The sequence below is a fragment of the Pelophylax lessonae genome (assembly GCF_965119305.1).
Source record: "Pelophylax lessonae genome assembly, chromosome: 1".
Taxonomy (NCBI): Eukaryota; Metazoa; Chordata; class Amphibia; order Anura; family Ranidae; genus Pelophylax; species Pelophylax lessonae.
The window spans coordinates 618,849,199-619,137,556 of record NC_138768.1 but is presented as its reverse complement, the minus strand read 5'-3'; the positions used below and the strand labels follow the sequence as shown (position 1 = coordinate 619,137,556).

The following is a 288,358-nucleotide window of genomic DNA, read 5'->3' as shown; positions in this document are numbered from 1 at the left end:
TGAGTCCCCCCCTCCCCAGGCCCCTACCACCTCCTCCGACCCATCCCTCCCCAACCCCCCTGAGTCGGAGGTGACCTCACCTGCCCCTGCCCCTCCCCCCTCCCAGCCCCCCCCCGCCCTGTCCTCCATGGAGGACTTCCCCACCCTGCCCACCGCCCCCCCCACCCCACCCCCCACCAGCAAAGGCCGAAAACGGAACCTAGACAGCCCGACAACTGAAGAACCCACCAAGCGGCCCACCGTGGCCCAGCAAGATGACATCGCTGGACTGGACCCAGTGGTGGAGGACCTCGAGGACCTTGAGTCTGCGGGGGAAGATGAAGGAGAAATGCAGGAAGGTAAGGATCTGGCTCCCCCAGAGACTGACCTCACCCAGGACCTGATGGACAGCATCCTCGAGGAAAACGGCCTGAACCAGGACACTGGACAGGCACAAGAGGCAGTGGAAGAACCACCCCCCCCTCAGGGGAGGTAAGTTCAGCCCACCTGCTAACTAGCCCCTTCATCTCCTTTACATGATGGCAGAGATCTCCATCTTTTCCATTAATGTTAGGAGCATCAAGGATGCGTCTAGAAGACAGGTGGCGCTGACTTTTCTTTCCACTCAGCAGAGTGATGTCTACATGCTCCAGGAGTGTGCCCTACCCTTCTCGAGGAGGTACACTCATCTGTCCTCCCAGTGGACCCATGGTCCCTCCTACTGGTCCGGGGGTGTCGATTGTAAGTCTGCAGGGGTAGCCATTCTTGTCAGGGGTGGTCGTTTCACGGTTGACTCCGTCCAGGAGCTCGTCTGTGGCCGTCTTTTGGTCGTAGACGGCTCATGGGCGGGAGAGCCAGTTAGGCTCATCAACGTGTACGCCTCCCCAGATAAGAATGAGCGACTGGAGCTTTTCCAGACCCTGCGGACCCAACTCGTCACCACCAGGGCAGTAGTAATCGGCGGTGATTTTAACTGTCCGATTGAGGAGGATGGGCGCAGCTCCAGCATGTACGCAAAGCTCGACACCACGTCTAGGCTGCTCAAGGAGATGATTGCGGAGGCTTCCTTGAAGGACGCCGTGGGATCCATAGGGAAAGGTTCCGTGAACTATTCGTGGTGCCGTCCTGATGGATCTGTGCGTTCTAGGATAGACTTCGTGCTCACCTCCAAGACAGTCAGACATCGCGGGTTCTCCAAGGTCCCCTGCTTTTTCTCTGACCACAGGGCCATTCACTTTCGGGGTGACCTGGGCGAGGGCTTTGCCCCTGGTCCGGGCTCCTGGAAGCTGAATGGTACCCTGCTGGAAAATGAGGAACTGCTGGAGGAACTCAGGGAGGCCTACATTACCTGGAAGGAGGACAAGAGGTTCTTCGGAAAGGTAAGCGACTACTGGGAGTTTGTGAAAGTCAAGCTACGCAGCTTCTTTCAGGCAAGGGGACGCCAGCAAGTGTGTGCCAGGAAGGGGGAACTCAGGAGACTGCAACGCCAGATGCAGTCCCTGCAGGACCTTCACCACTGCGGCTGGGACGTTAGGCAGGACCTGGAGGACACCAAGAAGAGCCTGAAAGGACACTTCGAGGAAGAATCCAGGCACCTCGTCTTCCGTTCCAAGGTGGAGAATCTTGAGAAAGGTGAGAAATGTAACTCTTTCTTTTTCAGGAAACTCCACTCAGGACACACTCCCTTGTCTGAGCTGCGGGACGAGACCGGAACACTCCAGAAGGGGAAGGAGGCTGTGATGCAAGTGGTCAGCGACTACTACACCAACCTCTACTCCCCGAAAGAAACAGATACGGCTGAGGCCGACAGGTTCTTGTCAGGTATCACTAACCAAATTGATCCTGCAGGTATGTCGGCAATCAACGCCCCCTTGGCGCTGGAGGAACTGCACTCTGCCGTCAGATCCTTTAGGCAAGGCAGGACCCCGGGCTGCGACGGTCTCCCAGCGGAGCTCTATGTAGCGCTGTGGGATCTCGTTGGCCCGGACCTGCTCGAGCTGTACGAGGAGATGGTGGTGGAGGGCACAATGCCTCCGTCGCTGAGGGAGGGGATGATCACGATTTTGTATAAGCGTAAGGGGGAGAGAGGGGATCTGAAAAATTGGCGTCCCATCTCTCTCTTGAACGTGGACTACAAAATCCTCGCCAAGGTTCTGGCCAACAGGCTGAAATCTGTCATCGGACAGATCATCCACCCGGATCAGACTTGCGGCATTCCTGGTCGCAGGATTGCGGACAGCCTTGCGCTTGTCCGGGACACGGTCCAGTACATTCGAGGCCGCCGTGTGCACGCGGCCCTGGTCAGTCTTGACCAGGAAAAGGCCTTTGACCGTGTCTCCCATGAGTTTATGTGCAGAGCTCTGCGCAGGTTTGGTCTTGGGGAAATGTTTTGTTCGTATGTGAATGTGATGTACAATGACATTTGTAGTACGGTGTTGGTGAATGGCTGGAAAACTGACCCTTTCCCTGTTCTCTCTGGGGTCAGACAAGGCTGCCCTCTCTCACCTCTGCTTTTTGTTTGCTGTATAGAGCTCTTTGCCGAATGCATCCGACAGAACCCAGAGATCAGAGGGATCACCGCACCGGGACCGGACAGAAGGGTTGTCAAGTGCTCACTCTACATGGACGACGTAACGGTGTTCTGTGCTGACCAGCGCTCCATCGACTCGCTCGTCCAGACCTGTGAGGACTTCGGCAAAGCTTCAGGGGCAAAAGTCAACTGCGGGAAGTCAGAGATCATGCTCTTCGGAAAGTGGTTCCTGCCATCTTCTGCATCCATCCCTTTCAGCGTCAGGGCGGACTTCATCAAAATTCTTGGAGTTTGGTTTGGAGCTGAGGGCGCAGCCCTGAAGTCTTGGGAGGAGAGACTGTCCAAGATGAGACAAAAGTTTGGACTATGGAGCCTCAGAGAACTCACCATCGAAGGGAAAACACTGGTACTCCGCAGCGAGATCCTCCCTGTGTTGCAGTACCTCGCCCAGGCCTGGCCCCCCCGGGTCAACACCTGCAAGGCCATCACCAGGGCGGTGTTCCACTTCATCTGGGGCTCCAAGATGGACAGAGTGAAGCGAGCAGTCATGTTCAAGGAACCCCTCAAGGGCGGTAAGGGCGTGCCCGACATCGCAACGTTACTGGGGGTGTTTTTTGCCTGCAACTGCATCCGCAGAACTTTGATTGACAGAACTTCGGCCTCTGGAGGCAACTCCATGTCCCGTTTTTTCCTCCTGCCTCTCTGGAGGTCCCTTGGATGGGACAAATGGGACAGCTCCATCCCCTACAACTGGGACACTCCTTGGTACTACTTGGACACTTTCAAGTTCATCAAGGAGCTGGGGCTGCATGGAGTTAAGCCCGACTTGTGGAAGCCAAAAACTATCTACAAGTTGATCAGAGCATCGGACATTGCTGAGACTGTTCCAGGCCTCCCTTCAGCCACTTGCAAAGTGGTCTGGAGGAATGTTTCTTCAAAGAGACTCACCAACAGGCATAAAGATCTGGCGTGGATGGCTGTCCAGGGAGGGCTGCCACTCAGGACATTTATGCATGCCAGAAACTTGTGCAGATACAGGCACTGCCCCTTTTGTATCATCCACGAGGAAACGTCCTTTCACGTTTTCTGGGAGTGCTCATTTGCACAGAGCCTGTTGAGGGCCTTGGAACCTGAACTTAAAGACTTTGTTTCACAGACTGCCATCACACATTTTGCTGTGCTGAATGGACTTTTTCATGGTACTTTTACACAGGAGGACATTGACAACGCCTGGCGGGTGTTGTGTTGCTTTAAGGACGCTTTATGGTGCGCCAGAAAGCGCCTTATCCACCAGAGGGAGAGGATGTCCATTGAGGACTGTCGCAGACTGGTTCACAGTCTGCTCAGAGACTATAACCTGATGGATCTCATGGAGGAAGAGGAGGTCTGAAGATTTCCCCTTCCCCCACTCTCCCTTGTGTGTCTTTGTCCATTCAATAAAGCTTCGGGCCTGTGATTTCATTCCCCTCCCCTTACCCCTCTCTCCCACCCCCCCATCACACCTGTTGCTTTTTTGAAATGTTACAGTATTGATTCAGTTTGAGTAACATAACGTATAGACAATGTTATTTAGTTTCATGCTTCAGGGGTATTGCGGCGTCATGCATGATGTGATGGCTCGGGGTACCCTTACTCCGCACAACACATCAGGCATCATACCGCAGAATGAATGTATGTGATTGAATGTATTTATTAGTATGACCGGAAATGTATTGTAATGTAGTGTATTTATGCGCTGCGTCGCAGTACAGGGGAGAATGTACCCCGACAAAAGTATTGTTTTTTGTATATCTTTTATGCAAATAAAGATTACATTTTCAACCAAAAAAACAATAAATACTAATAAATAAATAAATATTCATCAATGGTAAAAAAAAGTGCCATGGTGCTGGATAAAAAATACACCAAGTGCTGAAAAAGTGATGCCCTTCCTTAGCCTCTAGAGGGAGTGGTGTGCACAAATAAATATGCAAGATGCAAATGTGAAATAAATAAATAGGTGATTTTGTAAAGTGCCAATGTGCTATTAAATGGAATACCTCTATGATCAATTATCCAACAGGCATAATTAAAGGTGCTTATATAGATGAAAATGAATAAATAAAACCAATACAATACACTTGAGGTGACGCCAATCAAATAAATAGTGCTGGTTCGGGATAGTGTTTTAACAGTCCACAGCCCATACAATGGTAATCCTGTGTAAATTGCAGCTATTTCCGAATAGCTTAAAAAAGTGCTTGTGCTTCTTTAATCCTTATATAAGTGTTCAAAATCAATGGGGAGCCTTCCCTGTGATCCTGTGCTGTGAAATTAATCCAAATTTATGGTGATTGTGCTTTCTTCCTCCTTAGTGCATCAAAGCTCGTGCAGGTGCTTATCCCCTATGGTAATGCACTCACCACAGATCCTTACCCCTGCAGGGGTATGTAGCCTTTATTGCAGTAAGACTGTATCCCTGGACTTCCCAGCTTTCCTACTTACTTCCTATGTTGCCATCGCTCACATATGGAGAAAATATAGCGATACGCCCATAGTATCATATGTTAAAATAATTTATTTATTACAAGAAAAATATCCACTCACAGTTAGGCTGTAAAAGATGTGGTTTCAGCAGACATCAGGGTCCCTGCATTCCACAGCCCTCAATATCCTCTAGCAGAAGTGACACAATTGGGTAGAAGATCCCGCTCTACGTATGTTTCGTTTGAACAACGTCTTACTCTTACTTCCATTTTGATAGCACCCAGAAACATGAGAAAGGTAAGTTCGTTATATGTACTTTAGCCATGTTTTGCCTAGCTCTCTGCTCACATGTCTGCATCATCGCAACAGTCTTTGCTGCATACAACTGAGCCAGCCATGCAATATCTCCCACTATGTTCAGCCACATGTTTTTTCTTGTTGTTATGCTGCCTGTACTGTTGTGAAACTGCACATGTTGCAGACATGTGCCAGCTATGTAGCCTCCCACTATGTTCAGCCTAAGCGTCCCTTTTTTTTCTTTCCATTTTGCAAACTTATCCCACCTTTTGCAGCCATATAACAGTGCTGTTGCTATGTGGGGGGGGGGGGATTTAACTGCACTAGAGGACTCAGAATCTGGTGACTCTGTGCATGGTAGCCAATGAGCTTTGATTTTAATAAGCTGATTGGTTTCTGTGCAGAGCTGCACCACAATTTGCACACTCCGTTGTTGTTAAATACCCCCCCGTGGTGTCAGTTGTAGTAATGACGCAAACCCCCCACCAGTTCGGTTTGCACCAGAACACCGCGAACAGAGGAAAAGTTTGTTCGAAGAAACAAACCCCATTGAAGTCAATGGGACTGGAACCTCATATGGGGGTCCGGGTCCTGACCTGGGGAACATGTAGCAATGAAAAAATGAAAATTTTTTTTTTTAAAAACGATCGTTTTTAAAGGAGCACTGATTTACTGATTTTAATGAGGCTTAAAGTAAAACTATAAAAATTCCTTCAAATATTGTGCCTGGGGGGGTCCCCTGAATGTGCCTGTAAAGTAGTGCATCTCTATGATGTATGTAGTCTACTGCAGCAATACTGACATTTCTAAAGCAAAAAATGGCATATACAAATATACATACAAATTTCAAATCGCATGTACTTGTTTTACTGGTGCAGAAAAATTGGGCCTTGTTTCTTGGTGGTGCCTGAACACCGTAACCCCTCACAGTTACTGGGCGCAGGTATGGGCCCTGCTGCTAAAAAATCCATACAAATTTGAAATTGCATGTACTTGTCATACAGGTGCCAAAAATTGGGCCTTTGCTGTTGGTGGTGCCTGAACACCGTAACCAAGGCTTCGCAGTTACTCTTGCTGGGTGCAGGAATGGGACCTGCTGGTAAGAATTCCATACAAATTTGAAATTGCATGTGCTATACAAGTGCCACAAAATTGGGCCTTTGCTGTAGGTGGTGCCTGAACACCGTAACCAAGGCCTTACAGTTACTCTTGCTGGGTGCAGGAACAGGACCTGTAGGTAAGAATTCCATGCAAATTTTAAATTGCATGTACTACACAGGTGCCAAAAAGTGGGCCTTTGGTGTTGGTGGTGCCTGAACTCCATAACCCCTAACAGTTAGCAGGGCACAGGGACAGGGCCTGCAGTTAAAAATGACATACGACATTTCAATTTTATGTACCTGTCATACAAGTGCAGAAAAATTAGGCCTTGGGGGTTGGTAGTGACCTAAACCAAAAACATTGTTCGAAGCTAGCAGAATAAAGGTAGAGGAATGGATAGGCAGCATATGCAGTCTTCAAGGGATGGTAGACCCCTAGCAAATTCAATCAGTTACATCAGCATCAGGGGCCTGATAGCTTTTATTGATCCAGGACTGGTTAATTTTGATAAAAGTCAGCTGGTCAACAGAATCTGTGGATAGATGCACTCTTTTGTCCGTCACAAAACCTCCAGCAGCACTGAACGTCAGTCCGGAAAGCACGCGGGAAGCAGGACAGGCCAGTAGCTCCATTGCATATTGAGCAAGTTCTGGCCAGTGGTCCATCCTCTAGACCCAGTAAGCCAGTGGATGCTCAGCTGGAAAGGTCTCCAAGTCTGCTCTTGTGCCTAGATAATCATGCACCATATGATGGAGACTAGGGATGATCGAACGGTTCGGGTCGACCATCGGTTTGACCCGAACATTGGGTGTTAGAAATTCGGCCGAATTCCGAACTTTTTGCTGAAAAAGTTCGGAATTCGGCAACCAGAACCGACCAAAATGCAATGGGACAGGAAATGGGCTTTAAAAGCCCGTGATTGGACCAGAACCATCAGTAATAGCCAACTGAGGGGGCAGGAGAATGCTAGGAATGTGATTGGAGTGACTAGGGGGTCCAGAGGCCAATCATTAGTGAATACACCCCCCAGTATATAAGATAGCCCCGCCAAATTCCTAGCATTGTAATACAGGGCTGTGGAAGAGAGTGGAAGCAGTTCTGTTACTTCTGCTCTCAAAGTGTTATTTAGCAATTATTAGTGTGAGGAAAGGGATATCTAGTGTAGTTAGGGTGCTATTTTCCACTTTAGTTAGAATCAAAAATCTAGTTTCTGTAGGGAAAGTGTTAAGTGCCAGGGTGACTGTAGTGTAGTGTAGGGTTAACTGACTCTGACTGCTATGGCAGGGTGACAAAACCCTTCCATGTCAGGGTGACCGCTATAGAGAAAAGATTGTTTCTCTTAGGTCACTTATAGAACAGCGTTATGGCTTCTCGCCTGTCACCCTGCTTTTTGCTGCAGGCATTTATAGGGCTTTTTTGAGGACATGTTTGGAGTCAGGCATGACATCTGAACTTCTGTATAGGGGTATATATATACACACATGTATGTATATATATACACATATATAGGTGTGAAAGTAGCAGAACACTATGCTTGCGCTAATGAAATAATTAACAGGCATATGTCTCCGCTCCTATAACACCTATATATGTGTATGTGTATAAATACATATAAGTGTGTGTGTATATATACCCCTATACAGAAGTTCAGATGTTTTGCCTGCCTCCAAAGACCCACAAAAAATGCCCAAAAAAACGCCTGCGCCAAAAAAAAACGCCCAGGTGTGTTATTGCAGGCGTTTTTTTGGGGAATTTTTTGTGGGTCTTTGGAGGCAGGCAAAACATCTGAACTTCTGTATAGGGGTATATATACACACACACTTATATGTATTTATACACTGTAAGCTGGGGAACAGGTAGCGGGTGCAAAACCCCCTGGGATGAGCAGTCTTTAAGGCACAGATACCAAATCCTCTGATGTAGTGACAAACAGTGCGGTGTTTATTGGTGCTATATACAAGTTTATAAACAGGTGCTGTACAGTGCTTTAAGGAAAACAAACAGGAATACTAATAATAAACTAAATCCTAGCCGTGTCCCGGCGCTTACTACACACAATGTAGTCCCTAACTAACCCAGACTGAGCAAGCCTACAGCTTGTCAGCTTCCAAAGACAGACACAGGTAGTTTTTACTGACCTTCCGCTCTCATAGACAAAACGTTGTCTTGTGTTCCCAGGCTGAGAGAGCCCTGCTGTTTGTCTCAGGTGAGATTAAATTGGCCTGGTGAAGAGGGCCAAGATCCGAACTGGATCATGGCTCAGAGATCCCTAAAGGTATAGGAGAGATGCCTGGGTGATGTATAAACCCCGAACAGGACTTTTCCTGGTTCTCTCTGGGACACTCTGCTACAACACATACACACATATAGGTGTGAAAATAGCAGAACACTATGCTTGCGCTAATGAAATAATTAACAGGCATATGTCTCCGCTCCTATAACACCTATATATGTGTATGTGTATAAATACATATAAGTGTGTGTGTGTATATATACCCCTATACAGAAGTTCAGATGTTTTGCCTGCCTCCAAAGACCCCAAAAAAATGCCCATAAAAAACGCCTGCAATAACACACCTGGGCGTTTTTTTTTTTTTTGGCACAGGCGTTTTTTTGGGCATTTTTTTGGGGTCTTTGGAGGCAGGCAAAACATCTGAACTTCTGTATAGGGGTATATATACACACACACATATGTATTTATACACATACACATATATAGGTGTTATAGGAGCGGAGACATATGCCTGTTAATTATTTCATTAGCGCAAGCATAGTGTTCTGCTATTTTCACACCTATATGTGTGTATGTGTATAAATACATATAAGTGTGTGTGTATATATACCCCTATACAGAAGTTCAGATGTTTTGCCTGCCTCCAAAGACCCACAAAAAATGCCCAAAAAAACTCCTGCCCCAAAAAAAACGCCCAGGTGTGTTATTGCAGGCGTTTTTTTTGGGCATTTTTTGTGGGTCTTTGGAGGCAGGCAAAACATCTGAACTTCTGTATAGGGGTATATATATACACACACACTTATATGTATTCATACACATACACACATATAGGTGTGATAGCAGAGAAGCCATATGGGTGTTAATTATTTCATTAGCGCAAGTATAGTGTTCTGCTACTTTCACACCTATATATGTGTATGTGTATATATACATATAAGTGTGTGTATATATACCCCTACACAGAAGTTCTGATGTTATGTCTGCCTCCAATAACCCCCAAAAAATGCCCAAAAAAACGCTTGCTACAAAACCGGCAAGGTGTGAAAATAGCGGAGCCATATCCCTGTTCTATATTAATTCTAATACAAACAAACTTTTTTTTTTCTGGTTCTGGACATGCTACAGAGCTGAAACTTAACAGGTACACGTTTTAGACCCCCCAGATACCAAATCCAAAGAAATCTCATTTTTTTTTCCAATCATTTTTTCAATAATTGGCTCTCTATCAAAAATGACAATTTTTAAGAACTTTTTTTTGTGTGATTAATAGTCCCTGGGGCATGACCCAGAACCCTAGGCACTTTTTAGGGGCATTTATTGGGTTTTAGGGCTTCTAAATTGTGTTTTTTGATTACCGAAGTTCTGGTCCCATTGATTTCAATGGGGTTCTGAAATCCGGGCCGAACTTTCGGGAAGTTCGGGTGTTCTGGTCGAACCGAACTTTTGAAAAGTTCGATCATCCCTAATGGAGACACTGCCGATGGTTGTTTAAACCTAACAGCCCTGGCTGCTGTTGAGGACAAAAGAACTGTTTAAAGGCATCGGTCAGCCGGCCGCTTCGCCACCGCTCCTCCTTTGGCTGAACGATGCCTCAGAAACACATCCAGAGAATGTTGACCTCCAAGTGTCTGGAAAGGCGGTACACAAATTTTTTTTAAGGCCTCCTCAAGATTTTTCATCCTCTGCTCCCTCTGCGAAGGCAGGGTGAGCTCTGCAACTTTACCCTTGTAACGTGGTTCAAGAAGGGTTGCCAACCTTGGAGGGGCGTGGCTGCCAGCACGGAAGATGGCTGCATGCTAGGCTAGCTCCGCACGGCCACCCGGGACAAACTCCAACACAAGGGCTTCCACAGCCTCTCGGAACGCCGGATCAGCTCAGTGATCCACCGGAGCACCGCAGCGATGACCCGAAGGAAGAAGGACACTGGGCAATCGAGTAAACTGACGGGCTTCTTCATATCACAAGCCCCCGGACTCCGCCAAAATGGCGGCGGGGATCCGAAAGGCGGGCAGCGCGGGAAGCAAGGACCTGCTCCGATGAACAAACTACCGCACCTCCCGTCCACACCGCGACAACGCCGCATAATAGGCAACCCAGACAGTGGTCAATCATCGGGCTCTCCATCCCCACCTTCTCCGACCTCTAGGAGTCCAGCAAAGAACAGGCAGCGCAGAGACTCTCCTCCTCCTCTCATGCAGGAACCAGGTATGGACATCGCATATCCCACACTTGCATCTGCAGCCCCTAATCCTCTCCCTGTGGATCCATTCTCTACATACCCCTCTGGAGGGAACCCAATTTCAGAATCCTCCATGAAAATCATGTTGTACTCCCTAAGAGCTTCTATGCAAGCTGACATGCAGTTGCAGACCAAACAGATCACCGCTGAGATCTCCTCCCTGGGCTCTAGAATAGACCAGGTGGAACACTCTGTCTCCACGCATGCTGATTCCATCAATCTCATTATTGATAGAACAAACACACAAACCGATGAGATCGCCTGGCTAAAAAATAAAGTTGCTGACCTAGAGGATCGATCCCGTCGCAACAACATTAAGGTGCGGGGGGTTCCGGAATCGGTCTCCCCTACACAACTACTGCAACATGTTACTACCCTGTTTAAATTATTGGTCCCTTCTCTACCGGAATCAGAGCTTCTGATCGACAGAATTCACCGACTGCCTAAACCCTCCTTTCTGGCAGGAGAAGTACCTAGGGACATATTGATGAGGGTTCATTTTTTCCACGCAAAGGACCGCATAATGCTAGCCTCTAGGCAACTCAATCAGCTTCTGGATCCTTATGGTGGGGTGCAATTGCTACCGGACTTGTCCAAGCACACATTGCAAGCCAGGCGCAATCTGTCTACGGTTACCAAGGCCTTGCGTAACCACCAGGTGCAGCACAAATGGCGCTATCCTGCGACCCTTCTGGTCACACACGAAGGAACTACTGTGCCTATCAGATCACTGGAGGAAGGCCTCTCTGTGCTTCGTAGATGGAACATACTACCGGCCGAACAGGCCCCATCTCCTCTCTCTACGCCTCTACGCCCCATGGACAGTGAATGGCAAGTGGCGTCCCACAAGAGGTCCTCCAGGTCAAACTCTGCCCATTCTAGCCCTAATCACATCTGATGTAACACAATTCTTGTCCTAGGCCACTGATAGTGAATCTATCTGGCCCCTCACCGCCTTTTTTGCGGACAGTTCCGCTCTCGGACTGCCGAGACAGTCCTTTTTTTAAGTTTTTTGTCCCCTTCACCCTTGTTCCCCTATCCCTCTCTCACATCGTATTTGGACAGTAAGGATGGCACACTACCCATGGACATATACCTTGATCTCTGCTCAGGATTCTCAGTGCAACAGAACTATGTGAATTACCATGACCATTAAGTTGATTTCCATTAATGCCAATGGACTGAACCATCCCACGAAGAGACGTTCCCTGTGGAAGGAAGCAATCTCCCGTAGGGCCGATGTCTTGGCTGTGCAGGAGACGCATTTTCAGGAAGGTAATCAGCCTCGATGCACCCACAGGAACTTTCCCCAAACCCTATTCGCTTCCTGCACGGAAAAGAAGAGGGGCGTGATGCTGGCATTCAGGGACTCTTTGGCACTCACCCTCCACAAAACCGTTTTGGACCCGGAGGGCAGATTTATAATTGTAACGTGCGATATCAACGGACTGCCGATGACTCTTTGTGTCCTCTACGCACCGAATACGCACCAACTCCGCTTTTTGAAGAGAACTCTTAAGCAAGTATATAATATTAAGCATGGTCATGTGTTGCTTTGTGGAGACTTCAACGCTGTTGTCGACCCCGGGTTGGATTCTTCGGCGTCCCCCCGGGACAACAGTCACTGGGGGCCCTCCTCCACTGTGAAAGGTTGTTTGATGTGTGGCGGTGTCAACATGCCGCGGAGAGGGACTATTCTTTCTTTTCACCAAGACACCAGTCATACTCCAGGATAGACATGTTTATTGTAGATATGTACCTGCTGAACAAAGCGACTTCCTCTGTGGTTGCAGACATCACCTGGTCTGATCATGCGGTGGTGGAGATAACCATAGAGGAATCCGCTAGATCCTCCCAAGCACATGTCTGGCGTTGTGATTCACGCATACTGCAGAATGACGAGTGCCGCACCCGACTGACTAGGGAAATACTGGAGTTTCTTAAAATCAACGAACCATCTGTCTCCGACCCGTGGGTGCTGTGGGGTGCACTTAAGGCCTTCATCAGAGGGGTGTGCATCCAGCAGCAGTCGCGGCTTCGGAGACAGCGGCGGGACAAGGTTGCCTCGCTGACTGACGACATTCATAAACTGGAAGCTACTAACAAAATCCAACCCAACGACACTGACTCGCGTGCCCTAATCAAACTGCGACAGGAATTACGACTCCTACTTATGGAACAATCCGATAAACACCTCCAATATCTCAAGCAACAGCACTACTTTCAGGCAAACAAGGCAGGGAAGTTCCTGGCGAACCAAGTTAAGCACAAGCAGGCTAAATCCAGGATCTCCCACTTATTTCATTCTCTAACTAAAGCTAAAATAACACACCCACAGGATATTGCAGACGAGTTCGCTAATTTCTATAGTGCTCTATACAACCTCCAAAATGACCCGACCGAACACCAACCTACTACGGCAGACATTGATCAATTTCTCAATGCTGTCTCCCTACCATCACTCACTGAAGCCCAACTACACTCACTGAACTCTCCGATAACGTTAGACGAAGTCCAATCTAGTATCTCTACCCTACCCAAAGGTAAATCGCCTGGGCCGGATGGATTCTCTAACGAATTCTACCAAATCACATCGTCCCTCATAAATCCCTCTCTAACGGCGGTATTCAATAAAGCTATGGAAGTATCCTCGCTTCCACCGGACATATTGGGGCTCATATTGTCACTTTGCCCAAGCCGGGCAAGGACCCCACTACCCCCGCAAACTTTCGCCCCATATCGTTATTGAACTCGGACGCCAAAATTTATGCGCGTATTCTGGCCAAACGTCTCCAAGGTATACTACCCTCCCTTATACACAGGGACCAAATGGGGTTCACATCAGGCAGGCAAACTTCAGACGCCACTAGGAGGATTCTAGGGATCATGCATCTTGCCCATACATCTAAGACCCCATCAGTGCTGCTCACTCTGGATGCCGAAAAGGCATTTGACAGGGTCCACTGGGGGTACATGCAAGCCACGCTGCTAAAATTCGGATTTCAGGGCCCTATACTATCTGCAATTACGACATTATACTCGTCCCCATCAGCGCAAGTGTATACATCGGGTACATTATCCAAACAATTCCACATAACAAACGGCACTAGACAGGGATGCCCCCTCTCGCCATCCATTTTTAATTTGATCATAGAACCCCTGGCAGAAACCATTCGTTCCAATACTAAAGTCACAGGCTTCCAGCTCCCATCATACCATCACAAAATAAACCTATTCGCGGATGACATTATTTTAATGCTTACACAACCGCAGACCTCCCTTCCTGCTGCATACGCCACGCTTCAAACGTATAGTAAGGTCTCTTATTACAAATTAAATGTGTCAAAATCCATGGTCCTAAACATGGGAGTCCCCAACAACGCTCAGGAGACCCTCTCGGAGGCTATCCCTATTCCCTGGTCCACGGACAGCATTCACTACCTCGGCATAGATCTTCCTGCTAATCCGGCTCGAATATTATCCACCAACATGTCCAGAATCCTTACAAAGATAAACGCGGATATCTCCCGGATGCGCCCCCTGTGGCTCTCCTGGAGCGGCAGGGTGGCAGCATATAAAATGTTTATTTTGCCCCAATTACTGTACCTATTTAGGGCACTCCCTATACATTTTCCCATGACACATCTTCACAAACTGTCTAGATCACTGATGTCATACATTTGGGAGGGCAAACATCCACCTTGTGCCTTCTCAACCCTGGTTCGGAAGAAGCAATTTGGGGGAGCCTCCATCCCAGATATTCCATCATACTATTGGGCCACTATACTGGCACAATTGCGTCACTGGACCCACACATCAGAGCCCCCAATTTGGGTGGACCTGGAGAGGGATGTTGCACCCACGTCGGATCTTAAAACCCTACTTCTAAGCGACAAGTGGAAGGCCTGGAGCCTACCAGCCCTCTCTCCTACTATGCAAGCTTCTCTACGGGTGTGGCGTCGCTCTCCTGCCCCACTCAATGAAAGGGACATTCTACCTGAGATAACTTTGCCAATATGCGCTCTCCAGCCACACGTACCTGACATCCCCATTCATCTTCTACGCCATTGGGGTATTGTCTCCATTAACTCCTTTTACAGTGGTGACGTTCTTGTCCCGGTCTCTGATCTAATCCGCAAATATGGCCTTCCGTATCATTCCTTTTACCACATACTTAGAATAACACACTTCCTTATGTCTAATCCTCTGAACAAAATACTAGTCGACGGAAAAATATGGGATCTACTTACAACGCTCATGCCGAAACCCCCCAAACTCTCGTATTACTACAATATCTTGCTAGACAACATGGCATTCCATAAGACTATGCACATGTTCAAGTGGGATAGAGATCTAGCCACCGCATTCACCATCACCAAGTGGAGGAGAGCGCTAAGCACGATACACAAATACTCCCACTGCGCCAGTCATTGGGAAATGACCCTCAAGATAACAAATAGGTGGTACTACACTCCCTTCCGCCTGGCAGGCTCATCTCCAAAGTACTCCCAATTGTGCTGGAGGAATTGCTCACAGGTGGGCACTTTGCTGCACATGCTGTGGTCTTGTCCTTCACTATGTAGTTTCTGGAACCAGGTAGTCTCCTATATGTCTTCTCACACAGGGTGCCTGATGACACCATCCCCAGCTTTAGCGTTACTACACCTAGGAATAGATGACATGCCAGTCACGTACAGACCATGGATCACACATGTCCTACTTGCAGCTAGAACGGTTGTTCTACGCAAGTGGAAGAACCCTGATACCCCGAACCTGTCAGACGTTGTCAACCTACTAAAGATAAACTACCAATTCGAGAAGGCTATTGCAATTAACCGACTGACACTGCAGTCATTCAATGCACATTGGAACTTTTGGGCTCTCTCTTAACCAGGACTTACTGTATTGTTATTATATTATGTATACATGCTAACCCGTACTTGATCTGAACCATATCCTGACATTGATATTTGTGCCATGTCCATATCTTCCCTTTCCTGACCTTGCCCTATCCCTTACCCTTCCTACTCCCCCATCCTAGGTTATGTTTAACCTGCATCTTCTGTACTAATGTTGATCCTGCACATTGTTCATGTACTAAAGTTTTGTACGTTTGTGAGCTTACATTGTATGTATTTCATTTCAATAAAAATTATTTACAAAAAAAAAAAAAGAAGGGTTGCCAACCTTAATTATCCCTCTCCTTGATAGCACGAATCCTCGGGTCCTTTCGCAGGCTTTGCAGAATCAGGGAGCCCATGCAACGTAAGTTGGAGGAGGCATGAGCTTCTGAGTCCTCTGGGTCACTAAGGATGACATTGTCAGCAGGAGCAACCTCTCCCCAAACACGTCCAAGTCCTGGGGTTTCTGGGGAATCAAAATCATCCCTTGAAGACTGCCGTATGCTATCCTCTACATCCATGCTGCTGAAATCCTCATCCTCCTCCTCTTCCTCCTTGTGGCCATGCAGGAATGATATCTGCATAAAGGGGGCCATGTGAGGAAAGAAAGCCCTCCTCTTCCTGCCGCTGTTCTGCCTCAAGTGCCCTGTCCATGATTCTATGCAGCGTATGCTCCAGCAGGTAGACTAGCGGGATAGTGTCACTGATGCATACATCGTCCCGGCTCACCATCCTTTTGGCCTCCTCAAATAGTGAAGGACGATGCATGCATCCTTAATCAAAGCCACTGGCGTGGCGAAAAAAAGCCAAGCTCCCCTGACCCTGTCCTTGTGCCATACTGACACAGGTACTGATTGATGGCCCTCTGCTGTGTGTGTGCAGCTGCTGCAGCATTGCCAACATTGAGTTCCACTTGGTGGGCATGTCACAAATGAGGCGGTTGGTGGCCAGGTTGAATTCCCCTTGAATGTCAGATAAGCGAGCACTGGCATTGAAAGAATGGCGGAAATGGCCATAGACTTTTCTGGCCTGCCTCAGGAGATCTTGGAAGCCCAGGTATCTGCTCAAGATACACTGCACCACCAGATTCAGAACATGTGCCAAGCATGGAACATGTGTCAAGTGTCCCTGTCGGAGGGCGGAGAGAAGGTTGGTGCCATTGTCGCATACAACCATTTCTGGCTAAAGCTGTTGTGGCGTCAACCATCTCTGAGCCTGCGCCTGCAGAGCTGACAGAATCTCTGCACCAGTGTGACTCCTATCCCCTAGACAGACCAACTGTAGCACAGCATGGCATCTTTTTGCCTGACTGCTTGCGTAGCCCCTTAAACGCTTAGGGATCACTTTTGCTTCAGAGGACAATTGAGCAGAAGAAGACATGGAGGAGGAGGATGTGGTGGAGTAGCCAGATGTGGCAGAACCAGCACCAGCTTTTTGGAGGCGTGGTGGCAAAACAAGCTGCAACACCCAACCCTGTCCTGCATCCTTCCCAGCTGCCAGCAGAGTTACCCAGTGCACCGTGAAAGAAATGTAACATCCCTGTCCATTCCTGCTGGGCCAAGAGTCAGCAGTAATGTGCACCTTCCTGCTGAACACTTTGTCCAACGAGGCCAAAACACTACCTTCCACATGACGGTAGAGACCCGGAATGGCCTTATGCAAAAAGAAATGCCTTTTTGGGACCTGCCACTGTGGGGCAGCACATTCCACAAATTTGCAAAAGGGAGCTGAGTCTACCAGATGAAAAGGCAGCAACTGTAATGCTTGCAATTTGGCCAAGCCAGCATTAAGACTCTGAGCATGTGGATTGCTGGGACAGTATTTCTTTCTACGGTTCAAATACTGGGGTAGTGAAATTTGCCTGCTACTCAAATCAAGCGGTGGTGTACTGCTAGCCGATTGGGTGAAAGTCTCTGTGCCACTCATTGCTATACCATCATCCCTCTCAATGCTGGTATTTGAGAAGGCATAAGGTATAGTAGGATTAGAGATCGCAAATGAGGAGCAAGGTGATGTATGCTTGTTTTGATCTGGTGCCTCTTTCAGGTGCTGTTGCCAGCAGACTGCATGGCAGGTTGTCATATGCCTTGTCAAGCATGTGGTGCCCAAGCGGCTGGTGTTCTGGCCATGCTTGATCCACTTCAGACAGATGTTGCAACATGTGCAGAAAAAAGCTCACACTAATGAACTTTTGTGAGTCCGCGGGGAGTTTGCAGGACCCTGCACCTGTGGAGCTCTGTGCTGTGATGAAATAGGTTGGCTACTGCTATGGTGGCCCCTGGAGCAAATCCTGCCTCGTTGGAGTTGTGCCTCCTCCTCCTCCCCCTCACTTTCCTCCTCTATCTGGTCAGGCACCCAAGTACAGTCAGTGACCTCATCATACCCTCCCTCCTTGTCACTGGAGCAAACTTGTCAATACGATTTAGCTGTGGCAACATGACTGCTGGTTTCTTGTCCGTCATTGTCACCCCCTCTCTCTAGGCTCACGTTATTCCCTTCATCAACCTGGGAACCAACATCACAGCTTTCAAATTGCTGCGCATCCTCCAGCAGCATGTCACTGACACTATGATCGAATAGTTCAGGTGACTCCTCCATGCATGATGTTGGGGCAACAGAAGAAGTAACTGTGGAGAAGGAGCCTGTGGAAGGGGCCACTTTGGCAGCTGCAGTGGAAGGCAAACTACTGTGAGCGTGGGTGTCAGAGGACGAGGAGGATGTGGACGGCCTTTTGATCCACTCCACCATCTCTTCCACATGTCATGGCTGAATAGCATGGGCAGCACCAGAAATAAAGGACCGGTGTGTCCCGCCTGCAGAGGATGCACTGTGTCGACTGTGACCAACTCTTTTCACAATGGCTGCTTGCCCTCTTTTCATGGCATGTGAGCATCGGCCTCTCCTTGTCGGCCTTTCGGACGTGATGTTGATACAGGTCAATATACGGTATACACAACTGACCAAAACATACTCAATGACCTGATATGATGTAATCAATAGCCCTATAGATGAGCTGTGCTACTTATAGGATGTACGCAAGTGACCAATTAACAATACTTTCACTGATATGTAATCAATAGCCCTATAGATAAGGAAAAATGTAATGGGTATACAGTATACGCAATGACCTGATATGATGTAATTGATAGTCCTATATATAGAGGTCTATGGTATGCACTACTGAATTTACTTCTCACTATCTGATCTCTGAACTTATAAAAAACACAAATCTCTCTTCCTCCCTACACTGCTTGGAAAGTAAGAATGTCTCACTCCACTGTCTGACAAACTGCAAAGAAACAATTCTCTCCCTGCCTCAAACACGTTCCTGTGCCTCCCTACCCTGCTAGGAATGTCTCTCTGCACTGTCTGACAAACTCCAAAAAAGCTATTCTCGCCATGCCTCACATGCATTCCTCTCCCTGTCTCCTCGCACTACACGCTGCGGCTGCGCGGGCAGCCTTTATGTAGTGTGGGGCATGTACTTGGCCCTTGAGCCATGATTGGCTAAAAGCAGCCTGCCTTTAGTCCAGTCATGGCAGAGATCATTTGATTGGCCAAAGCATGAGGTTAGGGTGCATGTTTTGGGCAATCACATAACGTGATGCACACGCGGCACGTGCACAGTGCATTATGGGATCTCAAATTTCCCGTGAAGAAGCACATTTATTTGTCATTCGACAAACGATCAAACGACTGATGTTCGAGTCGAAGATAGCTTTGACTCGAACTTGAAGCTCATCCCTAGTGGTGATTTAGGAGGCTGCTTCTGTTCCCTGTCTCCCCCTTTCTGTTTCCTTCTATCTACTCACATTGTAGCACGGAGCAAAGGAGCCCTGAAACTCCGCCTCAGCTACAGTTCTAATAGTTCTCCAATCGGCTGAGTTAAAAAAGAAAAAGCCCGCACATACCATATAGAAAAAAATATATCATATAGAAAAAAAAGAGGGAGGGGGGGCTTTACAGGGACTAAATTAGTGCAGAGAGGAGAACTGTGAAAGCATGTGTGCGTGCGTGTGTGTGTGTGGAGGGGGGGGGGGGTAGAGATTGTGCAGAGAGAATTGTGGAAGTATGTGTGGGGGGTTTTAGCAGAGAGAAGAGCTGGGGGGATTAGTACAGAGAGGAGACCTGGGGGGGGGGGTGATTAGTACAGAGAGGAGACCTGGCGGGGGGGGGGGATTTGTACAGTGAGGAGAGCTAAGGGGGGATTTCTGCAGAGAGGAAACTTTAAAAGTGGGGCAGAGATTTTAGCAGAGAGGAGAGCTGTGGGGTATTTGTGCAGAGAGGAGAATGGGGGGATTGTGTAGAGAGAGAAATTGGGGAATTAATGCATAGAGGCGAGCTTGGGGGAGAATTTTTGCAGAGAAATGAGCTTGACAAGTTGGGGGGATTTGTGCAGGGAGGAAAGCATACTATATTACCAAAAGTATTATGACGCCTACCTTTACAAGCACATGAGTTTTAATGGCGTCCCACTCTTAGTCCGTGTGTGTGTGTTGGTGGTGTTGTGTGTGTGTTGTGTGGTGTGTGTGTGTTGTGTGGTGTGCTGCGTGTTTTGTGTGTGGTGTGTGTTGTGTGTGTGTGCTGTGTGTGTTGTATCTGTGTGTGTTGTGAGTGTGTTTTCTGTGTGTGTTGTGGGTGTGTGTGTTGTGTGTGTGGGTGTTGTGTGTTTGTGTGTGTGGTGTGTGCGTTGTGTGCTTTGTGTGGTGTGCTTTGTGAGAGCAGAAGGTCAGTAAACTTATCAGATTGTGTCTTTGGGAGCTGACAAGCTGTAGGCTTGTTCAGCCTGTTAGTGAGGGCCTGCATTTTGTATAGTAAGTGCCGGTGTAACGTTAGAAAACCATACCTCGTTAGAATTCCATACCCTCGTCACTTCCGGTCTGAAACAGCTGAGCAGCGCAGCAGTGCGCATGCTCAGAGCCCCGGATACGTCATTGCACAGCAGAGAAGTGCACAAGTACGCATGCTCGGAGGGAATGAAATTATCACAGCACTGTGTGTAATGTTACACTTGCGGAGGTTACATTAAAACAGTTTGGCTGCAACATGAGTCATCTCCGCTCCTATGATCTCGGCTAATAAATATAAAAGCGGCAGCGGGTGTATGAAATGTAAATGACGGCGATCTCGGCTCCGTGATCCGCTTTTATATTTATTACCCGAGATGAGGGAAGTGACAGGGATAGGAGCGGAGATGACTGATGTTGCAGAGGAGCTGTTTTAATGTAATCGCAGCAAGTATAACATTACACATACTACTGTGAGAAATCCATACCCTCCGTAGGTGCACCGGAAGTGACGAGGATATGGTTTTCTCACGGGTATGGTTTTTTCACGGAACACCGGGACACGGCTAGGTTTTTGTTTATTTATTATTTCTCCTGCTTGATTTTTTCTTAAAGCACTGTACAGCACCTGTATATAGACTTGTATATAGCACCAATAAACACCGCACTGTTTGCCGCTACCTCACTGGATTTGGTATCTGTGCCTGAAAGACTGCTCATCCCAGGGAGCTTTGCACCTGCTACCTGTTCCCCAGCTTACATATGGTGGAGGCCTGCGGGCACTGATAGTAAGTTACTACTTAAAGGGCCAGTACCTGGAGTGACTAAACATGGAGGAAATCCTTAAACAGTTGGTGTTCTCCAACGCTGCACAGCAGCAAGCAAAAGCTGCACAACAGCAAGCAAACTCTTTGTTTAAACAACAGATTGGTGTTGTACAAGAACAAACGCAGCAAGCAAACTCTTTGATTCAACAACAGATTGGTGCTGTAAAAAATCAAACCCAGTTGATGTTTGAAAAACTGGCAAGTGCTGCAGAAGCAGACAGAAAGGTGCTGGTTGAGGTGGTGCAGACACTTGCACAGCAGTCTGCTGTAAAAACAGAAACAGTTAGAGACCGCTCCTCAGCCATCCATGTTGGTCGCTTCCTGTCCAAGATGACTGCTGATGATGACCCAGAGGCTTTTCTGGCTATGTTTGAGAGAGCCGCTCAGAGGGAAGGCTGGCCCAAAACCCAGTGGGCAGGATTGATCTCTCCCTTATTTACTGGGGAATCGCAGAAGGCCTATTATGATTTTGAGTCCGTGGATGCAGGAGAGTATGAGAAAGTCAAGCAGGAAATCCTGGCACGTCTCAGTGTCAACTTGGCCGTTCAAGCCCAGAGGGTCAACAGCTGGTCCTTCCGAGATGAGAGCCCCCAAGATCACAGATGTTTGACCTAATCCACCTGGCGCGAAAATGGCTACAGCCGGAGTCATTGTCTGGGCCACAAATTGTGGAGCGTGTGGTCATGGACCGGTTCCTGAGGTCATTACCAAATCCTCTGCAGAAGTGGGTGAGTCAAGGAGATCCCAAGTCAGCGGACAACCTGGTGGAGCTCGTTGAGAGGTACTATGCTGCAGAGAGCCTGGTCACCACCCCTACAGTCGCACGGACTTTCCACCCAAAGCCACGGTCTCCCCAGGCAACCGGTAAGACTGTTCCAGGGGAAGTGGGTGGTCAGCATGGCAAGGAGACAGGGGGGAGGACTTTTGGTGCCAGAGCTGAAGTTTGGCGTCCCAAACAAGGGAAGACACTGCCTGTCAAGAAACCTAACTGGGGTACCATCAGGTGTTTCCGTTGCCAGGAACTGGGACATGTTGCAGCAAACTGTCCATTGACAGATGAACCCATGCAGTGTGACATGTCTCTTAGAAGGCAGTCTATGTTTGCTGCTGTTTCATGTGCTGCTGCGCCAGGTGTAGGAAAACACATATGCCAAATGACTGTTAATGATAAGCCTATTGCAGCCTTGCTGGACTTAGGAAGTCTGGTGACTTTAGTTAAAGCAGAAATGGTTGAAAATGTGAATTTAAATGCAAAAAAAGTTGCTGTGATCTGTGTACATGGTGATACTCGGGAGTATCCTATAGCTGCTGTTCGCTTTGAAACTGATTTAGGTACGGTGACCCATCCGGTCGTACTTGTGCCCCACTTAGTGCATGAGGCCATCATTGGTAGAGACTTCCCTAAGTTTTGGGAAATGTGGGACCGTCCGGACTCGGTCACAGTAACTGACTCAGTGGCGGAGCCAGAACTCCTGGCCAGCACCGACCATATGGGTTCAAGGGATTCCTCTCACAGTTCCCTGGATTTTCCTTTCTCTGTTATGGCAGGAGAACTGGAGGGGCCTGAGGAAGTCCCCACAGCCAGTCAAGGTGGACAACCTTCTGCTGACCCTGAGGGTACATTGGAGTTTGCTGATCTTAATGTGCGCAAGGAAAACTTTGGTACCGAGCAGAGAAAAGACCCTACCCTTGTCAGGGCCTGGGAGAATGTAGTAATGGTTAATGATGTACCTGTCAAACCAGGGGACAGGCCCTGTTTTCCTTTTTTCAGCAGCAATGAGGATTTATTGTATCGTGTATATAAAAAGAACGATAAAATTGTTGAAAAGTTGGTGGTCCCTAAGCCTTACAGACGAGTGGTGCTGGAATTGGCTCATGGATACTTACTAGGAGGTCATTTAGGGGTTGAAAAAAACACTGAAAGGGTGTTACGCAGGTTTTACTGGCCTGGGATACAGAAAGATATTGACAATTATTGTCAATCTTGTCCTGTATGTCAGATGTCAGCCCCACTACCCCACTTCCGAAGTCCTTTAGTGCCCTTACCCATTATTGAAGTGCCCTTTGAGAGGATCGCCATGGACCTCGTAGGTCCACTCCCCAGGTCATCAACACATTCTTGTAATCATGGATTATGCTACCCGTTACCCCGAGGCAGTTCCCTTACGCACTGCATCTGCTAAGAACATTGCTAAAGAGTTGTTCATGGTGTTCAGTCGCGTTGGGATCCCTAAGGAGGTCCTTTCGGACCAGGGCACCCCATTTATGTCACGAATAACTAAAGAATTGTGCAAGTTATTTAAGGTGACCCAGTTGCGAACCTCCGTATACCACCCTCAAACTGATGGCCTTGTAGAACGCTTCAATAAAACATTAAAGAGTATGTTAAAAAAGGTTGTGGACAAGGATGGAAAAAACTGGGACTTCTTGATTCCGTACTTGATGTTCGCCATCAGGGAAGTACCCCAGTCATCTACGGGATACTCTCCATTCAAATTACTTTATGGGAGACACCATCGGGGACACTTAGACATAGCCAAGGAAACCTGGGAGGGGGAGCAGACACCCCACAAAAGTGTCATTGAGCATATCGCAGTGATCATGCCTATGGTAAAGGAACACTTACTGCAGGCCCAGGCAGCGCAACAGAGAATATACAACAAGTTTCTCACCTGGTGACAGGGTCTTGGTGTTAGTTCCCACTGTTGAGAGCAAGTTCCTGGCTAAGTGGCAGGGTCCCTTTGAAGTATTGGAAAGAGTTGGGGAGGTCAATTATAAAGTGCATCAACCAGGAAAAAGGAAGCCAGAGCAGATTTACCATATACATTTGTTAAAGCCCTGGAAGGATGGGCTGGCCTTGACTGCAAGGTCCGTCCCTGTAACATCTAGGGGTACTGAATCCCCTCTGGTCCCTGAGGTCACGATTCCAGACACCCTGTCTTATTCCCAAAAACAAGAAGCTAGAGAGTTCCTGATAAGGAATAGAAAGAAATTTTCAGAGTTACCTGATACGACTTCCACGGTTCAGCATGATATTTTTACTGAACCTGGGGTCCGTGTCAAGCTAAAACCATACCGAATTCCCGAAGCTAGGAGAAAGGACATTAGTGACGAAGTAAAAAGGATGCTTGAGCTAGATGTCATTGAGGAATCCAATAGTGACTGGTCAAGCCCCATCGTTTTAGTCCCAAAACCGGATGGTACTTGGAGGTTTTGTAACGACTTCAGAAAACTCAATGCAGTGACAAAGTTTGAAACGTACCCAATGCCCAGGGTGGACTACCTTATAGACAGACTTGGCAAAGCCCGCTACCTAACTACTTTAGACTTGACCAAAGGATATTGGCAAATACCCCTGACTGGTAGTGCCAAATAAGGATGATCGAACTTTTGAAAAGTTCGGTTCGGCCAGAACATCCGAACTTCCCGAAAGTTCGGCCCGGATTTCAGAACCCCATTGAAATCAATGGGACCCGAACTTCGGTAATAAAAAAACACAATTTTTAAGCCCTAAAACCCAATAAATGCCCCTAAAAAGTGCCTAGGGTTCTGGGTCATGCCCCATTAACTATTAATCACACAAAAAAAGTTCTTAAAAATTGTCATTTTTGATAAAAAATCCAATTATTGAAAAAATTAAAAAAAAAAAGAGAGAGATTTTTTGATTTTGACTTTGGATTTAGTATCTGGGGGGTCTAAAAGGTGTGCATGTGAAGTTTCAGCTCTGTAGCATGTCCAGAACCATGAAAAAAAAAAGATAATTTTTCAGTAGAACAGGGATGTGGGTCGGGACCCTCCTTTAACTTTAACACCTATATGATCTTTTTTTCTGGTTCTGGACATGCTACAAAGCTGAAACTTCACAGGTACACCTTTTAGACCCCCCAGACACAAAATCACACAAATGAGGTTCTTAAAAATTGTCATTTTTGATAAAAAAAAAAGCCAATTATTGAAAGAAAAAAAAATTAAATAAAAAAAAAAAAAAGAGATTTTTTGATTTTTAGGATTTCAGATCTAGGGGGTCTAAAAAGTGTACATGTGAAGTTTCAGCTCTGTAGCATGTCCAGAACCAGAAAAAAAAGATTGTTTGTATTAGAAAACTTTTAGTTCAGGGGGTTGGCTTCGCTGCTGTAACACCTTGCCGGTTTAATAGAAGGCATTTTTTTGGGATCTTTGCAGTCAGGAAAAACATCTGAACTTGTGTATAGTGGTACTGTGCACAAGTTCTGATGTTTTGCCTGCATCCAAAACCCCCCAAAAAATGCCAGCAAAAACACACCTGGGCATTTTTTTTTTTACGCTAGCGTTTTTTTTTTGGCATTTTTTGGGGTTCTTTTGAGGCAGGCAAAACATCTGAACTTGTGTATAGTGGTATATATATACACATACATATATTTATATACACACCTAGACATATATAGGTGTGATAGTAGCAGAAATATATTACTGTAAATGATTTCATTAGCGCAAGCATATATTTCTGCTACTATCACACCTATATATGTCTAGGTGTGTATATAAATATATGGATGTGTGTATATACACCACTATACACAAGTTCAGATGTTTTGCCTGGGTTCTTTTGAGGCAGGCAAAACATCTGAACTTGTGTATAGTGGTGTATATACACACATCCATATATTTATATACACACCTAGACATATATAGGTGTGATAGTAGCAGAAATATATGCTTGTGCTAATTAAATCATTTACAGTAATATATTTCTGCTACTATCACACCTATATATGTCTAGGTGTGTATATAAATATATGTATGTGTGTATATATACCACTATACACAAGTTCAGATGTTTTGCCTGCCTCAAAAGAACCCCAAAAAATGCCAAAAAAACGCTAGCGTCAAAAAAAAATGCCCAGGGGTGTTTTTGCTGGCATTTTTTGGGGGTTTTGGAGGCAGGCAAAACATCAGAACTTGTGCACAGTACCACTATACACAAGTTCAGATGTTTTTCCTGACTGCAAAGAACCCAAAAAAATGCCTTCTATTAAACCGGCAAGGTGTTACAGCAGCGGAGCCAACCCCCTGAACTAAAAGTTTTCTAATACAAACGATCTTTTTTTCTGGTTCTGGACATGCTACAGAGCTGAAACTAAACATGTACACTTTTTAGACCCCCCAGATCTGAAATCCAAAGTAAAAATCAAAAAATCTCTTTTTTTATTTTTTTTTTTATTTTTTTCAATAATTGGCTTTTTTATCAAACATGACAATTTGTAAGAACTTTTTTTGTGTGATTTTGTGTCTGGGGGGGTCTAAAAGGTGTACCTGTGAAGTTTCAGCTCTGTAGCATGTCCAGAACCAGAAAAAAAAAGGATTGTATGTATTAGAAAACTTTCAGCACAGGAATATGGCTTCTCTGCTGTAACACCTTGCCGGTTTCAAAGCAGGCATTTTTTTTGGGTTCTTTGCAGTCAGGAAAAACATCTGAACTTGTGTATAGTGGTACTGTGCACAAGTTCAACCTGCCTCCAAAACCCCCCAAAAAATGCCAGCAAAAACACACCTGGGCATTTTTTTTTTTTTGACGCTAGCGTTTTTTTGGCATTTTTTTGGGTTCTTTTAAGGCAGGCAAAACATCTGAACATGTGTATAGGGGGTATATATACACATATATGTCTGAATATATACCCCTAGACATATATAGGTGTGATAGTAGCAGAAATATATTACTGTAAATGATTTCATTAGCGCAAGCATTTATTTCAGCTACTATCACACCTATATATGTCTAGGGGTATATATTCAGACATATATGTCTATATATACTCCCTATACACATGTTCAGATGTCATGTCTGACATCAAACATGTCCTCAAAAAAGCACTGGCAGTGGCAGCCCCTGCAGCATAAAAAATGCTTGGCTGGTGAGAAGCCATATGGGTGTCCCGAAGCTATTCAGAGAAATGATCATTTCTCTATAGCGGTCACCCTGCTATGGAAGGGTTTTGTCACCCTGCCATAGCAGTCACTGCCAGTTAACCCTACACTATACTGCGGTCCCCTGACACTTAACACTTTCCCTACAGAAACTAAATTTTTGAAGCTAACTAAAGTGTAAAGGAGCACTCTAACTACACTAGATATCCCTTTCCTCACACTAATAAATGCTAAATGACACTTTTAAAGTAAAATTAACAGAACTGCTTCCACTCTCTTCCATGTCCAGTATAACAATGCTAGGAATATGGCGGGGCGATCTTATATACTGGGGGGCGTATTCACTAACGATTGGTCTAGGGACCCCCTAGTCACTCCAATCACATTCCTAGCATTCTCCTGCCCCCTCAATTGGCTTTTGCTAATGGTTCTGGTCCAATCACGGGCTTTTAAAGCCCATTTCCTGAAGCATTGCATTTTGGTCGGTTCTGGTTGCCGAATTCCGAACTTTTTGGGCAAAAAGTTCTAAATTCGGCCGAACCTCGAACACCCAATGTTCATGCCGAACCGATGGTGGACCCGAACCGTTCGATCATCCCTAGTGCCAAAGAAAAGACTGCGTTTGTTATCCCAGAGGGTTTGTTTCAGTACAAAAAAATGGCTTTTGGGTTGCAAAATGCCCCTGCGACATTTCAGAGGGCCATGGACAGGACCCTAAGACTTCACGGACAGTATGCAGCTGCCTATCTGGACGATATAGTGGTACATAGCACTGATTGGGAGTCTCACTTGCCCCGTGTACAGGCTGTTCTGGATTCCCTCTTCAAGAAAGGTTTTACAGCAAACCCATAAAAATGCGCCATTGGTTTAGAGGAGGCCAGGTATTTGGGCTACACTATTGGTCGTGGAGTCTTTAAACCTCAGTTAAACAAAGTAGAAGCCATCCAAGAATGGCCACGTCCTGCAAACAAGAAGCAGGTCAGAGCCTTTTCGGGATTGCAAGGTACTATAGGAGGTTTATCCCGAATTTTGCAACTCTTGCTGCCCCACTGACCGACCTTACAAAAGGGAAAGAATCAGTAATGGTGAAATGGTCCCCAATAGCAGAGGAGTCTTTCCAAGTCTTAAAGAAGGCTCTTTGTGCACAGCCAGTGTTGTACTCCCCTGATTTCTCAAAGGATTTCTTGGTTCAGACGGATGCGTCTGATGTAGGTATTGGGGCCGTATTGTCACAGGTACACAATGGGGAAGAACACCCTGTGGTGTACCTGAGCAGAAAGCTTAATGAACACGAGAGAAAGTATACAGTCATTGAAAAGGAATGTTTAGCCATAAAGTGGGCCTTGGATGCGCTAAGGTACTATCTTTTAGGGTGCCAGTTTCATTTGATAACTGACCATGCTCCTCTGAAATGGATGGCCCAAAAGAAGGAGACTAATAGACAGGTGAACCGGTGGTTTTCGGCTCTACAAGATTACTCCTTCACTGTAAAACACAGGCCAGGTGTTGAGATGAGGAATGTAGATACCCTGTCCCGTGTTCACTCCTGTTAGGCCACAGGTGTTCCAACCCTGGGGTTGAAACCAGGGAGGGGGGGATATGTAGCAGAGCGTCCCAGAGAGAGACAGAAAAAGTCCTGTTCGGGGTTCATACATCCCCCAGGCATCTCTCGTATACCTTTAGGGATCTCTAATCCATGATCCAGTTCGGGTCTTGGTCCTCTTCCCCAGGCCAATTTAATCTCACCTGAGAAAGACCGCAGTGCTCTCTCAGCCTGGGAAATCAGACAACGTTTGTCTATAAGAGCAGAAGATCAGTAAACTTATCAGATTGTGTCTTTGGGAGCTGACAAGCTGTAGGCTTGTTCAGCCTGTTAGTGAGGGCCTGCATTTTGTATAGTAAGTGCCGGGACATGGCTAGGTTTTTGTTTAGTTATTATTTCTCCTGCTTGTTTTTTTCTTAAAGCACTGTACAGCACCTGTATATAGACTTGTATATAGCACCAATAAACACTGCACTGTTTGTCACTACCTCACTGGATTTGGTATCTGTGCCTGAAAGACTGCTTATCCCAGGGAGCTTTGCACTTGCTACCTGTTCCCCAGCTTACTATATATATATATATATATATATATATATATATATATATATATACGTGTGTGTATCCGATATTGCAGTCCCTCCTGACTGTCTAGAGCACACAAGAGAAAATAGTTTGGGGGAGAATGTTAGCAGTGAAATGAGAATGAGCTTAGAAAGTTGGGGGGATTTATGCGTGTGTGGGTGGTGCATGTGTGGTGTGTGTATGTGTGTGGTGTGCTGCATGTTTTGTGTGGGTGTGTGTATGTATGTGTGTGTGTTGTATCTGTGTGTTGTGGGTGGGTGTTGTGTGGTGTGCTTTGTGTGGGTGTGTTTTGAATGTTGTGTGGGTGGGTGTATTATGTGGGTGTGTGTGTGTCTGTGTGTTGTGTGGGTGCTGTGGAGTGTGTACAGATGTGAGGTGGGCTGAGTGTGTACAGGAGTGAAGTGGGCTGAGTGTGTACAGGTGTGAGGGGGGCTGAGTGTGTACAGGTGTGAGGGGGGGCTGAGTGTGTACAGGTGTGGAGGGGGGGTTTAGTGTGTACAGGTGTGAGGGAAGGCTGAGTGTGTACAGATATGAGGGGGGTGAGTGTGTACAGGTGTGGAGGGGGGCTGAGTGTGTACAGGTGTGGAGGGAGGGTTGAGTGTGTACAGGTATGAGGGGGGCTAAGCATGTACAGGTGTGAGAGGGGCTGCCTACAGGACTGTAGGATAGGTGAATTTGGTGGGATGGCCAGTGGGTTGGCCCTGGGTAATGTTGGTGGTCAGGCCTGAAGGGGGCAGGCCTAAAGCTGTGTAAGGGACCACACAATTTCCAATGGTTGCCTTGTGTGATACGCAGTTCTAAGCCTTCACTTATTACAATTATTTGGCACCACTGTACTTCTCTCCTCTAAGGAAGGTGTGGCTGGGGGTGGGGTTTGGGCATGGTTGGAGGTGGGGAGTTGGGTGGGGAAGGTGTGGTCCTGCACCTATTTTCTGGGAATAAGCCCTGTGTATGTATGTGTATGTATGTGTGTGTATATATATGTGTATATATATATATATATATATATATATATATATATATATATATATATATATACACACACATGTGTGTATCTGATATTGCAGTCCCTCCTGACTGTCTAGAGCACACAAGAGAAAATAGTAAATGAGAAATCCACTAAAGGCCAACAGAACTGACAAACAGTATGCTGCAAATGTTTGGTTGTGTGCTGTTCACTTAGAGCAATACCATGGAACTTGGTAAACTGCCATTTGAACAAACCAGTTGGAACATCTATAAGTATAAAGCACAATTTATCTTTTGCTGTATTCAAGTGCCTTCTGTAGAGAAATCACATGAAATAACACAGGTGACCAGGACCCACTGCCTTAGTAATCACTCTGTAAGGGAGTGTTACATTTATATCATCCATTACATCACACAGTTGTAATGATTGCAGTAACAAAAGTTTCAGATGTTACTGAGAAAACAGAGACAACTGTGAGCCAGTTACTAAGTGGAGAGATAATCCTGAAGAATTGGATCACATATCAGTTTTATTCCTCAAAAGTCAAGCAGGTGAGAGGTATCATTCTGATTACTGCAACTTATCTGCTTGGTTTGCCTTTTCAAGCAATATGATACTGTCAGTTCTCTGAAAGGGCCTTTCTTTTTACCAGGGAGCAGCTATATCCTCTCTTTGTGCTTTTCTTCTTTGTATTTATATTAAGAATAAAACATATGAATGTGATATATTATACTGTATGTACAACAAATAAACTACTACTCCTGTGCTTCCTCCTTATTGACTGTATCTGGCATTTTGACAAATGAAATGCATAGTTCCCATGCTGCTGTGGTCTATTACATTTGTGATATTCATACACTGCCTGGCCAAAAATAAGAGTTGCCACCAAAAATAAAGGTCACACGCTCTAATATTTCGTTGGCTTTGATTACGGCATGCATTCGCTGTGGCATTGTTTCGATAAGCTTCTGCAATGTCACAAGATTTATTTCCGTCCAGTGTTGTCTTCATTTTTTACCAAGATCTTGTTTTGAGGATGGGACAGTTGGACCACTGTGCAAACCCTTCTCCAGCACATCCCAAATATTCTCAATGGGGTTAAGTTATGGACTCTATGGTGACCAATCCATGTGTGAAAGTTTAAGGTGTGTCTGAAATGTTATAAGACAATACCTGAAAAATACAAACTAGTACCAACATCCCAGACCTCATAAGAGTGTTACTCAGGTTATCCCGAGCAGCCACCGTAGTGGCCAAAAAATAGAGGGCTTAGAAAGAAAGGGGGACTTTAAGGGTCCATGTACACGGGACGTTGTTAAAAGTCCCTTTGAATGCTGGAATTTTTAGGACGTTTGAAACGTCCGTTCGGTCGCGTTTGTACCTGCGTTTAGCGGGCGTTTGCGGGCGTTTGCGTTTAGAACCGTTCCTAGAGGTCAAAAAAATGTATCCCTCTTTAAAATGGAAAAACGCGAAACGCCAAATGCGGGTCATCGCGTTCGGTCGCGTTCGGACGCGTTTTTGCGTTTGAAACGCCGGGAAACAAATAATTTCCCTGAAAGCAACTGCCCGCGAACAACCGCAAACGACCTAGTGTACATGGACAGATAAGATAAAATGTAGATGGGTTCAGGGGCTTCTAAAAAAAACGCCCAACTGCTCCTGAACGGCCATTTCCAGCGTCCCGTGTACATGGAGCCTAAGGGTACCAAATTGATATCAATAATAATCAATCAACTATAAAAATATTCAAATTTTATTTAAATAAGAATAAAATCAACAAAAAATATTAAAGAAAAAGGACAAGACATACAGGAATACTGGATAAGGATATTCAAGAAACCATTGATATGTTATGTCATAGGTAGCTCTAAATGACTAAACCGGATAAACCACCGGTTTCTATCCACAAAACAGCACCCAACATGTTTTGCCGATGCTTCCTCAGGGGCATGTAGCTGCAGCGGAGATGGTCATAGAGGTACTACATTAAAACATAAAGACATGTTACGTACAGTATATAATTTTAACACAGAAATCCTTATGCGAGTAGTTTACCAGATAGACCCAACACCACCACACCAGCTAAGGTCACCACTCTATGGTCCCAACACCGTGAGGTACCTATAAGGTCCAGAGTGGAGGTTATAAATGAATATCCATCCTGACTTTCAACATCTTCATAAATGTTGACATCTTCATGAGCTACCTAGGAGAGTGCTAGTTTAGAATTAAAACTTTTTACAAAGTTTTACAAACTGCCAGGGATTTTACTATTACTCTTATACTCACACCAAGTTATGCAGAGCATCAACCCCTCAGCATAACCTTTGTTAGTTAATCAAAGCATGGCTGAGCTTTTCTACACTCTGTATAACCACTTCTACATAAGATCTCCCACAACTGTCTTGCTGGTAGCTCCAACTTCATCTAGAACTAAACACAAAACACTCTGCTCCAGATTTGATCAATTAAAGCAGCAGTGAAAGTGACCCATGCCCTGGTCTGGCCATGTTTCAGTGCTATCTATCACTTGATCCACTGTTCCCATGTGAGCTCAGCACTATGCTTACTGTATAACCTATATCCCAGCACACATCCACCCTACCACCTCACCACAGTGTCCTTCGGTGCTGTCAATCACTAGCCCACTGCGCACTCCCTTTCAGAGGGCAGGTGCAGCGCCGCATACACAAATCCCCTTTGAGATGCAGGCATAATTGACAAATGTGGCTGCAGCAGAAAGGACAACATTGCAGTGAAAACTGCTTCCCAAATCAAACCCCTTATGTGTGTAGTAAGTGTACAGTGGGCCCTCATGCTGTCACCTGATTTCCTGAGCTGCCAGCACATCTTCTGGCCTGAGGACCACTGCACTCCTGCTCCCTGGACTCTTCCTGCTCTCTCCTGGGCTGAACAGTGGGTGAAGAGCTATTAGTGCTGCTATTTGCCAAGGCTGCCAACCCGCCACTCTCCCTCCTGGTCCTGTTGCCTTTGTTTCACTAAGTTGGCAGTTCTGTCCCACCAAATTGGTGGTCCTCTCCACTTCCCTCTGCCATATTTTTAGAACCAAAGGTTCTGTGCATACTTCTTCCTCATCACTAACTCTCCAGAACTGCTGCTACATCTCCCGGCACAGGGGTCTCTGTACTGTGATCCTCCAGATTCCTCTCACTCCTCACTCCTCCAGGATTAAAGCTACCTCTAGAGAAAAAAAATGATAAATGCACCTATTTTTTCAGAAAAAGTAAATGTATTATTTTTTCCAGCAGGAGCCTGGAAAGCATTGCACCCACAATCGGTAGATCATGGGTGCAATGTGGGCTCCTGAGACATGTCCTGCGACTTTCAGCATGTACTTCTCTTTGAAAGCAGGAAGACATGTCTGGAATAGGAGAGAGCTCCTCAGTCCCCCGCAGCCCGTTTATACCTTTGAGTCCATCTGCCGCAGTGGTATATGGTACTTGTAGTGTGTTCATTCACAGGAATCCAGCACAGTCGCTCTCTTTTCAGAAAAGTGACAGCGGGGGGGCTGGGAGAAGAACCCCTGCCTGCTGTCACAGGGAGCAGGGCAGAACCTGGAACATGGGTTAGAACATGTAACATGCTCCGAAGATGAACTGAGCCTTTAAGCAGTGGGAGAAAAAAAATCACTGCCACTCCTTGCTTATCTAAGGCTGCAGCCTGGCACTCTCCTTCCTGGTCCTGCCACCCTTTAATTGATATAGTTGTGATCTCTCCTTCTCTTCCCCACTTACCTTTTCAGAAGCCAAGGTCCCTCGCCCACTCCTCCACCCTCTACCAGGGGAGGACTGGCAGCCTTGGGCCTGGGGGGCAAGTCCAGTCAAGTGGCCCATTGAACCACCGAGCTCACCATCTATGCCCACCTGGTTTATAACGGATATTGATGTTATAAAGCAAGACAAATATGATACAATGTGGTAACATAATTTAATGTTAATAGCAACAAAGGAGGTTTAACAAAAATAATGCATCAATGCAGCCTCACCAGTGCCCATCAGTCCAGCCTCATCAGTGCCCATTAATGCAGCCTCACCAGTGCCCATCAGTCCAGCCTCATCAGTGCCCATTAATGCAGCCTCACCAGTGCCCATCAGTCCAGCCTCATCAGTGCCCATTAATGCAGCCTCACCTGTGCCCATCAAGGCATCCTGATCATTGCCCATCAATGCAACCTGACCAGTGCCCATCAATGCAACCTGACCAGTGCCCATCAATGCAGCCTGATCAGTGCCCATCAATGCAACCTGACCAGTGCCCATCAATTCAGCCTCACCAGTGTCCATCAATGCAGCCTCTCTAGTGCCCATAAATGCAGCCTCACCAGTGCAGCCTTATCAGTTCCCATCAATGCAGCCTGATCAGTAACCATCAATGCAGCCTCACCAGTGCCCATCAATGCAACCTGATCAGTGTCCATCAGCTCAGCCTCATCAGTGAAAGAAGATTATTGGTGAACCCAACAAAAACTGCGCAAAATGAATGTGATGTATAAATAAATAAACACTACTCATATCTATAAATGTGTTTAGGGTGAAATTGCTTCCACTCTGCGAGCTGCAAAATCAACGTGAATAACGTGACAAATGAAAAAGTGAAAAAATGTGGCGCTCAACAGTTTGATAAAACACAAAGTAAATTATTCCAATGTGCAAACGTTCGTGCAAAAAAACTGTTTCTAGTGTCCAAAAAAAAAAAGGGTTAAGCAAACAGTCAATGATGGAAACACAGACTTGATAGGAGTGAATCTCAAAAAAGCCTCCACCTCCACACGATCACCCAGTGAAATGTATAGGTACCGCTTACCAGAACCACTGGACCCCTTAGTTATAGGGGTCAAACATGCTTATTGATCCATATCAGATCCGACCTTGCACATCCCCCTCTCACACAGGCGAGATAGGAGCCGCCGCTCCACGCCTGCGTTCCTTAGACCCTTAGATTGGGAACGTGAGACCGTAAACTTCCGGGTCTAAGGAACGCAGGCGTGGAGCTGGGTCTCCTATCCACAGCAAACTGAAAATGATCCTTTGATGAGTAATACTGCACCATGAGAGCCTGTTTGTCATTTCTCTCCATCTATGACTTGGTTCTTTAATGCTCCATCGATTTGGCTAGACACTGTCGCCTGTGTGAGAGGGGGATGTGCAAGGTCGGATCTGATGTGGATTAATAAGCATGTTTGACCCCTATAACTAAGGGGTCCAGTGGTTCTGGTAAGTGGTACCTATACATTTCACTGGGTGATCGTGTGGAGGTGGAGGCTTTTTTGAGATTCACTCCTATCAAGTCTGTGTTTCCATCATTGGCTGTTTGCTTAACCCTTTTTTTTTTTTTGGACACTAGAAACTGTTTTTTTGCACGAACGTTTGCACATTGGAATAATTTATTTTGTGTTTTATCAAGTTGTTGAGAGCCACATTTTTTCACTTTTTCAGCCTCATCAGTGTCCACCAGTGCAGCCTCATCAGTTTCCATCCATGCAGCCTCATCAGTCCCCATCAACGCAGCACCACCAGTGTCCATCAGTGCAGCCTCATCAGTGCAGCCTGATCCTTGCCCATCAATGCAGCCTCACCAGTGCATATAAGCTCAGCCTCATCAGTGCAGCTTGATCAGTGCCACCTATCAGTGTCCATCATTGCCACCTACTAGTGCTGCATATCAATCCAGCTTATTTATTGCTCCTGATCAGTGCTTACCATTGCCGCCACATTCTCTGCCCTGCTGACCCCGTCCTATGTACCACTGACCCCCATCCTCTGCCCTCATGTCCCAGGGTCTGATAAGGAAGCCGCAGCCATTCATTGTGAACAGCTGTGGCTTCCTCATCAGACCCTGAGACAAGAACAGTATACTGTGGCTGGGGTGGGATACATTTAGATGGGGGTGCCCGATTTAAATCTTGCCTAGGGTAGCACAAAAATAAAATACACCACTGGACACGGATGCAGTAGTGACTAGTGGCAGTCATTAACCCCTTTGTGCTGCATTAGTTGTACCAGTGCCAGTGTTTATTAACCATTTCATGCTGCACAATACAGGGGTTAATTAACACTGACACTGGTGCCACTGTCACTAATGCAGCACAAAGGGGTTAATTAACTGTCACTGGTCACTAATGCATTAGTGGCCATTGGCAGTACATTAACCCCCTCCATGCTGCATTTTACAAACAGCATTGTAAATTAACTCCTCGCCTCAATGAGTTAATCACTTGAGCCATTTCACACATCTACAACACTGACATAACATTGCCTTATGTAAGGTGTATTATCAGCCTGAGCAGCCTCTGAAAACTCACTATTCCACAGGGCTTCACTCAGTTCCTTGCAGAAGCACTCTCCTCCGTCCTTTCTTCCCGCCTCCTGGCCTCTGAATGACATCATACTCGGCCGGGACTAGAAAGCATCTGTCGGGTGGAGATCACTCCGCCTGACAGGGAAGTGACTGGACTCACCAGTCAAAAAGGCCACTCGCTCCGCACCGATTCCACCCCTGCAGACAGGCATGACACCCGCCGGCCGCCGCTACATTATAGTATACTTGCAGAGCTGCAGCAGAGCAGTGATGCTCCGCAAGTATAACACAATGTAGCGGCGGCCGGCGGGTGTCATGCCTGTCTGCAGGGGTGGAATCGGTGCGGAGCGAGTGGCCTTTTTAGGAAGCATCAGAGCGGCCTGGAGGGCAATCGCCTCCCTGCCTCCCGGCCCAGTCCGCCTCTGCCCTCTACCCCAGCCATTAAGCTCATTCTCCCATCACTACACTACATACAGTCTTGACACAGGCAGCAGAGCTCCACCTCTACATACTATACATAGCTGAGATAACATTCCCTTACACACAGCTATGATCCGCACAGTGTGTAGCTGGCTACTGCAGCTGTACTGCTGTTCCAACTAGGGAGCTTCACAGGTCAGAACTGCAACATAACATCCAGCTACACATTGTGCAGTTTGTTACTGTGTGTAGGGAAATGCAATATCAGCTGTGTGGTGTGTAGAGGAGGAACATTGCTGTCTGTGCCCAGACCTTGTGCAGTACAGGGATGGGAGAAGCTCTGCAATATGTCCTGCCAGCAAGGACCCCTGTCCTCTGCCCTGCCAACTTTGACCCCTTTCCTCTGCCCTGCCAGCAATGACCCTGTCCTCTTCCCAGCCAGCATTGCCCTCTGTCCTCCCGCCTGCTGACTCCTGTCCCCAGCCAGCAGATACATGTTCTTAGCTCAGCTAACTATTATCCTCGGCTCTGCTGACACCTGCCCTTTGCCCTGATAACCTCTTTATACTGCCCTACTGATTTCCTGCACACTGCCATACTGATTCCTATACACTCCCTTGTAGACCTCCCATCCTTTGCCCTGCTGACCCCCTGCACACTGCCCTGTTGACTCCAGTCCTCTGCCCTGTTGACCTTGTACACTGCCCTTGCAAACTAATAGCCTCTGTACTGCCGTACAAACTGATAACCTTATCCTCTGCCCTGCTGAGTCCCTGTACACTGCCCTGCTGACCTCCTATCCTCTGCCCCACTCACATTTTTTACTGCACCTCCACATCAGGCAGGCTAGATTTGGCCCTGTTTCCTATTCAAGGCTTTGCAAATAAAGACATCCCCTAGACTGAGTCTGTGTTGTTGGTGTGCATGGAACTGTGTCTGTGGCAAGGAGTGTCTGTACTAAGAACAAGAAAAAACAGAGGGCGCACCGGCCTAGCGCATTACCTCAAATAAAATGGCTTTATTAAAAATAAGTGCAAATTAGTACAAATGGAGATTTGACAAAGACATATCAACACAATTGTTGCAGCATCTGGATTGTCGCATCACAAGTATGAAGTCCTTACCGCGACTGGCTAGCGCATTTCAAGGACCTACCTCTTCCTCAGAGCCTTTTTTCTTGTTCCTAGTATATCCTGACATCCCCAGTCTTGGGAGGGAAGCTGGGTGAGTGCTATCTTTGTTGACTAGCATTTGAGTCCTGAAAGTCTCTTTACGTGAGGACCACCTTCAAGCGCAGGAGAGTGGATTGTTGTTTTGGAGAGCATCTGTACTAACACAGGAGACCTGTGTCAATCCATAGTGGCCCCTTTGTGGGAGAGCACTGCATAAACTCCAGTTATTGTCACATTTACTACTTTTTAAATATGTCCCTAAGCAGCTGCTCAAGCAAGACATCTTATGATAGTAACTACTAACTGACGGTTCATGTGTACCTGGATTAAGGTTAAAATGTGTCAAATGGCACCATACCCTGCTTAAAATCAGGGCAGACATCATACTTGAATATTTAACATAGCTGACATTATCTAAAGTGTGCAGTATGGCAATTGAGCCCATTCATTTTATAATTTTTACCAGAACATAACTAAAAATTGTTTATTTCCTGGTCAGTTTTTAATAACTCCTAAATAGTGTTGAGCGAACACGGACTGTATTATTCGTGTTCGTACCGAATAATTGGATTTTTTTTACCCGAACACGGACACGGACACTTTACTGTATGTTCGGGTAAAAATCCGTGTTCGGTCGTTTTATTTCCGGGTTTTGCATGCTTTGGCGCTCTTTTCATGGCGGGCTTTCAACAGCCAATCAACAATCGTTTAACTGGTGTGCCTTAAGCCATCCCAGCCATGCCTGCAAATGTCTTAGTAGCTGTGATTGGCCGTCTGAAGCATGTGACCAAGTCTTTATAAGTTCGAGGCAGCCGCCGCAGCAGCGTCATTCTGCTGCTTAGCTAAGGGACAGAGCACACATCAATGTGCTGGCTGCTGATTAGGGAAAGATAGGCAGGAAAAAACCATTTGTGTCCGGATAGAATTGAGGGACAGGTCGGAGTGTTTAGGCAGGGCGAGTTGTAGGCATTTTAGGGATAGAGTCTGCTGAATTATAGGGTCAGTGTCTTCTACAAACTACAATCGATATTGCTGTGTGGGGGGTGGGGTGAATCTGCACTCAATCCTGATCTACGATCTCTTCTCAATCCTGTTAGGGACAGAGTCTGCTGAATTTTAGGGAAACTGTGTTCTACAAACTACAATCGATATTGCTGTGTGGTGTGGGATTGGAGATAGGCAGGTGTCAGTGATCCACATCCATTTTTCTGTGTGTGAGCTGCAGTGAACACAATCTTTTTGGGCTGCAGTGAACACAATCTTTTTGGGGTGCAGTGAACAAAATCCTTTTTGGGGTGCAGTGAACAACATCCTTTTTGGGGTGCAGTGAACACAATCTTTTTGGGGTGCAGTGAACAAAATCCTTTGTGGGGTGCAGTGAACACAATCTTTTTGGGGTGCAGTGAACACAATCTTTTTGGGGTGGAGTGAACAACATCCTTTTTGGGGTGCAGTGAACAAAATCCTTTTTGGGGTGCAGTGAACAAAATCATTTTTGGGGTGCAGTGAACACAATCTTTTTGGGGTGCAGTGAACACAATCTTTGTGGGGTGCAGTGAACACAATCTTTTTGGGGTGGAGTGAACAACATCCTTTTTGGGGTGCAGTGAACAACATCCTTTTTGGGGTGCAGTGAACACAATCTTTTTGGGGTGCAGTGAACACAATCTTTGTGGGGTACAGTGAACAGAATCTTTGTGGGGTGCAGTGAACACAATCTTTGGGGGGTACAGTGAACACAATCTTTTTGGGGTGCAGTGAACACAATCTTTGTGGGGTGCAGTGAACACAATCTTTTTGGGGTGGAGTGAACAAAATCATTTTTGGGGTGCAGTGAACAACATCCTTTTTGGGGTGCAGTGATCAAAATCCTTTTTGGGGTGCAGTGAACACAATCTTTTTGGGGTGCAGTGAACAAAATCCTTTGTGGGGTGCAGTGAACAGAATCTTTGTGGGGTGCAGTGAACACAATCTTTGGGGGGGGTACAGTGAACACAATCTTTTTGGGGTGCAGTGAACACAATCTTTGTGGGGTACAGTGAACAGAATCTTTGTGGGGTGCAGTGAACACAATCTTTGGGGGGTACAGTGAACACAATCTTTTTGGGGTGCAGTGAACACAATCTTTGGGGGGTACAGTGAACACAATCTTTTTGGGGTGCAGTGAACACAATCTTTGTGGGGTGCAGTGAACACAATCTTTGGGGGGGTACAGTGAACACAATCTTTTTGGGGTGCAGTGAACAACATCCTTTTAGGGTGCAGTGAACACAATCTTTGTGGGGTGCAGTGAACAACATCCTTTTAGGGTGCAGTGAACACAATCTTTGTGGGGTACAGTGAACAGAATCTTTGTGGGGTGCAGTGAACACAATCTTTGGGGGGTACAGTGAACACAATCTTTGTGAGGTGCAGTGAACACAATCTTTGTGGGGTGCAGTGAACACAATCATTGTGGGGTGCAGTGAACTCAATCTTTGTGGGGTACAGTGAACACAATCTCATACTTCTGAAGATTTGAGGGTGCTGCCTGTTCCATACTCCCCCTACTCCTCATCTAGCCTTTTAGGGGTACAAACAATAGTAATTGGGGCCTAGTGTGGTTGTGTACGTGTGATATACATACACTTTTTTTGGATCATATTTTCTATTCCGCTATTTAATCAAAAACCTTTGGGGATCAGTTAAATTGGGGGATAGTCTGTGTTGGTACGTGTGAGAGAGATCCACCTTTCCAAGTTGTTGGGGTTCATCTCATACTTCTGAAGGTTTGAGGGTGCTGCCTGTTCCATACCCCCCCTACTCCTCATCTAGCCTTTTAGGGGTACAAACAATAGTAATTGGGGCCTAGTGTGGTTGTGTACGTGTGATATACATACACTTTTTTTGGATCATATTTTCTATTCCGCTATTTAATCAAAAACCTTTGGGGATCAGTTAAATTGGGGGATAGTCTGTGTTGGTACGTGTGAGAGAGATCCACCTTTCCAAGTTGTTGGGGTTCATCTCATACTTCTGAAGGTTTGAGGGTGCTGCCTGTTCCATACCCCCCCTACTCCTCATCTAGCCTTTTAGGGGTACAAACAATAGTAATTGGGGCCTAGTGTGGTTGTGTACGTGTGATATACATACACTTTTTTTGGATCATATTTTCTATTCCGCTATTTAATCAAAAACCTTTGGGGATCAGTTAAATTGGGGGATAGTCTGTGTTGGTACGTGTGAGAGAGATCCACCTTTCCAAGTTGTTGGGGTTCATCTCATACTTTTGAAGGTTTGAGGGTGCTGCCTGTTCCATACTCCCCCTACTCCTCATCTAGCCTTTTAGGGGTACAAACAATAGTAATTGGGGCCTAGTGTGGTTGTGTACGTGTGATATACATACACTTTTTTTGGATCATATTTTCTATTCCGCTATTTAATCAAAAACCTTTGGGGATCAGTTAAATTGGGGGATAGTCTGTGTTGGTACGTGTGAGAGAGATCCACCTTTCCAAGTTGTTGGGGTTCATCTCATACTTCTGAAGGTTTGAGGGTGCTGCCTGTTCCATACCCCCCCTACTCCTCATCTAGCCTTTTAGGGGTACAAACAATAGTAATTGGGGCCTAGTGTGGTTGTGTACGTGTGATATACATACACTTTTTTTGGATCATATTTTCTATTCCGTAATTTAATCAAAAACCTTTGGGGATCAGTTAAATTGGGGGATAGTCTGTGTTGGTACGTGTGAGAGAGATCCACCTTTCCAAGTTGTTGGGGTTCATCTCATACTTCTGAAGGTTTGAGGGTGCTGCCTGTTCCATACCCCCCCTACTCCTCATCTAGCCTTTTAGGGGTACAAACAATAGTAATTGGGGCCTAGTGTGGTTGTGTACGTGTGATATACATACACTTTTTTTGGATCATATTTTCTATTCCGCTATTTAATCAAAAACCTTTGGGGATCAGTTAAATTGGGGGATAGTCTGTGTTGGTACGTGTGAGAGAGATCCACCTTTCCAAGTTGTTGGGGTTCATCTCATACTTCTGAAGGTTTGAGGGTGCTGCCTGTTCCATACTCCCCCTACTCCTCATCTAGCCTTTTAGGGGTACAAACAATAGTAATTGGGGCCTAGTGTGGTTGTGTACGTGTGATATACATACACTTTTTTTGGATCATATTTTCTATTCCGCTATTTAATCAAAAACCTTTGGGGATCAGTTAAATTGGGGGATAGTCTGTGTTGGTACGTGTGAGAGAGATCCACCTTTCCAAGTTGTTGGGGTTCATCTCATACTTCTGAAGGTTTGAGGGTGCTGCCTGTTCCATACTCCCCCTACTCCTAGCCTTTTAGGGGTACAAACAATAGTAATTGGGGCCTAGTGTGGTTGTGTACGTGTGATATACATACACTTTTTTTGGATCATATTTTCTATTCCGCTATTTAATCAAAAACCTTTGGGGATCAGTTAAATTGGGGGATAGTCTGTGTTGGTACGTGTGAGAGAGATCCACCTTTCCAAGTTGTTGGGGTTCATCTCATACTTCTGAAGGTTTGAGGGTGCTGCCTGTTCCATACTCCCCCTACTCCTAGCATTTTAGGGGTACAAACAATAGTAATTGGGGCCTAGTGTGGTTGTGTACGTGTGATATACATACACTTTTTTTGGATCATATTTTCTATTCCGCTATTTAATCAAAAACCTTTGGGGATCAGTTAAATTGGGGGATAGTCTGTGTTGGTACGTGTGAGAGAGATCCACCTTTCCAAGTTGTTGGGGTTCATCTCATACTTCTGAAGGTTTGAGGGTGCTGCCTGTTCCATACCCCCCCTACTCCTCATCTAGCCTTTTAGGGGTACAAACAATAGTAATTGGGGCCTAGTGTGGTTGTGTACGTGTGATATACATACACTTTTTTTGGATCATATTTTCTATTCCGCTATTTAATCAAAAACCTTTGGGGATCAGTTAAATTGGGGGATAGTCTGTGTTGGTACGTGTGAGAGAGATCCACCTTTCCAAGTTGTTGGGGTTCATCTCATACTTCTGAAGGTTTGAGGGTGCTGCCTGTTCCATACCCCCCCTACTCCTCATCTAGCCTTTTAGGGGTACAAACAATAGTAATTGGGGCCTAGTGTGGTTATGTACGTGCAGACTTGTATAAAGTACTCGAAATTTCTACTTGAGTAAAAGTACAAGTGCTCGATCAAAAAATTACTTGAGTAGAAGTGGAAGTGCTCGCAGAAAAAGTTACTTAAGTAGAAGTACTAAAGTATTCAACATTTTTTTTACTTAAGTATTGCAAGTAGTTTTTTCAAAAAATTTGCTACTTAAGTACTAAAAGTAAAAAGTACCAGTAGTTTTGAAAAAAAAATTCTACTCAAGTACTGAAAGTAGAAGTACAAGTACTGTGTTATGTAGTTATTAAAGAAATAAGTCAAAAGTTTGAACATCATATTGTTTTTTATTATTTCAAATGATTTATTCAAATGATTAACCTGTGTTTGTTAGTAGTTTCTTGATGCACTTTAAGCGCTGTAGCACCATTTATTTGTTTGTTTCATATTTTCTTTTTATTGGAAAGATTTGGTATAGCAGCTTTTATTATACACAGCCTTTATTTTCGTATGCGCTGATTTACAAATGACATTATACACATTTTTTTGAGCTTTATGCAACCTGCCATCTACTGTTCTGGCAGTGGTAATTTTTTTAAAAGTAACGAGTAACTATGCAGCACAAAAAAAAAATACTTGAGTAGAAGTATCGAAATCATCGAAAAAATGTAGTGAAGTAAAAGTAGAAGTAGGAGAAAAAAATTCTACTCTAGGAAAGTACAGATACCGCATTTCGGTACTTAAGTACAGTACTTAAGTAGTTCTACTTAGTTACTATACATCTCTGTGTACGTGTGATATACATACACTTTTTTTGGATCATATTTTCTATTCCGCTATTTAATCAAAAACCTTTGGGGATCAGTTAAATTGGGGGATAGTCTGTGTTGGTACGTGTGAGAGAGATCCACCTTTCCAAGTTGTTGGGGTTCATCTCATACTTCTGAAGGTTTGAGGGTGCTGCCTGTTCCATACCCCCCCTACTCCTCATCTAGCCTTTTAGGGGTACAAACAATTGTAATTGGGGCCTAGTGTGGTTGTGTACGTGTGATATACATACACTTTTTTTGGATCATATTTTCTATTCCGCTATTTAATCAAAAACCTTTGGGGATCAGTTAAATTGGGGGATAGTCTGTGTTGGTACGTGTGAGAGAGATCCACCTTTCCAAGTTGTTGGGGTTCATCTCATACTTCTGAAGGTTTGAGGGTGCTGCCTGTTCCATACTCCCCCTACTCCTCATCTAGCCTTTTAGGGGTACAAACAATAGTAATTGGGGCCTAGTGTGGTTGTGTACGTGTGATATACATACACTTTTTTTGGATCATATTTTCTATTCCGCTATTTAATCAAAAACCTTTGGGGATCAGTTAAATTGGGGGATAGTCTGTGTTGGTACGTGTGAGAGAGATCCACCTTTCCAAGTTGTTGGGGTTCATCTCATACTTCTGAAGGTTTGAGGGTGCTGCCTGTTCCATACTCCCCCTACTCCTAGCCTTTTAGGGGTACAAACAATAGTAATTGGGGCCTAGTGTGGTTGTGTACGTGTGATATACATACACTTTTTTTGGATCATATTTTCTATTCCGCTATTTAATCAAAAACCTTTGGGGATCAGTTAAATTGGGGGATAGTCTGTGTTGGTACGTGTGAGAGAGATCCACCTTTCCAAGTTGTTGGGGTTCATCTCATACTTCTGAAGGTTTGAGGGTGCTGCCTGTTCCATACTCCCCCTACTCCTAGCCTTTTAGGGGTACAAACAATAGTAATTGGGGCCTAGTGTGGTTGTGTACGTGTGATATACATACACTTTTTTTGGATCATATTTTCTATTCCGCTATTTAATCAAAAACCTTTGGGGATCAGTTAAATTGGGGGATAGTCTGTGTTGGTACGTGTGAGAGAGATCCACCTTTCCAAGTTGTTGGGGTTCATCTCATACTTCTGAAGGTTTGAGGGTGCTGCCTGTTCCATACTCCCCCTACTCCTAGCCTTTTAGGGGTACAAACAATAGTAATTGGGGCCTAGTGTGGTTGTGTACGTGTGATATACATACACTTTTTTTGGATCATATTTTCTATTCCGCTATTTAATCAAAAACCTTTGGGGATCAGTTAAATTGGGGGATAGTCTGTGTTGGTACGTGTGAGAGAGATCCACCTTTCCAAGTTGTTGGGGTTCATCTCATACTTCTGAAGGTTTGAGGGTGCTGCCTGTTCCATACCCCCCCTACTCCTCATCTAGCCTTTTAGGGGTACAAACAATAGTAATTGGGGCCTAGTGTGGTTGTGTACGTGTGATATACATACACTTTTTTTGGATCATATTTTCTATTCCGCTATTTAATCAAAAACCTTTGGGGATCAGTTAAATTGGGGGATAGTCTGTGTTGGTACGTGTGAGAGAGATCCACCTTTCCAAGTTGTTGGGGTTCATCTCATACTTCTGAAGGTTTGAGGGTGCTGCCTGTTCCATACTCCCCCTACTCCTCATCTAGCCTTTTAGGGGTACAAACAATAGTAATTGGGGCCTAGTGTGGTTGTGTACGTGTGATATACATACACTTTTTTTGGATCATATTTTCTATTCCGCTATTTAATCAAAAACCTTTGGGGATCAGTTAAATTGGGGGATAGTCTGTGTTGGTACGTGTGAGAGAGATCCACCTTTCCAAGTTGTTGGGGTTCATCTCATACTTCTGAAGGTTTGAGGGTGCTGCCTGTTCCATACCCCCCCTACTCCTCATCTAGCCTTTTAGGGGTACAAACAATAGTAATTGGGGCCTAGTGTGGTTGTGTACGTGTGATATACATACACTTTTTTTGGATCATATTTTCTATTCCGCTATTTAATCAAAAACCTTTGGGGATCAGTTAAATTGGGGGATAGTCTGTGTTGGTACGTGTGAGAGAGATCCACCTTTCCAAGTTGTTGGGGTTCATCTCATACTTCTGAAGGTTTGAGGGTGCTGCCTGTTCCATACCCCCCCTACTCCTCATCTAGCCTTTTAGGGGTACAAACAATAGTAATTGGGGCCTAGTGTGGTTGTGTACGTGTGATATACATACACTTTTTTTGGATCATATTTTCTATTCCGCTATTTAATCAAAAACCTTTGGGGATCAGTTAAATTGGGGGATAGTCTGTGTTGGTACGTGTGAGAGAGATCCACCTTTCCAAGTTGTTGGGGTTCATCTCATACTTCTGAAGGTTTGAGGGTGCTGCCTGTTCCATACTCCCCCTACTCCTCATCTAGCCTTTTAGGGGTACAAACAATAGTAATTGGGGCCTAGTGTGGTTGTGTACGTGTGATATACATACACTTTTTTTGGATCATATTTTCTATTCCGCTATTTAATCAAAAACCTTTGGGGATCAGTTAAATTGGGGGATAGTCTGTGTTGGTACGTGTGAGAGAGATCCACCTTTCCAAGTTGTTGGGGTTCATCTCATACTTCTGAAGGTTTGAGGGTGCTGCCTGTTCCATACCCCCCCTACTCCTCATCTAGCCTTTTAGGGGTACAAACAATAGTAATTGGGGCCTAGTGTGGTTGTGTACGTGTGATATACATACACTTTTTTTGGATCATATTTTCTATTCCGCTATTTAATCAAAAACCTTTGGGGATCAGTTAAATTGGGGGATAGTCTGTGTTGGTACGTGTGAGAGAGATCCACCTTTCCAAGTTGTTGGGGTTCATCTCATACTTCTGAAGGTTTGAGGGTGCTGCCTGTTCCATACCCCCCCTACTCCTCATCTAGCCTTTTAGGGGTACAAACAATAGTAATTGGGGCCTAGTGTGGTTGTGTACGTGTGATATACATACACTTTTTTTGGATCATATTTTCTATTCCGCTATTTAATCAAAAACCTTTGGGGATCAGTTAAATTGGGGGATAGTCTGTGTTGGTACGTGTGAGAGAGATCCACCTTTCCAAGTTGTTGGGGTTCATCTCATACTTTTGAAGGTTTGAGGGTGCTGCCTGTTCCATACTCCCCCTACTCCTCATCTAGCCTTTTAGGGGTACAAACAATAGTAATTGGGGCCTAGTGTGGTTGTGTACGTGTGATATACATACACTTTTTTTGGATCATATTTTCTATTCCGCTATTTAATCAAAAACCTTTGGGGATCAGTTAAATTGGGGGATAGTCTGTGTTGGTACGTGTGAGAGAGATCCACCTTTCCAAGTTGTTGGGGTTCATCTCATACTTCTGAAGGTTTGAGGGTGCTGCCTGTTCCATACTCCCCCTACTCCTCATCTAGCCTTTTAGGGGTACAAACAATAGTAATTGGGGCCTAGTGTGGTTGTGTACGTGTGATATACATACACTTTTTTTGGATCATATTTTCTATTCCGCTATTTAATCAAAAACCTTTGGGGATCAGTTAAATTGGGGGATAGTCTGTGTTGGTACGTGTGAGAGAGATCCACCTTTCCAAGTTGTTGGGGTTCATCTCATACTTCTGAAGGTTTGAGGGTGCTGCCTGTTCCATACTCCCCCTACTCCTCATCTAGCCTTTTAGGGGTACAAACAATAGTAATTGGGGCCTAGTGTGGTTGTGTACGTGTGATATACATACACTTTTTTTGGATCATATTTTCTATTCCGCTATTTAATCAAAAACCTTTGGGGATCAGTTAAATTGGGGGATAGTCTGTGTTGGTACGTGTGAGAGAGATCCACCTTTCCAAGTTGTTGGGGTTCATCTCATACTTCTGAAGGTTTGAGGGTGCTGCCTGTTCCATACCCCCCCTACTCCTCATCTAGCCTTTTAGGGGTACAAACAATAGTAATTGGGGCCTAGTGTGGTTGTGTACGTGTGATATACATACACTTTTTTTGGATCATATTTTCTATTCCGCTATTTAATCAAAAACCTTTGGGGATCAGTTAAATTGGGGGATAGTCTGTGTTGGTACGTGTGAGAGAGATCCACCTTTCCAAGTTGTTGGGGTTCATCTCATACTTCTGAAGGTTTGAGGGTGCTGCCTGTTCCATACTCCCCCTACTCCTCATCTAGCCTTTTAGGGGTACAAACAATAGTAATTGGGGCCTAGTGTGGTTGTGTACGTGTGATATACATACACTTTTTTTGGATCATATTTTCTATTCCGCTATTTAATCAAAAACCTTTGGGGATCAGTTAAATTGGGGGATAGTCTGTGTTGGTACGTGTGAGAGAGATCCACCTTTCCAAGTTGTTGGGGTTCATCTCATACTTCTGAAGGTTTGAGGGTGCTGCCTGTTCCATACTCCCCCCTACTCCTCATCTAGCCTTTTAGGGGTACAAACAATAGTAATTGGGGCCTAGTGTGGTTGTGTACGTGTGATATACATACACTTTTTTTGGATCATATTTTCTATTCCGCTATTTAATCAAAAACCTTTGGGGATCAGTTAAATTGGGGGATAGTCTGTGTTGGTACGTGTGAGAGAGATCCACCTTTCCAAGTTTTTGGGGTTCATCTCATACTACTGAAGATTTGAGGGTGCTGCCTGTTCCATACTCCTCCTCCTACTGCTCAACCATCCTTTTAGGGGTACAAACAATAGTAGTTGGGGCCTAGTGTGGTGGTGTACGTGCGAGATACATACACTTTCTTTTTGATCATATTTTCTATTCCGCTATTCAATTAAAACCTTTGGGGATCAATTCAATTGCGAGATAGTCTGTGTCGGTACGTGTGAGATCCACCTTTCCAAGTTGTTGGGGTTCATCTCATACTTCTGAAGATTTGAGGGTGCTGCCTGTTCCATACTCCTGCTCCTACTGCTCAACCATCCTTTTAGGGGTACAAACAATAGTAATTGGGGCCTAGTGTGGTTGTGTACGTGCGAGATACATACACTTTTTTTGATCATATTTCCTATTCCGCTATTCAATAAAAACCTTTGAGGATCAATTGAATTGCGGGATAGTCTGTGTCGGTACGTGTGAGATCCACCTTTCCAAGTTTTTGGGGTTCATCTCATACTTCTGAAGATTTGAGGGTGCTGCCTGTTCCATACTCCTCCTCCTACTCCTCATCCATCCTTTTAGGGGTACAAACAATAGTAATTGGGGCCTAGTGTGGTTGTGTACGTGCGAGATACATACACTTTTTTTGATCATATTTCCTATTCCGCTATTCAATAAAAACCTTTCTAGGGCAAGATCTTAAATTACAGAAATATGAGGAGACCGTCAAATAAGGGCCGTGGCCTGGGTCGTGGTGCTGCTGGTAGAGCTCCTGTTGCAAGGAGAGGACGTGGTCGATCTGTGCCAGCTACACGCACAAGTGAAACACCTTCCTCAAGTGTGAGTAGGCGACAGAACCTGCATCAGTATTTGGTAGGGCATCAAACGCCCCTAGAAGTGATGAGGCCAGAACAAGTTGAGGCGATAGTAGATTGGTTTGCTGCTGACAGTGCCTCCAGTTCCTTCACATTGTCTCCCACCCAGTCTACTGCAGAAAGGTCAGAGTTGGCACCTGCAGCCAATGTCCAACCGTCTTTCACCTCACCCCCTTGCAAATCAGGCCAGCAGTCTGAGCCCCAAGCCATACAGCAGTCTCTTATTCTTTTTGAGGACTCTGTCAGCAGGGTTTCCCAGGGCCATCCACCTAGCCCTGCCCCAGAAGTGGAAGAGATTGAGTGCAGCGATGCCCAACCACTTATTTCTCAAGATGAGTACATGCAAGGATCATCGCAGCACGTCTCCGATGATGACGAAACGCAGGTGCCAACTGCTGCGGCGTTCAGCATTGTGGAGACCGACAAGGAGGGCAGGGGTGAAGACTGGGTGGAAGATGATGTGGAGGACGATGAGGTCCTCGACCCCACATGGAATGAACGTCATGCAGGTGACCTGAGTAGTTTGGAGGAAGAGGCGGTGGTCGCACAGAGCCACCAGCACAGCAGAAGAGGGAGCAGGGTGCAGAAGCGGAGCGGCCGTGCCCTAGACACTACGCCCGCTACTGCCCAACGCAGCAAGGGAACGAGCGCACCAAAGTCAGCTCAAAGGAGTTCTCTAGCGTGGAAGTTCTTTAGAAAATGTGCTGATGACAGGACACGAGTGGTTTGCACCCTGTGCAATCAGAGCTTGAAGCGAGGCATAAACCTTCTCAACCTGAGCACAACCTGCATGATCAGGCATCTAAGTGCAAAGCACGAGCTGCAGTGGAGTACACACCTTCAAAACCAAGAAACGTCTCTGGCTCATCCTGCTTCCTCTTCTGCTGCAGTCTCGGCCGCTCCAGCCACATCTGTAGTGATACCGGCACCTGCCACCCCGCAAACAGACGATCTGTCAGCAACACCACCACCTGGGTCACCAACAACCATCTCCACAATGTCCCGTGGAAGCGTTCAGCTTTCCATCTCCCAAACACTTGAGAGGAAGAGGAAGTATCCCCCTACCCACCCGCGATCCCTGGCCCTGAATGCCAGCATTTCAAAATTATTGGCCTTTGAAATGCTGTCATTCCGTCTGGTGGAGACGCACAGTTTTAAAAACCTTATGTCGGTGGCTGTCCCACAGTACGTCGTGCCCAGCCGCCACTACTTTTCCAGGCAAGCCATCCCTTCCCTGCACAACCAAGTGGGGGAAAATATCAGGTGTGCACTGCGCAACGCCATCTGTGCCAAGGTCCACCTAACTACGGATACGTGGACCAGTAAGCACGGTCAGGGGCGTTATATCTCCCTAACGGCACACTGGGTAAATGCAGTGGCGGATGGGCCTGAGGCGGATAGCAATTTGGCGCATGTCCTTCCACCACCGAGGATTGCAGGGCGCTTCAGTTTGCCTCCTGTTCCTAACTCCTCCTACTCCGCTTCCTCATCCTCTACCGCCTCCTCATCCGGACAGCGTAACACCTTCACCACCAACTTCAGCACGGCCAGGGGTAAACGACAGCAGGCAGTTTTACAACTTGCCTGTTTGGGGAACAAACCACACACCGCGCAGGAGTTGTGGAGGAGCATGGAACAGCAGACAAATGAGTGGTTGCTGCCAGCGAGCCTCAAGCCCGGCCTGGTGGTGTGCGATAACGGGCGAAATCTCATAGCAGCTCTGGGCCTAGCCGGTTTGACGCACATCCCTTGCCTGGCGCATGTGCTGAATTTGGTGGTGCAGAGGTTCCTTAAAAACTACCCCGATATGTCAGAGCTGCTGCAGAAAGTGCGGGCCGTTTGTGCGCACTTTCGGCGTTCTCACCCTGCTGCTGCTCGCCTGGCAGCGCTGCAGCGTAACTTCGGCCTTCCCGCTCACCGCCTCATATGTGACGTGCCCACAAGGTGGAACTCCACCTTGCACATGCTGGAAAGACTGTGCGAGCAGCAGCAGGCCATAGTGGAGTTTCAGCTGCAGCACGCACGCGCGAGTCGCTCTGCGGAACAGCACCACTTCACCACCAATAACTGGGCCTCCATGCGAGACCTGTGTGCCTTGTTGCGCTGTTTTGAGTACTCCACCAACATGGCCAGTGGCAATGACGCCGTTCTCAGCTTAACTATCCCACTTCTATGCCTCCTTGAAAAAACAATTCGGGCGATGATGGAAGAGGATGTGGCACAGGATGAGGAGGAGGAGGAGGATGAAGAGGTAACATTTCCAAGGCTTTCAGGGCAGTCATTCGCAAGGGGCTCCGAGGGTGGGTTCCTGCACACGCAAACGCCAGGGACGCAATTGTCCAGCAGGGGCACAGTTCTGGAGGATGAGGAGGATGAGGAGGAGGAGGAGCTGGAGGAGGAGATGGAACCATGTTCACAGCAGGGTGGCACCCAGGCCAGCTCATGGCCATCACTGGTGCGTGGCTGGGGGGATACAGAGGACACGGACGATACACCTCCCACAGAGGACAGCCTTTCGTTGCCTCTGGGCAGCCTGGCACACATGAGCGATTACATGCTGCAGTGTCTCCACAACGACCGCCGAGTTGCCCACATTCTAACTTGTGCTGATTACTGGGTGGCCACGCTGCTGGATCCCCGTTACAAGGACAACGTACCGTCCTTAATTCACTCACTGGAGCGCGATCGCAAGATGCGCGAGTACAAGCGCACGCTGGTAGACGCCATGCTGCTGGCATTCCCATCTGACAGCGGGGCCACAGTGGAAGCACAAGGCAGAGGAGGAGGAGGAGGAGGTCGCCAACGCAACCAGGGCACCGCCAGCACCTCAGAAGGCAGGGTTAGCATGGCCGAAATGTGGAAAAGCTTTGTCAGCACGCCACAACAAACAGCAGCACCAGCAGCTCAGATGGAACGTCTTAGCAGGAGGCAGCATTTTACCAACATGGTGGAGCAGTATGTGTGCACACGCCTACATGTAGTGAATGACGGGTCTGCCCCCTTCAACTTCTGGGTCTCCAAATTGGGCACATGGCCTGAGCTTGCCCTTTACGCCTTGGAGGTGCTGGCGTGCCCTGCAGCCAGTGTATTATCTGAACGGGTATTTAGCACGGCTGGGGGCGTTATAACAGACAAGCGCAGCCGCCTGTCCAGAGACAATGTGGACAAGCTCACGTTCATTAAAATGAACCAGGCATGGATCCCACGGGACTTTTCCGTACCTTATGCAGAATAGCAATGGATACCGACCTTACCCACCCATTGTTCCATTTTTGCTCTTTCTCACTCTTTTGGGGTGTACCCTCATTTAAAATTTTTGAAAAGAAGCAGTGTTGGCTACCTCGTCCTCCTCCTCAGGGCCAGATTAATGTAGGGGCTATTGGAGCTGCAGCTCCAGGCCCCTACCTTTTATATAGGCCCCGGGTTGGCCATATTCACTGTTACCGCTCTTCTGTCACTTGTAAACACAGAAGTCTGGCTTCTATGCTCGCTTCCCCAGGCAGCACCCTCAGAACCTCCCCACACAGCGTGAAGGCCGGACAAGGAGGGACAGTTGGCGATGCATGGATGTGTTTATGGGCTTCAGAGACAGCATCCCATGTTGAATTAGGCATGCATGGCTGCACCCTTCCTCCTCTGGGTGCATGGCAAGGCACGGCCCTTAAGGCCCTTCAAAATCCTCAGCACCAAGCCCATGATGCTGTTAATCCGGCCCTGGTCCTCCTCCACCGCCGCTTCCACCTACACCGCCCATAGGTGTGCGCAGCCTATTGCATTAAGGTGTGCACCCCAAAGTTGAAATACACATGCATGTGTTTGCCAGCAGGGAGAGTAATGTATCGGGGCCATGTACCTGTAGGCAAGGAGAAATAGAGCAGAGCAGGTCCCAGGGAGATCTTTCCCATCTCCTCACTGGCAATGCTATGTGCCCTAGGTGATTAGGGTGTGCCCAGGCACACCCAGCACACCCTGTGCGCACGCCTATGTCACCGCCACATCCACCACCACCTCAACCTCCCTCCTACTCCATATGGGCCTCGTCCTTCAGAGATGAAGAAGAACATTGTTTTATTTTTCTGTTTTTTTTTGTTGCTTTAAGTTATTTCCCTATCCACATTTGTTTGCAGAGCACTTGCCATGCTCTTAATTACGTTTTGCTGCCATTTGCAGCACTCTAGCCCTTTCCTTTGGTGTTTTAGAGCCATTTTAGTGCCTTAAAGTTCGGGTCCCCATTGACTTCAATGGGGTTCGGTGTCCGGGAAAAGTTCGGTAAAAGTCCGGGACACGGACCCGGACTTTTTTTTAAAGTTCGGCCGAACCCGTCGAACACGGACATCTAGGTGTCCGCTCAACCCTACTCCTAAACCCTTTTTTTCACAATACAGGTTTATTAAAATGTGAAAACAGTACATACTGTAACAGTAACCCCTTAATAATAGTCTATGCCAGAAATCGAATGTAGCCAAACTGAAATAAGTTTTGTTTTGCTCCTTTACATGGCATTCTAGTGAAAACAGTAGTAATAGTGATAAACATTTGTAAGATTCTTTTTTTTACTTTCACGCTTACCGACAGTCATTATTCTTGATGATCTCTTTTTAGTACGATACTGTATGTTGGCCTTATTAATAAAATGATAGTTCATTTATCATCTAAAGAAATCATGTCAATGGAATAGTTTATTGTTTCACTGGCAATCCCAGTGGCATATATTTAGGCAAGATTTATAAGTAGGCACTGCAATAACGCACATTAAAGGATGTTGTTGTGTGTTAATGTGCATTGCTGTAAGGCAGCTCATTAATTTTGATTGGCCCACCAACTGATCCAGAGCTGTCTTTAACACAGGGCAAAAAGGGCAACTGCCTCAAGCCCAGTCATTGCTGTGGGGCCCAAAGCAGCTGCCCCTTGAGCCCACACGGCCCTCAAATAGTTTATAAGTGGATTCAGGAGGGCCAAAGAAAATGTTTGCCCAGGGTCCAATCAAAGATAAAGATGGCCCTGAACTGATCACAACTGGAAAATTAACATGCTGACTTGCCCCTTTTTTGTATCAACACAGCACAACGCATGACTTACTTTTCACAATTTCTTTGCAATGTTATATGCAGATGGTCCATTCTGGTGCCTAAAGTGCCATTTAAAATTAATGATCCCTTAATACATCATGGTTGGTGTTTTTGCTGCAACACAAATACATGAATCTGACTTTAAGTAATTTTCCTTTAACTCTTATCTTGTTAGATACCTATTGGAACCTATAGGTTCCAACAGGTTCAATAAACATCTGAACATTGAACAACCAGTTGTTCAAAGTCAAACAACTGCATATAAACTGTATACATGGTCTCTGCATGACTGCAAATAATCTCTCTGTCATCTGGGCATTTTTTTAACACTAAACGTACAGTGCATCCGGAAGGTATTCACGGCGCTTAACTTTTTCCACAATTTGTTATGTTACAGTCTTTTTTTCAAAATGGATGCAATTCATTATTTTCCTCAAAATTCTCCAAACAATACCCTATAACGACAACATGAAAAAAGTTTGTTTGAAAAAAATCACATGCCCATAAATATTCACAGCCTTTGCTCAATACTGTGTTGAAGCACCTTTAGCACCAATCACAGCCTCAAATCTTTTTGAGTATGATGCTCCAAGCTTGACACATTGATTTTTGGGAAGTTCCTCCCATTCTTCTTTGCAGGACCTCTCAAGCTCCATCAGGTTGAATAGGGAACCTCAGTGCACAGCCAATTTCAGATCTCTCCAGAGATTGTTCAGTCGGGTTCAAGTCTGGGCTCTGGCTGGGCCACTCAAGAACATTCACAGAGTTGTCTTGTAGCCACTCCTTTGTTATCTTGGCTGTGTGCTTAGGGTTGTTGTCCTGTTGGAAGATGAATCTTCACCCCACTCTGAGGTCCATGGTGCTCTGGAGCAGGTTTTCATCAAGAATGTCTCTGTACGTTGCTGCATTCATCTTTCCCTCGATCCTGACTAGTCTCCCAATTCCTGCCACTGAAGAACATCCCCACAGCATGATGCTGCCACCATCATGCTTCGCTGTAGGAATGGTATTGGGCAAGTGATAAGTAGTGCCTGGTTTCCTTTAGACATGACGCTTGCTATTGAGGCCAAAGAGTGCTTTGTGGGCAATAGGGCCAATATAAAGTTATAGCTGTGAGGCTATAAGATAATTCCCCAATATTGTATGTACATAGCAATAAGTATTGCTTGTGTTAAAGGGGAAAACACTTCTTTCAGATCATTTTTGGGGGGCGGGACAATTTTGCTGTTCTGCTAATGAGGCACTGTTGTGGCTATAAAAAAAATAATAAACACCAATGTATATACAACACACAGCACACACAAAAAAGAGCCACCATAAATTATTTTCTGCTTTCAAATCTTTGCTATTAAAGCTGTATTTCAAAAGAAGTACAGCAGCCTAAGAGTTGGAAATTACAATTAACTGGATCAACAGATTCCTTTGAAAAATAATTTCCTACCATCTATCTGAACATGGTATTCTTTTTAAGCACTTAAAATATATATTTGTTGACTGCCCACAGTACATTTACATTGTGACTTTGACATCCAATACTATGGTTAAGGCAGCAGCTAACCCTGGTAACATTTTGTTCAGTGGGTGATTTGGCATCAGATAAAAGTGATTCCGGCAGTGGATTGGCCACAGGATCACTTTTAGAGACAGGAGGAGAGGTCTCCTCTCTCCCCTACTGCCGCTTTCTGGTCGTTTCCGGGTTTAGCGGAGCCATTAGTAAACCCAGAAGTGATCCAATCCATTGGATCAATAAGCAGTAGTTAAGAGAGGGCAAGATAGCCCCCCACTTGGCTCTATGCCCTTGGAGGAGCAGAGGGACCTCCAACGTGACTTTCAGCTCTCAGGCTTAAAGAGATATGTTTGGGTTTTTTTTAAAGGCCAAGTGTCAAAAAATATTTTTTTTTCTATTGCTTTTAAAGGTAAATGAGAGATATGGGGTATTTTTGACCCCAGATCTCTCAATAAAGAGGACCTATCATGCTTATTTCTGTTACAAAGAATGTTTCATTTTAATCTGAATAAAAGTGATAAAAAAAAAGGAACAGTGTAAAAATATAAAGTAAAATACATAATAATAATAAAAAAATAAAAATGAAGCGCCCTATCTCTCCGTGCTCATGTGTAGAAGCGAAAACACATACATAAGTCGTGCCCGCATAGGTAAATGGTGTTATGGTGTTCAAACCACACATGTGAGATATCACCATGATTGTTAGAGCAAGAGCAATCATTATAGCACTAGACCTTCTCTGTAACTCTAAACAGGTAACCTGTAAAAATTTTTAAATCATCGCCTATAGAGATTTTTAAGTACTGTAATTTGTCTCCATTTCACGAGCGTGCGCCTTTTTAAAGCATGACATGTGAGGTATCTATTTACTTAAAAAATTGTGCTAACTTTAATGTTTTTTTTTTTTTTTTAATTCATTAAAGTGTATCTTTTCCAAACAAATTGGGTTTTAAAGACCTCTGCACAAATACAGTGTGAAATACAATATTGCAACAATCACCATTTTATTCTCTAGGGTCTCTGCTAAAAATTAAATATATAATGTTTGAGGGTTCTAAGTAATTTTCTAGCAAACAATACTAATTTAAACTTGTAAACAAAAAGTTCCAGAAAAGGCCTAGTCAAAAGGTATGGGCACACATTCATGGACAACTGACCATCACACTTTTTATGAGCTTGTTTGTCATACCAATCCAAAACTGTGGGTAAATGAAGTTCACCACCCACTTTTGTGGCTATAGCAATCTTCACTCTTCTAGGAAGGCTTTCCACAAGCTTTTACAGCATGTTTGTGATAATTTGTGTCCATTCAGTCAAAAGAACATTTGTTAAGCTGGCTATACACTAGCAGATTTTAGAACAAACGTTCAAAAGAATATTCTTTGTACATCTGATGACTTAGACCCCGTTCAGACAGGGGAGACACGACTTGGTGGAGCGGCCTGTGAAGTCGCCTCCAAAGTAGTACAGGACCCTTTTTCTAAGTTGGAGCGACTTGTGTCGCTCCTATTAGAATGGGTCCTGTGCTAATCAATGGCGAGCGACCCGCCGCGACTTGTCAGGCGACCAAGTCACCTGACAAGTCGCGCTAGTGTGAATGGGGGCTAAAGGAATGTCATTTGAAAATACTTCAAAATTGTATTTGCATTCAACATTAAATTTTAGAATGTATGTGATTTCCCAAACAAAAACACACTGTTAGAAATTATTTTGTTTGCAAACTTTTTTCCATCACACTCCTTCAAATTTCCTCCTCACTGTGATTCAAAACAAATGTCAATTTGATTCCACTAATGATTAAAAAACGAAATAAATGTTCTTAATGTGAGAAAATCCCAACGGAAATTCTACTAGTGTAAAGCTAGGTTAAGCTGGGCTACTGATGGTGAGAAGACCCAGCTCGCAGTCGACTTCACAATTCATTACAAAGATATTCAGTAGGGTTGAGGGTATGGCATTGTGCATTTTACTCCTTTTACATCAAACACATCAAACCATGTCTTTATGGAACTGGCTTTTGGCACAGGATCACAATCCCTCCCAAACTGTTAACTCAAGGTTGGAAGTGTACAATTGTCTCAAATGTCTTTGTATGCTGTAGCAATAATGGTACTCTTCACTGGAAACTCCCGAACGCAATATTTGAAGAGATATCAACAACTTTAGGCCATATATTGGGTATGATGGTCAGGAGTCTACACACCTTTGGCCATTTATTGTACATGTATACCAATTGACCTCCTCTTAATGTGTTCAGATTAAAAAAGAAGAGAAAACAAAGAAAAAGTTTATTTGTAGAAAGAAAATGGAGAAGGTGCAGTCCAAAAAAATGACACTATGGATTCTCAAAATGTAACATGTTTTATTTCTATTACTACATGAGCACAAACATAATGCATATTTCTTCTGAAATTAGAAAATAGTATTACTTTCTTACAATTTACCTGTGTTTCTTGTAAAAATTGTAGAGTAGATATTAGAATAAACAAGTTGGAGTTTTCTTTATTGTGGTTACAATACATTTTTTTACTTTACCATTCAATTCTAATGTAGGAATTGTATCCTTGAATAGTGGTTCTCTTTCGGATCAATTTAAGATGGAATACATGTGCATAGTTAATATTGCCTTGTTAGTTTTTGCAAGAAATTGTATGCAGTTAGAAACAATGAACAGTTTGAAATGAATACATCTTTAGCTTTAAGCTCTACATTTACTCAACAGTGAAATAACTGTATACTTAAAAAATATATATATATAAAAAGAGTTTAATAATGAGTGATGATTTAAGACTTTACTTATATCATTATATCTCAAGTGCTGATATTAATTTTACAAAAACTATCTATTAAATAAATGGGTGAGACTATAGTTTAGAGCATTTGAGACCATACACATCATAAAAGCCATAGGTGTTTATTGACAACATTGTTTCTAAAAGACATATGGACAGCCGTCCACTCCAAATACTAAAATATTTTTTTTTGTAAATTAGAAAACAAAATACAATTACAGACCACATAACACCAACACCATATTTTTATGCATTCTGTGGACAATGTCCATATTTTCAATCAAGAAGTCAGCAAGAGAGTTTTTCCTTTTTCACTGAATTTGCTGTTTGATTTACATCTCCAAGTATCTGTACAGGTTACTGTGTATAAACAATTCCCGAATGTGCACAGAGCAAAGTTGAATTATCTTGCAGACATTTGCTTCTTCAGAACCAAGTAGTAAGCAAGATGACTCTTCTTTTTCACGAATGACTGAAGAGCATAATGACTCTTCTTTTTGCAGCTCAAGTTGAAGCTCCATGTATCTGCACTAGTTATGGGGATGGTGATCTTTATTCTTTTGGGGAACAGAGATTTCCTTTATTTTACTTTGCTTGCATTGAAAGGATAATTTAAAGTGGAACTAAACCTTCCTACGGTTTTTAGCCAAGGAAGCCATGATGGTGCTATAATGGTGCACATATGATCAATTAAGACACCAGCCATTTAAAGGTTTGACAGTTTGGTTGAGAGCCCAATCAAATGGGACATTTACAGTCCTGGCATGTGCCGGAATGTAACTGTTTTTGAAACTGGTAATTTGATGGATTTAGTTCCGCTTTACCAAAATCTACTACCTTTATATATGCAAATATAAGTCTGTGACCATTGTATATGCTTATGTCACTTGTTAATAATCATGGACAAATGACTACAAACATAAAAATTGCTGACTACCTGGTCATGAAGATGCAGATGTTGTCTGCAAAATTGGGCATCATTGCTCTGCGCATATTCTCAAATTTTATAACCAGTTAAATAATACCTCCTTATTACAAGGCCATTTTTTTCAGTTTCCAGTGCCTTAATTCCTTTAATAACAACTACTCCATAATGCATCATGAATTTTAAAACTATTTTTGAAGACAGATATAGCTAATTTTGGTGGTATTATAAAAAATCATTGGGATTTTATTTTTTACTATATAAAGGTAAAAATATCAAACATTTTGGAAAGAAAAAGTGATTTCCCTTACATTCTATTAATAAATGAATTCCAATACACTGCACATAACTGAAAATGGTCCTTTTTGAAAAGTAGACTTCCAAAATGATCTTATTTTTGGACACGGGAAACTTGGAGGTATTGAGGGGGTTAAAACATAGAACTTAATAATGATGCACGAGATACAGGTCATATGTAGAGGAAGGAGCACATAAAGGGGATAATGTACAGTTCACAAACCATGGGAGAATTTGAAGAGGTTAAAGTGCTGATATGAAGGAGAAGGTAGGTAGAAAGTAAAATATGCAGATCACATAGAGAGACCATGTAAAGATCAGATGTGTATGTGCTGCCATGATGAGTACAGTGCTCGGATACTAATGTAATTCATTTGTTTTTTCCTTTTTTCCTCCACTTCCTCTTGTAAAAGGAAGGGGGAGGTTTTTAAATGTAAACACACACTGTTTTCTTTATGTAATCACTGTGATTGACCTCTATGACCAACCACAGTAAACTGAAGGTACAGAGACACACAGATCAGCTCTGTACATAGTGCCTTTAACCGCTTGCCGACTGCTCACAGTATATTTACTGCGGCAGTCGGCCCCTCACAGGCAGAGTGACGTAGGTCTACGTCGCTCGCCTGTGAGGCTCTGGGGAGCGAGCGCGCGCCCGCGGAGGCCCGCTCCCGCTCCCGCGCGGTCACGGACCCCCCCGCGCCACTTAAGGACAGCTCAGTTCACTGGCATTAATGAGCAAAAGGGTCCCTCGACACTTTATCCAGTGCAATATGGTACAAAAGTCATTTAACACAATTTAAACATGTTAGCTGATGTAGTTATCAATTGTATATTGTTTGTTGATGTGCAAAACAACTATTTTACCAATTAAGTGGACAGCTGTCCATATGTCCTTTAGAAACAGTGTTGTTAATAATCACTTATGACTTGATGTGTATGATCTCAATGCTGAAAATTGATAAAAAGCCCCACCCATTTATTCAACATATACATCTAAAAAAAAAAAAAAAATATATATATATATATATATTCCACCCATCATTGCTTCAAATGCTTTCTTAGTTATTTGGAAGTTGAAAAAACTTCAGTCCATGGAGCTCCTGGTGGAGGACAAGGTGAAAATTGTAAAACGGTATTTTGTTAAAAAGTAAAGAATGGTCCGCTATGTACAGTACATACACATAAGAATTATGTGCAGTTTGCATTCAAAGTAAACACATTGGGATACTGATGTTATTATCTACAGTGCTTTCATACCATGTAAGAGAATACTTTCATAATAAATATTCCTCTAACATATGCTCAGTCTCAATATCAATACTCCTTAAGAAATATGAAATCATAAACCAAGCAAGATCTATTTAAAAAAAAAGGAATAGTTCATAAAAACTTGTCTTGAAAGGGGGCTGCATAGTCTATGTATTGGTTAGACCACTGCTTAAGCACCCTTGTAAGCAAATCTTACTGATGTAATGATTAGTTTTAGGGTAGCTATACATGGCTCAACCACAGCCTGCTTCAAACACTGCTAGCAATGGTCAAGTGAGGATCATACCATGTAGGACTTCCCTAGGGGTGATTTGTAGTGCTTCTGACTCTCAGAAATGTTAATTATTGCATGTTTTCCTATTTGTGGAAACATTTTGAATCATTTGCTTTTCTATAGATTCAAGGAAATGTGCCACAGTTACTAATCAGGTGTGTTGCACAGAAAACCACAAAAGGGTTCAAGCATTAGCAGATGCCCATCATTCACAGTGAAATATTTGCCTTACTATCTTTACTACAATACACAGGTGTAACCCTCTTTGTAAATTAGGTTTAGCTTTCAAACAGGTAAAAACACTAAACTTCAGATAGAATTGGGAACGTTTTGCCATACTATATTTATTAACATGCTTTTTCTTTTTAATATGTGGAGTTCAGCTGATTGTGTTGAATCTCTATTATAGTAACTTTTCACATAAAAAAGAAAGCTACCAGCAGATGTAAACTGCAGGCACCTAGATGTTCTTGAACATAACTGCAACACCTCTCATTTCCCTTTGTTCTGCCAAGATGTTTTGAATAGGAATAGTTCTGATACTTCTCAGTAATGACCCAGCTCGCATATCCCTCCTATCTTATATACAGGTTTGTTTTACCAACAACGTAGCCCATCATAGCGCCATCTGGAATGTGTGGGCAATCAGGTGTCAAATATTTGCTTATTAGGAATGGCACAGCATGGAAAAAGAGGGCAGTTTAAACGAATGTATGTATGTGCAATCACTTCTAGAAGCTTTTGTATGTGCAATCACTTCTAGAAGCTTTTGTATGAGCAATCATTTCTAGAAGCTTTTTGTTTTAAGTTTAGTGACAGTTATTTCAAGCTTTTATTTTTTCTTAAAATAGCTAGTCTGTATTGGACAGGTCTGATTTCCTCAACCTACTTTAAGTAGCTTTGATTCACTGCTCACAAACACAGTTTGAGATATATCTGCCCCTTGACCATTCAGTAATACAGGCTGAGTGGACCATATCATAACCTACCACCTTAAACATTTTACCTTAAACTTACCACCCTGTGACGGGAGTCACTTTGGGCATGGGGGCTGTGGACCCCAAATTCCTTTAGAGAGGTTGGGGGGCACCATGCCCAGCCTTATGGGGCTCTCTTATGTTTAAATCACCCTGCATCTGTTATGGATGCAGGGTGACCAGGAGGGTGGTGAACACCGAAAATATGGTTTGGACTACTACAAATGGGACAGTAATATTCAGGAATAATGTCACCCTTGTAACATGAAGACTTTTGTTCCCTTTGCCATGAGGTTTCTGAGCAGGAAGCCCACTCCTAATATGGTCATCCCAGGAAGTTCTGAGGAGCCGGACTGTCTAAGGTGGCTCCCCATTCAGCTATTGTCAGGTGTGCTAATGACCGCACCTGTTGTCTGCTAAGGGAGGTATTGACACAGAGTAATGTGTATTGAGGGCTCGTTAGGGAACCATTGTTCTGTGTCTGACTATTATGTACATTGATTGCCCCCTGGGGCTTCTGTCTTCTTGCATTGGTCAAAGCTATCTGACCAATCCCTGTGGACTCATTTTCAAGTCCTCATTTGCATTTCCTGGTCAAGCTATCTGACCAATCACTACTGACTCATTTTCAAGTCCTCATTTGCATGTCTGGAGAGGACCTGAATGGAAACTGCAGGTACTTTACAATTGACCAATAGGAAAGCGGTTGTTGGGGGCAGGATGTTCCAAATTCTGTATAAAAGTGTGCCGTGTTCTTCCAATAAAGGGTCTTCCTGTTTGAACTTACATACAGCCTGCTTGGTGTTTGTTCTAATGGATTCCGAACGGCACATAGCTGTAGTTCGGATCCCGGATCCTTGGTTGACCAAACCATCAGACGATGCGATCTGCAAGCTGACTGACTAGAAACAGAGGAGTGTCGGGAGAGCGGACAGAGCGAGCAAGGGTCTCGTCACACACCCTAAAACATTCTAGCTGCTGCTACTGAGTTTGCAGCATGCTCTTCTCTGGCTTCTTTAATCCAGTCTTATAATAAACATACACCCCAGCCTGATAAACAAATCCCATAAAATAAAAAAGAGTTTTTAAAAAATCATTCTAACACTTACCTAAACCACCTCCAATGGCCCTCTGATCCACCCGTCCAACAAAAACGTCCAACCTCCCTACTAAATACTGATGTGATCAGATGCATTTTAACAGTTTATTGGAGATTAACAAAACATTTCCTGCATAGAATTTTAACTGCTATTAGGGAAAATAGGATAGGTAAATAAGGTTTGAACTTTAGAGGTCTACTTTAATGGCAATTTGAATATCTGCTGCTGTTTTTGTACATATGAAAAGCAATTCTGCAACTTGTACCCATTCCCATGACTTTTCCTGTTTCAAAACAGGCAGCATATTTTGGTAGAAGTACTCCTGGCACTGCAACTAATGGTCAAAATTAACAAACAGAGGTGAGCGAATTGATGCACATTTTTTCTAAGGATCTAACAAATGTTATGAATTACATGCTTTGCAAACTGCAACCCCCAAACTTTCCAAAAAAAAAAAAAAATATGATTCACCTGATCAGTTATAATACAATCTATCTGCAGTGGACTAATAAATATATTTACTCATCTCTAGAGAGTCAAAAAGACTGAATCAACACATCTGTAGGAAAGAATGTGCCCAGACTATGGACATTAGCTTTTTTACACACTCTTAACATGCAGTAAACAAGTTTTAAATCAAGCCATCACTAACCTGTATAGCTGCTTGTATTGTGAAGCCATTTATCTTCAAAATCATAAAAGAGCCTCCGAAGTCGAGTTTTAGCCAGTTTCTATCAGCTTTGAAACACTTGCTGTCTGTTTATATTAGAATGCTGGCAGACTGCCAAGATTCTGCTCCCCATACAAAATAAGGGGAAAAGAGCTGTGATTTAAGACCCGGTTCACACTACTCCGACTTGGGATGCGACAAGTCACTTGTCATTACAAATTCAATGTAAATGAATGAGAGCCATCTTAATATGCACTACTGAAGTTGCTCCCACTTCAGAAAAGGTTCCTGTACTACTTCAAGGCAACCTCTATCTGACTTGTGCACATAGACTTCAATGGTAGTCGCCTCTAAGTCGGATCCTTATCTATTTTCAAGCAACTGTGATCAGACTTTCCAGGAAGAAGAAAAAGATTACCCAGGCATTCCCCACAGACAAAGTTGCCTATCATTTAAGTCTCTTCAAAAGTCTCTTCAAAGTCACGCTAAAGTCACGCTAAAGTCGCTCTAAAAAGTCACTCCTTCATGGGGCGACTTTCTGGTCGCGGTAGTGTGAACCAGCTCTAAATGCTTCTGTTGTGAAATTTGAAGATGAATTTCTCCACAATGCCTACAGCTGCAGAGGTGAATGAGGTTTTTTTTTTTTTTTAAAGTGCTTGTGCTGCTGAATCAGAATATGTAAATGCTTTATTATGCATGGTCTGGGAAAAGGTTCAGTATAAATGCTTCAAAATCAATGGATGAACCGCAGTAACCCAAAGCAACCAGTCATGTGTTACTTTATTGTATTTGGATCAATTAGAATATAATTTCCTGTTAACTGCTATTCTGAAGTTAACTGTTAACTGCTTAATTCTGAAAGGGGTGTTTTGGTATAAATCATTTAGATGTATTTTCTTTATGTAAGATACAAAACTGCTTTTTAGCAACTGTATATTATACTAAAAGATTTTGGAGTAAAGGTAGCTAATAAATATGAATTTGATGTGTTGAGATATGGCAAGTGAAACATTCACACATGTTCACAGACATATACCGTATCCTAATGTTCAATTAAATAGAACTAGCATTTGGGTGACATCAAATTAATGAATCAATTATACATTTATGTAAACCTAAAATATAATTATAGCAGAATGGCAATAAAACTGTTTATGAGTTGTAATGACAGAACTAATTTGATCTGCTTAGATAAACTATTCGTTTTTTCTCAATTTCTACTGCTGTGAGGACAGCTAATATGCAAAAGTAGCCAATTATTTATTGCCTAAAACCTGAACTGCTTTAAGATCTTTGGAAGACAAAGAAGACATTCTAGGTATTACCTGTACCACTGACAGCTCTTTACATACCAGGGAGGAGAGGTCACCAATTTGTTTAAATTCTTCATTATATTACAGTATAGGACTGTTAAATGCACAGGAGCCCGGTAAGTGGTAAGTGTTTCTCCAAAGTATTATTGCTTTTCTTAAATCACATTGAGGTTATGCTATGTAGTCAGTTTAGATGCAAATAAAAAAAAAAAAAATACTATACTGAGTTCTTCTTTAAACAAGGCTGAAATGTGATAGCATTGCTGATGATACTTATAGAGGTGGTTTAAGAGTGTTAATAGTGATAACCTCTTCCAGTGCAGAGAAAGGCTCAAAATGGGAAAAGAATAAGCAAGCATTATAATAAATAAAGGTTTAAATGAATGGCCTTAAGTTCCTTACTGCTCAGGCCTTTAATGCTGATGTAATCCATGATGCAGTGCAGAATCCAGTATTATGGAGAGAAACTTAGAATTGGTGCAGCGGCTCCTTTAAAACTATAAATTTGAATCCCATAGTTCATTTCACTTTTTCCTTATGCTTGATGTGCCCATTTTTCTTGTGCCTGCCATTTGCTAAACCATTATGGCAGACTCCATTGGCGGCACTGTGTTCTGCACTTCTGCTCCTTCGCATGTATTTTACAATTTTGTAAAGTGCATACCAGGCAAAAATAGCAACGACAACTGTAACTAACACAATATCAACCAAAAAGTACTGAAAAGTAGGGATGTCATAGGTAGCAGCACGAAGATGCTTGGCTCCATTGTGGCGAAGAATGTAGTCAATCCAGTAAGTGGCTCTACTGACAGGATGGCCGGGCTGATCTTTGTGAATACTAGATAGCTTCATGGCTTGTTGTCGATAACTAAGTTAACAAAATAAAATAATTAGCAGAGAGCAATCCAAATATTTTTACTAGCTTGTAATGGCAGAAACATTTAGATCACTGAACATAAGCTATAATAAAATAGTGGTCTCAGTTTCTGAGGTGTGAGGGGTGCTAATATACAAATTAATTGATCTCTTAGGCTCTGTTCACATACTGGCGCATCGGATCGTGGGCTGAATCAATTCTGCCCGCAATCCTGAATCCTTACAAATTGTGGGATGGCCGTATGAGTCCCATGAGTTGCAATGACACCCGAACGTGGCGCAATTTCGGTGCAATTGTTGCCCGATGAATCGCAGTAAAATCACGCAAACAGAATCGCGGGATGCCTGTTGCCCAAAATAAGTGTGGCATTTGCTGGGCCATTGCAAGTCACGGTAATCGCATGGAAATCCTGTGATTTGCAATGATTCGGAATTTGCAGGCAGAATCACTGCGTTTCTGCCCGCGATCCGATACGCCAGTATGTGAGCGGAGCCTGAAACTAGACAAACCAAATTTGTTGCCTGTACCTTTCTTGCATAGAAGAAGCCCTTTCCATTGATAATTAAAAAAAAGTGCTGCCAATTAGTGATGGGCCAAACACTCGAACAGGGAAAAAGTTCTAGAGAACATGCAAACCCAATTAAAGTCTATGGGGACATGAACATGAAAAATCAAAGGTCCTCATTTTAAAGGCTTATATGCAAGTTATTGCCACAAAAAGTGTATGGGGACCTACGTGCTGCCCAAGGGGACATGTAAGAATGCAAAAAAAATTTTTTTAAACAATTGTTTTTACAGGAGCAGTGATTTTAATGATGTTTGGGGGGGTCCCCTAAATGTGCCTGTAAATTGGTGCATCTGTACAATGTATGGAGCCTGCTGCAGCAATACTGACATTTCCAAAGGAAAAAATGTAATTTAAACTTGCTCGCGGCTGTAATATATTGTCAGCTCAAGGCAATACAGATACATTTTTTTTTTTTAAACGGCGTAGGATCCCCCCCAAAATCCATACCAGACCCTTATCAGAGCATGCAGCCTGGCAGGCCAGGAAATGAGGCGGTGAGTGAGGGCCCCCCCTAAACCATAACAGCCTGCTTGCCCTCAACATAGGGGGTGCTTTAGGGTGCCCCCTCAAAGCACCTTGTCCCCATGTTGATGGGGACAAGGGCCTCTTTCCAACAACCCTGGGCTGTGGTTGTGGGGGTCTGCGGGTGGGGGCTTATCGGAATCTGGAAGCCCCCCTTTAACAAGGAGGACCCCAGATCCCCCCCCCCCCCGGAATTTAATGGGTATTGGGTACATTGTACTGCCAATAACTCTCAATATGTAAATCAGTGTTAAACATAGTGACTTCTGGTACCGAACAACCTTCTCAACATGCAGTCAGTGCAGGCTACAAACCATAAGAGCTTTTTCTGTAAAAATACTATACATTAAAGCCTAATTTCATTAAGACATTTTTTTTAGTTTATTAGCACAAGAGATAGTACTTACAACCAGCGCTAAGTGCCCCTTTTGCTGCTTGCTGCTGCTTTAGTTGAAACTCAAAGTCCTCTGTGGGCCACCATACCCCCACAGCAGCATTCATCCATTGCTGCAGAAGTTAATAGAGCCAAGGAACCTGTAACATGCAATTATCAAGAGTATCTAATATGCCTGTATTTTCCGACCCCCCCTCCTTTCAATCATAGAAGTTATAGTATAGCTTCCATGAATGAAAAAAGATCTATCAATAGAGGAGGTAGATTCATTTGCCCATCCTCCATTATTAGAGCATTTTTCATTCATAGTCAGGCATAGTTGACACTCTTGATGAGTGCCTGTCACAGGTCCCTCAACAACACCAAACGCACCGGTAAAAGGGTGGAGGGTCCAGAGGACTTTGGATTTCAAACAAAGCAACAGCCAGCAGAAAGGATACTTCTCATTTAAAAAAAGGTTGGCTACATTTAGGCTTTAAACACAATGTTAAATTGCAATACATATAAAAAAAATGCGTTTCACCAGTGTCCTATTTGTGTCTAAATAGTACAGCCAAATATATTTTACAAGTTACACAATGTACTCTAACACATTTGACATGTCTGCTATTTGATCCTATCTGTCTCTGTCCTTTTAGCGGGCATTTTATTATAATTGAGAGGAATATGATGGATAACAGAACATCTGCTAGGCAATGAGAAAAAGATATAGGGGAAGCATATTTACCACCTGATAGGAGGCTTTGAAGAAGAAGATAAAGGCTTGTTAAAAATGTCCCCAGGCCTAGCAAAATATTGTTCCACCGAGTCAGTAAATCTAAGTATTGATGCATTTAAAGCCATCTGTCATACTGGAGATTATTTACTAAAACTGGATAGTGCACAATCATGTACAGCTCTGCACATAAACCAATACATTTCCAGGTTTTATAAAGCCTAATTAAACAAGAAGACTTTAGAAGCTGATTGGCTACCATGCATAGCTGCACCAGATTCTGTGTGCACCAGTTTTAGTAAATGTCTCCCACTGTATATTACAGACCTGCAGTATTCTAATAATCATGTTAATAAATTGTGGAAAAGGGGGGGGGGGTCTTTAAATTACCAGAGCATTGGTAATCATTAGTAAGACCTTACCTGGAATATACAGTTCTGTTTTGGGCACCTGTTCACAAAAAAGGATATCGGCAAACTGGAGAAAGTACAGAGAAAGGCAACCAAAGTGATAAGAGGCATGGAAGAGCTCAGATATGAGGAAAAATGAATTGAACCTGAATTTATTCTCTCTTTAAAGGAGATGATTAAGGGGGGATATGATCAACATAAATACATACGTGGCCCATATAGTTGAAAAAGTGTAGAGCTATTCACTTTCAGGTCATTACAGAGGACAAGGAGGCACTCTTGGGGGCATCATGAGTAAATTCTAAACTTTACACAAGTGATTTGGCAGTTTCAGGGCTAATTATCAATTTGCCTGGAGTCAGCATATATAAGCCAATGCCTTTGTTTAAAATAGATTAATTTGCTTACCTGTGGTTATAAATAACATCTGAAAGAGCTTTAAACAGGTTATCCTTTGTCATTCTTTTCCACTCCAGGAGAATGCCCATGCCCTTAGCCTGCACCCTGGTCATGGTATCATAATGGTCCCCAAACAATGGTATTCCTACTACAGGCACTCCATGGTACATGGCTTCAAAAATACCATTTAGTCCTCCATGGCTGAGAAAAGTCTTGATTTTTGGATGTCCTATAATGTAATTAAATCCCTTTATGAAATAAATGTTTGCCATAATACAATACTTTTCTTCACATCTGTGGTATTTGAAAATAGACATTAGCTATCACATGAAATATGTTTTCAGTGTATCGAATGCTATTCAGAATAACTGCAAAATGTCATTTTTCATTTGCACTTTAAACAATTGTAGCTGATAATATGCATGGCGCACATGGCGGGAAATTTGTCTGAAGAAAGTTTTGGGGAACCGTTTTATATATTCTCATAATCTGGCTGGATGCAAATTGTGGTGAACATGAAATCTGACGGGAAATTAGCAGACTATATACACAGTTCTATATTTTTCCCCCCAATATGTTGATAGTATACACAGTTCTATAGGTTTCCTCTATACTTTAATATTTTTAAATATTATGGCTCAATTCACAAAGCTTTACACAAGGATCTTGCTTTGACTTCAAATCTTCATTTTTAAGACCAATATATAGGATTGAATATAGGCCAGCAAAACTTACTAACTAAAGTCATTGCACCAGTAATACTAGTTGGTATTTCTTTTTATAACCACATTCCACATTTCAGACAGTGTGCTGGAGAGGCAGGCTTAGGAACAGTTTAATTATTGCCATCATTTTTGCATATGAGGCTTATCAACAGAATTAGTCTGGCAGTCAGCCGGTTGCATTGCTTAATTCCATTTGACAATATGTATCTATATTGTTACTGTTTATAACAATAGCAAAGTAAGAGCAGTCCTTTCCGATGAGTTATTGAAACTTTGTTGCAATACAATTGAATTACATATTTAATAGTAAATAACAGAGCCTTATGGCCCCATTTGAAATATTTTTTTGTTATTTTTGTCCTTTACAGTAAGATAAAAATCTCCCGAAGAAGCCTTCTTCTGGAGAAACATATTGAGCAATTATCGCTCTACCATATACCAGGTTTACAGAGTCTAAACTTGGCCATAGACAGAGCGATTTTCCAAAAATCGCTCCATTCCCCCATCAACACAGTCAGTGTTTGTGTTACTATGGCTATGTTGGTGATTTTAAGTTATAATAAAGCTTCCCCTAGCGATAGACAATTTAACCTGTTGGACTAGTTTTTGAGATCAGCACATAGAGCTACAGGATATGATGTAGGAGAAAATAGGGGGAGGGGAATAGGACATTGAACAGGCCATGTGCTCAGAAAAAGGCACACTTGTTCTGGAGACAGAACATAGGAGGTGAGGGGAAATCTCCGAACTAGCAAAGCAGATAGTAATCTCAACCTGAGAAAGAGGTTCTAACCTTTCTGCCCTCTAGCCACAACTAAAGCTGGGCTTTGACAGATGCACAAAGATGAACATACAGTGCAGGGAAGGGCAAAAAGGAAAATACATTTTAAAACAACTTGAGTTCTGGAAGATTTTACCCCCTTCATGACCAGGCCATTTTTTGCTATTTGGCACTGTGATAAATTAACTGGTTAACTGAAGTCATGCAAGGCTGTACCTAAAAGAAATTTATATAATTTTTTTTCACACAAATAGAGCTTTCTTTTGGTGGTAGTTCATCACTTCTTTATTTATTTTGCGTTATAAACAAAAAAGACAGAAAGTTTAGCAAACAAAAAAAAACAATATTTTTTACTTTCTGCTATAAAACCTATCTAATTAAAAAAAAAATAATAATTTCTTCATAAATGTTGGCCAAAAAGTATTTTGCCACCTGTTTTTGATAAAAATTATATTATATTAATTGGTTTGCGTGAAAGTTTTAGTGCCTACAAACTATGGTGTATACTGAATTTTTAAATTTGTTTTATACTACTAATGGCGACGATCAGCGACTTATAATGGGTCTGCGATAGTTTGGCGGGGAATTCTGACACTAACTGACCCTGTGGAAACTGACTAACTGCCAGTGACATCACCATTGACATTAATACAGTGAACAGTGATAATACTATACACTGTCACTGTACTAATGACACTGGATGAGAAAGGGTTACAATCTAGGGTGATCAATGGGTTAAATGTGCCTCACCATCTGTAATGTGCATAGAGTGTGCTGCTCTAACTCTGTACAGTAGACAGAAGTCTGGGCTGTGTTTGCACACAGCCGATCAGCAGGTCCTGGCTGTAAATCGTTGGCTGGGACTTGTTGACAGGCTACTGCTGTGTACAATTACACTTGGTGGTAGACGGGGGGCGCGCATGCACCTGCCCTAAACCTAGAAGTAGGTAGTGATGTAGGGGGTGTACAACACTTTGCCTACAGTGGCCGCACGTCTGCATCACGTTGCCGATGGGTGATTGCCAAGTGGTTAGGAAATTATATAAAGGAAACCTAGAAATTGCTGTTGCTGACCACTCCTTATGAAAATGCTAGTTGTCTGGCTTTTAGGTGAAACCTTGGGCTTCAATATTTTGATCTGCTTGCTTGTTCCATCTGAGTAATTCATAAAATATTAAAAACAAGCAGGTTGGTATAACAGCCAGACAACTAGCATTTTCGAAAGGAGGTCAGTATTAACAGCTTCTGTAAATTATAACAGATTTACCTTAAAAGTTAAATGACCTTTTTTTTTTTTTTCATTAACTTGCATTATAATTTACAAATACGTAAAAATACTGCTGTTTATTATTTACTCACCAAGTAAATCATTTTGAGGTAGCCATTCTACAAGCTTTGTGTTGTTACCTAGATTCTTAGGCGTGGGTCCAGAAAACCTTAAAGCAAAACATATAATAATGAGAATAATAATAGAAATATAACAACACTACAGAAAATAACAGGACATTAAAAGGAGTAAAACAAATTGGTGTGCTGCTCATCAGAGCTTACAATCAAAAGGAAATAGGGAATGATACAAAGATGTATTAGATCTTAAAGAGAAAAAACAACCTTACAATGCACATTATATACAATAATGTAATAGAAATGTATGTGCTTCGGTGGCTGAGAATAGATGATAAAACAATAGAAATAAAAAACATGATCACCAATACTAATAATTATGACAGAATATATAACCAGCCCTTTGTGACACAAAAGAAACCAAAAATCTTTCTACTAGCACTGTAAAGAACAGCAAAGACATATTCAACAGAAGCTATTTGTGTCAATCCCTTCCAATGCAGATCCAAAAAACAGTGGGTTTATTCATCATTTTAAAATAGAAGGTAGAGCCTGAAACATAATTCCTTCTAGGGTTTGTGAAAAAAAAAAAGTGCATTTAAAGCAGTAGTATACTCATTCCTTAAACTTTACATTATTTAAATTATATCTGTGCATATAATATAGGTAGATTTCTCTTTTGTCACTTACCTCATCCCTTCCTTAGATATCTCTGTTTTTATCGATGATTGCGTCACCTGCGCATGCTCAGTTTACCCTCATTTTCCGGCAAGCTTCTGCTGCTGCCAGAATAATGCAGGGTCTATGCCAGGGCTGCGTCATTTCCTTTGCTGGACCTCAGCCCCGTGCTCACGCGAGACTCAGTCCCCATTCTCAAATTCCTCCACTACCCCATATGACTTGCTACGTCACAGGGGTGTGCTAGTGGAGAGAGGGAGATAGGGAGAAGGGAGATAGTGGACAGCCTCCTATTGACTGTCAAACTGGTTAATGAACCAAAATGAGGCTTGGTTTCGGCAGCTACCCCGCATGCGCGGGATTTCGGAACAGAACACAGAATGATGGTGGAAATACTGCCCAGAGCCTGACACAGAAACCACAATAAGAATGGTGGCACTAAAGATGGGGAAAAATGCCGAAGAAAGGAACAAAATACAGAAGTTCCTTACATTTGTATCATATCATTTACGGGCTATGTGATTTATAATAAAATATTACAGACTTACAATTGAAATTGAGAGAACTAAGGGAGTACAACATTTCACTCCCTCCTTTCCTCCATTGGTTTCACATGGCAACTTTACTCTCACTGGTATTCTGTGGTCTTACTCCACCTATTCACATATTTCCCACATTTCGGTCTCAATGTCTCTTTCCTGCACCCCATTTGAACCTTTTTTCTTTATTTTTTCTTTATTATTTCACAGTCATTCTCACACACAAACCCACTCACACCCATTCATTATATGCTAGCTAGTCTTTACTTCTCTATGATTACACACATATTTTTTATTATTATATTTTCTCTCTGATATAGATACTCTACACCTATTACCATTTCATAGATCCAATTTTTCCTTCCCTCCATAGCTTACAAGTCATACAATGGTATATACATCTACATACCTACTATCTACTTTTGTTGTATACATTTACATATAATTTATATATAATCTACTATTACTTATTTGATTAGATACAATACCATCAACATTCAGACTACTCTTCTATTCAATGCCTTTCTGTGTGTGGTGCTTCTTGCCGATGCCGCTGACCCTATGCGTCCTCAGCTCCCGGGTGAGGCACCTGAGCCCATGCCCCTACCTCCATTGCCAGCTTTTGCCAGGACTAACATGTAAGTTCTTGGAACTGTGGGGTCAATCCTCCCCCTTTCCTTCCTTTATCAGCTTCCATCAATCACCAGCTCATGCAATGTTCTTATACGCATTTTTTATTGTAGATATGAATCATACATCGACTCTGAAGAAGTGGCATATTAAGTCCACGAAACGCGTCAGTCAATGGATGCTATGATCAAACCCACTACGATTTAATCTATTACTCATTTAGATCGTGTATTTTTGCCATGCTGGCTTGCTCCGAAGCTGTTTTAGGAATTTACTTCTTCCTTTTTGCCAATTCAGTCATTTGCCATTATGCATCATGTCATATTGTGTTCATCATGTCTGTATTTTATGCTACATCATTTAATATGAATTTTCAACTGTGCAAGCCTTGTCACTGCCATGTCTCTCATTTAAAGTCCCGACCCTTTTTTTCTTTTGTGTAATTGAAGTTAGGGATGGAGACGCGCGGTCAATCCCACCGTGCGCCTCATTTAAAGTCCCGCCCTCCCCCCCTCTTCTTAAAGGGCTGAGGATACTACCGCTTTAAATATTTTTTTATAACAAAGACATCAACTAACAATTTCAAGCCATTTATTTCAACGTGGAAACAGCTGTTTTAGGCTGTTTGGTCAATGTGAAGGCATGGTTAAAAAAAAATGTTTTTTTTTAATAGGGTAGGGTAAATACCAAGCATCATTATTATATAACCTTTTTATTTTATTTTATTCCATTTGAAAACATAAGTATTATATGAAAGACGCTGTTCATATTTTTTAACTGCTGCATAACACTGAAAACAGAGGTGTTTTTTTTTTCAACAATGTCTAAAATTCAATGATACCTAATAATATTATAAATTTGAGGCTACAAACCTTCCTTAGTAAATTGACCCAAAAAAAGAAGTAATAATAACAATAAAAAAGAAACTATGCCACAAAGGTATGCAGGCTGGTGCTCCCAAAGCAAGAGAGCTGCAAGTATTTTAGGCCCCTTCCACACGGGTGTCCTGATTTACTGATGTTTACTCAGGAATTTGTGACGCCCATGTGCAAGGGGCCAAAAACTGTGTGCAAAGACCTGAGTTAAGTATAGGCAAGTGTAGGCAAGTAACGGTGTGCAAGCGTATAGACAATAAAAATTCTTCATTGCCAGTATTGTAATATGTTCACTTATATTCCAGTGTTGCCAACCCCCCGATGTGAAATTTACTGACAGGACCCCAAAAATTACAAAAAGCACCAATTTTTTACTGACAAAAATCATGAAATTTACTGATGAAGCCACATTTTTTGTGACACTGCAAAAAAAAAGGGCCATTTCCACAAAAAACAGTGCAAATGTCAATGTTTAAACTATAAACATGTAGCTAGTGCTATGCTATTAGCAATGTTTTTAAGTTAAAACAAAAGTCAAAACCATAAAACCATATTTCTCCATTTACATGTAGGTCAGGGAAATATAACCCAGCCAGCACAGAGTTCCCCTATACATCAGAGTCTGCAGGATTCCCCCTTACAGTGCAAGATAAACTCTGATGTAAAGCGGAATGCTGCAGATCATGATCTAAGGGGTAAATCTGAAGTAAGAGGGGGCTCTTGTGACCAGAGACCACCTTATAGTCCACTGCATTCCCCTTTACATCAGAGTTATCACTTACATTAGGGTCTGCAGCATTGTCCTTTACATCAGAATTCTCCTTTACATCCGGGTCCGCAGAGTCCTCCCTTGCACTGTAAGGGGGAATCCTGCGGACTCTGATGTAAATAGGAAAGCGGGAAACTCTGATGTGGGGGTGGGGCTCTGTAGACCAAAGGCCACCTTCTGCAGAGTGAATACACTATGGCAAGGGGGAGGGGGGGGGGGGTTACTGATATAAGGGGAAACCTTATATCAGTGCCCCCTTACATTATTGTATTCACTCCCACCTTACACTGGCTTTGAGGTGCTGTCAATGACCTCCTTTGAGGTGCACCATGCAGGGCTCGGTTAGGTGGTCCTCCCTGGGCTCCATCATGGGGGCTCTAGTTTTATCCTATAGTCTCCTCCCCACAGTCCACACACATCTGACTCCTCCCGTGACCCCCATCCCAGGGTGCTCCCACTCTTGACTCCTCTCCAGGCTGCACTCAGAGACTGTAGACATGATATAAGACAAAAGATGGTCAGGGATTGCAGACATGATACAAGAGATGGTTAGAGGTTGTGGACATGAAACAAGGGGATTTTAAGAGATTCCAGACATGATACAAGTAATGGTTCAAGGCTGTGGACATGATACAGGAGGTGTTAAGAGGCTGCAGACATGATACAGGAGGTGGTAAGAGGCTGCAGACATGATACAGGAGGTGGTAAGAGGCTGAAGACATGATACGGGAGGCTGTAAGAGGCTGTGGACATGGTACAGGAGGTGGTAAGAGGCTGTGTACATGGTACGGGAGGTGGTTAGAGAATGCGGACAGGATACGGAAGGGGGGTTAAAGGCTGCAAACAGGATACTGAAGGTAGCCAGAGATAGTGGACATCTGTGATTCTTTCAATTCTCTCACCAGGCACTGCGGCTCTTGTCTGGTAGCTGCTTTCTATGCAGTAAATCCAGGGACTCTCCCAACCTACCCATGCCAGTACCTTTCAGCTGCAGCTCAGCTTGTCTGAAATGTTTCACACTGATCCAATAGGGAGGTATATTGGACAGTGGAAGGAAATCTGACAAGTGAGGGCACAGGCATTGTTACAGCCCTGGTGATTGGCAGAGGAAAGTGCCTAGGTGCATGCTTGGTAACTGTATAAATGCCAAGGGCACAAGTGCTTGGGGTCTTCGGCTGAAGAGCGGGGTCCCGGAGGGAGGGAGCAGCTGCCCCTGCTCTGTAGAAGCTGCCATGCAGCCTCAGATAGTCGACCTGAGGGCCTAAAAATCAGATAGGAGCTAAACCCAGAGGTCCTGCAGTGCTGACTGGAAGGGAGAAAGTGGAAAGGATCTGATTCGGCCTACAGTGAGTACAGATCTGTGTCATGGGGCCTGTCATTTGAGGGCCATCCCTTCAGTAGAAGAGTCAGTGGATTGGTGTCAGTCAAGGGGATGCTGGAGAGTAAGCTGAAGGTAAAGTAGTTGCTTCAAGTCTGCTGCTAGAGAGAGTAAGAAGACTTACTTTTTTCATACAAGTGGCAGTATGGTTAAAGCAGCGTGTCTGCTTCCACAAGTAACTCGGTGAGGCCCAAGAAGTCATCACACATCAAGCCCTATGGCAGGGGTGGGGAACCTATGGCCTGCGGGCCGTATGCGGCCGCCGAAGCCATCTGATCTGGCCCTGCCATTTGGGCTGCCTCCGGAGGGGAAGGGGAGGGGGAGCGCCTCCTGATTACACACAGAACGGGTTCCTCTGCTTACCCGGCGCGGCCGCTGTCATACAAAGTCACGCCTCCTACCTATGATAGACAGCACAGTGGTGACGTCTATCATAGGAGTCGGTCCAGGAGGTGTGACCTCGTATGAGAGCACCAGCGCCGTGTAAGTAGAAGAACCCTGCTCTGTATGTAATCAGGAGGCGCTCTAAACCCCATGCACTCTGCATTGATGGGGGGCACTAATCACTCTGCATTGATGGGGGCACTAATCACTCTGCATTGATTGGAGTACTAATCACTCTGCATTGATTGGGGCAAAAATCACTCTGCATTGATTGGGGCAATAATCACTCTGCATTGATGGGGGCACTAATAACTCTGCATTAAGGGGGGCACTAATCACTCTGCATCAAGGGGGGCACTTATCACTCTGCATCAAGGGGGGCACTAATCACTCTGCATTGATGGGGGCACTCATCACTCTGCATTGATGGGGGAAAACCTGGAAAACCAGTTGCCAGTAGCAACATCATCAATACCAGCTAACATCACACACCTCACCAAAGAGAAGCAGTTGCAGCCATCACATTAGGGGTGAGTTAATTAAATGTTTGACCAAATATAACCTGCACATTTTTAAGTTGATGATTTTGTAGAGCCCCCAAATGATTTTAAAAATACCCAAATGGCCCTCGGCAGAAAAAAGGTTCCCACCCCTGCCCTATGGGGACAGTACTACACACGTCTGAGCAGCAGCAAAGACTCACACTCACACACTCACAACAGGGCTTCAGCTTCTCTGTTCCGCCCGCTTGCCTCCTGGCGCGGTGTGGGGGGAATGCGCCATGACATCATCACTCATCATCACTCATCAGTAGGCTCCATTGCAAAGCCTCTGCCAGACCCACCCCTGGCCCCACATGCCCCGGCCCCACCTGCGGGTACTGGACGAATACAGGATCAAACTGGATCAGCTTGGGCATCTCCAGGAACTGCGCATGCGCAGTTCCGGGATGGTCACAGCCCTTTTTTAGTAACACTTTTGTCCTGCTATGGGCATTTACAGGCAGGAGAAAAAGTGCCCTGTTTTTACAGGTTGCCCATAAAAAAACAGGTGGTTGGCAACACTGTTATATTCGAGTAAACATTAAACCAGTAAACATACGTGTAAATTACTGCACTCAAATGTAAAATTTTCTATTTTTGTACTGCTCTGTAATCAACACTTTATTACTGATCTTTACTGTGTGTGCAATGTCCCTTAGACAACAATGCATCTCATTTCAGATCAGTAAAAAAAGGATTTTTTACTCCTGTGTGCAACAGTCCTAACACTTCTGCTATATGAAAATCAGTGTGTGTCGTGCCCAAAAGATTGCATGGTCCCTATAAGAACAGAGTACAAATATATTTACTTATTTCACTTAATAATAAACCTTTTGCAACAGCCTGTTAGAATATTTTTTTATGAAATAACAACATGGGAATTGGAGAGGGGAAACATTTCTCAATTCCATGGTCTGGTCACTATAATGAATCTCTATAGAAATAATTTATGCGGGGACTGGAAGTCTAGAAGGAAACAGTAATCTTAAACCCTAGATGGCATTACTTTATGAACAGGTGAAATCCAGACAATATAAAAAAGAACCCTTTTATGTGACCCTTTATGTAAAAAATGTTGAACTGGAAAGGTTTTGTTTTTATTTTTTTTACAATAATGGCATGTCCATTATTTTTGTTTACGTAGATCTTACTTTTTTAAGTGAACAGGATTGGGATTATGGTTTCCACATAGCAGGAGAAGAACTTTCCTTTCTCTAAATTGCAAATAACCCTCCCCCCAAGGTTCCCACATATTTTACCACTCTCTTCTCACTGTTCCTATCAAAATTAGTCTTAATCAGTTTGCTAAAAACGAGATAATTGAAACATCAATGTTCTTTATAAAGTGCCACTTATATCACATGTATTTGGCATTTTCTATTTAATATATATCAGACAGATAAATCTTAAACACATACAAAATCTATGTGCAGTTATTTGTTAGTCATTAATGCTTAACCTCCCTGGCGGTATGATTCTTTCCGATTTTAGGTGCTGAAAGTGGTACCATTATTTTGCATGTAATTCTTAAGAACATGCAGCCCAAACCAACTATTTACATATGATTTTTTTTTTTTACTGTGCGTTCTTCTTTATAACATCTCGGGTATGATAAAGTTTGAAAAACAAAATCATAAATTATAATATAATAAATAACTATAAATAAGTTAAAGTATGTATGTATATATATATATATATATATATATATATATATATATATATATATATATATATATACACTGTACATATACATATACAGTGCCTTGCGAAAGTATTCGGCCCCCTTGAAATTTTCGACCTTTTGCCACATTTCAGGCTTCAAACATATAGATGTAAAACTGTAATTATTTGTGAAGAATCAACAATAAGTGGGACACAATCATGAAGTGGTACAAAATTTATTGGATATTTCAAACCTTGTTAACAAATAAAAAACTGAAAAATTGGGCGTGCAAAATTATTCAGCCCCTTTACTTTCAGTGCAGCAAACTCTCTCCAGAAGTTCAGTGAGGATCTCTGAATGATCCAATGTTGACCTAAATGACTAATGATGATAAATAGAATCCACCTGTGTGTAATCAAGTCTCTGTATAAATGCACCTGCACTTTGATAGTCTCAGAGGTCCGTTTAAAGTGCAGAAAGCATCATGAAGAACAAGGAACACATCAGGCAGGTCCGAGATACTGTTGTGGAGAAGTTTATAGCTGGATTTGGATACAAAAATATTTCCCAAGCTTTAAACATCCCAAGGAGCACTGTGCAAGCGATACTATTGAAATGGAAGGAGTATCAGACCACTGCAAATCTACGAAGACCTGGCCGTCCCTCTAAACTTTCAGCTCATATAAGGAGAAGACTGATCAGAGATGCAGCCAAGAGGCCCATGATCACTCTGGATGAACTGCAGAGATCTACAGCTGAGGTGGGAGACTCTGTCCATAGAACAACAATCAGTCGTATACTGCACAAATCTGGCCTTTATGGAAGAGTGGCAAGAAGAAAGCCATTTCTTAAAGATATCCATAAAAAGTGTTGTTTAACGTTTGCCACAAGCCACCTGGGAGACACACCAAACATGTGGAAGAAGGTGCTCTGGTCAGATGAAACCAAAATCAAACTTTTTGGCAACAATGCAAAACGTTATGTTTGGAGTAAAAGCAACACAGCTCATCATCCTGAACACACCATCTCCACTGTCAAACATGGTGGTGGCAGCATCACGGTTTGGGCCTGCTTTTCTTCAGCAGGGACAGGGAAGATGGTTAACATTGATGGGAAGATGGATGGAGCCAGATACAGGACCATTCTGGAAGAAAACCTGATGGAGTCTGCAAAAGACCTGAGACTGGGACGGAGATTTGTCTTCCAACAAGACAATGATCAAAAACATAAAGCAAAATCTACAATGGAATGGTTCACAAATAAATATGTCCAGGTGTTAGAATGGCCAAGTCAAAGTCCAGACCTGAATCCAATCGAGAATCTGTGGAAAGAACTGAAAACTGCTTTTCACAAACGCTCTTCATCCAACCTCACTGGGCTCGAGCTGTTTTGCAAGGAGGAATGGGCAAAAATTTCAGTCTCTCGATGTGCAAAACTGATAGAGACATACCCCAAGCGACTTACAGCTGTAATCGCAGCAAAAGGTGGCGCTACAAAGTATTAACTTAAGGGGGCTGAATAATTTTGCATGCCCAATTTTTCAGTTTTTTATTTGTTAAAAAAGTTTGAAATATCCAATAAATTTTGTTCCTCTTCATGATTGTGTCCCACTTGTTGTTGATTCTTCACAAACAATTCCAGTTTTATATCTTTATGTTTGAAGCCTGAAATGTGGCAAAAGTTTGCAAAGTTCAAGGGGGCTGAATACTTTCGCAAGGCACTGTACATAAAAAGTACAGCAAAACTGCAGGAAAGGGCAATGGGGGGGGGGGAGACAAGCTAATGTGAATTTATTTTATTTTGTAATATATCAGTGTGTTTGGTGTGTTATACTGTTTGAATTTGCCGCCGGCTCCACCCCCTGAGAGCGTCACGTCGCAGGAGATGGAAGCCGGGGCACAGAGCATCGGGAGGAAGATCCGGCCGCTGCACACTGCCGGGATAAATCTCTGGATCCCTGGGACAAGGTAAATAACCTCTCTTTCAGGATCCAGCGATCTCCCTAGCGGTACCCCGAGTGTGGCTCGGGGTTACCGCTTTTGGCACTGAAATTTAACCCCGAGCCACACTCGGGAATCCCACTAGGGAGGTTAAAAGAGAAGAATGACCAAAGCTTTTTTGGTCATACTTCTCTTACTTTTGCTCTCCTATGACTCAAAGTCATCTAATAGCGGGCCAGTGACCTTATAGTGCCACTCCAGGCTCTGGAAGGACCCCAACTATATTGTTGCAATTCACCCAGCTGGCTGATTGACAGCTGAAAGCCAAAGCCAGCTGCGCTCTCCTGGCCAACGCTCTAGTGAACGCTGGAGGGGCAGAGCGGAAAGCAGGTAACTGACATTAATCATTCTCCACTTCCAACAGACTGAGAACTGAGTGATCAGCAGTCATGTGATCGCTCCATACTTAGTCTTAGAGCCATTGTTTGGCAGCATAGTGGTGAGTATGTGTACTTGTTTTTTTAAGCACCCCAAACTTATATCTGAAGCCAAAACTTGTACTTTTTCCATTTTGCATATAATAGTTCAAGCCCTGTCAGTTTTTTCCATAAGTGTCCTGTTTAATAGACATTGCTTCACTTCCTGATGTGATGACAACCAGTATTTACAAGTTCGAATAGAGGGAAATAATCGTTTCAATGGAAATGCAGACAAGAATAAAAACCGTGTAGGCAGGGGCCTATTATGTACATTTTATTATGTCTTGCCAAGTTATTGCTTTTGTGTTTTTTGACAAAAAACCTATAGTGGCGCTAGAGGGATGCTAGCATAAAAACCATATAATACTAATCATAAAAGCATGACAACTTGAACAAAAAAGTCCATCAATTAAAAGTCCATTCGTTTTAGATGATGTTTTTAACAGCACAAGCGGCAGCCCCCTTAGAGTGCAGCAAGCAGCTCTGTAGGTACACAAGAAAAACAGAGAGAGGCATCAGACTAAGTGCAGTATTAATATACTCAAATGTATTAAAGATAAGACAAAGGGCAAAGATCAAATAAGCATGTATAGAGTTGTTCCAATCAGTCTTTGGGCTCTCACAAGTGGTCCCGATGGGGTAGCGGTCATAACTCTACCTCCATGTGTGTGATTTATTGCCTCTCTTGCCCATGTGGAATGTTGTACGTAGGCCTTACCATCAGGAACCTACAAAAAAGATTAGGAGAGCATTGCAGATTTGAAGAAGATGGCAACCAAGCAAAGTGTGCCCCGTCACTTTTTAGAATACCATAAAAAATCCTCTAAAGATCTTAAGGTATGGGTCCTTGAATCCATACCAGACACAGTTTCTCCAGCAGAATGTTTCCAGTGGTTATGTCAACAAGAAACATATGGGGTTTTTACTCCTGACACTTTGGTACCCAAAGGCTTGAATGAAGAAATCAAAAATTAACACTGTTATTTAATAACATAATTTTATTGTTAGAATCTCTGAATATTATTTTGCCCCATACTTTTATTAGCAATAAATCTTTCTACTATGATTTTAATTATCCATTTATTAATTAATTCCTCTTATTACTAGCAATTCTATCCATTATTTAGGAATAGTGATGGACGAACATCTGCCGGGGCGGTTCGCGAACGTTGGCCGCAAACTTTCTTAAATGTCCGCGAACTGCAAGTTTGCGGTGGGTCCCATTGACTTTAATGGCAGGCGAATTTTAAAAACTTTTAGGTCATATTTGCAGCCACAAAAGACTTACTAGCTGTGCACAAATAGTCCCACCACATGGACAATGTCATAACAGAAGTATAGCATTGGAAAAGTTGACCTAAACCTTTTTTTTTTCCAGCAAAAATGTTTTTTTTTTTTTCCCTAAATCAGCCAAAACTGACAGCAGCCGGAAAATACATGTCAAACACATATAGGGTCCATTCATACATCTGTAAAATGGGTCCGCATCCATTCCACAATTTGGTGGATCGTTTACAGACCCATTGATTTTCAATTCCAGTCTGAAAAATTAGGCATTCACAGGATAAAGAAGTAAGTGTCGGCCATTCCAGACCCCAAAAATTAGCCCACATGCGTTTACCTGACAGCTAAGAACGTTGTATTCTGTGGCTGAAGGAACATTAGGCATTCACAGGATAAATAAGTAAGTGTCAGCCATAAAAGGCCCCAAAAAAATTAGCCCACATGGGTTTACCTGACAGCTAAGAACGTTGTATTCTGTGGCTGAAGGTACATTAGGCATTCACAGGATAAATAAGTAAGTGTCGGCCATAAAAGGCCCCAAAAATTAGCCAACATGGGTTTACCTGACAGCTAAGAACGTTGTATTCTGTGGCTGAAGGTACATTAGGCATTCACAGGATAAAAAAGTAAGTGTCGGCCATAAAAGGCCCCAAAAATTATGTTTACCTGACAGCTAAGAACGTTGTATTCTGTGGCTGAAGGTACATTAGGCATTCACAGGATACAGAAGTGTCGGCCATAAAAGGCCCCAAAAATTAGCCCACATGGGTTCACCTGACAGCTAAGAACGTTGTATTCTGTGGCTGAAAGTACATTAGGCATTCACAGGATAAATAAGTAAGTGTCGGCCATAAAAGGCCCAAACATTAGCCCACATAGGTTTACCTGACAGCTAAGAATGTTGTATTCTGTGGCTGGAGGTACATTAGGCATTGACAGAAAAATAATTGTCGGCCATGAAAGGCCCCAAAAATTAGGCATTCAATGGACATGAAATGCCTTTTATGCCGCTGTATTTACTGAAGACAAGGACCATGAATTGGTTTGGGTGGATGGCAGTCTGGCGGATATTTGTGGCCTGTCATGAGGAATTTAAATGAAACATGGTCTACTGGTCATATCTGTCCTCAGAGATCCATGCCTCATTCATTTTTATAATTGTAAGGTAGTCAACACTGTCATGAGCTAGGCGAGTGCGCTTATCGGTCACGATCCCCCCCTGCTGCGCTGAATGTCCTTTTTGGACAGGACACTGGACGGGGGGCAAGCCAACAGTTCCATTGCAAATTATGCAAGCTCTGGCCAGAGGTCAAGCCTGCCCACCCAGTAGTCCACATCGGTCGTTAACCCGATGTAGTTGGACACCTGATGGTCTAGGCGTTCCCTGATGCTGGATCCGGAGTACAGCTGTCGATGGGTCTGCTGAAAGAAGGATCTCATATCTGAAGTGACCAACACATCTTCAAACTGCCCTCTTCTTGCAGGCGCTGTTGGATTGCTACCCGCAACTATTTCTCTGTGAGTGGAAATTCCTCTGCCAGCGCACGCAAAAGCAGGTCTGGAAGTGCTGCATTCTGACCGCCCTCTGTGATGGTGGTAACATTTGCACCATTTTTTGTTTGTACCGGGGGTCTAAGTACTTTGCCACCCAGTACCTGTCCTTGCCCTTTATGCTTTTTATATGGGGATCCCCCTTAAAACACTGGAGCATGAAGGCCCCCATTGGCACTAAATCCTCCTCTGACTCCTCTTCAGACTCCTGTTGTTGACCTGTCTCACATGGAGTAGCACCCCCTGGGAATTCATCCAACATTGCGACTTCCTCATCTTCCTGCTTCTCGACGGCTTGATCAATGACACGACACAATGCGCGCTCCAGAAAGAAGGCATAAGGTACGATGTCACTGATGGCGCCCTGGCCGTGACTGACCAGTTTGGTGATCTCATTAAATGGCCGCAGAAGTCTGCATGCATCGCGCATGAGCAGCCACTGGTGAGGTGAAAAAAAACCTAAGCTCCCCAGAACCTGTCCTGCCGCAGAGTTTGTACAGGTAGTTATTAACTGCATGTTTCTGCTGGAGCAGCCTATCAAGCATATGAAACGTTGAGTTCCATTGCGTCGGGCAGTCACAAATAAGACGCCTGACGGGCAGGTTGTGTCACTGCTGAATGTCAGCAAGGCGAGCCATGGCTGTGTAAGATCTTCTGAAATGGCCTGAGATTTTCCTGGCCTGCCGCAAGACGTCCTGGACCCCAGGGTATTTGGCAACAAATCGCTGCACGACCAAGTTCAGGACGTGTGCCATGCATGTCACATGTGTAATTTTACCCTGTTTCAGCGCGCTCAGCAGATTGGCACCGTTGTCGCACACCACTTTACCAACTGTCAAATTGAGCAGTGTCAGCCACTGACCTGCCTGTGAACGCAAAGCTGAAAGGAGTGCAGGACCAGTGTGGGTCTTGGCTTCCAGGCACAACAGACACAGCACAGCATGGCAACGTCTCACCTGGCATGTGGACTAGGTTCTGGGGATCTGGGGAGCAGAAGAGACCGTAGCAGCGGAAAAGGAGGAGTCAGCCGAGGAGGAGAGAGAGGATGGAGTGGGAGGAGGAGAAGAAGAGGCAGGCCTGCATGCAATCCGTGGCTGTACAACCAAATCTACACGGGTGCCATGGTTTACATGCTTGACGGCCGTCAGAAAGTTCACCCAGTGGGCAGTAAAAGTAGTATACCTTCCCTGCCCGTGTTTGCTAGACCATGTGTCTGTGGTCAGATGTATCTTGGCACCGACACTGTGTGCCAGAGATACATTCTCTTGCCACTAAACATGGCCATACAGCTCTGGAAAGCCCTTCTGCAAGAAATATTTCCTGCCTGGGACCTTCCATTGTGGTGTACCAATGGCCACAAAATTCTCAAAGGCCTCCGAGTCCACCAGTTGATATGGCAGTAGTTGGCGGGCTATCAGTTCCGACAAGCCAGCAGTCAAACAATGGGCAAGAGGGTTATCCGGCGTCATCATTTTCTTCCGCTACAACATTTGGCCCACGGAAGCCTGCCTTTTTCCAGAATAACGTGAGGATGGCATGATGGAAGGTGAAGTGGAGGACAATTGTGAGGAGAGAGGAGAAGGTGAAGAGGCTGGACGGTGAGAGCCTGGAGTGTGGCTTTGTGGGTTCTCACGGCGTTGCTCCCACTGGGCTCGGTGATGAGAGTTCAGGTGCCTTCTTAAGGCGGTCGTCCTTAGGTGAGTGTTGAGCTTACCGCGACTTATGCATTGACTGCAAAGGCTGCAGATGGCAACACTGTTGTCAGCAGTGGACACATTAAAAAAAGCCCACACATTAAAAAAAGCCCACACAACGCCATATGTGACTGTACATGGTTGATGGCTCGCTGCTGATACATTTGCAGTCTGCTTTGTCCCTCCTGTGCAATGCAAGTTCCGCCTGCTTCTCCTCCCTATCTCCTGGTCCGTCTCCCTCTGAACTCCCCTCCTCTTCCTCTCTTGTGGCCACCCATGTGACGTCCATAGACACGTCACCATCCACGTCACCTTCCCCACCACTAACATTCAAGATCTCAGAGTAGGCAGCAACAGCGGGGACCAATCTCCTTGGGCTGATCTGGGTACTGTCGTCAGACTACTGAGTGGCGGCTGTTGCTACATCCTCTTCCTGATCCGATGCCAAGAATGGTTGCGCATCGCAAATGTCTTGTGATGGATCGGAAAATAATTCCAGTGACTCAAGCGGAGGGTATATGGTGGTGGGGGTGGTGTTGGTGGTGGTGTCTTTGGGGTGCACACAGCAGAGAGTGAAGAGGGTGCAGATAGAGTGGATGAGGAGGGTGCAGATGAGGAAGACTGAGTGAGTCACTCAACCAAGTCTGATGCGTCCTTTGAGGTAATCGAACGCACCTTATGAAACTTCACACTTTGGCTCCGTCCTACTGCTCCTGCCCTACCCCTACCACCCCTGCATAAGGGCCTGCCTCTTCCTCTGCCTGTCATTTTTTAAATTACCCTGTGCCAAAAGTCTCTAGAGAAGTGCAGTATATGTGGAACAAGGTAAATAACACCCCACTTCAATATGTGGTATTGGGGGGCCACTGGTTTAATCACACCAGTTCTACAAAAAATTGGCCAGTAACTGTTGTCACTGTGTGTAGCACAGTTAACGCAGCAAAATAGGCCACATTTTTGCAGGACTAAAATACACTGTTATAAAAGTATACCGTTAAATAACACCACACTTCAATATGTGGTATTGGGGGGCTACTGGTCTATCACACCAGTTGTACAAAAAATTGGCAAGTAAGTTTGGCACTGTGTGTAGCAGTTAGCACAGCAAAAGAGGCAATAGTGTTGCAGGATACAAATACACTTATAAAAATATACTCAGATAACACCCCATTTCAATAGGTGGTATTGGAGGGCCACTGTCTATCACACCAGTTGTACAAAAAATTGGCCAGTGAGTTTGGCACTGTGTGAAGCAGAGTTAACGCAGCAAAAGAGGCAATATTGTTGTAGGACACAAATACCCTTATAAAAGCATACTCGGATAACACCCCACTTCAATATGTGGTATTGGGGGGCCACTGGTCTATCACACCAGTTCTACAAAAAATTGGCCAGTAACTGTTGTCACTGTGTGTAGCACAGTTAACGCAGAAAAAGAGGCCAAATTTTTGCAGGACTAAAATACACTGTTATAAAAGTATACTGGTAAATAACACCCCACTTCAATATGTGGTATTGGGGAGCCACTGGTCTATCACACCAGTTGTACAAACAAATTGGCCAGTAAGTTTGGCACTGTGTGTTAGCAGAGTTAACGCAGCAAAATAGGCAATATTGTTGCAGGATACAAATACACTTATAAAAGTATACTCAGATAACTACCCACTTTAATATGTGGTATTTGGGGGCCACTGGTCTATCACACCAGTTGTGCAAAAAAATTGGCCAGTAAGTTTGGCACTGTGTGTAGCAGAGTTAACGCAGCAAAAGAGGCAATATTGTTGCAGGACACAATACACTTAAAAAAGTATACGCAGATAACACCCCATTTCAATATGTGGTATTGGGGGGCTGCTGGTCTATCACACCAGTTCTACAAAAAATTGGCCAGTAACTGTTGTTACTGTGTGTAGCAGAGTTAACACAGCAAAAAGAGGCAATATTGTTGCAGGACACAAATACACTTATAAAAGTATACTCAGATAACACCCCACTTCAATATGTGGTATTGGGGGGCCACTGGTCTATCACACCAGTTATAATACTTTTTTAAAAGTGCCTTTGTCAATGTTTGTAGTATTGCTGCAGAAACGCTCAACACACAAGTCACAATGCTGCACAGTGCACAATACAAATCCACTATAATATGCTTTCTATATTAGAAAGTATATTATAAGTGTATTACACCCCTATATAGTGCACTGCACACCAATGAATAGTACACCTATACCAAATACCAGTCCTTAAAAGGACTTTTGTGGACCTTATCAGAGCGGTTTGTGTCACTGACGATCTCTCCCTGGTGCACACAGCAAACCTCTCCCTACACTGACAAAAGAGACAGTACACCTATACCAAATACCAGCCCTTAAAAGGACTTTTGTGGACCTTATCAGAGCGATTTGTGTCACTGACAATCTGTCCCTGGTGCACACAGCCAACCTCTCCCTTCACTGACAAAAAGCAGAATGTGAAATGGCCGCCAGGTCAGGTCTATTTATAAGGTAGGGGGTAGGTCCATGTCCTGAAATGTTTCAATTGGCTGTCCCGTTCCACCTGATGGCTGTGTCATGGGTCAAAGTTCTCCCCAATGTAAACTAATATGGCTGCCGCGAACAACGCCATATGTTCGCAAAATCGGCAGACTGCAAACGAGCAAAGTTCGCCGCAAACCGACCGCCGGGCGAACCGCAAGGCCATCCCTGTTTAGGAATCCCTCTAAGTTGGTACCATCATTAATAAAGATCTTCAATTGTCATGATGCTGCACATGTGATCAGTTATGACACCAGCCATTGGATGGTTTGACAGTTTGCTTGAGAGCACAACGAATGTGACAGTTACATTTCCGAAACATGTCGGAAATGTAACTGCTTTTTGAAACTATTAAATTGATAGGTTTACTTCCACTTTAATTCTGCACTTAGTCTGATGCACTTCTGTATTTTTCTTGCATTTATGGTTTGATGTTTCCTTAAATATCTGGCTGACTGCTGCAAGGGTTGTGTTGTGTGTGACTTCTCTCTCTGCAGATGTGTCACATCCTGTATGTATTAGTTGTGTATATATACAGGTGCATCTCATAAAATTAGAATTTCATCAAAAAGGTAATTTATTTCAAAAAGTGAAACTGATATATTTTATGAAGATGCGTTATACACAGAGTGATAGATTTCAAGCCTTTCTTTTTTTTAATTTTAATGATTATGGCTTACAACCAGTGAAAACCCAAAATTCAGTTTCTCAGAAAATTGGAATATTACATAAGACAAATAAAAAAAGGATTTTTTTATACAGAAATGTTTGCTTACAGAAAAGTATGTCCATGTACAGTATGGTATGCACTTAATACTATGTCAGGGCTCCTTTTACATGAACTTCTGCATCAATGCAGTGTAGCATGGAACAATCAGCCTGTGGCACTGCTGAAGTGTTGTGGAAGCCTGGGTTTGTTTGATAGTGGCTTTCAGCTCATCTGCGTTGTTGGGTCTGGTGTATCTCATCTTCCTCCTGACAATACCCCACAGATTCTCTATGGGGTTTAGGTCAGGAGAGTTTGCTAGCCAAACAAGCACAGTGACACTATGATTATTAAATTAGGTATTGGTTGTTTTGGCAGTTTGAGAACGTGCCAAGTCCTGGTAGAAAATTAAATCAGTATCTCCATACAGCTGGTCAGCAGAGGGAGGCATGAAGTGCTCTGGAATTTCACGGTAGAGGGCTGCAGTGACTTTGGACTTAATAAAAACACAGTGGACCAACACCAGCAGATGACATGGCTCCTCAAATCATTACTGACAATTGAAACTTCACACTAGACCTCATGCAACTTGGATTCTGTGCTTCTCCACTCTTCCCCCAGACTCTGGGACCTTGTTTTCCAAATAAAATGCAACATGTTCCACAGTCCATGATGATTTAGAGAGCAATGTCAGCTGCTGATGTTGGTCCACTGTGTTATATCGAGTCCAAAGTCAGTTCAGTCCTCTACCAAGAAATTCTAGAGCACGTCATGCTTCCCTTTGCTGACCAGCTTTATGGAGATGCTGATTTAATTTTCCAGCAGGACTTGGCACCTGCCAACACTGCCAAAAGTCCCAATACCTGGTTTAATGATCATGGTATAACTGTGCTTGATTGACCAACAAACTCGCCTGACCTAAACCCCATAGAGAATCTGTGGGGTATTGTCAAAAGGAACATGAGAGACACCAGACCCAACAATGCAGATGAGCTAAAAGCCACTATCAAAAAAACCTGGGATTCCATAACACCTCAGCAGTGCCACAGGCTGATCGCTTCCATGCCAAGCCGCATTATCAATTATTAAGTGCATACTATACTATACATGGACATACTTTTCAGTGAGCCAACATTTCTGTATTGAAAATCCTTTTTTTTATTGGTCTTACGTAATATTCAAATTTTCGGACATACTGAATTTTGGGTTTTCACTAGCTATAAGCCATGATTATCAAAATAAAAGAAAGAGATGCTTAAAATGTATCACTCTGCGTGTAACACATCTATATAAAAAATATGAAATTCACTTTTTGAATTGAATCACTGAAATAAATTAACTTTTTATTGATATTCTAATTTTATGAGATGCGCCTGTACATCTACAGAGGACCAGCCTGGGGCCTGTGTGCTATGGGAGTTCATCTGTCAGGTCATGCTATAGCTATGTGATTTCATCTTTGCTGCCGCTACCCCTCAAAATGGGCCATTTTCAGGAACTCCAGTGGCTATGAAATTTGTTGCTATGGACATTATACATCCCAGGTATGGGCCGCACAATGATACTTTGCACCTTATCTTCTGAGAAAACCGTTAGGGACAGTGTCATGTTCAGTAGCACTGCTAATTCTACCTCTGTTAAATTATATGAACTGATCACACATGTATGTGAAGATTGATAAGAGATGTATCTGTACTTCTCAATTGCCTCAGTAAGTGTAACCTTAGCATATTTGAAGAATTTGATAGTGGGAGTTAAAGCCATTTAGCCCTCCGAGTTATGCAGCCTTGAGCAAGTTTAACCCACTGTAAGGTACATGTGCATAGGAGCACATTTTAACTTTCAGTGCTGGGTCACAATTCAAATGGTGGCGGCCAGTTGGTGGAGGAAACAGGTAATTGTGGCAGGTGATGGTGGTTATGTTCAGTGGGTGGACAGGGACACTTACTATACCTCACCTTGTGGTGTGGTTCTCCCCTGCTGATGCACAGTGTCTTTGTTATGGGTCCGGCTCGGAGACCAGTAGCTGCAGCAGTAGAGAAGCTCCCATCAATCAGCATGATAAGTACACAAGCAGGCCGACCTTGCGGATGGCATGGCTCACCCGAGGAGTGAGGTCTAAGCACTAACCGTTATTCATCAGAGCTCCTGATAGTGGATATGGGTTTTGCTGCATGTTAGTACCAGGTCACTGACCTCCGCATCACTCAACTAGGAGATGAGCTAGCCGGGATCCAGTAGCAGATATAGCAGGTAGGGATTAAGCAGATGCGTAGTAAGGAAACAAGCCAGAGGTCGGTAGAAAGTGGTTGCAGGTTGGGATCAAGCAGAAGCATAGTTGAGGAACAAGCCAAGTGGTTGATAACAAATGGTTGCAGGTTGGGATCAAGCGGAAACATAATTTAGAAAGGAGCCAAGGGTTAAAAATATATGGTAGTGAAGATAAGGACAGCTGCAGGTACAGAAAGGAGCTATATATCGACTGGAGAGAGAGCACAATAATCTGGCAAACAGGAAGTGCAGAGACATAGCTTAAATCAGGAAGCTCATGGGAGGAGCAAAGAGTTCAAGGTTCACCAAAAACAAGAGAGAAGGCAAGATTGTCCTGACAGGGAACTGTTCAGTATCTCAGGTGGCACAGTGAGAAGAGCCCAGCCAGACACCACAGAGATCGCAGGTTCAGATCCAGAATCTGACACAAAGGGTTGACCTATGGACCCGGCCTGGGTAGTCACAGGAACAAGGCCTTGTATAACTTCTAAGCAGTGGCTTTCTACAAAGTGCATTTAAATAGTGAACTGCATTCTGAACGAACATATCAATGGTAACTAAGGGTTGTGTCCTGGAGAGACTGGTGAGGCATGGGACATGTTCTGTAACCCCATCCTGTAATGGTGTCTTACTGGAGGAGAGAGATGTTTCACTGCTGGTTCCAGATGTAAAGGGGTCAAACACATGCAACCAATGTGTGAAGAAAAACAAAATGGCTTGCGGTTTCAAGCCTTTAGATATCCTTTATGATAACATTTTAAATGTCTTACCTCCAAATAACTTTCTGATGTAATTTTGCCAGTGCACCTGCCAGTTTTTGGGCTATATCGTCAGACAAATATTTTACCCCAGCTCCAAAAGAGACTAGAACAAATCCATTTTCATCTACACCATCCACCCAGATCTGAAGATCCTACATTGAAAACAAAGACAAACCTGTAAACATGTGCTTAGCACAGCACATTAGCACATACTGTATAAAAAATATTGTTTACCTTGTCAATTTTTCACTAGATGGAATCTTACAGCCATATAGTCTGGTCAAGGCACTGTATATGTAAAATACCATGAATCCACAACAGAATCTATATAACGTTTTTTTTTTTGGCGTGTTTTCAGCATACATTCTAATTTATTGTTGTACAATTTACCAGAAAGTATTTGATATTTTGGCCTTGTGATGTAAGTCTCAATTCAGTGCCTTAAAGCTGAAGTTTGTCTATAAAACAAAAAATACTACAGCTTTAGTCACATCACTTACCTGTAGAAAATTATGTCCTAGGTTGTGTAGGCAACTGGATCCTGGAGAAAACTTCACTGCAGGTATGCCTGTCCTCTTCCTGTCTCTTAACTTGTCTCCCATGCTGTGATAGTTAATTACTTTGGATCTTCAGGCAGAACAGCAGTACAGATGGTTTGGCAGGGAAACACACTCTCCTCCCCCTTCTCCACATTAGCAAAATGTATTTCACTGATTGCCCTGCTTGTGTCATGATTTGTCAAAGCTGTCAACCACTGGAGCACCAGAAATTCAGAGAGGACAGGCATCCCTGCAATAAAGATTTATCCAGCTGCCTGCACAATGTAGGTCATAATTCATTACAGATAAGTTATGTGACTAAAGCTGTAGGGATTTTTCAGCTTTAAAATATATGTGAACCCTTACTTTGTAAAACAACCCATTCACTTTAAAATAGAAACAAAAGGCAAAACATTTGTGTGTATATTCTTCCAGCACAGCCAGAAAACTTAACATATTCTTTAACCGATCCCCTCTGGCCATAGTACATAGTACATAAAGGCTGATGCAGCCCCAATGCAGCCCCAATGTTGGTGGACATACCCATACACCCCCCCCCCCCCCCCATCCACCAGTTGGATGCACTCCCTGGGAGCATGCAGTGGCAACAGTGATCAGTGTACCGGGCTGCTGGAAGCGGCCCTGGTACTATATGATCGCTGTAGTCAATCAGCGATCACATGGACAGTAGGAAACAATTTATTATTTCCTGGCATCATTGTTTACTACTGTGCGATCTTTGTGATTTGTCACAGATATCACATAGTACAGGGCCATTCACAGCAGCCCTGTACCATGTGATAACTGAAGCCAATCACAACTATCATTGTATTTTCTGAATTGCTGGAATGTAGCCAGAGAGAGTGAGAAATTATTGCTTTTACAACCATTATGGCAATCACAGTGTAACAAAAAAATCCTGATCACCCTCACAGAGTAGTACAATGTCTGTATGGTGACACTGTAATGCTAGGGTGACAAAATGTAAAAAAAAAATGTAAAAAATAAATAAATGAATATCATATTTTTTCTTTTTAAAGAGGAAGTAAACCCTCCTCAGGAAGTTGTACCTATAGGTAAGCCTATATTAAGGCTTACCTATAGGTACTGTAAATATCTCCTAAACATGCACCGTTTAGGAGATATTTACCTTTAATGCAGCCAGTGACGTCACTGGCGCATGCGCTCTGAAGGAACGGCAGATCGTGCCGTTCCTTCAGAGCCCGTGCCGTGACCGTCGGCTCCCGCGCGCGTGCGCGGGAGTGACGTCACCGCGGCTCCGGCCAATCAGATGGCCGGATGCCGCGATCCCGGAAGACGGGCGACTATACATGTCGCCCGTCATACAGGTAAGCGGACGGCACGGCGGGGGCTCGTTCTAAGGTAAGTATTTCATAATGAGCTACTATGCGATGCATACTAGCTCATTATGGGTTTCTCTTTCAGGATGTAAAGAAGAGAAAATTTTTTTTTCTCGGTGTACAACCTCTTTAACTTACTATCACCAGTCAGAGTCCTTAATCACCGCCACCCAGTCAGAGTCCTTATCGCCGCTACCCACTCAAAGTGTCCCTGATTACCGCCACACCAGTTACAGTGTCCATGATCACCGCCACACCATATACAGTGTCTGTGATCACTTCCACACCAGTTACAGTGTCTGTGCTAACTGCCACTCCACTCACATTGTTCCTGATCACTGTTACCCACTCACAGGGGTTTATTTACTAAAAATGGTGAATGCAGAAGCTGGTGCAGGTGTTCATGATAGCCAATCAGATTATAACTTCAGCTTTTCTCAATTAGGCTTTGACAAAAAAAAAACTGGAAGCTGATTGGTTTCTATGTAGAACTGCACCAGATTTTGCACTCTCCAGTTTTATTAAAATAAACCCCACAGTGTAACTAATCACTGCCGCACCACTCACAATGTCCATGATCATGGCAACACCAGTCATATTGTCCCACATCATTGCCACACTAATCATATTGTCCCTGATTACCACCACATCAGTCATATTGTCCGTTATCAGCGCCACACCAATTATATTGTCCCTGATCACAGCCACACCAGTCCCAATGTCCCTTATCTTTTGCTCCTTGGATTTTGGGCCCATCTGTGTATTTAGATTGTGAAAAAGTCTCACACGCTCGCTTACATTTGGTGTCACACAACTGGTATGACTGAGTTAACTGGTATGAGAAGCTTAATAACTCCTCCTGATGTATATGTTAGCTAGTTTTAATTTGTGTACTGCCTCCTGACATGGATAAAGAGCATACTGCACACACTATTTACTTATGTCCATCTAGTTGCCATATATTCATTCCTGTGGAATGTCCATTGTTAAGGCATTTTTTTCTTCTTGTTCCCTTTCATGATTTGTATGATTTTGTATGATCACCTAAACTTTTCAATAAACACAATTGAAATGAAAAAGTCCCACACACTTGGTACCCCTATACTCAGGAGGCACAGCAGAATGTGTTTTTGGGTAAAAGTGTAAATATCCGGATGATGTGTATGAGAAATTACTTGTTAAAATGACAACTTTGTGAAAAAAAAAAAGATTACATTTCTTCATTTTCAATATAATTGTGACAAAAATTACTACTTCAAAAAACCCACCATGCCTCTTACTAAATACACAGTGCTGTCTACTTTCCAAAAAGGGTTAATTTTGGGGGTATTTGTACTGTCCTTGCATTTTAGGGCCTTATGAAATGAGCTAGGCAGTCAGTACATCAGGACTGATCCATTATCAAATATACTGTATATATACCATAGTTTGTAGACTCTATAACTTTTACGCAGACTAAATAATATACACTGATATGGGTTATTTTAAGCAAAGAAATGTAGTAGAATATATTTTGGCCTAAATTTTTGAAGAAAGATTATTTTATTTGCAAAATTGTATAACAGAACCTAAGAAAAACATGTTTTCTTCAGAAATGTTGGTCTATTTGTTTATGGTGGGGGTGATTAAATACCACCAAAAGAAAGCTCTATTTGTCTCAAAAAATTATAAACAATCAATTAATTTTAGTAGAGTGTTACATGACTGAGTGTAACGGATCAACTGGCACACCGACTGGGTACCTCAGTTGACGGATGCTCCTAGTGCTTCTCAATGGGCTCCAAGCACTCCACCAGACACCATAACCACCTCAGACCCCACAAACTGCCGTAGCTTGGTTGGGGTCTCGCCGTCTCCTACCCACCCTGGACCTACAACAAGGCTCCAGGTTCCAGTGGGTGAACCTCTCTTTCCCCAGAGAGTGAAGCCGGAACAAGCTCTTACAAGAAATGAGTGATTATTCAAGGTAGTATGAAGAGCATAGCAATCCCTTGTAGCAGATTCCTCCAATGAGAGACAGGACTCTAGACTGAGGGTAAGCAGGAACTCAAACTGTTTATTCAAACACATGCACAAAGAGATATACACTGGGGGACAATTCTCCCTCCCCCTTAGCAGCCAATCCACATACACATATACATCCTATAATAAGTTTATCTTAGGGCAGACAGAAACAATAGAACAATGGAATACAGGCACTTACCAATAACAAACCCCACCCCATCTCACTATCCAGCAAGGGTCTATGAGACACTCCTGCAATATTCTAGAAATCTGAAAAGTAAAGCCATTCATCTCTTCCTGAGAGATATTGCTGACAAATATTACTGTCCCATCTGAAGCCATCCAAACCATTCTCTCAGCATCCCCCAAGTATCTGCCCCTCGCTCCCAGTGACAGTAAACACCATCACACTGAGTAATTGTCATTCAAAGCTGAAAACTGAAAATAGCCTGGAGTGGAAGGGGGTGAAAGTGTCCGGACTTGAGGTGGTTAAGAGGCAGTGGGAGAAAGATAAAGTATATGTTTTATATAAAGAGATACCCCATGGAATGGATTTTTTTAAAACAATCTCTCAATCTCTCAATCCAATCTATCAATCCAATCTCTCAATCGGACCCACAGCTCACATGTGATGGTATATACTAAAAACTTAGTATTACAATTAATAAATGAGTGAAATCCAAAGTCTTTGTTGGTGGCAGTGGAAGGATAGTATCCCCCACATGATCCTTTTTTTATTGGTCTTATGTAATATCCTAATTTTCAGAGATACTGAATTTTGGGTTTTCACTAGCTGTAAGCTATAATCATCAAAATTAAAAGAAAGAAATTATTGAACTATATCACTTTTTTATGATATTCCAATTTTTTTTAAGAAGCACCTGTACTTTCTTTTTTTTTTATACATATATCAAAGAACTTTATTAAACATTGTGCACAAACAGTACAGAATTCCAGAGCATATGCACATCCACTTTTCAAAATAAACAGTATAACATTTAAAGTAATATTGGAACATCAGCTATTCTAAGTGTTCATTCAGCACCTGTACTTAGCTGCTTGTTTGGAGTTCAGCTTCAAATCACCTTGCTAAAGGTAGTAGAGGTTATGAGTCATAGCATTATATAAGGGCGCTTGCACTGTGCTTAAAGGGCTAACCCTTATGAGTGGGTGTTAATTTGGTTTAGGATGACAACATTTTTTTTTACAATATTTTCTAAAAAAAAAAAAAAAAAAATTGAAGAAAAGATGTGGCAGACAAAATACTGGCAGATGAACAAATTCAAACTTGACAATCCAGTTTGTGGGAGTAGACCTTCTTAAGGAAGGGATATGAATGGTTCTATGTACTGTAAAAGACTGCTGTTGTTAAATATTAAATGAGTCTGGAGGTGAAGAAAACCACAATCATTTGGAAATCTTACAGAAAAATATTAAGAATAAAAATAAGTCCAGTATTTAATCATACAGCCTCTTGCACAACGGAGTAAAAACACAGCTGCATTGTTGTCTATGGAACAGTTCACACAGCTGCATAAAAATCAGTAATACAACGATGAGTACAGAATTGTAAAATAAAAATAGAAAATTTTACATTTGAGCGCAGTAATTTACACACATATGCATGTATACACGTACTGTATATTGCAACACTATCAACTAGAAGAGGATAAAAAAGAATGTTACCCATGTATACACATATGCGTGTTTACGTGCCTATAGATTTGTATACACAAGGTCTTTATGCAGCACAAAGCGTGCTGCAGCGTAATAAATAGGTATGGCCAGACTTTACATTGGAAGGGGCTTAACGACATGGTAAACAAAACCCAGGCTTCAGGTAAGTGCTGGGCTGTTGCTTTGGGAGGTAGATGGCTTATGCTAGAATGTGGGGTAGAATGGGGACAGATATATACTGGGGGGTGCTTTGGGAGGGGAGAGGACTTGTGCTAGAAGGCAGGGTGGGGGGTTAGATAAGTGCTTGGGGGAACTTTGGAAGGGGAGAGGACTTGTGCTAGAAGGTGGGGCAGAGGATGGGATCGATAAGAGCTGGGGGGGGGGGCACTTTGTAAAGGTGTGAACTTGTGCTGGGGGGGTCAGATACATACTGGGGGGGCACACATTTTTTAAAAACAGTAAAAGTAAACCATTTTATACCAATACTTGCTGTCTGTTTCCATCCAGGGGGTGCAGAAGGGAAAGGAGTCAGTCCTGCTCCAGCCGATGATCCCGGTACCACCTCCTCCATGCTTGCCCCAACCTGAAAGACTTCCATAACCCACCAGCACAGCCAGGAACCCCCCTTTCAGCCCCCAGGACTGCAAAGTGCAAGCAGGAGGTAGTTATGTAAGACTCATCCTATAGCGTTACCAGCCTGCGCATAGCAAATAAAAATAATCAGCTCCTGAAAAGGGATCTAGTGACCCTGTAAGTTTTATCAGAGGCTGGGACACCCCCATCAGAGAAAGGGGAGGCATGCACCCTCCTCCCTTCCCATACCCTGTCCCTGATAGAAGTGCTCCTTTCCCTGGTCAATGCAGAGTGATGTCACTTAACAATTGACCTGTCAGAACCAGAGAATAGATCAGCAGGTTGCTTACCATGAGCAGACCCCATCCAGGGGAAGCAGGGCAGTCAGCATCCATGCATAGTGTCTCACCAGGGTCCCAGCTTTCTATAGATCACTGCGCAGGCAGCACACACTGACAGCTCCCTTCCCATTCTCTGCTGTGTGTGCGTAGGAAGTGGAGCTTGAAGGCGTGGCTGCCTGCGCTCAGCCAACCCACTCCCAGGAACCCAGCTTGCTGACAGCTTCCTGCTGTCACTCAGGGAAGGGAGAAGTAACAACGGCTAGGGTACAGCACTGTGGCTCAGGAGCAGCACTGCAGCTGACAAAGAGAGGCATCAGAGAGAAGGTACATGGGGAGGGGCCTGGGAGAGGAGAAGATAGTTGAAGCAACCAGGGGGGATACACTGTGTATCTGATACCACATACCGTGATCCAGTCTCTGTATTACAATTGACATCTCTCTGCCAGCTGCCTGTCACAGTAATGACAGGCAGCCCGCAGGGAGATGTCAGCTGCAAGACTGAGACTGGATCGTGGTATGTGGTATCATATACTGTACATTCCACACAAGCTATGGGGCAGAGGAAACCAGGTTGCCCCCACCAGGCAAGTTAGTGGAGCTAAGTGCCGGAACATTTTGCAGCACTGGGCTCCACTCAGCCTCCTCAAGGGCGTTATCAAATGATCGTTATCAAGTTATCTTTGATAACGCCCTGGAGGAGGGTGAAACGCGTTGACACAATTTCCGGCTCACGTTTGAAGCTTACGTCACTTCCGGTCTCGGTGGAACGCTAGCCGGGACCAGCGCAACCCATGCAGTCACCGCAAGTCCATAAGTCCTTTCTGCATAGGAGATTGTATCTTCACTGAAGGCTTGTTGTCACTCCTGAAATGTGAGTTTTTTTCTGCATTATTTAATTAAGCTTATAAAACGGGATTACACTATCTTGAGTTTTTCCCTCCTATGGTCCCACATTCTTCGGCTTATTGAGGAAAGATTGGGTATTGGAGTCCACAAGACTAGTCTCAAAGGAAAAGAAAAGACCCACACCGGACTAAGTGCGTTTGACCCACATGCAATATTGCGAAGGGGTCCTGGCAGTCTGGTAAGTGGAAGTATCCACGGGGAGTGGACCCCTCACCATTGCACCTTATCTTTTTGGCACGGATTGTCACCATTTTGTATAATAAAGAGTACTTAAGCACATTGCACCTTCACTGGCTACTTGCTTAACCACTTAAGCCCCGGAGGATTTGGCTGCTCAAAGACCAGGGCCTATTTTGCGATTCGGCACTGCGTGACTTTAACAGACAATTGCGCGGTCGTGCGGGGCTGCACCCAAATGAAATTGACGTCCTTTTTTTACCACAAACAGAGCTTTCTTTTGGTGGTATTAGATCACCTGTGCGATTTTTTGATCATGCGCTATAAACAAAAAAAGAGCGAAAATTTTGCAAAAATAACAATATTTTTCAAATTTTTTTATATGAAATTCCCGAAAAAAAAATGTAAAAATCAAAATTTTTTAACATTTTAGGCCAATTTGTTTTCTGCTACATATGTTTGGTAAAAAGAAAATCACAATAAGCATATTTGGATTGGTTTGCGCAAAAGTTATTGCGTCTACTAACTACGGAAATCATTTATGTCATTTGTATTGTTTTTTTTATTACTAGTAATGGCGGCGATCTGCGATTTTTTTTGCGGGACTGCGACATTGCAGCGGACAGATCGGACCCTTGACTGACATTTTTGACACTTTTGGGGGTATCATGACATTACTACAGTAATCAGTGCTATAAATATGCACTGTTACTGTAAAAATGACACTGGCAGTATCCCTAGGGGCGTGATTCTAGCTGTGGGGGGCGTGGCTTGTGATGTAACCACAGAGACATACGATCCTACATAGCAGGATCGTATGATCTCTGCAGTTACACCAGGGAGAATGACAGGCGGCTTTGTTTACATCAGCCGCCTGCCTTTCCCCCTCTCCAGCAGGAGATCGCAAGTGACCGGCGGACATCGGAGCCGCCGGTCACTCGCCCGGGTGTAGGTGAACGAGCGGGGGTGGGAGCGCGCCTCCGGTGGCGCGCGCTAGCCCCCTCGAGTCTCGTAGGCGAGTGACGTAGCCCTACGTCGGTTTGCCTGTAGGGGGCTGACTGCCGCAGTAAATAGTCGTGCGGCGGTCGGCAAGCGGTTAAGGACGTTTTTGGGACTTTTTTGGAACTTTATTTATTTATTTATTCATTTATTCATATTTAAATTATTTATGCACCATTTTATGGTATATTGATTTGCCTTCTATCACGCATATGTATTTGCACTTGATTTTACAGCACTGTATGATTCAGATTAGGATGAATTATTTAATTTATTAATTTACTATTCATTTATTTATTTGCAATATTGCACAGTTTTCACCCACCTACACAAGAATTTTGGCACCAGTCACTTTATATATTCCAATTTGCGCTGTGTGTCCTTTTTTGTCAGGTAAGTATAACATGTTTGTTATTTTTAAAGAAACAAAATTGAGACTTTAGTATCACTGTAAGGCCCCGTTCACACTGGGGCGATCCGACTTCCCGGGGCGACCTCAGAGGTCGCGGTGCGAGCAGCGCGCCGTGACCTCGGAGCGGCCGGCACGGACTTCATAACATTGAAGTCTATGACGGTCGCTCCGGGTCGCCCCAAAGAAGCTCCGGACCCTTTTTCTAAGTCGGAGCGACTTGTGTCGCTTCTATTAGAACGGGTCCGCAGCTTCCCTATGGAAGGCGACCTACGGCGACCTGTGAGGCAACCAGGTTGCCTCACAGGTCACCCTAGTGTGAACGGGGACTAAGGATGTTATGGATAATATTTACTTCAATTATCCCATTATGTAAAAAAACAAATTCCTGTTTACATTTTTTTTCTTCACATGATTGGATAACTGAAAACATTATTGGCTAAATTCTTGAGTACACATTTACAACTCCCTCATTAAGGCCTCATTCCCACAAATGCATCGACCCCAACATTTGTGTAAAGGTTTGTGTGTATGTGCCCAGGGAGTGACAGGTGCAGCTAGCAGCCAGCCTGAGTGACAGACAGAGACGCTGCACCTGTATAAATCCTGGCACTTGGTCCCGTTCTCATCCATGCTGTGGTTTTGCACTGTTTATTTCTGTTTATGCTGGCTGCAGCTCCACCCCAGGCTGTGTGATCAATGTGCTATCTGCTACTAAACATCCACCACACTGTTGGCAGATCCTTTGCACAGTCCTGCCAGTACTGACAGATCCTTTATTATTGTAAAGGAAACAGCAGGATTCTTGAGACAAGCGGCAGCACAAAGTGTGGCTTAGCACCAGAGGCCCATGTATGCAAGGAGTTGTTTTCTTACTTAGAAGGAAAGTTTGTGCAGGTATTAGTGAGCTGCTGGTAGGTTAGCTACAGGCATGGCCGGGACAAGGGGTGGGCAGGAGGGACGGTTGCCCTGGGCGTAATAGTTTATTGCAGGGATGGGGGGCGCCTTGATCCTAACCTTAAGGGAGGGGGGGGGGCAGTTTGGCATCCTTGCCCTGGGCGCTGGATGACCTTGTCCCGGCACTGGCTACAGGGACTGTTGAGGAGTCTGGAATGTGGGAGGGAGAGAGGTGCTATATAGTGATGATCATACTATTTTAAGTGTGGGGAAATGTTTACTAGCAGCCAGCATTTCCTCTTGTAAGTCTTTTGTTGTGATTTCTGCAGCATGCATGGCAACATTTTCTAACAGCCGGTGTAACGTGAGAATTACCTACCCCGTGAGAAAAACCTACCCTCGTCACTTCCGGCCAGGAACAGCTGAGCAGCGCAGCAGTGCGCATGCTCACAGCCCCGGATACCTAATGAAAGAGCTGAGAACGTGACTAGTGCGCATGCGCACTAGTAGGAAATTGTCACGGTGTCCGTGAAAAAAACCTACCCACGCCACGCTTACATAAAAACAGCTGTGCTGCAATATAATTCATCTCCGTTCCTGTCCCTGTCACTCCCCTGCTCTCGGCTAGTAAATATAAAATCGGGTCTCGGCTCCGTGATTTATGTTCTCATACACCCGCCGCCGCTTTTATATTTACTAGCCGAGATGAGGGAAGTGACAGGGACAGGAGCGGAGATCACTCGTATTGCAGCACAGCTGTTTTAATGTAAACGCCGAATGACATACAGTGCCGTGCAACCGGATGTGACGAGGGTAGGTTTTTCTCACGGGTAGGTAATTCTCACGGAACACCGGCATTAATGCCTAATTTACATGGGACATGATATTGTGTATGCCATGCAGGGGCCATGTTTACTTGCATGTCCTATGCATCCCCGTGCAGATGACAGACAGACGCTGCTTCCAATATGACATCCATGCGGCTGCACTGCCCCAAAAGCATGCTGTCTGACATCAATAGGACTGCCTGCATGGAGTTGCATGGAACACCTGTGCATCCCGTAAACACAGTGGTCATGCAGAAGTGTGCTTTATTACACTATGTGTGAATGAGCCTTACTACTGTAAGTGTTTTGCTGTAACCCATGCAGAGTACAAGGAAACTTTTTCTAGCAGCTGGCATTAACTTTTGTAAGTGTAGTGCTGTGTCATGCTGGGTGGTGATTAGCACAGCTGATTTATAGTCCGTTTGTTCATTTGGTTTTTCCCTAAACTCAGTGTAGCTGTGGTTTCTCCTTGCCTCCAGCAAAGTTAAATTAGCTACCTAGTAGGAGGTATATGGCCACTGGAGCATCCTGGGGGAGAGTATAAATATTTTAGGGAGGGCCAGGTGGTCTCGCTCTTCCCACTAGGAGGGTGTATGAGGAGCAGCTGAGGCATGTGTTTGGAGTCCTGGGAGTAGAAGGAGCCTGCCTGTCTAGTATGTTCATGTTGCTTGAGACCCAGGGCTCAGAGAGTCTTGCAAAGTCTTTCAGGGGTCAGGGAAGGTAAAGAGATGCCTTGGAGTGGAGTACCAGAGGTGGCTCTGCCACCTGAAGTCCTATAGAGGAGGAAATCATGGTGAGGCTGAAAATCATCGGGAGGATCACAAAGGCTGTTGATGCTAATGAAAATCTGGTTGCTATTGGAGACTGCTGCTACATCTAAGAAGATACAGGTGCTGGATTCAGCTTAACCACTTTGCAACCGCTCACGTTAATACTACTGCGGCAGAGTGGCTCGTTCCCGTCCAGCCACGTAGTATTAACGTGACTGGACTCCTCCCCTTCTGGGCGGCGCTTGCGCGCCGCCGGAGGCTCGCTCCCGCTGTTTTCATTCACAGCGGGAGTCGGGCCAGGGGAGGAGCAGCGGCGATCGCCGCTGCTCTTACCCGATCGTCGGGGATCGAGTCTGGAGATCCGCCCGCTGTGTGTAAACACAGCGGGCGGATCTCCATAGTGACAGGGAGTGACAGATCGGACTGTTCAGCATAGCTGGACATCCGATCTGTCCATGAATCACATAGTCACCTCCCCCCCTACACGTCAGTAAGCACCAGGCATACATTAACCCCTCCCTCTCCAATAAAATTAACCCCTTCCCTGCCAGTGTCATTTTTACAGTAACAGTGCATATATATAGCACTGATTACTGCAGTAATGTCACTGGTACCCCCAAAAGTGTCAAAAATGTCAGTCAGGGGTCCGGTCTGTCCGCCGCAATGTCGCAGTCCCGCAAAAAAAATCGCAGATCGCCGCCATTACGCGTTAAAAAAAAAACACCAAAAATGACAGAAATCTTTCCCTTTGTTAGTAAACGCAATAACTTTTGCGCAAACCAATAAAAATACCCTTATTGCGATTTTTTTTACCAAACATATGTAGCATAAAACAAATTGGCCAAAAACTTTTAAAAAAATTGGTTTTTACATCTTTTTTGGGGGGAATTTCATATAAAAAAATGTGAAAAATATTGTTATTTTTTCAAAATAAACGCTCTTTTTTTGTTTATAGCGCAAAAAGTAAAAATCGCACAGGTGATCAAATACCACCAAAAGAAAGCTCTGTTTGTGGGAAAAAAAGGACGTAAATTTCGTTTGGGTACGGCGTAGCACGACCGCGCAATTGTCAGTTGAAGTCGCACAGCGCCGAATCGCAAAAAGTGGCCTGGACGGAAGACAGCAAAATCCTCCGGTTGTAAAGTGGTTAAAGGACCCTTTCTTGCACTGGAGTCTACGGCTACCAATCAATAATGGAACCAAGAGCTGTCTTTCACCTTTCTTATTATCCCCTCCCTACTCCCCTCTCCTTTTCTCCCTTCTTGTACACTTAAAGTGGAACTTTACCCATAAAAACTTAATAAAAAAATAATGTTCTTTAGCAAGGAACATACATTTCACATTAATAATTATGGTACCAAAATTAGTTTGTGCTGCAAATTGCCTCCAGCACTGTTCCAGTTTTTTCTTGCCCAAAGCCCCAGCAGAAAATCATAAAGCAGACCTAAACTCATCAAATTATCGGTTTAAAAAAACAGCTACATTCCAGGAATACCGTGATTGCTAACTGTCACATTTGATTGTGTCCTCAAACAAACTGTCAAACCATCAAATGGATGGTGTCATCATTGATCACATGTGCAGCACTATGGCCATTGCAATTAAAACAGAAGCAGCTTCCTTTACTGTAAAGGATAGGAGGGAATAATTCCGCTTTAGGCTATCAGCAGATCGACCTCTACAAACTCGGCAGTGCCTAAAAATGCCTAAAAATGGAGAGAAACCGAACATGTGAAGAGCAGGGTGGGACAGCATATTACTGGATTTTAAACAGTATAGGCACTTATTTTTAATGTTTTACATATCTAAACCTGCAAAAGGGGCCTGTGTGGAGTGATCTAGCAGAACTTAATTTTCTGTCTAAAAATTCAACTTCAACTCAATTGGATAATCTCTGAACAATCTTATCTCTGTATCACTAAGGTGTGCAGAATCAAGTACATTGGAGCTCTCATCCTTGCATGTAATACATTTTTTCTGCTTCCTTGTAAATTTTGTTAAATATTTGCTAACCTATTTAACCAACCCTTGTATGAGATGTTGTTTTTTTTACCATAGCTTTAACTATTTATTTGTAGAAGATTTGTCTTAACCTCCCTGGCGGTATTCCCGAGTGTGGCTCAGGGTTAATTTTCAGTACCAAAAGCGGTAACCCTGAGCCACACTCGGGATTACCCCGCAATATTACTCACCTTCCCTGCGATCCCCCGTCGTCCTCCCCGGCATTCTCACTATCTCTCCTGATTGCCGGCACTTGCCTTCCGGTTCCCTCCATGTGAGCATTGTGACGCAAGGGGGTGGAACCGGGGTGGAACCGGCAGCAAATTCAAAACTGTAAATACACAAATGACATGATATAAAGCTGTAATCCTAATGGATTACACTGTATCATACCATTTCAGCACAGGATTGTACCTGGATACTTTTCCAGTGCCCTGCCTGTGCTTTTCCAGTGCTTTGTACCTGGAAAATTTTGAACGACCGTGACGTCCAAAAAGCATTTTTTTTGCGCTTTAGACGAACTGGAAAACAGCAACAGCAAAACTGAGTTACTTGAAGAGCTGAGCGATAGCGATTCATTGGAAAATTCGTCATCAGGTACGGAAAGTGACGACAGCGACGATTCTGATGTCTCTTTCTGGCACATAGCTCCGTTGGAAATTCTGAAGAATCATTTGATATACTTCCCAATTTCCACAAGCTATGTGCCAGAAAGAGACATCAGAATTGTCGCTGTCGTCACTTTCCGTACCTGATGACAAATTTTCCCACGAATCAATATCGCTCAGTTTCGCTGTCGCTGTTTTCCAGTTCGTCTAAAAGCGCTTTTGCGCAAAAAGAAAGCTTTTTGAACGCCATGGTGGTTCTCAATTTTCCAGGCATAAAAACTGGAAAAGCACAGGCAGGGCACTGGAAAAGTCACCAGGTGAAATCCTGTGCTGAAATGGCATGATACAGTGTAATCCGTTAGGATCACAGCTTTCTATCATGTCATTTAGTGTATTTACATTTTTGAAATCGCCACCGGTTCCACCCCCCCTGCGTCGCAACGCTCGCAGGGAAGGCAACCGGAAGGCAAGTGCTCACAGGAAAGGGAACTGGAAGGCAAGTGCCGGCAGCGGCCGAGCACACAGCGGGAGGACAGTGGGAGGACTGCGGGGTAGGATGGCAGGGGATCACACGGGAAAGTGAGTTTTAAAATGTAAAACAACAGATTTCCGTGCAAAACAATGTACCGCATTTAGCACAGAAATCTGGACATAATCATACCGCCAGGGAGGTTAATTGAACTTTCTGTGATGTCCGTTCATATATATGAGCAGTATTATTTTTGTTATGTTTCATTGTAAACATTATTTAAAAAAAAATAATAATAAAATTAGGAATGTTTAAAAAAAAAAAAAAAAGAGCTGTCTTTCACAGCTCGGTCTCTGTGCTGGGAGTGTGTAGTAAGCATGCTCTCAGCAAAGAAACATTAACCATTTAGTGATTCATATTTGGGGCATGTGGGCATTACACTCCACCCTTTTGCTGCCGCAAATATGTGTTATGAAGGCGTCTAGGGGTTAAAGTTTAAGTTCTATTCAGTGATAAACCTGTCTCTGAACTTTGCAAATCTGTTTTACTTGGATTACAGGCACAGAGTTAAAAATACACAGAAAAATCAAGGCACAGACTTAGAGAAATGAATGGCAGCCTTAACTGCCTTTAATTTTTCACTATTTGCATGATGAATGTTCCTTTATGTGGTGCGCTGCATTGCTGAAAAGAAGTGCTTGTGCATTTTTTTGCTGTTGAACTGACTAAAGTGCATTAAGATAAAAAAAAACCTTCTGTGTGCAGCAGCCCCCCTAATACTCACCTGAGCCAATCTTAACCCAGCGATGTTACAGGAGTGTCTCTGCTGCCCGGGACTCCCCTCCTCATTGGCTGAGAGAGCAGCGTGGTGCGATTTGCTCCCACTGCTGCCAATCAAAGTCAGTCAGCCAATCTGAGAGGAGGGGGCAGGGCCGAGTCCTGGCTCTATGTCTGAATGGACAAAGAGAGCTGTGACTCGGCTTGGTGCCCCCACAGCAAGCAACTCAACAGGAGGAAGGGGCCAGGAGCACAGAAGAGGGACCCTGGAAGAGGAGGATCCAGACTATTCTGTGCAAAACAAACTGCAGAGGGCAGATAAGTATAACATGTTTGTTATTATTTATTCATTTTTTTTAAAAAGGCGACTTTACAATCACTTGGGCTTGCTGAAATATGAATGATGACTTCAATCTCTGTTTTAGCTGTATATACAGTAGAACTGTTATCAATCCCCTTTAAAAAGTAAAAAAAAAAAATGTACCATACAATGCTTTGCCTGAATTCAAACAGGATTCTGGAGCAGGATCCGCAAACTTATTATCCTGCCCTGAGAAAGCCGTAACTGTTTACATATGAAGATGCTCTTCTAAGTCACACAGCTCCGAGGCATATACAGTACACCTAAGGCTGAAAAGATCATAAATCTGTCTCAGTGACTGTATTTATTTGGAGCACTTCCATTTACAGGTAGAAAGTAAATAAATAAACCTCCCAAGAATGCTATAACTAAACATAAAACTGTTTCAAGGGGTCCTGAACCATTTAGTTACCCAGTCATTGTTGGGAACGGTACTTCCTGTTAATGTAAATACCGTGCAGTCTATTAGGACCGGGAGCTTCAGCAACTGAGATAAGTTGCAAAACAAAAAGGATTGAGGTTCCACACAGTAGAGCCCTTGAAGAAAAGTTGCAATTAAAGCTCAACACCGGAATTAATGCAAAACACTCTTTATTGAAAAACAAGACTAGCAAATGAATTCCAGCCGCTAAAAAGTAGAACCCCCCCCCCCCCAAAACACTCAGCGCTATACAAATCTTGACACAGTCACTCACAACAACACACGTAAAATGGGCCCCATGCATTCAACCTTGCATTCTGTAAATGAACTGCCCCTAATGGTCCTCATTGGCTAACAGTGCACTAAATTTTGAATTGATGGTCTCAGTTCAAAGATAACCAATATTCCATGGAATATAACAAGAAATGAGGGAATGGAAACAGTTCAAAGCCTTCTCAGTGCTCCGGCACAGAATTGTCAGACCTCCAGGTGTAAACCTTGCACAAGCAAGTGGGTGACAAAATCAGGTGTGAACTGCGCAACGCCATCTGTGGCAAGGTCCACCTAACTACTAATACGTGGACCAGTAAGCACGGTCAGGAACATTATATCTCCCTAACAGCACACTGGGTAAATGCAGTGGCGGCTGGGCCTGAGGCGGATAGCAGTTTGGCGCATGTCCTTCAACCACCGAGGATTGCAGGGTGCTTCAGTTTGCCTCCTGTCCTAACTCCTCCTACTCCGCTTCCTCATCCTCTACCGCCTCCCCTTCCGGTCAGCGTAACACCTTCACCACAAACTTCAGCACAGCCATGGGTAAACAACAGGCTGTTTTAAAACTTGCCTGTTTGGGTGAAAAACCACACACCGCGCAGGAGTTGTGGAGGGGCATTGAACTGCAGACCGATGAGTGGTTGCTGCCAGTGAGCCTCAAGCCCGGCCTGGTGGTGTCCGATAACGGGCGAAATCTCGTAGCAGCTGTGGGCCTAGCCGGTTTGACACACATACCTTGCCTGGCGCATGTGCTGAATTTGGTGGTGCAGAGGTTCCTTAGAAATTACCCTGATATGTCAGAGCTGCTGCAGAAAGTGCGGGCCGTCTGTGCGCACTTTCGGCGTTCTCACCCTGCTGCTGCTCGCCTGTCAGCGCTGCAGTGTAACTTCGGCCTTCCCGCTCACCGCCTCATATGTGACGTGCCCACAAGGTGGAACTCCACCTTGCACATGCTGGCCAGACTGTGCGAGCAGCAGCAGGCCATAGTGGAGTTTCAGCTGCAGCACGCACGCGTTAGTCACTCTGCGGAACAGCACCACTTCACCACCAATAACTGGGCCACCATTCGAGGCCTGTGTGTTTCAAGTACTCCACCAACATGGCCAGTGCCGATGACACCGTTCTCAGCTTAACTATTCCACTTCTATGCCTTCTTGCAAAAACACTTCGGGCGATGATGGAAGAGGATGTGGCACAGGATGAGGAGGCGGAGGAGGAAGAGGAGGATGAAGAGGTAACATTTCCAAGGCTTTTAGGGCAGTCATTCGCAAGTGGCTCCGAGGTTGGGTTCCTGCACCCACAAACGCCAGGGACAAAATTGTCCAGCAGGGGCACAGTTCTGGAGGATGATGAGGAGGAGGAGGAGATGGAGGAGGATATGGAACCATGTTCACAGCAGGGTGGCACCCAGGCCAGCTCATGGCCATCACTGGTGCGTGGCTGGGGGGATACGGAGGACACAGAAAAGGACAGCTTTTCGTTGCCTCTGGGCAGCCTGGCACACATGAGCGATTACATGCTGCAGTGTCTCCGCAACGACCGCCGAGTTTCCCACATAGTAACTTGTGCTGATTACAGGGTGGCCATCCTGCTGGATCCCCATTACAAGGACAACGTACCGTCCTTAATTCATTCACTGGAGCATGATCGGAAGATGCGCGAGTACAAGACGTGCTGCTGGTGGCATTCCCACCTGGCAGCGGGGGCACAGTGGAAGCACAAGGCCAAGGCAGGGGAGGAGGAGGAAGAGGTCGTCAACGCTGCCAGGACACCGCTAGCACCTCAGAAGGCAGGGTTAGCATGGCCGAAATGTGGAAAAGATTTGTCAGCTCACCACAACAAGCAGCAGCACCAGCAGCTGATATGGAACGTCTTAGCAGGAGGCAGCATTTAACTAACATGGTGGAGCAGTATGTGTGCACACGCCTAGGCGTACTGAATGACGGGTCTGCCCCCTTCAACTTCTGGGTCTCCAAGTTGGGCACATGGCCTGAGCTTGCCCTTTACGCCTTGGAGGTGCTGGCCTGCCCTGCAGCCAGTGTATTATCTGAATGGGTATTTAGCAAGGCTGGGGGCGTTATCACAGACAAGTGCAGCCGCCTGTCCAGAGCCAATGTGGACAAGCTCACGTTCATTAAAATGAACCAGGCATGGATCCCACAGGACTTGTCCGTACCTTGTGCAGAATAGACATGTATACCGGCCTTACCCAGCCATTGTTGGATTTGATCTTTCTTACTCTTTTGGGGTGTACTCGAATTTAAAAAATTTTTTCATTAAAAACCAAAACCAGTGTTGGCTACCTCAAGCTAAGTAGAGTCCTGCGAGCTACCCCCCTAAACCTAGATTTTTAGGCTGCTGCAAACACTTCACTCCTCAAAAAGTGCACAGTGCTAATAGTTAAATAAATATTGTTGCGCAAGAATAAAAATCTCTATTTATATGTTATTTCAACAATGTTGGTGGCAATCCCGAATTGTGCTGTATATAGTGTAACTAAGATCCCATTGTTTAAAACAAGAATAATGTGATATATACCATATTTTAAAAAATCCAAAACAATAATTGATATAAATTCAGTGCTATGTAAATAAATAAATAAATGGCGTCAATAGTAAATCAATACATCAAATTATAAAGTGCTAAGTGCTGGTTCGATACTAATATATCGATATACCTTAAATATTACAAAAGGTGCTTGCTATGTTTGCTATCAGTTTTCCCCCAGCCCCTCTAAATACCCAATCTCGATCCAGAACTGTGTCTCTCTCCAGACAGAACAGGAGACAGGACAGGGAGGCCACAGGGGGAGCCATCGGCTCCTTCTGCTGTCAATCAAGTCCTGTGACATGGGAGCAGGGGACAGAGTCAGGCTGCACTATCTGTGTCTTTGGACTAAGGCAGTGTGGCTTGGGATCAAGCCCACACGAGTGCTCCCATAGGAAGTAGCTTTCCATTGGCACACTCACTGCCAGGAGCACTGGCGAGGAAACCCAGAAGGGGACGTTCAGCACTGCTCTGTGCAAAACTATGGCACAGCACAGATAAGTATGGCTTGCGTATTATTTTTATTTTTTTTTTTTTTTTTTAAAGACGGATGAGAATCACTTTAACCATTCTCGAGAATGATACCTAACTGACTAATGTGACAAGTCTCACTCCTGTTTAAAGCTGTTTACTATTTTTGCTGCCATGTAAATTTAGTCATTTTCTCTAGGGAGGGTGGCACCAGCCTGCTCCATGCACAAATCTGTCAGTTCACAGCCTATGATTCGAGCATATCTAGCTTTTAGGCCCACTCCAGCCCCCATTGTTTTGCTCTTCCCTTAGCATCTTACTTAAAGCCATCCATTTAATTATTTTACATTGTATAGGTACACAGCAGACATAACATGATCCATTACCCATGCACAATGTATCCAAAGACTGGGTCTAGTCTACATTTATGGAACAAACATTCATGTACCCATAAACTAAAGTTTTGATCAGCTTGCCTCCAAACATCCTTATGAAATCATGTAAACCAAGCCTTCACCTGCTCAGACCTAGTACCACCAACCTTCAACTGTTGCTACTGAGTATCTGAATATGCAGCCTTGCTGCCCATGATAGAAGTTTCTACAGTCACAGCCCTGCCCCACACCACGAATAGTGTAGTTTCCTTGTATTTTGCAATCCATATCTATTGCCAGGCAGAGCTCAGGAATATCTGAGCTTCATGCACATACTTTGCTTGGTCTTGAAGTTTCACAGACTATACAGCTTGACTCTGCTGCCAGATTACTGTTCTTCTACTGTAGAGAACCGGCACGGTGACTGCTGAGGTCCTTCAATCACATTTAATTTCAAAGGTCTTGCGCCCAAATTGTGAAGCGAATATAGTTTATCCTGACTCTCTTGTCCCTCGTGTCCATGTCTTTGGACCTGTTGCCTTTTCTTTTTTGGCCTATGGGCCTGGGGTCACACCTGCCCTGTCTTTTCACAGTCTATGCTACTTTCTTAAAAATTTGCCCCACCCGATCTCCAGCATATCACTTTCAAAGACGTTATTCAGTCTTAGGTCATGTCTCTCTTGTAAGTACCTTGTAAGTACTTGCTCTGCTTGGCAGACTCTCTAGGTGTCAATAGTTTCCTAGTTCAACCTAGTAACAGGCATATCTTAAAATGCCCTGTTGACAGCAGGACATGTAGTCACCTCTGAACCAATGTGACCTGCTGCCACCCTGATCTAGTACACTCCAGCTGCTACTATAACCTAGTGTGGCCATTTTCCACAGTCACCCAGCATGCCCTATGGACATCAGTAACCCAAAAGGCTCCATTGCCAGCCATAATGGCTAGATATCGGTAGGACTGCAAATCAGCATCAAAGAAACTCTTATGTGCAAGGAACAACATGCTTTGGACTACTTACAGGGAAAATAGAGGGGTTTTGATATTTTTCCCCAAATACTTTGGATCTTACTAAGTTCATCTTTAGGTTTCAGTTTGGCCGATTTTGCCAGACATAATTTTAGATTGTATTTGTTACATTTTTAGGGGCATTTCTTTCTGTAGGTTCTAAATGTGTTGTCCATACCTTTGTAAGCTTGTTATAAAAGGGTGGGCCTTGGTGATGTTTGGTAAAATGACATAGTAGACCAGTTGGTGTTCATTTTTATAACACTATTGTTTTCTGATTAAAGATATTACAAGATTTTGTGTCCATCCACCAAAAAGATATGACAGATGGTAGACAGCTCCATGCAGATATTTGGAATGGTCTTATGTATTTGTATAATGGAATGAGTCTGATTAGATTTGTTTATTATTCTTGAACATTATTCACTTTACTATTAGCAGATAGCTTGTATAATTTCTTATCTCTTGCCTTTTTCTATTATTAACTTAACTATTCCCCCAGAATTTACTTCCTTCCATCTTAAACAGTTCTATGACCTGGTCACTTGGTCTAGGTCTATCTGGACCTTCTGCCTGTCTTTCACAGACTGAACTCAATTGTTCTCTATCTTTTGTCTGTGTCTGTGTAAACCCTTACATATACCCAGTGAAGTAATTGGTACAGAGATGAAGCAAATCCTCCTACATAAATTGTACTTGTTTATTTGCAGTGTTCTCTTCTCTAAAGCCGTTCAAAGTGTAGAGTTTATACAGCTTGTCTGGGCCTCAGAAGGCATGGGGCAGGGAGCTTAAACTACCCTCTGTAGAGCTTAGTGAGGAGAGCTCTGAGAGCTGATTGGAGGAAGGGACACACCCCCTTCACACAGCACACAAGAACAGAGCTGAGGCTGTTCATCACAAGTATGCTGGAGATCCCTCCCCTGTCACCTTTTTTCTGTTGGTACCAGGAAAACATGTCAGAAGTGATAGAAGTGGAATGAGGCAGCAGAGAGAAATTATACTTAGTGCTCTGGATTTAGACAAGTACACACTATAGTGGTTAATGCTTTATTCATATTTCATGTCTGAGGTTTACAACCACTTTCAGGCTGTTGTGTTTTCAGTCTTAACCCTACCCTTTTCTGTTTGCTTTCATCATAAGCATATTCATTATTTTTTGCAAAGCAAAAATACTTAAGAGCGATAAATATGACACTAATATTTACTAAAGACCCCACATTGCCGACATTCTTTTGCAGATGATGCATGGCATATTGCTGGAAAACCTAGGCCTCTTATCCTAACCAAGAGTGATGCAACAGCATTCAAGTACAATGGCATCACTTAACTGAGATTTCAGGTAGTAATAATTAACCCAGTTCTATGAACGCCTGATAAAAAATGCTACAGGTTGAGAGTTGTCCTCATTATTCATGCTGCATTTGCAAGTAATGTGTTTCACTAGAGCTTTGTATCTTTTTTTAATGTAATACTACATAGAATAGACTAGCAAACCATACACGTTCATTTGGCCATATACATAGCATTTTATGTTTAAGAATATCCAGGTTTCTATGTTTAATAAATGCTTAAAAACTGTTAAGAGCTATGGACCCGTTCTAATAGGAGCGACAAAAGAAAAACACCAAAGGCGTGTTCAGAAAAGGAGCTGAAGAAATAATGCTGAACGTGCCTAAATGCATGTAAACATGTCTAAATGCTAGATGCCTCTAGCGTTTGAGCATTAATCTATTCCAATGGCCAGAATAAATTATATATATTTCATATAATTTAGCTTGATGCGCCAAACACGCTTGAACACGTGTGCAATATGCAGCTTTTACAGCATTTGTGAAACAGCTTTTCTCCCGCCAGGAGTTCCGATATTCAGAGGGACTAAACAGACACCCTGGTGGAGATTTACTAGAACTGGTGCACACAGAATATAGTGCAGCTGGGAGAAGTAACCAATCAGCTTCTAGGTTTTCTTGTCAAACCTTAATTGAACAAGCTGAAGTTAAAAGCTGATTGGTTAATATAAACAGCTGCTCAAGATTCTGTGTGCTCTAGTTTTAGTAACCACCCCCCCAGTGTGCATGAGGCATTAACTACCAGTTCCGAAAGTCTGCATTTCAAAAAACAATGACATTGTTTCACTATTCAACCCTAATATGTGAGGAATGGTACTTCCTGATAATATGTACACCATATGGTTAATTGCAAACCGGGAAGCCCTCGCAACTGGCAACTGTACAAGTTACATCAAACAAAGAAACAACAAGGGAACAAAGATTGTTACCCTTGTAAAGTAGTTGCAAAGAGGCTCAACACTGGAGTAAATACAAAAAATGCATAAATGATTGGCGAACAACATCCAGTTGCGAAAAATATGCAGCAGACCAAGAAAAAAACCTCTTGCACATGGGACTATAAAAATGTACCACATTCACTCGCACACATACAAGGGCCCCATTCATACACCCAGCACAGCATTGCAAACCACCCCCACACAGTCCTAATAGATGCCCAGTGTACTATCAAAATACATTTACACAAATCATCAAACAGGACTACACTGTATGTGCACAATTTGCAAGAATGTAGGGCAGTTTAAAATCAAGCCTTCTAAATACTCCGACCTACAAACCCATGTAGCTCCAGGTGTTGATACTTATCAAGGGAGAGGCATTGCTGAAAAACAAGTTCTTCACAAGCAAGCATCCAGTTATTCCTCTAAAGCAAGATGTTACCTCCCTTGATTATTAGAAACCACAGATCGGGAGGTGGCTATGTCTTATATACCCAGTTCTGATGATTGTGACAGGGAGGATGAATACCCCTTGTATAAGGAATGTATTGACTGCACGGGGAACAATCAGTCCAGTTCAAATTCATTCCCTAGAAGCTAGGTCCATCAGGGTATACAAAAAGGACAAATGCAAAATATTGCAGTGGATGACTTAACAGTTTAATGCAGGTATAGGAGACAGTACATGTTTGTCTAAGCCATAAGATTAGGGGGCAGTCCATATATGTCGGTGTACACCAGTCGAAGACTCCCAGGGGTAGAGGTAAATACAGGTGCAATATGAGCTCAGTCTATTAGGTATGGCCAAACGGGCCTGATATACCGCTTACCCCACTGCACTGGATGCACGCATGCGAAACACATTGACGTCATCACTCGTTGGGCCCTGCACTGCACCTATGCACTCCAAAGCCATCCTCTGACCAGCTCTGGGTTACTTCCGGGTAACGGAACACCATGTGATGGGCAGCGTCTGTGGACGCAGAGACAGTGGATGTCTTGAAACGCCATGCCCAGCCTCTAAAGGCTGTGGAACACTTTGAAGACAAGTGGAAACATCATCCTCCATCGGTGACAGCTTCAAACTGATCCAGTGTGGTGGGGTAAGAGATATATCAGGCCCAGTCGGCCATACCTAATAGACTGAGCTCATATTGCATCTGTGTTTACCTCTACCCCTGGGAGACCTCGACTGGTGTACACTGACATATATAAACTGCCCCCTAATCTTATGGCCAAACATGAACTGTCTCCTATACCTGCATTAAACTGTTAAGTCATCCACCGCAATATTTGGCATTTGTCCTTTTTGTATACCCTGATGGACCTAGCTTCTAGGGAATGAATTTGAACTGGACTGATTGTTCCCCATGCAGTCAATACATATATACCTTATACATGGGGTATTCATCCTCCCTTTCACAATCATCAGAACTGGGTATGTGTTAGAAAACGCTAATTGGCTAATACGCATGCGCGAATTAGCGCCTGGCTAATACGCATTAGCCAATGCGCATGCGCATTCGCTAACGTGCGTGACCCCACGCACATTATGCGTTCTCACACGTTGACCCGGACGTTTGGCGTCAAAGGAGGCCTATTTAAAGGCAGCTGGTGCATTTGCACTTTGCTGTGTTGTCTTCAGCTCTCCTGTGTTCCGAACCTGCTTCCTGTTGATTCCTGTCTGATACCTGTTGACCTTTGGCTCGCCCCTGACCTCGCTTGTTTGCTGCCCATCCTGATCCCGGCTCATTTTGACTACTCTTCCAGATTCTCCTTGTCGGCTCATCCATTTTTGGACCTTGACCGGTTACCCTCTGGTGGGGCGACCCTGGGGACCGCGACCTGGTATCCACCTGCAGCCAAATCCATCCTCACCATCAGAGGCTCTGGTGAAGACCTGTGGATGCTTAGACCCCGCACCTCAGGCTAGCCTGTGCTACTCACCTTGGGGTTTCCATCCAAGCTCCGCCCACCAGCAACTGTAAGCCTTCTCTGCAAGACAGGCTTCAACCTGCCTCATAACAGTATGTAAGACATAGCCACCTCCCGATCTGTGGTTTCTAATAATCAAGAGAGGTAACAGGTAACAGCTTGCTTTAGAGGAATACCTGGATGCTTGCTTGTTAAGAACTTTTTTTTTCCCAATGCCTCTCCCTTGATAAGTATCAACACCTGGAGCTACATGAGTTTGTAGGTCGGAGAATTTAGAAGGCTTGATTTTAAACTGCCCTCCATTCTTGCAAATTGTGCACATACAGTGCAGTCCTGTTTGATGATTCATGTAAATGTATTTTGATCGTACGCTGGGCATCTATTAGGACTGTTTGGAGGTGGTTTGCAATGCAGTGCTGGGTGTATGAATGGGGCCCTTGTATGTGTGTGTGTGTGAGTGAATGTGGTACATTTTTATAGTCCCATGTGCAACAGGTTTTTTCTTGGTCTGCTGCATATTTTTAGCGACTTGATATTGTTCGCCAGTTATTTATGCATTTTTTCAATAAAGACGTTTTTGTGTTTACGCCAGTGTTGAGCCTCTTTGCAACTACTTTACAAGGGTAACAATCTCGGTTCCCTTGTTTTTTCTTTGTTTGCTATATTTAAAAACTAGCCTGGGTAGCAATGATTTCTCCCTCCATAGGTACAGTGGGTAGATAGATCCCCTCCATAGGTACGGCGGAGGAATGAGTGTAGCCATCCTAGGACAGAAGGTGCGCTATTCACAGATACAAGGTGAACATAAATATAAATACAGCCACCTCATCTGGGAAGGAATTGTAAGTTGCATTCATTTTTATTTTTTTTTATTTTTTTTAGCTGTGCATTAATGATGCTTTTAAAACTGTATAAATCTATTGTTTTTTTTAATGAATGTAAACTATGCCAACAAACATTTGTGGAGTACAGTGTTGTGTTTTTGAAAATAATGGATTTCTTTAAAATGATCACAAATCCTAAAAGCAGAGCATGTATTTCTCAGACACCAGGTAATCGTCTTATGCCCCATAAGGCATCTTTGCATTTAAACTACTAGTTTGTATAATTTATACACCCTAAAAATATAGCGTGATTTATTTTAGTTTGCTTGGGGGCATAAAGAGCGAAGCTGCTGAAATTAAAGTTAAGGTGCTTTCTATTGTAAAGTTTGAGGATGACCTACTCCAGGATGTCTGCAACATAAATAAGTTAGGGCTTATTTCAAAATGTACAGGTTGTTAAGAAAATTTAGATAGTTGAATGTCTATACCCTGGCCACTGGTGCACTTTAAATGGGTAGTTAGGTTTAAATCAAAAGATTTGTTTTGAGCCCTATTTAAAGTGGCAGTTTTTTACTTGTGATGTGCAGATTGTGATCTAACTTTATAAATGTACATGCGGGTTACGGTATGTAGGGCACACTAAGTGCACTCTTGCAAAAAAGGAAAAGAAGATCATAGTTTACCCTTCCATTTAAAAAAAAATAATGTTATAAGAAGGATCCAAAAAAGTTAAAATTTTTGACCATTTAGCAGGTACTGGGCAATTTGAGGAGTGGGGACCCCATTCATTTGTTGGAGACGAAAGAGTGAGAGTGAGTGTTCAGTTTGGGGCATTCTATTCACGAAGTCTGAATGGGGATTTTAATGTCAATTGCTTTCTTTGATGAGAATAGATGTTATTGTAAGGGTCCAACATGATGAAAGACCTGAGAAGGTATCTTATCAGTGTTCCTCCTGGAATGGTGTGTACTCTCTTCTGTACCTCTTTGTATTTTTGGGGGCCTAGGTAATTGTAATTATTTTAATATAAAGAAAAAAACATGTTATGGCTGAAGCATTAGTTTTGCCTTAACCCTCTAAAAAATGGAGGCTATATACTATGATTAGTACTCCTCTTCTAGATTTGAAGGTGTGGAGTAATTTAGGTTTTTTTAATTAGATTTAATTGGCTTGGATTTTATTGACTTCTTTATTTGTGAACACATTATATTGTTTTCACTGTTTTATATTTATGCTTGATGTGTTTTTATGGTTTTACTTGATCTGTATTACAAACGATTACTATGTTGCAAGTCAAGTAAGGGTTAATTTAGCAACCAGTTTTAAGAAAGTTCCTGTCACTTGCTCCTTCCCACTGATGCAAAAGGTTCTACCTTTGAAATGCATATGAGTAAAGGAGAAGTGAGAAATGTAGTGGTGTTTGAACTGGTTACTCCTGGTTACTGCAATAGGAAGCCAGCCTGAATATCCGTTCTGATAAGCCTATAGTATAAATCTACTTGTGAGTACAATTATGTTTTTATACAATAAACGATATTTGTGATACTATTCAAGGAAGAGCACTTGTGTCTGTTTGCATTATAGTACTATCACAATTTGTGGCAAAAAAGGGGTCTTCATCACAGGAGAGCACTGGAAGGAAGGATTGTCATGGAGTCCTCTGTAAAGATCCAGTGCTGACATGGAGGCTTGGAGGGAGGAATGGAAAGACTCTGAACTCAGTCTGTAAGTAAAGCAAAGCAGTGGACTGAGATTCTCTGGGTATGTGAACTGACAGAGACAGTTTGCTGTATTCCCCCAGAAGATAACCTAAAAGTTCCAGTGCAATATCTGCTATGAACAAAAAATATACTTTTTAATTACAGGTTTGCTCCATGTGACGGAATCCGGACATCCCGACTGGGTATCTCCGCCAAGAACCTGCTTCCTAAGCTCTGGAACACGAGATCTGTGAATCTGGCTATAGTTACCCAAAAAACTAGACAGTACAAGTTTTTGGAGTCAAACCAGAATCAAACTGTTTATTGAAACACAAAGTACAAGGAGATATACACTCTGGGACAACACCTTTGTGAGCCAATCCACACAAACATACACATCCCATAATAAGCTTACTCAAGGCAGACAGAAACAATGGAATGCAGGTATTCAACAATAACAAACCCCCACCCCACTAGCAAGTGTCTATGAAACACTTTTGCAATATCCTAGCAATCTGCAATATATCTTCATATATTTCCTGAGGGACACTGTTCAGGAATATTATCCCAAGTGAAAGAGCCCCTCACTCTTTCAACACAAACCACAGATATAGAACTCAGGATAGCCGGGGTAAAACTAAATGCTGAGTCCAGTGTGGTTGTACAGCAAGTCTGATTAGTGCAGACCCGACTGGGATTCTTGGTCACCCTGTGCCCCTAATAGACACAGGGTGACTTACACATAAGAGGGGCTGGGGAAGCTGGTCAAGGAGTCTTCGGACCTCCCTAATGCAATCTGGGTTCCACAAGCCCCCCAACCAAAGTCCTCACAAGAGCTTTTAGGATTATTGAACTGATTTAGAGATCTGTCAATATGTGGTGCTATATGTTTTAAGTGTAACATATGGGTTTTTTTACGGTGAATTTTTATTATATGCTTTTTACTATATGTATGTTAAGGTTAATAATTACCAGGTTGTATTACTGGTCAGTTATATTGTTTGAGATCTGAAACTATTAACCTATGAAGTTTTGAGAGAACTCTTCATTGCAGTGATATTGAATGGGTTTTATTATTGATGTACCTTAAAAATATACAGCAATTTATTTCAACTTGCTTGGGGGTGGGAAGAGCCAAGCAAAGTGCTTTCTTCTGTAAAGTTTGAGGATGACTAAAGCCCCGTACACACGTAGCGATTGTCGGCCGTAAATATTTGGCCGCCAAATGATCGGCCAATTGTCGGCTTGTTAGTATGATGCTTCCGACAACCGACAGCGAATTTTCGGCCGAACAGAATCTGGCATGCAGACTTTAAAATTTTTGTTGGCCGTCACCAGAACGGCCAATTGTTCGCCAGTCAGTACAGAATTCGGCCGACAAACAGCCGATTAGCAAGACTGGGCATGTTCAGAAAAGAAAAAACACATGGAAAGTTAACCATCACATGACATCACTTCTGCAGTCGGCTTTTGTTGGCCGACAAAATTCGGGTGCAGTCTTTAGCACTTTTCAGCTGACAGGACAGCACCGGACAAAAGACGGCCGATCGTTCGGCCGACAATCGCTACGTGTGTACGGGTTTTTACTCCTGAGTCCTGCGTGTCTGCAGCAACATGCAGTAAGTTTGGGCTTAATTCAAAATGTACAGGTTGTTAGGAAAATGTAGATAGTTGAATGTCTATAACTTGGCCACTGATACACTTGGAATGGGTATCTAGGTTTAAATTCAAATATCTGTTTTGAACCCTATTCATCTTGAAACATTTCAGTCCATTTCCAGAATCACAGCCCAGTGTGAGCCACTTCTGACATCTCTCTCAAACATGTAAAAATCTAAATGTTTTTTTGCAAAAAGAAAATACTTAGGACCCCAAGCAGTATGCATTTTTTTAAGCAGAGGTCCTGGGAAACAAAATGGTTTTGCTGCAATTTTTTTATGTCACATGATATTTGTGTAGTGGTTTATCAAACGCAATTTTATACGTAAAAACACACTTTAATGATTTCTAATTTTACATTTTTTTGGGTAAAATATAAAAGGTGATATTACACCGAGTAATACTAACATGTCACGCTAAAATTGGGTATGCCCGTGAAATTATGACAAACTACGGTACATAAAAATCTCCATAGGCGACGCTATAAAAGCCTTTACAGGTTACCTTATTAGAGTTACAGAGGAACTAGAATTATTGCTCTCACTCCTAAGTTTACATATGTGTGCGGGACCTACATATGGTTTGCATTTGTGCATAAGCACATGGGGGCGGAATGGTTTAAACTTTATCTTATTTACATTTATTTTTTTCAGACTGTACCATTTTTTTTTTTTTTTTAACTTTATTAAACTTTGATGCTTTATTAAGGAATAAACAGCATTTTTTTGCAATAGCATGAGCCATCACTCACAGCTCCTCTCTTTGGAGAGATTTGGGCGACTATTAGACCCCCCTCCAAAGCATCTGATTAAACAGATCAATTTGATCAGATGCTTTACAAAGGGCTTGTAAGTAAGCAAACAAAAACCTGGAAATGACTAAATCCTTGTCACTTCTGACATCACAGAAGGGGAGGATTAATGGAAGTTCCTCCCACTCTTCCTAGTACATATGATGCAACAGGTCGCATCGGTACCGAGCGCCCCGGTGGGATAGGAGACGCCAGTAAAGGTGGCGGGAGAAAGCAAACGATCTTGAAACCTCTAACAGTGTTCGAGTGGCTGTATAGAGGCTGTGTTGCAATGTGTGGGAACCAATACCTCCCTGTAGTTTCTCTACATAATGAGGATTAAACAAGCCCCCTTCTGAGAAAGCACTCACTGAATGACCTTTATACACATAGCTTTTATGTCAGGATGAGCCACACTTTACTGCGTGAGATCTCTTTTTTATAAAGTCATTAGCAAATTGCAAATCTATGCTTAGGAAAAATCTTTGAGCTGGGTTAAAGATTCACTATCATAGGTGACATTCTTTACAATAGTTGATGCTCTATTGATTGTGACATTTTTTTATGACTTTGAGACACGTCAATAGGTTGGCTGATAACCAAGATCATGACAGGTTTCTTTGTATTCATTTACTAAGAACTATTGAGACAACAGTCAAAAAGTGCCAAGACAGGAAGAGCTAGTAGGCATAGTGGGTAATAAATACTGTTGTTACCAGCAAGGTTTTGTTAGTGCAAGCATTCAGAAGATCTTCGCTTTTTCACTATTGTCCGTTTGCCAAAATGTGTATGAATCCACAAAATACCAAGAGTGGCTTTATCAATCCAGAGAGCCTGGACTGCTTAACTAAGAGTAAGGAATAGGGTTCAGAAAATTTTTAACGGCTTGTCTAAACTACAACTAATTGAGAATCCTGATGTTCCAAATGTGAATGGGCATCAAGCAACAGCATTCGTATTGTCCTGGTTTCCATCGCATACAATATAGAACATAGCACACCCTTTTATGATATGATGCTACATTTATAATGTACAAAATTGCAATTGTTTGATTGACTTACTGGTCCAAAATTCTACTGGGTACAGAAGGATTGAGGTTGCTGATACAACCTATAGAATTGAGGTGACATATTAAATTTCAATAATTTTTACTAAATTTTAGCATATATAAAATGTAGAAACGATGTCATTGTTACAAAAACGTAGTAAACAATGTACAACTGTACAACAATGCCAAGGAATGGGCTAAAGCTGGATAAAGTTCAACAGAAGAAAAAGGGTGGCGCTCTAGCGTGCATGAATAAAAGTAAATTGCCCCAAAAAGAGTTCACATGTATAGTCTTGAAAATTTATTGAGCACATCCAAAGTAGATTAAAACAAATTACATACTTTCCAGCCGAACCTTTTTGTGTTACTATAAAGCTGGATAAAGCTGGATGACCACACATTGAGGCATCAGCCCGCATCCGGTGATGCAACAAAATCATCATACAGAGCATATTTAATTTAATTTAATTTAATTTAAGCTGAGGTACGGATCTGACCACCATACCACTCTGCCCAGGGGTCCCAGGATGCGGCGCACTTATTATAATTTTTAGAGGCCAGGGCAAAATTCTTCTTGTACACATTTTGTTGATTGGTCTGGGTAAGTACCTCACTGAGCTTAGGAACTCTGATAGACTTCCAGTTCCTCAGTAGGGTAAGTCTAGCTGCGAGAAGCAGATTAATAGTTGTCAGTCTTAAGGGGTATGGGATTAGGTCAATGCCTAAATTCAACAACGTAAGCTCAGGGGACAGTGGCAGTGGTATTCTGCTAATGTCTTTTAAAGTTCAAAAGACCTTCGGCCAATAGGCGGCTAAGCACTTGCAGGACCACAGGAGGTGGAACAATGTGCCCACAGCCCTGCCAGCAGAGATTTGTCATGCGAGGGTAGAACTTGGCCAAGCAGGGTGGGGTCAGGTACCAGCGATAAGTAATTTTATGCATAATTTCCCACAAATTCGCATTTTTAGTAAAATAATATACTGCCATGGTTGCTGACTGCCATTGTTCCAGTGTATATTGCATGGCCAAGTCACGTTCCTACGCAAGATGAGAGTTATTTTTGACAAAAGTAATTTTATCTCCCAAGTGCATGTATATTAAGGATATCCCTTTCTTGGTAGTGGTAGGGGCTTGGAGAAAATCAGCAATCTTGGTCAGAACATGACAATTTATTTCGGAGCAAGATCGCAGTAGGGAGGAAATCTGCATATACATAAAATATTCATTAAGTGGGAGGCCATAGAGTTTTGGAGTTTCGAAAAGGGTTTACTAGTGTCTTTGTCCAGTAAGTCTTGGAAAGTACCTATCCCTCTATCCAGCCAATGTCTAAGGTTGATGTTAGGGATCACCAGAGAACATACCACTAGGGGCACGTAGGTGTCTGCCCGGTGTGTGATCAGATTCAAGGCTCACCCAAGAAGGGGGCAGCATGATTCAGCTCCTCAGCTAAGCCAGCATAGAGGCCAGGCAATAGTCTCTAAGATTGACATGACCCAAGCCCCCAGCCCACCTATGGCATATGAGTTTACTGAAAGAGCATCTAGAACGTTTATTTTGCCAAAGAAACTGATTAACCGCAGTTTTGTAGTTTAGCAAGGAACGACCCGGGGACAGGGATTGGCAGTGTCTGAAAGAGGTAGAGGAGTCTTGGTAGGACTAGCATTTTAAATGCCGCTAGACGGTACAGTTCTAACTTGGAAATCCTCATCAAATGGGAATGTAGCTTGGGTAGAAAGGGGGGAGTAATTAGCTTGAAACAAACAGAATACACATCAGGTGTATTCGTGAGTTTTATCCCCAAATAATCTATACTTGTATCTTTCCATTGAAAGGGGCAAAGTGCTTCCAGCCTTAGTTTCGTCTCCGTAGGGAGACCTAGGTTCACAATATGCGATTTAGCAGCATTCAATTTGTAATAGGACACTTCTTGGATTAGCAGCAAGGCATCGTAAGTTGCTTTAAGGGAGGATTCTACGCCAGTCAACATCAGAAGAATGTCATCGGCGAATAGGCCAATAGTGTGAGAGTGGCCCGCTATGTCAAGTCCTCTGATGTTGGGATCTGATCTAATATACGCAGCCAGGGGTTCAATTAATACTGTAGGTTGAATATCAACAGGGATAGCGGACACCCTTGTAGGGTGCTGTTAGTGATCGAAAATGACAGAGATAGCATATCTCCTGTGTATACTCGGGCAGAAGGTTCAGTATACAAAGCTAGCACGGCTGACAGAATTTGACCTTGGAACTCACATTTTTGCAGTACTTTTAACAGATATCCCCAGTGAATGCGGTCAAATGCTTTTTCAGCATCTAAAGTCAGCAGTATAGAGGGCGTCTTAGAGACGTTAGCGAAGTGGATCAAGTCGATAACTCTCCTAGTGGCATCAGTAGTCTTCCTGCCCTTAGTAAACCCTGTCTGGTCTAAGTGCACCAGAAGCTTCACATACAGCTTCAAATCCACATTCAACAGGGATATCGGTCTGAAATTTTGGGAAACATCAGGTGATTTTCCCGGCTTAGGCAATGTCACTATAAGGGCATCTGACATTTCTTTTGGCAGGGAGGACGAGGCAGCAGCAGACATGAAAACCCCACATACTGTAAATAGGGGGCTAATGTGTTGCAAAAACTCTTTGTAAAAAATCCGGTATAGCCATCTGGGTCAGGCGATTTGTTGTACGGTAGTGAGCCTATAAGTTTGAAGATTTCCGGGATCATGAAAGGAGCATTGAGTTTTTGCAGTTGGGGCGTCAGTTAAACTAGGGAGATTACCACAGTCTAAAAAGTTTTACCAGTAAGGGTAGGTTGGGGAGTATGTACATCCACTTATAGGTTATACAGGGACCCATAATAGTCGCTAAAAGTGTCAGCTATGTCTTGAGGGTTGTATGCTTTAGTTCCAGTAGCATGGTGAGATATATGGTTAATTTTGGTCTTGGTTCTGTGTCCTCTAAGCCTGCAGGCTAGAACCTTGCCTGCTTTGTTGCCACTAATATAGTGGGTGATTTTCAGTCGTCTAATAGATTTTTCATACGAGTCTAGTAGGAGATCTCGAAGGTCAGGTCTAAGGAAAGTCAAATGGGTCGAGAGGTCAGGGGTCGGACTGGTTTTATTTTGGGTTTCAAGTAGTTTAATATCTGATAAAATAGTGTCAATCTACTGATGCCTTGCCCTCTTGACACCAGAACCCAGTTTTATAAATATATCACGCATATATGATTTGTGGGCATTCCACAAGGTACAAGGGTCATCAACAGATCCAACATTCAAGTCAAAAAAGGCTTTTAGGTTGCTTTCCAAGGCACCTCTGGTGTGCTGTAGCAATGACTGTTTCAGCCGCCAAACAAAGGCTGAGGTGGGTGCAAGGGAGTCGCCAAGGGTGAGTGCCAGAGGTGCGTGGTCAGACCACAAAATTTCACCAATCTGGACCGCTTGTACTTTCTGCAGAAGCCACCTACCTATCTGTTAAAAACAGGTCGATCCTGAAGTATGAGTTGTGGGCAGTGGAGAAATAGGTGTAATCCTGTTCACTAGTGTGAAGGCAGCGCCAGGTATCATATGAATCACATTCGTGTAAAAGCGACTGTATCGATAGAGGGTTGTGTTTACACACAGAGGCAGAGTCAACCTGGTGGTTCGGTGTCAAATAAAAGTCTCCGCAGTATAGAGTCGCACCTTGTTTGTCAGTCTCAATTTTCCGAAGCAGTTTCTTCTGAAAGCAGATCTGATGTGTATTAGGAGCATATAGATTCACAATGGTGTATAAAGAAGAGTTGATCGTTCAAACCAGAATGAGATATCTGCCTGCTGGATCTTCAATCTTAGACAGCAACATAAAGGACAGAGTATCTCTCAATGCTATCATGACCCCATTTTTTGCTGGCATGGAGGCCAAATAGATGTGTGGGAAGCTGCGATGGAGACATGTTGGTGGAGAGGCCTGATGGAAGTGGGTTTCCTGAATGCAGAGGATGTCTGCTTTACAAGTGATGGCCTCATGCCAAAGGGATTTCTGTTTGGCAGGGTGGTTCAAACACCTGACATTTAGGGACATACGTTTAATCAACATGGCCGACGTAAAAAAGTTGAGCTAACAGTGTTGCTTTTAAACTTACGAAAGGAGGCCAATTAGCAGGTAGTAGGATCAGAAAGTGTACAGTTAGTCATTGAAAAGACACAGATGGAAGGCCTCGAGGCAGTCCAGGGCGAGGCATCATGAAAACTTCCTTATGGTTAAAAACATAGAGAAAAACAAAAAAACATACAAAAGTGAAACAAGATGGAAGCATGATAAAAGGTTGGATCTTAGATCCGTAAGCAGTATAACAAATAACTGCTCCAGTAGTAAAGGGGTTCAGTCTACTGGCTAAGGGTAAGAGTCAAAGCCTCACATGGAGGGCTATCCAGCCATCGTGGGCAGGAGGGTAAAGGCTTCATGAGGGGGGGGGGGGACCCACACCCCAATGTCAAGTCGTACCTCTGTGAGTAAGATTATCACGATCCCCTTGGTTGGTCTGGAACAATACTCCAGCTTTTGAGAAGCTGGAGACCAACTTCCAGTGAAGAAATGGAATGGTGTTGGCCATCTTTGGTTATCAGATGTTTTGTGGGGTTACCCCATTTATAAACAATAGAGTGATTCCGTAGGCCCTTAGTAATTGTATTCAACTTTCTCCGGAGTTGCATAGTGAACTGTGAAAAGTCTGCATAAAATGTAACATTGGTGTAGGGGGAGGGGAAGGCCCCTGCTTGCGTGAGACCGCCATCAGTTGGTCCTTCACGTGAAAAAAATGAACGCACAACAGCACGTCTCTAGGCACTTTATCTGGCAGGAAGGCTGGTTTAAGGATACGGTGGATTCTATCAATAAGTAATTCAGGGTCAGGTGTATCTGGCAGTAAGGTTTTGAACAGGGTTAGCGCGTATTGGCGCAGCTCTGACGCCTGGATCGATTCAGGAATGCCTCTGATCTTAAGATTATTCCTTCTAGACCTGTCCTCAAGGTCCGCTAGTTTGGCTCTGATCCAGGCTTGATCCTCTGTTTGCTCCTCATGTGCGTCAATCAAGTCATTAACAGTATGGGAGAATTTGTCCATCTTGTTTTCTATATGGTCTACTCTTGAGCCCAAAGCATTGATTTCAGTGGTAAAATGTTTGGTCAGCTGCATTATATCAGAGTGAATTGAGCCCCTGAGAGACACCAGCATATCTTTCATAGTCGTGTCCATTAGTGGCTGATTAGAAGTAGGAAAGGATAATATGGAGTCAGGGAGGTCTCTGGTACTGTCTAAAAATGGTGCTTCTTTGTCCAGCCTGGGGCTTCTGCTCAGTGGTGCAGAGGCTGCAGGGGATGAGGGTTGATGTGGAGTCTTCCCATGAGACAATGCCTCCGCATAGGACCAAGGTGGAGAGCGGTCACTGTCACGTGTGGAGGCCGGAGAGCCGGTGCCATCTTGGGATTCCCTGCTGCCGGCCTGGAAGAAGAAGAAAGTTTGGACTGCTCCTTTTTTCTGCTCGGCATGATAGCGCAGGGTGTGGGGGGTCCGTAGGTGGTGATTTGGGGGAAAAAGGAAGCCTCCCACAGTTGCTTGGGTCAGTTTAGCTGGAGCATCGCCGGAGCTCAGGAATTAAGCATCCACAATGTTCCGTGGCTAGTCACGCCCCCTGAGGTGACATATTAACTTGTTAAGTCTTTTAAATCTATTAAGTCTTGCTTCATGACTGCTGACAGAGCACAATATATCCATTACAAGGTCATTTATATTTAATCTGTATATGCCACAGTAGAATGTCTGGGTGGCAATATAGTGTTTTACTTGCAATCCTAGCAGGTATGTAATGCATGCATTTTGATATCACATTTTATTTTCATCTGGGTGTTAACGGATTTCCGGGGCTTTTAAAATGATTCTGTAATATCCTTTTAATATTTTGTAACACGCTCTGAAGAAGGAGACTCTGTGTAGCCCAAAATATTGTTTTGTTTCCTTAATACACATGTAATAGCAACTATTAGTGCCCATTCACACTACCGCGACTTGTCAGGCGTCTGGTCAGCCTGACAAGTCGCGGTCCATGCAGTGCTACGGGAACCGTTCTAATAGGAGAGACTCAAGTCGCTCCGACTTAGAAAGTAGTTCCTGTACTACTTCGGAACGACATCGGAGCGATTTGCATTGACATTCATTAAATGAAGTCCGTGCAAGTCGCGCCGAAGTTGCGGTGCACGCGACTTCACAGGTCGCCCCCGAAGTCGTGCCGCGGTAGTGTGAACCGGCACTAAATTTCAAGAATATACTGCAACCCTTAGTAAATATTTTTTGAGCAGGACATGATCCTTCATCCCTCTATGGAAAAGAGTGAGCCCAGGTTCACACTGATGTGGTGCAGAACATCACATGTAATTCACACAGGAATTGCAGCACATTCCTGAGCAAATTACATGCAGTGTCTTGGGGTGCAATTTGAGCCATGGATTTTTTTGACTCAAATCACACTGCATTCACACCAAACTCATACAGGACCCTTTTTTTGTCCGCACCAGAATCGCATTGCATGGGTGTTCGCACTGAAGGCCTAGAAGTACTACACATGCTCTGCTGCCAGCAGCAGGCAAGGACCATGGTAGGTCCATTACTGCAAGGACTCATTCAAAGATGTTTAGATATCTCCATGCCTCCTCATTCTTGGAGATATTTGCGAGTGTATGACCAACCAAATCTCTACAATATTTACTATAATGGTTTGTAAAGAAAAGCCGCACTAGATTTGAGAATAAAAATATTCTGACTGACAGATAGCAAATGAACATGTAATAAAAACGTCCAAACATATGACACGGGAGTGTGCCTAAAAGTCCAATTGGAAAAGTCCCAATGTAAAGGAGATCCAGTATAGAGCGCGGTATAGAGAAATTGAATCCACCACCATAAATCACTCCTTCCTCCGCCAGTGTGGCATGCTGAGATTAAGCTATGCGCTTACCAGATTGACAAAGATAACAGCACCGAACTTAATATGGACCTTAATGGACAAATTCCAATGCGTTATTCCTCTCCTGGATGATCACTCAATGGGCAGGGAACCGCTCTATCCAGCATACACCAATATTCGTCTCATCCGAATCACCAAGCAAATAGGGAATATGCAAGAGAAGGGCCACAATAGTGTAGTATGCTGCACTCCGATTTCTCTTTTTATTTACTATAATGGAGTGACTGAAACTAAGGCATTCTGTCAATTTAAAGTAAACCATTATGATGTTTTTATTTTATTAACTTTAGAGATTAACAGCTGGTTCCTGCAGGTGCCTTTCTACCTAAACAGATTTCCTTCTGTGTGTCCAGGAAGCCCAATGCTTGGTGCACTGTGTTATTGGGATTCAGCTTTACAATGCCCTCTGCCATCCTACAAACACACCAACTGTTTATTTTTTGCTCTCCAAAGAGTATTGGTACATCCCCAAATTTAAATAATTTAGCACTTACTAACATTAACAAATTAGTACAGGCACCCAGTGGTACCCAGACATACGATGATTTGTCAAGTAGTGTTTTCCTGAGAGGTTCCTCAATGAGTTCTACTACCACGTGCAGTTAATGCTTGGCCTGCTTATACCCACAGTTCTCTACTGGTAATGAATAGGCCCCATCATATTGAGGAACCAATCAAGGGCTGTTGGAAGGGGCCAATCAACTTCAACTAGGTTTATATTTAAAAATAAAGGACTCTAGAACGTAACAAATAAAAATAGCACTGATTCACCTTAAAGCAACAGATTTGCTTACCCCTCTTTACCCAGCAACTCATACTCACCTTTACTTTACTTCCCAACACTGTCCTGAGCTTTCGAGAGTAAAGAAATTACCTGGTACTTTCAGAGTGAGTATGCATCACATTTCATGGCAGAGCTGGGCTAATCAGCTAGCCTCAGTGCTTTCATATGGGAAGGGAAGAGTCTATAACCATTATTCACTATGTCTTGAGCAACTTATAGCTTATACAGTGCCACTTCTCTTCTTGGCAGCTGAACAAAGTGTTGGAGAATTACATAAAGGTAAGAAGGGAGTTAGTGACCCTGTTGCTTTACCCTTTACTTTAGGAGAGCTTAAAGTTAAGTTAAGTTAATAATTAAGGATTTTGAGAATTAAAGTGGTCAGGCATTCAAGTCATGATATTTTAAAGCGGTAGTATCCCGCTTTTTGACACTTTTACCTACAGGTAAGCCTATAATAGCTCATTATGCCTTTGTCTTGCAGGTTTTTTTTTTTTATTTTTTTTTTTATTTTAGGGTTTACAACCGCTTTAAATCGAAGAAATGAAAAATGTAAACACGCCCAAGGCATTCCTACATTCTATTTTATATGAACTGTAGGCTTGCAATAAAGAGCATCTCATAGATAATCATTGCTATTTGAGAACCCCTATCAGCAGCATTTATTCTTCAACTCTCAGACTGCACATTTTCTAAGAGCAAAGATGGTAACTTATTCAGTTTCAATACAAGTAACATGATACCAGAGGTAGTATTCGGCTCAGGAACTGGAGATACAACCTCTTGCACAGGTATAACCACATGTTAATGAATGGCGTAATAAGAAACATACAGTATCATGCAGGTTTTTGAGAAACCTGGTGAAATTCACAAAACATTCCTACTTTAATATCGTTAGTTTAAGGTTTCTGTTACACTGAACTTTTAGTAGTCTTTGCTTCACTGAAAGTGTTTAAATGGAGTGCTGTTCGGATACATGTTTATTTATTTATTATCTGTGACCTGACAACAGTTTTTCTATCTATTTGTTCTCAGCCTAGTTGATAAGGAAGCACTAGATGTCATGATCCAAGACAAGAAAGGACTGATTCACAGTACTATGTGGTTTTTGTTCTTGCTGCTTGTCACTTAGCTATTCTAGGCAGACTTTGGTTCTTTAATGTACAGCTGCAGTTACAGAGCGAGGCTCCAGCTGGTACTGACCAGCCCTGGGTTGCACTGCTAAAATACCAATTAGAGGATTTTGTGATTGAATGCTCTGCTACGTTTGACCATAAAATAAATCTGCTTTGAAAAATCTTAGAAGGTCTAAACCTAAAGTGTTTCAGCCCTAGTTACATCTCCCACTAGGAAGCCTATCTTCAGGGTCAGAATCTTACAATAAGTGTTTCTAGACATCCAGGTAATCGCCTTTACGTCATAGAGATTTATCATGTAATGTAATAATAGCAAAAGGGACCGACTATGATGACCTAGTTTAAGTCATTGTAAACGATCACCTTATAAAAACAACCCATTCAGAGTCCATTCACACTGCCGCGACTTGTGAGGCGACTTGTGTGCCGTTAAGTCGCCCCAAGTCGCTTGACATAACAAAAGCAATGTTAATCAATGAGTGCCGTCTTAATTGGCACTACTGAAGTCGCTCCGACTTCTGAAAAGGGTCCTGTACTACTTTGAGGTGACTTGTATCTGACTTGTCCCATAGACTTCAGTGGGAGTCGCCTCCTCATCTTATTTCAAGCGACTTGTGATCCGACTTGTGATCTGACTTTCCATTAAAATGGTCCTGAACAATAAAAAAAGAGCATTTTTCTTAGAGCACAGGCATAGGGCTCCTCTCCACCTGGGCGTTTTTGTCGCAGGCATTTATCGGGCATTTTTGGAGGCAGGAATGTCTTTTTTTGGATTTAGTGTCTGGGGGGGGTCTAAAAAGTGTACCTGTGAAGTTTCAGCTCTGTAGCATGTCCAGAACCAGAAAAAAAAAGATAATTTTTCTTATAATTATTAATAGAGCAGGGTAGTGGCTCCTCTCCACCTGGGCGTTTTTGTTGCAGGCATTTATCGGGCATTTTTGGAGGCAGGAATTACTTTTTTTGGATTAAGTGTCTGGTGGGTCTAAAAAGTGTACCTGTGAAGTTTCATCTCTGTAGCATGTCCTGAACCAGTGTACAAACCACAGTGTACAAACACCGATGCAATCAATTGATGTTTTTCAGCCTACAAGGCTTTAGTCATAGTATGACTAAGGCCTTGTAGGCTGAAATGCTTCAACTGATCTTACTTGTGTTTGTGCACTGTGGTTTTTGAATAAATATGAAGATTTTATAAGAGCAATAACTGGTTGTGCGGATCCTCTTTCTGGATTATCTTCTCAGCTAAACGACTGTGGATCAAACACCTGTGAGCACTATTATCATTAAGTTGTATGGCTAGAAGCACGGATTTCTTTGTTTGCATCACATTTTAGAGAATACTGTACAGAAAAAGTTGTACCCGGTACAGATATCAGCTTGTCTATGTGCAGCTTTGATCCACAGAATGAATTGTTCAGAAATTATTTCACTTTTCCAACACCTAACATGATTTCTCATTCAGGAAGTAAAATGGCATTATCACTGTATATGTGGCATGATTTACCAGTCTAGTCTTCCACAGAACATGGAAACGCATTTATTTTAGTAAATATAAACTGCTAAATACCTTTTCTCATCAGAAGTATTTGGCAGTCCTGTGACTTTTGTCAGTGTCAGCTGAGCACTAGTTAAAGCTTGTAGGAGGAGTTTTCATCCTTCACTGAGCTGTCCAATCAGGATGCAGGACTCCTGACCCTCTGTCTTGACAGTGCTGATTGGCCCTGTGCTAATCACAGCTGGTCACATAGTAAACAGGAAGAGCCTGACAGGCACGAGTAGAGGAGAGAAGATCTGTGGCTCTCCTGACAAGGGGGGGTCTGTGCTGGTAATCAGAGCATTGGTTACCAGCGCAGACCCTTGGGGGGGGGGGTTCCACTAGAACCACCAGCGATGCCCACCTATGACCCCAGGGATGCCCACCCATGACCCCAGGGATGCCCACCATGGCCACCAGGGATGGCAATCAGGGCTCAGGGAGCCTGCCACTGGTGCCCTACCCATCAGTGCTGCACCCCATGATAGCTGTCAGTGCTGCCCACCAGTGCCCATCTTTGCCATGTATCAGTGCCGCCCACCAGTGCCCATTATTTCCCACCAGTGCCCCCTATCAGTGCCTATTAGTGCCCGTCACTGCCGCCTATCAGTGCCCATCGGTGCCATCAGTGTTTCCTATCAGTGCCACATATCAGTGTCTATCAGTGCTGCATATCAGTGCCGCCTATCAGTGCCCCTTAGTGATGCATATTAGTGCCACCCCATCAGTGCCACCCCATCAGTGCCTGACAGTGCGGCCTCATCAGTGCAGGAAAATACATATCTATTTTATAGGAAACAAAAAAACGTCTTTTTTTTTCAAACTTTTTGGTCTTTTTTAATTTGTGTAGCAAAAAATAAAAATCTTTGCGGTTATCAATTTACCACCAAAAGAAAGCTCTATTTGTGGGGGGAAAATGACATAAATTTGGTTTAGGTACAGTGTTGCATGACTGCACAATTGTCATTCAAAATGCAACAGCGCTAAAAGCTGAAAATTGGCCTGGGCGGGAAGGGGGAAAAGTGCCCGGTATTGAAGTGGTTAAAGCTGAACTCCAGGAAAATATAAAAAGACATAAAAGAATGCACCTCTGTATTCACTGACACAACACTAAAATATAACACAATTATTTTTTTTCAGTTGGATAGAGTGGTGAGGAGATAGAACCACTGTCAGGTTTGTATTGCTGTCTGTGCCCCCATTAGAAAGAATCACCTTCTCTAATTCCCCTGGTCACTGATGTCATGAAAAATGCAAAATGGGGATAAACACAAAGTTTTTAGTTGTCACCAAAAAAAAAAACAGAAATCTTTCAATAGGAATACTTGTACTTGTGATAGCAGTCTAATGCTGACCATACACTAGCCAAAAATTTGTTTGAAAATCTGTCATTTGGACTGTTTGTTCGTTTTTCGTCCAGTTAATGGGCAAAAATAGAAAATCGGTTTCAGAGCCAAAAAATCAAAGGAACAGGTTGGAAAATGTTGCCGAATGAACAATAAATTAAAAGGGTAATGTGTTTGCACTAGTCACATGTGACTAGAGATGGCCTTCGGTTCGCCCGGCGGTTGGTTCGTGGCAAACTTTGCTTGTTCGCTGTCCGCCGATCATGCAACCATATGGTCGCCACATTCTTTTACATTGTGAAGAACTTTGACCCATGACACAGCCATCAGGTGGTACAGGACAGCCAATTGAGACATTTCAGCACATGGATATACCCCCTACCTTATAAATAGACCAGAGCAGGCTGCCATTTTACATTTTGCCTTTTGTCAGTGTAGGGAGAGGTTTGCTGTGTGGAGCAGAGACAGAGTGTCAGTGACACAGATCGCTCGGTAATAGGTCCACAAAAGTCCTTTTAAGGACTGGTATAGGTGTACTGTCTATATTCTGTCTTTTGTCAGTGAAGGGAGAGGTTTGCTGTGGGGAGCAGGGACAGACTGTCAGTGCCGGTTCACACTGATGCGATGCGGGAACACTGCGAATATATCTGCGTGTTCCTGCATCGCATCCACAGCACAGGCAGTTCACACTGCCATATGCGATACGCTGGTTGTGTCAATTCAAAGTTAACGACACCCCCTAGCTCAGATCGCATATCGCAGTGCGATCTGACAGTTCGCACAGAATTGGATCACACTGGTGTTAACCACTATGCGATCCAATTGTGTTGCGGACCAAAAAAGGGCCCTGTGCGTGTTCACTGCGATTGCGGTGCGAATTGAGCCATACAAACTCCGAATTACATGCAATCTCTGTGATCGCATCAGTGTGAACCGGCACCGGGGATGCGGGAACACGCAGATATATTTGCAGTGTTCCTGCATTGCATCAGTGTGAACCGGCACTGAGTGACACAAATCGCTGGGTAATAGGTCCATAAAAGTCCTTTAAAGGACTGGTATAGGTGTACTATTGTTTGGTTGAAGTATATAGGGGTGTAATATACTTTCTAATATAGAAAGCAGTGTATTTAGGTACTGCAGAAATTTTGCCTCTTTCGTTGCGTTAACTCTGCTACACACAGTGACAAAAGTTACTAGAAAATATTTTTCATAACTGGTGTGATAAACCAGTGGCCCCCCAAAACGACAGATTGAAGCAGGGTGTTATAAAACAATATACTTTCATAATAGTGTATTTGGGTACTGCAGAAATTTTGCCTCTTTTGCTGCGTTAACTCTGCTACACACAGTGACAAAAGTTACTTTTTTTTTATAACTGGTGTGATAGACCAGTGGCCCCCCAAAACGACAGATTGAAGCGGGGTGATATATACCTTCTTCCACATATACTGCGCTTCACTAGAGACTTTTGTCACAGGGTCATTTAAAAAATGACAGGCAGAGGAAGAGGCAGGCCCTTTTGCAGGGGTGGTAGGAGTAGGGCAGGAGCACCAGGCCGGAGCCAAAGTGGGAAGTTGCAGGAGGTGCGTTCGATTACGTCAAAGGACGCACCAGACTTGGTTGAGTGGCTAACTCAGCCTTCCTCTTCTGCATCCTACTCATCCTCTCTATCTGCACCCTCCTCACTCTCTGCTGTGTGCACCCCCAAAGACACCACCACCACCACCACCATATACCCTCCACTTTAGTCACAGGTCCATCACAAGACATTTACGATGCGCAGCCATTCTTGGCATCGGATCAGGAAGAGGAGGTAGCAACAGCCGCCACTCAGAACTCTGACGACAGTACCCAGATCACCTGAAGGTGATTGGTCCCAGCTGTTGCTGCCTACTCCGAGATCTCTAATGTTAGTGGTGGGGAAGGTGACGTCAATGATGCAGGGGCAAAATTTCTGCAGTATCCAAATACACTATTATGAAAGTATATTATTATATAACACCCCCGCTTCAATCTGTCGTTTTGGGGGGCCACTGGTCTATCGCACCAGTTATAATACTTTTTTCTAATTGCATTTGTCACTCTTTGTAGTTGTAGTATCGCTGCAGAACCGCTCACCAGTCACATCGCTGCACAATACAAATCCACTATAATATGCTTTCTATATTCATCCAGCATTGCGACTTCCTCATCTTCCTGCTCCTCGACGGCTTGATCAATGACACGACGCAATGCACGCTCCAGAAAGAAGGCGTAAGGTCACTGATGGCGCCCTGGCTGCGACTGACCAGTTTGGTGATCTCATAAAATGGCCGCAGATGTCAGCATACGTCGCACATGAGCAGCCACTGGCGTGGTGAAAAAAACCCCAGCTGCCCAGAACCTGTCCTGCCGCAGAGTTCATACCAGTGGCGGCCTGTGCATAGAGGGCGCCAGGGCGCCGCCCCCCTAAAAAAAGGAAAAAAAAAATTTTTCAAAAAGAGCAATAAAGTTTAAAAAAAAAAAAAATTTTGTTCGCCGGCCTATGTGGAGGCCGTGGGGGGGGTGGGGTTACGACCCAGAAGAGGCGCCGATTGGCTGCCTTCTGGGGGCGCAACCTGGGCGCAGGGCACAGCGCTAGGACACCCCCACTTTCGTTATTTCCTGCCTGTGATTGGTCCAGTCTCCAGCCTGGACCAATCATCAACCAGGACATCCGATGCTGACGTCGCGTGCGTCAGTCACGCACCGTCACCGGCCTATCCTCTGATCGCCCATCCTGTACCGCAAGTTGTCTCCCCCCAGCAGTCTCCATTGATTGGGAGTGAAGTGTGCAGTTCTCCGGAGTGGAGGAGATAGGGGAAGCCAGGCTCGGAGGATGTGGTTGAAGTACTGAACATGCAAAGCAACATGAGGAAGTGCAGACACCGCATAGCCCAGCACAGCCTGTCCCCGTCCTCTGGGGATCTTCCTGACTCCTATTAGTCGCTGTCACCTGCGAGCTGCTCAGCCAGCCTGAAAACTTTACTGCTGTGCTACTGATTGCTATGTACACAGTGCCTGCCGGCTGCTGAGAGGAGAGTGCTGCGATCTGACTACGGGGCAACATACAGTACTACAGGTAATCCGACCTCATCATCATCATCAACACACTGCTCAGGGGGGGGTCATTACACTACATGGAGGTCATCATTATACTGATAAGGTGGTCATTATTATGCCTGGGGGACTTCTGCAGCCAGCGCTGTCTTATCTCAGACTCAGATGCTCTAGTCTATACTGTAGAACTGAATGGTAAAAGTGCTGTCTGTCATTAGCTTGAACTGTGTGCTCAGGAGGGGGTCGCTGGCTGAGGGGGCAGTGAGTCCTTGTATCAGCTCTATATTGGTAGCTAGATATTCCAGTGGGAGGCTGAGACTGGCTGCTTCCGAGGTAAGGGGGGAAGGGGGGGTGTCTGTTTGTGCAAAGGTGAGGGCAGTGGGAAAGCAGGGCTCAAAGCTAGAGCAGCAGAATGCAGAGTTTAGCTGTTGAGGGAGGGTTAGGAAGTGGCTGAAGACTACAGAGATGTGTGAGAGAAGGGTGCAGAGTAAGCTTTGGATGTGGGGGCAGAAGTGCACTCTTTGCATAGCCCTCCTGTGTATTATCCTGTATTGAACCCAGCACTCTGTGTATTACGCTCTCCTAACCCAGCGCTCTGTGTATTATGCTCTCCTAACCCAGCGCTCTGTGTATTACGCTCTCCTAACCCAGCGCTCTGTGTATTACGCTCTCCTAACCCAGCGCTCTGTGTATTACGCTCTCCTAACCCAGCGCTCTGTGTATTATGCTCTCCTAACCCAGCGCTCTGTGTATTACGCTCTCCTAACCCAGCGCTCTGTGTATTACGCTCTCCTAACCCAGCGCTCTGTGTATTACGCTCTCCTAACCCAGCGCTCTGTGTATTACGCTCTCCTAACCCAGCGCTCTGTGTATTACGCTCTCCTAACCCAGCGCTCTGTGTATTACGCTCTCCTAACCCAGCGCTCTGTGTATTACGCTCTCCTAACCCAGCGCTCTGTGTATTACGCTCTCCTAACCCAGCGCTCTGTGTATTACGCTCTCCTAGCCCAGCGTTCTGTGTATTACGCTCTCCTAACCCAGCGCTCTGTGTATTACGCTCTCCTAAGCTAGCACTCTGTGTATTACGCTCTCCTAACCCAGCACTCTGTGTATTACGCTCTCCTAGCCCAGCACTCTGTGTATTACGCTCTCCTAGCCCAGCACTCTGTGTATTACGCTCTCCTAACCTAGCGTTCTGTGTATTACGCTCTCCTAACCCAGCGTTCTGTGTATTACGCTCTCCTAGCCCAGCGCTCTGTGTATTACGCTCTCCTAACCTAGCGTTGTGTATTACGCTCTCCTAACCCAGCGTTCTGTGTATTACGCTCTCCTAACCCAGCACTCTGTGTATTACGCTCTCCTAACCCAGCACTCTGTGTATTACGCTCTCCTAACCTAGCACTCTGTGTATTATGCTCTCCTAACCCAGCACTCTGTGTATTACGCTCTCCTAGCCCAGCACTCTGTGTATTACGCTCTCCTAACCTAGCGTTCTGTGTATTACGCTCTCCTAACCCAGCGTTCTGTGTATTACGCTCTCCTAAGCCAGCGTTCTGTGTATTACGCTCTCCTAGCCCAGCGTTCTGTGTATTACGCTCTCCTAGCCCAGCACTCTGTGTATTACACTCTCTTCATCAATGACCCCTGCATGAGCATTGCTCTGTCCCACCTAAATATATGTTCTGCAGCCTATACCACAACTGAACCATTTTTTTTTTTAAATCTGCAGAACATTGCTCAGACCAATCTATATCTCTGTTCTGCAGATTACCCATCAAATTACTCCTCTAGAGATCTGCAGAATATAATTCTTCCATTTATATTTTGGCAGAATATCCCCTCTACAGATCTGCAGAACATTCCTCTGTCCCATCTAGATTTATGGTCTGCAGATTATCTAATCACACAGACCCTCCTACAGATAGAAGAGCACTATATTGTACCTATCTGTAGAAGAGTCTGTGTGATTAGATAATCTGCAGACCATAAATCTAGATGGGACAGAGGAATGTTCTGCAGATCTGTAGAGGGGTAAGTGATGGGGATAATCTGCCGAACATATAAATAGATAGGCACAATATAGTTCTCTTCTATCTATCTGTCCCATCTAGATTTATGGTCTGCAGATTATCTAATCACTGACCCCCTCTAGAGATCTGCATTGTCATTTTTCTTCCATTTTCCTTCCACTTCACAATTTTGTGCCGGTCTATCACATAAAATACATTTATATTTTTAGTTGTAAATAACATGACAAAATGTGGATTAGGCCCCGTTCACATACAAGCGCCGCGACCTCGGAGCGGCCGCCACGGACTTCATAACATTGAAGTCTATGACGGTCGCTCCGGGTCGCCCCAAAGAAGCTCCAGACCCTTTTTCTAAGTCGGAGCGACTTGTGTCGCTCCTATTAGAATGGGTCCGCAGCTTCCCTATGGGAGGCGACCTACGGCGACCTGTGAGGTGACCAGGTCGCCTCACAGGTCGCCTTAGTGTGAACGGGGACTTATTTCAAGGGGTGACTATGAATACTTTTTCAAGGCACTGTTCCTTCATTACTGAAGGCCCCTTTCACACTTGTGTGACCTTAAAGTCACACTTTTTTTACCACGTTTTTTGCCGCAAAGCAATACCTATTACATTTTTTCTTTTTGCGCCCCCCCAAAAATTTTGAGCACCAGCCGCCACTGGTTCATACAGTCGTTAACTGCACGTTTCTGCTGGAGCAGTCTATCAAGCATATATACAAGGTTGAGTTCCATCGCCTCGGGCAGTCACAAATAAGATGTCTGACGGGGAGGTTGTGTCGCCGCTGAATGTCAGCAAGGCGAGCCATGGCTGTGTAAGATCTTCTGAAATGGGCCGAGATTTTCCTGGCCTGCCACAAGACATCCTGGACCCCAGGCTATTTGACACCGAATCGCTGCACGACCAAGTTCAGGATGTGTGCCATGCATGGCACGTGTGTAATTTTGCCCTGTTTCAGCACGCTCAGCAGATTGGCCCCGTTGTCGCACACCACTTTACCAACTGTCAAATTGAGTGGTGTTAGCCACTAATCTGCCTGTGAATGCAAAGCTGAAATGAGTGCAAGACCAGTGTGGCTCTTGGCTTTCAGGCACAACAGACGCAGCACAGCATGGCAACATCTCATCTGGCATGCCGAATAGGTTCTGGGATCTTGGGCGGTGCAGCGGAAGAGACGGTAGCAGCAGAAAAGGAGGGGTCCGCCAAGGAGGAGAGGGAGGATGGAGTGGGAGGAGAAGAAGAAGAGGCAGGCCTGCATGCAATCTGTGGTGGTAAAACCAAATCTACACGGGTGCCATGGGTTACATTCTTGACGGCCGTCAGAAGGTTCACCCAGTGGGCAGTAAAAGTTATATACCTTCCCTGCCCATGTTTGCTAGACCAGGTGTCTGTGGTCAGATGTATCTTAGCACCGACACTGTGTGCCAGAGATACATTCACTTGCCGCTGAAAATGGCCATGTAGCTCTGGGATGCTCTTCTGCGAGAAGTATTTTCTTCCTAGGACCTTCCATAGCGGTGTTCCAATGGCCACAAATTTTCGAAAGACCTGGTGGGCTATCAGTTCCGACAAGCCAGCGGTCAACCGTTGGGCAAGAGGGTTATCCGACGTCATCATTTTTTTATGCTCAAACATTTGGGCCACGGAAGCCTGCCTTTTTCTAGAAAAATGTGAGGACGGCATGATGGAAGGTGGAGTGGAGGACAATTGTGAGGAGAGAGGAGAAGGAGAATATGCTGGACGGTGAAAGCCTGGAATGTGGCTTTTTGGGTTCTGACGGCGTTGCTCCCACTGGGCTCGGTGGTGGGAGTCCAGGTGCCTTCTTAGGCCCCTTTCACACAGGTGGACCGTTCAGATCCGCCTGTCCGTTTTTTTTTGGCGGATCTGAACGGTCCCCCACATGCCTGTCTATAGGGCATCAGATGTCAGCGGAGACATGTCCACTGACATCCGATCCGATCTGTCAAATCTGGACGGATGGAAACCCTAGCGGATCGTCCCTAGGTGAGTGTTGGGCTTACCGTGACTACATCGGGTTAACGGCCGATGTGGACGCTCTGAGAAGTGATGAACCCCTGGACTACTGGGTGGGAAGGCTTGACCTCTGCCCAGAGCTTGCACAATTTGCAATGGAACAGTTGGCTTGCCCCTCGTCCAGTGTCCTGTCTGAAAAGACGTTCGGCGCAGCAGGGGGGATCGTGACCAATAAGCTCACTGGCCTAGTTCACGACAGTGTTAACTACCTCACATTTCTAAAAATGAATGAGGCATGGATCTCAGAGGAATTCAACACATGTGACCTGTAGACCATGTTTGATTCAAATTCCTCATGACAGGCCACAAATATCCGCCACCACCCATAACAATTCATGGTCCCTGTCTTAGGTAAATACAGCGGCATAAAAGGCCTTTTATGTCCGTTGAATGCCTAATTTTTGGGGCCTGTAATGGGCAACACTTATTTATCCTGTGAATGCCTAATGTACCTCCAGCCACAGAATACAAAGTTCTTTGCTGTCAGGTGAATGCCTGTGGCCTAATTTTTGGGGCCTGTAATGGCCAACACTTGTTTATCCTGTGAATGCCTAATGTACCTCCAGCCACAGAATACAAAGTTCTTTGCTGTCAGGTGAATGCCTGTTGGCTAATTATTGGGGCCTGTACTGGCCGACACTTACTTCTGTATCCTGTGAATGCCTAATGTACCTCCAGCCACAGAATACAAAGTTCTTTGCTGTCAGGTGAACACCTGTTGGCTAATTTTTGGGGCCTGTACTGGCCGACACTTCTTTATCTTGCGAATGCCTAATTTTTCAGACTGGCATTGAAAATCAATGGGTCTGTAAACGTTCTTCTAAATTGTGGAACGTATGCGGACCCATTTTACAGACGTGTGAATGGACCCTATATGTATTTGACATAACAACTTTTCCAATAGCAATACTTCTGGTATGTCAGTGTCCATGTTGTTGGACTATGTGTACACAGCTAGTAAGTATTTTGTGGCTGCAAATATGACCTGGAGGTTTTTAATGTTCACCTGCCATTAAAGTGAATGGGGTCTGCCGCGAACTTGCAGTTCGCGAACATTTGAGAAAGTTTGCGGATCGCGTTCGCGAACCGCCCGTCCAATGTTTGTCCATCACTATATGTGACAAAACAAAAAAAATGATTCAGTCGATGATTTATCGATCAAAATTCGGTCATTACACGATAGCAAAATTGTTTGCTGTCACGGTATTCAAAAATGAGTTTGAACCATTTTTAGTACAGTGTATGGCTAGCATTAGAGCGGATATCTCTCAAATTGGAGACATTTTTGTTTTCACATCCTATTCAGTCCACAGGAAGATCTTCCTAATGACATACAGATGGCAAAGAAAACTGACAGCAGCTTTAACCCTCCCCTACACTATCCATATTAAAAAAATAATGTTTGAATTTTAGATATATCTAAAATTGATTTTTTAACCGGTTGCCGACCGCCGCACGACTATATACTGCGGCGGTCAGCCCCGGCCAGGCAGAGTGACGTATCGGTACGTCACTCGCCTGTCACTGACTTGCGAGCCTATCGCGGGCGGGCGCGCGCCCGCCGAGGCGCGCGCCTGCCGCGGCTCGTTCACAGGCAAGTCAGTGCGTGTGACCGGCGGACTCGATGTCCGCCAGTCACACTGCGATCGCTCCTGTGAAGGGAGAAAGACAGAGCAGCTTGTGTAAACAAGCTGCCTGTCAATTCTCCCTGTGTAAAAGTGAAGATCTGTCCGTTCTACTATGTAGAATGGTTGATCTTTGCTTTTACACCAATAGGAATGTCCCTACACAGTTAGAATCACGCCCCTAGGACACACTTAACCCCTCCCTGTCCAATAAAGTTAACCCCTTCCCTGCCAGTGTAATTTTTGCAGTAACAGTGCATATGTATAGCACTGATTACTGCAGTAATGTCACTGGTAACCCCAAAAGTGTCAAAAATGTCAGTCAAGGGTCCGATCTGTCCGCCGCAATGTCGCAGTACCGAAAAAAAAATCGCAGATCGCCGCCATTACGCGTTAAAAAAAAAAAACACCAAAAATGACAAAAATCTTTCCCTTTGTTAGTAAACGCGATAACTTTTGCGCAAACCAATCAAAATACGCTTTTTGCGATTTTTTTTACCAAACATAGGTAGCATAAAACAAATTGGCCGAAAAATGTTAAAAAATTTTGATTTTTACTTTTTTTTTTGGGGGAATTTCATATAAAAAAATGTGAAAAATATTGTTATTTTTGCAAAATTTACGCTCTTTTTTTGTTTATAGCGCGTGATCAAAAAATCGCACAGGTGATCAAATACCACCAAAAGAAAGCTCTGTTTGTGGGAAAAAAAGGACGTCAAATTCGTTTAGGTACAGCGTCGCACGACCGCGCATTTGTCCGTTAAAGTCACGCAGTAAAAAAGCGCAAAAAAACCCCTGGTCCTTTAGCAGCCAAATCCTCCGGGGCTTAAGTGGTTAAATACAAGTGGTATAAGTACCTGGATTTGACTTTGTATCAGATTATGAATTTTCTGTGCAGCAAAGCTATGACTTGGAGATGGATGGGCAGGACAAGGAGCCAGTCAGTTGTGCTGTATTGGAGTTAGGGGGTTAATACTGCTTTAAACCTGTCACCAGACCAGTTTGAAATAGCACAGCACGGGGACTGGCAAGGTCATCAGGGATTTCACACAAGGGAAGCAATACAAAGAGAACAGGATACTTTTTAAAACAAGTACATGGTTAAGCAGGCACATATCAGGAATATGAAAGGTTGCATTAACACATTTTTTAGGACATTTACACAGTTTTGCCTATTTCACAGTATTAAAAATAAAGTTCTTCTTGATTGCCTGATTGCTGCATTGAAAAACCAATGGGCCCTTGACAGCCATCACCATAAAAAAAAACCTTATAGCTAATAAATTTTTACATAAAAAAATAAAAGCATAGTCAAGTGTATTTTCAGACCTTATATTTTGCTGAAAATGTTTCCATTCTCAGAAGTCTACATAACAATCATGATAACATATAAAACATTAATCAATAACCACAGACATGCCCTGCCTGGTTCTGTCAGTTTTCATTTCTGAATAATAAAAACAGGAAGGTGACCATTTAATATCACTACTAAGGCTTGGTTCACACTAGTCATCCGACTTTGAAGACGCCCCTCACAACATGATTTCAAACAGCTTCTTTAATAGAAGTCAATGCAAGCCGCTCTGAACTCACCCCCAAGTAGAGCAGGAACCTTTTTCTAAGTTGGAGCGTCTTTAATGGCTCTGATTAGAAAGGTTCCATTGCACTGAATGGAGTGCGACTTGTCAGGTGAATAAATCACCTGATTAGTCAACCCAGTGTGAACCGAGCGTAAACCCTCGTTCATATTGAATGTGGATTTGAAATTGTGCAACTTCATCTGAACTTGCATAATTTCAAAGCCACATTTCAGTCTGAATTCGGGGGGGGGGGGGGGGGGACGACTGGAAAGACATCTGTGCGGGTTCATGCACAGATGTCTATGGAGGTCATCCCTGAAGTCGCCAAAGGTAGCGCAGAAACTAGTTTTGGAAAACAGTGTGGCGCCGTAAAGTTGGCGTCGCACTGATTGGGATAGTGCCATTGCCAGCAACAGTCTGTGTTTTGACATGCGATTTGACCTGTCAAATTGGCTGTCAAATTGCGCCAATGTGAACTGGGGCTACAGGTTGGGAAATTATTTCCAACAACAACAATGTGAGGTTAAAGAGTATTTCCAGGTTCAGTAAAAATGAGCAGTTATTACTATAGAATCTTCTTTGAGCCTAATGTAAGTGGAGTGAGTCATGATTTTTATAAAGTTTTTTATTTTGTGCATAGAAAATACTCACAACTGCATATGTGTTTATTGGTACTGAAAACGTTTCTGAATTCAGTAATGATGCAGTAGATTATCACTATATTGTCATGAATTTTTAACATTGTTAAATTTGTGGCTTGCTACTACTTTTTGACAGCTACAAAAAAAAAAGACAATTACAAATGTCCTCGCCAGAGTATTTGCCTGCCCCCATCATGACAATTCTCCTGCAGCATTGCTGCATGCTGAGGATAAGTAAAACTTTTCCGGGACAGTCCCGGGAAAACCAAGGGAAGAGATTCCAAAGAAATGAAAAACTGGTTATTCTGGCTGGCTAATTCTACTCTAATCTGAGATAATACTTTTAAATTAAATCTAAAAATTGATCATATTCCTAAACATGTTAGGGTCCTTTCACACGGGCGGTCCACTCGCTGGACTCTGCTTTGCTCAGCGGGGGATCGCTCTGCTGATCCCCGTTGAGCAGGCGGATGACAGGTCGGATGACAAGTCCGTCTCTGCTTACTTTGCAGAGTGGAGATGGACAGAGTCCTGCTCTCCCCTATGGGGAAATCGAGTGAAAACGGACCGCCTGTCCATTTTCACCAGATCTTATCTGATCCCATCCTTTAGACGGATGGAAAATAGGGTCACTATCTGTCTGGATTTGGCCGGCAAGGATCGGATAATCTAGCAGCGGGTGTCAGTGGACATGTCATCCGTCGCTCCATAGGGGTTCATGGAGGGTCCGATCAGGTCCACCTGAAAAAACTGACAGGCGGACCTGATTGGACCACCCATGTGAAAGGACCCTTAATGTAATTTCAAAAGTCAATATTTTAAAATCAGTAGCTTTCACTAAAATAATACATAAGCCTGCCATGAAGAACCTTGTGCAGTAAGGTTACCAGATTTTCAAAATGAAATCCAGAAACATGCCTTTTTTAAAGGCTCCATGCACACTAAAGTTTTTTTAAGCTCCTAGAAGCTGCTATTAGTAGTGTTGAGCGAACACGGACTGTATTATTCGTGTTCGTACCGAATAATTGGATTTTTTGTACCCGAACACGGACACGGACACTTTACTGTATGTTCGGGTAAAAATCCGTGTTCGGTCGTTTTATTTCCGGGTTTTGCATGCTTTGGCGCTCTTTTCATGGCGGGCTTTCAACAGCCAATCAACAATCGTTTAACTGGTGTGCCTTAAGCCATCCCAGCCATGCCTGCAAATGTCTCAGTAGCTGTGATTGGCCGTCTGAAGCATGTGACCAAGTCTTTATAAGTTCCAGGCAGCCGCAGCGTCTTCATTCTGCTGCTTAGATCAGGGACAGAGCACACATCAACGTGCTGGCTGCTGATTAGGGAAAGACAGGCAGGAAAAAACCATTTGTGTCCGGATAGAATTGAGGGACAGGTCGGAGTGTTTAGGCAGGGCGAGTTGTAGGCATTTTAGGGATAGAGTCTGCTGAATTATAGGGTCAGTGTCTTCTACAAACTACAATCGATATTGCTGTGTGGGGGGTGGGGTCTGCACTCAATCCTGATCTATGATCTCTTCTCAATCCTGTTAGGGAGAGGCTGCTGCTGAATTTTAGGGTCAGAGTGTTCTACAAACTACAATCGATATTGCTGTGTGGGGTCTGCACTTAGTCCCGATCTACGATCTCTTCTCAATCCTGTTAGGGAGAGGCTGCTGCTGAATTTTAGGGAAACTGTGTTCTACAAACTACAATCGATATTGCTGTGTGGTGTGGGATAGGAGATAGGCAGGTGTCAGTGATCCACATCCATTTTTCTGTGTGTGAGCTGCAGTGAACACAATCTTTTTGGGCTGCAGTGAAACCAATCTTTTTGGGGTGCAGTGAACAAAATCCTTTTTGGGGTGCAGTGAACAACATCCTTTTTGGGGTGCAGTGAACAAAATCCTTTTTGGGGTGCAGTGAACACAATCTTTTTGGGGTGCAGTGAACAAAATCCTTTGTGGGGTGCAGTGAACACAATCTTTGTGGGGTACAGTGAACAGAATCTTTGTGGGGTGCAGTGAACACAATCTTTGGGGGGTACAGTGAACACAATCTTTTTGGGGTGCAGTGAACAAAATCCTTTGTGGGGTGCAGTGAACACAATCTTTGGGGGGTACAGTGAACACAATCTTTTTGGGGTGCAGTGAACAAAATCCTTTGTGGGGTGCAGTGAACACAATCTTTGTGGGGTGCAGTGAACACAATCTTTTTGGGGTGCAGTGAACAAAATCCTTTTTGGGGTGCAGTGAACAACATCCTTTTTGGGGTGCAGTGAACACAATCTTTTTGGGGTGCAGTGAACAAAATCTTTGTGGGGTGCAGTGAACACAATCTTTGTGGGGTACAGTGAACAGAATCTTTGTGGGGTGCAGTGAACACAATCTTTGGGGGGTACAGTGAACACAATCTTTTTTGGGGTGCAGTGAACAAAATCCTTTGTGGGGTGCAGTGAACACAATCTTTGGGGGGTACAGTGAACACAATCTTTTTGGGGTGCAGTGAACAAAATCCTTTGTGGGGTGCAGTGAACACAATCTTTGTGGGGTGCAGTGAACAAAATCCTTTGTGGGGTGCAGTGAACACAATCTTTGGGGGGTACAGTGAACACAATCTTTTTGGGGTGCAGTGAACAAAATCCTTTGTGGGGTGCAGTGAACACAATCTTTGTGGGGTGCAGTGAACACAATCTTTTTGGGGTGCAGTGAACAAAATCCTTTTTGGGGTGCAGTGAACAACATCCTTTTTGGGGTGCAGTGAACACAATCTTTTTGGGGTGCAGTGAACAAAATCTTTGTGGGGTGCAGTGAACACAATCTTTGTGGGGTACAGTGAACACAATCTTTGTGGGGTGCAGTGAACACAATCTTTGGGGGGTACAGTGAACACAATCTTTTTTGGGGTGCAGTGAACAAAATCCTTTGTGGGGTGCAGTGAACACAATCTTTGGGGGGTACAGTGAACACAATCTTTTTGGGGTGCAGTGAACAAAATCCTTTGTGGGGTGCAGTGAACACAATCTTTGTGGGGTGCAGTGAACACAATCTTTTTGGGGTGCAGTGAACAAAATCCTTTTTGGGGTGCAGTGAACAACATCCTTTTTGGAGTGCAGTGAACACAATCTTTTTGGGGTGCAGTGAACAAAATCCTTTGTGGGGTGCAGTGAACACAATCTTTGTGGGGTACAGGGAACAGAATCTTTGTGGGGTGCATTGAACACAATCTTTGGGGGGTACAGTGAACACAATCTTTTTGGGGTGCAGTGAACAAAATCCTTTTAGGGTGCAGTGAACACAATCTTTGTGGGGTGCAGTGAACAAAATCCTTTTTGAGGTGCAGTGAACACAATCTTTGTGGGGTGCAGTGAACACAATCTTTGTGGGGTACAGTGAACACAATCTCATACTTCTGAAGATTTGAGGGTGCTGCCTGTTCCATACTCCTCCTCCTACTGCTCAACCATCCTTTTAGGGGTACAAACAATAGTAATTGGGGCTTAGTGTGGTGGTGTACGTGTGAGATACATACACTTTCTTTTTGATCATATTTTCTATTCCGCTATTCAATTAAAACCTTTGGGGATCAATTAAATTGCGTGATAGTCTGTGTCGGTACGTGTGAGATCCACCTTTCCAAGTTTTTGGGGTTCATCTCATACTTCTGAAGATTTGAGGGTGCTGCCTGTTCCATACTCCTCCTCCTACTGCTCAACCATCCTTTTAGGGGTACAAACAATAGTAATTGGGGCCTAGTGTGGTGGTGTACGTGTGAGATACATACACTTTCTTTTTGATCATATTTTCTATTCCGCTATTCAATTAAATCCTTTGGGGATCAATTAAATTGCGTGATAGTCTGTGTCGGTACGTGTGAGATCCACCTTTCCAAGTTTTTGGGGTTCATCTCATACTTCTGAAGATTTGAGGGTGCTGCCTGTTCCATACTCCTCCTCCTACTCCTCAACCATCCTTTTAGGGGTACAAACAATAGTAATTGGGGCCTAGTGTGGTGGTGTACGTGTGAGATACATACACTTTCTTTTTGATCATATTTTCTATTCCGCTATTCAATTAAAACCTTTGGGGATCAATTACATTGCGTGATAGTCTGTGTCGGTACGTGTGAGATCCACCTTTCTAAGTTTTTGGGGTTCATCTCATACTTCTGAAGATTTGAGGGTGCTGCCTGTTCCATACTCCTCCTCCTACTGCTCAACCATCCTTTTAGGGGTACAAACAATAGTAATTGGGGCCTAGTGTGGTGGTGTACGTGTGAGATACATACACTTTCTTTTTGATCATATTTTCTATTCCGCTATTCAATTAAAACCTTTGGGGATCAATTAAATTGCGTGATAGTCTGTGTCGGTACGTGTGAGATCCACCTTTCCAAGTTTTTGGGGTTCATCTCATACTTCTGAAGATTTGAGGGTGCTGCCTGTTCATACTCCTCCTCCTACTGCTCAACCATCCTTTTAGGGGTACAAACAATAGTAATTGGGGCCTAGTGTGGTGGTGTACGTGTGAGATACATACACTTTCTTTTTGATCATATTTTCTATTCCGCTATTCAATTAAAACCTTTGGGGATCAATTACATTGCGTGATAGTCTGTGTCGGTACGTGTGAGATCCACCTTTCTAAGTTTTTGGGGTTCATCTCATACTTCTGAAGATTTGAGGGTGCTGCCTGTTCCATACTCCTCCTCCTACTGCTCAACCATCCTTTTAGGGGTACAAACAATAGTAATTGGGGCCTAGTGTGGTGGTGTACGTGTGAGATACATACACTTTCTTTTTGATCATATTTTCTATTCCGCTATTCAATTAAAACCTTTGGGGATCAATTAAATTGCGTGATAGTCTGTGTCGGTACGTGTGAGATCCACCTTTCCAAGTTTTTGGGGTTCATCTCATACTTCTGAAGATTTGAGGGTGCTGCCTGTTCCATACTCCTCCTCCTACTCCTCAACCATCCTTTTAGGGGTACAAACAATAGTAATTGGGGCCTAGTGTGGTGGTGTACGTGTGAGATACATACACTTTCTTTTTGATCATATTTTCTATTCTGCTATTCAATTAAAACCTTTGGGGATCAATTAAATTGCGTGATAGTCTGTGTCGGTACGTGTGAGATCCACCTTTCCAAGTTTTTGGGGTTCATCTCATACTTCTGAAGATTTGAGGGTGCTGCCTGTTCCATACTCCTCCTCCTACTCCTCAACCATCCTTTTAGGGGTACAAACAATAGTAATTGGGGCCTAGTGTGGTGGTGTACGTGTGAGATACATTCACTTTCTTTTTGATCATATTTTCTATTCCGCTATTCAATTAAAACCTTTGGCGATCAATTAAATTGCGTGATAGTCTGTGTCGGTACGTGTGAGATCCACCTTTCCAAGTTTTTGGGGTTCATCTCATACTTCTGAAGATTTGAGGGTGCTGCCTGTTCCATACTCCTCCTCCTACTGCTCAACCATCCTTTTAGGGGTACAAACAATAGTAATTGGGGCCTAGTGTGGTGGTGTACGTGTGAGATACATACACTTTCTTTTTGATCATATTTTCTATTCCGCTATTCAATTAAAACCTTTGGGGATCAATTAAATTGCGTGATAGTCTGTGTCGGTACGTGTGAGATCCACCTTTCCAAGTTTTTGGGGTTCATCTCATACTTCTGAAGATTTGAGGGTGCTGCCTGTTCCATACTCCTCCTCCTACTGCTCAACCATCCTTTTAGGGGTACAAACAATAGTAATTGGGGCCTAGTGTGGTGGTGTACGTGCGAGATACATACACTTTTTTTGATCATATTTCCTATTCCGCTATTCAATAAAAACCTTTGAGGATCAATTGAATTGCGGGATAGTCTGTGTCGGTACGTGTGAGATCCACCTTTCCAAGTTTTTGAGGTTCATCTCATACTTCTGAAGATTTGAGGGTGCTGTCTGTTCCATACTCCTCCTACTCCTCATCCATCCTTTTAGGGGTAGAAACAATAATAATTGGGGCCTAGTGTGGTTTTGTACGTGCGAGATACATACACTTTTTTGGATCATATTTCCTATTCCGCTATTCAATAAAAACCTTTCTAGGGCAAGATCTTAAATTACAGAAATATGAGGAGACCGTCAAATAAGGGCCGTGGCCTGGGTCGTGGTGCTGCTGGTAGAGCTCCTGTTGCAAGGAGAGGACGTGGTCGATCTGTGCCAGCTACACGCACAAGTGAAACACCTTCCTCAAGTGTGAGTAGGCGACAGAACCTGCATCAGTATTTGGTAGGGCATCATACGCCCCTAGAAGTGATGAGGCCAGAACAAGTGGAGGCGATAGTAGATTGGTTTGCTGCTGACAGTGCCTCCAGTTCCTTCACATTGTCTCCCACCCAGTCTACTGCAGAAAGGTCACAGTTGGCACCTGCAGCCGATGTCCAACCGTATTTCACCTCACCCCCTTGCAAATCAGGCAAGCAGTCTGAGCCCCAAGCCATACAGCAGTCTCTTCTTCTTTTTGATGACTCTGTCAGCAGGGTTTCCCAGGGCCATCCACCTAGCCCTGCCCCAGAAGTGGAAGAGATTGAGTGCAGCAATGCCCAACCACTTATTTCTCAAGATGAGTACATGCAAGGATCATCGCAGCACGTCTCCGATGATGACGAAACGCAGGTGCCAACTGCTGCGGCGTTCAGCATTGTGGAGACCGACAAGGAGGGCAGGGGTGAAGACTGGGTGGAAGATGATGTGGAGGACGATTAGGTCCTCGACCCCACATGGAATGAACGTCATGCAGGTGACCTGAGTAGTTTGGAGGAAGAGGCGGTGGTCGCACAGAGCCACCAGCACAGCAGAAGAGGGAGCAGGGTGCAGAAGCGGAGCGGCCGTGCCCTAGACACTACGCCCGCTACTGCCCAACGCAGCAAGGGAACGAGCGCACCAAAGTCAGCTCAAAGGAGTTCTCTAGCGTGGAAGTTCTTTAGAAAATGTGCTGATGACAGGACACGAGTGGTTTGCACCCTGTGCAATCAGAGCTTGAAGCGAGGCATAAACTTTCTCAACCTGAGCACAACCTGCATGATCAGGCATCTAAGTGCAAAGCACGAGCTGCAGTGGAGTACACACCTTCAAAACCAAGAAACGTCTCTGGCTCATCCTGCTTCCTCTTCTGCTGCAGTCTCGGCCGCTTCAGCCACATCTGTAGTGATACCGGCACCTGCCACCCCGCAAACAGACGATCTGTCAGCAACACCACCACCTGGGTCACCAACAACCATCTCCACAATGTCCCGTGGAAGCGTTCAGCTTTCCATCTCCCAAACACTTGGGAGGAAGAGGAAGTACCCCCCTACCCACCCGCGATCCCTGGCCCTGAATGCCAGCATTTCAAAATTAGTGGCCTTTGAAATGCTGTCATTCCGTCTGGTGGAGACGCACAGTTTTAAAAACCTTATGTCGGTGGCTGTCCCACAGTACGTCGTGCCCAGCCGCCACTACTTTTCCAGGCAAGCCATCCCTTCCCTGCACAACCAAGTGGGGGAAAAAATCAGGTGTGCACTGCGCAACGCCATCTGTGCCAAGGTCCACCTAACTACCGATACGTGGACCAGTAAGCACGGTCAGGGGCGTTATATCTCCCTAACGGCACACTGGGTAAATGCAGTGGCGGATGGGCCTGAGGCGGATAGCAATTTGGCGCATGTCCTTCCACCACCGAGGATTGCAGGGCGCTTCAGTTTGCCTTCTGTTCCTAACTCCTCCTACTCCGCTTCCTCATCCTCTACCGCCTCCTCATCCGGACAGCGTAACACCTTCACCACCAACTTCAGCACGGCCAGGGGTAAACGACAGCAGGCAGTTTTACAACTTGCCTGTTTGGGGGACAAACCACACACCGCGCAGGAGTTGTGGAGGAGCATGGAACAGCAGACAAATGAGTGGTTGCTGCCAGCGAGCCTCAAGCCCGGCCTGGTGGTGTGCGATAACGGGAGAAATCTCATAGCAGCTCTGGGCCTAGCCGGTTTGACGCACATCCCTTGCCTGGCGCATGTGCTGAATTTGGTGGTGCAGAGGTTCCTTAAAAACTACCCCGATATGTCAGAGCTGCTGCAGAAAGTGCGGGCCGTTTGTGCGCACTTTCGGCGTTCTCACCCTGCTGCTGCTCGCCTGGCAGCGCTGCAGCGTAACTTCGGCCTTCCCGCTCACCGCCTCATATGTGACGTGCCCACAAGTTGGAACTCCACCTTGCACATGCTGGAAAGACTGTGCGAGCAGCAGCAGGCCATAGTGGAGTTTCAGCTGCAGCACGCACGCGTGAGTCGCTCTGCGGAACAGCACCACTTCACCACCAAGAACTGGGCCTCCATGCGAGACCTGTGTGCCTTGTTGCGCTGTTTTGAGTACTCCACCAACATGGCCAGTGGCAATGACGCCGTTCTCAGCTTAACTATCCCACTTCTATGCCTCCTTGAAAAAACAATTCGGGCGATGATGGAAGAGGATGTGGCACAGGATGAGGAGGAGGAGGAGGATGAAGCGGTAACATTTCCAAGGCTTTCAGGGCAGTCATTCGCAAGGGGCTCCGAGGGTGGGTTCCTGCACACACAAACGCCAGGGACACAATTGTCCAGCAGGGGCACAGTTCTGGAGGATGAGGAGGATGAGGAGGAGGAGGAGCTGGAGGAGGAGATGGAACCATGTTCACAGCAGGGTGGCACCCAGGCCAGCTCATGGCCATCACTGGTGCGTGGCTGGGGGGATACAGAGGACACGGACGATACACCTCCCACAGAGGACAGCCTTTCGTTGCCTCTGGGCAGCCTGGCACACATGAGCGATTACATGCTGCAGTGTCTCCACAACGACCGCCGAGTTGCCCACATTCTAACTTGTGCTGATTACTGGGTGGCCACGCTGCTGGATCCCCATTACAAGGACAACGTAACGTCCTTAATTCACTCACTGGAGCGCGATCGCAAGATGTGCGAGTACAAGCGCACGCTGGTAGACGCCATGCTGCTGGCATTCCCATCTGACATCGGGGCCGCAGTGGAAGCACAAGGCAGAGGAGGAGGAGGAGGAGGAGGAGGTCGCCAACGCAACCAGGGCACCGCCAGCACCTCAGAAGGCAGGGTTAGCATGGCCGAAATGTGGAAAAGCTTTGTCAGCACGCCACAACAAACAGCAGCACCAGCAGCTCAGATGGAACGTCTTAGCAGGAGGCAGCATTTTACCAACATGGTGAAGCAGTATGTGTGCACACGCCTACATGTAGTGAATGAGGGGTCTGCCCCCTTCAACTTCTGGGTCTCCAAATTGGGCACATGGCCTGAGCTTGCCCTTTACGCCTTGGAGGTGCTGGCGTGCCCTGCAGCCAGTGTATTATCTGAATGGGTATTTAGCACGGCTGGGGGCGTTATAACAGACAAGCGCAGCCGCCTGTCCAGAGACAATGTGGACAAGCTCACGTTCATTAAAATGAACCAGGCATGGATCCCACGGGACTTTTCCGTACCTTGTGCAGAATAGCAATGGATACCGACCTTACCCACCCATTGTTCCATTTTTGCTCTTTCTCACTCTTTTGGGGTGTACCCTCATTTAAAATTTGTGAAAAGAAGCAGTGTTGGCTACCTCGTCCTCCTCCTCAGGGCCAGATTAACGTAGGGGCTATTGGAGCTGCAGCTCCAGGCCCCTACCTTTTATATAGGCCCCGGGTTGGCCATATTCACTGTTACCGCTCTTCTGTCACTTGTAAACACAGAAGTCTGGCTTCTATGCTCGCTTCCCCAGGCAGCACCCTCAGAACCTCCCCACACAGCGCGAAGGCCGGACAAGGAGGGACAGTTGCCGATGCATGGATGTGTTTATGGGCTTCAGAGACAGCATCCCATGTTGAATTAGGCATGCATGGCTGCACCCTTCCTCCTCTGGGTGCATGGCAAGGCACGGCCCTTAAGGCCCTTCAAAATCCTCAGCACCAAGCCCATGATGCTCTTAATCCAGCCCTGGTCCTCCTCCACCGCCGCTTCCACCTACACCACCCATAGGTGTGCGCAGCCTATTGCATTAAGGTGTGCACCCCAAAGTTGAAATACACATGCATGTGTTTGCCAGCAGGGAGAGTAATGTATCGGGGCCATGTACCTGTAGGCAAAGAGAAATAGAGCAGAGCAGGTCCGAGGGAGATCTTTCCCATCTCCTCACTGGCAATGCTATGTGCCCTAGGTGATTAGGGTGTGCCCAGACACACCCGGCACACCCTGTGCGCATGCCTATGTCACCGCCACATCCACCACCACCTCAACCTCCCTCCTACTCCATATGGGCCTCGTCCTTCAGAGATGAAGAAGAACATTGTTTTATTTTTCTGTTTTTTTTTTGTTGTTTTAAGTTATTTCCCTATCCACATTTGTTTGCAGAGCACTTGCCATGCTCTTAATTACGTTTTGCTGCCATTTGCAGCACTCTAGCCCTTTCCTTTGGTGTTTTAGAGCCATTTTAGTGCCTTAAAGTTCGGGTCCCCATTGACTTCAATGGGGTTCGGTGTCCGGGAAAAGTTCGGTAAAAGTCCGGGACACGGACCCGAACTTTTTTTTAAAGTTCGGCCGAACCCGTCGAACACGGACATGTAGGTGTCCGCTCAACCCTAGTTATTAGCATTTTTTTTTCTGCTCCTAGAAGCCAAATAGTGTTATCCTATGTGTTCATGCACACTACTTTAGGCTATTAGTGTTTTTTTTTAATTTCAGCGTCTAGGAGCAGAAAAAGAAATTGTTTTTGTAGAGTTTCTTGGAGCGTTTTTCCAGCAGAAACGCTCATAATGCTCCTAAATGCTATTAATACCACTTTTTAAACAAAACTGCTAATAAAACTCTAAAGCCTCGTACACACGCACAGATTGTTGGCCGTGAATTTTTGGCCAACGTCCGATCGGCCGATTGTCGGCTTGTTAGTATGATGCTTCCGACAACCGACTGCGAATTTTCGGCCGAACAAAATCTGGTGTGCATGCTATAAAATTTTTGTTCGTCAGTCAGTACAGATTTCGGCAGACAAAAATCAGATGAGCAAGACTGGGCATGCTCAGAGAAGAAAAAACACACGGAAAGTAAACCAGCACATGACATCACTTCTGAAGTTGGTTGTTGTTGGCCAAAAAAATTTGTGTGCAGTCTAGAGCACATTTCAACCAACACAACAACACTGGACAAAAGACGGCCGATCGGCCAACAATCGGTGCGTGTGTACGAGGCTTAACTCTCCTAAAATGCTACTACAAAAAGCTATTACCAGCATTTTAGCTTAAAATATGCTAGTTTGCATGGAGTGTCAACATACACACACAATTAAGACCCTAGTTTTTAACACACTTTAAAATAATAGGTCAGTGGTCACAGACCTTTGAAACAAGAAGAAGATATTGTAGGTATAAAGACAAAACTCCTTGGCAAAATGGATGGAGAAATTATGTAGTATGCTATGTGCACTATAATGATTTGTGAGTGTGGCTAAGTTGCTGTAACAGTGGTAAGTTTTTAAAGGGTTCTGGTTAAATAAAACCTTCTATGGGTCAAGCAAGTGTAATGCACAGACTGCAGGAATCGGGAGTGTGTAACTGTGCGCACAGAGCACAAGGGCTAGGAGTTCATAACACAGAACACAGGGGTCAGCAGTGCAGGGGGTCAGGAGTGTGCAATGCATGGAGTGCAGGGGTCAGGAGTGCATAGCATAGTGTAGGGGTCAGGAGTGTGTAACTTACAGGCCAGCATACACAGTAGAGCCAGAAATGACCCCCTCTTCCTAATATAACCCCCCAGTAAAGATCCACCCACATACCCCTCAGTACAGATCTCCTCCCCTTAATCTCTCCAGTACAGACTACTGCCCCCAATACAAGCCTCTACACCCCAAGTACAGACCTTTCCCCCCCCAGTACAGACCCCTCTTCCCCAGAACAAACCTCTCTACCCTATTTAGGGCCTCCCCCCGCCCCCACCAGTACAGACCTCTCCCTGCAGTACCAAACTTTTCCCCCAGTAAAGACCTCTCTTCCTTAATGTACAGGCCTCTGCCCCCCCCCCATCCCCAGTACTGATCTTCCCCCCTTCAGTACAGACTTTTACCTTCCCCCAGTATAGACCCCTCTACCCTAGTAAAATATTTTTTCCTCAATACAGACTTCTCCCCCATATGTTACTCTGCCCCCCCCCCAATACAGACCTTCCCCCCCCCCCCCCAAACAGACCACTCTACCACAGTACAGACCTCTCACACACAGTAAATACCTCTCCATGCAATACAGACCTGTCCCTCAGTACAGACGTCTCCTACAGTACCTAGTACAGACCTCTCTTTTCAGGCCAACTGCAGATCTCTCCTCCCAAATACAGACTTTTTTTCCCCAGTACAGACCATAAATCCCACTGAGAAGAACTTACCAGACTTCAGCTACATTACAGCACCAGGGCACAGTGAGCAGAAGTCTTTGGCAGTAATATGTGACACTATTCATTAGAGCCAAGAAGGAGCTTAAGGGAGCCTTCCTCAGCTCTTCAAAGCCACTGTGTCTGATAAGTCTGAGGCCTGAACAAGCCGTCAGATGCAGTGTAGATAGCAAAGCAGCAGCAAACTTAGAGAAAAAAAAGTTGGGCAATCACTGCATCAGGACCCAGGACATCTTGCAAGAGATGTGGATGCCAGGTACTAGCAATGCTCCTGCACAAGGAAGAATGGTGACCAGGTACTTTCTGTTAAATAATGACAACACTGTGCCCAAAAAAAGGCAGGCAAAGGGAAAAGGACTAGTCACTAGAATTGCCTGTGGTGTACCTGCAGCAATCTGTTCCCAAATAATGATTCACCATGCCTTGTTTTACATTATATCTTTGAATGTCGGGGGCATCTTAGTAGAGGAGCAGGGCCTTGTTTACTCATGCTTCCTTCTGATGACTGGTGATCTTATAACTGGTGGGGTAAAATTCAAGAAGCAGTATGAGAGGAACACAGAATGCACTAATCCACAGAACAGATGAAGCAAAAGGAAGATCCTTGCACTGCAGGTACTCAGGTACAGTACAGCAGAAAAAACAGCACAGTAATGACTTTACAAAGTCTCACTCCAAATCTCATAGATTAGCAGTCAGAGGCAGCAGTGCCTTAACCACTTAAGCCCCGGAAGATTTTACCCCCTTCCTGACCAGGGCCTATTTTGCGATTCAGCACTGCGTGACTTTAACGGACAATTGCGCGGTCGTGCGACGCTGTACCTAAACGAATTTCGCGTCCTTTTTTTCCCACAAACAGCGCTTTCTTTTGGTGGTATTTGATCACCTGTGCGATTTATTGAAATAACAATATTTTTCACTTTTTTTATATGAAATTCCCCCCAAAAAAATGTAAAAATCAAAATTTTTTAACATTTTAGGCCAAATTTTTTTTTTTACCATATGTTTGGTAAAAAAAATCGCAAAAAAGTGTATTTTGATTGGTTTGCGCAAAATTTATTGCGTTTACTAACAAAGGGAAAGATTTTTGTCATTTTTAACGAGTAATGGCGGCGATCTGCGATTTTTTTTTTTTGCAGGACTGCGACATTGTGGCGGACAGATTGGACCCTTGACTGACATTTTTGACACTTTTGGGGTTACCAGTGACATTACTACAGTAATCAGTGCTATACATATGCACTGTTACTGTAAAAATGACACTGGCAGTGAAGGGGTTAACTTTTTTTGAGAGGGAGGGGTTAAGTGTGTCCCTAGGGGCGTGTTTCTAACTGTGATTGGCTGTGGCTTGATGTGTAAGAACAGTGATCATCGGTCCTACATAGGAGAAGCGTTTGATCACCATTCTTAAACAGGGGAGACTGACAGGCGGCTTTGTTTACACTAGCCGCCTGCCTTTCTCCCGCTGTCACAGACGATCGCGAGTGCCTGGCGGACATCGGTCCGCCAGGCACACGGGAGGGGGGGTCCGTGACCGGCGGCGTGCGCTCGCTCCCAAAACCCTTACAGGCTTTGCCTGTGAGGGGCTGACTGCCGATGTAAATAGTCGTGCGGCAGTTGGCAAGTGGTTAAATAGATAGAGTCCAGATAGGGGAGACCGCTCCAGGTGGGATGGATGTCAGGTGCTGGTCGGATCCGCAATCCAAAATCGTATGAAGCAAAAAGAGATGACTGCACTCCGATGTAAATCAAAATTGGAGTATATTTATTCCACATCAAACAAATAGGCAAACTGGAAACATCACATTGTGAGTGCAGGACACAAAGGCAGACGCGTTTCACGACTTAGAGATGTCGCTTATTCATTGCCAATGACAATGGCAATGGCAATGAATAAGCGACATCTCTAAGTCGTGAAACGCGTCTGCCTTTGTGTCCTGCACTCACAGTGTGATGTTTCCAGTTTGCCTATTTGTTTGATGTGGAATAAATATACTCCAATTTTGATTTACATCGGAGTGCGGTCATCTCTTTTTGCTTCAAGTGGTTAAATAACCACTCACTGGTGCTATACAGCTATGAGGCTACAGAACTGCGCATGGGCACAGTCAGATGATAGGAAATACACTGCTATATTTTATGAGAAATTCAAGACAAAGGGTAAGTTTGCAGCATACTGCTTAATTACTTCCTGACTGGCCTATAGCAAAATGATGGCCAAGCCAGAGCTGTCCCATCCATGGTGGATGTCATATGACATCCTTCCAGTCGCACACTACCTGTGCATTCTAGTGGCCATGCTGTGACTCGATCTGTCACCTGCTGTCTCCACCAGACACAGCAGATGACAGATCATTGCACTAGGCTGGCCCCAGTACCATGTGATCACTCTGACCAATCACACCTATTGCATGTCAGTTGTGATTAATGAATGGCTTTCATTCTCCGCCATTCATTGTGTACTATTGTAATGATTGGACTGTCTACTTTTCAAAAAGGGATCATTTGGAGGATATTTGTCCTGGCATTTTAGGGCCTCAAGAAATTAGATAGGCTGTCACTACTGTCAGTATTTTTCATATATTTAGTATATACCATAGTTTGTAGACACTATAACTTTCACACAGTCTAAATATTATACACTGATTTGGGTTATTTTTACCAAAGAAATGTAGCAGAAATGTGTACACCCATAGAAACACATAGCATAGCAGGAGTTTGAATGACATCATCAGGAGCGTATGGCCCAGCTGCCCTCAGGTTCTCCTGTGAAATCAAAAGCACGAAGTGAGGGGAAGGATGTTAGACCCAGAGACACTAATGGGGAGGTGACATGGAGCCAGATACTGTAATAAAATTTGAGACAGGGAGTAGGACAGGTAGTGGACATTGTGCAGAGAATGCATTGAGGCAAAAAACATTTAGACTTTAAAACGAATTTAGCAACTCTAAACCATATAAGCTGGCATGCCCACCCTGTTATGTGAGGGGAATCCAAAACGTGGAGGCTTTAACTTGTACTTAAGTAGAGAGAAATCTTTTAAACTGTATACTTGATACAGTGAAAACTGACTAAGAAGACATTTCTGCAAATTCAATTTTGGAAATATTTACACTTCCTGTTCTGTCTTTTGGGACAGGAAGTATAAGGAAATCTTCCCAGTGGGGTACAGACAGAAATAAAAACTTGATCCAGCTGGTAATCCTCCACCACTCTATCCAAAAAGAAAAGTTTGGGCTGCGATTACACATTAAGCGCTGAGTTTTCACTGCAGTATCAGCAGATACCCAGTGTAAAACTCCCTCACCAGTTTTCTTGTAACACAGTACTTTACCTTGATATCACACTGTTCTAGCTCCATTCATAGCATGCAGAAGCCCCATCAACATCTACCGAGATTGCCGAGCCTCCTTAAAGCGAAACTACAGTATGCACCACAAACCAAAAAATTTTATTCATTTTTAATATTTAAAGCAAACTCATCCATCCATGTCTTAATGCTTTACACTTTTCACTTTGAAAAACACCCCTTAGCATTTCTGGCTGTGGCCATCTTGAGTAAGGGCAGAGGATTTGTGTATCATTTACTTTCTGGAATCGATCTGCCTTTAGTTCAGGCATGCAGTCAGGAGGGTATGCTTAGCTGAAAAAAACCCACCACCCCTCCTGAAGACTCCTGGGATGTATGACATCATTTGCCTAGGCCTGGAAACCAGAAAGTAACTGAAGAAATGTAAAAAAGAAAAAACATTAACACAAGCAAATATGACGTATTTTCCTATTTATTTACTAATGCTAGCAGCATAAAGAATTAAAATAGTCAATGTTGATTGAGAAATTGAAGTTCAGCTTTAATGATTTCTCTAAAAGTACTGTATGTATAGATATTCTGGAAACACAGAAACTGACAATATAATCTTTTGATTGCTTCTTTACTGTATCTCCTAAACTAATCTTCAACACTTAATATGAATGTGGAAACTCCCTTGTTTTTTTGTTTAATAATGATCAGTCTTAATAAGAGGTGAATAGGGTTCCATCAATGACCAAAAAATTCAGGACAGTTCTAATTACAAAGCCAAAGCAGAGACGTATGACTGGTTTGTAGAAATTTAAAGCATTTTCTTTTCTAATAGAAAAAAGTGAGCATTCTATTACAGGCATAAAATAAAAAAAAAAACAATATCACCAAAAAGCCATCCACTTTCATGTGCTAATATAAAATGTACACAGAAAATGGTTAAAGAAGTACAGCCAAAGCTTGTTTGGCTGTACTCCTGTGGATCACACAAGTGTAGTTCGTTCTGCACTCCTGTGACTAGTTTTCAGCAGACAGCGGTCTGAAGCTTGCTATTGGCTGACGCCACAGAGCCAGTGCAGGCAAGATCATGACCATATGGACAGGACACACCCACAACCCTGGAACGGCACCTGGCTCAGCCTCTCATAGAGCCGCTGAGAGCATGAGCCAGCCGCTCCTGCCCCCTCCACAGCCCAGTGCTCCAGTGGGCAAAGGGGGGGGGGGGACAGAGCAGAGAGCTAGTGACTGGAAGAGCTCTGAGAACCAAGTGATCAGCGGTCTTTGATTGCTTGGTTCTCAGTCTGAGTGTTGGCGGGGGACAGATGCAGAATCACCTAGGTAAGTGTGATTCTTGAAAAAAAAAGGCCAATATTTTTTTCTGATAAAGAGCTACATAAAAGTAGGCCTCATGCACACTTGAGCTAAAAAGGGCTGCTTTTATGTGTTTTTGTGCTTTTTTTCTGCCTCTAAACACCCCTCCATGTTAACTTATGTGTCCATGCAGACATAGGCAGTAAAAAAATATTACTTATGCATTGAGGAGAGGAGCTTTTCAACATAAAAAAATGCTCAAAAGCAAATAAATGCACATAAACACGCATTAACGCTAAGCACATTTAGGTTCGTTCCTGAATTCTGGCCAATAGAATGTATTGATGCTGGATGCAGGAATGCACATAAACGTGTGAATGTAGATGCAAAAATGCGGTTTTGCTGCTGATAAAGTGCTGTAGGAGAAAAAAGCATCAATAGAACACATAGTGCGTGAAGCATAAAACTGCAATGTGACAGACTAAAGATGCCTGAGTGCCCAAAAATGCATGAAAAGCTCAAAAACTCACAAAAAAAAAAAAACCGAGGACAGAGTTTGTAAAAAAAAAAAAAAATGCTTATGCTCAAAAGAGCTCAAAAATGTTTAAACAAGCTCAAATAAGCTCAATAAAAATGTGCAAAACTGCACAAAAAAAGCACAAAAAAGAGAAATAAAAGCTAAAATGCCTGTAAAAACAGCTTTTTGTTTTAGGCTGCAGTGTGGATCAGCCCAGATGGTAAATGTTCTGAAGAAAGTGAAAGGAAGAAACCAAAGAAAGAAAAGAGGCATTGACCCTTTAAAACACCCTTGTCTTTGCATAGCACAAGAAAAGGTCCTTTACAGGGGAAGGCCACCATATTTTAAATAGATGTTTGGCTTTTCTTTTCCCCTAATCATACTTACCTAGGTGGAAGCAGTATCGGTCCAATGCTGCATCTGTCCCCCGACACCTCTGCACTGAGAACTGAGCAATCAAACATCGCTGATCGCTCGGTTCTGACAGCTCTGTGAGCAGTGATCAGCTCACTGCTCTGCCCCCTCCTTGCTCACTGGAGCACTGAGCTGTTGAGGGGGCAGGAGCGGCCAGCTCAGGCTCTCAGCAGCTCACCTGGACTGACTTCTGTGATGTCAGCAGAGAGAAGACTTCAGCCCACTCTCTGCTGAAAATGGGCCACAGAAGTGCAAAACGAATTGCACTCCTGTGACCCAGAGGAGGTGTAAAGCCAAATGAGCTTTGGCTGTATATCTCCTTTAAAATTAAAAAAAAAAGAAGAGAAAATAAACTTGCCTCGCAGAAGTAATGGTCACAAGTAAGAATATCCCGAAAAGGTTCAAAAGGCACTCTTTGAAGAGTAGATAATAAAATCAACTTGCGTTCCCTGTACATTCCCTCGGACTCACTGGGGAACGAACGTACAGGAGGAATAATGTGAACAACACTCTGTATGAAGACCTTCCCTAGGGAGTAAGAGGCAAGCGCAGGGGTCAAGTCCTGGAAAAAAAGTGTGGGATCTCACCCAAGCCCCCCCCCCCCCTCAAAAATAAAAAAGTGTGTGTGTGTGTGTGTGTGTGTGTATTCAAATCTGAGGTCATAATTCAGTTCGAGTTTGATTTTAATATTCTGAGACGGATCCCTCTCACCCCTAAACAAGGGATGATTGTGAGAGGTTCCTTGCTTCTTCCATCTCTTCCCCTTCTACCGATGCTGATATCTATTTCATGATACTTTTCAGACGCCCTATGTTTTGTTCCCTTTCCCACATTGAATTCTGGTCTGCCTGTGGCGGAGACCAGGCGGAGAGGTCACCCCCTCCTCTCCTTCTTCCCCCTTCTTTCCCTCCCCTTCCCCCCTTCTTCCCCCCACACCCTTTTATTTTTTTCTTTCTCTCTCCTCTTTTCTTTAACCCACCTAGGACAGACACATTAAAGATGGGGTGGGGGGGGGGAGTGTCTGATGCCCCTATGGGTGCCCGATGTTCCACCCCAGCTCCACATACGAACGTGTTAGAATTAGCGTCTACCATGGTCTCTCAGCCAGAACCCAACAGCAACTTCAGAGGTTTTGAGTAACTTCCCAATCTTTCTAAACACCCAGACTCGCAAGAGACCTTTGAGAACTCCAGGTCATTCTCCACCTTACTTTAATCCCTCTATATGACCAAAATACTTTTAGTCCGAATAATATCTTGATTGCATCTGCTTGATTTATCTCCTTGCTTCACCACAGTTGTATGTAAAACTGGTAGTTCTCTGAAGCTTACGTACTGTTATACCATAGTTGAGTTCTGTATTAGAAGTTTTTGTTCTGACGACTGAATTTCATTGTTAACGAATGTTCGCATACGTTCCTTCTGTTATACCTGATTTCACCAAATAAAAATATTTTGGAAAAAAAAAAAAAATACAAATTCCTTTTTTTAACAAATAAAGTGCAACATTTATTGTAAAGTGCCAGTTTACGAGGATACATCCAAAATTCACATGCATTAAACAAATAAATAGAGAGCAGATGTAAAAACAAAATAATTTAACCTGTATGCTGTACTAACAAATAAAACACCATAATGTGTGATAATGGTTTCCTCACAGGGAATTTCTAAACCAAATAGTATATATTAAAAAAAAAAAAAAAACGTGTCTAATGGACACAGTCCATTAGAAAATACCAAACAGGAATAACATTTTCCTTCCTGTTCAAGATGATCAACTTTTCTAGATTTAGTATCATCTGTACTGCGATGTGTGGTCCAGCCATTTTGAGACATATGGTAAAGGATCTCATAAATGCACAGGAGGGCCAATAAGACTGACAAACAAAAGAGAAGACAGGTGTTCAATGCCAAGCCCGCTCCTAATGGATGTCATCACCAAATTCATTGTACTGAAGCCTCTCTCACAATCACCGGATGTCACTGGAAGACTGTTAGCTGCTGTCACAACTGGTTTCAGATTTTCAGGAACCTTATCAATAAAATCTCTGAAACCTTCACAGATCATGGATGCATTGTTGAAACGGAATCTCTTGCACAGCTGCTCCAGCTTCACCTCACCGTCAAACAAGGACTGTACACATTGATTGGCCAGTGTTGGGAATTCAAGATGTCAATTTCAGAGACAAGAATTTCAAATTCATCTGAGTGTGATGAAGCTGCAGGCTCGCAGTTAAAGCATAAAGCCTGGAGCGTAAGTTATCCACCAAACATTGATAAAATTGAGGGAGATTTATCCTCACTTGGTGTTTTGTACTCCCTGGATTGATGGTCAGACCTTTGAAATTCCCTTTATCCAGAGATTCCATGACTTCCTTCAGATGTTTGCCAGGCACAGCTTTCATATTTTCAATTGAACAAACTGACCAATAATCAGCTAGTAGGCTCGTGGAAGTGTGATGTCATCTCTTTGAAGGGCTTCAGATAACAATTCCATTTCCTGAACAGCACCTGCAACCCCAGCAAGGTTTAACAAATAATTTTCTGACGTCAGGATCTTATTAAGGCCACTAAAAAGGAGATTTCTGCTTACTTTTATGAGCTGAATTTAAGCTTGCTTTCATGAAATGACTGTGCAGTGCAGGATATGACTCCCAAACTGATCGTATAGCTTTCTGGCTTAAAGCAACCCACCTAACTGAAAAAAACGTTTCCAATTTTAACCACTTCCATACCGCGTCATGTAAAATGACGTCGGCAAGGTGGTTGTGAGGATCCGGGCCGCCGTCATATGACGTCGCCCAGACCTCCCCTCTACTGCGCGCCCCCGGGGGCGCGCAGCGCGGCGATCGGGGGTGAGGCTCGTCCCTCGGACATAGCCCATCCCTGATCAAGGTAAACAGCCAATAGAAATTGGCTGTTTACCACGTGATCGGCTGTGTCAATCACAGCCGATCACATGAGCGGCTCCAGCACGAGCCGCTCGTTCTCTCTGCAATGCGCATCCCCGGGGGCGCGCAGAGCAGCGATCGGGGACGAGGCTCGTCCCTCGGACAGAGTCGATCCCCGATCTAGGTAAAGAGCCAATGAAATTGGCTCTTTACCACGTGACCGGCTGTGTTCAATCACAGCCGGTCACAAATGTCAACAGAGAACACGGTAACTAGCTGTCACCGTGTTCTCCTCCTCACACACTGATCCTGTGTGAGGAAGAGAGTGTGGTAACAGTACCCGAGTACCTGTCACCAGCCCATCAGGTACTCAGATGACAGGTACTCGGGTACTCTGATGGGCTGGTGACAGGTATTTGGGTACTCTGATGACAGGTACTCGGGTACTCTGATGACAGGTACTCGGGTACTCTGATGACGGGTACGCAGGTACTCTGATGATGGGTACTCGGGTACTCTGATGACGGGTACTCGGGTACTCTGATGACGGGTACTCGGGTACTCTGATGACGGGTATTCGGGTACTCTGATGACAGGTACTCGGGTACTCTGATGATGGGTACTCGGGTACTCTGATGACGGGTACTCTGATGACGGGTACTCGGGTACTCTGATGACGGGTACTCGGGTACTCTGATGACAGGTACTCAGGTACTCTGATGACAGGTACTTAGGTACTCTGATGACGGGTACTCGGGTACTCTGATGACAGGTACTCGGGTACTTTGAGTACCTGTCAACGGAGTACCCGTCATCAGAGTACCTGAGTACCTGTCACCTACCCATCAGAGTACCCGAGTACCTTCCACCTGCTCATCAGAGTACCTGACGCCTGAAGTACCCGAGTACTTGCCGCCTGCTTGTACCCATCACTACTCATCAGTACTCATCAGTACCTATCACGTATCAGTACTGATCATCAGTACTTATCACCTGCCTGTCACCTGCCCATCAGAGTACCCGAGTACCTGTCACCTGCCTATCGGAGTACTCGAGTACCTGCCACTTGCTCATCAGTACCAGAGTACCTGTCACCTGCCCAACAAAGTACCCGAGTACCTATCACCCTTCATACAGCCACCATGTCCAAGTCCAAAAAGGTTTATATACGTCCTCCGTTTAAACCTAAATACCGGTGTTATGGCAGCAGATAGCTGCCATAACCCTGGTATTTTTTTAAACGGTAGACGGTTGGCTTTCCGATAAGGGTGGTCCCAGCGGCGGATTCGCTGTGGGATCACCCTTCCGGGATGGCGGAAGAGGCGCCCCCCCTCCCGCCACGTTCCGGTCCTTTTCCCCGCTTACCGGACCCGCCGGCAGCGGGGAAAACGATCCGGTCCCAGATCCTCACAGACAGGATGTCGAGTGAGGGCAAGCTTGCCCTCACTTGACTCTATGGTCTTGGAGGACCGGAGCTACGGAAAATGTTGTTGCCTAGCAACCGGTTTAAAGGTCCTTTTTTTTTTTTTTTTTCATTTTATATAATAATTTTTTTTTTTTTTCTATCTTTTAGTGTACTTGTGAGATCTGAGGACTTTTTGACCCCAGATCTCACAAAAAAGAAGTCCTGTCGTGCCTATATCTATTACGAGGAATGTTTACATTCCTTTTAATAGAAATAAAAATGATCAATTTTTTTTTTTTTTTAAACGGTGTAAAAATAAAAAATAATAAATAAAATAAATAGTAAAAAAAAAAAAAAAAAAATTAAAGCGCCCTGTCCCCGTGAGCTTGCGCGCAGAAGCGAACGCATACAGAAACCCCACCCACATATGTAAACGGTGTTCAAACCACACGTGATGTATCGCTGCGATCGTTAGAGCAAGGGGAATAATTTGAGCCCTAGACCTCCTCTGTAACTCAAAGATGGCAACCTGTAGAAATTTTTAAATTGTCGCCTATGGGGATTTTTAAGTACCAAAGTTTGTCGCCATTCCGTGAGCGTGAACATTATCTTTCACATTATGGAAAAAAATTGGGCTAACTTTACTGGTTTCTTATTTTTTAATTAAAAAAAGTGAATTTTTTCCAAAAATATTGCGTTTGGAAGACCGCTGCGCAAATACGGTGTGATAAAAAATATTGCAATAATCTCCATTTTATTCTCTAGGGTCTCTGCTAAAAAAAAATATATAATGTTTGGGGGTTCTAAGCAGTTTTCTAGCAAAACAACTGATTTTAGCTTGTAAACACCAAATGTCAAAAATAGGCCTAGGCAAGTGGCTAGGATGCATGATGGTGCGCCTTGGATGTTGGGCCCCTCTATATGGCTAGGCTGTGAAAAAGTCTCACACATGTGGTATTGCCATACTCAGGAGGAGTGGCAGAATGTATTTTGGGGTGTCATTTTTGCTGTGTACATGCTATGTGTTAGGAATATCCTATAAATTGACAACTTTGTGTAAAAAAAAAAAGTTTTCATTTTTTACCCACATTTTCCAAAAACCTGTGGAAAAAAATGATATGTTCAAACGACCCATAATGCCTCATAGAATATACGTTGGAGTGTTTGCTTTCCAAAATGGGGTCATTTTGTGGACTTTTCCATTGTATTGGTGCTCTAGGGCCTTGAAAAGTGTGATAGGTAGTAAGAAAGTTTTATGTGTATTTATGCTCCTAGAACGCCTGAAGGTGCTTCTTGGACGTGGAGTCTCTTTTTGTGGCCAGGCTGTGTAAAAGTCTCACACATGTGGTATCGCCATACTCGGAAGGAGTAGCAGAATGTATTTTTGGGTGTAATTTTTGCTGTGTACATGCTATGTGTTAGAAATAGCTTATAAATTGACAACTTTGTGGGGAAAAAAAAGATAAAAAACATTTTTTCTTCATTTTCCCAAGAATTGTGGGAAAAAATTACAACTTCAAAAAACCCACCATGCCTCTTACTAAATACCTTGGACTGTCTACTTTACAAAAAGGGGTCATTTGGGCGGTATTTGTACTGTCCTGACATTTCAGGGCCTCAAGAAAGGAGATAGGCCGTCAGTACATCTGGTGTGATCAATTTTCAGTAATTGGTACCATAGCTTCTAGACTCAATAACTTTCACACAGACTAAATAATATACACTAAGCCCCGGTTCACACTTCTGCGTGTGCGGGGTTCGCATGTAATGTCGGAGCGCACTGCTCCGACATTACATGCGATCAGCTGTGCGGTGCGAGTTTAGCCATACAGTTTGTATGGCTAAATTCGCATCGCACCCGCAGCAAACACGCACAGGAGGCATTTTTGCTGCCGCATCAGGATCGGATCGCACAGCGGTTCACACTTGTGCGATCCGATCCTGTGCGAACTGCACGATCGCACTGCGATATGCGATCAAACTGGGGGTGTCGTTAAGATTACATTGACACCCCCAGCGTATCGCATATGGCAGTGTGAACTGCCGGGGGTGCGTGTGCAATGCGGGAACAGGCTGCGAATTCGCAGCCTTCCCGCATCGCATAAGTGTGAACCGGCACTAATTTGGGTTAATTTTACCAGAGACATGTAGCAGTATACATTTTGGCCCAAATGTATGAAGAAAAATTAATTTTTTGCAAAATTTTATAATTGAAACTAAAAAAAAGTGTTTTTTTTTTCAAAATTTTTGCTCTTTTTTTGCATATATCACGAAAAAAAAAACCCCAGTTGTGATCAAATACCACCAAAAGAAAGCTCTATTTGTGTGAAAAAAATTATAAAAATTTTGTTTGGTTACAGTGTAGCATGACTGAGCAATTGTCATTCAAAGTGTGAGAGTGCTGAAAGCTGAAAATTGGTCTGGGCAGGAAGGGTGTCTAACTGCTCTGTATGGAAGTGGTTAAGAATTTGTACTTCTAATTATTTTGTACATTCAGAGAGCTCCGACAGGTTTTTTGGTGACTGATGATACACAACATACAACTTCTCTGTAATGATGTTACATGATGAAGACCATGAATAGAATCAATTGTATCTGAAATGCACAATTCAAGCCTACAGTATAAACCAAGCAGTGCCATTTCACAAGCTGTGGATATTTTTCACTAAGTCATTCCAGAACACCTGACTTTCTTCCAAGCATTACACTTGCACCATCACTACAAACCCCAATCAAGTTTTTAGCAAGAAAGTCATTACTGAAACCATGTTTAGAAAGACAACTAGAAGAGTGACTTCAATAGACTGTGCATCTGATTTAGGCAAATCAAGCAAATTGAGAAAGAAAATTACTGGGTCTGTTCCGTTAAAGTGGTTATAAATCTACCTCTAGCGTTTGTACCTATAGGAATGCCTATAATAAGGCTTACTTATAGGTACTGTAAATATCTCCTAAACTTGCACCGTTTAGGAGATATTCACATTGCATGCAGCCAATGACGTCATTGGTGCATGCGCTCTGAAGGAACGGTCGCCCGTGCCGTTTCTTCAGAGCCCTGTGCCATGACCAGGCGGCTCCCACGCACGTGTGCGGGTGTGAAACCGATGAGAAGAAATCTATAATGCTGACCTTTGATTTGCTCATTTCTGTACAAATAAAAATAATAAAAAAATAATAATTGACTGAAAGAGAGGGTGGGAAGGGTAGAACGCACATTGGGTTCTGCAGTAAATCTAAAAGATAACAAAAGCCTTTGAAGCCAAAATGGTAATTAAATATTGTCTTAATAATGTAGTATTTTTTTCCATTACCCAGATATATAGGTTTTGTGTTCCGCATGCATCTTGAACACCACTTTTTGCATATCACTTTTTTTTTTTTTGCGAATCTCTCATTTTAGTTTATGGCATTTACAATAAATATTTTAATTAAAATGAATAAATTTAAGTTCCCCCAATAAATGTTGATGCTTTCTTTCCCCTGTCTGTACCTGCTGCTTGAGAGCCTTACTAACAAGTTGGCTGTGTGTAATGTAATAGGCTGCCTGTTTCTTGCACTTGTACTACTGGCTGGTACTGATAGTGGGTACTGCTGGTGGGTACTGCTGGTTGGTACTGCTGGCTGGTACTAGTGGCTGGTACTGCTGATGGGTACTGATGGCTGGTACTGCTGGCTGGTACAACTGGCTGGTACTGCTGGCGGTTACTGCTGGCAAGTACTGCTGGCTGGTACTGCTGGTGGGTACTGCTGGCTGATTTAACTTGCTGGTACTGCTGACAGGTGCTGCTGGTGGGTAATACTGGCAGGTACTGCTGGCTGGTACTGTTAGTGGGTACTGCTGAGTGGTACTGTTGGTGAGTAATGCTGGCTGGTACTGCTGGCTGGAACTGCTAGCTGGTACTGCTGGATGGTACCACTGGCTGGTAGTGCTGGTGGGTACTGTTGGCTGGTACTACCGTCTGGTACTTCTGGCTGGTACTGTTTGTGGGTAATGCTGGCTGGTACTGCTGACTGGTACTGTTGGTGGGTAATGCTGGCTGGTACTGCTGGCTGGTACTACTGGCTGGTACTGTTGGCAGGTGTTGCTGTGGGTAATGCTGGCTGGTACTGCTGGCTGGAACTACTAGCTGGTACTTCTGGTTGGTACCACTGGCTGGTACTGCTGGTGGGTACTGCTGGCTGGTACTGTTGCTGGGTACTGCTGACTGGTACTGTTGGTGGGTAATGCTGGCTGGTACTGCTGGTTGGAACTACTAGCTGGTACTGCTGGCTGGTACCACTGGCTGGGACTGCTGGTGGGTACTGCTGGTTGGTACTACTGGCTGGTACTGCTGGCTGGTACTGTTTGTGGGTAATGCTGGCTGGTACTGCTGACTGGTACTGTTGGTGGGTAATGCTGGCTGGTACTGCTGGCTGCTACTACTGGCTGGTACTGTTGGAAGGTACTGCTGGTGGGTACTGTTGGCTGGTACTGCTGGCTGGTACTGTTGGTAGGTACTGCTGGTGGGTACTGCTGGCGGATACTGCTGGCTGGTACTGCTGATGGGTACTGCTGGCTGGTACTGTTGGTGGGTACTGCTCGCTGGTACTGTTGGTGGGTACTGCGGCAGGTACTGCTGGTGGGTGCTGCTGGCTGGTTTTACTGGCTGGTACTGCTGGCTAGTACTGCTGGATGTTTCCTGACTCATCATCTATCCCTGAGTAGCAGTGAAAATCTGTGACAGGAGCTGGCGCTGGAGGAAGCATGCGGCTGCAGTAGAGAGCAGAGCTGATGCTTCCTATATTGCACATACAAAGATCAGTGACAGTCAGTCCTGCAGGAAACGGCTGCTAACGGGAACGGTGTTCCTGCTGTGGAAAAGTACAGGAATGCCGTTCCCATGCGTTCTTGCAGGACTCGAGCCCTGGGCAAGCGGTCTCTAAAAAAGAACCAATAAGGCTGAGATGTGACCCTTGATGATACTCAAGGTCAAACGTGTGCATGCACAATAGCAAAGTTACTTTTCGCTTCAACAAAAATATTATAGGAGCATGTGAAATGGAATTGATGGTCTGTAGTATTTCACTGGTTCCCTATTGATTTTAGCATGGATTGTCACTTATCAGCATTTAACAAAGAACATTTCTTATATGAGATTTATATTTATCATGTCATGTACTTGTTATCACATCATCCGGTCAAATAGATCTCACCCTAACTTGCAGTTATGAATCATAGAGCACGTTCACAGTGAGTCACATTTCACAAGTCTAATTAGTTACTTTTTTCAAATCTATGTGATCAAATATCAGGCAGCATAGTGGTTAATGTTGGCTTAATGCAACCCATACATGAGTCTGTTTTTTTTTTCCGTTTAAGTAGACAGGTTGAATGAAAAAAATGTACTTGATTCTCCTATCTACCCTCTTGATGTAAATTTAGGGAACCCTCCCATTGAGCTATTGTATTCTGACAGTGGGGAGACTTACCTGCCGTCAGAATACACAGATTAGTGCTGTCGGCTATAGCCTGCAGGTCTAAATGTGCAGGGAAAACCTGACAGGGTGGTTGTACAGAAGTTAATCGGTAGATTAACTTTTGTAAAACCACAATGCCTATTCATGGCTCGAAATTCAGCCTACTATCCCTGATGAACTGGCCAAACTTCGATTCATGTATGGCCGGCTTACGTGTATCACTGATGTAATTTTACACCCTATATGTTTACATCAACTTAATACATTTTAGGTGCTTCTAAACCAAATATGTTTGTTTTCTTCCTAAAGCAGCCACTGCTGAGTTGAAAAACCTGTCCACTGCCAGCATGCTGCAGAGAAGGGGCCTTGCTCTCTGTGGAGAAGCAATGATCTGGGTTCTGTAGTCATATCTAGTTTTTGTAGTCCTGATACAGAAGTGTGAGTGAGCATTGTCATCCTAGGATAGAGAGTTTGTTACTAGCAGGATATCCAGATAAAAATAAATGTAAAATATCCTGAAAAAAAAGAAAACAAATGCAGCCACTAAATCTCAGGACTGGTAAACTGCAATTTTGTTTTTGGGTTTAGATATACTTTAGTATATTTTTGAATGAAAAGGCTTCTGCTTTGGCTTAAGCTATGTGTGGAGGAACGACAGACACCAAGCCAACATCTGATTCCAGCATATGAGGGGAACCCTTGGAGGGTTGGAGCAGAGCACTTTTCTTTACCTCTTCAAATATATATGACCTAAGTTTAATCAAGTTATGTACTTATATTAAAAAAACATACAATCTGCCTATATTGTAACTTCATGTAATCCCCTGTATTACAAAACTCACGACTTGTAGAAGAAAGGGCAACCCCACAAAGCTAGTCAAGCTTTATAGCACTGCACAGTGAATGCCAATGCAGCACAGCTCGAACTCGACTATAGAAAAAGAGAATAGAGTTATGACCTTACAGACCCACTTACAGAGCTCTGACCACCAATATTCCCCAGGACCAACCTACTGGCCATCCCAACAAATTCACCCACTGGCCATCCCACAGTCCTGCAGGCAGCCCTGTACACACTCAGCCCCCCCTTCCCCCCAACATCGGTACACTGCCAGTCCCTTCTGACACACACACACAACATGCACACATAACACACATACACACAGCACACAACACACAAACACAACATACAGCTCTGGCCCCCTTGTGTACAAACAGCCCCTCCCCTCACTTATACACACAGCCCCTATTAGTAAAGGAGGTCTTCCTAGTCCCAGCTCGTCTTCATGAAGCTGACACATGTCCCTGAGACTCAGAGAGGAACTGCAGCCGATCACAATCCAGAATACAGTACAAGCAGCACTCACACAAGGAGTGCCCATGCAGGAAGAGCCAGATGTGAGCAAAATACCAGAGAACAGAAGCTGCCTACTCTTCTGTTGTGAATGAATGCATAGAGAAAGACAGGGCAGACACGCTTCACCCAGCCCTGCTCGGTGGTCGGGCCCCTGGGGATCCCCGGGCCCATCACGTGTGTGTTGGTTTTCCCACCTGATGGCGGCCTTGATCCTGTCACAGCCTAAAAAGGATTAACTGCAAATGGGAAAAGTGATGTCAGGGACCTGGGAGTGCTGTCAAGGTTACAAGAGCAGACATAAAATTTTTTATGCAGGTAAACAAGTTATCCTAGATGTATTTCAACTGCATGCCTATACTTTTTCAAAAATATTTAATGAGTGTATCCACTGATTAAAAAACGTGTGCAGAAATCCGTTAGAGACACTTATAAATAAAACCATACGAATGTCACTATAGTTACAATAATAATAGCTAATTATTTTAGAACCAATAATAGCCAATATGTAATTAGTTGCTACAGGATGCTGCATGTTACCATTTTTAATTTGTATGTTTGGTATACGTAAGTGGTAGAAAAAAAGGCACAAGCTACAGTTAAAGCAGAACTATACTCACCTTCTCCCCAGTGCTGCGGTGTCCTGGAGCTCCTCGCTGGCCACTGACATCTTCAGCCTGGTGGTTTCCATTGCCCGGGCCACTATAAAGTGAAACTCCTGAACATGTGCGAGAATCCAGTCATCTTAGCATTGCCAACATTCTTACAGAATGCTGCCCATGCACAGCTCAGTGTACAGTGCAGACAGGCAGAGAAGCAACTTCCTGTCTGCACCGGAAATAAAAAGTAAAAAATGTAAAATAAATTGTAAACAGGCAGTATTTATCATGCAGAAGATATATGCTTTGTCTCTTCTGCATTACAAATCCTGTCTGTTCACATTTTTTTTTAGGTATAGTTCCACTTTAAAGTGATTGCAAAAGTAATTTTTTTTTTTTTTTTTTAAAAGGGAGTATACATGCCTTTGGCTCCCATTGCTCTTAGAGTCTCCTGTGAGACTAGGCAGAGAGAGCAGCACTGCTGCAATTGGGACAGTGCTGGATCATGAGAGGAGCCAGGTAAGTGTTTATGGATGGAATGGAGAGGAAGAAGTAGTGGGGAGTTTTTTACCCTAATGCAGAGAAAACACTTTTCTTTAAAGACCATTTCTTTAGAACCATTTTAATGCAATAGCATACCTGCAACTAATCTAAGAAAATGTGGATGAGTATAGTTATGCAGTATTTCCTGCATGGTTCTTGGCTCATCTAAAAAGTCAAACAATACCTAACGTGTTCAAAATTGTATGGGAAACAAGAAAGACAGGTTGTAAATGGGACACTGGCTGACATCATCTTTTTGAAGAGTGGAAGGTATGGAAATCTCTTTGATGTATTTAATTTCACACAACAAAATATAGAAAAAAAACGTGTCTTGCACTCCTATTCAGTACATATCCTGCTTGTGACACACTAATAAAGCATATTCTCCTTCCTATGTAATGATGACAGACAGGGAAAACAATAACTTGTGGATTCAGGGTGACACAGACAAAAGTTTTTTCTGGCACATCATGGCAACATACACTGGGTCATGGCTCTGCCCTCATAATCTGATGGAACTGATCTACTATAAATTTTCAGCAAGGCCCCAGGCTAGCATTCTCCTTTTTGTCCTCACCTGATTGGGACTGGATGGATCGTGTACTACTCCTTACTGCATTTGCCCCAGTCATGTTCAGCCTCTCCTGGGTGGAAGTCACCATCCCCATCATTCAGCCTCTATTTTGAGGGCCTCAACCTGTGTGATATTCCTGGTGAGACAGACATTTGGGACCTAGATTTCCTACATATTTCTGAATGTGTATGTATCAATGTGAGTATACGTTTTCTGCCATTGCAACTGTATGGATATAAGTGAGAGATCTATTGTATAATGTTTGTACTGATATTTATATTTTGTACTCTTTAGACCCAAGTACTATGTTTAGATTTATTCCCTGAAGAAGGAATTGTTGATGTTCCCGAAACATGTTGGGTATGGATATATCATTGTGAGCATATTGGGTTGGACATTGTATCCTGATACCCTTTTGCTCACCCTGATTAAACCTGCGGTACACTTGCACTTTTACAGATGGTCCACTATGTTGCTTTTATTTTGATATTTATTGTCAACTATATTCCTATGTGAATTAAACTATATTTTTATATTCATACTTCATGTTACTTATTTTCTGCCCTTAAAGTCCCATCTGGGGGGTTTTTCCTTTCTCTATATCTGAAGTCCCCATCCTGTACAGCCTCTAAACAAGCTCTATGGAGGGAATCCCAGTCTGGTGGTCTCAGGGGTGTGCTGACCAGCATTGCAAAGTGCTTTAAACAAGCCTGGTTCTCTGCAGCAGTTCTCATTTACTTCCCCCTTTTTTATGTTTCTGCTGTTGTTCTCCAGAGCCCTGTGTTCCTCTACCCTTTTCCAAGATGGAGGACATGCTTTGAGGCTTTTGAGCATGCCCGTGTTCTGTCAGAATAGCAAACTCGTCAGATTAGGTAAGGGAAGTGACGTTCCGTCAGCTGCACATGCGTTCCACCGTTACCGGTTTTGCTAATCTGACAGAACACTTGCAGTCAGAAGTCCGCAGCCGACATATTACTACATCCAGCTACAGCTTGAATTTCAGAGTAATTTTAGGAATAAAGTAAGTGTATATAAATAGTCATTATATTTTGAAAAAATCTGGACGACAGCAGTAGGAAGGTGGCGGGGGCCATGTCAGTACACCCCACACTGCTCGGCACTAAACCTTTAGGGCCCTTTCACACGGGCGTTCCGCATGTCCGTATATCATCCTATTTTTTTGCGGATGATATATGGACATAATGTATGTCAATGGCATTGCGGATGGTCATCCGCTGACATCCGATTTTCGTCCTGAAAAAAAAAGCACCGGAGCGGAACAAAAAAACTGAATGGCTGTGTAAAAGAGGCCTTACGCTTTCAAAATTAAATATCCAAACAGCATCACAGATGTCAAAATACTCTATTTATTTATATATGCTCACTTTATTGCTAAATTTACTCTGGAATTCAAGATGTAGCTGGATGTAGTAAGATGACAGATCTGCTGTTTGGAGGCTGAAGAGTGGGAAATTTGAGTGGAGAGTGATAAACAGTTTTGATTTTGACTGCTTGGGACTGTTTGCATTTTAAGGGGCTCTTTTCTTGCTGTTTTTTTTTTTTTTTGGGGGGGGGGGGGTTCCCTTTTTTCGTTACTCTTTTTTTTTCTATCACTTTTTTTAAATAGCCTTTTTTTTTTTTTTTTTTTCTTTCCTTCCTTCAGACTACTAATTAAGGGGAGTGGTTAACTGGTCACAGGTGCTTCAGGTGCTATTTAAATTTCTGCTGGACTCATTTGAGCTTGCTCATCCTTGAGCTTGTCACCTTTTTGCTTGCTGGAACTCTGAGCAAGTGGAGCTTGACTAAGTGGTGAGTTAAAGACCAGAGTTTACAACAGGAGATTTGAACAGGAGTCTTCAGACCTGTAAGTAACATCTGAAATGTTCTGTTAGTTGTATTATTGTTGTAACTGGGAAAATGTGTGCTAGCAAGATTGAAGGTTTTGTGCAGTGCACAGTGTGCCGCATGTATACAATAACGGAGCAACCGCTCCAGGATGGATACTGCTGCGACAGATGTGAGCAGGTTGTCCTTCTGGAAGCTCACATTAGAGATCTAGCAAAGGAGAGAGGAGCAAATTGCAACACTGGGCAGAACTGACAACCTTGAAGGGAGTCCTCTGCTCACTGAGCAGGTGGCTAGTGGGGTTAATGGGGAGGGTGGAGGGGTAAGTCATGTTTATCAGGTAGGTAGATGGGTTAATACAGTCAGAGAGAGTGGTAGGGGCTCACAGAAAAGGATGGCCAGCCCTGGGATTGAGAACCCTAACAGATTTGCCATGTTGGGTGAAGATGTGGGGGTGGCAAACTCAGAGGTGGCAGCCCTAGATGTCACTGCTATCCCTAACAGCCGGGAGAGCAGTCTGTCTAGTAGAGGTGGTTAGGGGACTGTAGGTAGGCCTAGACAGTTGGTGGTAATTGGGGATTCTATAATCAGAAGGACTGATAGAATAATTTGTCGCCAGGATCACCTCAACCGAATGGTTTGCTGTCTCCCTGGTGCCAGGGTTCGGCATGTGGTGGACCGGGTTGATAAATTACTGGGAGGAGCTGGGCATGACCCAGCTGTCTTGGTCCACATTGGAACCAATAACAGAATATATGGAAGGTGGAGGCTCCTTAAGAACCAATTTAATGAACCAGGCTGCAAGTTGAAGGGGAGGACCTCCAAGGTGATATTCTCTGAAATATTGCCTGTGCCATGCACAGGAAAGGCAGGAGGAGATTAGAAAGCTGAATGCATGGCTAAAGACCTAGTGTAAGAAGGAGGTATTTGGGTTTTTAGAGCACTGGGCTCACTTTTTATTGGGGTGCAACCTATATGCTAAAAATGGTTTGCACCTAAATGGAAGGGGGTCTGTTGTGATGGGGGAGAGGTTTATGGGAAGGCTGGAGGAGTTTTTAAACTAGGATTGAGGGGGGAGGGTGAATTAGATCATAATATGGCAGACAGGTCAGACGGGGGTCAGCCCCTATAGGTGGGTGGAATAGGGAAAGATGGGGGGAGAGTTATGACAGAGGATAAGAAGGTTCCCATGTTACAAACAACCATTGGAAATGGTACTATTTGTACCAAAATTAAAAACATGCAAAATAAGTGTGCAAAATGGGACAATGATTTAAAGTGTTTGTTCACTAATGCCAGAAGTCTGCCAAGCAAAATAGGTGAGTTGGAAGCTCTGGTGCACGAGGAGAACTATGACTTAATTGGTATTGCTGAATCTTGGCTTCATTCTTCACATGACTGGGCTATTAATATTTCTGGCTATGCTCTCTTTCGGAAAGACAGGGTAAAACGGACGGGTGGTGGTGTTTGTCTCTATGTGAAAAGTGATCTTAAAGTGAGTGTGAAAGATGACCTAGTTGATGGAGAGTGTGCTGAATCTGAAGCATTATGGGTTGAAATGCACATGGGTGTGCATAAAACAAAGATTGTTATAGACTCCCAGTATTAATGAGGAGGTGGAGACTCAGCTCCTGGCACATATAGAAAGGGCTGCAAGGGCAGGGAAAGTGTTAATAATGGGGGATTTTAACTACCCAGACATTGACTGCAGTAATGGCACTGCTGGAACAGTTAGGCTCCATGCACACAGGGCGTCATAAAAACGAGCTCCAAAGCTGTTTCTTGTCGCCAGGAAAAAGCAGCTGTAAAAACGTGCTTTCAGTAGCTTTTTCCATTAGCGTTATTGCACGTTTGGCCACGTAGCTTTTAGCAGCGTTTTTTCTGCCTCCATTCAAAATCAATGGTTCCCTATGGGAGCCTATTGATTTGAATGGAAGTCGCACCGCAAGTCGGATCAAGATGATCCGACTTGCGGCGTGACTTGCGCTGTGAGAATCTTGAGGGGGAACTCCACGCCAAAATGGGGAAAAAAACGGCTTGGGGTTCCCCCCAATATCCATACCAGACCCTTATCCGAGCATGCAGCCCAGCAGGCCAGGAAAGGGGAGGGGACGAGCGAGCGGCCCCACCCCCCCTGGACCATACCAGGCCACACGCCCTCAACATGGGGGGGTGTGGGTGCTTTGGGGCAGGGGGGGCTCTATTCACCCCAAAAAAGGCAGTGTGTGTAAATAACGACAGGAGACGTTTTGAAAAGTTTATTAAAAATCTTCATCCGGTCTTCTCCGCTCCGGTCTTCTCTCTGCTCTTCTGGTCTTGTCCTCTCGGCTCTTCTGCCCTCCGCTCTTCTGCCCTCCGCTCTTCTGCTCTTTTGCCTCCTCTGGTCTTCTTCCTTCTTCCTCCGGTCCTCCTCCGACGCTGTCACCGGTGATTATGCCGGTCTCTGCAGCTTATTATATAGTCATTAGGGGCGCGGCCTCCCGGTGACATCATCGGGAGGCCCCGCCCCCTCATGTCACCGACTGCATCAGTGACAAAAGGGGTGGGGTCTCGCCAAGAGGCCATGCCCCTAATGACTATATAACAAGCTGCAGAGGCCGGAGACCGGCATAATCACCGGAGACAGCGTCGGAGGAGGACCGGAGGAAGAAGAAGACCAGAGGAGGCAAAAGAGCAGAAGAGCAAAAGAGCAGAAGAGCGGAGGGCAGAAGAGCGGAGATTACAAGACCAGAAGAGAGGAGAAGACCGGAGCGGAGAAGACCGGATGAAGATTTTTAATACATTTTTCAAAACGTCTCCTGTCAGAAGAAGAACAGCCGACAGCAAAAGAGCAGAAGACCGGAGAGGAGAAGAAAAGAAGAGAGGACAGCAGAAGACCCCGGAGAGCAAAAGAGCAGAAGACCCCGGAGAGGAGAAGACCCCGAAGAGCCGGATGAAGATTTTTAATAAACTGTCGTTATTTCCATACACTGCCTTTTATGTGGTGAATGAGTAGGGGTACAGTGTACCCCATACCTATTCACATAGGGAGGGGGTCCGGGATCTGGGGGGCCCCCTTGTTAAAGGGGGCTTCCAGATTCCGATGAGCCCCCTGCCGCAGACCCCCACAACCACGGCCAGGGTTGTGGGGATGAGGCCCTTGTCCTCATCAACATGGGGAAAGGTGCTTTGAGGTGGGGGGTGCAGAGCTCCCCCTGCCCCAAAGCACCAACACCCCCCCATGTTGAGGGCGTGTGGCCTGGTATGGTCCAGGGGGGGTGGGGCCGCTCGCTCGTCCCCTTCTCTTTCCTGGCCTGCCGGGCTGCATGCTCAGATAAGAGTCTGGTATGGATATTGGGGGGGACCCCACGCCGTTTTGTCAGTGTGGGGCTACCCTCAAATTCCATACTAGACCCGAAAGGCCTGGTTTGGAACCTGGGGGGGAACCCCACGCCATTTTTTTCCCCATTTTGGCGTGGAGTTCCCCCTCAAGATTCTCACAGCGCAAGTCGGATCATCCTGATCCGACTTGCGGTGCGACTTCCATTCAAATCAATAGGCTCCCATAGGAAACCATTGATTTTGAATGGAAGAAAAAAAACGTATAACGTGGCTTAACGCACGTTAAGCAACGTTATTCAGCCTTTAGCAGCGTCAGACGTTTTTACAGCTTGACGCTGCAGCTCCAGAACGCACAGTTCCTGGGTTTTTTTTGGAGCTGTAAAACGCCTATGCCACTTGGAGCTCCTAAAAGCTCTATGTGTGCATGAGGCCATAGAATAACATGGATGGGCGTTCTGCAGCTGCAAAAGAAAAACGTCTGACGCTGCTAACAGCAGCTCCAAAAATGTCCACTGTGCATGAGGCCTTAAAGGGCAAACATTTATAAACCTATTACAAGACAAGGCCCCCACTAGAGATGATGCTCTGTTGGACCTGGTAATCACAAACCATGCAGAGCTTATTAACAATGTTCATATAAAAGAACATCTGGGTAGCAGTGACCATAACATGATTTCATTTAATGTTAGCTGTAAGCAAAAAACGCATACAGGAAATACAAAAACACTTAACTTTAAGAGAGCAAATTTTCCAAGGATGAGGGCTGCTCTCCAGGATTTAGACTGGGAGGGAATATTGGAATCGATGAGCACAGAACAGAATTGGGAATTTTTCGAAACGACTTTATGCAAACTCACTGCAAAGTATATTCCCATGGGTAATAAGTTTAAAAGGCTAAAAACAAAAAAGCTATAGATAAAAAGAAAAGAGCTTTTAAAAAATATAAACATGAGGGAACACTGTCATTGTTTAATTGTTACAATTCTTCAAATATATTAATTCTTCAAATATATTAACAGTAAAAAGGTTAGGTCTGAGCATGTAGGCCCTTTACAAAATTATCAGGAGTGGGTGACTGGGGACAAAGAGAAGGCAAATTTATTAAATTCTTTCTTCAGGTCTGTATATACAAAGGAGCATGGGGGAGCTCTTGACCATAATGAGGACGGTATTGACACAGCCCCAAATGATCCACAATGGCTCAAAAGTGATATGGTCCAGAAATATTTAGACAGAATAAGGGTGGATAAAGCACCTGGACCAGATGGCATCCACCCACGCATTCTAAAAGAATTGAGCGCTGTAATTTCTAAGCCTTTGTTTCTAATTTTTAAGGGCTGGAATAGTACTACAATAGTACCACTGGATTGGCGTAGGGCCAATGTGGTGCCTATATTTAAAAAGGGATGAAAGTCTTTGCCAAGTATCTATACACCTGTTAGTTTAACTTCTATAGTCGGGAAGATATTGGAGAGTTTAATAAAAGACCACATAGATGAGTTCTTGCTGGAATAAAATATTTTAAGCAACAGATAGCATGGATTCATGAAAGACAGAAGTTGTCAAACAAACCTGATTTCTTTTTATGAGGAGGTAAGTAAAACCTTGGACAGAGGGGTGGCTGTGGACGTAGTATACTTGGATTTTGCAAAAGCGTTTGACACAGTTCCCCACACACGACTAATGTGGAAGGTAAAGTCTACAGGCTTGGAAATATCGGTTTGTAATTGGATAGGAAATTGGCTTAACCACTTAAGCCCCGGAAGATTTTACCCCCTTCCTGACCAGGGTTTTTTTTGCGATTTTTTATTTTTTTTTTCTGTGTGATTTTAACGGACAATTGCGCGGTCGTGCGACGCTTTACCTAAACGAATTTCACGTCCTTTTTTTCCCACAAACAGAGCTTTCTTTTGGTGGTATTTGATCACCTGTGCGATTTTTTGATCATGCGCTATAAACAAAAAAAGAGCGTAAATTTTGAAAAAATAACAATATTTTTCACATTTTTTATATGAAATTCCCCCCCAAAAAAATGTAAAAATCAAAATGTTTTAACATTTTCGGCCAATTTGTTTTATGCTACATATGTTTGGTAAAAAAAATAGCAAAAAGCGTATTTTGATTGGTTTGCGCAAAAGTTATCGCGTTTACTAACAAAGGGAAAGATTTTTGTCATTTTTGGTGGGTTTTTTTTAACGAGTAATGGCGGCGATCTGCGATTTTTTTTGTGGTACTGCGACATTGCAGCGGACATATCGGACCCTTGACTGACATTTTTGACACTTTTGGGGGTACCAGTGACATTACTGCTATACATATGCACTGTTACTGTAAAAATGACACTGGCAGGGAAGGGGTTAACTGTATTGGACAGGGAGGGGTTAAGTGTGTCCTAGGGGCGTGATTCTAACTGTAGTGGGACATGGCTACTAGTGTAAAAACAGAGATCAACGGTTCTACATAGTAGAACCGTCTGATCTCCATTTTTACACAGGGGAGAATGTTTACATAAGCCGCTCCGCCTTTCTCCCGCTCTACCGCCGATCGTATTGTGACCGGCGGACATCGGGTCCGCCGGTCACACGCCCGCACTCCTCCGTGAACGAGCCTCAGCGGGCGCGCGCCTCAGCGGGCGCGCGCTCGCCCGCTATTGGCTCAAAACCCGGTGACAGGCTAGCGACGTAGATCTACGTCACTCTGCCTGGCCGGGGCTGACTGCCGCAGTAAATATACTGTGCGCAGTCAGCAAGTGGTTAAAGATAGAGTTCAGAGAGTAGTGGTTAATGATTCTTACTCTGAATGGTCTAAAGTTATCAGTGGTGTACCCCAAGGTTCAGTGTTGGGACCCTTACTTTTTAATATCTTTATAAATGATATAGGGTCTGGGATTAAAAGTAGCATTTAAGTCTTTGCAGATGACACCAAGCTTTGCAGTGGAATAACTTCTTTACAGCATGTCTCTAACTTACAAGCTGACCTCAAAGCACTGTTTCATTGGGCAACGTGGCAAATGAGGTTTAATGTTGATAAATGTAAAGTTATGCACTTGGGGGCTAAGAATATGCATGCATCATACATATTAGGTGGAGTAGAACTGGGGGAATCCATAGCGGAGAAGGATCTGGGTGTTCAGATAGATCATAAGCTTAATAATAGCATGCAATGCCAAGCTGCTGTTTCCAAAGCAAGCAAAGTCCTTTCTTGTATTAACAGAGGCATGGACTCAGGGCCGGTGATTCCACTAGGCAAACTAGGCAGCCGCCTAGGGCGCATTGCCACTTAGGGGCACAGCCACGAGTCGGCACTCTCTCTCCATCATGAATGATTATTGTGAGCTGAGGGGAGGGGTGGTGGTGGGGGAGGAAGAAGGGACAGAGGAAGATGCCAGGTGTCTTGGGCAGTGGCGGAACTACCAGGTCCTGGCTTTCCACTACTGTTGGAGAGGCCCAAGAGGCAGGAAGGGAGCCCACCAGAGTGCTGCCTGCATGATGATCCTCTTTGGCTGAAGCTGAGCGGCCTTAACCCCAGGCAGGAAGAGACTCTCTGCATTAAGTTGGTAGGCAGCCGTTCATTTTCCTGGGTCGGTATTAAGCAGGGAGCAGAGGAAAGCTGAACCTGAGCCAGAGCTCGGCACTGTAGGGCGGAACCTTTACTGGGGCAAAAGCAGCGAGGCACTGGAATGGTCTGAGGAGGTTGGTGATGAAGGACATGCGGAGCTCTCTGACTGCTGCTTTTCCCTCCACAAGGTGCCAGTTGGAGCTGTGGTGAGCACTTTGGTCCAGGAGAGGAGCGTCCTGGGAGAAGGAATCAGCAGGATCACAGTGAGGGAGGGCAGAGTGCGGGCCACTCTCTTCATACCGTCCAGTGAGTGTCCCCAGAACAGGGGATCAGGGCCCCTGGGTGTTACATGGAGCATCCCTGGTATGAAAGGGAATCGGGGTCACCAGGTGTGCCATGAGGAATTGGGGTCCCTGGGTGTGCCATGGGGGATTGGGGTCCCCAAGTGTGACACGGAGGAACATCAGGGTCCCCAGAAGTGACATGGAGGAACATCAGGGTCCCCAAATGTGACATGGAAAAACATCAGGGTCTGACATAGAGAAACATTGGGGTCACTGGGTATGACAGCATGACATTGAGGAACACGGGGGTCCCTGAGTGTGACATGGAGGAACATCAGGGTCAGTGACAGTGGGTATGACAGCATGACATGGAGGAATATTGAGGTCCCAGGGTGTGACATGGAAAAACATCAAAGTCCCTGGGTGTGACATGGAGGGTAAGAACAGCAAGACAGTGGATTTGAGTTGGACTGGAGTCAGTAGACTACTGCTGCAGTAGTGCACTCACTGCAATGATTTACTGTAGTCAGTGCAAAACTGCTAGAAAAAAAGCTAGGCAACAGCTACACAGTGGACTGGATTGGAGTCTGTGGACTACCTCTGCAGTAGGGCACTCACTGCCACTACTGCAGTGCAGTCAGTGCAAAACTGCTAGAAAAAAACTAGGCAATGGCTAGACAGTGGATTTGAGTGGACACTACTCTTTTCAATACTCCCAGTTAAGTAGAACAATATTATACTGCAGAAAGCAGAACATTTCAGCATGTCCATGGTCACCTGTTAAAGGGCTTCTGTTTTGTTCATATAATACTGCCACTTCATAAACATGCTCAGGAGGAGAGGAGGACAGAGGAGCAGAGAGAGAGAGGTATCTTCTAGCATGGGAAGCAAGTCTTTTGTAGCGTGCCTCAATTTCTTTCCACCACTGAAGAGGATCACTTCTTCTGTCAATTATTGGTTCCTTCAAATAGAGATGTAGTTCATCATCCAGGCTCATTATTGCAGATTCAGAAGAAATTTAATCCTCCGCATGAGGCCCCAATAAAACACTGAAAATTTCCTGATCAATTTGACCATGATGAAAAAGATTCTCTTCTGTTCGTTGACGTATTTTTGGACATTTTTCTGTTTTTGCAGCATGCTGCTCTTTCATATTGGACTGGTATTTTCGTCAGGAACATCCTACACCTCCTGTTGAACATATTCTGTCAGCCATTGTTTTGCCTTTGCCAATACATCATCAGAGGAGAAAGCATCGTTCTTGTATTGAGGATTCAAAAGACTTGCAAGCACAACATTTTTAATCTGTTCATGTTTCTCAAAACATATATCAAGCAAAGCTCTTTGGCTTGACAGGCCATCATTTGAAAGTTGGAGGGTGTTGTGTGCCATGACACTGAGGTATGACATATGATCAAGCCTCCTTCCTTTCCGCAGGTTTGCTCTACTGTCTCGAAGTAGCACAAGCATCACTCGGTCTTTGTTGATTCCCCAGTCTTCAAGCATGCCTAGAAACATTTCTCTACTGTACTCAGTGTGGGATCCTTGCGTCAATTTTGTATTCAACACACCAATGGCTTTTTTGTCCATCCGCTGTCAATGAAGTGGCATGTAAGGATCATTAGTGACTCTGACTCTGTTTGTCCTGAACAGCAGTCAGTCATGAATGAGAGTGAGTTGCCAGCATTCTCTAGTTGCAGCATAGCCTTTACTTTGTCAATGACCTTTTGGTGAATCTTTCCCAGCATTTCTGTGAAAGATAATACTTCTCACTCTTCAGTGTGTAGCGTGGCTCAAGTATGGACATCAACCACTTAAATCCTGAGTCAGACACCATTGTAAATGGCTGGTTATCAGGGACAATCATCTCTGTGATTACTCTGTCCAGCAGTTGGGATCTTCCATCTGAATCTAGACAGTGACACCTGTTTTTTCAGAAACATATCTGTTATTGTTGTCTGGGATAGTGGAGGAGGTATTTCAAAATCACATTGATATTCATTTTGTTTTTTCTGTGCTGCATGATATAATTCAATATGATAAACTCTTAGATGGGCCCAAAGATTTGACATATTTTTGCTTTTTGCAGTTACTCATCCCATACGTATGTTGTTTGTACATGTATTGCACACTGCTGCTTTTCCTGGAGAAGGTTGAGACAAGAAAAAGTCCCAGACCACACTTTTACTTTTTCTCTCCTCATCCATCTCCATTTCAATTTGAAAGACACAAAAAATATTTAAAAAATAGCTTGCTGAAGTTGCTGGCACCCTGTTGTGGGTCTGTGGCTGACGCCTGGCAGTGTTGGTTGCTTGCTGGCACCCTGTTGTGGGTTGGTGGCTGACACCTGGCAGTGTGGTTTGCTTGCTGGCACCCTGTTGTGGGTTGGTGGCTGACACCTGGCAGTGTGGGTGGCTTGCTTGCTGGCACCCTGTTGTGGGGTGGCTGGCTGCTGTCACCCTGTTGTGGGTCAATGGCTGATGCCTGGAAGTGTGGGTGGCTTGCTGAGTTGCTGGCACCCTTGTGGGTCAGTGGCTGACACCTGGCAGTTTGGGTGGGTGGCTGGCTGGCACCCTGTTGTGCTTCGGTGGCTGATGCCTGGCAGTGTGGGTGGATTGTTTGCTGGAACCCTGTTGTGGGTGGCTGGCCTGGCTTGCTGGAACATTGTGGTGGGTGGCTGGCTTGGTGTCACCCTGTTGTGGGTGGCTGGCTTGCAGGAACACTGTGGTGGGTGGCTGGATTGGTGTCACCCTGTTGTGGGTGGCTGGCTTGCTGGAACACTGTGGTGGGTGGCTGTCTTGCTGGAACACTGTGGTTGGTGGCTGGCTTGCTGGAACACTGTGGTAGGTGGCTGGCTTGCTGGAACACTGTGGTGGCAGCTGGCACCCTGTGGTGGGTAGCTGAGGTCAGGGCCTGTGGGTGGATGGCTGGCACCATGAGCACCATGACCGGACTGGACTGCAGCTGGCTGCACACGAGGCTGTCCGAGGCATGGGAGGCGGTCTTAAGGCAGAGAACATGTGCAGCACGTGGTGAAATGACATCACGTATGGGCTGCGCAGGCGTAGGAGGCGGTGTTAGAAGGCAGAACGTGCGCGTGCAATATACGCAATGACGTCACGAAAATATTGGCAATATCCTTAAATCCAAAGGCCGATTCCAATATATTGGGGAAAGTGCATATCGGCCCCTGATATATCGGTGTTGCCGATAATCGGTCGATCTCTAAAGACTACCCCCCTTCTGAAGCAAAGCAAGGCAACAGCAAATACCATATACGCAGAGTATAAAAATCCCAAAGGTAATTAAGTAAGTGTAAAGCGCTGGCTGTCTGTGCCCTATTCATCTGCAAGGTACCGTAACTACCGTAAAATTTATTCTCTTATAAATCTCCAAGGTACTGCAAGTATAAAAATTTCAAAGGTAATTAAGTAAGTGTAATCTATGAACGCGCTGGCTGTCTGTGCCCTATTCATTTGCAAGGTACCATAAGTACCGTAAATGTATTCTCTTATAAATCTCCAAGGTATTGTAAGTAAGTATTACCGGTAGAGGTATAATCTCTCAAGGTGCTGGCTGTGCGGGAATCCTGTACTGGTATACCGTATGTACCGTAGCTTCGGCTACATACAGTATACCGCGCTGTGTATTCTATTATGTCTCTATCTGGTACATAGGACTGCTGGAAATCTTTTTGAGTTTTGGAGCTGGATGAGAAGTCTCATTAAATTCAGAATTATTTGCAAAGAGCGAAAATTTGTATTCCGACATGACCGTGCCAAAAAAAAAGGAGTGGCCAGTAATTTAATGGTGGTCCAATACCACTTCTGCAGGGGTTTCCCCACCACTCCCTGCAGAATAATTAGGCCCAGAAACTTCCAGATGTCCGCTTTGGTGACTGGTTCCCACATTCTGCTCCTTGAAAACCTCCGATGCGCTGCAGCTTGCTGCTCCTGGTACCGATTTGTTTCCTTAACAATCTTTTCAATAACCTCATTGGTCAAAAAGAGTTGGAGGTATGCCAAGGGGTTGTCATCCTTAACATCCACTTTGATACCAGGTGCTCTAGTAAATGGGAACCTTGGGGGACGTGCTCCGTACCGCAGTCAATCGAGCACCAAGACCAAACATGGCTGGACACAGTCGCAGGATCATCGCTAAAATCGCTTTCTGCGTCCAATAACGAACTTCCCCACGAATCGCTGTCACTCCATTCTGCAAGCGATTCTGTATCGCTGTCGCTGTTTTCCAGCAGGTCATATACCGCTTTTGAGGTGGCGGCGCGCTTTTTTGATGCCATGGTCGCTCTGCAGTTTCCAGACATAAAGTACAGGAAAAATGCAGGAAGGGCAATGGAGAAAGCATTGGGGGGCAAGCTAAGGTCAATTTATTTTATTTTAGTAATGTAATCCAATAGGATTACAATATATCAGTGAATTTGTGTTTATAACTTTTTGAATTTGCCGCCGGTTCCACCCCCCTGCGAGCATCACGTCGCAGTAGACGGAAGTCGGGGCACAGAGCATCGGGCGGAAGATCCGGCCACCGCACACTGCCGGGATACATCGCTGGATCTCAGGGACAAGGTGATTACCCTCTCTTTCAGGATCCAGCGATGTTCCCTGGCGGTACCCCGAGTGTGGCTCGGGGTTACCGCTAATGGCACTGAAATTTAACCCCGAGCCACACTCGGGAATACCACCAGGGAGGTTAATATAATTATTTTTAGAGAGTTTAAATTGTCATTGGCAGTGCAACTATGAGAAGAAAAACTGGAGATAAACTATATGGCTGCAGCATGCTACTGTTTACTGGCATGCCAATTGTCTATTGACAAGGATGCCAACCCCCTGCTCTAGTGGATCATAGTAAAAATGAAAGCGTGATGACAGCACCATTTAGGTATTTTCCATATTAAAATCTTGTCTTAATAATCTCATTAGTTGCTCAGCCTTTTCCTCCTATATTTCTTAATTTTAGATATGGATACAATTCATTTCTTGCCATTGTAGTCAATCCAAACATATTTGATTTTGTATTTTTTGGTGGCAAATAAGGGTTTTGCTTTTAATTTGATATGAAGTTTAAATATATATATATATATATATATATATATATATATATATATATATATACACTGCCTGGCCAAAAAAAAAGTCGCCACTTGGAATCAGCTAAGCAACTAACTAAACTAAGCATGCAGTACTAACTAAACTAAGCATGCAGTAGTTACTGCATGTGCCCAAAGAATGAGGTCAACTGACTACCTGAATATAGTGACAGGTTATTCTATCAATGTTTTTTTTCTTCCCTGATGGCACGGGCATATTCCAAGATGACAATGCCAGGATTCATTGGACTCAAATTGTGAAAGAGTGGTTCAGGGAGCATGAGACATTATTTTCACACATGGATCGGCCACCACAGAGTCCAGAACTTAACCTCACTGAGAATCTTTGGGATGCGTTGGGAGAAGGCTTTGCGCAGTGGTCCAACTCGCCCATCATCAATACAAGATCTTGGTGAAAAATGAATGCAACACTGGAGGGAAATAAATCTTGTGACATTTCAGAAGCTTATTGAAACAATGCCACAGCAAATGCATGCCGTAATCAAAGCCAACCAAATATAAGAGTGTGTTATTTTTTTTTTTTTGGGTGTTGACTTTTATTTTGGCCAGGCAGTATATATATATATATATATATATATATATATATATATATATATATATTTTTTTTTTTTATTCTATTTTAAGTAACTACATAGTAAGGCATAGATTTGAAGAGATCCTGCTGAGGGACATAATGCATTAGTAAGGTAAGATCAAGTCAGTTTTATGAAAGCATGAATTGAGGCAAATGACAAATGCTGACTGACATTCAATGCATCATCTTTTTTACATTGCAAATTGTTTTTGTTATTTATTCAAATTGATTATTATTATTTTTTTACACTTTTTTTTGCATTTACAGTCTAATACTGGCTAACCATAAAACATAAATGAACCAGCAACATTGTGTGTGTCTTGAAAGGAGATCAATCTACATAACTATACAAAAAAATCCCTTCAAGAGTAACTCCACTTTTGAGAAAAAAACCATTCCCCTCTGGGTGATCTCTGTACATTGCAAGGATTATAACAACCTTTGTTGCAGATTTCTACCTTTTGTTATTCTGAAGAAATCCCTGTTTATTCCTCTGTGACCCTGGGCTGAGTGGGTCTAATGGGAGTGGTTTCATAATTATCAATCAGCTGTGCAGCTACAGAACTCTAATGAGGAAATCTGCTGGGTCTGCATCCTTTTAGACATGTTACTATTGGGAGTATCTCACCAAAAATACATTTTTTTGCTGCAGGGAATGCCTACAATCTGATTTGTATCTTAGTGTAGACTTCTGGGAAAATTGGTGAGCCAATCACACAAGCAGGAAATGATGTTTCTGGGGTGTGGTTAGTACACATTCTGTGTACAGAACAGCTCCAGGTAGCCATATTGCATTGCATTTTCAGAAAGTTACAGCAGGTGCAGATTGAAAGGGAAAAGTCATTTTAATAACATTCAATTACAATATGACTTGTGTCTCAATTGTATACACTATATTATTTGTTCTTTATTTGCAATTTTTTCCCTACAAAAATGGAGTTACTCTTTAAAGTATAACTAAAGGCAACATTTTTTTTTTTTTTTTAGCTTTTGACAGAGTGGAGAGGGATTAGAACCCCTGTCAGCTTTTATTGCTGTCTGTGCCCCAGTTACAGAGTTTCCTCCTCTCTATTTGTCATGTTTATGATTATCATTGAAAGTGAAAGTAAAAAAAAACTCCAAATATTGTGTTGTCTCCAGAAAAGTAACAGAGGGTAAGTCTTCCAATGGGGACACTAGTTCTGGTAACCTCGGGATCCCGAAGCAATTCCCTTAATTTTGCAGGGATTTCCTCTCACTTCCTGTTTGGCTATGAGACAGGAAGTGAAGGGAATTATCTGCAATGAGGCACAGATGGCGAAAAAAAAAATTGACAGCAGTTATAACTAGAGCTGCACGATTAATCGTATGAAAATCGCGATCTCGATTCACCCCCCCCTGACGATCTAAACCTGACATTTCCTCGATTCTTTGCATAGCTACATAGCAGAGAGAACAGCTGTGGAAAAAAAAAAGCCTCCTGGCAAACGCCTATCAGCATTAAAGTCTCCCAGTAACTATAAACAAAAATGGTTACATTGTATCTTTTCCTTCCCTCTGCCAGGGAGAAGGGAAGTTTAACCTCTTAAAGACTAGACCTTTTTCTTACACTTGTTGCTTGCAAGTTAAAATCAGTTTTTTTTTGCTAGAAAAGTACTTAGAACCCCCAAACATTTTATATATTTTTTTAGCAGAGACCCTACAGAAAAAAATGGCGATTGTTGTAATATTTTATGTTACACTGTATTTGCGCAGCAGTCTTTCAAACGCAATTAATAGACTTTAATGAATAAAAAAAAAAAAACGTAACAGTAAAGTTATCCCAATTTTTTTTGTTACACAGAGAATCGTGAGAGAATCGTGATCTTTATTCCAAGCTAAAAAATCGTGATTCTCATTTTGGCCAGAATCGTGCAGCTCTAGTTATAACCCTCCCTTCCACTATCCAAGTGACAAAACAAGTTTTGCCTATAGTTCTACTTTACCACTTGCCAACCGCCGCAAGTACATATACTGTGGCGGTCAGCCCCTCCAGGGCAAAGCGAAGTATCGGTACGTCGCTCGCCCACGAGCCTCTAGTGGGCGTGCACGCGCCGCCGGAGGCGCGCTCCCGCCCAGCTCGTTCCCTGACATCCCCGCGCGAGTAACCGGCGCCTCCGATGTTCGCCGGTCACTCGCGATCTCACGCTGGAGAGGTAGAAAGGCAGGCGGCTAATGTAAACAAAGCCGCCTGTCATTCTCCCTGGTGTAGCTGCAGAGACTATACGATCCTGCTATGTAGGATCGTATGTCTCTGTGGTTACATCCCAAGCCACGCCCCTTGACAGTTAGAATCACGCCCCCTAGGGACACACTTAACCCCTTGATCACTAATAAAGTTAACCCCTTCCCTGCCAGTGTCATTTTTACAGTAACAGTGCATATTTATAGCACTGATTTCTGCAGTAATGTCACTGGTACCCCCAAAAGTGTCAAAAATGTCAGTCAGGGGTCCGATCTGTCCGCCGCAATGTCGCAGTCCCGCAAAAAAAATTGCAGATCGCCGCCATTACTAGTTAAAAAAAAAAACAATAAAAATGACATAAATCTTTCCCATAGTTAGTAAACGCAATAACTTTTGCGCAAACCAATCAAAATCCGCTTATTGCGATTTTTTTTTACCAAAAATATGTAGCAGAAAACAAATTGGCCTAAAATGTTAAAAAATTTGGATTTTTAAATGTTTTTTTGAGAATTTCATATAAAAAAATGTGAAAAATATTTTGGGTACAGCATCGCACGACCGCGCAATTGTCAGTTAAAATCACGCAGTGCCGAATCGCAAAATAGGCCCTGATAATGACTTAAGCAACAAAAGTTAGAAGAATAGAGGAAGGCCTCCTATTTGGATAGGGTTGGCCTTGGGCCACATGGTAAGTGCTAATGGATGTTAACATTATTGTTGGCAAGGCCAGATAGTTTTAAGATTGTGAACATTAGCTTTTGAGTCATTGCTCCCTTTGATGTTTGTACTGTGCGGCATGACCAAAGATTAGGGTCTTTGAGGCCAACACTTTTAGAATCAGAATAAACAAATCAATTGTTTGCAGCCATGTTACTAAAAACTAGCTGAAAATATCACCAAAAAAAAAATGGTACCATGACTTTCCTGTTCCTGTAAGACCAACAAAAGGCTTCTATCCTTTTCTGATGTTTTGCTTCCCTTTCAGCTAACAATAGCAGTATCTATTATAGGTCATACCAAAAAAAAAAAAAATAATAACACAACATATTGCAATGCAAACTTTTATGAGCTGCTAACAAACTGATCATTGATAGGTTGGCAACAATGAGGTTTTATGTTGCATGTACAACCAGTGAATGTAACACTTAAAAACAATCTACAATAAAGTATATGATGTAAGGTAAAAAAAGGAGAAGATATTGGATTCTTTATCTGTAATTGCTTAACGTGCTACTAAACCCAGGACCCTTCATTTACTATATCTGGTCTCCCACAGAACATGGAAATACAATTAATTTAGTAAATATAAACTGCTAAATACCTTTTCTCATCAGCAGTATATAGCAGTCTTGGGACTTCTATCAGTGTCTGGTTAAAGCTTGCAGGAGGATTTTTCATTCTCCCTTGACTGTCCTTTGAGTGCTGATTGGCCCTGTGCTGATCACATGCACCCTCCCAAAAAAACTCTCTAGCAATACACACCAAAATGAGCATGTGCAGAGTGATTCCAAAGGCTCTGTCCCATCAGGAAATGGATTGGGGACAGTGGAAGAAGGGGAAGATCAGAGAAGACAGGATCAAACAGCCTTTTTATACAATGGGCAGGATTAGCCCCTTAGGTTCCACACTGAGTATAACAAGCATGGTTTACTGCATGTACAGATTGATTTTACTGTTGTGGGTTTAGTAACGCTTTAATGTCTAAATGTTTAGCTGTATACTCATCTGGCCAACACAGCTAAACAAAGCCCAGCATGTACATGCATAGCACTGGGCACTGGAACCATGACTCCACATGTCTTGCAGGGTGCCTCAAGTCTTCAGGCCATGACCACCTAACATTTTTTATTCCATTTTGAAGTTTCAGTGCTGCACTGCCACTGCCACTTGTGATGCAGCCCCCAGCTTCCGTCTACCAATTAGACCTAAGAAACAGATCCTCCTCAGCTCTGATGTGTCATATGGGTACACTTTCCCCACTGTGAGGTTTAGTGACTGGAATTTAGAGATGTATGGGAGAGATCTGTACTGGAGAATGTTTGGTTGAGGGGTTAAAGGGATAAGGGGGGTTTAGCTTGAGGGGGATTTGAGCTGAGGGGGAAGAGTTAGTTTGTGTTACTTGCTCCTGACCCCTGCATCTGTGCATTATTTACTTCTGACCCCAGCACTATGTGTGTTATACTTATTGCAATAGATACTGCTGACCCCTGCATTACACACTCCTGATCATACACTCTTTACACTAAGGCATGCATAACTGAGGCAGATTACATTCTGTATTGCTATCAGTTACAAATTGTTTAATTATTGATTGTCTTTTCAAATTTCAAGTTGGCAGTAAAAAAAAAAACAAAAAAAAAACAATGGCTTCCTGGTCCGGCGCTTCATGCGGCAGGAGTAGGACAGCTCGGCTCCCACTGCGCTCGCCGAAAATCAGCATAAAGAACCGACACGGGGACACCCAGACACAGCCATCCTCCCTGCAACAACAGCCGCATCACAGAGCACCAACATGGACAGCTACTTGGAACGATCCCGGCCGCAACAGCCTCCTCCCCAGGACCGCTCCTATGCCACAGCTCTGCAATGCGACAGCGCTCCGGACACTCCCCCCATGGACGACAATGCAGAGATGAGAGAGGCCTCCTCCCCCTCAACTCTGTCACAATCGACCTCTCAGGTAACGGGGGAACTCTTAGTCACAGACCCGCCATATGATAGAATAGCTGCTGCTGTGGCTGCCATTTTAGCTTCCACCATCAGAGCAGCGATGGAATCAGCCATCTCTCAGGGCCTGGCCCAGTTCCACAGAGAGCTTGCTTCACACAAAAAGCAGCTCCAGGAGGCAGAGCTGAGGCTTTCTTCTTTGGAGGAAGAATCCATTCACAATAGCAGGGATCTACAGTCTCATAACCAGGCATTACAGATGCTTCATGTCAAGATTGAAGACCTTGAGAACAGGTCTAGGAGGAATAACCTCCGTATTGTGGGGGTCCCTGAGTCCTTTAAACCTGACTCCTTGATTACTCTATGCTCCACATCCATACCCGCCGCTTTGGGCCTAAACGTTTCATACATAGTGGAAAGAGCCCATAGAATTGGTCAGGTGTCTAATGATAGAAAAACTCCAAGATCGGTTATTGTCTGATATCAGAACTACATGGATAAAAAACCTTCTCCTGATGAAATTTAGACAACAGTGGGCTTTGCAGATCGAAGGTCATACCCTATTACTTTTTGCTGATTACTCGGCTGAAGTTTCCAGGAGACGCAGGGCGTTCTCCTATATCTGCACGAGCAACAAATAAGATTCACCCTGGCATACCCGGCAACGCTCCACATAACCGCCCCTGATGGACACCGCCTCTCTTTTCACTCACCCTCTGAAGCGGAACACTACCTATCTTCAGTTAAAGTTCCAATGGATGATAATTCCTCGCCCGCTAGGAAAGCATCCGTTTCCTGCAAAGCGCAACTTACCCCTACTAAAGAACTGTCTAAAAAAACCAAATACGGTGCCCCCTCATCATGAAGGCTGCTCCCATGAATCACATACGGATGATCCACTCCCTACATGGAAGACCGTAGCTCCCTCTTCAGCGTGAAACTGTGGGTATGCTCTAACTACTTTATCACCAGTGTTCATGCTCCCTGCGCTATCTAACCGGGGGGTCACCCCTCATTCTACTGTATTACACCTCTGCTTTTTCATTTGATCTGCCTGCCTGAGTTTTACTGTATCTCTTGCATGCTGCTCCTATTTCCTGTTCCAGGTTTGTACTGTACATTTGTTTGGGGTTAAACTGATATACACACACCCTGACGCACTTCCATCTTCCTGCATTTGGCATATAGGGCTTGTGGGAACCACTTTAGCACCCTCCTCCACATGCAGAAAGAAGTGAAGTCCCTACGGAGATTCTCGTTTTCGCTCTTCCGGATGTTGGGACATTCCCCACATCCTGACACGCCACGTTATTGCTTTTCCTTGGTCAACATATTGCTATTTTGCAGATGTTTATTCTGTACTACCTGAAGGTCACTCCCCTCTACACTTTAGACCCATTACACGGCTCAGCCAAATAGATATAATACCTGCACCTAACGTATACCGTTTCCCCCCATGACCCCCTTAATTGTAACCTCATGGAAAGTCAAGGGTCTGAGATGCCCCAAACAAACACATGATGGTACTGTGTCACCTCAAGCGACTCAAGACAGACATAGCAGTGCTGCAAGAAACGCACCTGACCGAACCAGAGTTCCGTTATCTGCAGAAACTATGGGTCAGCGAGGTGCTAGGCTCTCCCGCTGTCAACCACAAAGCAGGTGCTATTCTCTTGATTAGCAAACGCCTTCCCTATAGGGTGATATCCAGCGCATGCAATGACTCGGGCCGCAGAGCATCGGTCCTGCTCAAATTACCCTTTCAAGAGCTGCAGATATCCAAAATCTATGCTCCAAACTCTCCAACCAACAGCTTCTTTGAAGAAACAGTTAAATGGTTCTTCCAAGTCCCACTATCTCCACACATAGTAGGTGGCGATTTTCATACTATATTGTCCTCAAATGAAAACAGGAAATCACGCACAGACCGACATCCGTTCCTCCCCAAGTATGGGAAACCCCGTTAGCCACCATGACTTCGGCTCTCTCTCTTTAACAGACGTATGGCGCCTTAGTCACCCAACGGATCAGGAATTTACATTCTATTCTCCCCCAAATGACTCCCCAGCAAGACTAGACTATATCTTCTGTACAACAGACTTACTTTACTCTTTCTCGCAACTCAGAGATCGAAGAAATAGCTATCTCAGACCACGCCCCGGTATCCCTCTCCATAGACTTAGCACAGGCCCCACTATCCCCCAAACTATGGAAATTTCCCTCCCACCTATCGAACATAGATAGGAATGGACACCTTACGCAAAACCCGAAATAAATCACTGCGACATTAGAGGCTTTCTACAATACTCTTTATTCTGATGACCAAATAAACACAGACACTGCTTCCACCTTCCTAGATAAAGTTAAATTGACACAGGCACAGCTGGAAGCCCTGAACGCCCCGATAACACAAGAGGAAATCATTCATACCATAAAGAACCTTGCTAACCACAAATCCCCAGGTCCTGATGGATTCACTGCTGAATTCTTTAAACTGTCTCTGGATGCTTTACTTCCTACTCTCACCTCTGTATACAATAAGATTTGGGAAGAAAGCAATTATCTACCCACCGGCCAACAGGTATACATAAAACTCATAGCGAAAAGAGGCAAAGACACTATGCTTCCTGGGTCCTACCACCCAATCTCACTATTAAACGTAGACGCGAAAATATTATCCAAAATAGTAGCAGCCAGAATGTCACCTATATTGCATACAATTCTTCACCCCTCCCAGTCAGGTTTTGTCAAAGTTCGTTAGGCTTCTGCTAACATCCGCAAAGTCCTGGCGGCGTTAGGACAGGCCAAAGCACATCCATCTGACCCAATGGGTATAGTATCCCTCAACGCGGAAAAAGCTTTTTGACAATGTTAATTTTCAATGGCTGTTTATGTCCCTGGCAAAGATGGGCTTCACAGGCCGTGTAGTCGAGTTAATTAAAGCTATGTATTCCAACCCGTCAGCCCGCATTGTTACAACGGTGGGCCTGTCCAATCCCATCAACCTACACAAGGGCACCAGGCAGGGCTGCCCCTTATCACCTATACTCTTTAATCTGGCTTTGGAGCCACTATCTAGATACCTACTGGAGGTAGCCCTCATCCAAAATATTTGAATAGGCAATGAGGAACTTCTATTTGCCTTATTTGCAGATGATATGCTACTATTCACTTCCAACACGAATGCAGACCTCATTACCATTTGTTCACTTCTAGATTACTTTAGAGACATTGCAGGACTGAAAGTAAACTACGATAAAAGTGAAGTCTTAGCCCTTACACAAACCACAGTTGACCAATGGGATGCAAGACTTCCCTTTCCACTAACGCGTCACTTTATAACCTATTAGGGAATAAAAGTCGGGAAAGACCTGTCTTCGCTATACCATCTGAACTTTACTTTACTTTACGTGTAAGAATGGAGATCACACGGTTCTACTATGTAGGACCGTTGATCTCTGTTCTTACACATCAAGCCACATCCAATCACAGTAAGAAACACGCCCCTAGGGACACACTTAACCCCTCCCTCTCAAAAAAAGTTAACCCCTTCACTGCCAGTGTCATTTTTACAGTAACAGTGCATATGTATAGCACTGATTACTGTAGTAATGTCACTGGTAACCCCAAAAGTGTCAAAATTGTGAGTCAAGGGTCCGATCTGTCCGCCGCAATGTCGCAGTCCCACAAAAAAATCGCAGATCGCCGCCATTACTCGTTAAAAAAACAACAAAAATGACAAAAAATTTTCCCTTAGTTAGTAAACGCAATAACTTTTGCGCAAACCAATCAAAATACGCTTTTTGCGATTTTTTTTACCGCACATATGTAGCATAAAACAAATTGGCCTAAAATGTTAAAAAATTTGATTTTTACATTTTTTGGGGGGGGGAATTTCATATAAAAAAATGTGAAAAATATTGTTATTTTTGCAAAATTGACGCTCTTTTTTTGTTTATAGCGCATGATCAAAAATTCGCACAGGTGATCAAATACCACCAAAAGAAAGCTCTTTTTGTGGGAAAAAGGACGTCAAATTCGTTTACGTACAGCGTCGCACGACCGTGCAATTGTCCGTTAAAGTCACGCAGTGCCGAATCGCAAAATAGGCCCTGGTCAGGAAGGGGGTAAAATCTTCCGGGGCTTAAGTGGTTAACCCTATCCTTTATAGTAGACCAGTTCATAAAGTAAGATAGATGCTCTCCCCCTGTACCATGCGAGACCATCTTTCTTTTACACTTATGTATTATCTGATGCCTAACCTATCTGTTTGGCCATGTATATTAAGTTTTGAATGGTTATCAGCAAATTTTTCTTATTGTATTGTACAATCGAAACTATTAATAAAAAAAAAAAAAAAAAATTGCTTCCATTTTGCCATTAAAAAAGCTGTGAGTTGCCAACCCTGAGAGGTCCATATTAAGTGTGAACTGCATAGTTTTGCCCTCATCTCCATATTTATGGCAATTGAAAAAAATATTTTAAGCTTAAAGGCAACTAAAGGATATAACTATTTAACTGCTTGCCGACCGCCGCAAGTAGATTTACTGCGGCGGTCAGCCCCTGCCAGGCAGAGTGACGTTAATCAACGTCACTAGCCTGGGAGGGTCTGGGGAGCGAGCACGCGCCCGCGGAGGCGCGCTCCCGCTCCCGCGCGGTCACGCACCCCCCCGCGCGTGTGACCAGCGGACCCGATGTCCGCCGGCCACTCGGCGATCGCCGGGGGAAGAGGGAGAATGTCAGGCAGTTTGTTTAAACAAGCTGCCTGTCATTCTCCTCGCTGTAAAGACACTGATTACACGGATCTAGTATGTAGATCCGTTGATCAGTGTCCTTACAGCTAGAGCCACAGCCAATCACAGTAAGAATCACGCCCCTAGGGACACACACAGCCCCTCCCTCCCAAATAAAGTTAACCCCTTCACTGCCAGTGTATTTTTACAGTAACAGTGCATATGTATAGCACTGATTACTGTAGAAATGTCACTGGTAACCCCAAAAGTGTCAAAAATGTCAGTCAAGGGTCCGATCTGTCCGCCGAAATGTCGCAGTACCGCAAAAAAAATCGCAGATTGCCGCCATTACGCGTTAAAAAAAAAACAACAAAAATGACAAAAATCTTTCCCTTTGTTAGTAAACGCGATAACTTTTGCGCAAACCAATCAAAATACGCTTTTTGCGGTTTTTTTTACCAAACATAGGTAGGATAAAACAAATTGGCCAAAAATGTTAAAAAATTTTGATTTTTACATTTTTTTTTGGGGAATTTCATATAAAAAAATGTGAAAAATATTGCTATTTTTGCAAAATTGTCGCTCTTTTTTTGTTTATAGCGCGTGATCAAAAAATCGCACAGGTGATCAAATACCACCAAAAGAAAGCTCTGTTTGTGGGAAAAAAAGGATGTCAAATTCGTTTAGGTACAGCGTCACACGACCGCGCAATTGTCCGTTAAAGTCACGCAGTGCCGAATCGCAAAATACCCCCTGGTCTTTTAGCAGGAAAATCCTCCGGGGCTTAGGTGGTTAAGTAATGCTTGTCTGTACAAGAAAAGCAACTGACAGCACAGTGTACTATTTATAAACTGTGTTGCCTTAACTTTTTCAGTAATACAGACTATGTAAGAGTTAAATGTGAATTGATTTAATTCTTATCATGGGAAGATCATAGCCCAGCATTCTTTTAGAATCTAACCCTTCCTGAGTTCACTTGAAACATCTATTCTCTTAAAGAAGAATTGCAGGTATAGATATTTTCTACATAGTTACATTGATCCAGCTTGCATAGACTGGCCAATGTCACTGGAAGCTGGAAATCACTGAAGTAGACCCTGTTAATCCAGTGATCTCCACACTCCACTTCTGGGTCCCGCTCTGAGTGGCTGCCCCACTGCATTCCAAACAAAGGAGGTTGGACGAGGTAGAGAGACATGGTAAAGATGTCACGCTCTCCACCTCACCCACTCAGACAACGCTTTGCATTCATCCAAAAAATGCAAAGCATTTTCTGAATGGTGCCTGTGTCAAGCGGTTGATCTCCTCTGTTCAGAATGCAGCATGGCAACCATTCAGTGAGGGACCTGGAAGCAAGTGGAGATTACTGGTGTAGCAGTGTCTACTTCAGTGATTTCTAGCTTCCAGGGGCATCAGCCAGGTATGGTACATACAAGTTACATTGGTCCAAGTATAAAAGTATGCAAGTATAAAAGACAGACAGATTGAGTTTAAATTATGCTAGTATGCAATAATTAGTCCTAAAATCAGCAATAGACTGGAAAGTTGTACATTACTAGAGGAAAGTATCACCCATCCTCTACTTTGCCATATCAGCTACACAAGTCATAGAACACAATGCTATCAGAGTTTTTGCATTTGTAACTCTTCAGAACACTTAATTTTATTTATTTAGATATGTTACTTTTTCATCATTCCACCTCATCAATACTCATAACGTGACTATTGTACATGGACAATTGGTTGGAAACTGGTCTGATCATCCCTTTTTTGTGCAAATTCATAACTTAGAGGTAATCTGCTGCACCCACTAAAGCTGACCACATGTCAGATTTTAATTATACAATAAACATAGTGACTTTTATATGATATGTTCCCTTCGTTCTGCTTTATCAAGTTCAAAGAGAGAAGCATACGCTGTCAACTTTATTGCTCTTTACTAATCCTACAGTGCTAGTAGGGTGCTACCATAGATTAGAATCTTCTTGTTCCATTCATGCAGTTATCCTATTTTTATTTCATGGTTATGGAAGCATTATTCTGAGAATTTGAAATGGGAACCTCCAATGAAACTCTGTTTTGGTATATGAATATATAGTAAAAGATATATGTTAGTGGATAACTCCTGCGCTACCAATAAATAAGTCTAAAATTAAAAAAATAACCAAAGAATGCTTTGTGGGTTGTTGCAAACACAAAATTGTGTTCACATAATTCATAAATAAAATGAAATATTATTAATGTGTGCTGCACTACCAATCTCAAAATGATACAGTAAATGTGAAATAACATACAAAACAGTTAAATACCAACATAATAATAATAGTTTCCTTCATACACATCGAGAGTTACACAATGTCAGTCACTTTTTAAAAAACAGATATAGTGTAACACTGGCTGTGCATAAAGAACACTATAAGTCCCCGTTCACACTAAGGCGACCTGTGAGGCGACCTGGTCGCCTCACAGGTCGCCGTAGGTCGCCTTCCATAGGGAAGCTGCGGACCCATTCTAATAGGAGCGACACAAGTCGCTACGATTTAGAAAAAGGGTCCGGAGCTTCTTTGGGGCGACCTGGAGGCGACCGCCATAGACTTCAATGTTATGAAGTCCGTGGCGGCCGCTCCGAGGTCGCGGCGCGCTGCTCGCACCGCGACCTCGGAGGTCGCCCCCCCAAGTCGGATCGCAGCAATGTGAATGGGGCCTTATTATTACGTTTGTATTTAGCTGTTTTGTATGTAAATTCAAATTTACAGCACACATTAATTATATGTTATATAGAAAAAGAGCATTTTATTGTAATATAAGCTTGTGCACAATTGTTTGTGTCCTGGACTGTAAAATGCCAGTTTTAGGTTTGGGGCTCTTTTTGGAAATGCTACCTTGTCCTGTTTTCAAAAGGCTAAAAATATCTACACTACAGTGCTTTTAGTTTCCTATTTCAGTAGGTATATACAGTATGTCTAATAACAGCTGTTATATAAAAAATACAAAAACATGCCAAATTAAAGCAAAACAAAGCAATAAGTTATGCAATAATTTAAAGTGGAACTGCACTGCATCTGAGTACCACAAACCAAAAATGCTATTCCTTCACTTTTAATATTCAAAGCAAACTCCCCCATCAATCCATGTTTCAATGCTTTATTTTGTTGAGAAATCTTTTTTAAAAAAAAAAAAACCTGCATTTCCGGCAGTAGCCATCTTGACTAAAGGCAGATGATTCATGTATCATTTACCTCCTGGATTCCATTTGCCCTTAGCTCAGGCATAGGCTGAGCTTAGAACCCCCCCCCCCCCCCCCCACTTCCCCTCCTGAAGACTCCTGGGATGTATGACACATTTGCTTAGGCCTAGAAACCAGGAAGTAAATAAACAAATGTAAAAAAGTTTAAAATAATTATATATGATATGCGTTCCTACCTATTTACTAATGCTGGCAACATGAAGATTGAAATTAGTCCTTGTTGATTGAGAGAGTGAAGTTCCACTTTAATTATTAAAATATTTTCAGACAAATAGAACTAGATTCCTACCTGGGGTAGTGGACTGGCAGGCTTGGTAAGGATTCCTCCCACATATACAACATTTGGAAGTGTAGGTCTTGGGAATTCCAGAGCAATATCAGTACACAGCATCCATAAAGAGCTTCCCTGGACCAATTCATACATGGATTTTGAAGGCAAAACATTATATTTCCTCATTATCCTTTCATATTTTGGTAAGACTAAGAAATTTACTCCAAATCGAGAGACAAGATAAACAACTGTATTCCTAATTCTATCCAGAAGGTCCATACGGTCTGTGAGAAGTGAGTTGAATTCTGGAACATATGATAAAGGTGCAGGAGCACCAACTTCAGCTGGGTACCAAAGTCCAGTAGAAAAAACTGCATACTTCACTTCCAGAATATTGGCTATGACAAATCCACACATCTCATTGGGATCCACAAGTACCAAGTCATACTTCTCCTTCTTCAGATTTTCCAATAATTCCTTGTTTCCCACCATTAAATCACAGTTCCTGGAGTAATGGTCAAGAATGTCAAACAGTTCTAATGCTGTAAATCTCCCAGAGAATATATTCTTCATTTTCGACTGTAAAAATTCATCTGAAGTGGTACTGTTAAAAATCCCTGGGTATCGCTGAAGTTGGTAATTACTTGATGGTGGAACGTCTCTTCCTTCAGAAACAAGAAAATCAGTTTGATGGCCCTTGTCTTTTAAAGTAGTGGCCATGGTTTTAAATATATATAGATGGCTTTCAAACATAATTGGCGGGACAACAATAATTTTGGCAGACATTGTTAATCCAAGAGTGACCCACAAGAAGGTGACAGACATATAGGACATCATGGCTGTGGTTAGAAAAAAATAAATAAAAGTGAGATAATGATAAAGTCTTACAAAAATGTTTACAATTATTTTTAATTAATAAAACAAAATGGCTGTTTATAAAATACAACAGCACAAGATAACCAATCAGTTGATTTTGTACTACTCAAAACTTGCAGGATTCTTATTGTGTATATTCTGTGGAAATTGCGAAAATGAATGTGTAATAACCCACAACAACCAATTAGCATGCATGTTGTTTAGCTTCACCCACTTGAAGGTTTTACCCGCTTCATGACCAGAGCCTTTTTTGCTATTCAGCACTGCGCTACTTTAACTGGCAATTGCGTGGTCATGCAACACTGTATGCAAATGACATTCCTATAATTCTTTTTTCGACACAAATAGAGTTTTCTTTTAGCGGTATTTTATCACCACTGGGTTTTTAATTTTTGCAATATAAAAGAAAAAGACTGAAAATTTTGGAAAAAAAAACACAATTTTCTATTTTCTGTTATAAAACATATCCAATAAAAAAAATTAAATTTTCTCCTAATTTTTGGTCAAAATGTGTTCTGCTACATGTCTTTGGTAACAAAAAAAAAAAATAAGTGTATATTATTTGGTTTTGTGCGATCGTTATAATGTATACAAACTATGGTGTATATATACTGGAATTTATGCAGCTTTGACACTCTGCTGCTAACAGCAGCGAGCAATGACTTATGGTGGAACTGTGATAGTGTGGTGACCAATCTGGTGCTAGCTGACGCTGACTGGAAGGTACACTAACTAGCACTGACATGAACAGTGACACTAATACAGTAATCAATGCTAATACTGTACACTGTCACTGTACTAATTACACTGGCTGGGAAGAGGTTAACATCTAGGGGCAATCAAAGGGTTAATTGTGTGCCTAACAATGTGTAATGTGTTGCTTTTACTTTACTCTCTGTTTGTTTGTTTGTTTGTTTTTTTCTCCCTGCTTTGCAGGCAGAAGAAACAGCTAGATTGCTGTTCACAGAACACAGAGCTCTGTGTATTTGTAAACGCCGAACTCTGTGTGTGACTGCCTACAGCCAACCAGCTAACTTCAGCCAAAATCATTGGCTGAAATCAGCTGCCAAACTCGTGCTGTGTCCAATCACAGCACGGGTCTCCAGGGGGCATGTGCTTCCTGAACCCTGATGAAAGGCCACGACATGCAGGTACGTCATCTGGCCTGGAGCTGCCACCCACTCGCAGTACAACTTCTGTGGGCAGACAACAAGCAGGTAACCCTAAATATTTTTTTTTTCCTATGTGTGTGTTCACATTTGTGTATTTATTAAGCATAGGGGGTTATTTACTAACACTGAAGAGTGCAAAATCTAGTGCAACTCTACATAGAAACCAGTCAGCTTCCAGGTTTTATTGTCAAAGGTTAACTGAACAAGCTGAAGTTAGAAGCTGATTGGCTACAATGCACAGCTGCACCAGATTCTGAGTGCTTCAGTTTTAGTAAATCTCCCACCTAGTCTCTTTCTTGTTCATGTGCTTCTTCCATCTGAGATACCTGGTTGATCCTGCCAGTCTCCTTTCTTCCTTGTTTAAATTGACCAAATAATGGACAGAAACTGATCTGTGCTTGCGCGGTCAGTTTTCATCCACACACAGCATGCCTGTATAGGGTAGTTTGTTCAGCCACTACACCTCCTGACCAATCACAACCTGTCTCTGTCACACACCCCCTCCCAAACATAGCCTGCCTCTGCCACACACACCCTCCTAATCATAGCCTGCCTTTCGAACATGCCCCCTGTCCAAGTACAGACTGGATCTTGCCTCAGGCTAAACAGACTATGGAATACAGACACACTGTATGTCTGTACAGTATTCTGTAACCCCACCCCTCACTATCAACAAGAAGAGATGCATGGTCACATGACAATTTTATAATCTTGTAAGAAAAAGGTAAGAAAGATCATTCACAGCCCTGGGTTGTGGGGAAGAGACCCCTGTCCCCATCAACATGGGGGCAAGGTTCTTTTGGGTAGGGAGGCAGAGCCCCCCCGCCCCAAAGCACCCACACCCCCATGTTGAGGGCATGTGGCCTGGTATGGTTCAGGAGGGAGGGGGGCGCTCGCTCGCCCCAACCCCATCCTGGCCAGCTAGGCTGTGTGCTCGGATAAGGATCTGGTATGGATCTTAGGGGGAACCCAACACCGTTTTTTTTTAATTTTGCTGGCGATTTTCAATCGGGATAGTTTTCACATTCCCATTGCTCTTTGCAGTGCCCTATTGAATGAGCCAGTTATTATAAAAAAAAAAAATTTGCCTAAAAACACCTACTTAAGTGGAGTACACACTATAAGAAATGTGGGCAAACAATTGTCCGATTTTCCTCATTGTTTCACAGTAAGTCGGAACCAAGGAAGAGAATATTATACGATAATTCCCGTAATACAAAGGCTTTTTTTGTTGTTTATTGTTTCTGATCATGCATAGTCTTTTTCTCTGATTCTTCTTGCATGAAAATCGTATGAAAACAATATAAATTAAACGAAAATCGTTAATTTTGGTCCCATATGAGAAAAATTTTGGAGTTTGTCCCTTCGGAAATTTTTATTTGGAAGGTCAGAATCGGGTGTTGAAAGTTGTGTACACACTATCAAAAAATCGAAAGATCGAAAGAGGAAAATTTCACCCTATTTACTTTTAATGTGTACGAGCCTTTAGAACACATAAATTACCTAATCCTATTGATAAAAAAGCTATATTTGGCATTAATATACTGTTATGAAATAAACACAATATATTTTAAAAATTGTAGATCATCTGACAAGTTCACTTACATAAAAAAACATTTTTTTTTTTTAAACTAATAAAAGTATTCTGGATTTTGACAGCCATACTAACATGAGTATGACTAAAGTATGCCATACTAAAAGTGATCATATCCAATTTGTGATGTCTAAAAGAAGTCTGAAGATTGAAGCAAGCTTATCTCAAGAGATCTGTCACATTATTATCTCAAAACTGACAAAAATGTAAGAATTTCCTCTTACTGGGCCTAAAGCTAAAAATAATTAATCTAAACATCAATGTATGTTGTTAGGTTTTCTGAAGGATCTAAACATACTGTATGTGGCTATAGAACAGATGGCCAATCTACTCTAACTAAACGCTGAAAAATTATGCGAGATATAAGTGAAAGATATCAATTGTGATATTTCTTAACACAAGTCTTAAAATGGATGTAAACCCCATACATGAAACCTCACCTGGGCTCATATATCTGTAGTGTTTACTTATCTCCCTCCAAAGCCCTGATTTGGACCAGTGCACAAACAAGGTTCATAAAGACATGGATGAATGAGTTTGTCTGACCTCAACCCAATAAATCTTTTGGATGGATTCAAGTGGGGAGTGCGAGCCAGGCCTTCTTGTCCACATCAGTGCCTGACCTCACAAATGCGCTCCTGGAAGAATGGTCCAACATTCCCATAGCTTCACTCCTAAAGCTTGTGGACAGCCTTCCCAGAAGAGCTGAAGCTGTTATAGCTGCAAAGGGTGGGCCAACTCAATATTGAAGCCTACAGACTGAGACTGAGATGCCATTAAAGTTCCTGTGCATGTAAAGGCAGGTGTCTCAATACATTTGGTGATATAGTGTGTGCGTGTGTATATATATATATATATATATATATATATATATATATATATACATACATACATATATATATATATATATATATATATATATATATATACTGTGTATATATAAGGTTTTATGACCAAGTAAAAAAAAAATACCTTAAGTGTTAGCCTTTTTGTAAACTGCCACTGCAGAAAGGGTTAATGTTCTATTATTTGAGTGACTACTCACTAACTCAGTATAAAAAATTCCTAAATTGCATGAAATATTTAGTAGGTCAGACTTCAGACTGTGATTTAAGCAAATAGACAATGAGTGGAGGCAGTGAAATTTGAACAAAGCCAGCAAATATTTATCCCACATACCAAAATACATTCATTGTCAGCATGAGACTTGACACCAGTGGCATCATTGTGCTAGTTTCACTTAAACCATTTTTATGCTATATAAATCATATTTGCTATGCATTACATGTTTACATAATACACATTTTTAAGGCTGTGCTTTCTGTTGGAATCTTTTTCCAATTCAATATATTTGGATTCACTACTCTAGGATCCTAATAAAGATATGTTGCACATAGACCTTTATACAGTCCCTGCAATTGCCTAATATGAAAAGAGACCCTCATACCAACAGCCCTCTTGCTTTGAGGATACAGGCCAGGTATTAAGTACTGGTATCATTGAGAAGGGAAAAAAACGATTTAAATGGTTCAAAATAAAAATTGATGAATTAACATATAACCTTAGATTGGCTGGTAGATCAACGTTTTTACTTGTACAGGGTTCCAACAGATAAATTAACTCCCTAAATCTACTCTAATAATTTTTTTTTTTAAATCATTCGAAGCAGCTCTTTAGTACCAAAAGACATAATGGTTTTTACTAAAATAAAATGTGATGCTCACACTCACAGTCCTCTTGCTGTAAATATGCAGGCTAGGAATATAGCACTGGAATAATTAGAAGAAAAAAATATTTACAAAGTTTTAAAAAAATTGCAGGTTGAATGATCAGTGAGAATTTGCTTGATTCACACTCCTGATCTGGTTAGCAGATCTGATGAAAGTAAAAATGTTTTTAATGGGTTATTTTCTAATGAAAAGGCAAATGAATACAGTCCCATCTTCTTAGCTTACATTCCACATTCATTAACCCTAATACACAAGCAGAATGTAATAAATGTTTTGTAATAAATGTAGTTCACTAGATCTAATGGCTCATATATTCTAAAAAAGTTGGCAACCATGAATTTCTTAAAACTACGTAAAGTTGAATTCCACCAAAAACTAATTGTGATGCCCAAAGTAGTCAAAATCCAATTAACCCGAACTTCTAAAAAAATGACTTCATCTTGCAAAGGTGGCAAAATATTTTCAAAAACATATTTTAAATCATAATCCAAGACTAATTCAACATTACAGTGTCCTGATCGGTCACAAAATAATAATATTTAAAACATAGTCCATTCTTCAGCAAAAGAAAATTTACAGCCTGTGACAACCATGTACAGTAAACTGAACAAAAATCCATCACACATTGTACCTTTCAGGAGGGTGAACAACCAAAGGAAATACAGTGAAATCCAAGAAGCAAAAATGACCAGAGCACCAAGTGGTAAAGACATCAAATCTTAAAAGGTATTTTGCCCTGGTGACTCTAAAAAACCTGTTTTTTAGATGTTGATGGACTATACTCCAATCATGCTCATGTGATGTCTCAGGTGCAAAAAGTGGTGTCTCTACTTACATTTTAAGGCAAACAATGTTTTACATGCTCCCACAACTGCATTATACAGCTTGCTTAGCTATAACATCCTGGTATTGAGAGGAGTGGTAACATACCACACCTAACTGTTTTTAGTCTTCCACATGCATAAACAGTTGCACTAGAGGTTAGCTCACTTGTACAGGGCTAGCTTTTAAAGTGTCATTAAACCTACATATTGAACCTACATATTAAACCTTACATATTGAAAACTATCAAATGGTGTATTACATGCTATTCATACTCACTCGGTCACTATGGGATTCATTTTCAGTATTTTGCAAAAAAATGGTTGTCCTGCTGTTTTCTGTCTCCCCCTCCTGTTCATGTCCCCACTGCAGTTGGGGATTTTGCAGAACAGTGTTGGCAGCTCTGCACATGCGCAGTTTTCAGTGTGTTTCTACTCTGAGCATTTCCTTCCTATCACATCTGAGCAGTTCATGTGACTATAAAGTTGCACATGTGGGCGTATACACAGTGGTAAATGACAGCCTACTCCATCCCTCCTCCTTCATGCCCACTAACCAGCTAAACACAATGGGGGTGGGATATTACATCTTCATTAATGGTGGCTTCACCTAGGTTATTCCTTCCCCCCCCCCCATACTAACTATACAGCTGCCCTGTCGGTCCTAGCCAAGGCGGTCATCAAGGAAGGACAGCCCATACACTAGTAGGGGGCCTGGTGCCAGCAGCATAATAGGCAAGCAAATAGCCTTTTTAAAAGCTTTTAATAGTAGACTATGTATTCCTATCTTCTAAATTTCCAGAAATAGTCTCTGAAGTTTTTATCCCTTGAAATGTTCCTGGCCTTCCCTTTTGATAACCAAATCCCCATTGTTCTTCATTAGGTGGGTGTTTTTTAATAGCAAATCTTATCATTTATTGATAAATGGTATTTCAAATATTTGTTGTGATTAGAAGGATTTCTTTTCTAATTTGGTGTATAGTAGGCTGTGAGTCCTACAAGACCGTATTGTATGACGGGTTCAGCTGCAGCAATTTCTCTCTTCGTAGAAGTCATTTTAAAATATTGGCAACTAAGTATCTCCCAGGAGCTCTGGATGTGACGTCCCAGCTCTGAGATTATTTGTCTCTCAGTTGTTTCTGCATTCTGAGTGTATTCCTTTATCTTACACAAAATGCAGCAGGTGGAATGCAGAACTTCTAGCTTGGGTTTATATTGGGGCATTGAATGCACGATACAGAAAACTAGAATATGGAGGCATTGGATTAGAATAGAAGAAACTGGAGGAGTTGCATTTTAATGATATAAGAGGAAGCTAGATTCTGTTCTGAGAGCAGGAAATACAAAAGAGAATGTTCCAAGAGTAACCAGAGAGAGAATGGAGGCCATAAACCTAAGCATAATACATGTATTTTAAAATGCTGTATTTGCCTAAAAGTGATTGTAAAGTCTAGTGTTTTTTTTTTTTTTTTTTAATTTTAATTATAAACATGGTATACTTATCTCCTCTGTGCAGAGCTGGTTTTACACAGAGTGGCCCAGATCTTCCTCTTCTCGGGTCCCTCTTCGCTGCTCCTAGCCCCTTCCCCCTGTGGAGTGCCCCCACAGCAAGCAGCTTGCTATGGGGGCACCCAAACTGAGCTGCAGCTCTGTGTGTCCATTCAGATACAGAGCTGCTGTTTGGCCCTGCCCCCCTCTCCTGATTGGCTAACTGACTTTGACTGACACCAGTGGGAGCCAATGGCGCCGCTGCTGTGTCTCAGCCAATCAGGAGGTATAGTCCCGAACAGCCGAGGAACTCGTGGACATCACTGTATAGAGATGGGGCTCAGGTAAGTATTGGAGGGTGCTGGGGAGGCTGCTACACACAGACATTTTTTTTATCTTAATGCGTTGAATGCATTGGGAAAAAAACCTTCTGACTTTACAACTTCTTAAACTATTAACCACTTGCCGACTGCTCACAGTATATTTACTGCGGCAGTCAGCCCCTCACAGGCAGAGTGACGTAGATCTACGTCGCTAGCCTGTGAGGGTCTAGGGAGCGAGCGCGCGCCCCCGGAGGCGCGCTCCCGCATGGTCACGGACCCCCCCCGCGCATGTGACCGGCGGGCCCGATGTCCGCCGGTCACTCTGCGATCGTCGCTGCAGAGGGAGAAAATCAGGTGGCTAGTGTAAACAAGCCGCCTGTCATTCTCCCCTGTGTAGAAACAGTGATTACACGATTTTACTATGTAGGACCGTTGATCACTGTTTCTACAGCTCAAGCCACAGCCAATCACAGTTAGAATCACACCCCTAGGGACACACACAGTCCCTCCCTCTCAAATAAAGTTAACCCCTTCACTACCAGTGTCATTTTGCAGTAACAGTGCATATGTATAGCACTGATTAGTGCAGTAATGTCACTGGTAACCCCAAAAGTGTCAAAAATGTCAGTCAAGGGTCCGATCTGTCCGCCGCAATGTCGCAGTACCGCAAAAAAAATCGCAGATCGCCGCCATTACGCGTTAAAAAAAAAAACAACAAAAATGACAAAAATCTTTCCCTTTGTTAATAAACGCGATAACTTTTGCGCAAACCAATTAAAATAGGCTTTTTGTGATTTTTTTTACCAAACATATGTAGCATAAAACAAATTGACCGAAAATGTTAAAAAATTTTGATTTTTACATTTTTTTTGGGGAATTTCATATTAAAAAATGTGAAAAATATTGCTATTTTTGCAAAATTGACGCTCTTTTTTTGTTTATAGCGCATTATCAAAAAATCGCACAGGTGATCAAATACCACCAAAAGAAAGCTCTGTTTGTGGGAAAAAAAGGATGTCAAATTCGTTTAGGTACAGCGTCGCACAACTGCGCAATTGTCCGTTAAAGTCACGCAGTGCCGAATCGCAAAATAGGCCCTGGTCAGGAAGGGGGTAAAATCTTCCGGGGCTTAAGTGGTTAATAAAATCTCTTTATATCAGAAAAAAATGTATCCAGTAATATATTCATTTAACAAAATCAAATGTACAGAATTTCACATAGAACTGTACTTGATAACTAGATTGCCTTCCATGTATGCTAGCTTTTTTATTTTTTTATATATTTACATTTAAATTTAAAGGTTAACTCCACTTTTGTGGGGAATAAAAATAGCAAATAAAGAAAAAAATATTATAGCATATACAATTTTGACACAGGTCATATTGTAATTTAGTTTATTAAAAATGACATTTTCTTTTCAATCTGCAGCTGCTGTAATTTTCTGAAAATGGAATGCAATATGGCTACCTGGAGCTGTTCTATACACAGAATGTGTAATGACCACACCCCAGAAACATCATTTCCTTCTTTTTCCCAGAAGTCTGCATAAGATACAAGTCAGATTTCAGGCATCCCCTCAACAAAAATGTCATTTTTGGTGAGATACTCCCAATAGGAACTAAAGGGATGCAGGCACAGCAGATTTTTTCATTAGTGCTCTGCAGCTTCACAGCTGATTGATAATTATGAAACCACTCCCATTAGACCCAGTCAAAACAGGGGCACAGAGGAACAAACAGTAATTTCTTCAGAATACCAAAAGGAAGGAATCTGCAACAGAGGTTCTTATAATCCATGTAATGTACATAGGTCACCCAGAGGGGAATGTTTTTTTCTCAACAAAAGTGGGGCTATGCTTTAGGCAAATTTGTTGCCGGATGGCCCCGCCCCTTAGCTATTTAAGAACTATCAGACGGCAGAGCAGGCAGATGGCGTGAGCTTTCAACATGAGCGGAGCTTTTTGTTGTTTCACGTCGGCAGTGGCAGCGGGTGTCATGACTGACAATGGATCTACATCAGAGAACATTGTTTTTTATTTTTTAACCACTTGCCAACCGCTCACTCGAGCTCTACTGTGGCAAAGTGGTTAGTTATCATCCAGCAACGTAGACTCCCCTTGTGGGCGCGCACGCGCACCGCCGGAGGCTCGCTCCCGCTGTATTCATTCACAGCGGAAGTCGGGCCAAGGGAGGAGCGGTGGCGATCGCCGCTGCTCTTCCCCGATCGTCGGGGAATCGAGTCTGGAGATCCGCCCGCTTGTGTAAACAAAGCGGGCGGATCTCCTAAGTGACAGACAGTGACAGATTGCAGGGTTCAGCATAGCTGAACCTTCGATCTGTCCCTGTGTCACTCAGTCACCTCCCCCCACACACGTCAGTAAGCACCAGGCATACATTAACCCCTCCCTCTCCAATAAAATTAACCCCTTCCCTGCCAGTGTCATTTTTATAGTAACAGTGCATATTTATAGCACTGATTACTGTAGTAATGTCACTGGTAACCCCAAAAGTGTCAAAAATGTCAGTCAAGGGTCCGATCTGTCTGCCGCAATGTCGCAGTCCCGCAAAAAAAATCGCAGATCGCCGCCATTACTCGTTAAAAAAAAAAAAAAACACCAAAAATGACAGAAATCTTTCCCTTAGTTAGTAAACGCAATAACTTTTGCGCAAACCAATCAAAATACGCTTAATGTGATTTTTTTTACCAAACATAGGTAGCAGAAAACAAATTGGCCAAAAATTTAAAAAAATGTTGATTTTTACATTTTTGGGGGGGGGGAATTTCATATAAAAAAATATGAAAAATATTGTTATTTTTTCAAAATTTACGCTCTTTTTTTGTTTATAGCGCAAAAAATAAAAATCGCACAGGTGATCAAATACCACCAAAAGAAAGCTCTGTTTGTGGGGAAAAAAAGGACATAAATTTCGTTTGGGTACAGCGTCGCACGACCGCGCAATTGTCAGTTAAATTCGCACAGCGCCGAATCGCAAAAAGTGGCCTGGACGTAAGACAGCAAAATCCTCCGGTGGTAAAGTGGTTAAATAAAGGACTTTTCAAAAACAGCCTACTGTCTTTTTTTACACTACACTTTTTTTTTTGGTAAATGAGTAGGGGTACTACGTACCCTATACTCATTCAAATGGGAGGCCAGGATCTAGGGGCCCCCTTGTTCCAGATTCTGATAAACCCCCCTTCCCGCAGACCCCCACAACCACTGGCCAGGGTTGTGGGGAAGAGATCCTTGCTGCTATCAACAAGGGGACAAGGAGCTTTGAGGGGCAGACCCAAAGCACCCCCTCCATGTTGAGGGCATGTGGCCTGGTATGGTTTGGGGGGGGGTCGCTCCCCCGTCTCCCCTTTCCTGACCTTCCAGGCTGCATGCTCGGATAAGGGTCTGGTATGGATTTTGGGGGAAACTAGACACAATTTGTTTTTAAATTTTGGCGTGGGGTTCCCCTTAAAATCTATACCAGACCCTAAGTGCCTGGTATGGATTGGGGGGACCCCACGCTGTTTTTTCCCCAATTTTAATTTGACTGTAGTATGTTTCTGCAAACTGGAAAAGGCACTAAAAAACGTATGGTGCTACTAAATTTGAAAAAATTCCAAGGGTCTGATCTAGGGCTACATGTTCTCTCAATGCATTTCACTGACATGCTTCTTCAGGAAAGGGGTGTTGTAGCAATAGAAGCAAAAACAAACTACAGGTAAACCATTCTTCCAGAAGCACATTTGTGAGATCAGACACTGATGTTAGACAGAAGGCCTGACTCTCTTCATTCTAATTCATTCCAAAGGTGTTCTGTCGGGTTAAGGTCAGGACTCTGTGCAGGCTGGTCAAGTTCCCCCACCCCAAACTCGCTCATCCATATCTTTTTGTACCTTGCTTTGTGCACTGGTCCAAATCATTTGCCGGAGGGTGGATTATGGTGTGGGTTTGTATTTCAGGGGCTGGGCCTGGCCCCTTAGTTCTAGTGAAAGGAATTCTTAAGGCATCAGCATACCAAGTCCTGACATCAACCCTATAGAACACCTTTGGTATGAATTAGAGTGCAGACTGCGAGCCAGGCCTTCTCTCCAACATCAGTGCCTGAGCTCACAAATGCGCTTCTGGAAGAATGGTCAAACATTCCCATAGACACACTCCTAAACCTTGTGGGCAGCCTTCCCAGAGGAGTTGAAGCTGTTATAGCTGCAAAGGGTGGGCCAACTCAATAGTGAACCCTACAGACTAAGGCCCCTTTCACACAGGCGGACCGTTCAGATCCGCCTGTCCGTTTTTTTGGCGGATCTGAACGGTCCCCCCATGCATTCCTATGGGGCATCGGATGTCAGCGGAGACATGTCCGCTGACATCCGACCCGATCCGATCCGTCAAATCTGGATGGATGGAAACCCTATTTTCCATCCGTCCAGCGGATCGGATCGGATGAGATCGGGTGAGAACGGACTGACGGTCCGTTGACATCCGATTTCCCCCATAGAGATGCATGGGGAACTGTCAGCTGTGTCTCCGCTGAGAAAAACGGACTCCGTCCAACGGACGGAGTGTGTGAAAGGAGCCTAAGACTGAGATGCAATTAAAGTTTATGTGCATGTAAAGGCAGGTGTCCCAATACTTTTGGTAAAAATAGTGTACTTTCTTATTGAAATCCTTTTCCTATTGAAAAAAGTTTTGGTAGACTTCTACTTTAAATTACAGGATGGCTGAACTCACAACCCTATCAAGAGTAATGTCACTGGAACTTGTACAAATTCATAATTGGAGCTGTGTGCAGCTAATTAAACCATTGTTTAGATGAGATGTGCATACTTAAAGCATTTACACTATTCAGCAATCATAAATGAAAAGCTTATGTGTAATAAAGCACCCTAAGTCCCGCTTCACACTGATGGGATGCGGGAAACCCTGCTAATCAGTGCTGGTTCCCGCATCGCACCAGAATCGCACAATGGTTCACACTGAGGTCTGCAAATCGCTGGGGGTGTCAATGTAAAGTTAATGACACCCCCAGATTGGTTCGCAGATCGCAGTGCGAACTGTGAAATGGTGCAGAAATCAGATCGCATAGGTGTGAACACCCATGCGATCCGATTCCAGTGCGAACCAAAAAAAAGGGTCCTGCACCATTTTGGTGCGAATGCAATGCGATTTCAGCCATACTTTTTGTATGGCTGAAATCGCATCGCCCAAACATTGCATGTGATCTGCACAGCAATGCGGTGCGAATCACATGCAATGTCTGGCATCGCACTAGTGTGAACAGGCACTAATGGTATGAAAACAGTACACTATAATTGCACATTCCTGTACAGGAAAATAAAGCTAACATTATTAAACACAAGAATGGTTTCCTCAGCATGTGGAAGCATGTAAAGGGATGAAGGAGGGGTTGATTTTTTTTTTTTTTATCTTTTTATATACATTTATGTATATTTCTAAAATGTCTGAATATGTACATTTTAATCATTTTGAACACACAATCCTTTTGGGTCACACATAGGACAGTTACATGAGTTTCGTACAGGACAGTTGGGACCAGAAATGTACGAAATTGTAAACATGTACAGTAGGGTGACCAAACATCCCCAATTTCCGGGAATATGTGTGTGCGTGTGCAAACTATTTCTCCTTGGCTGATAGGTTGCCTGCCTGCTTATCCCCTGTTGTCCAGCACTGTGAAAGGGAGGAATATATGTACTTATGGGGGGCGGAGCTGACCCTATTCATCATTCTGTGGCTTCTTTACAGTAAGAGCTGTGAAAATGTAGAATAGACTCCCTCAAGAGCTCATTCTGGTCAGCTGAGTAGATTGTTTTAAAAAAAAAGGCCTAGATTCTTTCCTAAATGCACATAATATAACGGGATACTAACAATTATAGGTAAAGTTGATCCAAGGAATATCTGATTGCCTCTTAGGGGATCAGGAAGGAATCCCCCCCGTCGGAGCAAATTGGATCATGCTTTGCTGGATTTTTTTTTGCCTTCCTCTGGATCAACTTTGGGTATAGGATAGTGTATATGGAAGTTTCAGATTTGTATGTTGTTGTTTTTTTTTTTCTGTTGTTTGAACTGGATGTTTTTTTTTCAACCAGATTATCTATGTAACTACTGTATATTCTATTTTGAAACTGGCACATCATTTTGTGCAGTATATATACAGGGGTCTCATCCACATTGCTACCTGTGTACACAAACCAACTGCTAATGGACGGTGACAGTACAGTGCTGTGTGTATACATACAGGCATGGCTCGACAAACCCCGGGCACCAGGTCGCATTGGCAACTAGAATTAGCGGTCTGGCGCCTGGGTTACACTACCAGGGGGGTCTTGTCGCCAGACATCTCGAATCTCCTGCGAGGTATAGGAGTCTCCCGCATGCGGGCTGCGGCTCCCTGACACTCGCAACTGCCATGCCCGCATGCGGGAGACTCCCGCACCTCACAGGAGACTTGGGATGTCTGGCGAAACAACAGTGTCTGTCAGATGTGACAGAACGGAGCTGATGCTTCCTGTGTAATTTCGACTCCGTCGTGTCACAGGCGGAGTGATATCAAATGCACTCCGCCTGCGAGAGGAGAGATACAGGAAGCATCGGCTCTGCATGCTTCCTCCAGCGCCGCTCGGTGATCTCCGCCAACATTTCCCAATAGCAGTACCCGCCAGCAGTACCCACCACCAATGACCACAGCAGTACCAGCCAGCAGTACACACAGCAGTACCCACCAGCAGTACCAGCCAGCAGTACCCACAGCAGTACCCACAGCAGTACCCACAGCAGTACCCACAGCAGTACCAGCCAGCAATACACAGCAGTACCAGCCAGCAGTATTCAAAGCAGTACCAGCCAGCAGTACCTACAGCAGTACCAGCCAGCAGTAACCACCAGCAGTAACCACCAGCAGTACCAGCCAGCAGTACCCACCAGCAGTACCAACAGCAGTACCAGCCGGCAGTACCCGCCAGCAGTACCCCCAGCAGTACCCAAAGCAGTACCAGCCAGCAATACCTACAGCAGTACCAGTCAGCAGTAACCACCAGTAGTACCAGCCAGCAGTATCCACAGCAGTGCCCACCAGCAGTACCCACAGCTGTACACACGAGCAGTACCCACCAGCAGTACCATCCAGCTGTAAAGTACCAGCCAGCTGTACCCACCAGCATTACCAGCTAACAGTACCCACCAGCAGTACCCACCAGCAGTACCTGCCAGCAAAACAAACCTTATGGGATGTTAACCCTTGCCTATGCTATCCATAAAAAGCTTTATTTTTTTGACTGGAGTTGCACTTAAAAAATGTACCTGTTCCAACTTACATGCAAATTTAACTTAAAGTGATTGTAAAGTCTCATTTTTTTATTTTTATTTTTAATTTTTAATAATAAACATGCTATGCTCACCTCCTCTATGCAGTTGGTTTTTTACAGAGCAGCCCGGGTCCTCCTCTTCTCAGGTCCCTTGCAGGAACTCCTGATCCCTCCATCCTGCCGGGTGCCCACACAGCAAGCAGCATGCAATGAGAGCACCCGAGCAGGTGCGCTCCTGAGCAGAGGCTCAGTGTGTCCATTTAAACACGAGGCTGCGGCACAGACCCGCCCCCTTCGTCTCCTGATTGGCTCAATGGCTGTGATTGACAGCAGAGGGAGCCAATGGCTCCCACTGTTGTCAAAAGACAATTAGGAGTGCAGGTCCGGGGAGAGGCAAGGGTGTCGTGGACATCACTGGATCGAAAGGGGGCTCAGGTAAGCATTTGGGAGGCTGCTGCACACAGAAGGTTTTTTACCTTCCTACATGAACGCATGAAGGTAAAAACGTTGCACCTTTACAACCACTTTAAGGTAAAAAAAAAAAACCTTGTGCCTTTAAAACCACTTTAAGGTAAAAAAAAAAAAAAAAGACTGCCTGTATACCGCTAATTTTATGCATAATTGATAGCTAATATTATTCTCAAAATGAATAAAAACCATACCCATAATAAACATTTAGCATCTGAACTAATACAGAAATGATGGGTAGAAATATTTAATAAGGATAATTGGCTGCAATGCGGTGTCAGCATAGTTTTTGGATTACACATTTAATAATTGTATCAGCTGCCTAATATCACTGCTATGTGTAAATAAAATCAATAGCTGTTTATTAATTTTCTGACATATGTGATCCATATGGAATAAACCAATGATATAACAGGGTGAAGAAAAATCTGAAACAGATGAAGGCAAAACTGCTGCAGAGGCTAAAGTATTTCTACACAAGTGATTCCATGGGCATGGATCTTTTAAAAAATTTTCTATAAAATACTTTCTATAAAAGCAAAGACATGTTCTATCATATCATGTCTATAGAGACTATACCCTGATTGAAGTCGTGGTTCACACCAGTTGCTTTTCAGTGCATTTTAATCTGCATCCAGAATGCATAGACAGTGCGGTCAGTTCCAGTGCTTTCAACAAAAGAACAACCTGCTGCATTTTTTTCATGTGGAATACATCAAAATGCATGAAAATGTACTGGAATGCACATTGTCTTAATGAAAAGAAAGATTTAATAATAATAATAAAAAAAAAAATAAAAACAGTGAATCGCATTGAAAATGCATAAAAGTTGCATTTAGATTTATTTGCAAAAACGTATCTGGAGCACTAAAATTGTGGTGGGAGCATGATCTTACTATGAGTGCATGTCCCCTTTGTCTTTTAAACTGACCCAAGTAATGTAGAGACCTAAGTGCCTATGAAGTGCTTGGTTAGGTTGATTAGATGGGGTCCCACACTACACACCTGTTGGTAAATCTACAGAATTCTACAGAATCCGATCCGACTGCACTCTCACTTCATCTCTTTCGAGTCCTGCTGTCTGCGTCTATGTCGTGAGCTCAAGTTATGTGGTGTTTGCATATTCCTATGTTTTTTTTCTGTATAAGTACATTATCTTTTTAAATCTTCCTGTGGTTTCTGCAATTGGCCACCTAGGCTTATAACGTCACATGTATAGCCCTCCTGAGATATCAGCGTCACCAATCCCAAGAGTCTTCAGGCATCCTCAGGGTGTAACATCATAGCTAGAAATGGCGTGATTACAGGAGGAGTCGGTTGACAAATTGCTGTGACAACATGGTGAGTTTTTTTGCCGACATTGCCATTGCTATGGCAACTTGTCAACAACTGTGTGCCCCGCACAATGTGATTACTGCACAGGTGCAAGTACTGGATGTACATGCTGGGTAGTAGAGCTGCAAGATTCTGGATAAAATGAGAATGAGATAAAATGAGAAGCACAATTTTTTTGCTTAGAATAAAGATCACGATTCTCAGCGTAACATTATGTTTCATATTTTACAAAAAAATTGGGCAAACTTTACTGTTTAGTTTTTTTTTTTTAAATCATAGAAGTGTATTTTTTCCCAAAAAATTGCATTTGAAAGACCACTGCGCAAATATAGTGTGACATAAAATATTGCAACAACTGCCATTTTATTCTATACAGCCTCTGCTAAAAAATATATATAATGTTTGGGGGTTCTAAGTAATTTTCTCGCAAAAAATACTGATTTTTAACTTGTAAGCAACAAGTGTCAGAAAAAGGCTAAAGCCCAGTACACACGTGTCGAAAATTGGCAGGGAATTTTCGTCCGACGACCGATCTGCCGATTTTCGGCTTGTTAGTATTAATGCTTCCAACAACCAACTCCGACTTATCGACCGAAAAAAATCTGGTGTGCAGACTATAAAATTTTTGTTGGCCGTCAACATAACGGCCGATTTTCATGCAGTCAGTACAGATTTCAACAGGGAAAAATCTGATGAGCAAGACTGGGCATGCTCAGAGAAGAAAGAACACAAAGAAAGCAAACCAACACATGACATCACTTCTGAAGTAGAATTTTGTTGGGCGAGAAAATTTGTGTGCAGTCTAGGCACATTCCAACCAACAAAACACAACTCAAAACAGAAAAAAGACAGACGATCGGTCGGCCGATACTCGTTGTGTACGGAGCTTTAGTCTTTAAGTGCATATAAAAAATTGGCAAATTGGTGGAGTAGCCTAAAGAGCAATAGCTAGTGAGCTTCCAGGGAATGGTTAAAAAAATAATCATCCTCAAGGGCAAACTTTAAAAATACAAGAAACTTTAATGAGATACAAAAATATCAAAGTCAAAACAAATAAGAATCAAAAAACAGGAACCATCCACCATCACCAATAAAATAGACAACATTTTGTCTAAGACCAAAGAGGTGACCAGGGACCACACACACGTTCACCATTAAATCATCTCAAATGCACTCAAGCACCTAAAGAGAAATGAGGGGAACAGTGTGTAGATGCAATTCACCTAAAATGACTCCTCCAAACAGGGTAGCAGATACAAAACAATCAAGGATATGTACATAGCCCAATGACACAAATGCAAGTAAGTGTGGGGCTATCAGCTATCTGTAAATACTGCAACTTTAGCATGAGTCTCTGGATAGAACAGAACCAGGTAGAACTGCTTGACTAATGAGTAAATGGGACAGAGAATAAATCCCTGGAGTAATATACAGACTGATTCCCACTGGGCAGTACTGTCAGTCCCCACACTATAGTGGACCAAACTGAATAAGCTGATGCGGCTAGCTGCAATACAGTCATACCAAAAATAGAAAGTTAATTGTAGAGTCGTCAGACCACCAAAGGCAGATAGAGCAGGGGTAGCAGGCAGATAAACATCAGGAAATGGTATAAAGCAGATAGCAATTGTCAGCAAGAGAAAATCGCCCAGAAAAGCATGGCAAAAGATAGCAAGGAGTGGAGGAATAAGAAAAGTGTAGAACACCCAGGGTAGTCAATAATGCTTCATTCTATGTCCATCCTGGGTAAACCTCTATGCTTGCGGACCATGCAATCAGAGTGCAGAGAACCGGCTGTGAAGCAAATCCCTGCAAATAATTTCATTAGCGCATGGATGTGGCTCCGTTCCTATTACACCTATATGTGTGTATGTGTATATATACATATATGTGTGTGTGTGTGTGTATATATACCCCTACACAGAAGTTCAGATGTCATGCCTGCCTCCAAAGACGCCCAAAAAATGCCCAATAAATGCCTGCAACAAAAACGCCCAGGTGTGAAAGGAGCGGAGCCCCATCCCTGTGCTACTAAAAATTCTAAGAAAAATTATCTGTTTTTTCTGGTTCTGGAGTCCTGAACCAGAAAAAAAGATAATTTTTCTTAGAATTTTTAGTAGCGCAGGGATGGGGCTACGCTCCTTTCACACCTGGGTGTTTTTGTTGCAGGCATTTATTGGGCATTTTGTGGGCGTCTTTGGAGGCAGGCATGACATCTGAACTTCTGTATAGGGGTATATACACACACACACACACACACACACACACACACACACACATATATGTATATATACACATACACACATATAGGTGTAATAGGAGCGGAGCCACATCCCTGCAAATAATTTCATTAGCGCATGGATGTGGCACCGCTCCTATTACACCTATATGTGTTGTAACAGGAAGTCAGCTAAATCTGGGAATGTAGTCACAGGAAGGAGATACATTTCCAGCTGACTTAGAAAGTCCATTAATTAATTTAGGGTGTTGGCTACAGAGCTAGCCAGCAGGAAGTTGAAAGGCCTTCAGCTGTTCAGAATGAGGAGATCAAGGCCTCTATAATTTGTCCAGAGAAAATCTATTGAGTGCTGCCTCCTGTCGCCGTGTAGGCTGGGAGAGGAGGACAGACATACGTGTACCTCCCGAAGCTGGTGGGCATGGGAGAAGGACTGCTGCCGCCTGTCGCCGTGTAGGCTGGGAGAGGGGGACAGTCGGATGTGTGCCTCCCGACAAGCTGGTGAGCATGGGAGAAGACCCCCTACAGCGATGTGAAGCTAAGGAGGGTAACCACGAGTGAAGACGTCTCAAAGGTGAGAAGACAAAGTGTTCCATGTGAAGAGTGTGAAGAGTAAAGGATCCTGTTATAAATGGACATGTGCTGTGTGAAAGAAAACAAAGGGACATGTTCAATGGACAATGTTTGTGCTGTGTGAAAAGCAAACAAATGGACATTTGAGTGTCTGCTGTAGGATCAGCAGTGTCGGCCCAACAGTAGGTTGGAAAGACTTCTTAGGTAGGTTCCAGTTGTGAGAAGGTAGCCGCCCACAGAGGCAAGGATTTATTTTGTTTTATTTTATTTTGGATGTTTTGCTGCATGCACTTGTTTGAAGAATAAACCTGTTGTTTGCAAGCACTTTTGGGCTATCTCTCTGTGAAAACGCACCCCCAAAGGGGTCATCCACGCCTACCACCGAGCTAATCCCTCACATATGGTGGAGGTATGCAGTGGGCATAAGCAGAGATCCCTGCAAGGAAGTGCAAATGTTTGATGAACTTTATCTGGTGCATGAGATTGCACAATCTATGTGTGCAGGAGAGAAGATCCTGACAAAAAAAAAAAAAAAGTGTTTTAAAGAGACAGGGGTCTCAAAATTTTTTGATGAACTTTGTTGTGTCTGGTGCAAGTGACTGCACAAACTGTGTGCGCAGGAAAAGAGATCCTGCAAGAGAGAGAAAAACTACATGTGTTGAAGAGACAGTGGTCTGAAAATTGTTTGCTGGACTGTGAAAAATTTGTTTGTGGAGTTATTGAAGATGGGGCGGTCCAAACGCCTGAAAAATGCAAAGATAGATGAAATGAGAGACCGGATTCTATGGATGGAGGGGATGTTACCGTCTGAACCAGCCCCATCCATGCCTAAAGAGAGTCTACTAAAGAGGAAGGTTGTTGTCCCTAGCAACACTGATGAAACTGCTATGGAGACGCAGTGTGCTCAGATGAAAAGTAAACCCAAAATGGGGGAGATGCTGAAACAACGGAGCTTTGCAGCTCAACAAAAGGCTCATCAAGAGAGCATGGCAGGCTGGAAACAGAGACGCCAGCAGCCAATGGAGGCCATCGGTTTGGAGGAAACAGAGTATGTGTGCAGGGCTGAGTTGGATGCCTTGCAACGGAAAATGGAAGAAAAGGAACAAGCCTTGGAATTGCTTAAAATGGAGCATAGAAACTTGCAGGAAATGAATGAACTACTCAAGTCTCATGTGTCACAGTGGGAAGAATCCACTGCTCTTCTTTTGGTCGAGTTGCAAAAACGCAGAGAGACTATAATGGAGAAAGATACCATCCTCATGGAAAAGGAAAGTGAAATTCAGACTTTGCAGAAGCAAAGTATGGCTGATATGTTGGAGTTGCGTAATCAGCTGGAAAAAAGTCTTCAGTGTTTGGAAGTTACAAAAATAGACCTGCAGGAGTCGCAGGAACAGAATGTTGCTCTGAAAGCGACATTGTCTCTCAGCGACAAAGAGAAAAGTGAAAGAGAGGCTAAATTACTGAGTACTGTGTATGAGCTCACTACTTTAAGCAATGTGGTAAATGAATGGCGTGCGGACTGTGAAAGTTGGAAAGGGAAAGCCCAACGTGTCCAGCAGCAGTTAAAGGAGAAAGAAGCCTGTGTGGCAGAATTACATTCTTATTCCCAGATGCTAGCCAATGAGGTGAAGGCTCTTATGCAGGGAAAAGGAGATTGTGAACATAAGAGGGAAAAAGTAGAGGCACAGCTTCTGGAATCGCAAGTCAAGGTGTCAGAAGGTGACCGATTGTGTGCTAAGCTGTCAGAGAAGGCAAACCGACTGCAGGTTGAGTTGGACAATGTTACAAATCAGCTTTCTCAAGCAGACAGCAAATCTAGAGAAATTGCGGAAGATTTTTCTATCTTGGAATCGCAGCTGCAAGACACGCAGGAACTCTTACAGGAAGAGAGGTGTCAAAGGCTGAGTTTTAGCACAAAGCTCAAACAAATGGAAGATGAGAAAAATGGCTTCCTGGAACAATTAAAAGAGGAGGCGGAAGCAAAGAAAAACCTATCAGAGCAAGTCGCAACATTGCAAGCTCAGATAGCGGATATGAAAAAACGCATGGAAGAAAGCGTTGGTTCATTACAGTGTGTTGAAGATGTGAAAAAGAAGTTTGATCAGATGCTTGGTGAAGAGAAGACTGTGTCTGCAAAATATGCAGAAGAACGCGACCGTGCAAAAACGGAGGCGCGTGATAACGAGAGCAAAGCCCTGTTCTTGGCTCGCTCTTTGGAGGAAGTTCTAGAGTGTAAGGCTGAACTAGAAAGTGTTAACAAACAGCTGCGTACAGAAATGGAAGAATTGGTCAGCTCCAAGGATGATGTTGTGAAAAGCGTTCAGGAGCTAGAAAAGTCTAAGCGAGCCTTAGAACAGCAACTAGAAGAGATGAAGATTCCGTTGCAGGAACTGGAAGAGGAATTCCAGGCAACAGAGGATCTGTCCCAAAGAGGGGATAGTGTGCCTGATGCAGTTTTTAAAAGGATCAGTGTTTTGGGGTCTGTCCTGAGTGAGCCTCAGAAATGTGATGACACGTGGCTTGAATCACCCCTTTGGAATAAACCGTTCCTTCAAAAACTTCAAGCATTGGAAAATGTATCATTAGAACTTCAGCAAATAAAGGAGTTGTGTAAGAAATGTGATGATTTCTCAGTTCAGGCTGAAAACCTAGTGGAGAAAACTAAAGCGGAGAAAACTAAAGCAAGTGATATAAATCTGGGAGGAAAAAGCAAACGCCACCTAGTGGAGAAAACTAAGGCTGTTGGTGAAAACGTGAAGCAAATGAATTTCAAGTGCCTTTCAGAGAATATTTCTAAAATGAAACTGGTAAAAGACGGGTGGCAGAAGTTTGATCGTGATCTTGAGATGCATTCCATGTGGAATTCAGATAGAGAAAAAGAACTAGGTGACCTTGAGCGGTCAAATAGTTCAGCAGAAAGTGCATTGAAGAAACCTGTAAAAGAATGTGTTGCAGTTCCATGCTTCTTCACTGATGCAGAGAGGAGGTCTATAATGGATACCACCCAGATCGCTGGGTTCAACTGTGTTGTTGCCTTTGACCCCTATGTTGGTGGAAGGAAAGTTGATGATGTTCTGGTTGGCTTCTTCTGTGAAGAGTTTGGCAAGAAATATAAACTGAATATCAAATCAAATAGTAGGCCTTTACTGCGACTCGCTCAGGAGGGCGAAAAGTTTAAGAAGTTGATGAGTGCAAATGCTTCAGATCTGCCTATGAATATGAAATGTTTGGTGAATGATATTGATATCTCTGGGAAAAGGAACAGGGGTCACTTTGAAGAAATGTGTGACAGCCTGTTGTCTCAATTGGAAAATCCTCTGCACAGCATCTTAGAGCAAGCAAAGCTCAAGAAGGAAGATCATTCCCTTTTACAACAAAAAGTCAATGATTGTGTACAGATGTATGGAGAGGCAACTCAAGTCACAGAGGGATGTCAAGAGTCCCTACTTGGAACAAAGCTTAGTGAAGCAAAGGTTCTCAAAGTTTTGTGGAAAACATTTATGGATTGCAGAGAGAGGCGTCTTAAGAATGTTGAAGACATTAAGACTAGCCCAATTGAGTTGCCTATGGATCACGGTCCTCCATGGTGGATTGGACAGACGGTTATAAGGGACAAGCTGTCTGACATTTATGAGAAAGCTGTCAATGAAGATGACAGAAACGAGAAGGAGCAAAATGATGCCAAAAATGCAGTTGAAGAATGTGTATATGAGATGAGAGACAAACTGTGTGGCATTTATGAGAAATCCGTCAATGAAGATGACAAAACAGTTTCATCCGGAAGCTTGAGGATAATAGGAGGCTTATCAGTGAGTCAGCAGTGCTTGACACATGCGTGCCTGGAAATCTGTGTCCCAACCCTAGGGTTGAAACAAGAGGGGGGGGTATGTAACAGGAAGTCAGCTAAATCTGGGAATGTAGTCACAGGAAGGAGATACATTTCCAGCTGACTTAGAAAGTCCATTAATTAATTTAGGGTGTTGGCTACAGAGCTAGCCAGCAGGAAGTTGAAAGGCCTTCAGCTGTTCAGAATGAGGAGATCAAGGCCTCTATAATTTGTCCAGAGAAAATCTATTGAGTGCTGCCTCCTGTCGCCGTGTAGGCTGGGAGAGGAGGACAGACATACGTGTACCTCCCGAAGCTGGTGGGCATGGGAGAAGGACTGCTGCCGCCTGTCGCCGTGTAGGCTGGGAGAGGGGGACAGTCGGATGTGTGCCTCCCGACAAGCTGGTGAGCATGGGAGAAGACCCCCTACAGCGATGTGAAGCTAAGGAGGGTAACCACGAGTGAAGACGTCTCAAAGGTGAGAAGACAAAGTGTTCCATGTGAAGAGTGTGAAGAGTAAAGGATCCTGTTATAAATGGACATGTGCTGTGTGAAAGAAAACAAAGGGACATGTTCAATGGACAATGTTTGTGCTGTGTGAAAAGCAAACAAATGGACATTTGAGTGTCTGCTGTAGGATCAGCAGTGTCGGCCCAACAGTAGGTTGGAAAGACTTCTTAGGTAGGTTCCAGTTGTGAGAAGGTAGCCGCCCACAGAGGCAAGGATTTATTTTGTTTTATTTTATTTTGGATGTTTTGCTGCATGCACTTGTTTGAAGAATAAACCTGTTGTTTGCAAGCACTTTTGGGCTATCTCTCTGTGAAAACGCACCACCAAAGGGGTCATCCACGCCTACCACCGAGCTAATCCCTCACAGTGTATATATACATATATTTATGTGTGTATATATACCCCTACACAGAAGTTCAGATGTCATGCCTGCCTCCAAAGACGCCCAAAAAATGCCCGATAAATGCCTGCAACAAAAACGCCCAGGTGGAGCGGAGCCCCATCCCTGCGCTACTAAAAATTCTAAGAAAAATTATCTTTTTTTCTGGTTCAGGACCATTTTAATGGAAAGTCGGATCACAAGTTGCTTCAAATAAGATAAGGAGGCGACTCCCATTGAAGTCTATGGGATAAGTCGGATACAAGTCGCCTCAAAGTAGTACAGGACCCTTTTCTGAAGGCGGAGCGACTTCAGTAGTGCCAATTAATACGGCGCTCATTGATTAACATTGCTTTTGTTATGTCAAGCGACTTGGGGCGACTTGAGGGCACACAAGTCGCCTCACAAGTCGCGGCAGTGTGAATGGACTCTAAGAGAGCTGAGACCTGAGGAGTAGTGAGAGCTTAAGAGAAAGGGAGGAGAAAGCGCGAAGGGGAAAAGAGACAAGAGAGAGGACAGTGAGGGAAGAAAGGAGGTTGGAGTGTAGGAGTAACAGGATAGGGAGCGAAGAAAGGAAGATAAACTAGAAGTCACCGGGGGATGAGTATACATCAAACAGAGGGGTAGGTTATAGCGAAATGTGCAGATATTGTGCCCAATGCTCCCAGACACTCTCAAATTTTTACACTTGGTCGCGTAGAATGGCAACAATTTTTTCTTGAGCCATTATCCACAAAATGTTCTGTTTAGCGGATCTGAATGAGACAAAAGTTTTTTTCCAGGCCTTAGCCAACGCGAGTTTCACTCCTTGGAGCATGTGAGCGATAGAGAGTGTCTACGATACCTTTGGGGGTATTTGTGCAGAAACGCTATTTGGGGTGTCTGTGGGATCGGAAAGCTCCGTGACCGACTGAATCAGATTAAACATCTTGTTCCAAAAAGACCTGAGTTTGGGGTATGACCTTCAGGTATGTAAAAAGGAGCCCTGGTGATCAGAACCCCTATAGCATAGTGGAGAGAAATTTGGAAACATGAGAGCCAGGCGGGTCGGTACCAAGTACCATCGTGTAAGTATTTTGACATTGGTTTCAATGAGGGTTACATTCATCATTCCCCTGAAAGATCTGCGGAAAATTCGGTGCCAAGCGTCCAATGTGAGTTCCAAATTCAGATTGTGTTCCCAGTGAAGGGCGTAGGTAGGTTTGTCCGGGAAGGACATTAAGGCAGATTATATGACCGATATGCCCCCTCTCAGCTCCCTGGATTCGGAGCACCACCTCTCGTACTGCATTAAGGACGGAGGTTCTCGCTTGTTGGGTCACAATGAATGAAGGAAGTGGGAAATTTGGAAGAATTTTTCTGTTGCTGGCATCTTGAGTTTGGTAAGACAGTGAGAAAAGTGCACCTGATGGCGATAAAAAATGTCCAATACGGTACAGCCATTTATACGTCTACCATTGAAAGGCCTTAATATCTTATCCAGGCAGAAATTGTGGGTGATGAAAAATATGAGATAAGGGTTTCATAGGTGAGGCTATAGCTTTGTGTTGGTAAAGTTGTCTACAGAGTCTGATAGAGTGTGATAGGGTGGGTGCTAAAATCGCTGGTTGAAGCCTTGTGGGGCACCAAGCAATGTAGTCAAGCATGTGATGGGGGACAGCTTGTCTCTCAATCTGAATCCAGTCGGGCTTAGGTCCACGGGTATAGATCATAGAAAACTGGCAAGTTGGGCTGCTTGATAGTATTTCCATAAGTTAGGTAGAGCTAAATCGATGTAGAACATCAGTAACCTTTTTTGCCTCAAATGAACTGAAAAATTTTGGATTGGAGTTTTTATAGCTGGAATTTAGAAATGGGATGGGGAGTGACCTGAAAAGATATAGAATGCGAGGGAGTAGTGTCATTTTTACTGAATTGATCCTACCCAACCAGTGGAGCTTATGTAGGTCCCAAGTTGTTAAGTCAGTTTTCAATTTTTGGTATAGAGGGGGATAGTTAGCCTGATACAGAGTATCAATTGAGGCAGTGAGACGGATCCCCAGGTAGGGAATCAAGTCCTTGCACCATGAGAATGGAAAGTTGGATTTGAGAACGTCAAATGTAATTGCAGGTACCAAAATGTTGAGCGCCGAGGATTTAGAGAAGTTCACCGTGAGGCCAGAGGTGAGGGAGAATTTGCGTAGAAGATCAATGACATTGGGAAAAGTGGTAATCAGAGTCGTGAGAAAAAGCAAGATGTCGTCCGCAAAAAGAGCGCATTTGTGTTCTGTTGGGCCGCAGCGCATCCCGCGTATGTCCGGGTGATGACGAATCGCTATTGCGAGGGATTCGATTGCGATCGTGAAGATGAGGGGCGAGAATGGGCAACCTTGTCGAGTCCCTCTCTTAATAGAAAAGGGGTCAGAATAGTGGCCTAATATATGAATTTGGGCATTGGGTGAGGAGTAGAGAGCTCACAAAATGTTGAGGAATTTGCGGCCAAAGTCCTATCTTTCAAGCAAGTCACTGATTTTTACAAACTGTCGTAAATTTACTGACTGTTGGCAACCCTGCACAGATAGCAGGACTGCTCCCTCGCCATTGGCTTTGATTGACAACAGCAGAAGCCAATGGCTCCCATTGCCTCAGCAAAGCCCAAGAAACCAGGATGTGAGAGGAGAGAAGAGATAAGGATGGGCAGAAATCTGGATTAAATGTGGGGTAAGTAAAAGGGGGGTGAAGGAGGATACTAATGCCTCAACATTTTTTAACCTTAAAGCGGTGGTAAAGTCTGCTTTGTGATTTTTACCTACAGGTAAAAAAAGGCTTACCTGTAAGGCCCGTACACACGTACCGATCGTCGGCATACAAACGTCGGCGGACGAAAGATCTGCCGATTGTACGCGTGTTAGTATGGTGCCTCCGACAGCTGTCTGCGCACAATCCGCGGACAAAAGTCTTTCTTGCAAACATGAAAATTTTTGTCTGCGGACACCAGAACGGACGATTGTTCGCCTGTCAGTACAGAATTCGGCCGACAGACCGCAGATTTGCAAGACTGGGCATGCTCAGAAAATTAAAAACACAGGGAAAGTTAACCATTACATGACATCACTTCTGCAGTCAGCTGAAGTCTGCAGACAAAATTCTTGTGCTGTCTTTGCACTTTTCAACAGACACCGACATCCCGGGGAGAAAAGACGAACATTTGTATGCCGACGATCGGTACGTGTGTACGGGGCTTTAGGGAAAATTAATATCTCCTAAACTTGCACTGTTTAGGAGATATTCACCCTGGATGCAGCTGGTGATGTCACTGGTGCATGTACTGTATTTTGAGTCCCCATTCACATTGACTGTGGCTTTGAAATCGCGAAACTTCACCTGAAATTGCACGATTTCAAAGCCACATCTCAGTGTGACTTCGGGTGATACTTTGAAGACATCTGTGTGGCCTCATGCACAGATGTCTATTCAAGTTGCACCTGAAATCATCAAAAGTAGTGCGTGTACTGCTTTTTCAAATTGGTGCAGCACCACAAAGTGGTCATTGCACCGATTTGAATAGTGCTATTGCTGGCAATAAGATGCGACTTGTGATGCAATTTGACCTATCAAATTGCATCACAAGTTGCTCCAATGTGAACGGGACTGAAGGTCCAGCATACTGTACTGGACCTTCAGAGCACCGTGCTGTAACCAAGGGCTTCCGCATGCATGGCACTCACACAGCCAGGGTCAGCAAACCCGGAAGGAAGATCGGGGGCAGATGGAACCAGTGACAGTGCGCTGCTGAAGTGCTTCGTTTAAGGTAAGTATTTTCTAATGTGCACAATATGCTCTTATTTAGAGGGGATTTTTTTTTTTTTTTTTTTTATTGCAGCAGTTTACTACTCTTTTTAGTGCACGGAATACATTAGGTAAAAAATGTTTAGGCTTTGTTAACTTTAGTATGAGGTCTTCATTAGCACAGTGTCCCAAGAAGACAGGAAAAGTCTAGATCCTTTACAATGCCCTACAGACTAATTTATGGATTCATGTATACAATTATTTCCCTAATACATAACAACACACTAAACTGAAAATCTTCTTTCATTAACTACTTGCCGACCGCCTGCCGCAGTTGTTCGGCGGCAGTCTGGTGCTCCCTGGCAAAGTGCTATACATTTACGGCGCTAGCCTGGGAGGAGCTAGGGGGCGATTGTGCACAGCCAGAGGCGCGCTCCCTCCCTCGCTCGTCGGCTGGGGAGTCAGTGCGTGTGCCCGGCACCTCCGATGGCTGCCAGCCACTCGCGATCTCCCTCTGCAGTGAGAGAAGGACAGACGGTTGATGTAAACACAGCCGTCTGTCATTCTCACTAAAGTAATCACAGAGGCTATGTGATCCTGCTATGTAGGATCGTATGTCTCTGTGATTACATCACAAGCCACGCCCCTCCACAGTTAGAATCATGCCCCTAGGGACACACTTAACCCATTGATCACCAGTAAAGTTAACCCCTTCCCTGCCAGTGTCATTTGTACAGTAACAGTGCATATTTATAGCACTGATTACTGTAGTAATGTCACTGGTACTCCCAAAAGTGTCAAAAATGTCAGTCAGGGGTCCGATCTGTCCGCCGCAATGTCGCAGTCCCGCAAAATAAATCGCAGATCGCCGCCATTACTAAAAAAAAACCAATAAAAATGACATAAATCTTTCTTTCCCGTAGTTCGTATACGCAATAACTTTTGCGCAAAACCAATCAAAATACGCTTATCGCAATTTTTTTTTACCAAAAATATGTAGCAGAAAACAAATTGGCCTAAAATGTTAAAAAATTTTGATTTTTACATTTTTTTTGAGAATTTCATATAAAAAAATGTGAAAAATATTGTTATTTTTTCAAAATTGTCGCTCTTTTTTTGTTTATAGCTCAAAAAATAAAAATCGCACAGGTGATCAAATACCACTAAAAGAAAGCTCTGTTGGTGGGGAAAAAAAAGGATGTCACTTTGGGTACAGCATTGCACGACCACGCAATTGTCTGTTAAAGTCATGCAGTGCCGAATCGTAAAATAGGGCCTGGTCTAACATATTTACATGTAAATGTAGCTTGCTTTACTTTACTTTTAAAATCAACATATAATTAGTTATGACACCCTTCCTAGCCAATATCCTTTGACTCTTATGCTTGTGACCTGACTGAAACTGTGAGAAAATACCAGCGAAGCATAAACGCACATTTACTCTATTGGTACTCTAGTTCAGCCTTTTTCAACCTTCATACCACAGGGGAACCCTTGAAATAACTTTCATGTCTCATGGAGCTCTTGTTAATAATTACTATATCTACAGAATACATTAGTGTAAGCAGTGAGTTGAGTTACAAGAATAAATAAATAAAACAATAAGGAATGTGGCATATTTTATTGCTGTGAAACCAAGGGCTGCTTTATACAAAACAATTATGTGTTTAATTTAATTATTATTACTGCAAATAATACTACTGATGACCACAAAATAAATCCAAACAGTAAACATTGTAATGTTCCATACATTGGTGGTCAGTAAAAACATGAGCCTTAGCAATGGTGGTCAATGAATAAATGTCTCCTTACACTGGTGGTTGGTTAGAAAATGTCTTCTTACACTGGTGGTCATTAAGGAATGCCTTCTTACATTGTTGGTCAGTGGAGAAATGTCCCCTTACATTGGTTGTCAGTAGATAAATCCCTCCTTACATTGCTGATTAGTAAAGAAATGCCCGCCTACATTGATGGAAAGTGAAATGTCCCCTTAAATTAGGTGGAAGGTGGAAAATGCAATCTTACATAAGTGGACAGTGTAGTGTGCCTTACATTGGTGGTCAGTGTAGTGCCCCTGTACACTGGTGGTCAGTGTAGTGCCCTCTTACATTGATGGTCAGTGTAGTGCCCCTTTACATTGGTGGTCAGTGTAGTGCCCTCTTACATTGATGGTCAATGTAGTGCTCCTTTGTATTGATGGTCAATGTAGGGCTCCTTTACATTGGTGGTCAGTGTAGTGCCCCTTTACATTGGTGGTCAATGTAGTGCCCTCTTACGTTGATGGTCAATGTAGTGCTCCTTTGTATTGATGGTCAATGTAGGGCTCCTTTACATTGGTGGTCAGTGTAGTGCCCCTTTACATTGGTGGTCAATGTAGTGCCCTCTTACATTGATGGTCAATGTAGTGCTCCTTTGTATTGATGGTCAATGTAGGGCTCCTTTACATTGGTGGTCAGTGTAGTGCCCCTTTACATTGGTGGTCAATGTAGTGCCCTCTTATATTGATGGTCAATGTAGTGCCCTCTTACATTGTTGGTCAGTGTAGTGCTCCTTTACATTGATGGTCAGTGTAGTGCTCCTTTACATTGGTGGTCAGTGTAGTACCCCTTTACACTGTGGTCAGTATAGTGCCCCTTTACATTGGTGGTCAGTGTAGTGCCCCTTTACATTGGTGGTCAGTATAGCGCCCCCTTACATTGATGGTCAGTTTAGTGCCCTCTTACATTGATGGTCAGTGTAATGCTCCTTTGCAGTGATGGTCAGTATGGATGAGCTTTGAGTTCGAATCAAGGCTAAGTTTGACTCGAACATCGCTTGTTCGATCGTTCGTCGAATGACGAACAAATGTGCTTCTTCGCAGGAAATTCAAGTTTCCCGTTATGTGATGGCACGTTATGTGATTGGCCAAGCATGCACCCTGACCTCATGCTTTGAGGCAGGCTGCCTTTAGCCAATCATGGCTCAGGGGCCAAGCACTCGCCCCACACTACATAAAGGCTGCTCATGCAGCCGCAGCGTGTAGTGTCATTGTGCGGGCGATGAGACAGGGACAGACACGCGATTCAGGCAGGGAGAGAGTAGTTTTTTGGAGTTTGTAAGTTAGTGCAGAGACATTGCTAGCAGTGTAGGAAGGGCCAGGTTCCTGTGTGAGATGGGGAGAGATGTATTTCTTTACAGCATATGAGACAGTGCAGAGACATTGCTAGCAGTGTAGGGAGGGCCAGGTTCCTGTGTGAGGTAGGGAGAGATTTATTTCTTTACATCAGATACCAGTCAGAATATTGTTCATCAGTCAGTTTCTGAAACATTCTGTAATATTCACAAACCTATTTGATTATAGATCAGTTCAGATATCAGTAACAGCATTCATCGGTCAGTTTCTAGAACATTCTATAATATTCACAAACCTATTTGATTATAGATCAGTTCAGATATCATTCAGAGTATTCATCGGTCAGTCGTGGAACTTTCTATAATATTCACAGACCTATTTGATTATAGATCAGTTCAGATATCTTTCAGAGTATTCATTGGTCAGTCGTGGAACTTTCTATAATATTCACAGACCTATTTTATTATAGATCAATTCAGATATCAGTCACAGTATGCTTCGGTCAGTTTCTGAAACATTCTATAATATTCACAGACCTATTTGATTATAGATCACTTCAGATATCAGTCACAGTATTCATCGGTCAGTCGTGGAACATTCTATAATATTCACAGACCTATTTGATTATAGATCACTTCGGATATCAGTCGGAGCATTCATTGGTCAGTTTTGGAACATTCTATAAGCATCACATATCATCCATCTATAGGATTATAGATTACATCAGATATCAGTGAGAGTATCGTGAATCCGTCACTTGCGTACATCCTGTAAGCAGCACATCTCATCTGTAGGGCTATTGATTACATCATATCAGGTCATTGAGTATCTATTGGTCAGTTGCGTATACCCTATATTGATCTGTATCAACATCATGTCCGAAAGGCCGACAAGGAGAGGCCACGAAAAGAGGGCAAGCAGCCTATGTGTCCATTGTGAAAAGTGGTGGTCACAGTCGACATAGTGCATCTTCTGCAGGCGGGGCACGCCTGTCATTTATTTCCGATGCTGCCCGTGTTATTCCTCCACAACATGTGGAAGAGTTGGTGAAGTGGATCAATAAGCCGTCCTCATCCTCCTCTTCCTCTGAAACCCACGCTACCAGTAGTTTTACTTCCACCGCAGCTGCCAAAGCAGCCTGTTTCACAGGCTCCTTCTCCACAGCTACTCCATCAGTCGCCCCACCATCATGCACGGAGGAGTCACCTGAACTATTCGATCATAGTGTCAATGAAATGCTCCTGGAGGATGCGCAGCAATTTGAAAGCTGATATGTTGGTTCTCAGGTTGATGAAGGGAATAACGTGAGCCTAGAGAGAGGGGGTGACAATAACGGACAAGAAACCACAAGTCATGTTGCCACAGCTGAAGCATATTGCCAAGTTTGCTCCAGTGACGAGGAGGGAGGGGATGATGAGGTCACTGAGTGTACTTGGGTGCCTGACAGGATAGAGGAGGAGGAGGAGGGGTAGGGGTAGGATGAGGAGCACGCACAACTCCAACGAGGCAGGATGTGCTCAAGGTACCACCATAGCAGTAGCCAACCTATGGCATCACAGCACAGAGCTCCACAGGTGCAGGGTGCTGCAAACTCCCCGCGGACTCCAAAAAGTTCATTAGTGTGGGCTTTTTTCAGCATCTGTGCAGTAGACAGCAGCGTTACTGTTTGCAACATCTGTCTAAAGTGGATCAAGCGTGGCCAGAACACCAGCCACTTGGGCACCACATACTTGACAAAGCATATGACGACCTGCCATGCAGCCTGTTGGCAACAGCACCTGAAAGAGGCACCAGATCAAAACAAGCATACATCACCTTACTCCTCATCTGTGATCCCTAACCCTACTATACATCATGCCTCCTCAAATACCAGCATTGAGAGGGATGATGGTATAGCAATGAGTGGCACAGAGACTTGCACCCAATCTGCTAGCAGTACACCACTGCTTCATTTGAGCAGCAGGCAAATTTCACTACCCCACTATTTGAACAGTAGAAAAAAATACTGCCCCAGCCATCCACATGCTCTGCGTCTTAATGCTAGCTTGGCCAAATTGCTAGCATTACAGTTGCTGCCTTTTCAGCTGGTAAAATCGGCTCCCTTTCGCGTATTTGTGGAATGTGCTGCTCCACAGTGCTAGGTCCCAAAAAGGCATTTCTTTTCGCGTAAGGCCATTCCGGCTCTACCATCATGTAAAAGATAGTGTTTTGGCCTCTTTGGACAAAGTGGTCAGTAGTAAGGTGCACATTAGTGCTGACTCTTGGTCCAGCAGGCATGGACAGGGACGTTACATTTCTTTCACGGCGCACTGGGTAACTCTGCTGGCAGCTGGAAAGGATGCAGGAAAGGGTTCGGTCTTGCAGCTTGTTTTGCCACCACGCTTCCAAAAAGCTGGTGCTGGTTCTGCCACACATTGTCTTCTGTAGCAGCAGTGCTCCCTAAGCGTTCAAGGGGCTACGCAAGCAGTCAGGCTAAAAGATGCCATGTTGTGCTTCAGTTGGTCTGTCTAGGGGATAGGAGTCAAACCGGTGCAGAGATTCAGTCAGCTGTGCAGGGGCAGGCTCAGAGATGGTTGACGCCATGACAGCTTGAGCCAGGAATGGTTGTATGCAATAATGGCACCAACCTTCTCTCCGCCCTCCGACAAGGACACTTGACACATGTTCCATGCTTGGCACATGTTATGAATCTGGTGGTGCAGCATTTCTTGAGCAGATACCCGGGCTTCCAAGATCTCCTGAGGCAGGCCAGGAAAGTCTGTGACCATTTCCACCGTTCTTTCAATGCCAGTACTCGCTTATCTGACATTCAAGGGGAATTCCACCTGCCCACCAACCGCCTCATTTGTGACATGCCCAGCAGATGGAACTCAACGTTGGCAATGCTGCACATGCAGCACATGCATGTACAGGCTGCACATGCAGCAGAGGGCCATCAATCAGTACCTGTGCGAGTGTGGCACAAGGACAGGGTCAGGGGAGCTTGGCTTTTTTTTGCTACGCCAGTGGCTTTTGATTAAGGATGCATGAGTGCATCAGTGACACTATCCCGCTAGTCTACCTGCTGGAGCACACGCTGCGTGGAATCATGTTCAGGGCACTTGAGGCAGAACAGCGGCCTTTCCTCACATGGCCCCCTTTATGCAGATATCATTCCTGCAGGGCCACAAAACACACAGGAGGAAGAGGAGGAGGAGGATAAGGATTTCGGCAGCATGGATGTAGAGGAAGAGGATAGCATACAGCAGTCTTCAAGGGATGGTTTTGATTCCCCAGAAACCACAGGAGTTGTATGTGGTTGGGGAGAGGTTGCTCCTGCTGACAATGTCATCCTTAGTGACCCAGAGGACTCAGAAGCTTATGCCTCCTCCAACTTACGTTACATGAGCTCCCTGATTCTGCAAAGCCTGCGAAAGGACCCGAGGATTTGTGCTATCAAGGAGAGGGATAATTACTGGCTGGCAACCCTTCTTGAGCTACGTTACAAGGGTAAAGTTGCAGAGCTCATCCTGCCTTCGCAAAGGGAGCAGAGGATGAAACATCTTGAGGAGGCCTTGAAAAAAAATTTGTGTACCGCCTTTCCAAACACTGGGAGGTCAACATTCTACGGACTTGTTTCTGAGGCATCAGTCAGTCAAAGGAGGAGCGTTGAAGAAGGCGGCTGGCTGACCGTTGCCTTTAAACCGTTCGTTTGTCCTCAGCAGCACTCAGGGCTGTTAGAATTAAGCAACCATCGGCAGCGTCTCCATCATATGGGGCATTATTATCTAGGTTCAAGAGCAGACTTGGAGACCTTTCCAGCTGCGCATCCACTGGTTTACTGGGTCTTGAGGATGGACCAGTGGCCAGAACTTGCTCAATATGCATTGGAGCTACTGGCCTGTCCTGCTTCCAGTGTGCTTTCCGAACGGATGTTCAGTGCTGCTGGAGGTTTTGTGACGGACAAAAGAGTGTGTCTGTCCACAGTCTCTGTTGACCAGCTGATTTTTTTTAAAATGAACCAGTCCTGGATCAACAAGAGCTATCAGGCCCCTGATGCTGATGTAACTGATTGAATTTGCTAGGGGTCTGCCATCCCTTAAAGACTGCATATGCTGCCTATCCTATTCTTCTACCTTTATTCTGCAAGCTTCCAACAATGTTTTTGGTTTAGGTCACTACCAACCACCAAGGCCTAATTATTCTGCACTTGTATGACATGTGCATACAATTTAAGTGTCGAATGTCATTTTTACAGCAGGCCCAATTTTTGGCACCTGTGTAGTACTTGCAATTTCAAATTTGTATGGAATTCTTACCAGCAGGTCCCATTCCTGCGCCCAGCAAGAGTAACTGCGAGGGATTGGTTACGGTGTTCAGGCACCACCAACAGCAAAGGCCCAATTTTTGGCACCTGTATAGCTCATGCGATTTCAAATTTGTATGGGTTTTTAAGCAGCAGGGCCCGTTCCTGCGCCCAGCAAGAGTAACTGTGAGGGGTTACAGTGTTTAGGCACCACCAGCAAGCAAGGCCCAATTTTTCTTCACCCGTATTTTTGTATATGACATTTTTTGCTTTAGAATGTCAGTATTACTGCAGCAGGCTACATACATCTTAGAGATGCACTACTTTACAGGCACATTCAGGGGACCCCCCAGGCACGATATTTGAAGGAATTTTAGTTTCACTTTGAGCCTCATTAAAACAGTAAATCAGTGCTCCTTTAAAAACAATCATTTTTAAAAATGTTTTTTTCATTGCTACATGGACCCCCATACACTTTTTTGGGGCAATAACTTGCATTTAAGCCTTCAAAATTAAGCAGTTTGCTTTTCAAGGTTCAAGTCCCATAGACTTCAATGGGGTTTGTTTGTTCGAACGAACTTATCCTCTGTTTGCGGTGTTCTGGTGCGAACTGAACTGGGGGGTGTTCGGCTCATCACTATTTCTCAGGATGATCATACCGCAAACATCTTTCAATAAAAAAATGTGTTTTCTTTCTTGTGCTGTTAAGACCAATAGTTAGTATTATTTTAGCATTGACCACCACTTTTTTTTTCTTTTTTGACCACCACTTTTTATAACTGCATTATTCAAAGTTTCTAATTTTCCAGGGCAATATAAATGCTGAGGGAAAATCAATAGAACAGTACAAAGTCAACGTAGTAAAATGTTGACACACGCTTGAGTCAAAGATTTTTGATAACAATGTTGAGCAGTGACAGCTTAGACAAGGCAAGAAAAAAACCCCACAAAACAGGATAACAGGAAATAATAGCTAAATTTCAGGTAAAACAATAAATACACAGACGTAATACATATAGGGGTAGTTGACAAAGAATGTCACATAATTTGTAACTCTGCCCTTTAATTCCTGAATTTTACACAGCCTGACCAAATAGCAGAACAAGGTGCCCTAACATTTTCATTTTTATTAGTTTTGTAAAAAAGTATATAGTGAAAGGAGCAGAACATTGTCCCAGGTTGAAAAAAAAAAAAAAGCAAATGAAACAGTGTACAGCAATGCAAACATTGTCAAACTATCATTGGAGGGTAAAAGTAATTTTTCTTCTTCGTTGACTAGGCTGCATGGACGTCCTTCCAGAACTGGAGAACTGTGCTATAGCCAAGAGGAAGGAAGGAAGGTGTTAAACAACATGAGCACTGCAACACAGTTGATTGGCTGCTAGTGTGGCTAATCCCTCTATTGGTCAGAGCTCTGCTGTACATGAAATACAATCAATAAACCAGTTAGTAAACAAGAGCAGGAACTAGTACTTTAGAGCTTCTGACCTTCTAAATCAGGCTTATTAACCACTTGGCGACCGCCCACCGCAGATTTACTGCAGCAGGCGGCCGCTCCTGGGCAAACCGACGTAGTACTAAGTTGCTCGCTCAGGAGACTCTAGGGGGCAATCACATGCCGCCGCCGTGCTCCCGCCCTCCTCGTCAGCTGGGGAGCCAGTGCGTTTGACAGGTGGCTCTGATGGCCGCCGACCAATTGTGATCTCCCCTGACAGAGAAGGACGGACAGCTGATGTAAACACAGCCATCCGTCATTCTCCCTGAAGTGATCACAGACACTATGTGATCCTGCTATATATAGGATGAAATGTCTCTGTGATGATCTCACAAGCCCAACCCCCCCACAGTTAGAATTCCTCCTCTAGGCTTACATTTAACCCCTTGATCACTAATAGTATTAACCCCTTCCCTGCCAATGGCATTATTACAGTAATAGTGCATTTTTTTTAGCACTGATTACTGTAGTAATGTCACTGGTACCCCCAAAAGTGTCAAAAATGTCAGCGGTCCGATCTGTCTGCCGCAATGTCGCAGTCCCACAAAAAATCGCAGATCGCCGCCATTATTAGTAAAAAAAAAAAAAACAATAAAAATGACATAAATCTTTCCCGTAGTTAGTAGACGCAAAAACTTTTGCACAAACCAATGAAAATACACTTATTGTGACTTTTTTTTTACCAAAAATATGTAGCAGAAAACAAATTGGCCTAAAATGTTAAAAAAAATTTGATTTTTAAATTTTTTGGGGGGGAATGTTATATAGCAGAATGTGAAAAATACTGTTTTTTTTTTTTTTTTCAAAATTGTCGCTCTTTTTTTGTTTATACCGCTAAAAATAAAAATTGCACAGGTGATCAAATACCACCAAAAGAAAGCTCTATTTGTGGGAAAAAAAAAGACATAAATTTTATTTGGGTACAGCGTCGCACGGCTGCTCATTTGTCCCTTAAAGTAAAACAGTGCCGAATCGCAAAATAGGGCCTGGTCATTAAGCAGCAAAATCTTCCGGTCCTTAAGTGGTTAAAAGAAGTATCCATCATGTCACATACAGCTGTAGACTGAAAGAAATATGTAGGTAAACCCTATGGCAACTGTCAAATTTCAATATTCCTGGTTTAACAAATTTAGGGTTAGAAGGTAGGACAGAGATCAATACTACGGTGCAATGTGAAAAAAAAAATATATTATCAACCAGCTTTTAGTATACAGTAGTCAGAAAATTTTAAAATGTAATTTCTCAATTAATATTCAAATGTACCTTGTTTTATTTATTGCCTATACATTCGATTCGTTTATAAGCCTGAGTACTTGCAAACCTTACAAACACAAAAAGAAATTAATTTTAAGTAAAGAGTTAAGATTAAGTAAAGAGTAAAATTTGCAAAGTTTATTTATTGTCTTGCTTTTAAAGCTAAACTCCCAACCCAGTTTTATGCACTTCCAAGTACTACCTCACTGCTCCTTTTTCTGCCACAGTTACCAAAGAATACTAAGATGACATGTGTAACTTACTCCAATGATTCGGTGCTTGGGCCTGGTATCCAAACACTAGGCCCAACACTGCCATGTGAGCTCTAAACCTCCAAAATCCCGGTAATTTGTGGGAGCTGCAATGGAGCTTGAAGAAGTTTTATCTTACTGTATTAGGGATGGGTTTTGAAGAGTCTTTAAAGTGTAAAAGCCTGCATGATCAATAGATTACTAAATTATAATTTTTCAAAAAAGCTCTGTGATTTATGACAAATAAGAAAATCATAATTTATCATATGTTCTCTAGATAAAATAGTTCTTGCACCAGGAAATGCAGGTAAGTAATTTCGGCTAGACCAAGAGATGAAATCTAGAAGGAATTTGTGCTGTAGGTGACAACTCGTGACTTTTTTTATTTAATGTAAATAGAATGCCTTGCACTGCTTTTTTAATGCTTTGACAGGCTTGCTCCCAAGACCAGCCTTGTAATTAATGTTCCTCTCCTGGTAGTCTAGCAAGATTGTGTGTGGGAGAGATTGGGAGGTGAGCATGCACATATTGATGCAGCCACTTTTTGGAGTGGAATTGCATGCTCCTGACTGCACAAAAACTCACCATACAAGCAAAGTGATGGGCCATACACACTATAAGATTTTCTGAAGACTTTTTCCTTTAGATTTACCAAAACCATATAATATGAGGTCAAACCTAAACACTTTCAATTTGTATGCAATCTGGCAGGCCCTTGCACTACATAGAAAAGGTAAATCTGAAGGAAAAAGTCTTCAGAAAATCTTATAGTGTGTATGGCCCTTTAGTTGCTGCATGAAACAAATGAAAAACTTGTTTTCTATATGCCCTTTTCAAACAATACATGTGCAGTGGTATATTTAAAAGTGCAGCTCAACTGACATTATGTGAACAAGCTCTTTCAAACGAGCATCTGGGGGGCAGTAGAAACAAGTGGCTGAGCTGAAGTTTTACTACAACCTGGCCACCAACTTGAAATGTAGCAATACAACCAGACATGGCTGTACACGTGCCATTGCCACAATGCTTTGCTCCATGGCTGTGACATTTTTATCTCTAGACACTTAACCTTATGGACAGTCTTCCCAGAAGAGTTGAAGCTGTTATAGCTGCAAATGGTGAGCCAACTCAATATTGAACCCTACGGACTAAGACTAGGATGCCATTAAAGTTTACGTTCGTGTAAAGGCAGGTGCCCCAATACTTTTGGTAATATAGTGTATCTTTCTTAGAAATACGGGCATGTAGGCTTCTGCCTGTCTTTGAAAAATTCACAGGTGTGCTAGGACCCACATCTGTGCTGACAGGGGCACACAGTGGTCTGATACTTAACCCCTTTGTGCCCACAGAACACAAATATGCGGCCTTGGTTTGAATGAGTTTGTATCAGGGTGATGTCTGCAGCTAGAGGCATCATCCAGGTACCATTGTTTAGAGCCAATGGTTGGCTTTCCTGTAATGACAACTGATGCGGCTCAGCAGCTGCTCAGCTGTTATTACAAGGAGCAGGAGGGGGCATCCCCCTTCCTCCTGCCGCCTTCCCACCAGGATACCCGAGCGACCAGCCGGCACATCCAACGGCTAGCCCAAAGACCTGAACAGAGGCTGAACAGAGGTATCATTCGGCTCTGATCGGGTCTCTGATGTAAAAACCCAGAAGCAATGCCATGACATCACTTCCGGGTACTGGTGCCTTAAAGGCATCAAATTTTTTTAAAAAATTACAGCATTCAAAACAGCCAATCTTGGTGTTTTGATTGCTTTTAAGTGCAAAGGAAGGATTTGGGGTCTTTTAGACCCCAGATCTCCCTGTAAAGAGCACCTGTCACTGCCCATTACTGTCACAAGGGATGTTTACATTCCTTGTGACAGCAATAAAAGTGATCAATTTTTTTTTTTAAATGGATAGTGTCAAAATAAAAAAATAAATTAAGGAAAAAAAATTTAAAGCGCCCGTTCTTCCATGCTCGTGCGCAAAAGCGAACGCATACGCAGGTCGTGCCCGCATATGTAAACAGTGTTCAAACCACTCATGTGAGGTATCACCAGGATTTTTAGAGCGAGAGCAATAATTGTAGCACCAGACCTCCTCTGTAACTCTAAACAGGTAACTGTTAACATTTTTTAAAGCGTCACCTATGAAGATTTGTAAGTACTGAAGTTTGTCACCATGTGTGACATGTTAGGTATCTGTTTCCTCAACGTAATATTATCTTTCACATTATACAAAAAAAATTGGGCTAACTTCACTGTTTTTTTTTTTTTTTTTTTAATTTATGAAAGTGTATTTCTTCCCAAATATACAGTGTGACATAAAATATTGCAAAGATTGTCATTGTGTCCTCCAGGGTTTCTGCTAAAAAAAAATATATATATAATATTTGGGGGTTCTAAGTAATTTTCTAGCAAAAAATACCGATTTAACTTGAAAGAAACAAATGTCAGAAAAAGGCTTAGGCTTCAGGGGGTTAAGGACCACTTGTAAGGACACGTTCTAACAGATTCTATGTACCTTTTGTTTTATTAGGCAGTTCACAATCCAGTCTACATTTGTACACATAGCTTATATCATAATATGACGGACTGCTTGGCACACCGCATGGGTGCTTCCGCCAAACAGTGCCTTTTGCCCTTCAAACCCTTCCAGCAGACCGAGAGCTAATGCCACCCCTTTTACCCCAAGCATCGTACACAGACAGAATGTTGAGGTAAAAACAAATGAATGACTCTTTATTAAAACTCAGACACATACTTTATACCCCCCAGAAGGATATTCCCCTCTTGGGGGACATTAGCATGATAATGCAAACTGTAAACAGTAATATCATTAGCAAATCTAAGGAACAGCCAACGTAAACATAAACAGTAATCTAATAAAACAGTAAACTAGTTAGTTACTAGTCACCTAGACAATGCTTTAATTAATCAAGGCTCCCATACCACCTCAGACAGTCTGGCACCAGTCTACAAACAGTCTATGAGACAAAACTCTTACAATGTTCCAGCAGCATTAAAAAGTGGAATTAATTTATCTTCATAGATTTCATGAGGAAGATTGTTGATAAATATTTCTGTCCCAAGTGGAGGAGCTTCTCCAACTCAGTCTGTAGAAGGGGCCCCATATTTCCTCTGACCATTAACCTGTATTACTCCTTTCTATCCACTCCCGAAGGGAAGCATTATAGTGTTTATTCAGAGAATGAATCCAAGACTCACTTTTAGCATTCCTCACATTATTGTCCATCACTAGAGAATGATCTGCTCTCTCAATGGGATCAGAGGCTGAACTGAGCTCTTTTCCATGCTCTAAATGTGAGAAGCAGACAAAATCCCCAGTCTCCTCCATGGGCCATAATCAGTGTGGAGAAGGTTAGCCCCTAGTCCCCTCCAAAATCCCCTGTCCCAGAAGTGACTCTAGTTTTGTGGAAAAAAAATGTAGCAAAAAAATATAGCATATACAATTGCTACGGAAGCCATATTGTAATTGCATGTTACCTTTCCTTTTCAATCCTCATCATCTTTTGTTTTTTAATTCAATGCAAAATGACAACCTGGATGCATTCAGTATATAGTTGGTGTTCAGACCTTCCCCAGAAATGCCATTTCTTTTTGTGTTAACTAAGATACAAGCCAGATTTTAGGCATCCTCTGCAACAAAAATATTATTTTTACTGAGATACACCCTAGGTATAATCACTTCGCCAGAATCCTAAAAGTGCATCAGCTGCCTGTAATGAAATAATCACTCTCATTCAGAATCGGTCCTGCACAAGACATGATCTAACAAAGAGCTTTTTTTGTAGAGCAGAAACACAGGAATCTGAAACAAAGTTTGGTAAAATCCTTTCAAAGTACATACAGTAGATCACCCAGAGGGGAATGTTTTTTTTTTTTTTTTAACAAAAGTGTTGCTACTCTTTGAAGGCCAACTCTGGGCTTCCCAATACGCACCACTGAGTTCTGCCTCCTCCTCCCAGAGCCCACCCACCTGCTGTAATTTACAACTTTTCTTTTTTTAAATTAAGATTTTTTTTTCAGGCAGATGACATGACATACAGAATCTTCCTTCACTGTGGTCAGCACCACTCTTTGTACTACTTTCTGTAAGTGCAGGACTCCATGGTGAAGATCAGGGAGTGGGTCCATGATGCCCTGCAACATGCAGGATTTTCTCAGTCTCCTAGGTGAAATGAAACTGTAGGTTACTTAACCACTTCCCGCCCGCCCTATAGGCAATTGACAGCGGGAATGTGGTTGTATTATCCTGACCGGACGTCATATGACGGCGGCAGGATAATACAGCTCTGGGCGCCCCCCGGGGCGCACAGAGCGGCGATCGGTGATGCGAGGTGTCAGCCTGACACCCTGCATCTCCGATTTCGGTAAAGAGACTACTGACGTAGCACTTTACCATGTGATCAGCCGTGTCCAATCACGGCTGCTCACATAGTAAATAGGAAAAGCCGTTGATCGGCTTTCCTTAGTTCGTGCCTGACAGGCACGAGTAAAGGAGCGCCGATCGGTGGCTCCCCTGACAGGGGGGGGGGGTCGGCACTGGTAATTAGATCATTGATTACCAGTGCAGACCCCCGGGGGGGGTGCCACTAGAACCACCAGGAATGCCCACTATGACCCCAGGGATGCCCACTATGACCCCAGGGATGCCCACTAAGGCCACCAGGGATGGCAATCAGGGCTCAGGGAGCCCCCCATTGCCCTCCCCATCAGTGCTGCCCACCAGTGCCCTCCCTATCAGTGCTGCCCACAAGTGCCCATCATTGCCATTTTTCAGTGTCGCCCACCAGTGCCCATTATTGCCCACCAGTGCCGCCTATCAGTTCCCATTAGTGTCCATCAGTGCCGCCCGTCAGTGCCCATCAGTGCCGCCCATCAGTGCCCACCAGTGCCAGTGCCGCCTATCAGTGCCCGTCAGTGCCACCTATCAGTGCCTGTCAGTGCCACCTATCAGTGCCCATCAATGCCGCCTATCAGTGCCCATCAATGCCGCCTATCAGTGCCTAGCAGTGCCGCTTATCAGTGCCCACCAATGCTGCGTATCTGTGCTACCTATCAGTGCCACATATCAGTGCCTATCAGTGCCGCATATCAGTGCCGCCTATCAGTGCCGCCCCATCAGTGCCTCCTCATCAGTGCCTGTCAGTGCAGTCTCATCAGTGCTCATCAGTGCAGGAAAAAACTTATTTATTTACAAAATTGTATAACATAAACAAAAAAAACTTTTTTTTTTTTCAAACTTTTCGGTCTTTTTTTATTTGTTTAGCAAAAAGGAAAAAACCCAGAGGTGATCAAATACCACCAAAAGAAATCTCTATTTGTGGGGGGGGGGAATGACATAAATTTGGTGTAGGTACAGTGTTGCATGACCGCGCAATTGTCATTCAAAATGCAACAGCGCTAAAAGGGGAAAATTGGCCTGGGCAGGAAGGGAGGAAAGTGCCCTGTATTAAAGTGGTTAAAGAGGTTGTAAACCCCCAGAAATGTTTTTTTCTTTTTTCAACCTGCAAGAGAAACACATAAGCTCATTATGAAATACTTACCTTAGAACGAGCCCCCGCAGTGCCGTCCGCTTACCTGTATGACGGGCGACATGTCCAGTCGCCCGTCTTCCGGGATCGCGGCATCCGGACATCTGATTGGCCGGAACCGCGGTGATGTCACTCCCGCGCACGCGCGTGGGAGCCGACGGACACGGCACGGAGCTCTGAAGGAACGGCACGAGCGGCCGTTCCTACAGAGCGCATGCGCCAGTGACATCACTGGCTGCATGTAAGGTAAATATCTCCTAAACGGTACATGTTTAGGAGATATTTACAGTACCTATAGGTAAGCCTTATCATTGGCTTACCTATAGGTACAAGTTACAGAGAAGGGTTTACTTCCTCTTTAACCTGAAAAACTAAGGGCATTCATTGGTTAAAAGAAAATTGTGATGGAAAGAAGGTGCATTTTTGTTTAAAAGAAAAACCGGGAAGCTCTTTTCCTAAAATCCTTAAAACTAATTTGTTATACACGACTATTTTTCTTTTTATCGTGGTTTATTCTTTTTACTTTAGAATGATCATAACACACATTTACTTCACATCCATGAACACTGAAAAACTGCAGAAAATGTCAAAGCTTTGAGCTAGTGTGACTCAAAAGTAATGTATACTTATTTTACTTTAGCAGATGTATGGAAAAAAGAGGAAGGGTTTGAACCTCTGTCAGTTTCCTATTACTGTTAGTGGCCCCTGTCAAAGTCAGGGGTCAAGGAGAAAGGAGACAGGAAGTGACAGGAAATGTGCCCTTTTTTCAGTGACCCTCATTTTTCTCATCTCGTGTCCTGGTGTCATGGGGTGACAGTGAGAGAAATCATTCCAAGATACAGTTACAGACCACAATAAAAACCTGGTTGAAGTTCTGATCTTTCCTCCTCTATTCACAACTAAATCACCTTGTGGAATATCGTCACAACTCTGAAAATCATAATCAGCCAAGATTAGATCAAAACCAGAGAAGTCCCCCCTAACAAGGCATGCATTACATTGTTAGTTGTTTTACAGGATAAACCTTGTATTAGAATGTAAAATATTCTTCTAACTTTCCTAGTCCTTGTCTTTCTAAAAGTCAATCCATTGGCTTCAACCATCAGGGTTAGAGGGGTGGCGTATCAGAGAAGTGTATAAGAGGTAAAAGGCGTGTGTCAGGTGAACAGGTCATTCAACCAGACTTCTAGACCAGTTTTATCTTAAAGTATCAAAATTACTTTAAATATATAAATAAATAAAAATGAGTCTGTGAATATTGGTGATTTCGAATGTTAGTGCTTTTATTCTTACAAAGCAAGGACTAATTTATAATAAGGGTGGAATGGGCAGCTGCTTAGGGCCCCGGATAGGGATGCAAAAATATAAAGTTCTATAGTTCAATGCTGTTTATAGTAAATCTAGTTCAGCTTTGATTTGAGACTACTGTATTTCAGAAGAAGGTCAAAATTGACAACCTCATATTCTTTTTGGTAAAAGTATATTTAAAGATAACCAAAAGGGCACACCCAATACAAATAATGATGGCCAGTACCTTGATTTGACACAATATGTTGCCACCAAACTAGTCATTTGCAAAGAGTAATCTGCTACATTAGATGCAATGAAAAATGTAAGAAGCAAAACCCATATCGCTATAGCCATAACCCATATGAATGATTCTATTTACTTGGAGAGGACCCATGAACTTGAAACAGCCGGGGGAAAAAGTAAAATTAATCCACTCTACAAAGCCCATTTGTTGGATAGAATTGTATTAGTTAAAGCCCTTGTAAGGTTTTTATAGCTGTCTGTGTCCCTGTTGGGGTCTATTGCTATGATGTAATCATTCCAATAAATGTTTGGATGCTATTTTGAAGATTTATGGTGTGCTGGTGATATACTGTATGCTTTAAATGATGGAGTTACCGTTTTCCTGCTGGTAGTTGCTACAGCACCCGCCTATTTGCTGCCATTTCCAGGAACATGTACATGACCTGCACAGGAGATTCACCCTTTCTATTGGTCCTGGAGACCACTGTCATTGAGATTGAAAGTGATTTTTAAGTTTTTACACAAATAAAAAGGGGAGAGGCGGAAATCTACCCATAGTTTTCAGAACTGTTTACATTTTTGTTTTCGTTTTTTTTTATATAATAACCTTTTCCTTGATAAGGCCTGCTTGGAATCTTGTTCAGCAACTTCAGCACGGTACAATGTTTGTTGTATGGACATATAATTATGTGTGAAATATGTTTACACTTAATACAGCTAAATCAGTGTTACTGCAGCACTCTTGCTTGTGGCAAAATGTGTAATATATATATATATATACAAACCCAATTCCAAAAAAGTTGGGACACTGTAAAAATTGTGAGTAAAAAATAAATGGACTAATTTACAAATCTCATAAACTTATATTTTATTCACAGTATAATATAGATAACATATCAAATGTTGAAAGTGAGACATTTTGAAATGACATGCCAAATATTGGCTCATTTTGGATTTCATGAGAGCTACACATTCCAAAAAAGTTGGGACAGGTAGCAATAAGAGGCTGGAAAAGTTAAATGTACATATAAGGAACAGCTGGAGGACCAATTTGCAACTGATAAGGTCAATTGGCAACATGATTGGGTATAAAAAGAGCCTCTCGGAGTGGCAGTGTCTCTCAGAAGTCAAGATGGGCAGAGGATCACCAATTCCCCCAATGCTGCGGCGAAAAATAGTGGAGAAAAATTGCAAAGAGTTTGAAGTTGTCATCATCTACAGTGCATAATATCATCCAAGGATTCAGAGAATCTGGAACAATCTCTGTGCGTAAGGGTCAAGGCCGATAAACCATACTGGATGCCCGTGATCTTCGGGCCCTTAGACGGCACTGCATCACATACAGGAATGCTACTGTAATGGAAATCACAACATGGGCTCAGGAATACTTCCAGAAAACATTGTGGGTGAACACAATCCACCGTGTCATTCGCTGTTGCCGGCTAAAACTCTATAGGCCAAAACAGAAGCCATATCCAAACATGATCCAGAAGCGCAAGCGTTTTCTCTGGGCCAAGGCTCATTTAAAATGGACTGTGGTAAAGTGGAAAACTGTTCTGTGGTCAGACGAATCAAAATTTTAAGTTCTTTTTGGAAAACTGGGACACCATGTCATCCGGACTAAAGAGGACAAGGACAACCCAAGTTGTTATCAGCGCTCAGATCAGAAGCCTGCATCTATGATGGTATGGGGTTGCATAAGTGTGTGTGGCATGGGCAGCTTACACATCTGGAAATACACCATCAATGCTGAAAGGTATATCCAAGTTCTAGGACAAAATATGCTCCCATCCAGACGTCGTCTCTTTCAGAGAAGACCTTGCATTTTCCAACATGACAATGCCAGACCACATACTGCATCAATTACAACATCATGGCTGCGTAGAAGAAGGATCCAGGTACTGAAATGGCCAGTCTGCAGTCCAGATCTTTCACCCATAGAAAACATTTGGTGCATCAAAAAGAGGACGATGCGACAAAGAAGACCTAAGACAGTTGAGCAACTAAAAGCCTGTATTAGACAAGAATGAGACAACATTTCTATTCCTAAACTTGAGCAACTTGTCTCCTCAGTCCCCAGACATTTGCAGACTGTTCTAAAAAGAAGAGGGGATGCCACACAGTGGTAAACATGGCCTTGTCCCAACTATTTTGAGATGTGTTGATGCCATGAAATTTAAAAGCAACCTATTTTTCCCTTAAAATGATACATTTTCTCAGTTTAAACATTTGATATGTCATCTATGTTGTATTCTGAATAAAATATTGAAATTTGAAAATTCCACATCATTGCATTCGGTTTTTATTCACAATTTGTACAGTGTCCCAACCTTTTTGGAATCAGGTTTGTATATATATATATATATATATATATATATATATATATATATATATATATATATATCATCTCACAAAAGGGAGTACACCCCTCACATTTTTTTATGATATCTTTTAATATGACAACACTGAAGAAATGACACTTAGCTACAATGTAAAGTACAAAAAAGTGCCCCACATAGACACTGGTAAAAGAAGCTATAGAGCTGGCAATGATAATTTAGGCAAAGGGATGTATCTAAAAGAACAATACTTTATTGATAGATGACAGTTTACAAATACCAATGACAGATGCTTGGGCTGCACCTATATAATGATGGATATCCAATACACGAACAGAAGACAAGACATGTACACATACAAAAAACGAAAATGACAAACCGGCCCGTACCAGCTGCCGCTTGCACAGGGACGGGTACCTACGGTAAAGGCTGTATGAGGTCTACCAATAGGCAATACAGGGGGCCCTTTCTGTGCAAGCCCCTGGGAGCTCGAGCTCAAGGAAGAAGAAGGGGATGGTGGAATGGCTAGCTAAGGAAAGCCTCTATGCGTGTGAGTCAGTTTAGGGCAATGCCTATGTCTAGAAAGGTACTAAAGCCTGATGATCAAAAATGGCTGGAGCTGAAAGAAACCATCTGAAATTGATAATAGAAGACTCTCATTTAGAGGATGGTTCTGGTGATGACCAATGAAAGGAAAAATTCCATCTGTGAGGCTCATAGAATGTATACTATCTTCTGTACTAGCCCAAGTGGTGGCTGACAAATGTCCTTTTTGATTGTGAGGGGAGAATGGAGGGGGAGAAGGAAGGGAGGACAGATGACCATATGTCAATATGTAACACGATGTGCAGTGTGACCAATGCAGACGGGCAAAGAGTAAGGGCTGTGGGTGGAACTATGTCATTTTTAGTCATGTAGTATGTTACCTATCCTGGCTCCGGTGCTGGTCGTACATGTTACGTTCCTCAAATCCTCCTCTACAATGACTCCGTGTAGTCCCCTCTATGATGTTCTCCCTTGTAAGTGAATGGAAAGCTTATCCTGTGCTGCTGATTTCAAAATCCCACATGGAGAGCTTCAATGTAGCGTCCTCTTCCTTTCCGTCTTCCTATAGTTCGCCTCTTTCCAGGGAAGCAGCTGGCCAACCGAAAATTATGTCAATGCATTTTGCAAAGCTGATGCATAGCTTCGTCTGGATGTCCAGGAAGACGAAACAAAGTGGACGCTACATTGAAGCCATCCTCTAAATGGGAGTCTTCTATTATGACTGTCAGATGGTTTCTTTCAGCTCAAACCATTTTTCATCATCAGACTGTAGTACCTTTCTGGACATAGGCATTGCCCTAAACTGACTCACACCGCATAGCAGGTTTCCTTAGCTAGCCATTCCACCATCCCCTCCTTCTTCTTTGAGCTCAAGCTCCCATGGGCTTGCACAGAGAGGGACCCCTATATTGCCTATTGGTAGACCTCATACGGCCTTTGCTGTGGGTACCCGTCCCTGTGCAAGCGGCACCTGGTACTGGATGGTTTGTCATTTTAGTTTTTTGTATGTGCACATGTCTTGTTTTCTGTTTGTGTATTGGATATTCATCATTATAAATAGGTGCAGACCAAGCATCTGTCATTGGTATTTGTAAACTGTCATCTATTAATAAAGTATTGTTCCTTTAGACACACCCCTTTGCCTCAATTATCATTGCCAGCTCTATAGCTTCTTTTACCCGTGTCTATGCAGGGCACCTTTTTGTATGTATGGTTTGGCTATGTTGGCATGCATCCAATTGATGAAGGCTTTATAGGGACATGTTTCATACTGGCTCAGATTTAATTGTTTATATACAATGTAAAGTATTGAGTGTACAGCTTGTTTAACAGTGTAAATTTTCCGTCCCCTCAAAATGACTCAACACATAGCCATTAATGTCTAAACCACTGACAATAAAAGTGAGTACACTTAAAATGTCCAAATTGGGCCCAAAGTGTCAATATTTTGTGTGGCCACCATTTTTTTACAGCACTGCCCTAACCTTCTTGGGCATGGAGTTCACCAGAGCTTCACAGGTTGCCACTGGAGTCCTCTTTCACTCCTCCATGACGACATCACAGAGCTGGTGGATGTTAGAGACCTTGCGCTCCTCCACCTTCCGTTTGAGGATGCCCCACAGATGCTCAATAGGGTTTAGGTCTGGAGACATGCTTGGTCAATGGCCAGTTCATCACCATTACCCTCAGCTTCTTTAGCAAGGCAGTGGTCGACATGGAGGTGTGTTTGGGGTCGTTATCATGTGAAGGAGATTAACAGCAAAAGTTGTTCATATTATCCAAGTTAGGATTTTCTATTTAAATTAAGCAATACAGTAATGATAGTGCCTCCTGTGGTTAACTGCTTTACTTGTACTTTAGTTTTAGTGCACAGGAGCAAGGAGGTGTCGTTAGGCAGGTAGAGATAAATGCTGCCCTGGTTGGGAAGGTTATGGGTAATTATGTTTCCAGGTTTTCTTTTTGTCGGGCTTGCTAGTCCCAACCCTCTGGTTCCGTGTGATATAAAAATGGGGTCAGCAACCAGGGGGCCCTGGAGCTCAGAGATGTGCTGCTTGTCACCCTTGGATCACCAGTGTCATGTCATGCTGTGAACGAAATTCCCTCTTTAAGGGGAGATTGCTGGGACTTGCAGTTCTCCGGGAAGGAGCCTCCTATGGACTTATGCAGGTACACTGGGGCAGCCACAAGCCTGAAGTTAGGGACATAGGAAAGGACTGCAATTTATGTTGGACTGTTTCCTGTGTATGTAATCATGCTAACTTATTCAAGTAAAACTTTTGAAACTTTGCCTTTGCCTGGTCTGAAGTTCCTAAAGGGGTGTAATGCAAGTAACTGGCACACATAGTCTACAGTCTGGGTCACTAGACACATTGGGGTATGAAGATAATGGTACAAGAGTTAATACAGTGTGAAGATTCAAGTGGTTACAAAGGGTATCAAAGGTTTTGCTAACAGCTTGTTGTAAGCATGTACGTATGCTAGGTCGGATAGCTTCTAACAGGATGAGTTGTTGGCACTATATAAGGAAAGGCTTGCCAATAGACGAGATGACTCCTCTGAATGGACTTCTGTGCACAGGTTAAAACATGTTCCATTTTGTGCTCGCAAAAATTGGATACTGGCTAATGCATATGCGCATGCACATACTAGCGAGCACATGTGTACCTTTGTGCATTCTCGTGCACGCCGGCACTCGCGTGCACCTGTGGCAGATGTTGGCGAGTGCTCAGGATCAGTGCTGCTTTGTCTTCAGCATCCCGTGTATCCTGTGACCCTGTGATTCTGTATCCTGATTCCAGTTGCTGACCCGGCTTGTCTTGACCACTCTCTGAACTCTGTCTGCACCAGCTTCGGCTTGTTCCCTGACCACCGTTTCTGTCTGCTCCATTGGCTCCTGCTTTATTGATGGGTTCCAGACCCGGCTTGTTCCTGACCACGCACCTGCCTGTGCCCCCTATTCCCAATCCATCCTGTCTGTGTATGACCTGGCCTGCCTGACTGCTACTCTGCCTGCTGTCACCAATATCAGCGGCCCACCTGCTCACCTGCTTATTGGAGCCACCCGATGACTTCTCCTGCCCAGCGTGGACATCTGCCCTACTGCTAGCAAGACTTAAAGGTACTCTGTACTCTTGCGTCTCCTGTATACACTATCAGGAGCCCCGAGTCAGAGGTGTAAGAGAGGCCTTCCTCCTCATATCAGACTCTGCTACCAGGTAGGTGATACACACTCTACGTGAGCAGACATGTCTCCCAAAATGTAAGTTAGGGGTCTGATCTGTCCGCCGCAATTTCGCAGTCCCAATAAAAATCACTGATCGCCGCCATTACTAATAAAAGAAATAAATAAGTAAAAAGTCCATAAATCTATCCCGTATATTGTAAACGCTATTTTGCGCACACCAATTATATATGCTTTTTGGGATTTTTTTTTCACCAAAAATATGTAGCAGAATACAAATTGGCCAAAACTGATAAAATAATTAGATTTTTTCAGTTTTTTTTATTGGGAATGTTTTATAGCAGAAAGTAAAAAATATTGTGGGTTTTTTTTCAAAATTGTCACTCTTTTTTTGTTTATAGCGCAAAATCTAAAAACCGAAAGCTCTATTTGTAAGAAAAAAAGGACATCAATTGTATTTGGGTACCACGTCGCATGTCCATGCAATTGTCAGTTAAAGCAACGCAGTGCCGAATCGCAAAAAATTGCCTGGTCATTAAGGGGGTAAAACCTTCCAGGGCTGAAGTGCTTAATATTATTATCCATTGCAGATCGCAACTGAAATGCTTTTGTTAATCTTTCAGGAAGGTCCCAATAAAGTTGGGAAGGGGGATTGGGGGTAAAGAGGATTTGCGCTGTGGAGATTTAGAGAGGGATAATTGGGTCTGGGAGGATTTGTACTGGAATGGGGGGTTGTGCTGGAAGGGAGGATTTGAGGGGTGGAAGAGGATTTATTCTGAGAGGGGTATTGGGGGAAGGAGGATTTGAGCTGGGCGGGGGAATTGAGGGGTGTGGGGGATAAGTGCTAGGATAGGGAAGAAGGGGGAATTGTGCTGGGACTGGGGAGAAGGACTTGTCCTGAGGAAGGGGAAACCAGATTTCTGTTGGGAGGAGGTTTTGTTCAGGGAAGGGGAGAAAGGAAGCATACAAATTAATGCTGGAATTTTTTTTTTTGAAGGGGAGTGGGGATTTTTGCTGAAAGGAGGAAGTTGGGGTGATTCTGTACCCTCCTTACCGATATACTGTGCATTACACAATTCTGCTCCCTGCATTCTGTGCATTATAGTCTCCTGAATTGTGCTCTCTGTTGCTGGTTGCTATGCATACCTTAGCTTTTTTTAAAAAGGTCTTCTTTAAGGTAGGCTCAGATAAAGTGTTAGCTCTTTGTATATTTTTATTGTGCGCAAAACCATATGCAATGGAAGCTTTTCATCCTTTTTTTTGTTTTGTTTCTGTTTTGTTTTTTTGTGATGATTGTGCTGGGGTTTATACGTGTTTGTAAAACTCTTGCTTGTGGTATAGCAGTGAAAGTTTATTTTATGGGTTCAAGGAAGCCAGGCTTTTGTTTAACCATGCCCCTTAAGCTACTCACTCCGCGGGTCACTTCCTCCCTCAAGTGTCCCTCATTCTAAAGTTAAAAAGTTGGGAGGTGTGCATTCCCTAAAGCTGCGCCCTCACTTCTACCGGGCACAGCATAGAAGTTTTAGTTTGCCTTACCTGCCAGTTCCCCTGTAGCCAGTGAGGGGAAGAGGGAATGCATAACTCCTACCCCTCACTACACACTGCCCTTTAGTGCCAGTTCAGTACAGCTCAAATTTTCAATCCTGTGCGCTGTCCTTCACGCTTTGCTCTATCACATTATGAGCGCAACATGAGGGAGGTACCAGCGAGGCATGAAGACAGTGGTGGTGGAGGGTTGCATTGTGGAGGAGAGGGGGGGAAGTACCAAAATGTACCTTCGCCTGTGTAGGTAAAAATCCTTGCACAGGCCCTGGTCAGCAATAGAACTGTTCAAATAACTGATTTGAAAAAAAGATTCCTGCACTATTTTTGCGATTTCAGGTACGATTTGCATAGGCATCAGTGCATGAAGTGGCACAGATCTCAAGCCAAGGAGCACCTGAAATCGCGCTGACCTGCTACTTTGAAATCATAGCACGATTTCAGAATAGCATCAATGGGAACCAGGGCTTATAAGTAGAGCCTTGAGAACACTTATTGCAGTAGAGTAACAAATGTGTCAGAGAATGCTTGGAATGACCAGAAAGCCGGTCAGTATCAGACCAAATGAACAAATGGCAACAAATGTATCACAATGGCTTGGCACCTCGTGTCCTGCATGTATCTGCATCAAGTAAAGCCACATGTTTGTGAAAATTGGTTCACTCAGTCCAAGCAGTACCAGCTGATTTGAGATTATTAGCTTTATTAAAAAATAACATGTGACCCCCTCATGTGTTTGGTGCAGTCACCACCAGGGGTATCTCATTTACCTATTGTGGTGATGCCCAAAGCTCCATAGGTATTGGAGAGAAGTGCTAGGCACCCTTAACCAGGTGTTCCACACTACTGTTCCACTAGATCCAATTTACTGTATACTGGGTGCTCTGGAGGATGTTGTTCCAGAAGAACTGGCTCGTGTAGCATTCTCTGGGGCTCTGTTTCAAGCTCGTAAGCTTCTTCTCCTGGGTTGGAAATCCTCCATACCACCCTCAGTGGCCTCTTGGATTTCACATATGGGTAACACTTTGATTATGGAAAGGTATATCTATCAGCATAGAGGCAGCCTGAAAAGATTTGAAAAATTGTGGTCGCCCTGGCTGGACACGCCTGGGCTGAGTCCCAGGAAACTTGTAATGTCCAGACTACTGCAATAGCTTTGGGATGGGTGGGACATGTAACATTTTTGCTGTGTGGGCAATGCATCGTTCATCTCCTTCTGTATTGTTGGTGGGTGGGTGTGGGATGTGAGACCTGTGATATTGGGATCAGGATGTTCTGACAGATGATGGGGACAATAGGATGACTGTAATATGTAATGTTTGATGTAGGCTACTGCCATGTCTGTACATTGGAAAGTGTGTTTGTTTTTCTATGTTTGATAAAAACTTTTCTGATTTAAAAAAAAAATAATAACATGTGAATTAATAAAGCATTTAGACATGCTGGGGTTGATTTACTAAAGGCAAACGGACTGTTCATTTGGCAATGGAAGTTGCACTTCCCAAAGTTAGTAAATCAGGTGAAGCACTGCTGGCTTCTATCATCCAATCATATGTAAGCAAGAATGTTGTTTTTTCTATTTTCCTTGCATGTAATTGGGTATTCTTTGCAAATTGAAATGTTACCACATTGACTAAGCTCTGGGCAAAATTCCCTTGCAAAGTGAACAGGCTAATTGCCTTTAGTAAATCAAACCCTTTTACCGAAAAAAGGCAAAACAAATGTATTGAAGATAAGCAAGAGGTTACAGTACAAAATATTGAAAAATACAAAATGCAAATACAAAATTACATACAACCAAACCAAACAAAATGGAACAACTCTTTGGTGACATTAGAAGTATGAAATAAATCATAAGACAATAACAAGGATCAGCATATACAGTATGGCCCTATGGCTAAATAAACACACCCTAAATAAGAGAGACATTCCCTCCCCATTCCATTGAGAGTACACAGTATGAACATACACATGTATCTGTACTTATTACATTAGAAGTCAAATACACAACCCTTGTATAGGGCGAGACTAAACCTTCAGGTCTTTAAGAACAGGTGCCTACAATTTGCATTTAACGATCCCAAATTTTGTTATATTTGGTTGGGCAACCTCTATTACATCAACCCCCTTACACACCCAGCCATTCATATGTTCATCCATCCTCAATCTGATGAGATCTTAGCTATGTGGCCTCTCAGCACTACACAGCTGCCTTTCAAGGCTTTCCCCTGCATGCAGCAATCTCTATTCCATTCTATGGAGAGTTCTTCTTATCAGCCAGCATGCCAGGTCCAATACAATAACTATCAGCACAAGTGGAGTGTCTCACCCAGGGGTCTCAAACTGGTGGCCCTCCAGCTGTTGCAGAACTACAATTCCCATGAGGCACTGCAAGGCTGACAGTTACAAGCATGACTCACATAGGCAGAGGCATGATGGGACTTGTAGTTCCGTAACAGCTGGAGGGCCTCCAGCTTGAGACCCCTGGTCTAACCCCAAGGTTCCTCTGACTCTAAGGTCTGATTCCCACTATTGCTCTGTAATAATGCACATGGTACCGCACAGGGTAAAGCATTCTGTGTGTTGATCCACTGCAATGCCATTCAAAACTGTCATTGACATCCCAAAGCATTGCCAACAAACCTGCGCTGCAGTGCCCCACTACTCATTGTAACTCACTTCAATGAATGTTGTGCACTTAACTAGCAAGAATGCTGCATACTCTATTTTGGGGCTGTTGTGATGTGCTAGGAAGCCCATTCAAATGGGCTACCCTAATGCAAAATATGTTAACTCCCATGCAACTCCCAACAGACTGTCCTGGTGTGACTACTAGACCATAATCCTCCCTGTAAACATAATGCTTTCACTAACCCCAACATAAACTGTGTCCCTTGTTTTAATACTCCTATTCTGGGATGCACTGTACCACAAGATACTGTGGTTGATTTACTAAAGACAAATAGGCTGTTCACTTTACCAGGGAAGTTGCACTTTTGCAGAGATTTTTCCCCAGAATTCAGTGAATGGCTGTAGATTAAACCGTGACTGCACAGGAAGAGGGCAAACACAGAGGTGGGCCTGCTACAATTTTGCATGTTTGCACATTATGGAAAACGTGGGCTACCTTGGGCAACCTACAGTTCTACTTCAACTCTAGACAGCGGGATCATCAGTTCCTTCGCTTGCTCCAAACGTATATATCATGATAGTCTCCTGCACCTGCCAATACACTTTGGAAAAATAAGTAGGAACATTGTGGAAATGGGTGAGTCTTTTTCTGCAACACTTTCCTATTTTTCTAGGAAAATATCCCTTACATTGGTGGCCAGTGGGAAGAATGCTCCTTACATTAATGGTCAGCGGGAGGAATGCCACCCTTACATTGTTGGTCAGTGCGAAGAATGCTCCTTACATTGTTGGCCAGTGCGAAGAATGCTCCTTACATTGATGGTCAGTGGGAAGAATGCTCCTTACATTGGTTGTCAGTGGGAAGAATGCTCCTTACATTGTTGGCCAGTGGGAAGAATGCTCCTTACATTGGTGGTCAGTGGGAAGAATGCTCCTTACATTGGTTGTCAGTGGGAAGAATGCTCCTTACATTGGTGGTCAGTGGAAAGAATGCTCCTTACATTGTTGGCCAGTGGGAAGAATGCTCCTTACATTGGTGGCCAGTGGGAAGAATGCTCCTTACATTGGTGGTCAGTGAGAAGAATGCTCCTTACATTGGTGGTCAGTGGGAAGAATGCCAACTTTACATTGGTGGCCAGTAGGAAGAATGCTCCTTACATTGGTGGCCAGTGGGAAGAATGCTCCTTACATTGGTGGTCAGTGGGAAGAATGCTCCTTACATTGGTGGCCAGTGGGAGGAATGGCTACCTTACTATGAGGTCAGGGAGAACAATCCCTCCATTACATAGGTGGCAAATTGGAAGAATGCTCCTTACAATGCTGGTCGTGGTCAGTGGAAAGATTACCTCTCTTACATTGCTGGCCAGTGGGAAGATTGCCTCCCTTACATTGCTGGTCAGTGGAATGATTACCTCTCTTACATTGGTGGCCAGTGGGAAGATTGCCTCCCTTACATTGGTGGTCAGTGGGAGTAATGCTTCCTGTACATTGGAGCCAATAGGAAGAATGCTTCTTACATTGGTGGTCACTGGTTAGAATACCTTTCTTACAGCGATGGTCAGACTGCCAACCGTACAGACAGCTAAAAAGTTTATAAGTATCTTGCCAATGGCACCATAACTATGCAGGCACCATCAGGTGGTAGGATGATCAGTCACTACATAAGGAACCCCTATCAGTCTCTGGAGGGACTCTAGGGTTCCATGGAGCCCTGGTTAAGAATGGCTGCTATACAGTTCCCTACATATTTTTTTTTTTTTTTTGCATTTAACACTAATAACAGCCTGGCAAAATATCTTAATAAGATTTACAAGTCAAAATACATTGATGGGGATTTCCTGTTTGCCATTCTGGTAATGTTCTCACGAAGATGTTCTGTTGTTATACAAACATATCTCATAAGCATACAGTCATTTTTTTATGAATCAATATTTTTTCTTTAAAAGCACTATTTTATCTTCAGGTTAAACAGCTCAGTTTCTGCTCTTCTGAGTAGACACCTGCTACAACCTTACAATGAAAGCAGTATTAAACCGAAAGACAACCAATTTATTCTGCAGCTTACTAATTCTTAGATGTTTCTCTTTTAGGCTTTTCCCTCTATTTTCACTTGTTAAAAAGGTGATCCTGCCTGCAAGTCTGTTTTGTTCAACTTCCTTTAACAGACCGAGCTGCCCAGGAAAAAAGTGTCAGTTAGAGGGTTGAGCCAAGCCATTTAACACTGACAGGGGTGCTTACATTGTTCAGCTGGTATTCATTTATGTAAAACCTTTGTCCCAAAAGTAAAAAAAAAAAACAAAAAAAAAAACGGGTTCTATTACGGCTTAAAAAGTGTTAGCTGTAGTTTGGCAATAATTATTATTTTTTTTTTTTCACAATAAAAGTTTATTGCATAAAGGAAAACTACAAATTAAATCATATGTAAATCATGTCTACCTAATCTGCTAGTGCAACTAAAGCTCCCCAAGTTGATAATGCTGCTGTCCAAATGTGTTTCTGTTGCTACTCCATCCAGAGTGGAGACACCGTAAGACAGGAAGTGTGTAACTGACCGGTCACCAGGTAAAAATAAAAGAAAGTTAAAGCTGGCCATATATTATACAATTTTCTTGTTCAATTTCCTTTAGATGTATCTTCATCTGGAATATGCAGTTCGGTTTTGGGCACCAGTTCTCAAAAAAGGATATCAGGGAACTGGAGAAAGTGCAGAGAAGGGCAACCAAACTGATAAGAGGAATGGAGGAGCTCAGCTATGAGAAAAGATTAGAGGAGCTAAATTTATTTTCTCTTGAGAAGAGGAGATTAATGAGGGATATGATCAACATGTATAAATACATAAGGGGTCCATATAGTGAACTTGGTGTTGAGTTACTCACTTTAAGGTCATCACAGAGGACAAGGGGGCACTCTTTACATCTGGAGGAAAAGAGATTTCATCTTCAAATACAGAAAGGTTTCTTCACAGTAAGAGCTGTAATGTGGAATAGACTTCCTCTAGAGGTGCTTCTGGCCAGCTCAGTAGATTGCTTTAAAAAAGGCCTGGATTCTTTCCTAAATATACATAATATATTGGATACTAATAATTTATAGGTAAAGTTGATCCAGGGAATATCCGATTGCCTCTCGGGGGATCTGGATGGAATTTTTTCCCCTGCTGTGCAAATTTTATCATGCTTTCCTCTGGATTGACGGTGCGTAAAGTATTGTGTAAATGGGACTGTACAAAAAAATGTTTGTTTTGTTTTTCCCTGTTTACTGGTTGAACTAGATTGACTTTGTGTATTTTTTCAATCACACTAACTACTGTATGTAAACATGTAACTATGTAGGTTAAGGGCCTGGCTGACTGCGTAGAAATTGAAAGTGTTTAGGTCTGACCTCATATTATATGGTTTTGGTAAATCGGAGCCCTGGTTCACACTCTTGCGGTGCGGGAACCAGCGCAATTCTAGTGCGGGTTCCCGCATCGCATCTCCCTAACAGGCAGTTCACACTGCCCTCTGCGAACCGTTGCGGGAATCAATACAAAGTTCATGACATCCCCAAATCAGTTCGCAGATCGCAGTGTGAACTGTGAATTCGGACAGGAATCGGATCACGTGGGTGTGAACAAACATGTGATCCGATTCCACTGCGGGGAAGAAAAAGGCTCCTGCAGCATTTTTGTGCGAATGGGATGCGAGTTCAGCCGTACAAACTATATGGCTGAATTTGCATCGCACAGACATTGCATGCGATCTGCACGGCAGTGCGGTGTGAATCATATGCGATGTCTGTGTTCGCAATAGTGTGAACTCAGGCTAAAGGAAAATTGTACAAGAAAATTGTATAATGTGTTGCCAGCCTTAAAAAGAAAACAAACGCAGCCGCCACATTTAAAGATTGGTAAACTTCAACATATGACATTTTTGTTTTTGGGCTTTTTACAGCTTTAACGTCAATTAGAATGCCATACAAACTGTATGGCTGAATTCGCATTGCACAGAATCGCATGTGATATGCGCAGCAATGCGGTGTGAATCATATGTGATGTCTGTGTTCGCAATAATGTGAACCCAGTCTAAAGGAAAATTGTACAAGAAAATTGTATAATGTGTTGCCAGCCTAAAAAAGAAAACAAACGCAGCCACCACATTTAAAGATTGGTAAACTACAACACATGACGATTTTATTTTTGGGCTTTTTACCGCTTTAACATCAATTAGAATCCCATACAAACTGTATGGCTGAATTCACATTGAACAGACATCGCATGTGATCTGCACAGCAATGCGGTGTGAATCACATGCGATGTCTGTGTTCCCAATAGTGTGACCCCAGGCTAAAGGAAAATTGTATAATGTGTTGCCAGCCTAAAAAGAAAACAAACGCAGCCGCCACATTTACAGCCCATTCACACTGCCGTGACAGGATTTTGTGGGGCGACCAGTGAAGCGTGCACCGCGACCTCGGCGCGACTTGCACGGACTTCATATAATTGAAGTCAATGCAAGTCGCCTCCAGGTCGCCCCAAAGTAGTACAGGACCCTTTTTCTAAGTCGGAGCGACTTGTGTCGCTCCTAATAGAAGGGGTCCTGTACTATTCAATGGCGAGCGACCGACCGCGACTTGTCAGGCGACCAAGTTGCCTGACAAGTCGCGCTAGTGTGAATGGACCCTTAAAGATTGGTAAACTACAACATATGAGATTTTTGTTTTTGAGCTTTTAACCGCTTTAACGTCAATTAGAATGCAATGCTATAATAACGATGGTAAAGTATTGCATACAAAGGCATACAAAAAAAAAAAAAACAACGCTGTGATGTGCATACTGAATCAACTGAACATAGTTTTTGAACTTAAAAAAAAAAGAGTGTAAAAATGAGCAACTAATACATGGTATTATAAAAGTCACATGAATTACCTTTTTATTATCTCTGTGTACATATCGTTTCTTTATTTTGCAAATGATCAGTCTTACTATTTACTGTTCTGTTCTATTTTTACACTGCTAAAGGCTTTGTTGAACGTTGTACTCATTTTTATGATGTTCTGAACTGACTGCCTTCACCCTACATAGTCTACCTCTGTGTTATTCCATTCTTATGACATCACTGTAAACTGGGTACAGCAAAATGTTTCTCTATAAATACGTAACACATGCTTAGCGTTTTCTGACTATCCTGGCAAACCTTTCGATTTCTCCTTAATAAATCAGCAATGCACGGTGTGCGATATTCCCCAGTAGCCAAACAGATTGAATCCTGGAGCGCTGTGATTCCAGGAAAGCCAAGTTGCTGTGGGATACTGCACTTTGTACACTGGAGATTACCTTTACACGGTGGTGTTAAACATTTACTTGTATAATTGCATGTGCCAATAGCTATAGGCATAACCTGGGGAAAATTGCTCCCATTTTATTACATATTTGAACTCGTAGAATCAGCAGATCAGGTGACTTTGTTTTACAAGTCGTACTGTAATTACGGATAAAAGCTCGTCAACAGCCGTCATGTCAGAATTCTACTATATGATTTCACAAAGTCATAGAAGTATAGTTCATAATCAACGTGATCATGCTTAAACCTAACGCATCACATAGCAGGATAGTCTTATAAAAGTAGCATAGAAACTTTGCACAAGCGTAGTATACCCAAAAAACGTATTTTCTTACCTGATCTTTTGTGATGACGGTACCTTTACTGGGATAACTAATTCTCCAAATGTCAAGCAGCTGAATTAGTGGAGGCAGGAATGTAGCAAGGTCATAGAGTGTCCTTTTTCATATAGGCTTGTCCGCTGATGAATGTATAAGGTGTCAGGTGCAGCCTATTCTACAGCAGTGTAGGATTATGTAGCTTCCAGCCAGAAGACAAGGACTGTCCCCCCCTAACCCTAAAAAAATGGTGACACAGCTGGATGTCCTCTCTGTAGACTTTTTTTTTGTTGTTGTCACCCTAATCTGCCCCCTATGTAATAGTGTCTGCGGCAGTCCAGGCACTGTGTGTGATAATAGTATTGGATGTCTACCCAACCCTCTGACTTTTTTTTTTTCCTCTCCCTGCTGTTACGCTGGTGTGCCCTTTATAAGTTCAGTCTATTTCCCAGCTGTAACCCCGCCTCTCCCCAGTTCTCTTCTCTCTGTATATCTATCCTGAGACTGACACCATCAGGATGGAGAACACTGCTGACATTCAGCAATCAACCTGTTACAGTGCAGGTTCTGTGCAAGAGGCAGGAGCGCAGTTCAATGTGAAAAAACATTGCTCGGCTTTTTATTGTGGGAGAACGGATCAGTTTAGGATACAGCTTTAATAAATATGCAAATCCCACCACATTTCAGGGGGATCTACGCAGGGAAAAAAACATGCAACAGTCCACAATTTCTCATAGATCCCAAAAGTTAGGACTCTTTTACATCACTCTGCGTTGTTCTGTGTGCATTTACATGCCTTTTCAGTATGTTTACATGCGTTTTCAGTGCGTTTCTTATTTATTTTTATTATTTATTTGAATGTTTGCAGTGCGTTTTTTTTATTTTATTATTATTTGTATTATTATATTTATTTGAAAGTATTTTTCTTTTTTGCTTCATTGCATTTATATGTGTTTGCTTGCATTGGTGGTGTATTTACATGTATTCATGTAGATTTGCAGAGCATTTACATGGATTTTCAATGTGTTTACATGCATTTTCAGGGCATGGAAAATGGAAAATGCAGCATGATGTACTTTTTTTTAGGCCCCCATTCACACAGGCATATTCCTATTTTCTGCATTGAATTCAGGTTCTTGTGTGTTTACATGCAGTTACAATGTATTCTGGTATGTTTTTTGTTATTTTTTAAATGTATTTGAATTTATATATTTTTTCTACTAAGTTGCATTTACATGGGTTTGCGTACATTTTCAGTGCGTTTATATGTATTTATGTGGATTTGCAGTGCAATAACATGTATTTATGTGGATTTGCAGAGCATTTACATGCATTCACATGGATTTGCGGTGTGTTTACATGTATTTATGTGGATTTGCAGTGCATTTACATGCATTCACATGGATTTGTGGTGTGTTTACATGTATTTATGTGGATTTGCAGTGCATTTACATGCATTCACATGGATTTGCGGTGTGTTTACATGTATTTATGTGGATTTGCAGTGTATTTACATGCATTCACATGGATTTGCGGTGTGTTTACATGTATTTATGTGGATTTGCAGCACACTTACATGCATTCATATGGATTTGTGCTGTGTTTACATATATTCATGTGGATTTGCAGAGCATTTACATGCATTCACATGGATTTGCGGTGTGTTTACATGTATTTATGTGGATTTGCAGTGGACTTTCATGCATTCATATGGATTTGCGATATGTTTACATATATTCATGTGCATTTGCAGCGCATTTACATGCATTCACATGGATTTGCGCTGTGTTTTCATGTATTTATGTGGATTTGCAGCGCACTTACATGCATTCACATGGATTTGCAGTGTGTTTATATATACATTCATGTGGATTTGCAGCGCATTTACATGCATTTACATGGATTTGCAGTGTGTTTACATGTATTTGTGTGGATTTGCAGTGCATTTACATGTATTCATATGGATTTGCGCTGTGTTTACATGTATTCATGTGGATTTGCAGCACATTTACATGCATTCACATAGATTTGCAATGTGTTTACATACATTTGCAGGGAATTCCAGTAAGGAAAATGCAGCATGCTGTACTTCTCTTAGGCCTCATTCACGCATTCCGGTGGGAAAAATGGAGCATGCTGTACTTTTTTTGCACGGAATCATTTTATTGTGCTGCTTCTGCTTCACTGTCCAATCAATGGTTGGGCCAGCCTATTAGGGCCTGGGCTCAGAGGAAATGGGTGATGATGCTGGCTGTCGTTCAACTCAGAAGACTGAGAACAGGTTGTTGGGACAAGGAAGTACTGTGGGGGCAGCTCCAGTTTGAAGTTAAGCAGTGCAGCAAAATAATCTTTTTAATTTAATGGACGTTATTTAACAGGTTTTTTTTTTTTTTTTCCTAGTTCTGCTTTACAGATGAACTGCAGCCAGATATACAAAACAAATTAATGCAGCCCTGTATTTATTAAATGCAGGCAGTGTAAAAACCAGAATATGATTTTTTTGTCAGCCTGTCACAGTTTATGTATAGCAGAGCTGAGTGTATGAGAAGCAGAAGCAGCACCAAAAGCTAATAAGTTCATGTACTGAAAAGGGATATGCTGATAGCAGGAGAAAGTAGAGTGACAGAAAGATGGGGGTTATCACTGTCCTTCTTCAGTTTCACAGTCCACTTACAGGTTTTTAGGGTGGGTACATGACAGCCTTGCTTTGGAGGAAGTAACAACCTCAGCAACCTTGAAGGCCATGTTGTGGAGCAAAAGAAGTACTGCAGGGGACAGTTCAGGATTGAAGGTTAGTATTGCAGCAACCATTGTCTTTTTTTTAATTGTTATCTGTTATTGGGCTATTCATTTTTATTATCATTTTACCTGGAGTTCTAAAATCTAAAACTACTCTGTCCAGAAGGTGACAGTGCTGCCATTTTTACACTGAAGAATAAACAGTGTTATCACTCTGTTACAGGAAGTAGAAAATCTATGTATCTTTGGCCAGGCCTAACTGGCAATAAACCTATGTTTCAGTAGAAGCTCAGAAAAACAAAAGCCATATACTGCAGCTGTAGCACCCTCCAGTGTGCTACTAGTGTTAGTGCGAGCAAATTATATGTTTATATGTTATAGTTAATGGTTAGTTTGTGAGTCTGAAATTGGGTCAGGGTTGACTGCAGGTCAGGCTGGATGACTCACAGATTTAGGTCTCTGGTACCTCCCCCTGGATCTAGAAATTTGGAGAAACTTCAAGAAATTAGTGGGCGGAGGCCATGAGGGACGGAGCTGCATAGTTAAGGGACCAAGGTTTGCGTTCTGGCTGCGTTCCAAGGAACCGGAAGTGACGTAGGGCGTAGCATGGGACCATCAGGGATCACCTGATGATGTCATACGCTGGGTAACGAAGCGCGTTGGGTCCCATGCTACACCCTACGTCACTTCCGGTTCCTTGGAATGCAGCCGGAACGCAAACCAGCTGCGGCGCTACTGAATGCTGTTCCGTGATAACCTGAATGTAAGTGGCTACATTTTTGATTAAAATATGGTACATACATACTACACCATGAAGCTCCTCTATTTCTTTATGGCTTGATCATATATTGCTTGACTGAAGCACCTAGCGGAAGCCACACCAGCCCTTCTTACATAGTGGAGAAACTCCTGAGTTTATCAAGAGAGCGGGGAGACGAGAGTCTGGCTGAATACCTGGACCTTTTTGAAAGCTACCACTTACCTATGCTAGACCCCAAGGGGTCATCTGGTAAGTGAATGGGGCACCTGGTGATGGATTCCTTTTCCTTCCCTTATTTGCAAGAAGGACGCACTTTTTTCTGAACACCAAACACTACAATCAACTTGATTTGTTTGCTGCACATTTGCACTTTCAAGTTTAAGGACTATAATCTGCATTTGTATTTATTTATTTATTTATAGTTGCACAGTCACTTTATGTAATCACCAAAATACAATAAGGTGTGACCACCCTTCTCCTGCGCTTGGTATCCAAACCCCTCGACCACACTCCTCACGGGACTGACAACTGGCTTCTCAGATGGCTAAGGTCTTGCTGCCCATAACGGACTGGGGTAGTCCACCGATACTAAAAGCAAAAAAAAACAGAAAAGGGCGCACCGACCTAGCGCATTATCTTCAATAGAAGGCTTTATTTACATGACATTAAAAAATGGCTACTCACAGACGCAGATATAGATATATCATATCAAGCTTGATTGCTCAACTGTCCGTGTTTAGTCCATATGATCGTCCATAACCGATGAGATGATGGCTGACGCGTTTCGAGGCCTAGCCTCTTCCTCAGAGCCACTGTGTCATGGCTGTCTCCTTGGTTTAAATAGTGATGTAGTGATCCAGTCCCTACCCCCAGGTGGGAGTGTCCCCTCCCCCGGGGGAGTGGCCAGAGCGCCACTCATTCTCTCTCATGACATCATTAATAATATACAGTGGCATAAAATGATCATGTAGATACTATATAAATGCTAAAACAGTATATACGTGTGATTAAAATCATATGCATAAAAACAGTACAAATAAAAATCAAAATCAAGATAAAACCCACCATGAGCGGATACCAGAAACAGATGGAATTGCTTGCTCAGTGCACATAGAGACATTGCAGACGCTCCCTGGACCAACAGTGCAGGGCAGCTAGTATGGGCATTGATTGTTTGGTAGTAACCCCATAAATTTCTTTATTACCTTTGCCGGTCTGGTGTGGTCCGAGCCATATTCCTGTCCATACTTGATGATCTACCCTCTCCTCTCCATATTGTCCCTAGCCGATTCCATCATACTGGGGGGATCTACACCAGACTCAGGGCGGGGTATCCGGGAGGGGGTAGGAGATGGGAGGCTGATCGGTCACTAATTGCCGATCCCAGGCTTCATGAGACACTAGTTAAAGGAAGGCGGTGGTGTAATATGGAGCCGATCGGTCATAGTGTACCGATCACCGGCTCCGTGGAACGCACGCCGCTACACAACTTCCGGGTTGCGCGTCATGCGTTCCACCTGACGTCACTTCCGCCGACGTCACTTCCTGTAACTGGGGATACTAAGCGTAGCGAGGCGGTCTGTCTCCAGAATGACTCACTCTGGCCCTCCATTGGTCCAACGAGCGCCGACCACGCCCCCAATGCACAGTACCTTATCACACTTTGTTAACTGAATAGTCCTGTGTTCAGACCTCAATTATACCAATGTCCCTTGTTACAAGACCTCCACCCTCCTAAGGATTTGATTTGGGACCATTTTGGACCACAATACATCCCTGATGGACTCAAAAGAATTATATATACACATATATGTATTTTACTTGATTCCACTAGTGGTGATAAGGTCCTATTGTATACATGTGTGGGTGCATATGCATGACTCTATACTAAACCCACCAGGGGCATGTAGGCACACGCACACACGCACACACACCTGTATGCGACACTATATCTATACAATATGCATATGAGGTTAATGGAGCCCTCGTCTGGATTGACCACGGGTCCAAAAACTTGTAGATAACTTGGGGCAACCCATAACTTATCAGTACTGTGTGTGGTTTTATATATTGAATTGCACAAATAATATTGAGCGCTGTCTCCCTTTGTTTCACGTTGAAAGGAATTCTGCCTGAGGAGCAGCAGGGAGCAAATGGGGACAAAGTGAGCACACCAGCACACCCAGGGATTTCCAAGGAGAGAGACTGCCACATGTAGCAAGCCTTTTAGAAGGACAGCATTGTGCTTAACCTTTCCTATCCATTGCCCTGGGAGATCTTTGGAGCAGCCAGGTGGGCTAGTGAACAAGCAGCTAGGAGGGCTAGTACAGTAGGTCCTGCAGACAGTAGAGCTGAGAGCAGTTTAGCCAGGTCGAATGGCTGGTATTGTTTATATTGTTATTAAAGTTCTACAAGATAGTGACTTTGGCATTATGGGAGATGTAGTCCGGGAGGAGCCAGGATCATAGACTGCTTAAACAGAGAGACCCTTCTCCCAGGGAGCAATAGGACGCACGGAGCTTGCTGGGAGTGGTTATATAAAGGGAGGCGGGACTTTGCTTCGGTCTCTTGCCTCGAGGACAGCGCACTGGACAGAAGGGGAAGAGTGGTGGACACCGGAGTGAAGCCAGCATTGTGAGTGTGCGGAGGAGAATCGGTGGCGTGACCGAGTGGAAGGTTGCTGACAGGCGGACAGAGATGCTGAGCAGAGCGGAGCCTGGTCGCAGAGGGAAGCGGATCTCCCAGTTTGGGTGAGAGACATCCAGTATCTACATCTCTATTAAATACAGACCTAGATTTATTCCAGTGAAGGGCAAATAGACTGTGTACTTTATAAAGGCCATATTGACATTTAGTTGAACCACTGGACACTGCAGATACAAATATAGTGTGAGGTGGGTGAACTAGGCCTTACGCCCTAAATCCAGGCCTAGGCTGTTAACTGGTCGTGACCCATAGTTACTACATTTGTTTCTTTGTGGATTACAACTACTGTTTGCCTTGGGGAATATAATTCATCATCCCTTCCTTTGTTGGGTTACAAATACTTTCCTCGGATTTCCTTACGCCATGCCCGCAGTCTCTGACCATCCCTTGTGTCATGCCCACACTCTCTGATCATCCTTTGTGCCATGCCCACAGTCTCTGAACCTCTCTTGTTCTATGCCTGCTGTCTCTGACCGTCCCTTGTGTCATGCCCTCACTCTCTGACCATCCTTTGTGCCATGCCCGCAGTCTCTAACCGCCTCTTGTGCCATGTATGCAGTCTCTGACCACCTCTTGTGCCATGTATGCAGTCTCTGACCATCCCTTGTGCCATGTCTGCAGTCCTTGACCAGTCCCTGTGCCCCTGTGCCATGTTAGCAGTCTCTGACTGTTCCTTGTGCCATGCCCTCTGTCTCTGAACCTCTCTTGTGCCATGCCCGCAGTCTCTGACCATCCCTTGTGTCATTCCCACACTCTCTGATCATCCTTTGTGCTATGCCCGCAGTCTCTAACCACCTCTTGTGCCATGTATGCAGTCTCTGGCCACCTCTTGTGCCATGTATGCAGTCTCTGACCATCCCTTGTGCCATGTCTGCAGTCCTTGACCAGCCCCTGTGCCATGTTAGCAGTCTCTGACTGTTCCTCGTGTCATGCCCTCTGTCTCTGAACCTCTCTTGTGCCATGCCCACAGTCTCTAACCATCCCTTGTGTCATGCCCACACTCTCTGACCATCCTTTGTGCTATGCCCGCAGTCTCTAACCGCCTCTTGTGCCATGTATGCAGTCTCTGACCACCTCTTGTGCCATGTATGCAGTCTCTGACCATCCCTTGTGCCATGTCCTCAGTCTCTGACTGTCCCTTTTGCCATGCCCACAGCCTCTGACCGTCCCTTGTGCCATGCTCACAGTCTCTGACCGCCCTTTGTGTCATGCCCGTAGTCTCTGACCGTCCCTTGTGCCATTCCCGCAGTCTCTCACCGTCCCTTGTGCCATGCCCGCATTTTCTGAGTCTTTGACCATCCCTGGTGTCATACCCGCAGTCTCTGACCACCCCTTGTGCTATTGTAAAATATATATAAAATAAATATCAACAAGTGATAAATAAAATAAATATATCCCCTGCGCACAAGTATAAAAATAACAAATGAGTCCGATTACAGACCTATCGCAGCCACTTTAAAATATAAATATGTAAAAGTTACCAGGAGAAAGTCACAAATAAAGAACAAACCACTAGTAAAAGTAGCGCAGATAGATAATTGATAATGTCATAATAATCCTCCACAAACAAGATAAAAAAGTCTCTTTAAAATCTCATGTAGAGAAAACAGACTCCATAGATTGGGAATATTCGTGCTTGTTATGGGGTCACCACACCACACATCCTTCACCTCGGTGCTCAATAAGGGGGGTGGCAACTCACCAGACAGTGTGGCCCACCTACTCTCATAGGATAGGCAGCAGAGCAGAATAACACAAATCTTATCCAGTCAGATGGCAACAAGCGACTGTGTCTTTTCTTGCAAAGATTTCCTTTTCATCACAATGATACTCCCATTCACCACAGATTGCAGGGAAAGAAGGGAAAAACCACACTAGCGTAATATTGTTTACACTCCACACATTTTATTCACCAAATCCAAAAGAAATGTACTCACAAACAAAGCATATAAACAAGCCTCCTAAATCAAACGGATTGTGCCACGGATGCACCGATCGGTGCTGAAGGTCTGGCTCGACCTCTCCACGCTGATGGTCCGGACCACGCCAGCCTCCGTAGGTAACACCCGCTCACTTCCGGTCGCCGTAAGGTTCACTCCCTGACATGTTTCGTCATAAACGACTTGTTCACAGGGGCGTGAACCTTACGGCACGGCATTGCATTTAAATACAGTGGGATGCTGACACATCGGATAGCGTCACTCGGGAACACCCATTTATGCTAATTCCCAGGACACTGATTCAGTCTCCGCATGTAATAGGTCGGCCTAGGTTTCTCAATCCACCGCCCACATACGAAGGAATCCGACTACAGATTCCGGCTCCGTGTATATTTCTAAACACTTTACACTTACCAAGCATGTAAAAATATTGACACCATTAAAGAAATATCTACATCGTGTCAGCATTCCTCTGTTAGGATTACAATTATGTCCCATTTGAACTCAAATCACAACAACATTCGTTTGGTGTTCCATTGGGACCAAAACACTATCCAATTTTTAGATGTGACGATTTTTAGACACATGAATGGTTTTGCAACGAAAGTTTTTTTCAAGCAGACTGACCGGAACAGTTATTTGTCCATCATGAGTGGCCACCACCCTACGTGGTTAAAAAACATACCGAGGGGCCAATTCATGAGGGTGCGCAGAAACTGCACGTTTGATCAAGACTTTGTCACTCAATCAGGAATAATTAAGGAAAGATTCTTGCAAAAATTATACAGTGAGGAATGTCTAGACCAAGAGATTAAGAAGATTTTAGATCAACCAAGGTCAGACTGTTTACAACCGAAGGTTAAAACCATAGATAATAAAAAAGAATGGAGTTTTTATCTGATTTTTCCAGTGATTATAAAAAAGTAGAAGCCATTTTTAAAAAACATTGGCCACTTTTATTGAAAGATCGTACATTAGGCCCTGCAATACCAACCAACCCGTCCTTTATTTACCGCAAGGCACCAAATTTTTGAGACCGGGTGGTTAAGAAAGTGTTGGATCCACCCAATGTGTCCTTTTTCCCTAATAGGAAAGGCTTCCATACTTGTTGAAGGTGTCGGGCCTGCTTTTTCACTAGCACTAATTTCAAGAAGAGAAGTGAATTCTATGTACCAGCGATTGATAAGCACTTTAAAATTCAGAATTTAATAACTTGTGACACCACTCACGTGGTCTATGGTCTGATGTGCCCGTGCAATCGGATCTATATTGGTCGCACAAAACGTACAGTAAAGAAACGTGTTGGTGAACATATTACAAATATTTTAAATGGTTTTAAGGATCATAGTGTCTCCGAGCACTTTAGAAGACACCATAATTGTGATCCTCGAAGTTTGCACTTTTGGGGGATAGAAAGGGTTACTCCCTCTTGGAGGGGGCGAACTGGGTGAGGGAATTGTCCAAATGCGAAACAAAGTGGATTTTTCTCACTCAGGCCCTTGATCCCAAAGGTTTAAATATTGACCTAGATTTAAACTGTTTCATCAGTGATCTATAAATATTTTGGAATAGTGTTTTGGTGCTGAGTTTTTTTAATTTTTAATTTTTAAATTTTAATAATTTTATGTGTATCAACCTATATATGGATTGATTTTTTAGGCGCAATTCTCTTGAGCGTATCAAATATTAATTTTTATGCTTAAGTTTTATGCGTATTTTTATGCACATTCATTTTAATTTTTATGCATATTAAATTTTATGCATATTAATTTTAATTTTATGTGCATTTTCCATTTGTAAGCTTTTTATCTGCTTTTATATAATGTATATTGATGCTATGAGTATACTTTTTATGATCTTATCGTGACATGTCCTTGTCCACCTGCACTTGAGTAGCTTTTAAATTTAAAGTTTAAATTTTAATTTTATAAGAAAGTTTGAGAATACCTATTTGGTTGTGAATGCATCCATACATATAGGCAATTAGATTTATCCTATGAATGATAGGTTTATATTCAATTGATTTTATTATTGTTTTTTATGTTGATATTGTAATCCTAACAGAGGAATGCTGACACGATGTAGATATTGCTTTAATGGTGTCAATATTTTTACATGCTTGGTAAGTGTAAAGTGTTTAGAAATATATACTAGGCCGACCTGTTACATGCGGAGACTGAATCAGTGTCCTGGGAATTAGCATAAATGGGTGTTCCCGAGTGACGCTATCCGATGTGTCAGCATCCCACTGTATTTAAATGCAATGCCGTGCCGTAAGGTTCACGCCCCTGTGAACAAGTTGGATATGACGAAACATGTCAGGGAGTGAACCTTACGGCGACCGGAAGTGAGCGGGTGTTACCTACGGAGGCTGGCGTGGTCCGGACCATCAGCGTGGAGAGGGTGAGCCAGACCTTCAGCACCGATCGGTGCATCCGTGGCACAATCCGTTTGATTTAGGAGGCTTGTTTATATGCTTTGTTTGTTAGTACATTTCTTTTGGATTTGGTGAATAAAATGTGTGGAGTGTAAACAATATTACGTTAGTGTGGTTTTTCCCTTCTTTCCCTGCAATCTGTGGTGAATGGGAGTATCATTGTGATGAGAAGGAAATCTTTGCAAGAAAAGACACAGTCGCTTGTTGCCATCTGACTGGATAAGATTTGTGTTATTCTGCTCTGCTGCCTATCCTATGAGAGTAGGTGGGCCACACTGTCTGGTGAGTTGCCACCCCCCTTAATGAGCACCGAGGTGAAGGATGTGTGGTGTGGTGACCCCATAACAAGCACGAATATTCCCAATCTATGGAGTCTGTTTTCTCTACATGAGATTTTAAAGAGACTTTTTTATCTTGTTTGTGGAGGATTATTATGACATTATCAATTATCTATCTGCGCTACTTTTACTAGTGGTTTGTTCTTTATTTGTGACTTTCTCCTGGTAACTTTTACATACCCCTTGTGCTATGTTCGCAGTCTCTGACCATCCCTTGTGCCATGTTCACAGTCTCTGATCGTTCCTTGTGCCATGCTTTCAGACTCTGACCATCCCTTGGGCCATGCCTGCAGTCTCTGACCATCTCTTGTGCCATGCCCACAGTCTCTGACTGTTTCTTGTGCCATGTGCACAATATCTTACTGTCCCTTGTGCAACGTATGCAGTCTCTGACCATTCCTTGTGCCATGTCTGCAGTTTCTGACAATCTCTTGTGTCATGTCTGCAGTCTCTGATCATCTTTTATGCCATGTCTGCAATCTCCGACCATCCCTTGTGCCATGTACGCAGTCTCTGACAATCTCTTGTATGATGTCTGCAGTCTCTGACCATCTCTTGTGCCATGTCTGCACTGCAGTCTCTGTGAACTGTGGTGTAAGGGGGAGCTCTGTGAACTGTTGTGTAAAGAGAGGCTGTGGTTTTCAGAGACCCCCTTACATAGGAGTTTTTCTTTAAACCAGAGTCAGCAGCAGTCCCTTTTACATCTTCTCAGAGTTCTCCTTTACACTGTAAATTCCCTTCGCCTGTGTAGACAAAATTCCTTGCACCCGCCCTGCCTCCAGGTTGGACTTGGGCTGGCTTAGTAAGATCCTGGCAGCATTATTGTTTGAAAGGAATTCTGCCTGAGGAGCAGCAGGGAGCAAATGGGGACAAAGTGAGCACACCGGCACACCCAGCGATTTCCAAGGAGAGAGACTGCCACATGTAGCAAGCCTTTTAAGAAGGACAGTGTTGTGCTTAACCTTTCCTATCCCTTGCCCTGGGAGATCTTTGGAGCAGCCAGGTGGGCTGGTGAACAAGCAGCTAGGAGGGCTAATACAGTAAGTCCGGCAGACAGTAGAGCTGAGAGCAGTTTAGCCGGGTCGAACGGCTGGTTATGTTTATATTGTTATTAAAGTTCTACAAGATAGTGACTTTGGCATTATGGGAGATGTAGTCCGGGAGGAGCCAGGATCATAGACTGCTGAGACAGAGAGACCCTTCTCCCAGGGAGCAACAGGACGCGCAGAGCTTGCTAGGTGTGGTTATATAAAGGGAGACGGGACTCTTGCCTCGAGGACAGCGCACTGGACAAAAGGGGAAGAGCTGCTGCGGATCATAGGAACTTAGGCCGAGGCCTAGTGGTGGACACCGGAGTGAAGCCGGCATTGTGAGTGTGCAGGGGAGTCTCGGTGGCATGACCGAGCAGAAGGTTGCTGACAGGCGGACGGAGACGCTGAGCAGAGCGGAGCCTGGTCAGAGAGGGAAGCGGATCTCCCAGTTTGGGTGAGAGACATCCGGTATCTACATCTCTATTAAATACAGACCTAGATTGATTCCAGTGAAGGGCAAATAGACTGTAATTTATAAAGGCCATATCGACATTTAGTTGAACCACTGGACACTGCAGATACAAATATAGTGCAAGGTGGGTGAACTAGGCCTTAAGCCCTAAATCCAGTCCTAGGCTGTTAACCGGTCCTGACGCATAGGAGTTACTAAATTTGTTTCTTTGTGGATTACAACTACTGATTGCCTTGGGGAATATAATTCATCATCCATTCCTTTGTTGGATTACAAATACTTTCCTCTGATTGTTGGGATTTCCTTGCCGGTGAAGACAAGTGAGGCCTCACTCTCTCTCTCCAGGAGACTCTTGAAATTCATCCTAAAGGGGGCCCCCGTTAGTACACAGAGTGCACTCTGCTAGTTGTTTTAATATCGTTATATTGTCTATTTCGCATTTAGGTCAATAAGTGTAGTCATTCTTATCTGCGGTCACTCTCAAACTACATATGATTAGTTAAAGTAATTTTGATTGTTGCTGAACGCAATCCTCTGGCATACATACATATTTGTTTTTGTATGCATGTGTTATTTCTTTTTGGGGGGCTATAGTAAGGGAGAATTATAACCTCTGTCCGGTTTTATTGTGATCTGTGTCCCATTAGGGAGATTTCCATTTACTTCCTCTCCTATAGCCAAAACAGTAAGGGAGAGGAAATCTCTCCAAAGTGAGAGAATCTGGGTGTATCACCAGGGTCACCAGAGTGACTTCATTGGAAAATGCCCTCTTTTCTGGTGTCAACACAACATTTGGGATTTTTTTTTTTTCACTTTTAGCGATAACAAACTTTTAACTAAAAAGTCTCTCCCATCTCAGAAAGTTGGGAGGCACATATATCTGTTTTGAATGTAATCACTTTTTAGTCTTATAACATACTACTTAATTTGTTTCAAATGTAAACTACATGGTACTATGGGTGAAACACCTTTGGTGCCTCCCTACTACACACTCCCTTGCATTAGTTATCCATACTGCTGCTGTAGCCATTCATTGTTAATGTTTTTCAGCTGCAGTATGTGAGGTACATAGCAGACTGTACTTCAAACATGGTGTTGTGAGCAGGGATTAGTCAATACAAAATATAGATGAATAGGAAGAAGTGCTTGTAACACTTTCTTCTTTATTGGAGAACAAATTAAGTGCAAGGGATAATCCTTCTTGCATCAGTTTTAAGGCATATACCAGCTATTGGCAACATGTTACAACGTGCTGGCCTTATGAAGGGCTGTATATATGGTTTGAATTTGTACAATGTAATGAATTTATTTTACAATATAAAAGAAGTACTGCAATACTTATTATTATACCTATATATTGGGTGTTATTTACTAAAGGATATTCATGTACACTAACACATGAATTTACTAAAGGATATTCATGTACACTAACACATTGTCTGTGGACATCCAACGGCACTTACTATGTGCTTGTAATGTGCAAGGATATAGATGCACAGGCTACATACATATGTAGCTGAGTGCACCTAATGCCCCCTTCCCACCCTGCCACTAACAGCTGCATACAGGAGTGGGACTCTGCAGCTGGGAGTGTTTGTACTCTTCCCAGCTCGCCACCCCCACACCAATTTGAACAGTCAGCAAAGAGAGAGCGAGAGGGCTGCAGGTGTTGATGCCGGCTCTTCTCTTGATAAATAGCAGAGCTGTAAGTGCCGGCTCACTCATCTCCCACAGATTTGAGCCATACATAGCGGCTTTATAGCATTGAGACTTGTGCCTGAATGTGTGTTCAGTTGCCCCTGAATGTCTGGCACACACTGTTAATCTAAAATAGAAACTGCCCTATTTTTCAGTCCACCTTCTATCATCCAACCACACTCTTAAAGTGATTTTTGTGCACCACTGACAGAAGGGCCCCGCAACAAGCCTGCCAATGCTGATATTAAGGTACCTCGTACTTGAGGCACCACCATCTACGGGTACCCTGCTTAGGACCACTTACGGATACCAGCATCTAGGATATTACTACAGAGTGCACTCTTGCGTTAATTGGGTCTGATTCTGCTTATTACAGTCATCTCAGTTAAAGTCATCCAGGTGTGTGTGGTCCTCCACTTCTAACCAGGTGTTTCAGTAGGAAGTGAATGATTTTAAGAGTCGTGGCAGAACAGAGGACCCATTACCACCAGTGGCTACTAACGGGGTAAGGGCTACAAACATATGTTTATAAATATAGATATATATTGCATATACCAACAAGTGTGGTTAGCTGTGGAATGTGCATTCCAATGTATTCCAACTAAGCTTTTTTTAACATTGGATCTATCACTGTAAACATTTTTAAATGCAAATACCATGTAGGAATAAAACTGTACTATTATCATTAAAGAGACCCTGTCCCCAGACTTTTTTAACAGCACTTTTCCATATGATTTTATGTGCATTTGATGTATTTTAAAAATGGTAATTTACTGTTAATGGTACGCATCTAAAAGGCTTGAGACTGCTAGTGTAGTGATCTTGGAAGTGACCTCAGCAGCTCCAGCACGCTGTCACTCAATTGACACTTTATAGTATTCCTCTATCCCCCAGCAGCTACATAAAAGGTTATAAAAGGGGTAAAGGGAGGGGCAGAGGAGCTAGGCCAGTATATACAGTAATTGAACACTGTCAGAAGAGGAAAGGGCTAATACATTGCAGGAAAGGAAAAAAAGCTGCAGGTAAATATTTAAAATACTTGATTTTGCTGTGTTTTACCTGCAATTTTTTTTATTGTTGGCAAGGTCTCTCTAATATTAACTGCTTTTATTTAAAAAAATGTTCACAAAATTCCATGGGTGAAGATCAGCTTACAATATGCAAAAAGATTAATGAGTCAATGCAGCTCACATACAATAGATTCATTGCAATGTATGTAGATTAAAGGGGAAGAATGGCAGCAAATAGCTTAAAGAATTATTAAACCCAAAAACAAAAATGTGTTACAATGCAGCTTGGCAATCCTTAAAATGGTGGCTATATTAATTTCCTTCTTCTCAAGTATTTTGCCTTTATTTTCATCTGGTGATCCAGCCAGTATCACACTTACTGTGTTAAGGTGTATCCACTATGGATGGAGGAACAACAGAGACACCTTTGGACAGCACCATTGTCAGTCTAGGAAGAGGCTAGTGTTAGATGTAGTAGTAGATTTAGATGGGCGTGAATAATAAGTTAAAACTGAACAGCTAACATAACGGCAACAATTTAGTTAGGTTGGAATAAAGGTTTTACATTAATTAATAAAAGCTGACCATTGAAAGCATCCCTGTCAATGGTTAATGCAACTGCCACTTTTGCTAGACAGCTTGGTCTGTTAAAGGAAGTTTAAACCTGTTGGATTTACAGGTGAAAATAAAGGCGAAAAACTAACAAAAACATTGGCAGCTTGCTGGGATTGTTCTGCTTAGAGTATGTGTGCATGAGTAAAGTAACAAGCCCAGCAATAAAAGACTGTAACCTCTGTGGGAGTAGTTCTTGGGGATAAGCCAATTCATAATATGTTTTCTATTTTATAGAGACAGTCACAGTTCCATGAGAATGAGTAAAGATGATCTGATGAAAGTGTGCAAAGGAAGGAAGATTGAAATACTGGGGTTGATTTACTAAAGGCAAATAGACTGTGCACTTTGTAAATTGAAGTTGCACCCCACAAGTGCAGTTGCTCCAGAGCTTAATAAATGAGCAGAAGCTCTGCTGGCTTCCATTATCCAATCGTGTAAGCAAAAAAAAAAAAAAAAATCTTTTTTTTTTTTTTCCTTGCATGTAATTAGTTATTCTTTGCAAAGTGAAGCTTTACCTCATTTACTAAGCTCTGGAGCAACTGCACGCCCAACAACCACACTGTTTACGAAAAATTAATGGAGGAACTGATTAGGGATCTGCACAAGGCAGATAGCCAAGCACAACAGACTATGAAGGAACCTGCAACAGAAGGGGATCTGTCTGTCTCAAGTACAAGTGGTTCTGGTACAGTCCTGCAGTGTGAGGGCACAAGGACTGAACCTAATGTACCTAATGCAGCCTGAGCATGCCAGCACTAGACTTACTGTCTCCAGTTTTTGGCTATTCTCAGTATCAGGAAGCATTGCAACAGAGAATGTCTGCGAATGCTACGGCATGCCTGCAGTTTCTCAAGCGCCAGGCTAAGAGAGAGGCTATATAGCAGTAAGTTGAGCGAGAGAGGCTGCAGAATGCTGGGCTGCAGAAAAGAGGGAGGCTTCATAGCACCAGGCAGAGAGTGAGTAGTCCACAGGCATAACTAGAGACTAAGCTCCAGCAACAGTAACAGAATCAGTCGCTCAGTTCCTTAAGGCACAGAGAACCACTAATAGAGAACCACTAATACATTTCCAGTCATCAAAAAAGACCGTGACATTGATATTCATTTTCTATCTTTTGAGAAAACAAGTCATCAGTATCACTTGGCACAATTGCACTGGGCCATGTAATGGATGGCAAAGATTCCCAACTAAAAGGGATGATGATTATGAGGCAATAAAGGCTACTATATCTTCTATCGAGTGGCCTTTTTTGCAGGCCGCTTTGAAGCCGTTTGGCTTTGGAGAGAAATTCTGCACATGGGTGGCTATATTGTATGCAAGTCCTTCTTCTCGACTTCTGGTGAATGGTCTCTTATCTGATTCTATACAATTAAACAGGGGCACCTGACAGGGATGCCCGCCGTCACCGCTTCTGTTTGCAGTAGCTATAGAAGCTTTGGCCATCCGCCTACAGCAGTCTCCCTCTATAAGGGGAATTACATTGGCAGAAAGGACAGATGTAGTTGGTCTATACGCCGATGATCTTATCCTATACTTAAGCGATGCTCACGGGTCTCTAGAAGCTGCTATGCATATTATGGAAACATTTGGCCTTTACTCAGGCCTTAAGATTAACTGGCAAAAATCTTCTCTTATGTCGTTGCAACCGCAACTACTTATTTTGAGTGAGGTATCATGTCATTTAAAGGTAGTTTCCTCCTTTAAAGATTTAGGTATTATTATTACAAGATCACCACCTGCAGCTTTACAGCTAATTTGAACCTGCTTATGAAAGTGGTTAGAACAAAATTGGCCATCTGGGCTAAATTACCATTTTCAGTGGCAGGCAGAATAAATTTAATCAAGATGATTATATTACCTAAATGCTTGTATGTCCTTTCTCATGTGCCAGTCCATATCCCTAAAACCTTTTTCAAAAAAATAGATGCTTTACTTACCACGTTTATTTGGGGGAAGGGCAGGCATAGACATAGTTTGACCACTCTTCAAAGAGCTAAAATGGAAGCAGGGATGGCACTGCCTAATATGTATAGGTATTATTTAGCGGGACAGCTTAAGCATATTACTAGTTGGGTAACAGCAGTAACACCACAGATGGTGGAGTCACCCCTAGCTCAAGTACTAAAAGTTGATAATTTACTTATAGCTTTGGAGGCACTTCTGAACATGCTGAAGTGTAAACATGTACCAATACTAACCTTGGCACGTACAGTGTGGAGAGAGGTAAAACGAGTAGAAGGAAACACCCAGATCAATATAGATCTCCCATTATGGCGGAATCCAATGTTTATACATTTGAAACAGTTAATGGATTACCAACTTTGGGAACATAAAGGGATTTATGCCCTGGCAGATGTACAGTATATGATATAAATTACATGTATTCCTTTTCAGATATACAACTGAAACGTGATATACCACACACCTCCCTATATAGGTATTTGCAGTTGAGACATGAACTACAAGCACAATTTGGGGTCCTGGGAGCTAGATTTTCTAGATACCCCATGATTGGTATTCTGAGATCTCAAGGCCCCAAAGGGTTGGTATCTGAAATATATGCACATTTAGGCAAGATTAACTCAGGTATGAACCCATTGATAATTAGAACTAAATGGCAGGAAATAATTCCCAATATATCTGAAGAAGATTGGGAGGAGGCATTCTCCTCCCATCTATATGTGTCACCTGCAGTAAACAATAGGTTAATACAACTTTATATGATACATCAATCCTATCTATCTCCTAGTAGACTTTATGCAATGCATCGCACAGCATCTCCTAAATGTCTGAGATGTAGTGCTCCTCGAGCAGATTTTATACACGTCATGTGGTTATGCCCTGATATAACAAGTTTTTGGCAAGAGATTGTTTGTATATTGACATGTGTTTTATTTATGCCTGTATCTTTGACTCCAGAGGTTTGTTTATGGGGTATACTGGACGAGTCGGTGTGGTCTGTACATTGTAGAATAATGCTTAGCGAAACACTGTTTTGGCAAGGAAAACCATTACAATAAAGTGGATAAAACCAAAACCCCCTACCATTAAAAATTGGTTGATAGCGGTTAACCAAATTTTGCCATATAAAAAAGTACTATATAAGAATAGAGGATGTTTAAAGAAATACCATAAGATTTGGGATACCTGGTGCTCCTCATTATTGACTAATTGCTAACTAAATTGGGATATGAGAGAGAAATTAAAATAGCAATAGAAGTGGATGATGATTATCAATGTTTTCTTTAAGTTATAGTGAGCGGGAAACTGAGCACACGGAACAACAGTAATTATTTTTTTTTATATTTAAGTTAAGGGTCAATTTGATAGGAATCAATGAAGAAAGTGGTGCCCGTTAAATACTTAATATAAATAAAACATATCTATAACAAACGGACACACCTAAAAAATATTTAGAAAGTTTGAGTTATGTCATTTTGTTTTTCTTTTGGAATGATATGTTGATTGTTTTTTTTTTTTTTTTGTGCACATCTTGAAATAAAAAGAGTTAAAAAAAAAAAAAAAGACTACTACAGTGGGTACGGAAAGTATTCAGACCCCCTTACATTTTTCACTCTTTGTTATATTGCAGCCATTTGCTAAAATCATTTAAGTTCATTCTTCTTCCTCATGAATGTACACATAGCACCCCATACTGACAGAAAAACACAGAATTGTTGACATTGTTGCAGATTTATTAAAAAAGAAAAACTGAAATATCACATGGTCCTAAGTATTCAGACCCTTTGCTGTGACACTCATATATTTAACTCAGGTGCTTTCCATTTCTTCTGATCATCCTTGAGATGGTTCTACACCTTCATTTGAGTCCAGCTGTGTTTGATTATACTGATTGGACTTGATTAGGAAAGCCACACACCTGTCTATATAAGACCTTCCAGATCACAATGCATGTCAGAGCAAATGAGAATCATGAGGTCAAAGGAACTGCCTGAAGAGCTCAGAGACAGAATTGTGGCAAGGCACAGATCTGGCCAAGGTTACAAAAAGATTTCTGCTGCACTTAAGGTTCCTAAGAGCACAGTGGCCTCCATAATCCTCAAATGGAAGACGTTTGGGACGACCAGAACCCTTCCTAGAGCTGGCCGTCCGGCCAAAATGAGCTATCGGGGGAGAAGAGCCTTGGTGAGAGAGGTAAAGAAGAACCCAAAGATCACTGTGGCTGAGCTCCAGAGATGCAGTCAGGAGATGGGAGAAAGTTGTAGAAAGTCAACCATCACTGCAGCCCTCCACCAGTCGGGGCTTTATGGCAGAGTGGCCCGACGGAAGCCTCTCCTCAGTGTAAGACACATGAAAGCCCGCATGGAGTTTGCTAAAAAAACACCTGAAGGACTCCAAGATGGTGAGAAATAAGATTCTCTGGTCTGATGAGACCAAAATAGAACTTTTTGGCCTTAATTCTAAGCGGTATGTGTGGAGAAAACCAGGCACTGCTCATCACCTGTCCAATACAGTCCCAACAGTGAAGCATGGTGGTGACAGCATCATGCTGTGGGGGTGTTTTTCAGCTGCAGGGACAGAACGACTGGTTGCAATCGAGGGAAAGATGAATGCGGCCAAGTACAGGTATATCCTGGACAAAAACCTTCTCCAGAGTGCTCTGGACCTCAGACTGGGCCGAAGGTTTACCTTCCAACAAGACAATGACCCTAAGCACACAGCTAAAATAACGAAGGAGTGGCTTCACAACAACTACGTGACTGTTCTTGAATGGCCCAGCCAGAGCCCTGACTTAAACCCAATTGAGCATCTCTGGAGAGACCTAAAAATGGCTGTCCACCAACGTTTACCATCCAACCTGACAGAACTGGAGAGGATCTGCAAGGAGGAATGGCAGAGGATCCCCAAATCCAGGTGTGAAAGACTTGTTGCATCTTTCCCAAAAAGACTCCTGGCTGTATTAGATCAAAAGGGGGCTTCTACTAAATACTGAGCAAAGGGTTTGAATACTTAGGACCATGTGATATTTCAGTTTTTCTTTTTTAATAAATCTGCAACAATGTCAACAATTCTGTGTTTTTCTGTCAGTATGGGGTGCTATGTGTACATTCATGAGGA

The 288,358-nt window shown here is 43.5% G+C and overlaps 2 protein-coding genes across 2 annotated transcripts in view; one reads left to right on the top strand and one right to left on the bottom strand.

Annotated features, from left to right (window-relative positions):
- Positions 1–3,899, top strand: part of LOC309548762 (uncharacterized protein) — a gene marked incomplete at both ends in the record, with an annotated part of 7,275 nt that extends 3,376 nt beyond the window's left edge. Inside the window, 2 exons of the mRNA XM_082248710.1 lie at positions 1,293–1,800; positions 2,509–3,899. Coding sequence (XP_082104836.1) covers positions 1,293–1,800; positions 2,509–3,899 — 1,899 coding nt within the window. The remainder of the gene's footprint in view (positions 1–1,292; positions 1,801–2,508) is intronic.
- A 61,559-nt stretch (positions 3,900–65,458) lies between these two features.
- On the bottom strand, positions 65,459–267,960 carry UGT8 (UDP glycosyltransferase 8). The gene is made up of 6 exons (XM_082248236.1): positions 267,552–267,960; positions 205,790–206,610; positions 93,329–93,471; positions 72,657–72,733; positions 69,801–70,020; positions 65,459–66,774 (listed from the first exon to the last, which is right to left on the bottom strand). Exons 2-6 carry the CDS (start codon positions 206,606–206,608, stop codon positions 66,426–66,428), a joined length of 1,608 nt encoding a protein of 535 aa, XP_082104362.1. The 5' UTR covers positions 206,609–206,610; positions 267,552–267,960; the 3' UTR covers positions 65,459–66,425.
- Positions 267,961–288,358: the final 20,398 nt, after the last annotated feature.

Excerpts from the sequence above, each read along its gene's own strand:
- UGT8 (XM_082248236.1), bottom strand. The coding sequence starts at position 206,608 with ATGATGTCCTATATGTCTGTCACCTTCTTGTGGGTCACTCTTGGATTA. Across the intron at positions 93,472-205,789 it reads CTGCCAGTCCACTACCCCAG|GATCTTCAGATCTGGGTGGA; the intron begins GTAGGAATCTAG and ends TTTTCAATGTAG. Across the intron at positions 66,775-69,800 it reads GATGTTATTTATAACCACAG|TTATCGACAACAAGCCATGA; the intron begins GTAAGCAAATTA and ends TTGTTAACTTAG.